General features: G+C 38.4%; 33 protein-coding genes, 3 long non-coding RNA genes, 2 other non-coding genes and 1 pseudogene across 60 annotated transcripts; 18 read left to right on the top strand and 21 right to left on the bottom strand.

Annotated features, from left to right (window-relative positions):
• The first annotated feature begins 7,164 nt into the window (after window positions 1-7,164).
• LOC116213659 (phosphatidylinositol transfer protein PDR16) lies at window positions 7,165-10,522 on the top strand. The gene is made up of 6 exons (XM_031548683.1): window positions 7,165-7,373; window positions 8,555-8,625; window positions 8,751-8,927; window positions 9,165-9,263; window positions 9,348-9,593; window positions 9,906-10,522. The coding sequence occupies exons 2-6, from the start codon at window positions 8,560-8,562 to the stop codon at window positions 10,212-10,214; spliced, it is 897 nt and encodes a 298-aa protein (XP_031404543.1). The 5' UTR covers window positions 7,165-7,373; window positions 8,555-8,559; the 3' UTR covers window positions 10,215-10,522.
• Window positions 10,523-10,754: 232 nt separating this feature from the next.
• LOC116213658 (uncharacterized protein At1g01500-like) lies at window positions 10,755-13,858 on the bottom strand. Of its 3 annotated transcripts, none has more exons than XM_031548681.1 (4): window positions 13,678-13,858; window positions 13,382-13,504; window positions 12,384-13,163; window positions 10,755-11,390 (listed from the first exon to the last, which is right to left on the bottom strand). In XM_031548681.1, the coding sequence occupies exons 3-4, from the start codon at window positions 13,053-13,055 to the stop codon at window positions 11,148-11,150; spliced, it is 915 nt and encodes a 304-aa protein (XP_031404541.1). In that variant the 5' UTR covers window positions 13,056-13,163; window positions 13,382-13,504; window positions 13,678-13,858; the 3' UTR covers window positions 10,755-11,147. The 3 variants fall into 3 exon arrangements, with proteins under 3 accessions (XP_031404541.1, XP_031404542.1, XP_031404540.1); XM_031548682.1 differs by having other exon boundaries at window positions 13,382-13,469; XM_031548680.1 differs by lacking the exon at window positions 13,382-13,504 and having other exon boundaries at window positions 13,678-13,854.
• A 2,513-nt stretch (window positions 13,859-16,371) lies between these two features.
• LOC116214969 lies at window positions 16,372-17,157 on the top strand. The gene is made up of 2 exons (XR_004158387.1): window positions 16,372-16,639; window positions 16,738-17,157. It is a non-coding gene; the product is annotated as an uncharacterized LOC116214969 (long non-coding RNA).
• Window positions 17,158-18,163: 1,006 nt separating this feature from the next.
• Window positions 18,164-22,932, bottom strand: LOC116213965 (probable methyltransferase PMT28). Of its 2 annotated transcripts, XM_031549134.1 has the most exons (9): window positions 22,207-22,929; window positions 21,147-22,120; window positions 20,899-21,048; window positions 20,138-20,408; window positions 19,947-20,039; window positions 19,688-19,862; window positions 19,280-19,522; window positions 18,988-19,182; window positions 18,164-18,887 (listed from the first exon to the last, which is right to left on the bottom strand). In XM_031549134.1, exons 2-9 carry the CDS (start codon window positions 22,017-22,019, stop codon window positions 18,689-18,691), a joined length of 2,199 nt encoding a protein of 732 aa, XP_031404994.1. In that variant the 5' UTR covers window positions 22,020-22,120; window positions 22,207-22,929; the 3' UTR covers window positions 18,164-18,688. The 2 variants fall into 2 exon arrangements, with proteins under 2 accessions (XP_031404994.1, XP_031404995.1); XM_031549135.1 differs by having other exon boundaries at window positions 21,147-22,932.
• An 878-nt stretch (window positions 22,933-23,810) lies between these two features.
• LOC116215532 (5'-nucleotidase domain-containing protein 4-like) lies at window positions 23,811-32,384 on the top strand. Of its 2 annotated transcripts, XM_031551273.1 has the most exons (18): window positions 23,811-24,775; window positions 25,371-25,505; window positions 25,578-25,690; window positions 25,899-25,976; window positions 26,084-26,304; window positions 28,010-28,102; window positions 28,398-28,481; window positions 28,593-28,709; window positions 29,278-29,383; window positions 29,462-29,521; window positions 29,666-29,719; window positions 30,151-30,208; window positions 30,546-30,622; window positions 31,164-31,234; window positions 31,509-31,569; window positions 31,680-31,739; window positions 31,858-31,920; window positions 32,059-32,384. In XM_031551273.1, exons 2-18 carry the CDS (start codon window positions 25,424-25,426, stop codon window positions 32,179-32,181), a joined length of 1,521 nt encoding a protein of 506 aa, XP_031407133.1. In that variant the 5' UTR covers window positions 23,811-24,775; window positions 25,371-25,423; the 3' UTR covers window positions 32,182-32,384. The 2 variants fall into 2 exon arrangements, with proteins under 2 accessions (XP_031407133.1, XP_031407132.1); XM_031551272.1 differs by having other exon boundaries at window positions 25,371-25,690.
• A 4,112-nt stretch (window positions 32,385-36,496) lies between these two features.
• On the top strand, window positions 36,497-37,218 carry LOC116214875 (protein RADIALIS-like 2). The gene is made up of 2 exons (XM_031550359.1): window positions 36,497-36,873; window positions 37,002-37,218. The coding sequence occupies exons 1-2, from the start codon at window positions 36,572-36,574 to the stop codon at window positions 37,021-37,023; spliced, it is 324 nt and encodes a 107-aa protein (XP_031406219.1). The 5' UTR covers window positions 36,497-36,571; the 3' UTR covers window positions 37,024-37,218.
• A 461-nt stretch (window positions 37,219-37,679) lies between these two features.
• On the bottom strand, window positions 37,680-41,746 carry LOC116214891 (sugar transporter ERD6-like 4). The gene is made up of 18 exons (XM_031550381.1): window positions 41,543-41,746; window positions 41,318-41,380; window positions 41,144-41,233; window positions 40,973-41,032; window positions 40,809-40,874; window positions 40,670-40,735; window positions 40,493-40,568; window positions 40,122-40,186; window positions 39,948-40,040; window positions 39,729-39,809; window positions 39,547-39,631; window positions 39,378-39,424; window positions 39,228-39,290; window positions 39,075-39,134; window positions 38,878-38,943; window positions 38,710-38,769; window positions 38,225-38,339; window positions 37,680-38,069 (listed from the first exon to the last, which is right to left on the bottom strand). Exons 1-18 carry the CDS (start codon window positions 41,744-41,746, stop codon window positions 37,957-37,959), a joined length of 1,473 nt encoding a protein of 490 aa, XP_031406241.1. The 3' UTR covers window positions 37,680-37,956.
• A 1,899-nt stretch (window positions 41,747-43,645) lies between these two features.
• LOC116214892 (probable DNA-3-methyladenine glycosylase 2) lies at window positions 43,646-45,069 on the top strand. Its single transcript, XM_031550382.1, has one exon. The coding sequence runs from the start codon at window positions 43,862-43,864 to the stop codon at window positions 44,975-44,977; it is 1,116 nt and encodes a 371-aa protein (XP_031406242.1). The 5' UTR covers window positions 43,646-43,861; the 3' UTR covers window positions 44,978-45,069.
• Window positions 45,070-48,305: 3,236 nt separating this feature from the next.
• On the top strand, window positions 48,306-50,843 carry LOC116213364 (long-chain-fatty-acid--AMP ligase FadD28-like). Its single transcript, XM_031548254.1, has 3 exons — window positions 48,306-49,488; window positions 49,562-49,859; window positions 50,109-50,843. Exons 1-3 carry the CDS (start codon window positions 48,336-48,338, stop codon window positions 50,692-50,694), a joined length of 2,037 nt encoding a protein of 678 aa, XP_031404114.1. The 5' UTR covers window positions 48,306-48,335; the 3' UTR covers window positions 50,695-50,843.
• Window positions 50,844-56,692: 5,849 nt separating this feature from the next.
• LOC116215427 (zinc-finger homeodomain protein 5-like) lies at window positions 56,693-58,787 on the top strand. 2 transcript variants are annotated; one of them, XM_031551136.1, is made up of 2 exons: window positions 56,693-57,024; window positions 57,463-58,787. In XM_031551136.1, exon 2 carries the CDS (start codon window positions 57,463-57,465, stop codon window positions 58,522-58,524), a length of 1,062 nt encoding a protein of 353 aa, XP_031406996.1. In that variant the 5' UTR covers window positions 56,693-57,024; the 3' UTR covers window positions 58,525-58,787. The 2 variants fall into 2 exon arrangements, with proteins under 2 accessions (XP_031406996.1, XP_031406995.1); XM_031551135.1 differs by having other exon boundaries at window positions 57,133-58,787.
• A 394-nt stretch (window positions 58,788-59,181) lies between these two features.
• Window positions 59,182-60,097, bottom strand: LOC116215428. Its single transcript, XM_031551137.1, has 2 exons — window positions 59,666-60,097; window positions 59,182-59,543 (listed from the first exon to the last, which is right to left on the bottom strand). Exons 1-2 carry the CDS (start codon window positions 59,989-59,991, stop codon window positions 59,477-59,479), a joined length of 393 nt encoding a protein of 130 aa, XP_031406997.1. The 5' UTR covers window positions 59,992-60,097; the 3' UTR covers window positions 59,182-59,476.
• Window positions 60,098-61,700: 1,603 nt separating this feature from the next.
• On the top strand, window positions 61,701-61,773 carry TRNAA-AGC. Its single transcript has one exon. It is a non-coding gene; the product is annotated as a tRNA-Ala (tRNA).
• A 408-nt stretch (window positions 61,774-62,181) lies between these two features.
• Window positions 62,182-63,648, bottom strand: LOC116215429 (annotated as a pseudogene).
• An 11,246-nt stretch (window positions 63,649-74,894) lies between these two features.
• Window positions 74,895-78,072, top strand: LOC116214025 (pentatricopeptide repeat-containing protein At2g35130). The gene is made up of 3 exons (XM_031549238.1): window positions 74,895-75,017; window positions 75,158-76,424; window positions 76,626-78,072. The coding sequence occupies exons 2-3, from the start codon at window positions 75,306-75,308 to the stop codon at window positions 77,691-77,693; spliced, it is 2,187 nt and encodes a 728-aa protein (XP_031405098.1). The 5' UTR covers window positions 74,895-75,017; window positions 75,158-75,305; the 3' UTR covers window positions 77,694-78,072.
• A 681-nt stretch (window positions 78,073-78,753) lies between these two features.
• Window positions 78,754-79,062, bottom strand: LOC116214497. Its single transcript, XM_031549897.1, has one exon. The coding sequence runs from the start codon at window positions 79,060-79,062 to the stop codon at window positions 78,754-78,756; it is 309 nt and encodes a 102-aa protein (XP_031405757.1).
• A 5,427-nt stretch (window positions 79,063-84,489) lies between these two features.
• LOC116215104 (B3 domain-containing protein Os03g0212300-like) lies at window positions 84,490-86,519 on the bottom strand. The gene is made up of 5 exons (XM_031550681.1): window positions 86,454-86,519; window positions 86,128-86,202; window positions 85,339-85,699; window positions 85,145-85,251; window positions 84,490-84,924 (listed from the first exon to the last, which is right to left on the bottom strand). Exons 2-5 carry the CDS (start codon window positions 86,191-86,193, stop codon window positions 84,670-84,672), a joined length of 789 nt encoding a protein of 262 aa, XP_031406541.1. The 5' UTR covers window positions 86,194-86,202; window positions 86,454-86,519; the 3' UTR covers window positions 84,490-84,669.
• Window positions 86,520-91,614: 5,095 nt separating this feature from the next.
• Window positions 91,615-94,788, bottom strand: LOC116215723 (B3 domain-containing protein REM5-like). 4 transcript variants are annotated; one of them, XM_031551557.1, is made up of 5 exons: window positions 94,659-94,788; window positions 93,563-93,654; window positions 92,677-93,037; window positions 92,489-92,589; window positions 91,615-92,271 (listed from the first exon to the last, which is right to left on the bottom strand). In XM_031551557.1, exons 2-5 carry the CDS (start codon window positions 93,626-93,628, stop codon window positions 92,020-92,022), a joined length of 780 nt encoding a protein of 259 aa, XP_031407417.1. In that variant the 5' UTR covers window positions 93,629-93,654; window positions 94,659-94,788; the 3' UTR covers window positions 91,615-92,019. The 4 variants fall into 4 exon arrangements, with proteins under 4 accessions (XP_031407417.1, XP_031407420.1, XP_031407416.1 ...); XM_031551560.1 differs by having other exon boundaries at window positions 94,584-94,761; XM_031551556.1 differs by lacking the exon at window positions 94,659-94,788 and adding an exon at window positions 94,289-94,577.
• A 1,145-nt stretch (window positions 94,789-95,933) lies between these two features.
• Window positions 95,934-97,377, bottom strand: LOC116215537. The gene is made up of 3 exons (XR_004158494.1): window positions 97,222-97,377; window positions 96,530-96,810; window positions 95,934-96,399 (listed from the first exon to the last, which is right to left on the bottom strand). It is a non-coding gene; the product is annotated as an uncharacterized LOC116215537 (long non-coding RNA).
• A 4,224-nt stretch (window positions 97,378-101,601) lies between these two features.
• Window positions 101,602-103,837, top strand: LOC116213337 (putative pectinesterase 11). Of its 2 annotated transcripts, none has more exons than XM_031548223.1 (4): window positions 101,602-102,233; window positions 102,783-102,971; window positions 103,092-103,277; window positions 103,427-103,569. In XM_031548223.1, exons 1-4 carry the CDS (start codon window positions 101,844-101,846, stop codon window positions 103,448-103,450), a joined length of 789 nt encoding a protein of 262 aa, XP_031404083.1. In that variant the 5' UTR covers window positions 101,602-101,843; the 3' UTR covers window positions 103,451-103,569. The 2 variants fall into 2 exon arrangements, with proteins under 2 accessions (XP_031404083.1, XP_031404082.1); XM_031548222.1 differs by having other exon boundaries at window positions 101,604-102,233; window positions 103,092-103,327; window positions 103,427-103,837.
• Window positions 103,733-103,846, bottom strand: LOC116215778. Its single transcript, XR_004158576.1, has one exon. It is a non-coding gene; the product is annotated as a U5 spliceosomal RNA (small nuclear RNA).
• Window positions 103,847-109,639: 5,793 nt separating this feature from the next.
• LOC116212923 lies at window positions 109,640-110,974 on the top strand. Its single transcript, XM_031547678.1, has 4 exons — window positions 109,640-109,800; window positions 109,943-110,064; window positions 110,188-110,306; window positions 110,599-110,974. The coding sequence occupies exons 1-4, from the start codon at window positions 109,749-109,751 to the stop codon at window positions 110,732-110,734; spliced, it is 429 nt and encodes a 142-aa protein (XP_031403538.1). The 5' UTR covers window positions 109,640-109,748; the 3' UTR covers window positions 110,735-110,974.
• A 4,380-nt stretch (window positions 110,975-115,354) lies between these two features.
• LOC116215542 (phenylcoumaran benzylic ether reductase Betv6-like) lies at window positions 115,355-117,323 on the top strand. The gene is made up of 5 exons (XM_031551283.1): window positions 115,355-115,760; window positions 115,997-116,131; window positions 116,341-116,578; window positions 116,663-116,866; window positions 116,945-117,323. Exons 1-5 carry the CDS (start codon window positions 115,578-115,580, stop codon window positions 117,109-117,111), a joined length of 927 nt encoding a protein of 308 aa, XP_031407143.1. The 5' UTR covers window positions 115,355-115,577; the 3' UTR covers window positions 117,112-117,323.
• A 19-nt stretch (window positions 117,324-117,342) lies between these two features.
• On the bottom strand, window positions 117,343-118,405 carry LOC116215543. Its single transcript, XM_031551285.1, has 2 exons — window positions 118,229-118,405; window positions 117,343-118,137 (listed from the first exon to the last, which is right to left on the bottom strand). The coding sequence occupies exons 1-2, from the start codon at window positions 118,323-118,325 to the stop codon at window positions 117,929-117,931; spliced, it is 306 nt and encodes a 101-aa protein (XP_031407145.1). The 5' UTR covers window positions 118,326-118,405; the 3' UTR covers window positions 117,343-117,928.
• Window positions 118,406-123,330: 4,925 nt separating this feature from the next.
• Window positions 123,331-127,133, bottom strand: LOC116213180. Of its 2 annotated transcripts, none has more exons than XR_004158013.1 (4): window positions 126,155-127,133; window positions 125,371-125,547; window positions 124,290-125,275; window positions 123,331-124,211 (listed from the first exon to the last, which is right to left on the bottom strand). It is a non-coding gene; the product is annotated as an uncharacterized LOC116213180 (long non-coding RNA). The 2 variants fall into 2 exon arrangements; XR_004158012.1 differs by having other exon boundaries at window positions 124,306-125,275; window positions 126,155-127,127.
• A 123-nt stretch (window positions 127,134-127,256) lies between these two features.
• LOC116213179 (gamma carbonic anhydrase 1, mitochondrial-like) lies at window positions 127,257-130,141 on the top strand. 2 transcript variants are annotated; one of them, XM_031548029.1, is made up of 5 exons: window positions 127,257-127,517; window positions 128,410-128,553; window positions 128,778-128,903; window positions 129,002-129,153; window positions 129,579-130,141. In XM_031548029.1, the coding sequence occupies exons 1-5, from the start codon at window positions 127,403-127,405 to the stop codon at window positions 129,861-129,863; spliced, it is 822 nt and encodes a 273-aa protein (XP_031403889.1). In that variant the 5' UTR covers window positions 127,257-127,402; the 3' UTR covers window positions 129,864-130,141. The 2 variants fall into 2 exon arrangements, with proteins under 2 accessions (XP_031403889.1, XP_031403888.1); XM_031548028.1 differs by having other exon boundaries at window positions 128,978-129,153.
• A 252-nt stretch (window positions 130,142-130,393) lies between these two features.
• On the bottom strand, window positions 130,394-132,468 carry LOC116213178 (proteasome subunit alpha type-1-A-like). The gene is made up of 2 exons (XM_031548027.1): window positions 131,996-132,468; window positions 130,394-131,066 (listed from the first exon to the last, which is right to left on the bottom strand). Exons 1-2 carry the CDS (start codon window positions 132,344-132,346, stop codon window positions 130,563-130,565), a joined length of 855 nt encoding a protein of 284 aa, XP_031403887.1. The 5' UTR covers window positions 132,347-132,468; the 3' UTR covers window positions 130,394-130,562.
• A 6,313-nt stretch (window positions 132,469-138,781) lies between these two features.
• On the top strand, window positions 138,782-144,612 carry LOC116215494 (auxilin-like protein 1). Its single transcript, XM_031551220.1, has 8 exons — window positions 138,782-139,366; window positions 139,813-143,101; window positions 143,180-143,246; window positions 143,398-143,495; window positions 143,608-143,673; window positions 143,762-143,851; window positions 144,036-144,212; window positions 144,417-144,612. Exons 1-8 carry the CDS (start codon window positions 138,999-139,001, stop codon window positions 144,450-144,452), a joined length of 4,191 nt encoding a protein of 1,396 aa, XP_031407080.1. The 5' UTR covers window positions 138,782-138,998; the 3' UTR covers window positions 144,453-144,612.
• Window positions 144,613-145,198: 586 nt separating this feature from the next.
• Window positions 145,199-147,295, bottom strand: LOC116215495 (bifunctional dihydroflavonol 4-reductase/flavanone 4-reductase-like). The gene is made up of 6 exons (XM_031551222.1): window positions 147,075-147,295; window positions 146,783-146,952; window positions 146,220-146,411; window positions 145,947-146,106; window positions 145,657-145,849; window positions 145,199-145,544 (listed from the first exon to the last, which is right to left on the bottom strand). Exons 1-6 carry the CDS (start codon window positions 147,190-147,192, stop codon window positions 145,352-145,354), a joined length of 1,026 nt encoding a protein of 341 aa, XP_031407082.1. The 5' UTR covers window positions 147,193-147,295; the 3' UTR covers window positions 145,199-145,351.
• An 8,090-nt stretch (window positions 147,296-155,385) lies between these two features.
• On the bottom strand, window positions 155,386-157,653 carry LOC116214145 (bifunctional dihydroflavonol 4-reductase/flavanone 4-reductase-like). Of its 2 annotated transcripts, none has more exons than XM_031549467.1 (6): window positions 157,418-157,652; window positions 157,093-157,262; window positions 156,480-156,671; window positions 156,205-156,364; window positions 155,881-156,073; window positions 155,386-155,769 (listed from the first exon to the last, which is right to left on the bottom strand). In XM_031549467.1, the coding sequence occupies exons 1-6, from the start codon at window positions 157,533-157,535 to the stop codon at window positions 155,580-155,582; spliced, it is 1,023 nt and encodes a 340-aa protein (XP_031405327.1). In that variant the 5' UTR covers window positions 157,536-157,652; the 3' UTR covers window positions 155,386-155,579. The 2 variants fall into 2 exon arrangements, with proteins under 2 accessions (XP_031405327.1, XP_031405328.1); XM_031549468.1 differs by having other exon boundaries at window positions 155,586-155,807; window positions 157,418-157,653.
• Window positions 157,654-163,126: 5,473 nt separating this feature from the next.
• On the bottom strand, window positions 163,127-167,114 carry LOC116214144 (glucose-1-phosphate adenylyltransferase large subunit 1-like). Of its 2 annotated transcripts, none has more exons than XM_031549465.1 (15): window positions 166,753-167,114; window positions 166,423-166,646; window positions 166,075-166,197; window positions 165,808-165,981; window positions 165,630-165,722; window positions 165,456-165,539; window positions 165,283-165,338; window positions 165,000-165,093; window positions 164,562-164,747; window positions 164,373-164,453; window positions 164,197-164,283; window positions 164,016-164,120; window positions 163,806-163,912; window positions 163,627-163,687; window positions 163,127-163,537 (listed from the first exon to the last, which is right to left on the bottom strand). In XM_031549465.1, exons 2-15 carry the CDS (start codon window positions 166,642-166,644, stop codon window positions 163,436-163,438), a joined length of 1,575 nt encoding a protein of 524 aa, XP_031405325.1. In that variant the 5' UTR covers window positions 166,645-166,646; window positions 166,753-167,114; the 3' UTR covers window positions 163,127-163,435. The 2 variants fall into 2 exon arrangements, with proteins under 2 accessions (XP_031405325.1, XP_031405324.1); XM_031549464.1 differs by having other exon boundaries at window positions 166,855-167,113.
• An 8,801-nt stretch (window positions 167,115-175,915) lies between these two features.
• Window positions 175,916-177,492, bottom strand: LOC116212888 (60S ribosomal protein L36-2-like). Of its 2 annotated transcripts, none has more exons than XM_031547620.1 (4): window positions 177,344-177,492; window positions 176,873-176,980; window positions 176,275-176,474; window positions 175,916-176,134 (listed from the first exon to the last, which is right to left on the bottom strand). In XM_031547620.1, exons 2-4 carry the CDS (start codon window positions 176,972-176,974, stop codon window positions 176,104-176,106), a joined length of 333 nt encoding a protein of 110 aa, XP_031403480.1. In that variant the 5' UTR covers window positions 176,975-176,980; window positions 177,344-177,492; the 3' UTR covers window positions 175,916-176,103. The 2 variants fall into 2 exon arrangements, with proteins under 2 accessions (XP_031403480.1, XP_031403481.1); XM_031547621.1 differs by having other exon boundaries at window positions 176,873-176,977; window positions 177,344-177,491.
• Window positions 177,493-189,114: 11,622 nt separating this feature from the next.
• Window positions 189,115-189,969, top strand: LOC116214495. The gene has a single exon (XM_031549896.1). The coding sequence runs from the start codon at window positions 189,115-189,117 to the stop codon at window positions 189,967-189,969; it is 855 nt and encodes a 284-aa protein (XP_031405756.1).
• A 5,056-nt stretch (window positions 189,970-195,025) lies between these two features.
• Window positions 195,026-197,844, bottom strand: LOC116213022 (abscisic acid 8'-hydroxylase 4). The gene is made up of 9 exons (XM_031547822.1): window positions 197,490-197,844; window positions 196,963-197,284; window positions 196,308-196,641; window positions 196,137-196,216; window positions 195,961-196,047; window positions 195,799-195,877; window positions 195,594-195,700; window positions 195,371-195,489; window positions 195,026-195,273 (listed from the first exon to the last, which is right to left on the bottom strand). The coding sequence occupies exons 1-9, from the start codon at window positions 197,723-197,725 to the stop codon at window positions 195,159-195,161; spliced, it is 1,479 nt and encodes a 492-aa protein (XP_031403682.1). The 5' UTR covers window positions 197,726-197,844; the 3' UTR covers window positions 195,026-195,158.
• Window positions 197,845-218,974: 21,130 nt separating this feature from the next.
• On the top strand, window positions 218,975-221,439 carry LOC116213154 (probable prolyl 4-hydroxylase 3). The gene is made up of 7 exons (XM_031547997.1): window positions 218,975-219,400; window positions 219,555-219,639; window positions 220,080-220,174; window positions 220,276-220,388; window positions 220,556-220,685; window positions 220,794-220,975; window positions 221,116-221,439. The coding sequence occupies exons 1-7, from the start codon at window positions 219,027-219,029 to the stop codon at window positions 221,187-221,189; spliced, it is 1,053 nt and encodes a 350-aa protein (XP_031403857.1). The 5' UTR covers window positions 218,975-219,026; the 3' UTR covers window positions 221,190-221,439.
• Window positions 221,440-224,792: 3,353 nt separating this feature from the next.
• LOC116213153 (protein HYPER-SENSITIVITY-RELATED 4-like) lies at window positions 224,793-226,850 on the top strand. 2 transcript variants are annotated; one of them, XM_031547996.1, is made up of 4 exons: window positions 224,793-225,176; window positions 225,262-225,924; window positions 226,041-226,441; window positions 226,647-226,850. In XM_031547996.1, the coding sequence occupies exons 1-3, from the start codon at window positions 224,880-224,882 to the stop codon at window positions 226,416-226,418; spliced, it is 1,338 nt and encodes a 445-aa protein (XP_031403856.1). In that variant the 5' UTR covers window positions 224,793-224,879; the 3' UTR covers window positions 226,419-226,441; window positions 226,647-226,850. The 2 variants fall into 2 exon arrangements, with proteins under 2 accessions (XP_031403856.1, XP_031403855.1); XM_031547995.1 differs by lacking the exon at window positions 226,647-226,850 and having other exon boundaries at window positions 224,794-225,176; window positions 226,041-226,626.
• A 16-nt stretch (window positions 226,851-226,866) lies between these two features.
• On the bottom strand, window positions 226,867-229,498 carry LOC116213152 (bifunctional dihydrofolate reductase-thymidylate synthase-like). Of its 4 annotated transcripts, none has more exons than XR_004158008.1 (8): window positions 228,852-229,498; window positions 228,399-228,774; window positions 228,253-228,297; window positions 228,008-228,073; window positions 227,755-227,883; window positions 227,529-227,666; window positions 227,334-227,366; window positions 226,867-227,208 (listed from the first exon to the last, which is right to left on the bottom strand). XR_004158008.1 is itself a non-coding variant. In XM_031547994.1 (8 exons), the coding sequence occupies exons 1-7, from the start codon at window positions 229,409-229,411 to the stop codon at window positions 227,356-227,358; spliced, it is 1,311 nt and encodes a 436-aa protein (XP_031403854.1). In that variant the 5' UTR covers window positions 229,412-229,495; the 3' UTR covers window positions 226,867-227,208; window positions 227,334-227,355. The 4 variants fall into 4 exon arrangements, 2 of the variants coding, with proteins under 2 accessions (XP_031403854.1, XP_031403853.1); XR_004158007.1 differs by having other exon boundaries at window positions 227,334-227,440; window positions 228,852-229,496; XM_031547994.1 differs by having other exon boundaries at window positions 227,529-227,652; window positions 228,852-229,495.
• Window positions 229,499-229,853: 355 nt separating this feature from the next.
• Window positions 229,854-234,828, bottom strand: LOC116213151 (phosphatidylinositol/phosphatidylcholine transfer protein SFH8-like). Of its 2 annotated transcripts, XM_031547990.1 has the most exons (14): window positions 234,474-234,828; window positions 233,477-233,777; window positions 233,045-233,144; window positions 232,673-232,939; window positions 232,502-232,579; window positions 232,314-232,415; window positions 232,149-232,198; window positions 231,939-232,038; window positions 231,727-231,825; window positions 231,510-231,623; window positions 231,195-231,327; window positions 230,508-230,917; window positions 230,316-230,390; window positions 229,854-230,201 (listed from the first exon to the last, which is right to left on the bottom strand). In XM_031547990.1, exons 1-14 carry the CDS (start codon window positions 234,505-234,507, stop codon window positions 230,184-230,186), a joined length of 1,881 nt encoding a protein of 626 aa, XP_031403850.1. In that variant the 5' UTR covers window positions 234,508-234,828; the 3' UTR covers window positions 229,854-230,183. The 2 variants fall into 2 exon arrangements, with proteins under 2 accessions (XP_031403850.1, XP_031403851.1); XM_031547991.1 differs by lacking the exon at window positions 232,149-232,198 and having other exon boundaries at window positions 232,351-232,415.
• Window positions 234,829-235,877: 1,049 nt separating this feature from the next.
• LOC116213155 (bifunctional nuclease 2-like) lies at window positions 235,878-239,527 on the bottom strand. The gene is made up of 11 exons (XM_031547998.1): window positions 239,219-239,527; window positions 238,480-238,794; window positions 238,107-238,277; window positions 237,955-238,004; window positions 237,785-237,841; window positions 237,636-237,701; window positions 237,421-237,495; window positions 237,015-237,133; window positions 236,749-236,840; window positions 236,233-236,296; window positions 235,878-236,129 (listed from the first exon to the last, which is right to left on the bottom strand). The coding sequence occupies exons 2-10, from the start codon at window positions 238,772-238,774 to the stop codon at window positions 236,244-236,246; spliced, it is 978 nt and encodes a 325-aa protein (XP_031403858.1). The 5' UTR covers window positions 238,775-238,794; window positions 239,219-239,527; the 3' UTR covers window positions 235,878-236,129; window positions 236,233-236,243.
• A 5,887-nt stretch (window positions 239,528-245,414) lies between these two features.
• LOC116213307 lies at window positions 245,415-246,753 on the top strand. Of its 4 annotated transcripts, none has more exons than XM_031548190.1 (3): window positions 245,415-245,540; window positions 245,684-245,996; window positions 246,464-246,753. In XM_031548190.1, the coding sequence occupies exons 1-3, from the start codon at window positions 245,430-245,432 to the stop codon at window positions 246,466-246,468; spliced, it is 429 nt and encodes a 142-aa protein (XP_031404050.1). In that variant the 5' UTR covers window positions 245,415-245,429; the 3' UTR covers window positions 246,469-246,753. The 4 variants fall into 4 exon arrangements, with proteins under 4 accessions (XP_031404050.1, XP_031404047.1, XP_031404052.1 ...); XM_031548187.1 differs by having other exon boundaries at window positions 246,439-246,753; XM_031548192.1 differs by having other exon boundaries at window positions 245,467-245,540; window positions 245,668-245,996; window positions 246,439-246,753.
• The last annotated feature ends 601 nt before the right edge of the window (window positions 246,754-247,354 follow it).

Genomic DNA, 247,354 nt, shown 5'->3' with positions numbered 1-247,354 from the left:
AGAATATAATGAGCACAGGGACTATCGGAACGCTCTTCTATCTCTTCTATAAGGAAAAAAGAATTGGGGGGGTGGGGTTTTTAATCTAATAAAAAATATTTTGTTACTAGGCAATGGAGAGGAGAATGGGTGGACTGGGTTTTTATTCTTTTGGTAGAGAAGATTATGGTTTGGTCACTTCACTTTATTTTTCTTAAATTTTAGTAGTACGATTCAACTTTTTTTTTTTTTTGACTTGATTAATAATAATGAATTTTCCACGTATTTTTTACTTAATTATTTTTAATATTAATATTTCTTGATTTTTACTGCTTTTTTATTTTATTTAAAAATTTTATTATAATAATTTCATAGTATAATTCTACTTCAAAATCAAACTCCAGTTAATACTCACTTATTCAACAAAAAAAATTAATGCTTTCTTAACTTTCACCAAATTTGTGTTTAGCCTGGCTCTTGCTCAAGGGGGATTTTCTTGCATGATAGATTCATAAGCTCAAATCGGTAGAGCGCCTAGACCCCCTCGTGTTGGGTTGGGAGGTTGGTGGTTCGAGTCCACCTGAATCTGCTCCGTAGTTTTCAATTGTCGTCCATTGTGGTTGGGATCGGGCTGGGTCATTTAATTTCATCACATTACTCTCCTCCGGCCTTTAATTTCAAATTAATAAACAAATATATATATATATATATATTATTTTCAATCTCTTTTTAGGCCTTTTTTTCAAATTTGAATCAAGATTTTAGCCCTTTGTTTGATTTTATTTCATTTAATTTCACTTATTTTTAATTTAATGATATAATTATTAATTTTTAATATTAATTTTTTTAATTATTCATTATATTTTTATAATATAAAAACACAAACAATTCATTATTTTTTATATTTTTATTTTCATAATTTAACAATGTAATTATTATAATTTAATTAATTAATTTATATTTAAAGTTAAAATAGCTTAAATGCCAAATGAAGCAAAGAGATCGTGTGTTTTTCATTTCTTGGACATTCTCTGGCATATTCCCCCTAAGGCATCGGGAGTTATCTTCTTTGATTCTCCACTTGCTAAAAAGTCCAAAATTCGGACTCTCCTTTCCCCCCTATTTCAGGCCTTTTATTTAAAGGTGTATTTATTGAAAGGTGTGTTGAATGCTAGATGTTGGATGGATGGTGTCTGACCTGGAGAGCACGATGTGTCTTTTTTTTTTTTTTTTCAAACTAAATATAAACAAGGACAAATGGAATGTGACAAAGCTACTAATAAATTGTGTATATTTCGTTCTCTTTTTCAATCTTATGATGGTCGGCTGCACATAAAGAGGGGAGGGTAGCTTTGTCAAAGACAGCGGAGAATACAATCTAAACAGTAACATATCTCATTAGCTTGAAATGCTGAGTTCTTTCGCAAATTATGCGGTTAATTAGTCTTTTGACACTGACATTTGGTGCAACTCCCTTGTTTTTTTTTTTTTTTGGATAAATGAGGGGTCGAAGTTCAAATATATTGAAATAAAATAAGTCTTAAGTAATACAAAGACGGGACATGTTAACCCCTCTAATGTCCCTAAACAAAACAAGATCAAGACCTAGGGGGCAGCTAGGAAGTCTAGAATTCCAAGAGGAAGTTTAATTGCATAATTCGCTAATCAGTCTTCACACATATTCTCCTCCCGGAATACGTGTTCAGTTCTAACCATCTAGTCTCTGAGGGACATGGGCTTAATGTCATTAATCAGCGCTTCATTGCCACCTACCTGATCACGATTGGATCCCAAGAGGTGACAGACGACCTCCGAGTCCACCTCAAGAACCAACTCCGAGTCCATGGTTACCTCCATCGACGAACTTGAGAAGCTCAGCCCCTAGCTCAGCCTCGCCCCCCAAGAGGAGCTCAACCTTGCCGTCCAGCGCTACCGGGTCTCTCCTCCATTGGAGGAATCTGCCCCTACCCCTTCAGAGGACTCGGACCTCAAGGATCTCTTCAATCTGCTCTACTTCGGGGTCTTGTTCGACGTGAAGTCACAAAGCGATTTCACGGCGATGATGTTGACGAGGACGCACAAGAGGGGATTCTACTTGACCTACGACTACATGACCAACGACACCACCAATCTTTTGTGAGAGAAAGACTTGGACGTGATTTCAAGCTTAGGAAATCTCATGATCTCAAGGCCAGTGGTATGGGTGATTGGGAAGATGGAGATGGAGCAGAGAGAGAGAGAGAGAGAGAGAGAGAGAGAGAGAGAGAGAGAGAGAGAGAGAGACTGAGAGAGAAGATGGAGATTGCGGGGTTTCGGTTTGGTTTCAGGTTTTCAGTATCTTTTTTTTTAAACAGTTACTAGTATTCGGGTCCGGATACCAATTCCGGTTGTAGTTCCAGTTATGAGTACCCTATATGCAGAAATCGAAATCCAAATCGAAATCGGTTTTTACTGGTTTCTTATTTTAATACCCGAGTCGGTTTTCACCGATTTTTTATTTTAATACCCGAATCATATTTTATTTCTAGTATGGGCTATTCCAACCTTACTATAACGGGTAGGTTCTGACCGGTTCCGGATATACCCGGTATCTGTGCGCACCCCTAAACATCACTCAATTCCAAATCAATATCAAAAGAAAATGAGCTCTTAATAGCTATTATTTCTGTTTCACAGTACCAGATCCATATGCTTTCCTTGTAATCGAAAATGGGCTCATGAAGGTAAAAGGATGTAGAAATCGTTTTGCATTTCCCTCGCCCTCCAATGTTTTATATCAAAACAAGAGAAAACTGTCTATTCTTTTCTTCCCTTCCCTTTTATTCCCTCCTTTGACCTACTTAGCTTTTGTTTACCGGCCGGTATACCTAATCAACCAATGAAATTTCAACCGGCCATGTACGTAGTAAACTTATAGTTATCACATCTTCTCTGTTTCCCTTCTACTAAATTATATGTGCAAGATATTTTTCGATTCATAAGTGTTTACATCAAACTGCCTCTATTTCTTTCTCGTTCGATCCACATAAGAAGAGCACCCATGACACTTGCTTGACACATTTTGGAAATGGCATCTAAGCGAAGATAATAGCAAATTCTCGGATCTTTGATTTTAAGTTTTTACCTCGTATATGCTCTCTCGATTCATGAACTCTGCTGTGAACTCCGTCGCAGGCTTGCAACTTTTTCTATCGACCATTTTATATTACGGTTCTATTATTATATTGGTCATCACGATTCTCCGGTGCTAAACATGCCACTAACATCCTACATCTCCTTCCCCATTATATTAATTTGTAAGTTGAGGGAATAAAGAGCCATAGGTTAGCTCCTATGAGATGAATGGGTTTTCTAGAAAGGCTCATCGAGAAAGAGGACAGGGTCATTAGGTAGAAATTTGACACATCAAATTTGGACTTTGCTTTCAGTAGGTCGGTTTTGGAGAAAATGGGTGCTTCCGTGTTTTCCCCCTTCTTCATGGACTTCTAGGTTTTCGTATTCTAGAGGACCCCAATGTTGAATAATGAAAATTGGGACCCGACATAAAGAGTTGTTAGTACGGCGACATTACTTCTTGATGCGAAACTAAGAAGTTGGGGATTCTTTTATTAACAAGGTTTCCCATATCTTATAATGAATCATTCGATATGTCTTTTTTGACTATGCTTGTTGGAGATATAATAATCAAATGAAACTCCATGGGAGGTGGGGGAAAAAAAGGACAAAGTTTCAACCAAAAACTTTTATCCCCAAACGAGAAATTATTCGTTCATCCTACTGTATTTAATTTTTCAGATTAACGAAGGAATTCGATTTTTTTTCTCATCATATTCACGTAAGAACTGACCATTTAAAGAGATTCTCGTCGTACATATTCGAGAAAATTCTACCAACTTTGAGGATAATTGTTTCTATCGGTCCATTTTGAGAATATGAAGGAAATGGCATGATGTGCTAAGAATGGAATATATGCTAACCTTAGGGGATGCCAGTAATTTGGCCACATATGATTTGTGAAATCTTATTCTTATAGTTATCCTATGCCTTCTAGTAAAAGGAAGGTAATTGAAGTGCTAATATTTGGCATGAGCTATAGATGCTATATTCTAGCAGAGTTGTACGCACATTAAACGCGTGATATCTTGAAAAATATAATAAAGACAAATTTTAAGAATATAATAATTGCGACACGAGAGATTCTCTAATGCAGCAGTACAAATACATTTTAGTTACATGTACATTCATGAATATTTTAGAAAATAATAGTCACATTCATTGACGTAGAGAAACACATTGAATGATTCTTACTTATTATAATATATATTGTGAGAAAATAAAAATAAAACCTTTTCATTATATAAATTCCCATCTTCTATCACTATAATAGTATTAGCATTTTCCCATGTTATGTTGTGAGATACGATACGATTATTAAAGAATTTCTTCTTTTTTTTTTTCCCTCAGAGCACAGTAATAGTATGGTGGAGTCGAGGGCATAATTTAATTATAAGTAGGAAAAAGAAAAAAAGAAAAAAATGGAAAAGAGAAAAGAAGAAAAGGAACCACGGCCACAGGCTGTAAGTGGATGTGGGCCCCGCTGCCACTTCCGGAACAGGCCGGATGTCTTGTCTGGTAATCTTTCAGACTCGTCGGTCGAGAAAAGTGTAAAAGGCCAAACCCCTCTCTCTAGAAGTACACGTGCGTCTGCATGTGGCTTCAATTTTGTTTTTATTTATTTATTTATTCATTTGTTGAACTAATAATAATAATAATAATAATAATAAGAGATTTCCAGTTTCCACCCAAAAACAAATAGATAAATAATAATTAAAGAGCTCATAAAGTGGAAGTGATGATCTTCTTCTCCATTTTTAGATTTTTTGCCCCCCTTTTCACTTCCTTTTATCGTTCACATTGAAAAATCAGGAAGTATGGATTCTTGATTTCACATTCTGATCTGCTTGCGTTAGATATACGAAACAAAAAAAAAAAAGAGATACAAATATGTTGATTCTATAATATGATATCCTCCGTTTTGTTTGCTTCATTCGTATTGAAACATAATAAAGAGAAAAAACTCATAGCAACAGGTCAAAAATGATTTCATTTTCTCTTCAACATGCCCAACATTGGTCATCCTACAATGTGCATCTGCATTTAATTTAACCCGTCAAACTTGACTGAGTTTTTTTTCTTTTTTCAAGAGAATAAAAACTTTTTAATCTAATAAATATGGTAAAATCTTTTCATTGGCCACGACTTTTTCATCAATTTTACAATTCCTAGTGCATATGGTCCTTTTTTATTTTTATTTTATCTTTGATGTATTAAATAATTAGTAATTAATGATTAAGTTAATAATTAGTAATAATTGTATAGTGCAGTGACACACGTTCTCGTTGATAACTATGAAGTTTCAGGTTCGATATTAAAATGAGATTATAAGGCTCCGTTTGGATTCAAAGTTAAAATTTCAAAATTTTAACTTTAACTTTAACTCAACACACTACACAATAAAAACACATATTTCTCAAGTCAAATTTATAATCTCATTTCATTTGTCCTTTTTCACAATTAAAATTACAGTTATTTTAATTTTGAAATCAAACACACTATGCATGTCTCCTTATTAGATATAAAATTTTTTATTTTATTTTACTAAATTTATTCCTCGTAAAAAGAGTAAAAATATCAAGGGTGGGGCTGTAAATTAAGTGCAATAATTGAGCAATAACAAGTGGCGGGACACAGCATCGCAGCCCAGCCTCCGTACGGACACTTCCGGGACAACGCAAGATCGTATCGCATGGGGAAGAGGAAACCAAACAGAACGTAATACATCTGCACGTAACCCCCTCCTTCCCATGTTCTCAAGTCCCAACTCATTTATTACGACTCGCACGTGTCACAGTTGTAGCATTATATTTAATGTTTATATATATATATATATATTCTTAGAAAAAAATTATAATTTTATAAGTAATTATAATTTTTTTTGGTGGCTATACTGTTATGTTTATATTAGGAAAACGTAAAAATGAATCATAATGCAACTTTCACTCATGTCGAAAATCTGAAAAAACGTAGACCTAGTTAATAAATTATTGTCGTTTCCAAGTTTATCCCATGTCTCTAGAAAGATTGATTCTCGTAAGACACTTCATTTCAATTTGATGCAATTCAATTGATTTCAGTTGTTAACGAGATTCTTACTTTATTTTAATTATCAGACGAGTTAAAAACCATAACGAGCATAATAATTCTACCTGGACGTGAATTCGGATGCGGAACCCTAAAAATTGCACGTATTGTCTTCTATGTTGAATTCGGCTCGCGTAAAACCTGATTAATTCGATTTTAGTTTAAAAGCAAACCATTCATTTAGCAGTCGATTTTCTTATCTTCTAGATTGCTAGTCACATAATCACGGTAGGAAAGTCTCGGAATCCCTCGATTATAGTTGAGGACTAGTGTCACTGTGCTATTAATACAAAAACATTAGAGTGCATTGCAAATAAGTCACGTAAGGGGGGGAAGGAGATCATTAATTGTGTATATTAACCATTTCAATCCTCAATATAAGCCCGACTCTCTCTGTAAAAAAAAAGTACAAAAATTTTAAACGGACACCATACTGCATTCATAGATTTTTTTTTCACCAATAATAAGAATTTATTCATTTTTTTTTGCTGAATAATAAGACTATTATTCATAAATGCATAACGTTTGGACCACAAACTTTATGGCGGACCAAACATCGGAATTCATTAAGGAAGATACGCAAGACCAGTCCAATCCAGTGGACGCATCTTACGATTATTTATTACCGGGGATGGATCTAAGAATTTATTTCAGCGGTGAATTTTAAGGGAAAGTAAATGAATTGTAAGATCGTAAAATCAATGAGTGAATGGGGTAAATTTTTTTTTAAAAAAGAAAGGAAGATAAATTCGACAAAATATATTAGTATTTTGCATATTTTTCCGAATCCAAGGGGGGACACTGGCGTCCATCGGCCACTGTTACATATGTCACGTAGCACAACTGACCAATGGAAAAAAAATTGCCCGATATTCCACGATCACGACTTAGGCGCCGATCGGGCGTCTCACCGTAGTAATACGACGACGTGGTGCTAATCAGTGCATGGATTAATAAATATCTCCTATGTAAGGGGACTCCACCACTCCCTTTCTCTCTCTCTGCATCGTCTCCCCGATCAGAGTGCTTATATAGCTTCGTCTGGTTGGGTCTTTTCTCTCTGCTCAGGTGTCCACATTCATGGCTTCTACGTGACCCAGAGAAGCACGGATTCACCATTACATTCACACACCCATCTCCCACCGTCTTCCTCCCCTCCCTCTCCACCTTCTCTCTCCGTTGAGCTCCTCGAGGTATGGCCTCTCTCTCTCTCTCTCTCTCGACAGGTGTTGAATTGTTCGGACTGTGAGATCGATCCAATGTGCTGGAAGCTGTCAGACGCGAATCCTCCATGTTCTCTGAGCTTTGTTTTGCGTGTGTGTGTGTGTGCGACGCGATGCTCGAGATTCAGCTGTCACTCCCCCGGCGTTGATTCACCCGAAATTTTCGGAGAGCGTTATAAGCTTCTGGTTTACCTTTCCCATCCCAAATTCTTGATCTGCGACTGATTCTCTCACTCTGTCAGTTTCATAGTCTCAAAGCACCTCTTTGATCTCACCCGGAGCTCTCGTCGAGATCTGGTGACTCTACCGGGATTTGTTGTGTTCCGGATATTTTCCGATTTACATCTCAGTGAGGTCCGAGTAGCTTAATTTTGCCAGTTAGTTGTACTCATTTCATTGAAAATTTCATTTTTGAGAATGAGGTGAAGGGGAGCTCGATTTCGCAGTTTCGATTCATACAGCATGGAGTATGCATGGAATATTTGCTTCTTGTTCTTCCCAATTGTTTAATTCTTGGGAAGGATTTTCGGCCCAGTAACTTTGATTTCCGCAGTTAGAAACGGGATCTGATAGAAAGTTGGTTCTGGGTTTATTTTTATGTAATGGAATCTGTACTATTCCATAGATTGTGTTTGCTTTGTAGTTTTTATATTTTGATATGAAGATCTATTTGACTGGTTCTTCTGTCGTGCATCTTTCACTTTGCTTTCTCATTGTAAAACATGATTCTATTCTCTTTGTACTAGTGCTTACTGTTTGCTTTCTGAGATGTAATTCAAATTTGGCTGTTGAGGGTCTATCCCGGGGTCTGCGTTATTTGCTGAATGTATCATGATTAGCTGCTTCGGCATCGTTTCATGTTACTTGGACTTGTGATCATGAGAGTAGTGTTAAGAGGAGGTCCTGTTTTAATTTCAAGGTGCAAGTTTGATATCACGATTTACTGTTTTGAACCTTCATGTTCAGCTGCTATCAGTCACTTTTATGTTTCCAGAACCTGTTCTGGCCTGCCTCTCTTTTTAATGTTGTTTCCCGTCTTTGATTTGATGTCTGTCTCACTAACAACAGCTTCTGTGAAAGGTGGGGTATAGTTTGTTCAATATTATCTCGACATTATATATAGCACTGAGTAGCCACTTTTATGCTTTCAGTCACAATGTTTCGCCGATGGAACAACTCTCATAGTCACCAGGAGAACGATTCACTGCCGTCTGAGTCAAAGGTGAGGATAGTTTAAAGCTGAAGCCTTTCTTGGCGAAAACTCTTCAATACGCATATTGCACGATGTATCCTGTGCCAGCTTCACGAGACTTTAGATCTGTTAACATGTTTTCCTTGCACACATAGGTGAATGAGCTTAAAGCTGCGCTGGGGCCATTGTCTGAGCGCAATTTACAGTACTGCAGTGATGCTTGCCTGAGGAGATATTTAGAAGCTCGGAGCTGGAACACAGAGAAAGCGAATAAGATGCTGGAAGAGACTCTGAAATGGAGATCGGCCTACAAGCCCGAGGAAATCTGCTGGGTGAGTTTGCTCGACAAATCCTCCTGTAAATTTCCGTTTTCAGGAAGAGGAAAATTAGCTTGACTAAATTCGTTTCCAAACTTCCAGCAGTCCCGTCATCTCTAAACAGCAGGCCTTGTACAGAACTTCATTTTTGCCCAGCTCGCAAATGATAATTGATGGAAGAGATGCTTCTCGAAGCACATATATGTCATTTCTTATCCTGTTTAAATATGTTTTCATGTTTTGACTTTGCAGGACGAAGTTGCAGTGGAAGGCGAGACTGGAAAAGTTTACAGAGCAAGTTTTCACGACCGTGAGGGAAGGTCTGTTCTCATATTGAGACCAGCAATGCAGGTACCTTATTCAATTTATGTGTGACAGCAATACCTTCCACTTTTATAGGACGCTAATTAAGAGTCTCAAAACTGAATTCTGCAGAACACGGCATCACTAGACAACAACATCCGTCATCTAGTTTATCTCATTGAGAATGCGATCCTTAACCTTCCAGAAGGTCAGGAACAGATGTCGTGGTTGATAGATTTCACTGGTTGGTCCTTGGGCACGAGCGTTCCTGTTAAATCAGCGAAGGACACCATCAATATCCTTCAGAATCATTACCCCGAGAGGCTAGCAATTGCATTCTTGTACAACCCTCCTCGGATTTTTGAAGCATTCTGGAAGGTTTGAATTCCTTGCACATTCTGCCTTATATGTGAAGCAATAAGTAATATTTTAACAGGAAGATACTGTGGATAAGTACAATAAGCATAGCATAAAATCCGATTCACTTGCAATTCGAGCATGACATATGCAGACAGTAGTTGAATAACTCGGGACATAGGAATGCATTATTATCGAAGAATGTTCTTTATTGCCTTGTTAATTTGTCGATATTTCTTTATGCTTGACCTATAAGTAAGGTGCACCGACACTACATAACAAGTTGTAGATAACATCTGAAAGCTAACTTTCGGGGCTGTCCCTTCAATGCAGATTGTAAAATACTTCTTGGATGCGAAAACCTTCCAGAAGGTGAAGTTTGTGTACCCGAAGAACAAGGACAGCGTAGAGCTCATGCGATCTTTCTTCGACGAGGAGAATCTCCCCACAGAGTTTGGGGGAAAGGCCAATCTAAAGTACGACCATGAGGAATTCTCGAGGCTAATGGCTCAGGACGATGTTAAGGCGGCCAACCTATGGGGATTCAATCAGAAGGCCGAGAAGATCTCTCACCCAAGCGCTAAGCACACAGGTGCTGAGGTGGCTCCCGAACCTACAGTTGTTGCACCACCCGCTAGCTGAATCGATACTCCCATAAATCCTACCAATTACTAGATGCAGTATGAGCGAAAAACGAGCAGGAGATTGAGGCCGGCCTAACTAGAGGAACCGAGATGACTTCGCTTTCTTTATATACGTGCTAACAACTTGGTAGTTTCTCCACTGAGACGGCTTAATGTGACACTTCACTTTTTAGGTGAAAATGGTGTCTGAACTGATTCTGAAACATCTATTACGGAATGTGCCCTCTCATAATCAATTGAGGGTTGAAATCGATTATGTTCTGTTGGGATTCCGTTCTGCATTCAGTCATTGGAGACCTTTGCTAAGGTTGCTGGTCGGCTGCCAGAAAGCTGGAAAATTAATCGGAGCAAGTAGGGAGTCTGACTTTTGGGTCGATGTTGAAGCTGAGTTGGAATAACAAACAAGAAATCAAACTGGACTACGATAACGAACTCAAATTGTGGCCAAAGGGTCACAAAGATTCCAGTTTTGATCAGTGTGTTTCTCAGCCACGGGATTGGCCAAAAAGCATGTGAAGTCAGGAACATGTTTTTCATCTGATGTAACGGTTTACCAGCGCTGCCAAATCATTATCATCAAGAAGGCCAATTAGAGGCTCTGATCCTTTTAACAGATAATTAACCAGACATCCAAAGCAAGAAACTTATCTACATGTTGGCCACAAAAAAGAGAGAGGAAGAAATGCGTACAAGATCGTATTTGTATAACCCCTACATCGACAAGCAACCTTCATCTGTTCCATTAGAGTGCATTCATAACTAACTGTTTGAACTTTCCAAGATGTTAGCACACACATATATACTATTGCACCAAAATCTTGGGAGTCAGAGATCTGCACCTGTTCTGGAACTTCACTGGCATTCTTCGTTCTCGAGAGATCCTGCTAAGTGTTTGCTCATTTATGATGATGACGTAGAACAGGTGAGGGGGTCAGACAAGCCGTCTACTGAAGTTCCGGGTAGTCACCCGGTAAGTCCGGACCAGTAATCCGACTCCTACTCCTATCCCCACGCATATCCCGAGGCCGATCCCCACTCCCACCCTGACACCGGCATTGAACCATGACAGCTCACCGTCTTCACCATCCATGTACTCCATCCTCCTCCAGTACATGTCATTGTAGTTGTAGTTATAGTCTTCTTCATCCTCGGTCTTGCTCTGGTATTCAGTGACCTGCAAGTAAGACTTGCACAGGTTATTTTTTGAACACAATAAACAAAATGTTGCAAAAGCTTAACAGGGCAAGGCCAACATGTTGATGATGAATGTCTAGTCGAATTCATAATATGTGATAAGAGATGATGTGCACCAACTGATTGATCCGCCTCAGAAAGACGAATGATCAAGCTAAAACAAATTAAGGTCATACTTTGGTTTCCAAGTAATCAAGGCATAACACAGTGAGATAACTTCAAAACCCAAAAGAGATGAACAGGAAACTAATCACACATTATTGGCTCTAGTAGCGTAGATAAGGCATTGGAATTCTACGGATCGCATAATTGTATTGGACAAAATTGTTGGTAAACAATTTTCCCTATCTGATGGCATGGGCCAGCAAGAGGATAAAATCCGATGGCTGCTCGGGAGAGGGGCCCACCGATGTCACATCCTAACAGGACATGGATATAAAATAAGGGGCAAATGGGAGGCAAAGTGCAATCAGGCTAGAGATATCATCCTACTGTATAAAAACTTGTGCCCTGCCCATACCTTCCATATCCAAATCCATGGATAAGGTTCTTTTAGCAGTAGCAAGCATCATTTTCTTAACATTTACGGGCCTTTTGCAATGAGAAACATGTTTAAGGACCGGAAGCATGTTTTCAAACCGGCACCAGAGAAACCTAGAATTGACGTTTTTCTGGATACTGAAGAAGATTCTTGATGCAGACAGAAACTTCTTCCTCATAAACAACTGTAAAACTAATAATACGACTTTTGCAGTTTAATGTCACGCTGATCAGCTGTGGCTTTCGGGATTTGAAAGAAGAATGTATTGATTCTTCTAGTAATTAATTCAGCAGCCCGTTACTTAGTTCAGATTGAATTTGGCATACAACATGCAATGCTCAGTGCTTTGCTAGAGATTCAAGAGCAGAGTAATCGGTAGAATTGATAGGAAAAAGAATCAGGACAAATATCAACGATACGATGTGACCGCACCTGTAACCCAAGGCCAGAGGACTCATCTTTGTCAAGGCACTCAGTCTCAGTTTCTGGTATTGCATCCAACAATCTTCTCTGAGTGTGCTTCCTCCGTGAACTGATCTGCAGGGTCTTTGTTAAGATTACTGGCGATCCTGAAAAACAACCCGCAATGTAGACCTCGATATTTATTGGAAGTGACTCAGTTTTCTTCGAAAAGCCAGAATCTGAACTCTTTCCCGGCTCACAAATCATGCTCCACTTCCTTTTCACGTTATCCTTTGAGTCCCCGACGAACCCATTAGTGTTACACACCTCCAGGACCCCCGAGAGGATAAGGTCTTCCCTTTCTAGGACCTCGAACTTGACACTCCCTGTGAGCCTTATATTATCAGTGCTGACGAATGTAGCCTCCTCAGATTTCTTGTCCGCCCTGTCCCGCCTGAGGTGGAACCCGACTCCATCGGAGTAAATGCCGCTCCTGGAACCATTAACTTCCAAAAGGGTGTCGGGATCCAGCGGAATGTGATTAACCGTGAGCCACTCTGGGGTTGAATCATCGACCTGGAGATTGCTGATCCTCACGTAGAACACCCTCACATCAAACCACGAAAGGGAGGATCTCGCAAGGGGCTGGTAATGGGAGGAGTATCGGATTATGTCGAGGCTGCGGTTGGCTACTTCCTCCATCTGATATGAAAGATCTCAACCCTCACAGAACCAAAAAAAAACCCTTCAATTCAACCGAGATCAAGACATCCAAATGGGACAAATTAACGACACGGGATCCAATCAAACCTGCGAAACACAAAAAGAGTACCAATCTTTCAGACAATCATCATCAAGAAGAGATTGCAAGAAATATAGATGGTCAAAAGTCCTTCACAGACAAAATCAAAAGGACAGCGAAACAGTAAAACCAGATATATATGTATATATATATATACACCCATCTATATTTAGCATTTAGCAATCAGAAAGCCTTAAAATTAGGAAAATAGGAGAGACGAGATCACCATGTTATCGACAAACAAGGCCTTAAGAATAGGAGTTGAACGCGGGAGTAGAGATATAAACCCGACAGCAACAACAGTCTAATCGAATCTGCAAGAAAATGTTCTCGTCTGTCTTTTATCGCTCTTCCACCATGATCACAACATGCAAGAACACAACCGAAGTCGAGATTGAAGCAAGACCCAGTTGCAGAAACTGAAACTGGACTACCGTGCATGAACTGAATGGCGAAAATGTGCAAGAAAGTTCTCGGATTTGGAATCGGAAGCAGAGGAGAGAGGAAGGGAGAGAGACTCACCAAGAGACAGCAGCCCCAGCAATTAGCATGCCCAGAGTGAAGACCCGGACAAAGACAAGCGATTTGCTGAATCCACATTCAAGAGCATAGAGGAGAGGAAGAAACAGTGTGAAGAGAGCGAGAAGCCGAGAAAGCTATGCGGTGCCACTCCAAAACCATCTTTTTCTCTCGCGTTACCAATTTGAGGTGGAAACAAAAAATAGAAAAAAGAAAATTAATAAAACAATAATAAATGGTGAAGTAAACTAGGAAAGGCATAATAATTTTGTTTGCTAAGGCGAAAATAAATTATATATCCGTTCATTATGATTGTTTATGTTTATTGTTATATCCTAACAAGGCTTGCCGCCCTAAATCCATAGAATATTGGATAAATTATGGAAAGGGGTCGTAATTTAAAGTTTTTCTCATACATATATATATATATATGTGTGTATGAAAAAAAATATAATTTTAATCCTCTAACTTTGATCATTTTTCTGTTTCCATTCTAATTCTATTTTATTTTCTGTTTTAATCCATTACCTTTCATCACTTTTCTATTTTAATCTTTCCGTTACTATAATCGTTATTGTTGCTGACATGTAACTCATACATCAAATTTAAGTGACATATGAACGCCAAATCCTCATCTTAAAAACCAAAAAAAAAAAAAAAAGAGCGAAGAAAATAGGTTCATAAAAGCTAATACCCCGTTGGTCACTATTTAACGGTGGCCACTCATCGTCCAAAAACCCGCCATCGTGGCCTCTCATCTTCCGCATCTTCTTTCTCCCCAGAACAATCATGGAGATCTACTCTCAGACTTCCTCTTTCTCCCACCTTTCTTCCTTTCTCCACACAAAATGGTGATTTGCAGTAGGAATGTGCGCGGGTATCGGGTATACTCGGAACCGGTCGGAACCTATCCGTTAGGGTAAGGTTCTGGTAACTCATATTGAAAATAAGGTAGGTTTCGGGTATTAAAATTAGGAACCGGTGAAAATCGATTTCGATTCCGATTCCTGCCTGCAGGGTATCCGGAATCGGTTATTTATTAAAAAAAAAAGAGGAAAGAGTAAAGTCACTATCTTTTTAATGAATCAGAACAAAGACACTTTGTTGTGTGGGATCGTATTATGAACGTTTAATTTTATCGATGGATTGATGAAACATATTATTTTTTTTGGATTAATCTAAATCTTTGTTAATATTCTATTTGGCATGATTACTGATTATGTATGTGAAATTTTCGATTTTATTTAGCCAGAGAAAAAAATTTACAAGTTCCAATAGGGTATCCGGAACCTGTGGTATAATACAGGTTCCGGGTAGGTTTCGATTCTAGGATTCAACAGGGTAGGGTCTGATTCCAAAATCTTGAAACATGTCCCTTACAGGGTAGGGTCCGGGTATCATGAAAAATACAAGTCCTAATTTGCAGAGCCCAGTGGCAGCGGCCATGAATATCTCAACGTTGTATGTTTCATCAGATTCCAGCTCACCAATTTTAACAGATAAAAGTAACAGAAGGATTAAGTTAGAGAAACGATGAAAGGTTGGTAAAGGATGAAAACAGAAAATAGAAAAATAGAAAAGGGACAAAAAAAAAGTGACCAAAATTAGAGGGTTAAAACCACACACATATATATATATATTTATTTATTTATTTATAAAGAGAGTATCCGGGCTTCACTCGACTGATCCCGCGGTGAACACCCTGCAACCCCACGGGACAGGTAAATTCGGTCACGACTGTGTAGGTGACCCAGTATGGAGTATTTTCCTATATGGAATCCGGAATATAATTTGAATATAAGACTTCCCCTTAATTAACACACCCTTTAATCACCGGGCTATTTGTGACTAAGGAGCCGGAGGTCTGGTTTTGATGCCGACTCTATCGTACCGTTGCTGGTCCATTTATATTTTTTAATTAGCAACATGCTTAGTATTTTTTAAAATTTTAAGAAAATAAATATCAAGAAGAAAATTTTTAAAAAGAGAGGTGGGGGGAGCGGACGGAGTAAGTGCTGGCAATATTCCGCCGGTTGAGGTCTCCGGAGGTCTCAAAGGCCATTAGTGTCCTCAATCAAGGGGTTGGTGGCCGGATGTATGTGCCCCACCGCCCACGTCGTATTCGTGCTCTTACCCTACTAACTATAATTGGAAAATAATAAATTATCCTAATAAATATTATTTTCTTACAAGTATATTTAAACGTACGATCTTGAGCGTTGAGCAAACTATTTTGCTATCTCAATCACTTGATTCGAGTACAACTGGCCGGTTAGCATAAATTTCGTGTATTTCGCTTAAGTAGGCAGGTGAAATAATTGTGAGGCAACAATATTGTTGATTTTGAAAGATCGATTTCTTGAATGTAGACTCGACTTATTCGAAAATATTTTGCATCCACGAAAAATTAAACTTTATTGTCGATGATGGAGCCCTTTACGGCGAGAGACTGCTTCCCCAATCGCTGTCGAGCTTCTAATATTTACAGCTTTTGATTCCTCACCCCACAAATTCGTGGCCCATAACTTATTAACACTGCATCATTGATCATGAATCCGACCAAACTCTAGGCCACACACATTTGTTCTATATATATATATATATATTTATATTTATAAATTTTTCTTTTTCTTAAAAAAAATCATGTTTATTATCTTTGCATATATATTATTGACCAGTGACCACAGACAACGATTTTTCTGTTCGGATCGATAACTCTCTGGCGTGATAAAAAGGACCGTACGTTGATAGCTTCTCTTTACAAAAAGCAAAATTGTCCCATGCATGAATGACGGGCCGACTCTCTTCTTCTACATCTATTTTTTTTTTCATTTATTAGTACTCTTTAATCCCTTACTAAACATCATCGAATTCTTATCTTTCATCACCTGTTTTTGCGCATGTCTTTTCTCAATTAATAAGTAGGAATGAATCGAGAGTGACAGTCACTCCTTAAAATTTTAAGGTTATATAAAAAAATCATAAATTTTTCTTTTGTATTTAATGAAATTACATTTATTCGTTTCCCGATCGATAAAGTTACTTTTCCTTCTGCCCTCGTAGGAACTCGCCCCAGCACCACCGACGACGGTTTTTGTCCCTCGTGGGATATGAGAAGCTGACGGGGAAATTGGGGATTGGGAACAGGTCAGTGATGAAGCGTATAGGTGGCGAGTGGAAATGGTGTCTTCGTCTTCCCCAGTCCATCCGTCCGTCCATCCATCCATCCATCAGTGCTCACATGATCATCTGATGATTATGCTGCTGCCTGCTGCCGCTGCTGCTCTGATCTTATCCAAACAAAGAGACAAAGGAGCTTCCCATAACGAGGTGGGGGGTCGGTGGTCTCATTCCGACTTAGTCAATTATTTCAACTTTTATTCCGATAAGTAATGACGATTTTATCATTGCTTAATCAAGACGATTACGAAAAATATATATACAAAGTCAAAAACATCAATCGGCTGATGACAATATATATAATTGAAGTGCACTTACAAATATTAAAAATACAATACAATCGTATGTTAGTCGAACTGATCGGGGAGCTGATCAGATACGCAACTCTCCTTGTGTCGTCACTCGGGTTTGCTTCGGGTTGATGAAGTAATCAGGATTGACTATCCGAAAACTGGAACTTATAGTTGAAGAAAATATCCCTCATACTACTCGTACATCACGTGCTGGGAAAGAAGCACATGTACAATGTGTATGGCCGAAATCAAAGAACGAAAATTTTGGAGATGAGAAGTCAAGGGGGTTGTGAGGCCATTGCTGGTGGCCAACACCGTCCAGGCGAGTTCGTCAGTGATCCTAGAACCCACCGGCAAAATCAGACTAGGAGAGGTGGCTGGCTGGCTGCCGACCGAACCCTCTCCATCCCTGAACAGAGAGATCTCGGTCGGATCTAGCGAGTGACCTCGCTGAGGCGGTGATAGTTGCCTTCGATAGCCCCCCGGCCCCCCTCTTTCCCATAATCTAAGTTTATATTTTAATTTTTTTTACAATTATTTTAAACTTAAAATTAAATGCCACGTCAGCAGGATTGATGAAAAAATGATGATAGGACCAAAAGCCAACTAATGGGCAGAGGTTGAAGACAATGTTCAATCCAAGAAAAAATAAGATAAATAGATTGAGAACCAAAATTTAAATTAATCCCATTTTTTTTTTCAATTTAGTTTCATTCCTCTCTATATATCCCTAAAAAAAAAATATCGAACTATCTCAAATTTGGTATTGGAAAGAGGCTGATTGTCCTCCCTAATCATTTCCCTCCAAATCCTCTATGAAAAACAAGATTGGCTAAGGTCCTGCGAAGACCATCCCCCTGCTCCGATCATCAGATCTCGCCGCAAAGATCCACAACCGTAGGGCCAGTGAACAATGCCCGAGATCGTAGAATTTCCCGATGAAAACTTTTCTTTTTGGGACAAGAAAAGAAATTGAGGATATATTATGGCAATAATTTGAAAGGAGTGCCTAGCAATGTCAAGTCACAGATGATATCATTTACGTGAGCAATAGAAGCACGCCTCAGAAGACTGAACCGAAAGGCAAACGCCAGTCAAGAATTACAAAATGTCATCCAAGTTAGTAATGTCCATCGACTGACCGACCGACCACACCTACAGCATAAAAATTCGGACTAGGATTCTCTGCAGTTGCGCATCAGTGCCACTAACAATCAATATCAAGTGATTTTCGCGGAACAGTTCATAAAAACTGAGCTGTTGTCGACGACAGTGACATAAACTAATGACAATGTTGGAGAACAAAATTCTGCCCTTGTCCATGAAGAGTCCGATCTAATAAGCTAGAATGGCACTGAACTCGGCCGGAGCTTAACTGCAGAAAATCCCTGAAAATGTGATAGCACGGCTCTTTGTTTTTCTATACAACAATGGGAGCAAAAATTTCTTGTGTGTCATCAAGACTTTCAAAACTAGGACTAGTCTGGCAGCTATTCTCGTCTCTCGTCCTAAAAGGATGAAGGACCGATGGTCTAAAGATTCTATGGACGCCACAAAGTTTTCTGTGCACAGAGTATACCTTCCTTGTTCTGAGCATAAGTTAGTCGAATTTCCCAGTGCAAGCTTCTCAATATTCCCTCCAATGGATCCAATATCTCAACCTTATCCCGTACAATCACCCAACCTCCAGGACGTAAAATTCGGTCCATTTCTACTACGATAGCCACAGGCTGCTTACACCTGCAAGGTGGAGCAAATAAGTACAGTTAGGTGACAAGATGTTGTACAGCAGTAAAATGTGATATATAGAGCTATATCTCTGAAGGATTCCGCTTTAGACCTGTTCTTAAGCCTCGAGAAGAGATGATCAGCGTGCAAGAGATCGTATGATCTCGGATAAGTACCAAATGACTCACACCAGTCGTGGTAGATTCCGATGAGACCGCGTTCAAAAATGATGGGAAGTGTATCAGGCGCATGAACTGGTACCACGTTCATCACCCACACATTCTGTTGCGAGAGAGCAGCAGCAAATCTGTAAATCAAAGATCTCACATTCATGCACACAACTTCAAAGACAAATTTATGAGAGAAAAGACAATCACCACTTTGACTTGAAATTTTTTCCATACCCTCCATAGATGGCTTTCATGTCCATTACATTTCGGATACTGGACCAGTCGATGCCAATACCGCTGAGATATGAGTTCTTAAATATAGCATTCCAGTGGTTGGTGTCAGCAGATAACTTGTCCTTGTTTTCCAGCCAATCAGGTAAAGTTTCAAGTCTATCGGGCCACTCTACAGGCCACTCTGTTCCCCTTTCTTCAATTGAAGCAGGAATTGTATTCAAGCAAGTCTTCATAGGAACATACCTGACAAATAATTTGACATCATTGTTAATGATTACATAAGAACTTAAAACAAAACTATTTAAGTAATACGGGAACAATCTAGAGGAAAGCTCCTGAAGCCGGAAAATCCAATTGAACCAATTTTCTGAATAATGCTAAATTTGCACTCAGGTTGTGTAAACTTACCAAGCTGCATTTGGGTTTTCGCTCTCCTTGCACAGAGGAGGATTTTTCTTCCTTCTCAGCTCATATATATCGTTTGATTCAGGCTTCTGGTACACTTTGACTCCCACTTCACTGACTTCATCAGTTTTGTGAGCGAGGATATTCCAACAGATGGATGCTGTCAATGTCGACATGGCTGAAAAAGAGGAGCATAATCAATAACTGAAGTATGATCAAGAAATTTCCATGGTAGGTGATGGAGCAGCAACAATTATCGGACCTTCTTCTTCTTCAATGCTCTCGTGCTTACTCGACAAGATAAAGTATCCGCTAGGCCTGAGAATCCTGTTCATCTCCAGAAGCAGCCTCCCCCCTGATATTCAGTAACAAAAGCAAAAATTTCTTGATGTGAGACCTAATATACTAGTATAATTGGAACCTCAGGGAGAAAACATAATACATGGAACTAACCCCTGTGATGCCAGAGAATGTTGCATCCTCCACAGTGAATAGCATCAAATACCATGCTCGGGAAAGGAAGCCTTCTAGTCGCGAATGGGCTAATTATGGTGGGAAAACCTCGTTCAAGTGCAACCTGAGCTAGATCTACGAGGTCGTCCTTCAACCCCAGAGATAATATGATAACATCCTTATCAAGGAGAGAGGCTGCAAAGCTCGAATCTGTACATCCAATGTCCAGCACTACACGAATGTTCTTCCCCCATTCAATATCTGGTACCATCTATATGACATTTCACATGCTAAGAAGGACGAGTGAAGCTTGATCTTTTACACGAAGAATTAACACCAAAAGCATGCAGAGGGGAACAATCACAATATATATTTTGATAAAAGTCCAAGAAAACCCAGAAAAACACGTGCCTACTGCAGAAAGATACGATATCTTACACTTCCTCTGGTTGCTTTGTTCATTTCATTGCACTCTTGCAATGGCTCTAATTTAGTACACTTGTGAATTAGTTAAGTTGTAGTTTTGATGCTTATATTGCAAGGTGTAAAAATCGATGCTCATATAAAATGACTTTAGGCCGCCCCAAACTGATAAGAAACAGGCCAACATGAAACACAGATTCACTTTCATGAAGCAGTATTAGCTATGACTATCTTAAGAGTTGCGAGCTTCTCACAATCTAATTTGCTGCGAAACTGATATGCGGTAGAAATTAAGCAATAATAATTAAACACGACTAAAAGATCTTGCAAATATATACCTCTTCGATGAATTCAAGGTAATGAAGAACACCGCCCTTGAACTCAGACTGGTTCCCAGGAAACAAAAGATGCGCCCCAGATTCCATCACCCAACTATGTTTCTTGATGAAAGAGTCGAGTATTGGATGTGCCACATTCTTGTAATATATCTGCAGAAATATCAAATATCGCAACCATCCTTCTTAATGTAAGTCCTAAAAACAATAGAAAGTTCAAATAGAATTCCATCAAAATTACCCATATATACCTTCATTTTGCTCTCGGGCCATTTCACAGGAGTCCCATATCCTCCACGAGGAAGAGGAACTAAACACATTGGTGGTGTTCTAGGGCAGCTCCTCTCGGAATGCCGATAGCTCTGGAACCGCCCTGATTCATTGTCGATACAAGGAATGTAATTGTGTTTGCTCCTTGTCCTGCAAATTTTCCAGCTCCAACGCGCCTTGGGATCAAATACAGGACCCTTTGCTTTCCTCTTCTTCCCTGGGACTTTTGATCCTTCACTCTCTCCTTCTGCCTTCTCCACCCCTTCTGAATCCACTGATTCGACCAAATCCCCGTTTCCCTCCGTCCCCCCATTCGTTTCACTTTCAGTGTTCGAATTATCATCTCCATTATCAATCACTACTTCTTCATCCCCACCGTCCTCCCCCTCTTTCACTTCAGACTCCTCAGATCCTTCTTTATCATTTTCCCCTTCATTAGGCAACTTGATTTCACTTCTTTCTTTCTTTGGTTTAGCAGCATGTTTTCCCCTTTTGGTGGGCCCAGACTGATGAACATCAGGGGGCGAAGAAACCGACCTATTCACCGGTTTCTGCTCAATCCTCTCCAGATCAGATTCAGATCTCCCTCTCATATCATCCTCTCCAGTTTTCTCATGTTTTACGGGCTCCTCTTTACTCGGTCGAGTCCGAGAAGAATCGATTACCTTCTTGTCTTCAGACACGGGCTCATTGATATCATCGAAACTCTCCCTTTGAGTAGTCACTGAAGTGGAAGGCGAAGAAAATATAGACCAAACGACAATGAAGCACAGACCCAGAACAGCAACAGCAGTCACCTTCACGCAGAACCCCTGCGGGCGTTTAGCATGACGGGCAAGCGGGGCTAAAGACATCTCCTTACCCACTCAAACCACCAAAAAAGGTATGCTTTTTGAGATGACAGCACCAATCAGGGGAAGAATTTCCCGAAATGGAAACTAGCAAGAACCCAAATCTATCACAAAATTCGTGAGCTTTAGCATAAAGGAAGGTGAGATCCGCAGGCAAATTATTCGAACAACAAGGGAAGCGGGCACCCACCAAGATAAAGCTCGAAAACAGGAGGAAGAAGCCGAGCACGCAGATTCGTTAATGCCCGGATGATGGAAGATGAGCTTGATCCAACTTCTGCTACAGGGCATTGCTTTGTTCCATCGGTTGGGACTTAAAGATACCAAGAGGTAGGTGGCTGATGAAGTTCACTTTCTGGCATGGTTATGCAGAAACGGAAAGCAGAGAAGGAGTGGAGATTACGTTTGTCCGAAGGACAAGTTTTGCTCCTCTGCGTGTGCTTTCAGACACAGACGGATACAGAGACAGAGCGTGAGTGGTCTTCGGGCATGTGCCTACGAGTATCAGATACACTGCAATGGCGAGATTTCAGGGAAAAGGAAGGACGAAGGAGACGGACCTCCTTCAACGGAAAGGACCTCCGCATCTGCTGCTCCTGCTCAGACACCTCACCTTCTATGCTCCCGTTGCATGGTGGTCTCAACGTAAGTCTTGGGTTGAAAATCCTATCTTTCCTCGTAGGAGTACGTGCACCGGGAGCATGGTTCTTCAACCATTGCTGCTCAGCTCCCGCAAGTGTCTGCTGCCATTAGTTAGGGCCTGTTCGGGGGAAGCCCGATTGTCTGACGGCTGATTGGGCTTCGGCCGCTGCTGCTTCTGGGCTGAGCCGCCCCATTTAGCAATGGTGTCCTGCTTGCTTCCCCCTCCCTCTCCTCTCGTTAGTTAATAGGATGGTGAATCCAATCATCTTTTATAAATCGAAATATTTTTTTTCCGTCTTCTCGGCTTTCCCTCCCCTCCCCTCCCCCTTTGTTCCGACCCTCGAGCGCAGACATCAACCTCCATACTCGCCGAAGACCATTCCCTTTTGTTGCTTTTATAAGTTTATTATTCTCGTTCTTTACAGTCCCATCCAAAGATTTAATAGTAGAATCGGACCCAATAAAACCAATTTGTTTTGGTCAACTGCTTTTACAATCGGTTTCAAACGTGATCAATTTTTTCCTTAAAAATTGACTATGGCTTGGGTTTACTAAAATAATGACTCGAAATCTTATGGTGTGTTTGGTTTTAGAGTTAAAATAATATTGAGTTTTGATTTTAATTGAGTTGTAATGATTGTGTTGTTGAATTATGAGAAAAAGTATGAAAAAGTAATGAATAGTTGAGAAAAAGTAATGATTGAATTGTGAAAAAATAATGGATAGTTGATATAATTTAATATTAAAAACTGAGTTGAATAGTTAAAAAATTGAAGAAAAAAGAAAAAGTAATAACTGAATTGTTGACTTTTATTGTATAGTGAATATAGTTAACGTTATAATTAAAATTTTAAAATCATGATTGTAAAACCAAACTGAGTGTTATAATCCGTTTGGTTTTACAATTCTTTTTTAACTCTACTCCACTTATCTTCAATTCAACAACACAATTATTATTTTTCCCTTTTTCTTCAATATTTTAATCATTCAATTCAATTTTTAATACTAAATTCTCTCAATTATGCATTATTTTTTCCATAATTCAACGACACAATTATTATTTTCTCTCAACTATTCATTATTTTTTTTTATAATTCAACAACACAATCATCACTTTCTTTCGACTACTCATTATTTTTTCACACTTTTCTCATAATTCAACAACACGATCATCACAAACAAATTGAAAATAAAATTCAACCCTACTCAACTCTAAAACCAAACGCAATATTAACTTTCAGCTCAATTCAATTGGTTTGGATTTTGGCTCCAACCGAAATATCTCCGACCCTATCGAGCTCGAACTCTATTGGGAAGTCGTGAGAAGTAATTTCCACGAGTACTCTACATCCGGTGAGTCGAGCCGGAGAACCAGGCCGGGTTTAAATCATGTCTCCTGGACTCTTGGAGGGAAAAGGGGTTATTTCTCCGCCAACAGAAGCCGACAAAAGAACGCACCAGAGAGGAGAATTGACCGCGGCGGAGGCCACGGGAGTTCCGTGCACTCCACCACCTCCCGCCATCCACGCCACGGCCGCTCACCGGCGCCAGCGACGCAATTCCCACCCGCACGCCACCCCACTCGTCACGGCGGCAACTTCCACCACCACCGCCATCCCAACAGAAGCCGACAAAAGAGCGCACCAAGAGAGGAGATTTGACCGCGGCGGAGGCCACGGGAGTTCCGTGCACTCCACCACCTCCCGCCATTCACGCCACGGCCGCTCACCGGCTCCAGCGACGCAATTCCCACCCGCACGCCACTCCACGCGTCACGGCGGCAGCTCGCTGTCGCAACTTCCACCACCACCGCCTATGCCAACCTCCGGCCCCGGCTTTCCCGCCACTATCCCGGAAATTCAAGCTGGATTGCTCCCGTTCTGGCCGGAACCGACTTGCCATAAGTAAACCTTCCCCTCCGGAGTTCGCTCGATGGTGCGCTGGGAGTTTCCGTTACGCTATCAGCAACCAGCTGGCACTTGTCGCGCCTCTCATCAGCACCGAGGCGCGAATATAAAGAGCCCGCCATGCGAGGCCTCGAGAACTCCACCTCTGCTTCAGTCGTCCTCTTCCTCTCCTCGTACGGTTGCTTCGCTTCTTGCTTCCTCAAATACCAGGTTCGTTCTTCCTGCTTCTGCTGTTCAGCTCTCATGCATTGCCGCTGCTGTTGCTGCTGATGACTGCTATCGTCGTCGCTCGGTATCATGTTCGGTCGTGTGTTCTTGTGGTCTCGTATTCGGTCGGGCAAATGGAAGTAGTGGTGATTGATGATTATCCGCTTTGAGTTCATTTTCAGCAATTTCGATGCCAGTTCGCTGTCTGACGCACATGCATTGCTGCTTCTATTACTGTTGGTAGTCGTGGCTGGTTTGTGCATTGCTTGTCTCATTACTCTTAATGAAGTTGAGCTTCGGAGTCTGGTCAGAAAGAATCTGCGCTGATTCCTCGGTCTCGCGAAATTTTAACCTCTACTTCTCTTCCAGAGCTTAATTTAGTACATTTGGTCTCAGTTGTTCTACTGATTATGTAACTGTGGATAAGTTCTGCTAAATAAGAGCAAGTGATGTGTTGTGCATGAAAAAGGGGTCGTTTTTTTGGGCATAGTTTCTGCTTGCCGAGCCTGAATCATTTGGCCTGTGAAGATTTCACTTATTCTAGAGTTTTACTGTCAGAGCCCCTAACCATTTCTTCTTGTTTCTACCTAAATTTTAGGAGGGGTCAACTAAGTTGCCAGCTAACTGATGGAAGAGAATCACTGAACCAGCATGCACGCTGGAACATTAAATTATTTGCTCGAGAAAGACAACGCTAGGGATCAAACGCCATGTAGTCAGCCATCTCCTGGAGGTGGAGTTCCATATGATTTTGTAAACAAGATCTTTTGCAACAGATCGCTGAATATGAAGAATATCCTTGCAGTGGGGTTTGATATGGATTATACTCTGGCACAATACAAGCCTGAAACTTTTGAATCACTTGCATATGAAGGCACAGTCAGGAAGCTGGTGTATGATTTGGGCTACCCAGCCGAGGTTTGTTTAGTTTGTCCCAAATGTTGCCAGAACTTTGTTTCCCCTGAGAATCAAATGTTCGGAATGTCAGTATCTTCATATTGCAAATTGACATCATAAGTCACTTAATTTTCCTGGGCTGGGTGTTGTTTCTTCCGAGTGAAATTACATATGTCTGTCAGAGTTTATTTGCATGTCAGCAGACTTATGAAGGGATTGATTCATGCAGTTGCTGGAATTGTCATTTGATTGGGAATACATGGTCAGGGGTTTGGTTCTCGATAAGAAGAGGGGCAACATATTGAAGGTTATCCCATTCATAATAGTAGTCCAATAGACTTGTTAAGAAGTTGATTCATGCAGTTACTGGAATGGTAGATCACTGCTAATTAGTGTGCATCCTCTATTTGACAGATGGATAGGCACAAGTATGTGAAAGTAGGTTACCATGGATTCAGGGAATTGTCAAAGGAAGAGAAAGTTCAGAGTTATGGAAGTACTTACATACGAGATGCTTTCGATGAGCCTGACTATGCTCTGATTGATACGCTTTTCTCTCTAGGGGAAGCCTATCTGTTTGCGCAGCTTGTTGAGTTTATTGATGGCAATCCTGGAAAGGTTCCACAAGGTGTCGAGTAAGATATTTTCACATCATTATTCCCTTGCTTGGCATATATTCTAGGGTAAATTGCACTGGTGGTTCAAAAAGTTTTATAAATGTTTCAATATGATACAAAAAGTTTTTTTTGCTACTTGATAGTACAAAATGTTTCAAAGTTGTTTCAATAAAGTACAAATCGTCATCTCACCATTGATGCTGAGAGTGCAAAATCAGTTTTTGTGGGACGTTACATGATGGTGCAAAATGTTTTGAAATTGTAACTTAATAGTACAAAATGTTTTACATAAGTTACATGACGGTGCAAAATTTACAGATCTTGTAAAGGACGGCTCGACGGTGTCAATAGCATTATGACAGTTTGTACTATACTGAAACAATTTCGAAACATTTTGTACCATCAAGTAGCAAAAAAAACTTTTTGTACCACATTGAAACATTTGTAAAACTTTTTGGACCATTAGTGCAATTTACCCTATATTCTATTATAAGTATCATCACTACTCTTTCATATGATTCACTTGCTGTGAAAGCTGCGTGATTAATTTTATCCACTCTTAACATGGGTTATTGTACATTACCAAAGTTTCATTCTTTCCTCATCTATTATCTCTGCAAAGGCAACCTTTCCTTGACTTGATTACTTTATTGTTTTGAATGTTTCTTTATATGTTTGTATGGCAAGCAGAATGCATTTTCATGGCATTCTGTCAGCCCTGAAATTTTCAGTCAGTTTTAACTTATCAGGGGCCAGCATGTAGTGCTTTGACACTCTCAGGCATGCTCCAATGCTTTATTTATAATACATCAACAATCAACAGAAAATAAGAAAATGTTAATTACTTTAATATGGAAATTTGGAACATAATATTTTCATCGTGGAGTCTGTTTCAGTGACTGAAAATTACATCCAACTTTGATGAAGATCAGTCGGGACATAGTAGTTCGTCTTCCTCTGTCAAATGTGGTTGTTAACTTCAAGTGGAAAGTAAAGGCTATTGAACTTGTTGTCACATGATTTAACCAGTGATATACTTCTCTACTAATATAATTCACTTTAGCTAGGATTCAGTGAGATGATATACTAAAATTGGATATAGTTTTACAAGAAGTCATGACAGTGGTATTTAATTTCTGTTCTCGATTCTTTTTAACAGCCATGTTTAATTGATTCTCTTTTTTATTTATTATCATGGACTTGATGCATTTTGGTTTTACTCTAGCATTTAATCTCTACGAAGCTATTTATTCCTCGGAAGAATATGAATAATGAGGTAGTATATAATCTATTTTATATGTAGATTACTTTCCAAATTTGTATTATAGATAGTAGCGAGTGCTGACAAGAATGCGATTGCACCTAATAATTGATAGTCTGAATTTGCTAACGACTTTCTTTATTCCACTCTAGATGATTTTTCTAAAATGTATATTTTCCTGTCCGTGAGATCTTTTAGAATTTCTTCTGTTAGAGAGCAAGCCCCTTCACAGCTTTCAAGACTGCCTGGTGCATGAGAAAGGACTTATTGAGCTTATTAATTTCTATCTTTTACAAAAAATTGTAAATTCCTTAAATTGCAATTCATAAGTTACTGGGTAACTTTATGCCATAGACACTTTGTTCCTAGATTCTGTTTTGCTGGCAAATGTGTGTTTGGTGGCATGTAGTTCCTTTCTTGAAGAATTCCTTGGAAGTGACATTTTTACTTATTCTTCTGCAGTTATGCTCGTATATATAAAGATGTTAAAGCAGCTATTGATTTATGTCATCACGATGGTACTATAAAGCAAGTTGTTACAAAGGACCCCGGAAGGTATCTTTGTCTTGTCCATTAAGTAAAATTGTAATCCAATAATTGAGATGTAATGCGTGCGATCTATTACTGGCAGATAAAACTGACATATTTGGTTCAGTTCTAAACTTGTAATATGAAATTCAAATCATATGAAATGTAAATGAAATGAATTTTGGGTCCACATTTAGAAAGTTAAAACAGTTGGAGTGCACATTTTGATGAAAATATTGCTCATAGGTTGGGATTTATTTCTGATCCAGCCTTGGGGATAAATTATTTCTGATCCGTCCTTGCTGTGCTTTTATTTAACAAGGTATATCCATTGGGACAAGACCTTGGTGCCTATGCTGAACATGCTCAGGGATTCTGGTCGTTCAGTCTTTTTGGTAACAAATAGGTCTGATTTACTTTAGTGATTGCAAATTTTGAGGCCTTAATTAGCATATTTCTGTTCTTTCATTGTATTTGTTTCAGTAATTGCAGTATACTTCTTCTCCTTGTTTTGCAGCTTTTGGGATTATACAAATATGGTCATGAGTTTTCTTTGTGGTCAGCATGCCCCAGATAGTAATGCAACTTGCAGTTCTGATTGGCTCCAGTACTTTGATGTTGTCATCACTGGCAGGTATATTTGTCTCTTATAATCTAAGATGGCTACATAACCCATGTTTCCGATTATATGGTATAGACATGAATCTGCAATGATTCGACATTTTTGGGGTTTTCTATCATTAATTTTCTCAACTAACAAATTCTCAGTGTAACAGAGGTTGACTATGTTTCAAATCTTCTTGTTTCCTTCTCTCTTGAACTATCGATGCAGAAAAAGAATTTATTGGTTCAAGAAAGTTTTGCAAAGAATTGTTGATAGACCCAAGATTACAGTTATTTGTTTGGTCAGAACTGTTACAATGAGGTTACTGCAAAGATACATCCTCTCTCTGGAGACACTATTTTAACTTTACATTAGTGAAGTTTCACTCTGTTGTCTTTGGGAGTATCAAGTGGAAGTTTGTTCCTAAGGCCTTCTCTTCACCTTTAAATATTACTAGAGAAGTTTAAACAATTTCTTTTGAAAAACAAAATTTAGTTATTGTAGTATGTGGCGTAGCTCAGTTTTTTGTTATAAATAGAGACCATTTCTCCAATCACTTAACTGACATTAGTCTTCAAAATCTTAACAACTTCTACAGTGCAAAGCCAAGCTTCTTTCATGACGACAATAATGCCAGTCTACTTGAGATTGACCCCGACTCTGGAATGCTTTTGAATACTGATAATTATGCTCCTGTGGCTCAGGTTTGTGAAGAAGCATTCCGGATTGCCTATCTTTATTTTGTCATGCTCTAATGTCTGTCTATTCCTCATTATTTGTAGGTAAGCGATACTTCGCCAAGGTTGACGGGAACTGGTCGAACTAATCGTAAGACTTTCCAGGTACTTACCGAATTGGAGTTACTTGTATATTGACCATCACAGAGTCATCCTTTCTATTATCTTCTCTCTCTTTATCCTCATGCATAAGGATCCTTAGAATAAGTGTAACAAGACCGTATTAACGAAGTCCAAAACTTCTTTCAGGGTGGAAACGTTAGTCATCTGCATAAACTTCTTGCAATTGAATCAAGTCCACAGGTGAACTTTTCTCATTGAAGGTTCAAGGTTGTCATTTATTTGATGTATCTGGTTAACAATAGAGAAATGTGTGTTCCTGGAATTGTGTTTGGGCTCACTATGGAATACTTTTGAATGGGAAAACTGTGCTCTGTTACTTTCCTGAGACATTAAGATCCCCAAGGAAATCTAGAAGGGAAAACTAAAGAGAGTCATTTGTTGATTTCAAGGGTTAATTTGCATGTGAACAGTTTCTGTCATCTCCTCTTAAATTCAGTCTCTTGTTGGCTTTTATTCACATGGAAGGCTCTTCAAAGAATTTTTTTTTTGTTTTATTTTTATTTATTTATTTATTGATTACTATAAAAATACTTGTCTTCAAATACTAACTTATTCTCAATGAATGGCTTTTATGCTTTTGAAGAAATAATAGATTTGATCTGATTCACCAGGTTCTTTACGTCGGGGATCACATCTATGGAGATATATTATGCAGCAAGAAGGTTCTCGGTACGATTTGCTTATCTTTAAGCTCTTCTGCTTTTTATACTTTCCTGTAATTCTCCTAAAGATTAGCAGCTCCAAGCTGGAGATATTGTTTACAATGAGTCAATTTGTCATATAGAGAACTTTCGCAAGCATATATGAGAGGTGCGACTGACTATTATTAGTATTGTACTGGAGGCTACTGACATGAACAGCATATTTTGATTATATTTATTCTATTTCAAAATCTTTAGGACATCTAAAGTGATAGCTGTTATCAGGAAGAGTATACTGCCGGAACTTATGAACAGTTATGCCATCAAGTGTGCTCTGATGGTCATTTTTTGCACGCTTTGCTAAGGTTGGCGTACTATGCTGATTGTTCCGGAGCTTGAAACGGAGGTTAGACTTGCATGGGAAACAAGAAATATACGCAAGGTGTGTACATGATAATTCGTTTTAAAACTTTTTTTTTTCTTTCGGATCCAGAAAATTTTGATATTGTTGGAATCCTAATTGAGAAAGGGTTGCAGGATGGTGAGGTTTAACCATTGTTCTGTTTACTATGTCAACTTCTACTTTGATCTTTAATATGACATCAGAAGAGGTTTTTAAAGTAAAGAACCTATGGTTAATGACCTGTTGTCTTACTTAACATGCTCTTAAGGCAGAAGATAGAATAGCCTTAGAAATTGCTTGTACAGGATGATTGAAGATGAGGAAAGTCATTTTTGAGATATATTTAATCGTCCAAGTCTGAAGAGGTCACCCAACCATCCCCGATAATTGTTCTCTCCAGTTCATATTAAACATGGTAGAAGGTCCAATGATATGGGAAGCCGTCGACATTATTTATTCTGCCACTAGGATCAGATATACATTGTGACAAGTTACTTCAAATCGCACCTTCTACAAAACTAGCGTTGACAATGTGATAAAAATATCATCTTTCATGATGAACTGAGTTTAATGGCTGCAGGAACTTGGAATGATGAGGCTTGAGCATGATAATATTGAAGACAGCATACATCGTTTGAAGTGGTCTCTCAAGTAAGTCTCTGCATGGAATTTCATTTTTCTCGAGAATGGAAGTTCACCAGCAATTAGGCTAGAATTTACACGTGATCCAGATGCACTAGTTCTTGGACAGAAAGTCGGTTTACATAATCCAGCTCTTGAAAAAGTATGACATATCTGCACATGCTGATTGTTAATCACTTTTCATCTATTCGGAACTATATATCCAAGAATTGTTGACTCTACTGCTCTCTTGAATTTGGCTGATGATTTGATGCCACGTAACTCATATAACTTGCGTCCACAGGTTTGAAAATTTGACTGATGAAAGGAAGCAAGTGTTATCCTTTAAACTAGATGACCTGGAGGTTAGGCATCATCTACTCACGCCCCATTATATTTGCTGTAAATGCACATTCTGGATAGATTTTTAACAAGGTCCTAATTTCATCTACTCTGTATGTGTTTCGATTTATAGACTCGAAATAATGAAGTGCGTCTTGCTCATCAAGATGCTCTGAGGGAATGGCATCAGAAGGTCAGGGACTTTACATGACTTGAGTCTTGATTTGAACAACTTTTACGATTATCTAATTAACGGTAGAAGAGCTGTTGATGGTTCACAATTTTGTGCTTTCACCGTACACGATTCTCAGTTTCACAAAGTATGGGGACAATTAATGAAGACCGGTTATCAGAACTCCCGTTTTGCACATCAGGTAGCAGTTTCACTTATTTATTTGAATATCGGCTTGACAGATGAACTTGAGTTACGTGTCTGCTGCATTGACAGTTAAACCATTTCGTCAAGAGTGACAGGCATTGAATTGTAAATAAGACTGCTAAACTGGTTACAGGTCGATAGATTTGCCTGCCTATACACGAGTCGAGTTTCAAGCTTGTGCTTGTACTTGACAGAGAAGTATTACAGGCCAACCGAAGAATTCATGCCACATGAATTCGATGTTCTTCCATTGTGAAGCCTTTTGAATCGCAACCTATCAATGGAGCTGAAGCTTCTCTGCGAGGGGATCAGACTTGCGCTCAGGCTGAAGACGACATAAGCATAGTATATAACATTTATATCGACTGCGTTTTTACTGTTCCTGAGATATGTAATGATTGCATATTACTACATCATGTTTCCTGAAAATCGAGCTTAGTTGATCTTGTCTTGCTTAAAGTTTTTGCAACCTTTTAGATATTCAGAAGGCGATTGGAACATTTGCTATTTCGAAAGAAATCTGGTGGGCGTCCTTTTCCTCGTCCCATTACTTAACTGGCAAGATTCGAAAAGATACTGATACATACCATCATGAAGTTCAATGATTCGAATTCGCTCTTTTCACTAAGAATATTTAATGAAAATGACATCGAAAGAGTGGCACCAACAGATTCAGGATCGCGCGCCTCTCTCCACTCGCCTTCGGTGTTTTGGAGGTGGCCTGGCTTGCTGAATCTTCCATTGAGGACCAATCACGATCAGAGCTCCAATGCGTTGCAGACCTGAAGTTTCCTGACCCTCATTGTTGCCCCGGATGGGTGTTATGATGGCACGTACAGCTCATGAATCATCGGATGATACGATATCGGGTCCTCGGGCTGGATTTTTTTAAAAACCATCTGCACCGATGGCTGCCCCTCCGGGAGTATCTTTGAGCAGCAACTATTGACTGCTATCTTGATCGAGAATCCCTTTCTGGAGGGCGGAGGCCGCTCCAACTCGTCAGGGGGGAAAAGGTGGGAAGGGCCACACAGTAAGTGAAAATTAACAATGTACAAATATAAATTCGTAAAAGCCCGGGAAAGCGACGCAAAGTTATTCGTCTACAGATCACTTTATATCGGGAGGGCTTTTTCACGAGGAATGATAAGGTTCGAAATATCTGTAGCTTGATGTATCTTCCCTGATCCCGATCGTTCCATGCGCAGGTTCTTATCGACAGCAGCAATGTCGTCCCCAGAAAAATATGCACTGGAATTATTGGCAATGACATTCCCACAGTTTCACTTTCACCTACAAGAATCTGAATCCTGATCCACCGCGGAATCTCCCTATCTCATCATCGGGAATGTCCAATGACTATTACTGATCGTAAAGCCGTAGATTCGGTTATTATCACGTTCATTGGCTGTCTACTGTTTCAATGATGATCCGTCCAATTGACCACTCTGTTCCGAATCTTACCTGGAAGAGAATACCCAAAGTTATCTTATGGAGGAGTCTTGGATGATCGACGAACATCAAGAAACCTTCGTGGACGATGTAAAACCGGGGCCCATGCAGTTCTCGGATCTTATCAGATGTTCTTCAGTAGAATGCAGCACGAATCCCGTCCTAATCGTGGGAAAAGACCACATACAACTTGAAGTTGCAATGACTTTCAAATGCAACAGGCAAGTGATCGGTCGCATTCCAGCTTGCAGTCGATGGGAATGGCAATAAAACTACCAAAATACCAAAATAGAAAGGGACGGGTGACCGGGAAACAACAGAAAGTCGATTGGTCGATTGGAAAGGAATGGGAATCATCGGCAGATGATGATCGGGCCTCGTTATCGGCACGGACGTGGACGATAAGAATTGCTATCTCGTCAATATTTATCCGAAAAGCTGCTGCAAGATGTGTACATTTACAGGGGTCAAACTCAAAGCCAAAGGAAGCTTCAGCTGCTGATCCTCTGAAGTTTTTATTGGCTGAAGAATCCAATGATTGGAAATAAAACTTCTTTTCTTCTTTGCATTTGTTGTTGACTGCTTGACAAAGGTAAATGCGAAGTCTACTAAGAAATCAGTAAGGGATATGTATATTTCTTATGAAATCAGAGTTTGTTTTGAGAAAACGATTATCTTTTCAGTGAGATCATTGGGTGTTCTTATTCTATTGGTTGAGACAAGTCTTCGCTTTGCCTAGATTTTGAATCTTGCATTGGAAAAATCCGTCCACTGATATTGATAGTGTAATTTATCAACTGTATCACACTCTTGATTATTGTAAAAACAATTTCAAACAAGTTGTTTTCACGACGCTTTTGTTTTTTCTATTTTAAACGAAATAGGCAACCGTGGATGGGGTGATAGGATCTCTAGCGACGTGCGTAAGTATTGGAAACGTCGATGGGCTCGGCTGCAGCAGCGGTTGTTCGGACGTAGGTGTCGTTACTGGATGGGCAGCCATACCTAAGGGTGGGTTGCAACATCACGTCCAACTCAAGTGTTCACGTATATGATCGAAATATTCATATGTACAAAAACCCCTGTAAACATAATATCAACAAGTGACCATTACAAAATGCTTTTCATCCTTCTTTAGTCGTCACGAATGCATGATGATTCGCGTGATAGAGGACTCGATCCAACACGGTTTTTTTCATTAACTTCGACATCGCTTCTACCCCCATGGAGTGCAATTACTTGTGAATGCTGTTGGGGAAAAGCCAAAGAGGCTCACGGCAAGTTTAACGTCAATTTCTCCAGTTTTTCATGCCTATATAAACAATACAGTAATTTCCCTTGGTAAATTGTTCCTTATTAAAACCGTCCATTGTTGACTAACCGAAAAAGTGTCTACTAGAAAAGGAGAGGATTGTGCCAAACACGAACAATTGACCCAAATTGGGATTTGCGCATTGAAAATTCAAACATTCTCTCTCTGTTTTTTTTTTTCTTTTTTTCCACAGTGCAAAAGGTTGAATAATATTGTCATCCTATTTTTAGATCTTTTTATGAGATGGGTAAATATATTTTTTATTGATAGAGTGAATCACTTCAAGAATTTGGCTTCAAGGAGGAGTACTTGTATTCACTCCATTTCAAATTCGAAACCTTGTCTGACCCTTTGAAGTTATCGAGCTCTGTGCGCTTAGTGATATAAATTTTCTTTTTCAGGGCAGTGAGAATTAGTCGAGCCAAACCTGAATAGCAAGTATTCGAACGGAGGATCTAACTTGATAGTGATACAACTTTTCTTTTTCGAACAAAGAGAAGTCGGTTTTAAGAATTTTCATTGTCTCTCTCAATGGGGTTTGTTTAGGCCTCAATTGCAGACGCAGTGGAAAGTCTACATACAAAGTAAAGGGAAATACCACTTGGAATTTCTCAAAATATTTCCTCCTGTTTTGCAAATTGAAGTGGCACAGCTCCAGCCAGTGGCCAAAAAAAAAATAAAAATAATAATAAAGGGTCCATATAGATAAAATTGTACTATAATTTGGCCCTAATGTTATTATATTAATTACGGGTTAATCATACTGAGTTCAACTAGAAAAACTAATACCTCTGGTGGATTACCATAGACAAAAGTGTGCTTTTCCCTATTCTAAATTGTTAAAAAGCAGTAACATACCGTGGCGGTTGATGACAGATCATAAGAGTTCAACCTATATGTTTGAAATTGACATGAGAAAAAGGTCTTTGGGTGCTTTTTCCAAAATAACAAAAAAAAAAATGTCACACTTTTTGGCGTGGGAAAAAAAAAAACTTGGCCAAAAAAGAGAGAAGAATATCAATTCTATACAATGGGCAGAAAAACATGGTTTCTTACACCAAAAGGAAAAAAAAAATGTACGTCAAGGGGAAAAAATGATTTTCCAAAATGTATGTCAAGGAACCGTACCAAACCATGTTTTTCCAAGAGTTCACCCTTCATTTTCACAAAAATTGGAGAATGATCCTGCATAGTTTGGCTACGGTCAACCATCTGATTCAGTTTCCTAGGTGCTGAAATCTTAACCATGTGAAGAATTCGAAGTTGTGGGCTTCTCCATTTTGCGGCTCGTGCACGCAGAAACTATTTAGAAATTCCTACAAGGAAAGAAAATAAATTCTTCTTGCACCTATACAAAAAAATCTGTAAGTATTTTCACCGGGGAAAAAATAAAAATATAAGTATACTTAAAAGATCTTCTTCTGCTCGACTAGAAATACTTGAAAACCATATAATGTAAGAATTAGAAAAAGAAAAACACTCGATTTGTTTTGGTGGAAAAAAATTTTCATTTTAAACAGTATTACATCGCTGATGGATTGTGTGCCGTAAGAGCGAATTTTATCTGTAGTGTAGGGGTTCGAGACACGGTAGAAGTATCCAACAGTCAATATCAAGCTGACGTTAATGAAGGATTAATCTCAATCATAGACTAAATTTATTTAGAAAATTGAAAGAGAATCGAAAAACTGTCCAAGTGGTACGTTTTCGATGTATTCATTGTCTCACATTTTTCTTCATTCCACTCACTCTCCCTCTCTCTCTCCAACTAGTATAAATACAACAGCTTGTGACCATAATCCCACCAACTTCCAACACTCTTTCTGCTTTTCCCTCTCTTGTATACAACATCCTACTCCGCATCCATCAATAATATCAACCGATGGCTTCGGCTTCGGGATCGAGCGGCAACACCGGCACCTGGACCGAAAAGCAAAACAAGCTGTTTGAGAACGCATTGGCCCTTTACAGTAGGGACTCACCCGACAGGTGGCACAACCTTGCCAGGGCTGTCGGGGGCAACAAGACCCCAGAGGAGGTCAAGCGCCACTATGATATGCTCGTCGAGGATCTCAGGGAGATCGAGGCAGGCCACGTCCCTCTCCCCCCTTATCGGAAGGTCCCTGGCGCAGGAGCCGGGGGCGCCAAGGGCGGGTACAATAACTTCATGGATGAGGAACAAAGGTATATATGTACTACATGTGCATTATGATAAAAAAAAAAATCCAATATTGCAGTTTTGGTAATATTCATTTGAGACTTATGCCACAACCTGAAGTTCATACAATTAACTGAAATCCATGTCTTTGCAGGCTGAGGAGTCTCAGGATCTAGTGACGCAATTCCATGGGCAAGAAACTATTAATCCGTTTGTAAAAGCCAGACATGGCTTCTTGTTAAAAGTTTGTGTTTAGATAACTCATTATATATGATGTATAGCTAAAAGGAGATAGCAAACCGACTAATATATTTTACATCAATGAAGTTTCAATTAATTGCCGAATGAAAGACATTATTGTGTTCTAAGGACATCAAGAAAGTGTAACTTGTACTGTTGAATTAATGCAGTTCATTATGCACTGTTTAATGATATTGGACAAAACATGAGAACCCGCATCAGACAAACTGCACCCTAACAATTAGTAGTAGAGATTTCATTCGAAAGCTCGATGCATAATTCCGCTCAACCGACGACACTGAGTTAGGAAAATGCGGATTTCTTTGCTCATCTTAGTGGTGATCACACAGAATGTATTTGCCTAATTGCTCATATCAATGATGATCACACGGAATGTATTTCAAACAACTGCAGATATTGGATCACTGAACAAGCCTGGAAGGGCTTGGACCAGGTCCCCTGATGGTTGTTTCAATTATTCCATCTCGTCTATGTCGTTTTAGATCGTAAACCGTAAATTATCAAATGCTCTATACCATATGACCTGTCGTAATTATCTGAATAAGTTTTGAGGAGTGTTTGGTACGAGTTATAATCAAGAGTGCAGCTGGGATCTTACTAACTATTTAGTCATCGTCTTCCCTTCTTTGGGCTTCTCACAACCCAAATGATAATCAAAAAACAAGTGAAAAAGCTGTGTCCTTAGAATACAGTTTCGGCACTTAAACTGCCGACAGTTGTAACAGTATCAGAAAATACAATTTTTTCGTGATTATCAAGCAGAAGCTCGGAACTGATAGCACTTGCTGTGGAGTATTTTCAAAACCGGGAGGAAACATGAAAACCGGAGGAGGAGGAAGACAATGACTTCATCTGAAGGATGATTGGATATTTTCAAGGGTTCTTCCTTTGGTCTCGGGAACCCAGAGGGCAACGAATGCGACGACACCGGCACTCACCAGCATGTAGATGGTGAAGGTTCCTGTGAAAAACTCCGAGTCAGGCAATGGGACAAACTAAATTGAGAGTCTAACCAGGTTGAGGACTTAAGCCATTAAAATAGCCTTATCGACTAATGTGAAAGTTGGAAAAAGTTAATAAACTGAAGATGAGAAATGGGGAGAAGAAAAAGAGAACCTCCACTGCTCCAACTTAACAGCAAGTTTGCAGTCATCGTCACGATCCAAGCAACAAACCAGTTGCCGAGAGTAGCTATACTGCCTGCTAGGCCCTTAATATTGACCGGAAGAATCTGAAATCATCAGAAGGTTATGTCTTAGAATATCAAGCATGTGCAGCTATTAGATGAAACTAGCTTGGTTACTGGGAAACTTTATCAAGGATTACAACCCTTATTTTGTTTTGCAGATTAATTGCAGACGAGCTTTTTAAACTCATATTTTCAGTGATGGATGGAGGAGACAATGCAGAAGGTTCTTTAGTGAAAAATCAGGCTAAATACTAATAAATGACCTTCTGATTTCATGCTGAAGAGTGCAGTGCTGAAGAGGACGCTACATTGCGTTTCAATAATAATTCATTCAATACGAGCAATAAATTCCGTTAGGAAATGATTAGAAAAAGGTAAATATTTTATAGTTTTTCCAGTTAATTGATGGTACCTCGGACATGATGACCCATGGAATCGGTCCCAAACCGAGAGAGAATGTCACAACCATTGCCTGAAGTTAAAAAGGAAGTTTACAATGGGAAACGGTTAGCAAAGAGATCAGTGATTCTACTCTATTCTGCAAGACGTGTACACGGCACATACTACTATCTAAGCATACCACAACTCCAATGACTGCTGTGTCAGCCAACATAGTGTGAAGCACAGAACCTTCTTCGACTAAATTCTGCAATTTTAGTGAAAAAGATGAAAGAATGAATAAGGACTAATGAGAACATACAACCACTATATAACTTACCGAATCTTCGAGTTTGTCAATCTAAACCTTTAAGCTAGCAACAGAGTCTGCGGATTTACCTTTAGGAAGAACGATGAAGAGACGACTAGGAGGCTGAGAGTCATTCCAACAGAGGAAACCTAAAGAGACAATTGATTCCTTTGTTCCAGTTCATCAAACTTTTCCTTTGAACCAAACATGACCCAACATATGGAGGACGGACTTGGACTTACAATGAGTAGCATGCGGCGACCTGTTTTATCCACCAACCAAGTGGCGAGCCCGGTAGCAATGACCTGAAAAGAAAATATTCTCCTAGTTTTGACATGTATTTGTAAAATGTTCAAATTGAAGAGCTTGAAACCCTCTCTGTTCAGCTATACCTGAATAGCACCAAGTCCAAATGTTGCCACATTGCTTGATGTAACACCTGTGGATGAATCAGAATTGCAGTTAGAGCCATTTGACATCTATACTACTATGATAGACTGTAAGTTCGATAGACAAAAAGCGAGGCTCTTGAAGCTAATACATGATTGATGCACACATTACCGGCACTTCTAAAAATGCTACTTGAATAGAATAGAACACCATTAATTCCACTAAGCTGTTGCAGGAAAAGCAAGCCAATTCCAATCTGCATACATCATTTTGAAAGGGAGAAAAAGCAAAATTAATATCGAATCCTGGGACAAGATAGAAGCAATCAAGGATTTCAGAACTCAAAGAAGTACCATCAGAGGGAACCAGTATCTTTTATGTTTCAACTCTACGAATCGGATAGCAGTTCTTTTGCTGCTTGATGCTACAGATCTCTGCACATCAAGTGAAACTTTAGAAAAATAGCTATAAGATGGTGACTAAGACAACAAGTTTTGCAAGAATATTAGCCAACAGAAGTTGATAAAATATGCATACTTAAGTTAAGTGGCAACTAAAAACATAACTGTTACCTTGATCTCATTCACTTCGATAGTTATGTCAGCATCGAACCCACGTAAAACTTGCAAAGCAGCCTCAAAATCTTCAGTCATACCCATTTTGGCCTACATAATGGAGAGAGCCCTGCTGTTAATATATGTTTTTATATTGAAGTAAAGAATACCATCACACAAGGAGATATTCACCAGCCATCGGGGAGATTCAGGAATGAAAAAGAGGCCAGGTATCAAGATTAAACATGGCAATGCTCCTGCAGAAGAGGAGATATCAAAATTAGTTAATTTCAAGGTCATGCTTATGAAGTCTAGAATTGACAAGTTCTTTGTTTTGCGTAATTTCATCTGACGCAAATCTAACCATATCATTCTATCCAGATAATTTGACTCTAGCAATTTGCTTGTCTAAATTATCTTTAACATTGCAGCAATCATCTTTCTATACAAAAGCATACGAAACATCATCATTTCCCATAGAGTGATTTCATCCATGCTAACTATAGGCGTGATCATCTACAAAGGTAAAAGACCACAGGTTAAAGTTCCGGAGAGAAAATTACCCAGAACTGCGAGTACCCTCCAGTGAATAAAAAGTCCCAACAGATAGGCCATCATAATTCCAATAGTTACCGAGAGCTTTACAACAAAAAGTCACAATATGATGAGTTAGAGATTACTGGAGTATCTACACATTGGAAGCACTACATTTATTCAAGAAATCCATTCCATGCACCAACCTGATTCACCGAACCTAAGCTCCCCCTCATGTTTTGAGGCGATATCTCAGCTATGTACATGGGTACCTACAGCTATTCCAAAAGTAAGTCCAACTTTCGGGATATAAAGCAAAACAATTACCACATGCTCTCTTGTTACCGTATAAGAAATGATCCCAACACCAAGACCTTCCAATAGCCGTCCCATATAGAGGAAGGAGGAATCCTGCATTATCAAGCATGCTAAGTAACATGCTCTTCTCGGGATCAAGTGCCTATAGATATCTGAAAGATGCTTCATTCATAGCAGGAAGAGGAACTCACTTTCGCAAAGGATATGGCCAGCCATCCGATGATGTTTGGGATTGCGGCAATCATCAGAGACTGCATTGATGACAAGGTGAAATTTTTTGCAAACCCAACTCCAGAAAAATCAAAGTGCTAGGGAAAGGAAAAGGAGTGTTGATCAAAGGAAGGAGCTTTAACCCAGCATACCCCTTTTCTCCCAATGTACTCAGCAATTTGGCCGCTGGCTATGGCTCCGATCATGGCCCCGACATTCGACAAAGAACCGAACAAAGAAAACTGACCAAGAACATCATCAGGCACCATGACACTGATAGACCCGACAAAGATAGTAAAAAAGGCCAGTAGGATTTAAGGATTGACCTCGGAGACAGAAAGCTTGAGATCCCCACTGATCGCAGCTTGGGTCGGGGAAGAGTAGCCTGCCTGTACCAGAAACAGAGCAATCATCAAGAACATCAAGAAACAGCGGCACCATTGCCATGAGCAGAGAATCAGCAGGACTTGAGTAGCCAATCAAAGTCTTAAGGCCGACAATTCCTAATGATTGATCGACACAAAGAGATAGCGCGGAGTGTGGAGATTTACGGTGAATCCGAATTGGATGGGGCCGAGTGCGACGATGAGGACGCAAGCCACGACGGAGATGGAGCTCTCGCGGATCATCATCTGGGAGGCGGTCATGAGGCTGGACTGCCTGGAGGCCATGCCCATACGGTACCAGCTCCCGGTGTGGAGCAGAGGCTTCTTGAGGTCTCTTCCTTCTTCATTGCCATCCTCTCTGAAACTCATCTCTTCTTCCTCGCCTTCCTCCGATCAGGCTCAGTCCGGCCGTTCCCGAGATTCACCCAACAACGCGTGCTCGGCGGAAAACGCCCCGGAGAGATACAAAGACAATGAAGATGATGATACGAGGAGAAAGAAACAGAGAGAACGAAATTGGTTGGGATGCGAATGCCACGAGAGAGAGAGAGAGGAGTAACGGTTGAAGGCACCAGCTGGACGACGACGATGATAATATGGGAACCGATTTCTATGGGGAAGCCATTTTCGAATTTCAGTCTCTCTCTCTCCCCCCATTGTTGTCGAGAGAGAGATAGAGAGGGAGAGGGGGAGAGAGAGAGAGAGAGAGCAGGGGAAGAGCTTCAGCGACGTTAGAGAAGTGGAAGGAGGAGAGAGCAGAAAGGCGGGAAGTTTTATTACGTGCTTGGCCATTAAGCGCTTTCTATTGGTCGAGAGTCGGGACTAATTTCTACTCGAACGTAAGCTTGGTTGTGATCACGAGACACTTTCAAAAAAAAAAAACAGAGAATTTGTATGCTTAACCACAAGAAAATTACACAAATTTTTTTTTTTGTGAAATATATTCAGCAGAGTTTTCCGTATTCTTGAAGTTAATAAACCATTTTTCTGTCTTATGCTCGGATGTCGGTTTGGTTTTGATCGATCACGAGATACTACAAGAAAAAAGAACTTGTATGCTTCACCACAAGAAAACTCTGCAATTTTTCGTGAAATATATTTAGCAGAAAGTTTTTGGCCTTCTTGAAGTTAATAAAGCTATGGAATGGTTTATGGTGCAATCATTTTTTGAACCGTTGAATTGTAATCATTAATGAATCACATATAATTTATAGGTTATCCAATCGTCAAATAACCGATTGAATCATAGAATCCACCTAGAGCTCGTTGGAATAAAGAATGGCATTGGGTTGCCGAATTGAATGGTGAAGCTATTCATATTATAATCAACGAGCTTGCAAGAATCGCCTCTATCTACTTTGTTTTGAAAAGTTTGGAATGAGAGGTTACATGAGATTTTTGTACCTTGTGCTTCTTGAATTTTGTCTTGGATTTATTCAAGATACCAAGTTTAGATTTGATCATCCCGCATGTTGAAATGCGTTTCGGGGCTCCTTTTTCAGCCAAAAAAAAAACTACTATATAATTTTAGTTTTTGGGAAGGTTTATGCGAAGGACTTTAGGTCTCTTTTTGAAGGGATTCTTGCCACCGGATGGACTTGTAATTTGATTTGTATCTTTGCTTTAGAAATAAGAGCATTTTTGGAATTATTTAAAAAAAGAAAAGAAAATTACGCAATTTTCTATCGTGTGTATTAAGAAATTAATGTGAAAACGGGATGTTAAATTTTACTGCAGCGATATACTTTCATAGATTGCACTAAAAAGCTGACACAACAAGGCATTACTTTCAACAATTTCATGCAAATTTGCAATCATGGAACTAGGGCAAAAGCAGTAACATTTAATTGCCACTAGTTGTCGACCCGCGAGTCATGCACGTCAATGTAAAATTATTATTCAACGTGTATTTTCACGAATTCATTAATGTGTTAAATTTTAATGTTAAATATCCAAAGATGACACCGTGATACTAGTATTAGCATTATTATTATTAATATTTCCAAGATAATAGGAATGGACATCCTCTCAGCTATCTTGCAGTCACTGCATCAATTAATGTTGAAACGTGATTAGTTTTTAGCCAATAAGCTGTGATAACTTAAAAAAAAAAAAGTAGGAGGAAAAACAGGCCCATTGGTAAAGTGGGCCTTATTAACCATTTGGGCCTCGGCTCGTAGGCCCATAAAGAGAAGGTGGGAAGAAACAAACCACGCGCTACAGGGTGCGCGTAAACACCACTCCACGGGCAAACCACTCTTTCATTGAAGAAGATAATCGACTGATGAGTGAGGCGAGAGAGAGAGAGAGTGTAGGCAGCAGACAGTCAAAATCACACGCTCTTACTGTACTCGCCGGCCACGTCAGCCTGCGCGCCCCTCCGGCGAAATCCGCCGCCACTACGGCCGCGACCACCAACCTCCACCGCCCGCCAGTTCCGCCTGCTGCATTACCGCTTGAAATTACCGATCTGCTGCCGAACATATGAGCGAGCAGGCCAATCCCCAAGCTAAACCCCAGCCTGAACTCAGCACCTCCGATGCCGTCGACGCAGCCGCCGCCGCCCTCACCGAGGCACCGCCGCCGATTACTCCTGCTCCCCTGACCTCCTCATCCAACTCAGCTCCCGCGTCCAAGATCCCCCTCCGCCCCCGCAAAATCCAGAAGCTCTCCCCGGACGATCCCAAACCCTCTACCTTGAATCCATCGACGTCGGCGCAGAAGCCCTCTTCCGCCAGCAAGAACCGCGCCGCTGCACGCCGATCATCGTCCGAAGCCCTAGCCCGTATCATCCCCCGAGTGACCGCCCGCTCCCTTTCCTGCGAGGGCGAGGTGGAGAGCGCCCTCAGCCACCTCCGCGCCGCCGACCCCTTGCTCTCCCCCCTCATCGACCTCCACCCGCCGCCGACTTTCGATACCTTCCACACCCCTTTTCTCGCCCTGACCAAGAGCATCCTCTATCAGCAGCTTGCATACAAGGCTGGGACATCGATTTACACCCGGTTCGTCTCCCTCTGCGGTGGCGAGCATGGTGTGGTCCCTGAGGCCGTCCTTGCTCTGAACCCTCACCAGCTCCGCCAGATCGGCATATCCGGCCGGAAGGCCAGCTACCTCCATGACCTCGCAAGGAAGTACCGGAATGGGATTCTGTCGGATTCCTCGATAGTGAACATGGACGACAAGTCTCTGTTTACGATGTTGACCATGGTCAACGGGATTGGCTCCTGGTCTGTACACATGTTCATGATTTTCTCTCTTCATCGGCCTGATGTCCTCCCGATAAACGATCTCGGGGTGAGGAAAGGAGTGCAGATGCTCTATGGGCTGGAGGAGCTACCGAGGCCCTCTCAGATGGAGCAGCTCTGTGATAAGTGGAGGCCCTACAGGTCGGTGGCCTCTTGGTACATGTGGCGGTTCGTGGAGGCAAAGGGAGCACCTTCGGGTGCCGCCTCCAGTGTGGCCTCCTCTGGTGCTAGTTTGCATCACCAGCATCAGCACCAGCAGCCTCCACCTCCGCCAGTAGAGGACCAGCAGCCTCTCGTGGACCCGATTAATAGCATTCTTAATCTTGGGTACAATGAGTTTCATTTCAGTTCCTAGTACGTTATCGAAACCCTGTAATATTCGTGTTAAGGATTCTCTGTCATGAATATGAATCTGTTCCCAGTGTGGTAATTTAACTTTAAATCTCATTGCTGGTGCAAGTTTTTAAATTTTGGGTTCCCTGAAATTGAGAGGGGACTACGTTGTCTAAAATCATTGCTTGATGCGTATGCAATATTCATGTGGTATCTGGAAGGATGAGGAACGAGATTTGCATCGCTATTGTATCAATGCTGCATGAAGGGTCGAGCTTTGTGTAGTGTGGTAGAATTTATTTTTGCAAGGAATGAGAGTAGTGTTGGCTCATGGTTAGCGAATGTGTTGGATTTTGATGCTTTTATTGTAGTTCCCTTGGTTGATGGTTGCACATGCACTCAACGTTGTGACGACGTGCTCTGACCTTACCTTACCAGATCATTTTAGCTGGGTTATTTATTATTGATCTGGTTAAGAGCAGGTGTATATGCAAGTTCTTGCCATTTAGGTGCTATGCTGTTGTTCCCTTAAGCTACACTCGCTATTAGGTTTTATGCCGTTATAATCTGAGAGTCGATTTCTTTGCGCCTTAATGCATCTTGGAAATAGATAAAATGGGCTAATTTCGTAATTACAAAGCATGTAACATGAAATTTTGATTGTTCATCCATCTAAGATAAGCTTGTGCAAAGAATTGGAATTGTTTTAATGATATTCTTTGAATGACCAATTAGAACCATGGATTTGAAAGAGATTACATGAATTACCGAAGGCTGTGTTTGGTAACATAGGAGAGGATAGGATTTAGCAAGAGGATGGAATGGGATTTAATGTCCCATGGATTAGTAATATCCCAGTTAGTTGTTTGGAACATTATCAAGGATTAGGATTTGGATATGAATGTAAAACAACCAATTCTCTGCGACAAGCTCATGTAGTCTCTTTCAAGTTGAACTTAGTACTCCTTATCAGTATGCCATAGTATTGGACTGTGCGGTAGGGGGTTGTGGAGTGCGGTTAAACTTTGTGGCTAGAAAATTGTCTGCAGTCTTTTATCATTGTGTAGACCTGTAACATGCTCCCTCCTTTATCATTGCATCCATCTAGATATCATCTCCAGAACACATTAGTACAAAGCCTCTGTTAGAGATTCCCCTGTGTTATTAGGTTTGTTCATAAATTGCTTCCAAAATGTTCAATTTTATTTTCCTCGCCTTGAAGAACCACCACGGTTTCAGTCTTTCAGATATTAAATTTGGAAGTGAGTCCATATCTCGCAGGTGCTATGATTTGGTCCTAAAATTATTTTTTGAAGCTGGAGAGTTTCTAGGCAGCAAATGTATGGGTTCACTTAGAATTATCATGAAAAAGGGGAAGAGGAAGATTAGTGATTTCATGGCTTCATGTCTATGTGGATTGTTACCTGCAATAATTGGCACACATGAAATGGAGAAGGGGTTGATGATTATATCGGGGATGGTGGAAACTTATTTAGTGTTACTGAAAATTTTATGTTGGTCGATCAACTTTTGTAGATATTTCGGATAATGAATAAAGAGCCATTGGAGTGATGGTCCTCATATCTGATTTTGCACTTCCATGTTAGTTCTGCTCGGTTGGTCAACAAGCTCATCTTAGCAATGGCTATCACTTTGATAGGATTGAATGATATAGTTGGGCATCATGTCTTTTATCCCCTTTTTTGTATTGAATCGGCTTCTTGGATTCTAAGTTTCAGTCGACAAATTGGAATGTTTATAGTACAGATGTAGCTGCTTGGGATCTATCATATTTTTGAAGGGAAAGAGGAGCCCGTGAAAGCCCATCAAATGCTTTGTCTTAGGTGCTAGTTGCAGTCCTCGAACTTCATTAGTGAACTGGCCTCGGATAACAATACACTTTGTTGGATTCTGTAGGCATGCTAGTTATTTTAGACCATTCCAAAGCAAGCGAATATTCTTAGTTTGATAAATTCCGGCAGCTTAGTATATTTTTTACCTCGAATCTCATTAGTTGGCCCAAATTCTCATGTAACATACGTTTAGCTTAATCTGCCTGTTCGGATATTGATGAAGTAAAAAAGGAAAAATTAGGCTGAGACCGATCCATTGTATCTCCTATTAAGTTGGTACATGTCAGAGCTTTGTATGGTTCATATCATAACAGAAATTCACCGTGTCTAAGCCCCAGTTTTGCCATTTTATCGTCATGATACATTGTTTTTATTTTCCCCTTTTCATTGGCCTGTTCTAGAATTCGTTGATGTTCTGATTTGTGGCATTCGCAGTTCGTATAGGGAATGCTGTTATCTTTCCTAGAATAATAGATTCTAATGTGTAATCTTAGGCCCCTGTTCTTGGAAGCAAATACCAAGGAGAAGTCTGTACCATGTTGGTTCGGTTTGTGTTTTGATTTGGAATGGGTAAGAGGGGTCCAAGCAAAGCCCTTGATTGCACTCAAAAGCGGGACACTTGGAGATTGGACTGTTTATGTTATCACGTAAGCATCTTTCATATTCCTTCTGAAGCCCTGCACAATCGTTCGATAGGCTTGTTAGCTCATCTTCTTGTTATGTTGATCATGTGGTGAACGTTTTTTAGTTGTGGAAACACGATCGTGTTTACACACAGACATCGGAGACTGCAAATTGCCCTTTGTACTTGCAGCTTTCTCTCATTCACATATAGTTCAAGATCCTCAAACTTTTTGCTAGGTTCTGATCTTGATGTTTGTATCTCCCCGAATAGAATCGCAGTCCTTTTTCGTTCATGTCGTGGCTAGATTATCTCTTGGGTTTGTGTCACGGGCATTGGCTAAGACCAAGCATCAAATACTCCATGGAACAGCTATGGATTGCCATGGGAGTGAATATTCCAGCTTTAATCCTGCTTGTGATGATAAGGGCCAAGTCTACCATCGTAATAATCACCTTCTCCCTTCATTAGAGGACACAAGCATGGGATTATTCTATTCCAATGTTATAAACCTTGTCTGATCCTTATGGGATTTGTGAGCCTCAGGCGGCACATGATTTGCTGGGAGGAACAAGTCATTCCTCTTCCATGTCATTTTAAAGAGGAAAAAACCGATGGGGCGAGTACGAAATGACGAATGCGGACACCAGTAACACGACAAAATTCCGATTATTATAGCGCTTCTCATCCGACCAGAGTGGGATATTCTCTTTTAGTACCCTTCGATTCTCTTCACCATTTTTGGCAATTTTCGCTCGGGATGATATTCGGGTTTTCCTCTGCATTTTATAGGAGTAAAAACTGTTAATTAATAGCGTTAACCCTTACCGCGCTTTTTTGAGTGCCGTCATGCTGCTATAAAGATGCGCCTGGAGGGAGTTTATCCATTGCAGGTGACATTAAGAATGGCACACGGTACAGATCATGAAAACTACGACCCTTCGTTTCCCGAACAGCCTGTGGTCGACCTCTACCTCCCAGTCTGGGCCAGGCTCCCGGCGTTTGCATCCAAGCCTGCTTTCATCTGGGTCGAGGACGGCCCCGTTTGCACGGGCCTAGGACCAGCCCGTACCCTGACGTATGCCGAACTCAATGAGTCAGTGGGCTGCATCTCTTCCCAGCTGCTCATCCCACTGCAGAGAGGGGACAGGGTGGTCGTTCTGTCCCCTCCTGGGCTCGAGCTCATCAAGATCATCTTCGCCTGCCAAAGAGCTGGGCTGTTGGCGGTTCCAATCATGCCCTCAGACCCGTTCTCGGCCCGACAGGACGACTTCCATCACCTTGTGAGAGTCCTCTCACAGACCAAACCCAAAGCAGCAATTGCACCTAACCATTACATCACAAGCTTCAGGGACTCGGTCTCCATTAAAAACAACACCAAGCTCGCAAGCTTGCTGCAGAACCTGAGATGGGTTTCCGCAGAAGACCTTAAACCTGTCAAAGAAGACAAACGCTCCTCTTCTAGTCCTAGTCCTGATTCATTGCGATATGACGGTTGCAAACCCGAAGAAATCTATCTGATTCAATACAGTTCAGGGGCAACCGGTATCCCGAAACCTGTCCTGATCACGGCCGGAGCAGCTGCCCACAATGTCCGTGCAGCGAGGAGATCCTACGACCTCCACCCGAGCAGTGTGATAGTCTCTTGGCTTCCTCAGTACCATGACTGCGGGCTAATGTTCCTCTTGCTCACAATCGTCACCGGGGCCACTTCCATCCTGACTTCCCCTGTCGAGTTCCTGCGACGCCCGAGGATATGGCTCGAAATGATCTCGGAGTTCAAAGCTACTTGCAGCCCGGTCCCGTCTTTTGCCCTGCCCCTTGTAGTGAAGAGGGGTGGAGTTGATAAAGGGCACCTGCCCATTAAGCTTTGGAGCATGAGGAACCTGATCCTCATCAATGAGCCGATTTATAGGGACACGGTTGAGGAGTTTGTTCGGGTTTTCGAGCCCCTCGGGCTAGACCCAGGGGCGGTTTCTCCTTCCTACGGGTTGGCTGAGAACTGCACCTTTGTGTCAACTGCATGGAAACCTTCATCATTAGCCAATGGCAATTCAGGTAACAGTTCTAACAAAATTATACTAATTGAAGTCCAGGTATTTGAGTCCCTCTGAACACACAATTGGTTCAGGTAATTTTCCCGACATCCCGACCTACAACAGGCTCTTACCAAGTGCGAGACTCGGTCTCGGCTATCATGACGATGACAATGATGTGGACATGCACATCTTAGTGGTTGATGAGGAGACCTCGTCACCAGTCAATGATGGAGTCGAAGGGGAGATATGGGTGTCGTCCCCTAGTAATGCATCCGGGTATCTAGGCCACCCTTCTCTGACGAGGGAAGTGTTCCAGAGCCGACTGAGAGATCGGGTCAGTGGGTGCTTTGTTCGTACTGGCGATCGGGGAGTCATCATACCCCATGACAGGTAATCCGTCGTAGAAGTCATTGCTTTTTCTTGCAAGTTTATAAAGTTCAATGTACTTGTCCACTCTCACATATCATAAGCTCCCTCTCCAAGCCACATGAGCGCCTCGGATCTCATAACGGACCGAACAATGTACTGTGTCCATCTTGGTACTAGCCCAACCAAAACTTGGTTCAGTCGATGTCAGCTAGTGCAAAATCTATCTCGATTATTTAGTGATGAGCTCTAATCCTAGTTCCATCCCAGCAGGTACAGGTATCTATTCGTAACTGGTCGGTGTGCTGACACCATAAGGCTTATTACGGGCAAGAAAGATGACGAAGTGGTCATGATTCACCCGCACTATATTGAGACGGCGGTCCACAAATCCTTCCATCGCTTTCTGCGAGGTGGCTGCATTGTCGCATTCCAGAAGTCGAGGAGCACAGTGGCAGTAGTGTCGGAGCTGCAGCAGAGGAGTGGTGGTGGAGATAAGGAGGCATTGAAGCGGCTGTGCGAGGGGGTCAGGAAGGCGGTTCAGCATGCAGAGGGAGTGGAGGTCGGGCTCGTGGCCCTGGTGGAGAGCGGGAGCGTGCCCAAGACAACCTCCGGGAAGGTGCAAAGGTGGGCAGCGAGGGAGCAGCTGAGTAGCGGGAGGATGAGGGTCGTGGTGCTGGTGGAGTTTGATCGTGGCTTAGACGACGGGCGGCTGTTAGGAGACCGGAAAGAGGTGGTTAATGGTGGTGTGGCAGCGACAAGGAGAGGGGGAGGAGTTGCTTCCCATGAGAGGGAAGATATTGCTTATACATTTTCAAGCATCAACCAACCTCGTCTTAGGCTACTCTCCTTCCTTTAGGTTCTTCGTTAAGCCGAAAAAATATGAGGTATTTTCAAAACACGTTGCGCTGCGTGTACTGGAAAAATAGATACTTATAATAAAATAAAAGTTCACCTCGGACTTTTCACAAGCCTCGACCGATGCGGACCTCACGGAAGATTGTGAAATCCGACGAACAACTTGGATTGATTCCCAGATTGCCAAATACAGATTAAGATAAAGATGATTATTGACTCGTTGTTTATAAAGAAATAAGAACCAATAATATAAAAGAAGAATTATTAACTCGTTGTTTATGAAGAAGCAAGAACCAATAATATCAAATTGTGTCAAGCCTCACAAGCTATCACACTTGATCGCTCGAAGGAGTTCAATGAAAAACAAATGAGAAAACCTCACCAAAATACCATAATAGTCTAACTTATGATCAGCTACTTAGCTTCATTTATATAAGCCTAGGAGAAACTAGAAAGTAATAGACTTGGCAACTAGAATAACTTTAATTTACTTGAGCCAGAAATAATAAAGGAAATTAAATAAAGGCCACATAGAATATCTGGCATTCTTCTTATTCCATTTTCAGCACCTTTCGACTTTCCTTATGCGTCTATTTCAATTTTGGGTGGGCTATCGACTATTTCATGACAAGTCAGTTGAATAAAATCCTTTGGAGGCTCAATTGAATTATACTCCTTTTGACCCAAAAAACTCATCATCAAGCTCTCCATAGCTTGTTGGATTTGTCTGGTCTTCGCTTCAAAGTATAAGTGAAAATTTATTATTAAATGACAGAAAATGCAAAATAATAATAATTTGACAATAAGTTCTAATAAGAACATTATGAGCATCGAAAATTTGCATATTCTGATCAAATAGAGTTCATTCCCTCCACATCAGACTACATCTTCAGCTTGCATTCATGACCCGAAGCACCTTATCATCTTATTTTTGAAATTGCCCGCAGAAATCCCTGAGAAAATCGTAGGTCAGATCAGTCATTTCCATGTCATACCACATCTCAACGAGAGTTGATCGTAGGGATTGAGTGCATACCAAAATTTTCGATACTTATCCAGCCCGACTTCCAGTATGACGAGTCAATTTCCAGCCTTTCTTCCAGTATGCACGTCTGCGTATTTACTTTACTTACTTTAAGGGGCTACCACTTACCAGTTCAATCGTTTAAGGGGTTACCACTTACCAGTTCAATCGACATTTTTACTCACATTAAAAAATGAAAAAGTTCTTAAATTTTTATCATTCATTCAAACGAGTGCAAAAAGAATGAGACATTGCCGTTGTTTTAAGATGTGGAAGCATCTGAATGCGTAAGGACCAGCCTTATGTTTTGAGAAAATTATAATGCTTTTATTTAATTTTCTTTGTTATTTCTTGCTTTAGTAAATTAAAGTTATTCTGGTTGCCAAGTTTATTACTTTTCAGTTTCTCTTAAGCTTATATAAAGGATGCTAAGTAGCTGATCGGAAGTTAGACTATTCTAGTATTTTAGTGAGATTTTCTCTTTTGTTCTTCATTAAACTCCTTCGAGCGATCAAGTGTGATAGCTCGTGAGGTTTGACACAATTTGATATTATTCGTTTCTTCATAAACAACGGGTCAATAATCTTTCTTTTATATTATTGGTTCTCGTTTCTTCATAAACAACGGGTCAATAATCATCTTTATCTGAATATGTATTTGGCAATCTAGGAATCAATCCAAGTTGTTCGTAGGGTTTCACAATCCTCCGCGAGGTCCGCATCACCGACCTGGATGCACTTGTTTTGGGGTTGGATTAAGTCTGATCTGTTGGATTTGATCAACATATGAATCAGTTCCAAATAAATTAAGACTCATCAGAAATATATCAGTAAATCGAATAGCCTATGAATGAAAAGAGGGTATCGGTTTCGTTACTTCTAGAGGGACGAACAGTAACGAACATGAAGTCGTTATGGCGTATACTGTGGCAAGTCATATCAGATGCAAGGCCAGCAGGCACAAAACTTTGGACTCGAATTATCGATAGTTTGTATGATTGTGTGACAAGATAGAGCAAGACATCTAGGCCCCAGTTGTTCATAGGATAGGAGCAAGAAGATGGGACAACTCCAGGAAGGCCACATCCCTTTGTAAGGGCAGGGTGAGACATGCCAAGGCCCACATCGTGTTCGCCTTCGCCTATAGGATCGCATGAAACGGATCAATCTGAAGTCCGACATGCTCAACCGACAATCACAATGATCGGCAGAGGGTGGTCATCATTTGTTTGATTGCATGAACAAGATGATAAGTGGAGAGATGATTGGGTTGCATCAGCAATCAATTGTAGAAGGTCTCGGGCCCAGTATGCAGTCCAATTCCTAGCCCAGGCCCAACTTTGATATATATATATAACGGCTGTCGGAGGTGGGCCTGCGAGCCCATAAATTCCAGGCCCAATAAGAGGCCCAGCAGCAAAGAACCATCCAATAGAAGCTGGACACGTTTCCGTTCAGGACAAAGAATGGGATGTCGGGTTGCGTTTGGTTCAAGTGAATCCCTTTTCGCAGAGATTGAGGATCGTATATCATGCTGTCCTTCATATCATATAATAATAAAGGGCAAAAAAAAGAAAAGAAAGGAATATGGTAAAGTAAATATCTTGTCCGGCAAATCACGGCGTTTCGTGGATATGGCAAACTACACTGTGAGCTGACAAATTTGAACTACAATGCAATGTTCGGTTGGGGTAAGTTAAGACTCGATCAAGTATATAGCAAGACAAGCCTCATAGACCATTTCAAAATACGGATGATGATTTATGTACGTGAATCAAATTCGAGGGGCCGGGAGGCCTGACCTCGAGCGAAGTCTTACCTAAACTCGGTCCACAGTTCGGATTCGAAACGAATCAAAGCAATAATGTGGCACGAAACCGTGGTTTGAATTGTAGATCGAGTCTGGACAAGATCTTGAGTTGGGCCAAATTTTTTTTTTTTTTAACCTAAGCAGAACAGGAAAACTTGTCCAAAGTACTGCACCTGATTACACATATGGGAACTGAGGAATTCTATTGGTGGAAGCAGTGCTGCCCGCTGTCAAAGGGCCTGCAAAGGCCCAAAGAAAGCATAAATAAAATTAAATGCATAAATAAATAAACAAATAACAAAACCCAGTACCACAGCAAATCCGGGCTACGCGGGTTGGTCCGATTTGCACGTACGATAATACGATACGATTTTCATCTGAATTCTTGGTCTGCAGGGATCGGATGGACCTGTGCGTCACGTCGCTCGTGCTGGGAGGGAATTTGGCAGCGATGATCTTTTTGGTTTGATAATTTTTATTTTTATTTTTAACGGAGGGAGGGAGAGACAAAGGAAGCAATCGATTGCTCCACTGAAAGCCAAAAGGAGATGGCTTTGCTTTGGGAGGGGAATCGTGGTTTTGGTCAGAAGCTGCAGAAGGAACCACCCCCCACATTATGCTTCTGTCCCTCTGTGTGGGGGTATTCAGAACGTCCACTTTTTCGCTCTTTCCCTTTTTAAGGAGGGTTTATTTAAGTGGGGGAGGGTTGCATTTAGTAATATCATACCCCCCCTACCCCCCCCCCCCCCCCCCCCCCCCCCAAATAAATTCCAATTTGAATTTTCACATCACATTTTTATATCTCATCAAGATAAGGGAAAAATCTTGAATGGAATATATGATTGAATCCACTCAATTATCCCACCACCCCCCCAAAAAAAGAAGAACAACAAAATCCCAAAGTCTAGCTTGGTGGGTCAATTTTATGGGCAAGAGGGTTTTCTATGGTGCATTTCCTAGTAACTTCCTTTTTTTTTTTTTTGGTAGTGGGTATATTACCACATGGATTCGGCTCGGATGGCAAGTGAGTCTGCTCATCCGCTCGAGGTTCTCGTGTGTTAGATCTTTTTTACATGCCGTGGGAAGTAATTCCTGTGAATGCATTAGGTTCTCATAGATCGTAAGTCCTGATCTGCTCTGATTGGAACCACGGACCTCATACATTAAGTTTACAAGAATACCCTCATTATGTACGCGATAATTCTCATGCTCTTGATTGAACTCGTATGGATCCATATTGTCGTTCTTCTTTTTTACTCTGCAGTATCGCGTCAATTATGGCATATCTCGGCTTTATTCCTATCGCTGCGAACCATTCTTTTTTTTTTTTTTTTTTTTTTGGGGTGCTTTCACCGGTTGTACGACATTGGATCACTAGGTATGTTTCTACCGTAGTCATTATCGCCTGGGCAAGGGAACTGTTCGGATTCCATCTCTTTTGTTTTCTTATGGGTTGTCGAGGGGATCTCAGAAGATGATTGGGTCTTTCCTCCGAACACTCATTCTGAGGACATGTTTTATTAAGGAAAGTAAGATTTTGGTCCGATGATTACCATTAATTAATTACACTCCAAACCCAAAAAGTGATCAACCAATCATCATATCAAGTCTACCTATCAACTTCCATCCCATGTAGACCCACCATTCCCTTATCCAAATCCACGGGGAGAGTTGATATACATATTATATATATATATATATATATAAGAATTCAAATAGAATTCCATGACGTGTGATTGATCTGATCCATCCGATCGTGGGAGGGGGTTGAGGGTATAGGAATTTACGTCGACTGGGGTTTGGGGATATATGTGTCGATTTCGGAGGGGTGAGGGAGGGACGAGGGATGGATGTGATCTAATCTAAAGGAAGATTATTTGGGGGCGATTGGGATTGGGATTGGGATTATCGATGGGACAGAGAGAAGACGGGAAACAGAAAGAAAGGGACAATTATTAGAGGGGGGGACGGGGAAGGGAGTGGGGCCCAAATAGTTGCAGGGCGTGGGAGAGGATGAACATGACCTTGTCGGTTGTTCTTGTGCAGCTGAAACCCTTCTTCCCTCCTTAATCCCTCCTCACCACTTATCTTCACCCCCCCCCCCCCCCCCCCCCCCCCCCCAAATTGCAAAGAGGAGAATGAAAATTTTCACAAAGTTATAGGTTACATCTTATTCCATTATAGCACCAAATTAAGAAAACTAATGACCCTAATACAAGATTGTACTTTTTCCTTATATATGGTAATAATTCTCCTAAATGTGCAGTCTAAGCAATTAAATGTGAATATATACTACAAATGTGAGTTAGTTCAAGTAATTCGATGCTTATTTCGCTTAATCAAGGTCTAGAGTTCGAGTCCACGCTGGAAGAGTTTTACCCTCTAGTGGGTTGACCCCGGCTCGACTAGATTAGTCGGGATCCAATTAGGCTTTCGAATATCATGGTTCATACCGAAAAAAATAAAAAAACGTGCATATATAGTGCTGCACGACGAGATTGTGAGATCTGATAATTATTGCTGACTTGGTACATGTATACCTCGCTGACTTGGTACATGTATACTGGAACCGTGAGATATGATACAACTGTGTCATTGACTTGATACAACTATACTTGGATTGTGAGATCTAGTCATTATTACTGCTCTTGATGCAATTACGTAATATCTTGTATGAGTTTTGCAGGATAAGTAATCATGAGATCATTGCTAATTAATGTCAGTGCTTGCCTAGGTCGGTGAAAGGGATACCCTAGAGGCGTAGGGAGCTCGGAAATAATCTACAAAGATGAATCCAATGACTGGGGTGGACACCGAATCGAGTGAAGAGAGGGCCACGGCCACGATATCTTAATAAAGCTAGGAACTCGTGACTAACTTCGGCAAATTAACGATTAGATTGAGAACAAGTACGTTAACTCGATCTTATTTAGCTAAGAGGAAAATTTCATTTTGGGTAAAATAAGGGGTTGCAGCACCATCTGAAAAAAGGTTATTCCAGAATAAATAGTTCACTAGTAATGTTAATGTTAATTAGGAGAATAATAATTAGATAATAAAACTTCCATTAAGAGAAAGAACCAAACCCTTCATCACCATCTCTCTCTCTCTCTCTCTCTCTCTCTCTCTCTCTCTCTTACATACACTCAATATCATTCCCCTTTTTCTCCTATTCATTGCCTTCCCTTCCCTACCTCCTCCTGGCCTCTCCATAAGCAACCAAGCTGTCTCTTGTTGGATATGTAGTTGGCTTGTTGGAAGCACTGCAACACTACTCCCCTCTCTCTCTCTCTCCCTCCTCCTCCATTCTCTCACTAAAACCTCCTCACTCACACACTCTCACTAACCCTAAAACCCCCCTTCCCCACCATATCTGATCTCCAAAACCTAATCCTCCCACCCTCCATTACAGCACAGTTAAAGCTTTCTTAACCCCAAAAGCAAAAAACCACCACCTCAGCTTCTCCTCCCTGCTGCTGCAGCTGCTTAACTCCACCTGTAAGTTAATGTCTTGCTCAGTTGTTGTTCTTCTTCCTCTCCCCTACCCCATTAAAGCTCACTCTCTCTCTCTCTCTCTCTCTCTCTCTCTCTCTCTGTCTGAAGCAGAAGCCCTTTGCTTTGCTGCTCTGATTATTGCCATGAAACTCAGCAGCTGAGGCTGAGCTGAATTAGGGTTGTTGTTGAGCTTTTCGAGGAAGGAGATCAGACCAGACCCAAGTAGTCCACCATGTGTCTTATCTCTGTGCCCTTTTACTGTACATGAAGAAGTAAAAAAAACATTATTACTATTATTGAAAAGAACATAGAGAGAGAAAGAGAGAGCGTAGAGAGAGAGAGAGAGAGTGTAGAGACATCCGTTGAATTTGAGGGTGCAGAGAAGAGAGAAGGCTCGATTGATATTATTTGTTATTAATATTAATATTAATCCCATGAAAGATGGAAGCTTCCGGGGGAGGAGGCCGAGGGGGAGATCATAGATCGAGGACGGAAGCCCTAGGGTTACACAACGGTGCCGGTGCAGCCCTATTCGGCCACCCCCACCACCACCAAACCCTAGCTGACCCCACCACCGACGCCGTCGACCGCCCCAACCCCAACAACAATAACACTGCCACCAACTCCTCCTCCTCCAACCCCGATCCCGTCTCCTTCGCCTTCGCAGCAGCCTCCTCCCCGGGCCCCCCCTCCATGACGTCTCCCCCCTCCTCCGCGGCCCCCAAGTCGGGCAAGCACCAGCCCACTTCCTCATCCGTCAGGTATCGCGAGTGCCGCCGCAACCATGCTGCCAGCGTCGGCGGAAGCATCCTCGACGGCTGCGGCGAGTTCATGCCCGCTGGCGAGGAGGGCACCATCGAGGCCCTCCGCTGCGCCGCCTGCGACTGCCACCGGAACTTCCACCGCAGGGAGACCGACGCTGACCCCTCCCCCCTCGCTTCCGCCGGCCCTGGCGCCTACCGGAGGGGTGCCGGCATGTCACTCGCCACGCTCCAGCTCTCCGCCCCACCACCTCCACCCGTGATCCACCACCACCATGGCCATGGCGGGACCACGCGGCCCCCGCCCCCGTACGCCTCCCTCAGCATTGTGCCGCCCATGAGCGTGGCCTTTGGGGGTGGTGGCGGGACCGAGTCGTCGAGTGAGGACCTCAACCTGTTCGGAGCAACCACCCCGACCGGCCATGGCCACGGCCACCACCACAATCTCTCCAGTGGGGGGGGTTACTTCGGGTCGTCGTCCAGCAAGTCGTCGAAGAGGTTCAGGACGAAGTTCAGCCAGGAGCAGAAGGAGCGGATGCAGGAGTTTGCGGAGAAAATCGGGTGGAGGATACAGAGGCCGTGCGAGGACGAGGTCGAGCGGTTCTGCGCCGAGGTCGGGGTGAAGCGGCAGGTCTTCAAGGTGTGGATGCACAATAACAAGAACGCCACCAAGTCCGCAAACAAGCAGCAGCAGACTCCAACCGCCGACCACGAAGTCGACCACGACCGTCAAGAAGACTGAACTGAACAACCCCCAGTGTAAACTCGAGTGACGTTTCGATTAATGTAATTGTTTTTGTTTCATTTGGTTCGTTTTAGCCTTCGGTTTGATTAGTCTTAGCTGTAGTCTTTAGCTGTAGTTTCCTTCTCCATCTGATTTACGGCAATCGACGATGGTGGTGACCGATGTTTGAGCATTGTTGTTGTTGAGGATCGATTTAATGGGGTATTGTGGTTGATTATATGTTTCGCAGAAGATCAATTAATCATTGTCGGCTCGATTTATAATCTCTCTACAAGAATAATCAGATTTGAGCTAACTCACCTGCAGTTGCTGTACTCCAAATTATTGTCGACAACAATATATCGTGACAGACAACACGACGGACGGACGATCCTTATTTTCCGAAACGATCTGTCAGTGATGTGATTAATGATGATTGTGTGTGGATGTCATGTTTCCTGAAATATGCAGTTCAAAGTACAGCCTAATCAGTCTCGAAGGAGGCAAACATGTTTGTTCATGCAATAACGAAGATTAATAAAACAATAATCAAATTTTAATTTTCTCTTTCTAGTACTTCTTTTGTGGAAATTATTTCATCGGTTTGGGCTATTTGAATCGATATAATGATCGAATATGCTCATGATCGTTATTCTTATATATAATATATACAAATACTTTACATAGTACAAAAGTTTATTGAAGTACATTAATGGATCAGAACGATACAAAATTATCCGGCCTGATGACCGGGTTTAGCTGCTAATTATAAGTGGCAGCTTATTACTAAAAGCCACAAGGGATGCTAGCGTATTATCAAAAATTACATCTCTCATGCGGTGATTATATAACGAACTTAATCGGAGATCGAAACTAGCTAGATTACTACTGGTGATCATAGTTATTAGAGCTAATATATCTATATATAATTTGACGTGTAAACTTTCTACGACATCAGATTGGCTCGATCTTAGGCGGCTGGGGACATTGCTGGTGCCTCATCCTTGTTGCTGTCGCCGCCGAAGATGTTCATGGCTCTGAAAATAAACAATCGTCTCAGAGATAAGCGACTTAATGATCAAAGACGTAGAAGATTAATCATTGGATATACTGAGCTTAACTAGAATGTCTGTGTGGGTCGAGAATGTAATATACTCACCCGAGCTTGTGCTTGAGCCAGTCGCCCCAGGTGGCGGTGTCCTGCTTGGCAGTGTCCACAGCCTGGGAGGCCTGGCTCGCAAAAGCCTGCGCGGCTCCTCTCATCCCGTGAACGGTGGGGGCTGCCGCCTGGCGGACTTGGTCCATTGCAGCACCAGTGGGGCTGCGTCCCTTGTTGTCGTCATCATTGGGGCTGAACACACCGCCAATCTTGTCGGCCATGGCACTCCATCCGCCCGACTCGGAGGGGGCGTCGGCACCAATGACCGTGCGGATCGACATGACCAGCACGAGCGAGAAGACAAACATGAATGCTACCTTTGCCATGATCTTTTTAGAATGTTTTTGTTTTTGGAAAAAAGAAAGGAATTAAGAAATTAAGGAAATTTCTTTTTTTTTGTGCTTTTTTTTTTGGAGATTTATAATTAATTTTTTTTCCTTTTGGTTTATTAATTAGAAGAAGCATGGGGGAAGCCAATTTATAGTGTTGAGGGAAGCTATATTTGTGGGGGATTTCATTACATGAAGTTGAGTGGTGACCGGTGAGATCGGAGGAGCTAACGGTGGTCAACCGCCCCGGTCGGAATGGAGTGGTGACCGTTAAAAGTTTTGAATGGTTCATTTGACTTGGAACATCTATTTCTATTTTACTTCAAAAGGGATTTTTCATCGAACATTCGGTTTTCCAAAATATCCTCCTTCCAATTCGATTAGAAATATGAGCCATTGGATGTAATTTCAGTTTTGTAAATTTGCACTCTCACCTCTCACTTCTCTCTCAATCCACATTTCTCTCTCACTTCTCTGCATGTATAACTTCCTCACATTTCAGGTTTTTATAATTGTTTAATTAGTTAACTCTCAAAATCAAATTTGTATAGTGTGTTTGATTTTAGAGTTGAGTTGAGTTGAATTTTGATTTTAATTGATTTGTAATGATTTTGATGTTGAATTATGAGAAAAAGTGTGAAAAAGTAATGAATAGTTGAGAGAATTTATTATTAAAAATTAAATTGAATGATTAAAAAATTGAAAAAAAATAAAAAAGTAATAATTGTGTTGTTGACTTTTGTTGTGTAGTGAGTAGAGTTAAAGTTAGAGTTAAAATCTTACAACCGAATTTAGAAATCAAACAAGACATATTTTCGATCAGGCAAAGTATATATATTGTTCTGACTAATTAAGGTTGATGAGAAAATTATAACGCGTTATAAAAATTGAACTTGAGAAAAAAAAATCATTTAATAAATTTCAAGCGTAATGTAGGTCTACGTCTTATTTATAGCAAAAGTACAAATAAAAAGTAATATTTAGACACGTGATAAGTTTTTAATTTTTAATGGAGTCTTTCACTTGCAATTTAAAAATTGAAACCATCAAAATCACTTCATAGTTGGGACAGACTGATGCAAGATTGAAAATTATAATTACTTTTTTCCCAGTTATTAGCTGATGGCATTTTATAAGCTCACCAAAATTCTCCATGACGAAGTTACAATAAGACATGCCAAAAAAGGAATAAAATTATGGAATGATTTTATCATAACTCAAAGGGGAAAGACCCCCCCACCTCTGCTTCTCTGTTCATAAATTAACACCTCTGTATGGATTGCATCTGGTTTCGTTTCCTAGCATTGATTGGATCCATATATAGTTTAGTTGTAAGAGGTTGGAAATAGATATATGACATGTGAAAAGATTCTGTAACTGTATATATATTATCGCATTGTATTTTTCTTTACAGTGATTCCGACGGATTTACCGTATTTTTCTGTGTTTGTAATATTTCTCTTGATATATTCTCATGTATTCATTTTTGTTATCAATGAACATTCATTGATTTGCTAAGCTAAGCCAGAAAAAGGGAAAAAGGGTACAACTAACCGATCTATGCTCGACCTTCTTTGAAGAAAGGAATTTTCATTCATCGATATAGCATCTTAATCATCAAATACAGTTGTAGGGAGAATGTACGCTTAACTGTTGATGCAAATTTTGTTTAAAGTACCTTTTGAAGTCACTCGTGGGGTCAATAAGGGGATGTAGCTCAGATGGTAGAGCGCTCGCTTAGCATGCGAGAGGCACGGGGATCGATACCCCGCATCTCCAATTTTTTGTTTTTTCATTTTTCTTTTTATTGGGTTGATTTTTCTTCTCATTTTTAACATGCTTGGGCTCATTTGCCTATCCTCGTATGGCCCAATACCAGAGATTAGAAAGGTACGAACCGACACTATGAATTCCAGCCCCGTTATCGACATTGCATCCTGTGACCATCCGATCTTTCATCTCGTGTCATTTTGGTGCATAAAGAGTCCTCTTGCCAGAACTGGGGGATCTACAGTACATATATATTCATGTTCTAGTTTTCATCTGTATGTTGGCTCAAATTGATCTATACACAGGCCAAGGCGCCAAGCCGTACGTATATTGGTCTCACTATCATTTAAATTATTTATATATATGGTCCGTTAATGGAGCGAAAAAACCTACTTATCTGGGGCGCACACAGTAAAATTGCACAAGATAGTTCACTGATGATTAAGACTGCCCTTTTGAACAGAATAAAACCATTACATTAGATACAAAATAAAGATGAAAGCTGAGGACTAGCTAGCTAGCTAGGCATACACATACACACTTCATTCTTTGCCTAGAAAACTGTATTCCTTCTTTTTCGGGAGAATTATGTTGACCCCTACAGCTTGAGATTCTTGAGCATCCTGCCCATGAAAAATAGAATAATTTTAGACAATATTAGACAAGAATGATTTGACAATATAATGAAGGTAATGCAGCCGTAATTAGAATGTGGTTGATGGTTGATATCAAGTTAATGTTGTTATTAAAAAACGAAATATAAATCTTAATATAACCCAAATACATCGATCGTATCCAATATCGTATAATTGCTCTCAATATCATCGGTATATTTGCTAAGTAATATGAAACAAATAAGTCATACGTATGAAATAATGCAGAGCCTGTGAACATCTAATGAAAAATAACCAAAGAAAAAGAACAAGATTATTAGCAGTACGTATGGTGGTTTTCATGGGACAGCGTTGCAATATGAACAGTAGCTTTCATGGCCAAGCGTTACGCGGATGAGTCCTTCATTGATAAAAAAAGAATGGAATAAAACACAAAACTTTGTGTGGGCGGGCCAATAAGATCATCATCGCCCGAACCTCATCGTGATCTCGACAGTCAAGTCAGAGATAAGGCTTTGAGGGGACCAAGAATACTTACTTTTGATCTGATGATCAACGTCTGATGTCCAACTAAAAAAATTCTGGTACTTGTAATTCAATTATCATCATGCATATATGACGACCCAATATAGAACTGCATATATATACGTAAATATATATATATATATATACAAACGCCTATATATGTGTTGCTTCTTAGTATATTTCAAATGCAATGAAAGTGAGAGAGATATATCTTATCCGACATTCCGATGCGGTTAACTTTTTTCTTTTAATTGAAGAAAACTTAGCTCTAAATTCGCTTAGGGCCACAATGGGCTGAATGATTATGTCAACGTACGTACAGTTGAAAAGCTGCATGTGCAAGATTTACCTTTGTTCTTCACTGAGGATCCCTCCTCGGTTGCCTGCAAGGCCTCCGGTAGTTTGGGACTGGGATCTGGCCTGTCTCGATGTGCTCGAGATCCTGCACGAGGGCTTCGTAGTACCTCTTCACTTCCTCGGGGGACTTCCCGCCAACGGCCCTAGCCACATTGTGCCACCGATCAGGGGTGTCCTTGTCGTAAAGCGCGATCGCCCTCTCAAACAGCTTGTTCTGCTTTGGCGTCCATGCAGAGTTATGCGAAGCCGTGAACGACGTGGATGCCATTACTTTTTTCTGAGGATTAAGTCGACCGAACCCCTTTTCTTTTTCTTTTTGGAAAACGGAAGTTATGTAGTGAGATATGATATAGGAAGGAGAGAAGAGAGGAATTCTTGCTTTTCTCTATGGTTAGAGAATGGCATGCTTTGCTACTTATATATAGGGGTGGGGATAGTCCAAGCTGTGGAATACTTTATTCAATTTGGGTGCTCTAAGAGTGATTCTTTTGGGTGTTCACGATATTGTCAAATCGGAATTAAGAGGTATGAATTTAATTCTTCCCAAATAAGTCTCAATCTTCTTTTATTTTTTGTTTTTGTTTTTTATCTTTTATTAATAGACTCGTAAATCTCTTTTGTAATCTGAAAGAAAAATGAATAAATATATTGGATATCACTTTCTTTTTAAAAGAAAATACAATCTTTTAAATTCTCTTCCTTCCTTGTGACTTGTTTTCACCTTTGTCATAGAGAGGGTCGTAAAATTTTCTTAAACTATCAATGGGTAGCAATTGATTATTTATTAATTGAATTTCTTGCAACAAGGAAGTGAACAATTTTAATTGTGAAGCATATGAAAAATATAAGTATTGCGGAAATAGTTTATGGAAATATGGATTTGCCATACACCTGGTAATCGTGCCTTTGATTGGCGGTACAAATTTTTGATATGGAGAAATTACTATTACCATAGAATGTAGTTCAGCCCTCAAACTTAAAACGATTAACCAAGAAAAGGATCCCCCTTTTTCCTCATTGGTTTTGGAGCTCAAGCAAGTTGCCATTCATTCTTACTTATGTCCTCAACCTATCAATTTAACTAAGAATAATCTCGCTTCGGATTTCAGCACGCGGTTATCATGACTTGGCCACGAAATACTTTTTATGGGTTTCAAACTTCTGTATTACAAATAAATTTGTCCATTAATAATGCAATTTGTCAATTACGTTACACCTAATAGTATCCTTTTATATTTTTTGTAACCCAAGCGCAACGAGAAGAGTAGATTCAGATTCTCCGTTAACATAGATTAGGAAAAGGCAACACCAACATCATTTTAGATTTGCAATAAAGGTGAGGTTTGCGACTTACTATACAGGTATAAATGTAGAAGCTCGATATACTAATAGGTCGTCAAATATTATCCAGCACTGCAAGTCCCTAAACCTACAACTTCCCTCGCATTAAAAGAAATTTTCCGGTTGCATCCTAATATGAAAATTCAAAAGGCCCAGACTAATCAATTCAAGCTAGGTACACTAAAGAGTAAAACTCTATTAGTGTGGATTTTCTTTGTTCACAAGACTTGAGTTCAAGACTTTATTTAAAATAAACATGTACTGAATCACTTGAATCGACTCACGTTGGTTATTAAAAGAAAAAACAACTTTTGTACGTGGTGTATTCTTCTGCCAAAAAATCTTAAATGGTAATTTCTTACGAAATGAAATGGCAAGAGATAGCTTATTCAATTATTCCATTATAGAAATCATGATCCATAACCCATGTCCTAGTAAGTCCACCTATATATTTATGCGATTCTATTGACACTATCAAAAAAATTCTATTGATGCTTGTGAAAGTAAGATCGTCAAAGGATTTCTTGCATCATTTTGAATGGATTTGTCGAAAATGCATGGGCCCTGGAATCGAACAACAATTTTGGGCACAATACAAGTGCAATTTGCGAAAGTTGATCAAAATTATTCCCCCCGATAATATTAACGTCATATAATAGGTTTTGGTGCTTAAGAGGTCATCATAGAAAGGGAATTTAGATAAGATTTTTGAAAATTTGCTTTCATCACAGAAAGGGAATCTATGTATAATATAAAGGGGAATCTACATGTAATATATAAAAGCGGAAGCGTAGAATCGTGGGAGCTCCATTTGAGAACCTTCAACTTCTGGAAAGATATTTTCGATTGCTCGAATCACTCAATTTGATAACTTTCAGCTTCACATTAATTGACATTTCATTTTAAATTAAATGAACTTACACTATATTTTATTAGTGTTATACTCAAAGAATGTTAAAAATTTCTCTAAATTATTTGCATGTAATTATATATAATAAATTATTTTTAAAAAAATAAAAATTTCATTAACAATCAGAAATAATTCATCGAAATACGTGATATCCTTGAAGTTCATTATGCTAAATTCTCTATAAATACCAAATAAAATTCATTTTATTTATCGTCTTTCTACTTTCCATGCTTTTTTCCTAAGCACTTATATATATTACAAGGTTACAATCTCTCTGTAAGCATATTGTTCGCTTTAAATATCTAGAGTGCCTGTTTATTTATTGTGATCATAATTTTACTTATGTGATTGCTTGTTTTATATATTAATATTTATCTGTAAGTGATATGTATTGATTATCTATATATTTTGTAAATAAAGATGAAAAATTATCGAGCAATGCTTGGGATCAACTAGTTTAGATATTCTTGAAATTTGCTTCTCTTTTGAGTGACCAAACAGCTACCTTTTGTTAGCACATACACCCAATCCATCCACCCACATCAATTAAGATTCCCCAATCACTGAACACCAGAGATTTCAGATTCCTACGCTATTGTCTTTATGTCATAGATTCTCCTGAAACAGTTGTCACCCATGGCCAGGGACTCTGTGGCTTCCCATGCATTAAACTCTCTTCATTATTCAATCTCTTATTTCTGTTCCTTGGCGTTTCATTTTTTTTTTCCACTTTTAACCGATCATTAATGACCTGTCATCATGGGCTCTGTAAAATTTAACTCTCTTCACTCTCATTACTGTTATTGATAGGGGTGTGCACTGATACCGGATATACCCGGAATCGATCGGAACTTAGGGTAGGGTCCGGGTAGCTCGTATTGAAAATATGATAGGGTCCGGGTATTAAAATTAGGAACCGGTGAAAACAAATCTGATTTTGATTTCTACATATGGGGTACCCAGAATCGGAATCAGTACCTGCCAGATAATAATTTTCATAATTATATTCAGATATATTTCTCCCTTTTATTTTACCATATTCCCCTCTCTGTCTCTCTCTACGGAAGCTTCGCATTCTTTATCATCAACAACTTTGGTTTGACGATGATAGGTGTATCCTCGATGAGGCCTAATCGTATTACAGATGTTTAGTTTTGTGGATGGATTGATGATACATATTACCATTTATTGTAAATGCATTGTGAATTTAATATAAATTTATGTCGACATTCTGTTATGCGTAATTACTGATCATGGATGAGACATTTTCGGTTTTATTTAGCAAGACGAAAAAATTTAAAGGTTTCAACATGGTATTCGAATCCTGAGGGATAATACAGGTTCCAAGTAGGTTCCAGTTCCATGACTCAACATGATAGGATCCGATTCCAAAATCTTAAAACATGTTCCTTATAGGATAGGGTTCGAGTATCGTGAAAAAAATAAGGTATCCGGAACCGAACACCCTTAGTTCTTCATGTTTCTAATAATTAATAATGAGAAAACGGTGTATAGAACTCCTAAGTTTTAAACCCGATTTTTGTTAGTCAAACTTCCCGTAATCTTTTATTTATCTTTTCCTATCCCTCGAGTAAGATCATAGGTCTGTCTTGTAAAAATTGATCATTAGGGTCATTCTATAATTTGTCAACAAGAAAATATATATGCGATTCACATAAAACATTTTATGTGAGTATTGAGAGCACTGGTGATTTCACTGTGTTCTCGATTGCTCTCTCTCTCTCTCTCTCTCTCTCTCTCTCTCTCTCTCGATAAAGGGGGGTGTTTGAAGTATGGACGGATCAAAAGAGATTATTGCATATTTTAAAAGCGCTTAAATTACCGTGCATGAGATAGAGGGAGCTAGCCAGGTAGCGAGTTAGCCTATGCATGTCATAATCACACACATCCTTGCGTTTTTTTCCCCCAGTGACTGTTAAGTTCAAAATGTAAAATAAATCACGTCGTGTGCTTTTTATCGTGACAAATAGTTCATTTCTCGTTTTTAAGAATCAAATTAAAGTTTTGAAAAGGAGTATGATGAAAAGTCTTTTGTTGTTTGTTGCAGTTTGCAGCCAACGGAAGTTGGAATACTGTGAATTTGGGCTTAGCTTAGCTGTTGCCATCACGAAGAAATTGAATTCTTCAGGGTTTGGAACTCGTACAATTTTTGTTTTGTTTGCTACTATTTTTTTTATTTTTTTATTTTGGACTATTAAGCAAATACAGCCAAAAGGAGGGGGTTTCTTGCAAAACTAAAACGTTAATTTCGTCGACAGAGTCGGACAGTCTGACTGAACTATGCAGAGTCAAACATGTGTTTCAATGTCCCATGTCACTGTGTTTCACTTTCACTTTCACTTTTTACTTTCATCTTACCGGCCAAAAGTAATAAGAGAAATTTAAGCATACATACAATACGGTTGGATACCAAGATCCATAAGATTAAATTAAACTTGTTATGTTGGACATGACCAGTCCGCTTATAGACCAAGTGCAAAATTTACAAAAATTGCAGTGTCATTTCTTCCAAGTACAATCTCTGAAATCATGACAGCAGATCCTTTTAATAAGTACTTGACCCATGACTGTGTTATTGATTTTTTTTTTTATGAAATACTAGGGCGAGTTCCATTTTGTAATTGATTTTGGCAGTGGGATTTTTCAGTCCCTTTAGAGTACTTGAATCGGCTAATAGGAATATATAAATTTTGATTCACGAAAGTGAGTATAAGTAATTTTATCTAAATTCAAAGAACAATACGTTAATTTATTTTTAGTTTTGGAGCGAGTCCTCTCTTGGTCCATCCTAATTCATATATCTTTAAATGGTGAAATAGAGCTTTTCACTACACGAATTCTACCTTATAGGGACAATAACTGAGATGAAAAACTCCAGCACTACATGACATAGAAACAGAAAAGTCCATCTCAACGGGTCCGTATCAAAAAGCATTGTCTTAAAATAATAAGACAGAAATTTGAGACAGAAAAATTCGTTTTAACTTTATAAATGGAAAAAGCTATCTCAATTTCTGTCTCACTAATTGAGACAGAAAGGGAGACGCAATTTGCTGTCTCTACCTTAGAGACAGAAAGAGAGACGGAGGAAGCAAAATTCCGCCTTTCTCTCTGTCTCAATCCTCGAGACCTAAATCCCCAAAATTGTAAAAAGAAAAACAAATTATTAGTTCGGCCAAGCCTGGAGGAAGCACGAGCTTTTGTACGCCAATCTCCTATACAAAGGGTGCAATGCACCTCTGTCTCTTTAATTGTTTGAGTTTTACACTCGTAGAGACTCGAACCAAGGTTTTCACCTTGGCGTGCATGCATATTACCACATAGGTTACTCTCATTTATTGTTACCTTTTAATATTTCATTATATTTATTATTATTATTATTATATATATATACAAATTTTCATTTTAAAACTAATATTTACTTTTCTATTACTTATTTGTTAAATACCTACACTCTTATTGTAATTTGTACATTTTTTACTAACACTATTAATCTTTGTATGTAATTTATTTATTATTTTATCTACAAAAATTTTATGTACAATCAATATTCATCTCTATTATTTTAATAATTTTTGAAACTTTTATATTGACTTTCTTTATAATTATATTATTATACCGAGCTATTTGTGATCTCATTTACACTCAACATCAGAACTAATATGAGCAATTAATAACTTATTTGATGCATTTAATTTATGAGTGATCAAATTATTTAATTTTCGAAGTGTGAAAACCTAGAGGACTTTTGGGTTTTACGGAAGGTGAAAAAGAATATTCAAAATGAAAAAAAGAGAAAAAAGAAGAAATAAATATTCGAATTTATAAAAAGTATCTGGATCCATAGAGATGGAGATTTGAGATAGAAATTTTCGTCTCATGTGGATATAAACGGGAATTTGAGACAAATATTTCCGTGTCATTATTAAGAGACGAAATATTCTGACTCCTAATCCGTCTAAAAAAAAACGAAGTTCTATATCTTATTTTATGTCTCTTCGATGATAGATAGAATTTTCCATCTCAATTTAAAATTTTCATCTCAAAATTGAGACAGACTCGTTTTGTCTTAAAATTCTGTCTCTATAGTAGAGACGAATTTTGAGGCAAAAAGCATCATCTCCATATTAAGAGACAATATCTTTCGTCTCCAAATCCGCCTCATATAATGAGATGAAGATTTATGTCTTTTTTACTGTCTATTGGGTGATAGACGAAATTTTGCGTCTCATTTTCAAAATTTCCGTCTCAAAATAGAGACAACTCCATTCCGTTTTAAAATTTCATCTCTATAAGACAATATTCGTGTAGTGTTTAAGAATGGGTAACCAATTACTACTAGTCCATACTATTTAAATAATTGATTATATTTTATTAAAGTTTTTCGGTTTCCTTTAAGGAAGGAAAAAGAAGAAGAAAGAGGTAAATTCTAATAATTAATAAATGGAGACAGATAGTTTTACTATGTATCGAATTGTGAACCTTTTAATTACTATACGAGCATGCGCTATTGCGGTACACCATCTTTTCATGTTTAAAAGTCAATTTTGATCGAATGTTTTTTAAGCTGGGACGACAAGGAGCATTTTGCTTGTGGGCCCTCTTGATGACTTGTTTCGAATATACCTCCCAACATGCAGTGAGACTGGAGAAGAGGAGGATCAAGAGGAGATAAGAGATGATAATATTCATATATTAGGTCAGGCATATATGAAGTGCAAAATGGTCTAGGAATCTGCATATTTGATAGATCTGATCTTTGGACACCACCATTGCTAAATCTTTGAAATTGATTAGAATCCTTATCACCTCATCAAGTCGTCTCCATCTCCATTCGGTTTACCGAGTTGGGCCCTTTCCCTTTTGGGGAGTTATTCGCTCGTCCAAATAGAAATAGACGATGATCCGGACAAGAAGCTCATTTTCATGAATGATAAACGAACCAGGGAATTCAAATGCCTACGCGAAACGGCCTTTTTGGTTTGAAAGACAGAAATGGGTGAGAGGGGGGAGACAAAGAATCTATGATTGTGCGTCTAATGTGACTCGTCAGAGGTTGGAGGAGTGCAACCAAAATATCCTTACATAGTCCACCAATTAGTGTCCAAAGCAATTGATTTTAAGATCCACCGCACCACATTTTAGAAAATGGAACCTTGGAATAAAGAGAACACACTCGAAAATCTTTCATACACCTGATTGCATCTGTAGTTTTTCTACGATATATGATTAATGAAATAAATAGTAATATGCAAAGATAAATCTATCTTTCATGACTGCTCATCTTAGTAGAATAATTTTACGAGATATACATGATAAGACTGACCTTCAATGAGTATGTAGCAAGAAAGATCTTCGGTGTATATATCTACATCAAAATAAAGCAAAAGGCATATACTAGCAAACAATGTCATGATGGAATGTTCCAAAAGATAAGGAGTCGATGGATGTGGCACGATGACCAGCCAATAGGGAATTTCACAATCTTGTCAAATGCTTTATGCTCCCTCAGCATATTGGATACTTATCTTGGAGACAAAAGGATATAGTCCATCAATAGCTTATCTATATATATATATATATATATATATATATGTATATACATATATATGTAAAATATGATATGAGAGGATATACTTTCTTTTTTTTCCATCAAGTTGATTATATAAAGAAAAAGCAGAATTATACTATGTATTATGACAAGTTAAATCATGTCATCAAACAATTTAACCAATTTGGTCCTTCGTGAATCATAATGTGCAACACCAACGCAATCTTCTTTAACATTCTTTAGCGTTGCACTAGTAGAGTGTTGCGATAGTGCTGGTCCATCAAACTTAACCAAATAAGCTAAACCGTCGTGAACCTTTCTTCTTCTATTTTGTTGCAATCAGTCGTGCATCCTGCCCATAATGCATATGACCCCATGCCACGGTGTCTTGTACTTCCTGTTTCGGTCGAACAACATTAATCATCTCGTTCGTGCAACCAATTCAAGAGGCGAAGCTTCAAAATATCGATAGTTAAGGGAGATTTTTGCAAATAGCAGTTCATAACATTTCAAAATGGGCCCACCAGAAAGAAGTCCAACCAATTCCTTTTAGTATTGTTGCATTGGGCTTTTGACTTTTTTTCTTGTAAGTGGGGCTTGGTATGGGCCTACTTCTATATATTATTTAGCCCTTTTCCTTTCCTTTTCTTTTACTAGGATATTAACCTCTGTTGTAATCGAAAAAAAAAAAAAAGAGAGAGACATGAACCATTCAATTTGTTAGAAGACTTGGTGTGATAATACCTTACTATAATATATTTATAAAAATTAATATAAATCGAGAAAGATGATGTACTGCTGTGTCGCATGTTCTTATTTGTCAATCAAGAAATTGTAAATTCTAGGGGTGCAAGTCAAAGCCAACCAACCCGACATAATCCGACCTCGAGAACCCAAACACTGAAAATCCATTTTCAATTTCGGGCAGTTTGAACCCCCTTAATGGCTCTCGGGTCAGCCACTGAACCGACCCGACAAACTCGATGTGTGTGGGGGAAACCGAATTGACCCGAATTTTAATTAAAAAAAATAATAAAATAGGGCGAAGAAGGTTCCTTATTTTCTTCTTTTTCCCTTTGTTTCTTGTCTCTAGAGTTTGACTTTTGAGAAACTGAAGCAAATGTAATACACTGTGAGCATAATATGCTGTAGTTGTTTAAATTGAAGTTTGGCTGCATGGTTGACGTTTTGAATTTGGTGAGCAGTGTGTGCTACTATGTGTGGATATTGGAACATGCAAAGCACACAATGTTTTGAATGAGGCATGTCGACGCCTACCTCAGATTGGTGCTTACCTCCCAGGACTGAGTCTGCCTTTTCTTCTATTTTGCTTTGTTTTTGTTTTTGTTTTTGTTTTTTTTCTAATTAAATTCGGGTTAATCGGGACCCGACCTAAACAATCCGACCTGCAAGGAGGATATGATGCATGAAGGAGAAATGCAAAGCCCTAATCCTTGTCAATTCTTTTGTCTTTTCTTCTAGTAAGAAGATGCTCACAAGGTCACATGATTTGAGCCTAACTTGCACGATGTGGCACTATAACGGGCTCTAGCAAGGATAAACACAAAACCAAGGTTATCATGCCCCCATCTCAATACGATACCTACTCGGGTTTCAGATGAATAAAAATCAAGATTTAGAGGTGAATACATTGTGACGTGGAGACTCCATGATGATGAGTTTCGCTGGCGAAGAATTTCTTCAGAAGCCCGTTGTGGGCCATAAGCCCTAATCCTTGTCAATTCTTTTGTCTTTTCTTCTAACTAGAGGAAGAGTCCAAAAGTGTCATAAATCGAAATGTGTTGGTTGCCTTTGCTTTTGGAATAAAATCATACTCTACTTCCCTTCAATTTCTTCCTTAATTCAAAAATATAATTACTATTTTATTATTTTATCTTTTATCTCAAATCATTATTAAAATTAATTATTTAATAATATACTTTTACATTTATATATATAAACACAAATAAAATTTTGTCATTTTCTCACATTTAATAATAAACTCTCACATCTATTTTTTCTAATTATTATTACAACTATTATTTTAATAATAAATTCTCTCATTTACTATTACCGATTTTGTCCTACATAGGTGGAGAGGGATTGAGTAAAGTCCTACTTCAAAATCAAACGAACCCGTAGACATTTTTAATGTACTTGATAAGAGGAATCCTATGGTACAATCACCAAAAAAGAAGAAGATAATATTGTACAATCGAGTGTTTTACTAAAAATTTCAATAAAATTCCCTTGCAATTCTCTAATAAGGTAAGTAATGACGCTTCGCATTTTGTATAATCTCTTTCAATTTCAAGTAATTTAGTAGGAGTCTGAGTATTTTATTCCAATTAATTTTATAAATTATGTATAACTTACTCGAAATACGTATAATCTATATCTATATACATTATTAAAAGCTGGGACAAACCTTAGGAAGATGCTACGTAGGACGAGCCTAAGCTCTAATTGAGTGGCTCTTCAAGTCTCAACCTATGAAATTTCGATAAATAATATAATATTATGGTGCCACATCATTCATGAAATTTCAAAAGTCTCTTAACTTACAAAAGTCAAAATGTGACTAATTGACAAAATCATAAAATCTCCTAACTCATATGAAAGTCTAGAAGTTTATAATCTTTAAAATCCAAAAGTCTTCAACGGAAAGACGTATGAAAATCTCATATATAGTGGACGTTTATCTCTCTTACTTTGATGAAGAAAGATTTTCTCTTTAAATTTTCATAATTGGGGACCTATTACTGTTAGATTGCCTCGACTTTTCTACCAAAAGACAAAGAGGACGTGTTGGTAGTGGATTCTGCATAATTGTAAGATGATGAGGTCAAGATTTGTTCTCATGATTTTGTTAGTTTAAGACTATAACGCTCCGTTTGTTTTCAAAGTCGTGATTTAAGATTTTAACTTTAACTTTAACTCAAAACACTACACAACAAAATACACATTTCAAAATTCAAATTGGCGGGCCCCATATATTATTAAAATACAATCCCATTATAATTAATTATCTATACCTTCCATTTATTTCATATTTCAAAAGTCAAACTGGTGGACCCATATATTTTTGTCTTCTTCTACAATCACAATCACAATCACAAATTCGTGACTTTAACTCCGAAAACAAACGCATTGTAAACTTCTTCATTTTCTATTGATAAATCTTTGTTTTTTGAGTTTGTTATATTTTGATGAATGTAAAGTGATTATTGGCGTTGTTATTGATTCCAAGTAATTTTCTAATGTGAATATACAGTAGTTGTATGATCGAGGAAACATTTTGGAATACGAATAAGTTTGTTGATACTATTGTGTTATTATGTACAGGTGATGATACGGTTTAAAATTTATATATGATTTTCAATTAATTAGTTACTAAATAAACAATAAATTTTATATGTTAGACTATGTATTAGGCGGATTCCTCATATAAATTATTATAATCATGTTGTATATCTCATGTTCCTAATAATAGTGATCGATTTTACTAATTTAATAGCTCATACATAGGCACGGGCCTTTCATCTAGTTTACGTAATAGTGAAATACTTTACAACCGTTTTAAGTAATTCATTTGCATGTGCCATGTATAATGCCTCCACATAAACTGATTGCATTTTAGAACTTTCCATTGCACAGTGCTTGAAATAAATGGAGAATTTTGACGGCAAAAGAAAAGAAAATATTAGGATCAAGAAGGAAAACGAATAGGAAACGGTCCGTTTCATTGATGATCCGGTTCGGTTCCGGTCAGAATACAAACCGGACGTCATGAGAGAGGCTTCTTTTTTTTTTTTTTTTTTTTTTTTGGGGAAAAACCCCAGGGAAAAGCCCTAGCTCCATAGCTGCAACATTTCTTCTCGAGCTTCCACTCCCTCTGTTCACGGCCCCGCTCGCCGGAAAACCGTTCTTTCAGGTAAAAGCCGCTGCTTTAAGCTCCTCCGTCATGCTCTGTCTCTCCGGAAGTTCGAATGGGATCACCATTGGATGGTTTTCCGTGTTTGCTCTGTTTTCCTTCTGCTTCTCACTGGGTTATGATTTCTTGATTTGCGACAGAGCTTTTGACTTGCTGCCTTGATTCATCCTGCTGCTCTGAGGCTTTTCAATTTTTCAAGGAGCAGAATTTGATCTCCTTGGTCTCAATTGTTGTCGGGTTTCGCTTCTGTTGCCGCGGCATTTCCGTTACTTCTGGGGGTGGATCAGTATGAATTTGCAGCGGTTAGTTTCAAGAAGAACAGTGACCTGCTTGTCTAGGCTCAATGGAAGATTGCTATCTCAATGTTCCTATTCTGAGAGGAATTTCTCATCACTTGCCCCGATTGCACCACCGTCCCGTGCGTTGAATGCTCCGTGTAATTATATGGTACGAAAATGGCGGTTCCAGAGATCCGATATTGCGTTCATTCGTTGCTTTCACTCGGCCCAGGAGGTTGGGGAAAGCGAGACGGAGGACGATGATGAGGACGGGACTATGAACGAGTTTTTGTCCCGTTTCGTGTGGATAATGCGTGACAAGCTCAAACAAGCCTACCCTGATAGCGACAAGTCGACCATCGACGCGATGCTCTTGGTCATTGCGGAGAAGGTGGTCGATGAGATAAAGAAGGATGGGATCGACAAGATGCTTCTGGGTGCTGCTCCTTCAGTTCCTTCGGCTGATTTCAGTGAGGATTTATGGAGGATGGTGTGGGAGGTGAGCAGTAAGGTATTGGGGGATATGGAGAAAGAGAGAAAGAAGGAGAAACTGAAGAGGTTTCTGCAGGAGGAGGAAGTGAAGGATATGTGTAGATTTGCTGGAGAGGTCGGGATTCGTGGGGACATGCTGAGGGAGCTTAGGTTTAAGTGGGCAAGTGAGAAGATGGAAGAGAGCGACTTTTATGAGAGGTTGGAGGTGATGAGGGAAAATGCAGAGGCAAGAGAAGAAGAAGAAGAAGAGGGAGGGGAAGAAGCAAAAGCATATGGGGCTCAAGAAGAGGCTGAAGGTGTTGAAGGTGGGCCAATGGAGGAGAAACGTAATGTTCTTTCTCTTCCGAAGAGACGAGGGAAGTTCAAGTACAAGATTTACGGGCTTGATCTCTCGGATTCAAGGTGGGCTGAATTGGCTGATAAGATCCATGAGGCCAATGAGATAACTTGGCCTCAAGAACCTAAGCCGATTACCGGTAAATGTAAGCTAGCTACTGACAGGATTTTGTCAATGAAAGAGGAGGATGACCCTTCGCCCTTGTTGGCCGAATGGAAAGAGCTCCTGAAACCTAGCAGAGTTGATTGGATGAATTTGCTCGATATTCTGAAAGAAAAAAGTATTCGCTTGCACTACAAGGTATACACATCTCATTCTGTTGCTACTGACCAAATTGCTCTTGTTATTGAATTTCACTTCTCCTAGATATGATGTAGCTAAAATAGTAAATATGCCTAAAACTGCAGATAAACCTCGTTGTGTTGTTTGTTTTATTGGTTGCTCATCTGATGGTTTCAAATTTCAATATTGATATAGTAAATTGCGATCTCTGTTCTTTAGGTTGCAGAATTGCTGTTGAGTGAAGAGTCTTTCCAAACAGACATCCGTGATTACTCAAAGCTTATTGATGCCTATGCCACAGAGAACTGTCTAGAAGACGCCGAGCGGCTGCTGAAGAAGATGCATGAGGACGGTGTCTCACCTGACATCTTAATTTCCACCATTGTGGTCCACATGTATTGCAAGGTGGGCAATCTTGACCGAGCCAAAGAGGCGTTTGACACCTTGCGAGCCCAGGGGTTCCGGCATAATATAAAGGCCTACAACGCAATGATCATGGCCTATGTGAAGGCAGGCCAGTCCAAGTCGGCTGAGATGCTGATGAGGGAGATGGAAGCAAGAGACCTCAAGCCCACTGAGGAGATCTACATGGCACTTCTTCAATCTTTTGCTCAACAAGGTGATGTTGGTGGGGCGGGAAGAATTGCGACTACAATGCAGTTTGCTGGGTTTCAACCAAGTTCCGAGTCATGTACATTGCTAGTGGAAGCTTATGGGAAGGCTGGGGATCCAGATCAGGCCAGAAGCAACTTTGACTACATGATCAAAATTGGGTACCAGCCTAATGATCGCAGCGTTGCCAGCATGATCGCAGCCTACCAGAAGAAGAATCTCTTGGACAAGGCCCTGAATCTCTTGCTCGTGCTTCAGAAGGAACACGGGTTCGAGCCTGGGGTGAGTACCTATACTGTCCTGGTGGACTGGTTAGGTAAGCTTCAGCTGATCGATGAGGCAGAGCAAGCGTTGGGTAAGATAGCTGAACTGGGCGAAGCTCCTCCTTCGAAGATCCATGTAAGTCTCTGCGACATGTACTCGAGGGCCGGTCTGGAGAGGAAGGCTCTTCAGGCTCTGGGAGTTTTGGAGGCAAAGAAGGAGGAGCTGGGCCATGAGGACTTTGAAAGAATTATAAACGGGCTTATTAAGGGAGGATTCTATAAGGACGCTCAAAGGGTCAATGGACTAATGGCAGCTCAGGGCTTCACTCCGTCAGAGCCGCTTAAGGTCGCCTTGGAGGGGTCTCAGAGTGCGGCCTTTAAGGGGAAGAGGCCGTCACCATCAGGAAGATAGACTTTGAATTTCACTTGACAGTTCAGCTTTGAGAGATCCAGAGGGAATGCCGAACAAAGAGGTTAGATGCATTTATTCTACTTCTGAGCGTCGTTATATATGGCAAGTTCTTGCAGAGATTTAGTTGCTGTATTTATACCTTGTTCTTTGTTGATCTGCCATGAACTGGCGAATAAGACAACAGATAGGTAGTCAGCTGAGCTAATAGGACAATCTTGTTTAGCCGTTGAAATCCTTTGCTTCTTTCTTCCTTTGCCTTTCTGAAATGGCATGTCATGTGCGCTTTGGTATCAGAGGTCGTTTTGTTTTACTATCGTGTTCACACAAACCAGGGAGACAGTTTTTGCTGCATATGCGTTATTTGCTCCATCTGCTGTCATGGATTGCTCTCAAATTGTATAAGATCGAGAAGACGTGAACTGTGAAGAGTTTTGGAAGTTAAATCGGGGCAGTTCCTTCTCTTTCTCCTTCATTCCACCGTAAAACTTCAGTCTACAAATCTGTTCGGGCGGAAAGTAAATGAAATCTTCTATCTGAGAAAAAGGGGAGATGGGCAGTGGTGAAAAATAATTTTTTTTTTTTTGGAAATGCTCTGAAAAAATATATCATCTCGGTCGCCCTCGTAAAATGCTCTGCTCGCTTAAACTGGATGAATTTTCTCGAATGTGGTATTGGTACCGTCTTTGTTTTGAACCGACTGTTTGAATGACGAGATCATATGAAATGAGATCGATCCTTGTGCAAAATCAAGGACATTTGAGTACACATACAACGTTATGATGACCAAATTGTCCGCATGGCAACACAAAAGAAACTAGTGAAAGTTCCTACTGAGGAAATAATTTTAAAGAATGAATTCATCAACAAAGAGTTATTCTTTGTATATTGTTGCGGAGGGCAATGGCAGGGTCATTTCGGTCATGTCTTCATATTGACGCACAGGATCATTGGATCGTCATTCTAAGAGATCATTGAGCAGATCAAATCCACTGAAAATAAATGAGAAACCCGTGGAGTCAACCAAAGAGCAATCGATGGAACTGTACATAGAAGAGAGGACTCATCGTCCACTGTCCTTGATAATCCGCCTCCTAGCCAGGAACCTCGCCACCCGAGGCGCCGACGCCATCATGATCGGGACCCTCACTGGAAACAGCCCCTTATTACACAGCACTGCCCGTGTCAGGGCTCTGCCCGTGGAGGCAGCCAGCTCCGTAGTACGATTCCACTTCGTGCCTGCCTCCTGCTCTGCCATGGCATAGTTCTTGATGGCGGTGTAGAGGCCAGTGATGGAGGTGCCGGAGACAGAGCAGTGGATTCCCAGGGTAGCCTCGCGGTACTTGTTGAGCAGCTCCGTGAATCTGCCCATCTTCATCCTTTCCCTATTGAAGAAGAAACGGATTGATTGAAGCCTATTCGCCTGAGCTTCTCGGCTCGGGATTAGTTCGAAGGCTCTGAGCAGTTAGTATTTGGGGAGAGAGAGAGAGGGGAAGATATTCCATATTTATAAGTTAGTTAGGTTTAGGGCTACTGAAAGTACATGAAATTCGAGGCACTCGTTTTCTTAAGCAAGATTTCGGGTTCGAGTATTGTGAATTGAGAAAATTCAAGCTAGTAGAGCTTTACTCTTAAGTAGGCCGACCTCGTTTGATTGAATTAATTGCATTTCATTGGGTTTTCGGATATCAGAGTTTACACAAAAAAAAGAAAAAAAAAGTACAAAAAGCCCCCTTGTGGTTTGAGTTTGGAACAAATTGTATCCTGTGATTTTTCTAGGGACAAATAACATCACGTGGTTCATTTCGTGAGACATAATGGACCTCGCCATTAATTTTTCATCACTTTTGGTTCTCAAACTTTTTATTTTCATTATTACCCTCAAACTTTCAACTTTTTTTACAATTTAATCCTAAAATTCGGGGGAAAAAAGGGGAAGGGGCTTGGGCCTCCAGTCGGCAATCTCGACCCAACTACCGAGGTTGCCAACACCCACAAAGGACGCCATAAACATCAAGGGTGGGGTCGGGATCGCCAATTGGTGGTCCTAGCCCCTGAGTCGACTGGGATCTAGAGGTCGACTCGGGGGCGGAGGCCGCAGATCAGTCATTACAACAATACCGTACCAAGTAAAGCTTAAAAGATCAGTGTCGGGTATTTTAGTGGGGTTGATAACATCTAAGGTCAGACTTCAAGACTTGAGGAAGATTAGGCTACTCCTTCTTTACATGCTTCGAGATATGCAGGTGCAGCATGAAAATATCCACCAGCTCGAACTTGCATGTGTCCCCTGCCTGGACTTTGCTCTCCTTCACAAAATCCTGCCATCCCCCGCGCCCGCCCCCCCCCCCCCCCCCCCCCCCCCCCCCCATATATATAAGAGCGGTCATAGAAGTGGGTCACAGTTGCAGGCAACTCCTTGTCCTCCCATTGAAGGCGTCTTCTGCTTCCCGAAATGGAACAGATGGATTCTGAAGAATGAACCCGGAATGTCCTACCCAAAAAAAGGTCATAACTCAAGGAAGAGAATCCTGGAATCCAACTTGATTCATCAATGAAGATGTGCTTCTCAGTTCTATTCTTTGGTCTGGCTAATCACAGATGGGCCGCCCTTCTTGCAGCAAACCTTTCTCCGAACACATCAAAGCAAGAAGCTTAACCTCAGCGAAGAAAGAGAATTATTTCATCGAAAGTTTTAAACGAAATTGCTAATAATCACCTGCTCTGTCCCAAGAAGCATCCTCCTCTTTCGCCTTTGTGACAAGCTCTTTACAGGGTTTGTGCGGGTTATCACCTTCACCTCAGGAAGGTTTGGCAATGAAAGCAGCCTTATCCTCACATGAGGTGGTGCCAAAGACCTTAACCTTAAACGTTGTGTCCCCCATCAAACTTGAATACGAGGACGTGCCCGAGTCCGATGCTGTGGTCCTTGATGAATTCGGGCCACCCACGTGCGAGGTATAAATTGCCGCTCTCCTCAATAAGCTTCACCCACCAATAGTTGCCGCTGGGGCCCCTAAGGTAAACAGCTCCCGACTTGTTCCCTTTCATATGCTTCCGAAATGCGGGAGGGAATTTCTGCAGTTATTGGAGTCATAAAGTATAAGATATTAAGAGCTGGGAAGGAACGAGCGAGTTTACAGTTGAAGAATATAGTTATCGACAAATGAATCTTCCACTACTTGGTGTGGTGAGCATATAAATCGGTATCAAACACCTACTGTGATTTCTGGGCTTGACCTTAAACATCGTTCCCTTATAATTTTCAGCAGAAATTTCCAAGCTTGCTCTAATCTTTACGAAATCACCGAGATAATATCAAACACTACCATAACAAGAACTCATAATGGTGTGATTTCTCTCTCTGTGTCCTAATTAAGCTCATGTTATTCTGTTTTACATGACAACACACTATATGCCCATGTTTGGGTTCAGTTCAAAAAACAGATGACATTATATAGGAAAGATCCAATCACCAACAACATCAAGCCATAGAACATATGACGAGAGAGGACTACTTTTAGATTTATCACCATTCGACAGGCGCTTTGTTTGGGAAGGAAAATCTTTGAAAAAGGTTTGCTTTTCCGAACAAATGAATCTTGGGAAGGAACAAGTGAGTCGAAAAATAAGTTATCAGCATATGAGTCTTCCACTACTCGGCGTGAAGAACATATAAATCAACGGCAAACGCCTAGGTTGATTTCTGACCTTAACCTTAATCCCCATTCAATTTTCAACAGAAATTTCTGAGCTTGCTCTAATCTTCACGAAGTCACCGAGATAATATTGAACACTACCATAACAAGAACTCATAGTAGTGTCGTTTCTTTCTCTGTGTCCTATGCTCATATTATTCTGTTTTTACAAGAAAGAATAAACAACACACTCAAGTCAACAACATCAAACCATGGAACATGAGACGAGGGAGGACTACTTTTATTTAGATTTACTACCATTCGATGGGCGCTTCGTTCGGGAAAGAAAATCTTGAAAAAGATATGCTTTTTTGAACTCGACATCGCCGCACTGCTTTCCCTGCAGAGAAGGAAAGACATTGGTCAGACAAAAAAAGAACAATACACATCTTAGTTTCGTACACATTTCTCTTATGTACATTAGAAGCTTATTAGCATTTAAGCATTACCAAGGAATGAAGACACCCAGAAGAAGAAGAAGAAGAGCAACAAAGGATATGGAGATAAATAGTGTAGAGGGTGTATAACTCCACTCAGGCTCAGGCTCAGGCTCAGGCTCAGAGGCAATTATTTGGCAGCATATCTTTCCATATCAGGAAAAAGAAGATTCGTTCTCTTCTCCCCTCTCTCTACTCTCACATGAAAAGGGCAGAGATGCATGCAAAGATGTTCTTAACCGTTTGGTCTAAAAAGCTGGAAGGAAGGAAGACTGAGACACAGAGAGAGAGAGAGAGAGAGAGAGAGAGAGAGAGAGAGAGAGAGAGAGAGAGAGAGAGAGAGAGGGAGGGCTGTCCTGTCTAGTGTACTCTGTACTTGTCCTGTCTGTCACCCTGCAAAGAGAGTGGGTAGTTCTTGGAATTTCTCATGTGGGTTTTGGGCCTTTAATACTTTCTTCAACTCAAGATCAAATATGGTTTAGGAATTAACAAAGACGAGCTGATGTCAGTCTCTGTGTACTTAAAGATGAATTTTATTATCTACATTGTCAAATTCTTTCGTTTGTAATACGGTCTAGGCATGTGTAGTTATGGATGAGATTATGAGTTGCAAAGTCGAGCAGCGTAGAAGGGCAACAAAATGCAAGACAACAATGAGGAAACTCTATTTTGAAACATGGGTAGAGAATATGTGAATGTTCATGAGTTCAACAACTGATCGAACTACATAAATTAAAACGGGATGCAGTTTTAACAATTAGTCACATTAAGAGCTTCCTCTGATCATAAATGACTGGTGAAGAGCGGCTGAAGCAAGATAATTGCTTGGCTCACTTGACGGAGAGCGTAAAAATGTCGAAAAGCAGATGAGGAATGGCAGTACATATGAATTTTGCTAAACACCAGGGGTAATTACGTGATGTAAATGGTAAGATACATGTATGTACGTGTACCTTTCCTGAAACGGTAGGTTTTAGTCATGAGCTGTGGTATCAGATGTCTTTTTGGCTATCATGTTCCACACAAACCAAGGGAGAAAGTTTTCGCTGCATTAATATGTTTTTAATCTTATGTTATGGATTGCTTTCCTGTATATGATCAAGATTTCATACTTTTGTGATTGTTGCTCAACATCAATCACCGAAGTGCCGGGTTGGCTTTTCACCAGAAAGCATGAAAGTTGATCACCCATTAATCTATGTTTTATGCTAAGATAAAATCACACCATCGGAATTTGGAATAACTTAGTTTGAATGCTGTAAGATCAGTGATTACGATAACATACTGGTACTGGTACGGCTTCAAAGATCAGTATAGACTTTCTTTTTGGGGTAATAAGACATCAAAGTTCAGACTCGGCGCTAATGAGGCTACTCTTCCTTGAGGCGCTTTGAGATATGCAGACGCAAGATGAATTGGTCCACTAGCTCGAACTTGCCCAGTAGGCCTATTTGATAACTCTATCAAAGCAGTTTGTCTCAAGGAGAAAGTTGAAAACCAGAATATGAATATGCTGTAAAACGTCGCTTCTTGGTCGATGCTCAACATCAATCACCGAAATACCAGGTTGGTTGTTCACGTGGCACTGGCAGCATGAAACTCGAGCATGGAAATTTATATATATCATATTCAAGATGGAGTGGTACCAGGTTGGTTCTTCAAGATGCGTGGGAAAGTGGATGGAGGGGCAGTACATCTAATTTTTGTAAAACATTGGGGGTAATTAAGTGATGTAAGATGATCGAATCGAGAGTACAAAAGATCTGTTTAATCTGGTGATGGGGTAATGAACCGGAAGTTAGGGAAAAAAGGGGAAAGTTGTAACAAAGCTAAGTTGAGCGGCCTTATCGATAGTTGAGGGGCCTTTCTGCTAGTTTAGCCGATCCATGCTTGGGATCAGCGCATTCCGTTAGAAAGACAGAGAGGGAGAGAGTGAGCTATATAACCAGAGGCAATCATCACTCTGAGATTGCACTCCCCTCTGCTCTGTGAATTGCTCGTTGGACCATTGCAGGCCGAGAGGTATATTGCTTGCTAGCCAGAGCTATTGCTTAAAGGGGTTTACTGGTCATTAGAACTTCATCTTCGATCTACCAATAAATGTGAACATTCAAACAATTTCTCGCATTGTTTTGATAAATTATATCATCAGCTCGTCCCCTTAATATGCTCTGCTCACTTAACCATGATGAACTTTCTCGATTGTGTTATCGGCGCTTTGTCTTGTTAAAACCGACTGCTTTCAACGACGAGCTCATCTGAAACTATACTGATGCAAAATCAAGCACATCTGAGAACACATACCATTTCGTTACCAACATTAGCAAATTGAAATTTCGATTGAAAAAATTATTTGGAAATTCATCAACAAATGAATCTTTACAAATTGTGGTGGCAGGGATCGGGATATCTCATTTGTGCAAAGACTTCTGTGAGATGAAAAATCAAGATATATACTTGTATACGTTCCCATTTATCTGCGTGCGGAAGGGTAATCGGCTTCAGAAGAGTTTTCCATATGCCTACATGCTAACTTTATATATAGAAGCAGTTCGTCTCAAAACAAAAGTTGAAAATCACGTTAAGAAATTGCTCTAAAACCTCACCGGCTTGTGGGTGCTCAACATCAATCACCGAAGTACCAGCTTGGTTCTTCATCAGGCATCATGAAAATCTATCATCCATTCATTGATACGTTACGCAAAGATAAGATCATACCATCGGAATTCGAGGGAACCTAGTTTGAATACTAAAAGATCAGGCATTACAACAATACTGGCGACAGTACGGCTAAAAGATTAGTATCAGGTCTTTTAAGGTTAACAACATCTAAGTTCAGACTAGTCACTGATCAGGATACTCTTCCTCTATAAGTTTCAAGATATGCACGCGCAAGACAGATGGTTCCAGCAGCTCGAACTTGCAAGTGTCCCCTTCCTGGACTTTGCTCTCCTTCAAGAAATTCCCCCATCCCCCACGTAGGTAAGAGCGCTCAAGCGACTTGTTCACAGTAGCAGGCCATTCCTTGTCCTCCCATTGAAGAACAATAGGCGTCTTCGGCTTCACGAAATGGATTTTGGCGAATGAACTCGGAATCACCTATGACAAAAAACAATTCATAACTGAAAGGAATAGAATCCAGGAAATCCAACTTAACTCATTAATGATGATGTGTTCTTCAGGTCTGTTCTTCGGTTTGGCTAAAGTACCATTACAGATAAGAAGCAGTGGCAGCAGCAGTAATAGAATTGCAAACCCGAGCAGGACCATTATATGTATATACGATCTTAGCAATTCGGGGCATTGAAAACAAACTTACGAGAGTCTTTCCTCTGCCCCGGTCTTGAACGCTGTAGGCTTTGAGTTGTAGTGCGAAATGTGGATTAGTAGCAGTAGATGGAGCCCCTGCTTGCACCATAGCTTTCACTGTACATATGAAAGAACTAACCTTAGCCTCGGCAAAGAAAGAATTTTGTTTGATCGAAAGTTTCAGACATGAATGATAGTAATCACCCAGTCTGTCCCAAGCATCCTCCTCCTTTTTCACTTTTGCGACGAGTGCTTTCACGGGGTTGGGCGGGTTGTTATTACCATCACCTCCAGAAGGTTTGGCACTGAAAGCAGCCTTATCCTCGCATGCAGTATGGCTGAAGACCTTAACCTTCAAAGTTGTCTCCCCATCGAACTTGAATAAGAGGAAGTGCCCGTGATGTATGTCGTGGTCTTTCACAAATGCAGGCCACCCTCTGGTGAGGAATAAGTTGCTGCTTTCCTCGATAAGCTTCACCGGCCAATAGTAGCCACTGGGTCCCTTCAGGTAAAAATATCCTGAGCTCTTCCCTTTCATATGCTTCCGGTATGCGGGAGGGATTCTCTGCAGTTATTGGATAAAGTATAAGATTTTACAAGCTGGGTAGGAAAAATCAATCTTCCACACAACTCGGCACGATCAACAACAAATAAATTGGGGACGAGCATCTGCAGTCAAGAGGCAAGACAAACTTATTCTGCATCGAATGTCTGTAAGCCATTTTGAAAAAGCACGCCATTTTAATTTTCTGAAGAAATGTCTGATCTTTGCGGAATCACCGAGAGAGCACCTACTACAACTGTAACGATAACTCATAATTTAATTTTTCTACGTCCTAAATATTCTGTTTTACGAGAAAGCACGGACAAAAAAGCTACACATGCCCATTTTTGTTTTTAGTTTCGATAAAAAGGATGACCATGACTTTTACTTAAACATACAATCACCAACATCAAGCCACAGAACATGAGACCGGAGAGGACCTTTCTTACCATTCGACGGGCACTTTGTTCGGGAAGGAAAATCTTGAAAAAGGTTGGCTTTTTTGAGGTGGACATTGTCGGTCCCTGCATTTTCCCAGCAAAGAAGGAAAGGCCTGGTCAGATGAAAAGAAACAAACCACTGTTACACACACATTCGCTATGTAAATCAAAAGTATATGAGCATTGAAACATCGCCAAGAAATGAAGATAACGGCCAACGCTCGGAGGAGGAAGAAGAAGAAGAAGAAGAAGCACAGAGGTTATGGAGATAGTAAGAGCTGTTCCACTCTCAGTTCATATCAAATAAAGGGCAGAGCTGCAGAGATATTTCCAACCGTTTGGTCAAAAAGCTTGAAGAGAGGGAGAGGGTTGTCCTCTGTCCTTGTCCTCTTTTCTGTTCTTGGTTTTTCATGTGAGTTTTGGCACTCAAAACTTTCAGGTTCTTGCTTAGCATTAGCACGAAATTCATAAACTGCAGCTGCAATGATTTAATTGGTTATGCTTCATCTTTGTGAGTTTTTAATTAAGATTACTTGATCAAGTTAATGTTCACTAGTTGGACAACTGCTCATAATAAGGAAATGAAAAAACAAAGACTAACGTGAAGCGGAACGTTGATTGATCATGACTAGTTCTAGTTACAATTAATCACATCAAGATTCATGAGTTTCCTCTGAACACGAATGACCCTTAAAGGGGGCTGAACCGAGGAAATTTGCAGGGTTCTAATTGCACGGGTAAGAACACATCCAAAACATATATCGGATGTACTGCAAATTCATAACAAAAAAATAGGCGATGTGTGAGCTTGAACAATCGACATGGTCCCATAAACAGTCATCTACTCTATATGCTACAAAAAACAATGAAAGCCATTATCACGTCAGTCAGTAGCATCATGATCACATGAAAGCGCGAGAAAGATAATCTGGGTTGGGAGGCTTTGCGATGCGTTTCTCTTCGAGTCCATGAACAATTTGAAGAACTCGAGAGAATCGAGACTGGAAGACTCGAGAGATCTAAACGCTCATTGCATGAAATATAATCGAGTCAGATCAATAACAATGTGAATCTCCACCAATCTGCACCAAAGAGAAGTAATAAACTAGCAAGTTATCAGAATAATTACGGATTACCGGGGTCTAGAACATGTTGAAAGGTCTAGAAAACGTAAAATACAAAGAGCTTCGAAAGTCAAATCAAGGCAGTTCCTTCTTTTTCTCTCGCATTGCTTCGAGAAAATAAATCATCAGCTCGACCCCAAAGAAAAAATGCTGCTCACTCAAACTTGATGAAGTTTCTCGGTTGTGTTATCGGTACTGTGTCATGTTAAAACTGACTGTTTCAATGATGAGGTTTTCTGTAACTAAATTGATGCCTGCTAGTGCTAGTAGCTGATCCTAATGTAAAATCAAAGCCCGTTTGAGAAGACACACTAAGTTGCGATGAGAAAATTGTCTCCGACAAAAAAAAAATACAAAGAAACTGAAAATTCGACCGAGAAAACTATTTGAAAATTCATCGACTTATAGTTATGTACATGTAATTCAGGACGCTCGTTTGATCTCTCTGTGTAAGGACTTCTAAGTGAGATGAAAATTCAATCACTTGGATATGTAGATGCATACTTAAGTCCGGTTAGGTACGCGAGAATTGAATGGAATAGAAAGAAATGGATTCTATATAGGAAAATGTAATAATATTGAGTCAAAAAATATGATTTTCTTTAATGATCATCACAAAATGAAGGAATATAATTATAATATTAGACTTATATACCAATATATCATATTGTATACATTCTTAGATATATAAATTAAAAGAACATATATGATGCCTCATAATATATAGTATGAAATGAGGGAATTATCATTCCCTTTCTTAATTGAGGGAATTCTCATTCCATAAAAAAAAAAAGAGATGATAATGAGGGAATACTATTTTCAACTTATGTTAGAGATACTAATAATAAAATGAGGTGCAGTGAAAAAATGAGTATTTCATTTCAGTTCATTCCATTCTCACGTACTAAATGGGGGCATTCAGCAATTGGAGGCATTAAAAACGAGCTCAGTTTTCTTTTTTGACCTAAAGTGCATTTTTAGGAGAAGGAATGTTACGTTAGACGAATTCATTTTCTTATAACATAACATGTAATAATCTATCTATACATTAGGCTAAAGTAAAGTTCAAATATGGAACTTTCGTGGAGAGCACTCGCAGAAAGTAATCTTTACTCACACAAGTGTTTTTTTTTTTTGTTCTTCAATTTTTTAGCTGGTGGGGTTTTATTAATTTAATATTTTAAAATGAAAAATAGGCAATAGGATATACTTTAGATTTTTTTTTTGTACTTATAAAATTACTTTTTGGTAAATTTTTTGAAATAAATCACTTTTTCAAGTCAATGATTCTCTTAACCCACAAAAAGAAGTTATACTTTCAACAATAAATTTATTTATACTTAATAATGAGGAATCCAAACACGTGGGGAAAAGCACTTATGAAAATATTAAAAATTAATTTAACAATCGACACTTTATAAATGACACTTTATAAAAAATTGTCATTGCCTATGATATTAGTTTCTCTATCAATTTTGTTAACTATTATTGCTCCATAAACACTGTTAACTGTTATTTTAGGCTTAAGTTTTGTTACCTATTGTTTTAGACTTAATTTTTGAGTAATATATAAACTGAAAGTTGTACATTATGACCTTATTATTTTTTTTTTATGATTATTGAAATTTAGATAGATATTTTATATGATGAATGAAATCACTTTCTGCTGCAAAGCGCGGGAATTTTTCACTAGTGCAGACTATAATATAGTCTTGTCGAGCTATCATAATAAGGTCAATTATCTTTTCTAAAAATGTTGCTAAAGTTCTGCTAATCGAGTTCGGGACGGATTTGGATATTGGTTTTATCAAAAGATATGGGTATGGAAGAGATCTAGCTGCCCAGATATTTCCTATTCCCATTCGTTTAAAAGATCTTTATAATCTTGAAGTGGCATTGGCTATGGTGATCGAGACCGTGAGTTATCCTTAGCTAGAGTTCTCGTTCAAATGTCGGCTTACTCCACTGTTATTCATTGGCTATGTTTACTACACGAGCAAGATCTTGCTATACTGTGGCATCCGAAGAGTTGTAAATAGGCCTATCAGGTAACTATAACAAAGCAGTTCCTCTCAAGACAAAAGTTGAAAACCAAAACACGAGATCGCTCAGGCCTTGTTACCCTGTCGATGTTCAATATCAATCACCAAAGTATCAGGCCGGTTCTTCATCAGGCAGCAAGATATACCCAATCACTCACTAGTTGACGTTTAACGGTGAATTGTAAACTCAAATAAGATCATATTCATCCAAGAGAGAATGCCATCAGACTTCAGAAAAACTCGGTCTGAATGCTAAACAACAAGCTGTCATTACGTCAATACAATAGCAAGTAAAGCTTAAAAGATCAGTGTCGGCTTTCTGGTGTTATGGACTGAGGATAAAAACATTTAAGTTCGGAGTACAGACTCAACAGAGATTAGGCTACTTCTCCTTTACGTGCTTCGAGATATGCACGCACAACACAAGCTGATCTACCAGCTCGAATGTGCAAGTGTCCCCTTTCTGGACTTTGCTTTCCTTCACAAAATACAGCCATCCCCCACATATGTCTCGGGAAGGTTTGGCACTTAAGGCAGCCTTATCCTCACAGGCTGTGGGATTAAAGACCTTAACCTTAAATGTTGTGTCCCCGTCAAACTTGAATACGAGGAAGTGCCCGAGTTGAATGCCATGGTCCTCGACAAATGAGGACCACCCTCGGGCGAAGTATAATTTGCCACTCTCCTCAATAAGCTTCACCTGCCAATAGTTGCCGCTAGGTCCCTTCAGGTAAACAGCTCCCGAGTTTTTCCCTTTCATATGCTTCCGATATGCGGGAGGGATTCTCTGCAGTTATTGGAGTCATAAAGTACGAGATAATAAGAGGTGAGAAGGAATATGCTGATTTTTCGCTCGAAGAATAAGAGATCAACAAACGAGTCTTCCACAACTCGGCGCGTAGAACACGTAAGCTGGTAACAAACACCTAGATTTAGAGCTTAGCCTTGGACGTTGTTCCCTTTTAATTTTGTGCAGAAATTTCTGATGAGATTGCTCTGGTCTTCGTGAATCACCGAGATAACATCTAACACAACCATAGCAAGGACTCACAATAGAGTGATTCCTCTGTGTTCTAACTCCTAAGCTCATATTATTCTGTTTTTACATAAAGAAAAAACAGAACAGCTCCACATATGCCCATGTTTTGTTTATAGTTTCGATAAACAGATGACTCATATACGAAAGATACAATCAATGACAACATTAAGCCATAGAACAGGAGAGAAGAGAGGACTAGTTTCAGTTATATTACCGTTTGACGGGCGCTTTGTTCAGGAAGGAAGATCTTGAAAAAGGTTGGCTTTTTCGAACTCGACATCGTCAATCCCGGAAATACACCCAGCAAAGAAGGAAAGACATGGTCAGATTAAAAGAATCAAACCCACTGTTTCCATACACAATGACTTATGTTCTTGGCCTATCACCTTGCAGAGAGAGAGAGAGAGAGAGGCACTTCTTCTTGAAATTTCTCATGGGGTCTTGGCGCTCAATGCAAGCAAATATTCATAATAGAAAATGGACAAAGCTACGAGCTTTAATGATCGACATGGTCCATAAAACATATATCTACTCCACATGCTCACCAAAGGCATTATCAGGAAGGCCAGCAGCTTTATGATCCCGATGAAAGCATTCGGGCTGAGTGGATTCTTGACGGAAGTCCTTGGATATTCTCTCGAAGTGGTTGACTAGAATGGTTATGGATTGCGGAGGTCAAGAACTGATGTGCCAAGTTGCCAGCTGAAATTGCGAATTGAGTAATAAGAAGAGATGCAACCAAAAATGGCCACGGTTCGGTGACGGTGAGTATGTAAAAGTGCCGAAAAGTAGATGAGGAGTGGCAGTATATGTAAATTTTGCTAAACACCAGGGGTCATCACGCGATGTAAATTGCAAGATACGATAATATATGTACGTAGAAAACGTAAAAAGAGTTTCAGGAGCTAAATGGAGGCAGTTCCTGAGTTACCAGTTTACTTGATGAACTGTCTCAGATTGTGTTATCGCTACTTTGTCTTGTTCAAACCGACTGTTTGAATGACGAGCTGTCTAAAACTAAATTGATGCCTGCTAGTAGCTGATGGATCCTAATGCAAAAACAAGCACATTTGAGAACTCATATGAAGTTGCTATGAGCAAATTTTTTCCAACACAGAAGACACTGAAAATTCGAACGAGAAAATTATTCTGAAATTCATCAACAAATAATTCTATACACATTGTCACCGCTGGGAATGATGGGGTCATCTGAGTCGGGGTCAGTTGTATAATCTCATCAGTGTAAAGACCACTAAGTGAGATGAAGATTAAATCACTTGCACATGTTAAGTAACATGCAGAAATGTAAATACTACTAAGTGAGATGAAGATTAAATCACTTCCACATGTTAAGTAACATGCAGAAATGTAAATGAAATCAGAGTCCAAACGCCTACTTGGTATCTATATCGAAGCGGTTCCACTAAAAACAAGTCGAAAACCGCAACCTGAAATCGGTCTGAAACCTTGTTCCCTTGTCGATGCTCAACATCAATCACCAAAGTACCCAGTTGCCTCTTCACCAGAAAGCATGAATACCCATCACCTATTCATAGATGTTTTAGGCTAAGATAAGATCTGAATGATGAAAGATCGGTCATTATGATAATACTGGTGCCGATATGGCATAAAAGATGAGTATCGAGTTTCTTGAGGGTAGTAATAATATATAAGTTCAGACTCGGTGCTAATTAGGCTACTCTTCCTTAATGTGCCTCGAGATATGCACGCGCAGGACGAATTGTTCCACCAGCTCGAACTTGCAAATGTCCCCTTCCTGTACTTTGCTGACCCTCACGAAATCTCGCCATCCCCCCCATATGTAAGTGCGCGTAGAACCGTGGGTCATAGCTGCAGGCCATTCCTTGTCCTCCCATTGAAGAACGATAGGCGTCTTCTGCTCCACGAAATGGAACAGGTGGACTTTGACAAATGAATTCGGAACCCCCTACCAAAAAAACAATTCATAAGTCAAAGGAAGAGAATCCGGGAAATCCAACTCGATTAATTACTACGATGTATTCTCAGTTCTACTCTTAGATCTTGCTAAAGTACTGTCACTGATTAGAAGCGGTGACATAAGCAAGACGAAATTGCAAACCTGATCAGGACCATATATGTATATACATAGCAACTCGGTTCGGGGCATTAAAAGAAAAACTTACGACAGTCATTCCTCCGCCCGAAATGTGGTAGGCCTTGATTTGTATTGTGAAATGTGGCAAAGTAACAGAAGGTGGCTCCCTAGCTAGCACGATAGCTTTCTCTGTGAACATCAAAGCAAGCATCTTAACCTTGGCAAAGAAAAGAGTTTTAGTTGACAGAAAGTTTTGAACTGGATAGATGATAATACCTGCTCTGTCCCAAGAAGCATCCTCCTCCACTTCTACATTTGCGACAAGTTCTTTCCCGGGGTTGTGCGGGTTACTAGCATTGTCTCGGGAAGGTTTGGCACCTAAGGCAGCCTTATCCTCACAGCCAGTGGGGTTAAAGACCTTAACCCTAAATGTTTTGTCCCCATCGAACTTGAATACGAGGAAGTACCCGAGTTGTATGCCATGGTCCTTGACGAATAAGGGCCACCCTCGGATGAAGTATAAGTTGCCGCTCTCCTCAATAAGCTTCACCCGCCAATAGTAGCCACTAGGTCCCTTCAGGTAAACAGCTCCCGAGTTTTTCCCTTTCATATGCTTCCGATACGCGGGAGGTATTTTCTGCAGTTATTGGAGTAATAGATATTAAGAGCTGGGAAGGAACGTGCGAGTTTTCAGATGAAGAATAAGATATTTAGAAATGAATCTTCCACAACTCAGCAAGGACAAAACGTATAGGTTGGTAACAAACTCGGGCTAAAGAATTCATTTGAATGTTGTCAATAACTATTTTCTGGAAGCATGAAGAACTGCAGCGAAGATGCATGACAACCTTATTCACGCTGTGTGTCTAAAATATAAACTATACTGAAAAAGCATGCCCTTTTAGTTTTCTGCAGAAAATCTGAACTTGCTCTGATCTTTGCAAAATCACGGAGATAACATCTACTACACCTATAACAACAACTCATAGTTTGATTTATCTATGTCTCGAGTTCATGATCTTCTGTTTTACATGAAAGAACAAACAAAACTAGCTACATATGCCCGTGGTTGCTTTTAGTTTCATCAACAGATTACTTAAATAAAAGATACGATTACCAATATCAAGCCATAGAACATGAGACCGGAGAGATTTTTTATTACCATTCGACAGGCGCTGCTTTTGGGAAGGAAAATCTTAAAAAAGGTTTGCTTTTTCGGACTCGGCATTGTGATGTTCTTTCCAAACAAGATCCCTGCATTCCCAGCAAAGAAGAAAAGGTACGGTCAGATGAAAAAGGACAACATCATACATAAAAGTATACCAGCATCCAAACGTTACCGAAAAATGGAGATAAAGACTAAGCATCGTCAGTTGATGCGACCAAGTACGAGCTTGAACAATCATCACGGTCCATGACTCCATAAGCAGAGACGTACTGATAGCCAGTATCAGGTCGGCCGGTAGCTTTAAGATTACAACAAAGAGCGAAGCAAAATAATTTGGTTCCAGAAAGCTTCTTGACAAGTTCCTCTTCCAGTCTATGAACAACTTGAAGAACTAGAGAGAATCTAGACTTGGTTCTTCTCAGGAGATCTGAATGCTACATTTCGTCTAGTGGAATCAAATCGAGAAAACTTTTGGCATAATTTCTTAGATCAGTACTACAGAAAGTGGAAGGCCGTATTACTTGCAAGAACTCAGCTTGCTTTTGTGAATGATTTTCTTCGATTTCGTCCATCTGACCACAGGACGAGGAAGACCATAAAACAGACAACATAGGATGGACACTCAAGAACATGCACTCATTTGCTGCGAACCAAACTGAAGAGGAACAAACATCACATGAATCAAACAGCATCAACTGGAAAAGGAGAGGAGAGAAAAACCCGGAAAAGATGAGGCCTTTCGGGGCTTGGTTTTGTCCTCTCCTCTGACTGGTCCTTCACAACAAAAACTGAGCTGGAAACCTCAAATTCCCAGAACAGATATTCAGGGGCAAGTGAATAATGCAAAAAGAAAGCAATGAATTAATGTCTCTGAATTGCCCATTTACAGAAGCAAAGGGCATTGGTCCAGAAATAGCATGAACTTCCCACAAAAGCAATAACAGAGCTTTTAGGCAGGGGAACCAAAAATGGCGGGCTATTGAAATTTGAGGGCAAGACAATCGTGACTCTCAACCTCATCTTCAAAACCCTAAAATGCAGAAGAAGATGGAGGCGAAGGAGGAGAAGGATGTCGTGATCTTGAGCTCACTCAAAGCTGGGATCTTGAGCTTGTTTCTCACTCAAAGTTGGGATCTTGGGCTTGTTTATCACTTCTGGCGGTTGCGCGGGGAAATGGGGATGATGGCCGTACCGCTAGCTAAAGGTGACGGTGAGATTGTCAAAATACCGTGAACTCGTGAAGTAGATGGAGTGGCATTCATGTAAATTTTGCAAAACATTAGGGGTAACATAGTGATGTGAGATGATTGAACTAGGAGGACTACGGTTCAAGAGCAATCTTAGGACTAGGAGTGGGGGTGAGCAGGTCCAGTTCCCTATTTTTCATATGAGATCCTAATCTTTTTTTTTTTTAAAGGCTCGTAGAAGTTGGACTCGAGCCATACGCTGTTATATTACGAAACTAGATTCTAATTTTATCCAAAACCCGTATTATACCCAGTTTAGAACCATTGTTTTTATTTTTTTCTCCTTCGAGAAGTTGAAATTTAAACATCGTAACGTTGTTTGTAAAGGAAGAAGAGAAAAAAAAATATAGGAGAGGCTAAATTTTCAAATAGTTTTTAACAATTGTCACTTAATAATTCTTTAAAATTAAGTAAATAAAATCGTAAGAGTGAAATGGAACCGAAATAAATAGAACAAAAATTAAAAGGATAGAGGTGAAAAAATTTCTTGCTCCGTTTGGTTTCACAGTTAAAATCACAAAAATTTTAACTTTAACTTTAACTCAACACACTATACAACAAAAATACACATTTTTTAAGTAAAAAATTTTAACTTTAACTTTAACTTTAACTCAACACACTACACAATCATTTTTTTTTCCACAATCAAAATCTACGGTGCGTTTGGATTTAGAGTTAAAGTAACTTTGATTTTGATTGTGGAAAAGGACAAATGAATTTGGATTATAAATTTGAATTGGGAAACATGTGTTTTTGTTGTGTAGTGTGTTAAGTTAAAGATAAAGTTAAAATTTTTAATTTGGAAAATGTGTATTTTTGTTGTGTAGTGTGTTGAGTTAAAGTTAAAATTAAAATCAAAGTGATTTTAACTCTTAATCCAAACATACATATGTTTGGTAACAAAATTTGATTTTACTTAACTTTACTTTTCTCTCAATTCAATAACATAATTATTACTTTTTTTATCTTTTTCTTCGAATTCTTTTTCATACTTTTTCTTATCAATTAATTAAATTAATTTTTTAATACTAAATTATCTTAACTATTCAATATTTTTTTGCATTTTAAATATTTTTTTCGTCAATTCAACAATACAATTATTACTTTTTTACCTTCTTCTTCGAATTTTCTCACATACTTTTTTTGACTACTTTTATCGTCATATCCTTTAATCAAACTAAATCAAATTTAACTTCGTTACCAAATACCGATTTAAGGTTTACATGGTTTTACTTAAGAATGAACTAGTTCTCTTACCCATCCATTGACGAATGAATTCGGAATGTCCTACCAACAGAAGAAGAAAAAAAAAACAAAGAAAAAGTCTTAATACAAGAGAATTCGGGAAATCCAACATAATGTCGGTCTGACTAGAATACCATGATAGATAACAAATGGTGGCAGCAGCCACAACGCAATTGCAAATACGAGGAGGACAATGTATATACGCACTTAGCAATTCGGGGCACTAAAAGAAAATCTTACAACGACCATTCCTTCGCCCAGGTATTGAACGCTGTAGATGTACTATGAAATGTGGATTTGTAGCAGTAGATGGAGCCCGTTCTTGCACCTCAGCTTTTCCTGTGCATATCAAAGCAATAATCTTAACTTTGGCGAAGAAAGGATTTCGTTTGATCGAAAGTCTTATACAGGATTGATGGTAATCGCAGTTTTGTGACGTGCACTTTCGCAGTTTTGTGCGGACTCTTACCATTGCCTCGGGAAAATTTGCTGCTGAAAGCAGCCTTATCCTCGCACGCAGTGGGGCTGAAGACCATAACCTTAAATGTCGTCTCCCCATCGAACTTGAATAAGAGGAAATGCCCGCGTTGTATGCCGTGGTCCTTCACGAATGCAGGCCACCCTCGAGCAAGATAATTTGCTGCCCTCCTCGATAATCTTCGCTGGCCAATAGTTGCCATTGGGTCCCGTTAGGTAAACATTTCTCATGTTTGTCCCTTTCATAAGCTTCCGATATGCAGGAGGGATTCTCTGAAATTAATGGAGTCATTAAATACGAGACATTAAAAGAACATGCAAGTTTTCGCTTTAAGGATAGGATTTAACATATGAATGCTCCACGACTCAGCAAAAAGAACACATTATTTGGTGACGTAAACCTGCGGCCAAGAGCCAGGACAACCTTATTCCGCATCAGATATCTTACTGTATACCATTTTGAAAAAGAATGTCCTTTTGATTTTCTGCAGAAATTTCTGAGTTTGCTCTAATTTTCACGAAGCCGCCGAGATAACTTCTAACTCAACCATCTATAGAACTCATTTTGATTTTTACATGAAGGAACAAACAGCACAGCTACATATCCCGATGTTTGTTTCTAGTTTCAGATACAATCTCCAACATCAAGCCATAGAACATGAGACCAGAGAGGATCTTTATTACCATTCGGCTGGCGCTTTGTTCGGGAAGGAATATCTTGCAAAAGGTGTGCTTTTTCGCACTTAACATCGTGATGTTCCTTGCAACAGACGTTAACAAGATCCCTGCATCCCAGTGAAGAGGGAAAGGCATGGTCAGATGAAAAAGAAAAACACAGAGGAGATAATGAGAGCTGTTCCCCTCAGGTGATAGAACTCGGAGTGAATCTAGACTTGGCACTGGGCCCCTCCAAACATTCTCTAGGGAGATCTGGACATGCTACATTACATCTAGTTCAATAAAATCAAGAACCATCCGGATCTGTGTAGGTAAGAATTAGTAAACTTGGAGGCATCAGAATGGTTACGGATCGCCGCGGTCAAAAACCACTGTGAATTCACAAATCGAACTTATAAGAAGAGATCACATTGTCATTACTTGCGAGAGTTCAGCCTGCATTTTTAGAATGACTTTTGAGCATGGGAAGATGGTACAACGGACAGCGTAAGATGAAAATGCAAGATCAAGGCCACAGGACAAAGATTACATGAATCAAACAGTGCCGTGAACTGGAAAAGGAGAGAAGAGGAAAGAGGTCTTTCACCAGAAACTGGTGGGGTGCTCCGGTAAGCTAAGAAAACCTCGAAAAGACGAGGCCTTTCTGCCTCTGGGCTTGGCCTTGTTCTCCGACTTCTCCTTCCTTCACATCACAACACAAAGCTAAAAACCTTTAAATCCCAGTATAGATTTTCAAGGGCAAGTGAGTAATCCAATGCTGCAGGGCTTGAAATCAGGCCTGAAATTGAAGAGCAAAGCAACTGTCGGGGCACTCCGGTGAGCATAGTAACTGTCGGGATGTTGAGCTTGGTTCAAATTTGTGATCTTGAGGTTTGCTTTTCACTATTGGGTGGGATCACTGTCTTCTCTTGTCTTGTCTCGGTGGCAGCGCGGGAAAGTGGGGATGGTCGCGCCGTCACTTAACGGTGACGGTGAGTTTGTGAAAATGCCGAAGAGCAGATGGGGTGGCAGTACATGTAAATTTTCCTAAAATCAAGGGTAATCACGAGGTACATGTACTATGCCTCCTAGCTGCACCTCCAATGTCATAATTATTATTTTTATTCAGCAAAAAAAGTCATGATTATTTTTAATTTATGAAACTATAAAAATAAAAATAAAATATATGAAAAAAATAAATAAAAATAAAAGTATACGGAAGAAATTGTTAAAATATTTTGAGAAACTATACAACTTTATTTAAATAACCATGAACATTACCTGTTACAAACTAATAACGTAGAGGATTTTTCCGAATTATTCTATATTTTTCCGGTATATATTTATCACTTATTCAATATGTTCAACAAACAAAAGGAGATTTATTATTAATATATAGGTATGCACGTGCATAGCACGCAGTAGAACTATATATTTATGATTTACCAATTCTAATATATTATTTTATCATACATATTATTAATTATTAAATCATTAAATCATTAAAAAATGTTTAATGAGGGAATTCTTTGGGGTAAGCCAAGTTATCAGGAAAAGGATTCTAGTAATAATAAACCGATCATTTATATATTGGGTTGTAGCATATATGTATTTTAGAAAAACTGATCGAAGCAGCGGGAAAATCCATTTTAGCAATTAAACCCAACTGATTATGTGTATGCGTTAAGAAAATAAAGTTACGTCTTCCTTCTTTTTTTTTTCGGTTACAAAGGAGGTCTATTGGATTAGTGTAATGAAATCAAAAATCAAATATTTAATAAAAAGATACGACTAGTCCCACAATATCGAATTTGAAATTTCTTGGTTATCAGGCGAGAGCATGCACTACTGCGTCACTATACCCCTGTAATATTGGATAAGTATTACTCATCTACTTGGATGTGTAACACCTAATTAACATGCCTGAAAATGGAAAAATGACCCCACAATGGCTTACTGATTCCCACTTATAAGTATTTTGATTAGTTTTTACTCATCCAAAGTAGATAAGTAATATTCATTGGATAATTTACAAGATAAGCTCCCCGTAAGAATGACGCAAGGCAGTTGCTTTGGAGAGTTTATATACTTCTCATGTCGAAACAATTTGATCGCTACAGCTAAATGGAAAGAGGAAAGAAATGCATCTTTTTGAACATAACATCTTGTTGAGGAAAAGCAATGATGGTTGGATCAAAATTTGTAAATAGAGGCAGGAGGAATCACTTATTGGCACCTCTACAAAAAATTTATTAAGAGACCTACTAATACAATATCACGTACGTCTATGATATACAACATGATTAGCGAGTTTTTTTAATCATTGAGAACAAGAATTTAGCCATTGAAATTCGACGAAGATAGTCGATCACAGATTTAGTTGGACAAAAAAAAGAACAGATAGGTCGATATAAATGTTCTTAAAAACTCATCTACAACTTTCGAGATCCTTCACAGGGAGCCTCACAACAGTAAGAATACTGCAGGTGCAATCCCTTTTATATGCTAAAATCGGGAGCACCACATATAAATTGATAAAAATGTGTTCTAATTAATGAAATATTAGGGAGGAATTCCATATAGGGAGAGGGATTAGAATGTTTGATATCTCTCTTAGAAAGCTGGAAGATATATATATATATATATAAGTACTCACAACTCTATCTTAACTAAAAAAAGTACACAACTCTTCCAGTATCTCAGTATTTTATTAACGAAATAATCACCTTTGGAAAAAAAAAAGTTTATCTATGATAAATAATTACATATACACGACGACAAATTTTTAATTATATTTCATTTTTCTTTAAAACCAATTTAACTATTGGATTTTGTTTTCTTAACACTTAGACAAATTTGGTCATTATTTACATTTTTATAGTGAAAAATAGACATATATGTGGTAGAAAGAATTATAATGGGGTCACTGGTACATAAGAACAAAAGGGAATCATAGGGGGTATTAAATGAGAGCGAATAGGTGCATTGACATAAATCAAAGGACACAAAAATATTATATTATAAGAGAATGGTTATGTACTTTTTTTCATACATAAAATATAATACTAAAAGTCGGAACAACGTATGGAAAAAATTCATGTATGACATAAATTACTTTTCCTTGCACAACTCTTCCTGTGATCACCAATAATGAGATATAAATTGAATTTCTAATTTAATTAAAAAAAGCCTTGGTGGTGTGATGGTAAAGGCACAAGACTAATAATATTGTGCTAGAGGTCGGAGATTCGAGTCGGATTCAAAATACAGTATAAAGATATGACAGTATTAGAGGCAAATATATAGACATAACTTTCTTTGAAAAACTACATAGAGGTAGTTATGATTGTCCTGAATGATAAATTTATAGCAAAATTTGTTGCTATATCTCCTTATTGGAGGTAAATTTGATTGACATTAATAGTAATAATTAGTGGCTTTTATTAATTGTTGTTAATTCGCCCCTGTAAACCTAAAACGAAACGAGTAAATAAGACAATTTACTCGTTTGCCTCTTATACTTTTAGAGGCAAATAAATAGGCTTGGAATTAAATATCACCGTTTGTAATAAGAGTTTTTCTTGTAGTGTAATTTGTCAAGTTGAGAGTAGAAACTATTTTACAAATCAAAATTGCACCATAGATTTAACTTCAGACTTTCGAGTGGGAGAAATTTTTCACGATTATCTTCAAATTAAAATTGAGTCTCATGTAAAAAGAGTTACTTCTTCGTAGATCACTAGCTCTTATAAACAAAATTATAATAAATTAAGAGAATAAAAATGTTTCTCCGTTATCCTTGATATTTCTTACATAAGTCGGTATATACACATATCATTTACAAGTATTTCTCCATTCACAATATTAATTGACTATGTTTCATATTTGCATATTTAAATAATATTAAAAGAAGAAAATAGTTGGGCCAAATAATACTTGCCGATGCATATACGCGGGTTCATCGTCTAGTTTTAACATAAAGGGAATTTTGGGAATTCAAATGTCAAGAAATCCTAAATGTGCTGCACGCTTTTATATATTGTGTAGATGAACAGATATCTTTTCTGTAACAGGTATACGTGAAATTATATTTAGGAGGTTTCCTACTATCTTTCGAAACGTCTTCTAGTTGAAAACAAGGTTGTTGAATTAACCTTGTGAACCAAAGAACAAATTACGTACTGTTTCGGAGCTAACCCCGATACACTTGCAAATGGTAGAGGACCGAAAGCGACCAATGCTTTGCCAAATTACTACGAACACATAGCAACAATTCCAATCGGCTCACCTGTTACCTTCGTTGAACGACCGACGGGTTAACTGTCCAAATTCATTTTAAAACAACACGTATATATTAAGTACTCCAATACGATTTCATAAAAAGAGCAAAATTTGTGCTTAGCCCAACCCATAATTGTTGCCCTCGTCTATAGGTAGGTATTAACATTAAATCCAAGAGAGGAATTTATGGCTCTCTCTTTGCACCCGGAAGAGGAAATTTCAGCCCAAAAGAGAAAGGAAAACGGTACGATCGCTCGTCTGCATTAAAATGTACAAAAATAAAAACGGCTCCAACTCAATATATTCCTCCCACGACACACACTACTTTACAATGTATCAAAAACCATTCCTTCCCTTCAATCGATCAAATGGCCGACGTTCGGGTCCCCGCAATCACGTTCTTCCTCGTGACTGTACACTTGTTCTTGTCGAATGCGGCAACTCCCAGCCCGTCACCTGCACCTGGTCCTCGTTACATAATAGTGGACAAGTTCGGTGGCGGGGACTACACGAGGATACAGGATGCGATTGCTGCCGTGCCCTCCAACAACTCGGGTCCGGTTGACATATGGGTGAAGCCGGGGATTTACAATGAGAGGGTCATCGTTCCGGCCAACAAGCCCTTCATCACGTTAATCGGTTCCATCGAGGAGAAACAGCGGGTGGTCATCACGGGGAAACGGGGCGGGTCCATTAAGGAATCCGCTACCGTCTCCGTCTTAGCCTCGGATTTTGTGGGGCAAGACCTCATCATCGAGGTAAATGATAATTGACTTTTCTTCATTTTTTGGGGTAAGCAATTGACTTTTATTTTATATCCTTAAAATTAACTTTTTCTTCCCGGTGATTTTGTTGCCCCCTATAAGGCTATGGGTGTCCTCAGTCACTATTGGCTGAGATTGATCCGATTTGAGCGTCTGCTACAATTATATAAACAATTTTTTTGGGGGCAAAATCTTGATATATGTTTGTCCTTTTTCTTTTTCTTTTTTTGTGGGCAAAATGAAGGTGAGATTGATAGGTGAAATGAATTAGGGCAAGAATAATAATGGAACTCAATGGTTCAGCTCACATATGCACGGTTAAGCAAATCTTTAAACCTAACTCTCTAATGCAACAATGACTAAAAGTTAATGTTAGAATTATTATTTGATGTCGTTAACGTTGCTAATTAAACTAGCTTTGTCTTCTCAACTGATGAAGATTATTGGCTATGCCAAGACCGAGTATTTGGAATAAATAATTAATCTTAAAAGGCGAATCAATCTAGTCTGAACTTATAATGTTCTTTTCTCTTTTCATTTTAGAACACGTATGGGCGGGGAACTCAAGCAGTCGCACTGAGGGTAACGGGAGATAGAGTGTCGTTTTATGGATGTAGGATATTGTCGTTCCAAGATACCCTATTCGACGAGGCTGGCAGACACTTCTATAGCGACTGTTTAATCCTAGGAGCTACTGATTTCATATGTGGCAATGCTGCTTCAGTCTTTGAGGTAAACCAAAAAATCACAAACATATATATATATATGTCCATGGTATGATTAGTAATGTATCCGGATTCCGGAATACAGAAATATTAAGTGATGTTGGCTATATGCAATGTTTTGTTATAGAGGTGTCATGTGCACTCAATTTCACCTTATGGTGGAGCGATCACAGCACAGCAGCGGACATCACTGGACGAGAAGACGGGCTTTACCTTCATGGACTGCAACATCACGGGCGTAAAGAGCGCCATCCTTGGCAGGCCCTGGGGCAACTATTCGAGGGTGATCTTTGCACATACCTTCATGTCCGAGGTGATTCTTCCCAAGGGGTGGGACGACTGGGGCGATGCATCCAGACAGAAGTACATACAAAACATCTAAAATACGAAATAACTAGGATTCATTTAGCTAATCAGACACATCTCTCCGGTATTGAATATGCACCTTATTGTCATGTGCAGGACGGCCTACTTCGGAGAATATGACTGCCACGGTCCGGGGTCCAACACGAGGGGGCGGGTTGCTTGGTCGCGCAAGCTTACGAGAGAGGAGGTCGAACCATTCTTAAATAAGGGGATAATAGATGGCAGTACATGGATCAGAAGACCTAACCCGACTCGCCCATTTAGTATAGGTTCAATCCGCAACGGTTCTTTAGGTCAGAGTAAGGAGATAGAACAATAGATAGAATTATCATGCATAAGCTTTCTTTGGTCGTCCTTTTTATTTATTTATTTATTTATTTTTCGTTTCTCCTATTTTTGTGTCTTTCTGGACAAATAAAAGAAAAAAATTGGCGTATGCCACTCAGTGCAGTGAGCACACGGTATTCTTTAATAAAAGACGAAAGAATAGTTCGATTTGGATAAATCACCTTACTTGAGGGATTTTATAAAATGATACTCAACCTTATTTGTTGAAAAAAATATGCACTTAATCTCGTTTAACTTATTTAATCAAATTATTGTTTTTAAGGAAAGTACCAATTGGGATAGTAAAGTTTGGGTTTATTTCCTAATAGAAAAAAAAAGTTTGGGTTTCTTTCTTTTTAGGACCATTTATTATTATTTTTACTGAATAAGTCCTACCATTACACAAAATTCTTATTTTTAAAATATTTCATGTCCAATTTGAGAAATAAACAATTAAAAATAAACAAAAAATAAATAAGCTAAAAACTTCAAATAGAGGGAGAAATATAGAGAGGAAGTAGCGGTTGAGGCATCTCCAGCTACCGCCGCCCTAGGCAATGTCATTGAAGGATGCTAAAGACCTCATCTAGGTGGCGGTGGTTGGAGGCATGTCATCACGGATTGAAATGGTACAATAAAAGCAAATCATATCCACAAATAATTAACAAACTACTTTTTGAACCTCGTAATTGTATCGTATGATTATGGGGTGAGGTTGCCGCCAATGACGGAGCCACATGGGCTCCAGGGGGGCAATTGCCCCCTTGAAGTTTGGATTTTTAAAAATTTTGCCCCAAATGTTACATTCATTCAAGATTTTGTAGAAGAATTATTTTTGCATTACTTATATCGAGTCATATTTTTGCTCCTTGAATGAAAATTCTGACTTCGTCCCTAGTTGTTGCCATTAGTGAACTCTCTCAAATGAACATTGCTAGAGGTCTTTCTCCTCCCTCTTCATCTGACTTTTTTTTATATTGATTTTTCATTTTTTAATTTCTAAAATTAAAGATATTTTAAAAATAAGAAAAGACTTACAATGTAATATTAGAAGAAAATCTTGCAAAGTTATGGCCCAAATTTGTATTTTTCCAAAAAATAGTGGTTGGTCAAACGTCAAAAAGGTCAAATGAGATAAAGCGTCTATATTTTATACAAATGGGGTTATGTGATTGTGAGTGATTCTACCCTAACCGCTTGTTTGGATGCGGTTTATAGAGGGTTATGTAGGGGCACATTAGTAATCCTCCACAACTCACCCTTTTTATTTATTTATTTATTTATTTGTGCAAATGGGACTCGTAGCTCAAGGAAGGCTAAGACAAAATAAAAGAAACTAAACTAAGCAAAAAATGCGTTATGGAAATTCCAACAGTATCGCCAAAGAGCAGCGAGATAATATCATTCAGATGATTAGAGAAGAAATGAGATTTCAAATATAGATGAAGAGCCGAACGAACCATCCAATCTACGCACGCATTCCCTTCCCTATATGTGTGCTGAATCTCCACTAACCAACTCCTTTGCAGGATGCATTTAATAGCCATAACAAAGTGGGCAATATGATGGGCAATATGAGGAGCGCACATCCCAGCCGATCTAATGAACCCGAGAACCGCCTCCGAGTCCACCTCCAAAATAATTCTTCTATAACCAAGCTCCCATACATGCTGTGGGCTGATATAGACACCCCATAATTCAGCCAGCACAGCTGAAGCGATTCCTACATTATGCGTGCTCACCTATCTCGCATCGGCATAACGAATTACCCACTTGCACCAGCCAAGCCTGTGTTTCCTCTAGAGGCTCCGTCAGTTCTCAATTTAAGCCAACTAACAGGAGGCCCGATCCGTGAAATCCATTTCCAAACCCGAGCAGGCTTAGGGCCCTTGCTAGCAAATACGGACTGTTGGACAGTGCGGGGCATACTGTAGCACTGGGGCTTCCATACTAGCGGGGCGTATAAAATCATGCTCAAACAACTCCTTATTTTTCCAACCCCTTACGTTTGATTTCAGAGTTAAAGTAATTTTGATTTTGATTTTGATTTTGATTTTGATTTTGATCTTGAAAAAGGACAAATGAGATAATATTATAAATTTGACTTGGAAAACGTGTGTTTTTGTTGTGTAGTGGGTAGAGTTAAAATCAAAATCATGATTCTAAAATCAAACTCTCAATCCAAACGCAGCCTAATCCAACAACCTATACCGAAAATACTCGTCCGTCGCCCATCAAGATAAGCTCTATACCGCCTTAACTCACCCTTTCATAGCTGCAATCCAAACAAGTTAAAATAAATTATATCGGTAGGAACTGATTTATTTTTATGGAAAATGGATCGCGTTTTCTGCTGAGAAAAAGGCTAGCCAGAATCATTATGTGCAATAAAAATACGAATCAACAAGGATCGACAAGAGAATTATTGTTGTTCATGACGATGTTTTTCACCTCTGGTATCTTTTGGCATAAGTTTTCTTGGAATCTCCCTCTAATATCCTTTTCTGTAAATATTTTTCTTTTTGAATATCCTATACCCGATTCTCACAAATGATGAATGCTCATTACATGCTGAGAAAAACAGAATTATTGTGCTTGTTGGTATATTGTGTTCATGATAGGCAGAGAGAAGCCAAAAACTCGAGCTGGGGCTTTGAATGGTTGAATGGGAGAAATTCTTAAACGATTCCGTATGTAGTGAGAAAGAATCATTAGGATTCTTACAATTAGTAATAATTATGTCAATTATTCATGTGATTATAACCTATATATATATATATGTATGTATGTATATATCGTAGAATTCACCACATAGATGATTAAAACAGAAAATATATGCATAGATCATGATCATATTAGTGAATAGCCTCACTAATAACAATTCAAATATTCTTAAATGAGCGCCTGTCTCAACTACGCTCCTCCCCTTTGACATTCCTCCTCTTAGTTTAGAATGGTGTTCAATAATAAGGATGGACCCTTCACACCCCACCCTCAACTTTCAAACATAAATTGAGAACAAGAATAAATTAAAATTAGGTGATAAGGACATCAATACATTTAAGAGGGTGCGTTTGGTTTCAGAGTTAAAGTAACTTTGATTTTAATTGTGGAAAAGGACAAATGATTGTATAATGTGTTGAGTTAAAATTAAAGTTAAAATTTTTGACTTGGAAAATGTGTATTTTTGTTGTATAGTGTGCTGAGTTAAAGTTAAAGTTAAATTTTTTGTGATTTTAACTGCGAAACCAAATGGAGCATTCCTTGAGTGAGTAATTTAAAAGTTCTCAAAACAGTTCAAAAGATCTTCCAAAATTTCCCAAACAAGAGTTTCGGAGGGATTTGTAAACCCTCCCTCTCGGAAACCCTACATTGCAGTTTTTGCTTTCGAGCTGTTTTTAATTTCTACTTTCCTTTTTTATATGAATAAATCTCTTTTTCTTTCTTTTCTTTCCTATTCACTGGTTCACCTACAAAGTTAATCACCTTCTTTTTCAACTACAAGTGATTCTCATAAATTAATAAAAAATAAAAAGTTACATAAAGGATACAAACTAATTCTTCTAACAAGTGTCAAATTTGAACCTTTTTATTAACTCCAAAACAAGGACGTCTAATACTACCCCATACTTCCACCAATCACTTTTATCAAAAAACTGCGTGCTCACTACAAGAAAAACTCCTTTTACAAGCATGATATTTGCTTCCAAAAGTCATTTATTTGCCTCTAAAGGTATTAGAAACAAAATAGTGAATCGTCTCATTTACACGTGTCATTTTAGATCTATAGGGACAAATTAGCAGCAATTAATAAAAGTTACTAACTAGTATTATTTGTATTAATTAAATATGCTTCCGATAAGGATATATAACAACAAATTTTGTTACTAAATTTATTATTTAGGACTATTGTAATTGCCTCTCTAGAGTTTTTTTTTTTAAATAAATGATGGTAATTACATTTGACTACTATCTCTCTCACATCTTTATATTGTGCTTTGAACCCGACTCGAGCCCTTGACCTCTAGCATAGTACTTTTAGTCTCGCTTCTTTACCATTTCACCATAAATATGTCAAACATAATTATTTAAAATTTAAAAAATAATTAATGTGCATATAATATTAAATCAAATATTATGCATATATGTATTGTTAATTTATTGGGGTGGTAAGTTGAAGATTGTTATATTATCCAAAAATTTATGTAATAAATCATATATAAACACAATAGATGAAGTAAGATATACAAAAGAGTACTAGTTTACTATTTTATTTTATACAAAATCTGCATAACGTGATAAGTAAATAAATAAAATATATTTTCTACTTATGTTGAGAGTAATTTGAATATCCTTTAATTTATGTTGAATAAATTATCTATGTGTGGGTAAAAATAATCCATCAAACTTCCAACATTTTATTTACTTACTATTAGGTAAAATTTCATAATTGGAGGCAAATGATAATTAGATTTAGAGGCAATTATATTTTATCTCTAAAAGAATCTATTAGGGACAAATAAGATTGGATTTAGAAGCAATTAAGTCTTTTACTTTCTAAAAAAAATATTTAGTGACAAATTTTCTCTATGTCCCTACTAATATATTTCTAAAAGTTATTCTTTTATGGCAAAAGACTTATTTGTTGCTAATAATTGTGATATAGATTTGTAATTTAGTTAAGTTTTAACTTTAGGTACTTTTAGAGACAATAAAATTCACATAAGAGATATATATTGTATTTGTCTTAAAATGAGAATTTTAGAGGCTAATATTATAATTGCTTCTCATTATTTTTCTCTAATAAGAGTATTTCTTTTAGTGGATGTAGTATACAACTTTAGGTTCCTATCACTATTACATTGATATGATATGGTAAGTCCGAGAATACCAGAATTTAATCTTCACTCTTAGTTAAGATCATCTTAAGATTACGAGAGAAATATCTACTGACAAACGTTGCAAGCGGAAATTAAAGAGAACAGAAGGGTTCGGGCACGTAAGTATTAGAAGCGTACGTTACTTAGCGATGGCACGGGCTAATGAAATTTTAATTCCAAAAGCCGGGTCTAGGAAGATCCTAAAGGCGAGTAGCTTCCAGATTATATATCATGGAGACTGGGACCTGGAAAGATCTAATATCTATTCAGTGGGCAGCCCCAGTGAAATTGGGACGGCTTTGAGTAGCATTGATTTTATAATATATCTACCTTCATTGAAATTATTAAAGAGATTTTTTTCGGTGGATAGAATGATAAGGATTGCTTTGTCTGCCATTATGTCTTTTTCTCATTTTCTTTTTATTCCATTTTTTTCTATAATTAATTCATCTGCATGCGTATATGCTATTCATGTTTCCAGTAACTTGGACATTACAAACATGAACCACGTCATACAATTTTTTCTGAGACAAATTTATGTACTTAAATGATCCTACGCGCAGAAAATTATACCACAATGCTTTTCATAATACGGATTCATATATACGTTTGTTGTCACAATTTATATTTCGTACTTTCTCACATCAAGGGAAACAATTTTAGCGTTGTCATGGACCTAAGAGGGACAACTATAAGAATTTTTCATCAAAAATTGAATAATTAAAGAAATTTTATTAGAGTGTCAAAATTTTAAGTAGGATTACTTCTCCCTTGGATCCATCCCTGCATGGAGGGAAGAGGACACGTAGTCCCGGACCTGATAGAGGAAACCTTAAAACCTGTGGGCTAAGGGCATTGACACTTAGCATGGAACATTAGCAAACGGACAACGAACATATAGCACATAAATACGATATAATATTATATTGCATGTCACTTTTTTTTTTTTGCAATATAATAATATATCCCATGTCACTTAGAGTTGAGGATAAGAACAAAGTCATATATCTATCAACCTAGGTGAGCTTACTGAGATAAAGGTAAGATTTTTGCTTTTCTTTTTGTCAGATAAATCTAATATAAGTCGGCTTAAATTTCTCATCAATATATATATAAACATTGATGTAGAGAAAAACCTTTTATTAGCTAAGTAATAACACAACTCAAACAAGTAATCGCTTTTGCTTTGGTTCTTCTTCTTGTTAAAGGAAATGGGTTCTCTAATGGCAGGCTGGGACTCTCCATTCCGAGACCCTAAATACGGTAAGAATCGCTCTCTCGAGATGGCTTTATACGTATCAATTAATAGGTAGGGTTACATCGTACCCTCTATATATTTTTCCGGTAGAATACGCGAATGAATCGATGACAAATTATCGCCGCAAATCTTTGAATGATTGAGCAGCGGCATATCAGAGGAATCGGTCGTTCACGAAAGAAGAGATAGAAGCTTACTGGAAATCGAAGAAGAAAGTGGAGGAGGAGCTTCGCAAGGCCACTTCTAGCTCGTCCGATGATGTTTCTCAGGTACGTGCTACATATACATATGCGACTCGTTCTCACATCTACGACAGTTTTATTTTAATTTTTTACCCTTATCGAGTTAGTTAGTGAAGCAATATTCGTACTCGGAAATGATTAATATCGCAGGAAGCTGGAACTAAGTATCAGAGATCGAAGTCACCGCCTATGACAAATGATGCCAAGGGAGCCAACTTCACGGAGATGGAAGCAGCGGCTTGGGAGAAGCTTATCAAGACCAATGGCTGGTAATAACAATATTAACAATGTACCGATTAAAATATATGTATATGATAATAATATAACAATAGTATATTTCATCGTAATTTAAAAGAGGTCATATTTTCATTGAAATATAAAAAGGCGTCGCAGTCTTCATGTCGATAATTTTTATCCGTCAATACTTTTATGTGTGTGTAATTTATTAGGTTCTTTAGAGATGTGTAAATAATTATTTATGCGAGAAATTAGACTCTATAAATAAGATTTTTTTTTTCGATAATTTTGAACATTTTTATATATGGATGTTCTTCGTTGTAGGTGGACTAGGAGCAATTGGGCGTTTCTAAATGAACCGCCGGTGGGCGAAGGAACTACCAACAGCTACGCCTCCCAGTTCCACGTGGCCGATCCCAGCCGCTCGAAGCTAAATGACGGCGCTGGGTCGAGCCCATGAGTCTATGCTGGGTCGGATCGTACCTCAGCTCATATATGTACTGATTGTATATGCGTACGTAGAAATATACTCGTACACAGTTCAAAGAGTGTGCAAATCCCATGTGTAAGTTCGGGGTTATCTTCTTCTTCTTAACGCTTTTTGCTTTTTGTATGTAAGAATGGGAAATTGTGGCTGATGAGTTCAATGGGAGTGTCTTAGTTATGTAATTAATTAAAAAATCCTCCCTTTTTTCCTTTATTTATGTGTTCTTTGGGCTTTTCTGCTTTTATGTAAAAAATTAGTCTCGGCCGATACCGAGAAAAGGATATATTATAGGCGTCAAGTCGCATTGCAGATATAGAAGAATATTCATAGACGTTAACAGGTGCAATACAGAAGGGAGGGACGACGTCCCTTGGCAGTGTACATTCGAGGAGAATTTTCATTCAGAGACCGAATGACGAGCTTCGTTGCATTCTTCGAATGGCCCGCGATTTTCACAAAGCAAGCTGTTTTGATCAACTTGCTTCCCCGATTTCAGTTAAACAATGGCGCTATATACACTGGACAAAGGCATATGAAGGTTGGTTTGAACTGAATATTGATGGAGCCTCTAAGGGGATCCAGGACTCGCCGGTGCGGGCGGTCTAATTATTAAATGGCAACTGGATGGGAGGCTTTATGCATAATATTGGCATAGCGTCTTATATGGCAGCGGAACTTTGGGGAGTTCGTGATGGGCTAGAGCTTGCTAGGAATATGGGTTATCAAAGGCTTATCCTCAAGACTGATTCTGCGAGTGTTCGAGATTTAATGGTGGGAGGAAGCGGGTGCCCCTCCCCTTCGTTCATTGCTCTCTGATATTAGAGGATTGCTTGCTAGAGATTGGGAAATGATGCTCCGTCATACCTATCGTGAGGGAAACTACTGTGCTGATTGGCTTGCTCGAAGGGTAATTGCTATGCTTTTGGGTACCTATTACCTCTATTCGATCCCTAATGGATTAGGTTCCATTTAACTAGGGGATATTTCAAGGGCTTTTTCACCCCGCTATTGTACTCTTTAATTTAATTCCTTCGAACTTCCGTCCATTACCCACCAAAAAAAAAAAACAAGAAGAAGGGAGGGACGTCTCTTTGCAGATCCTTACTACATTTCATGAGGCTAGGTAGACAGGTCGTCCATCTCGACAGGTTCGATTGATCCTCTTTTGCTCCGATGACCGAGCTACCATTATCCAATATCACAAAGAAAGTCGTAAAAGTGGAATGACGGTCCTTATTTGGTCCTTCTATGCCCCTTTCGAAGAGAATTTAGAGGATAGAGTATACGGACGAATGTAAAGAGCCTTTCTGAGCAGCAATGTGAGCTTTAATGCTGCGTTTGAATTGTTAGTGAGATTTTAGAATTATGATTTTAATTTTGATTTTAATTTTGATTGTGGAAAAAGATAAATGAGATAGTATTATAAATTTGACTTGGGAAACGTGTATTTTTGTTGTGTAGTGTGTTGAGTTAAAATAAAAATCATGATTCTAAAATCAGTTTAACAATTCAAACTAGGCTTATTCTCTTACCTAATAATTAAAAGTTTCTAAATTTGATTCCCGTAATAAGGCTATTTGTGCCTCTTTATTCGTGTTACACTGTGAATCTTTAAGTACGATATTGAACTTGGGTAGCTTTTGGAGAGAAAGGGATATAGTCGAATGGTTTATACTCTTACCTAATAATCAAGAGGTTCTGGATATGAGAAATACTCGTATTCCTTTATTAGGATATCTATTTTTATGTAGGCTATCAACTTCTTTTATAAACAAAAGAAAAATTGATAATTTTCCAAATCAATAGTTCACTGGATCAGGTGAGAAAATTAACTTCGGGGTAATTTTTATCAAAATTAACTAAGGGTAGGAAATATCTAAAGATGAATTGTGCTGAAATATATTCTTCGCATTCAAGTTTTCTTAATTCTAGTGTTCCAGTGCAGAATGTCACCCTATAATTTTCAAAATTTCATTATCTTTGGGGCCAAGCTACTGGGCCTACTCTTCCATTTCCTCTGTCAGGACAAGATTATGAAATGAATCAACGAGGATATAGTATAATAGTGCATGTCTTTATCTAAAAATTAATAGATTTTAAATTCTATATTAATAATGAGATTATTTATATTATTTTATTAATTATTAAGAATTTTATTTTGGCAAGAGCATCCTTATAATCTAAAAAATAATGAAATGACATTATTGCGCTTTACCAATCAGAACTTTCCACGCAAAAGGGGTAATTATGGCACTTCTGGCATGGTCTTGTTGAAAAAGGCAACCCATCAATTATTATCGCTTCTAATCCAAGATTTTATCAATGCAGATGCACTGAAGCTTCACATATATATTTTATCTGGAACAGTATCCATACTATTTCTATACAATTATATAGAATCAAACACTCTCTCATGATCATCTCACTTTTATTTTTTAAATTATTAATTGCCCATTAATTCTAATTATTTATGACTATGAAAAAAATAGTAATTTTATTAAAGAGAAAACAATACATTTGATACTTTAAATGTTTTTCTATTTTCGTCATTTTTTTATTTTTTCATCATTTAGATCATATATCTTCGAATACTTTTTTATTTCAGTCTTTTTCTTTTTTTCTTGATTCATTTTCATCAAATACCTTCTTTTATGTTTTCGTCCTTTTATCATAGATTTTATTAGAAAAAATTTTAACTTTGATCCTTAACTTTTTAAAATTATTTTTTACCCTAATTCTTTTATTTTGTTCAATGTTTCTTAATATTAAACGTTTTGTTTCTTATACTGCTATGGTTCTACTTCTATAATTCTCTTAAAATGCCCACACGACATTTTTAAATTTGAAAATATTATTATTTTAATTTTAAAAATAAAACAAAATATATCAAAATAATAAAAGAAAGATCGTGAACCTATTCGAGAGAATGAGTAGAGGCTAGCGTTTAAGTCATAGACAATCTTGACAAGGGAGTGGCAATTTACGTTGGGAAAATCAATACTCAAATTTGCAAGTAACAAAATGGAAAAATACAGAAAAAGTAAAGGCGATTGTGGTTAGATAGCCATGAACCACATCTATGAGGTTGATAGTGACACACTGAGCAAGAACATGATAAACCTTGATGCACAGAATGACGTTGCAAACCTTGATGCATAGAATGACGTTGCAAAGTGTAATTGTGGATGGAGGTATATGCCTAAGGTGACCTCTCCTAAGGTGGTGGTACCCGATCCCTCTCAAAATATATTTTGATAGATTTTGTTTTAATTTTGGAATTTTAATAATAATTTTTTTATAAATTTCAAAAATATTGTGTGGAAATTTTTATGGGAATTTGAATGGTAGAAGTATAAGAAACAAAACGTTTAATATGAAGAAAAAAATTGAACAAAAAAGAATTAAAATCAAATAATAACTTTAAAAAGTTGATGGTCAAAGTTAAAATTATCTAATAAAAAATCTGATAAAATGATGAAAATAAAAAAGTAATCAAAAGTATAGGATAAAAACGAATAAAAAAAAGAATTAAAATATAAAAATATTCAAAAGTATAAGATCTAAACGATAAAAAAAAGAACTAAAATAAAAAAGCATTCAAATCTAGAGAATTAAATTTGTAGTTTTTCCTTTAGTAAATAACTTCAACTCCATTATCCCCTCTTATTTCATTCTTTCTCGTCATCCAAGTCTTTTTTTTTTAAGTTGTTGTCATAAATATTCATCATAGTTTACAATTTTTATTAATTTTTATTATGAAAGAGACTCATGAGTTTTATTGAGAATTAAGTACATAAATAAAGGTATACGGTAAATTATAATTACAAGACTTTTAAAAATTCTTTTAAATAAAACTTGCACGTAGCAGTGACGTGCATTTAGCATACATATTATATGTGTATATATATATATATATATTTGGGTTAAAGAAAGAAAATCGGTCTTCATTTTTAATTGGTTTAATAACGTCCACCCCCGCATGACATACAACAACGAAGCCTCCTAATCTAAGCAACCTTCCCTTAGTTGTCAAAGGCATGATCCACCAACCCATAGAAATTAACTATCATAGTGGCACTATGAGTCACAATTCTGGTCCCACGCAAGACAATGATCATCCAACTTAATGAATTCGGTAGCGAATCCGAGCTATGTTCATCACTTACTAACCGAATCTAGAAGATGGCAAAGAAATTTAAGAAAGAACTGCTTCATAACAATTTTGAAATTGCTAGAGAAAATGATGTTTTCCCATATTACGTGATTTAATTATATTTTTCCTTGAAGAGAAAGAATAAGATTTTTTTAGGTTATAAAGGAGGCTAAATAACTAATACAGTGACACGGATAGTCCTACTACTTATTGAACCTGTGACATTTAGATCAACAAGCAAAGATATGTGCTACTGCATTATACCATCATTTAAAGAATTAGCATTGATACACGTAAAATCAATAGAATTCTGAATTTAACTTTTATTCGATGTCTTTTTTACTTTTTTCTTTATCCATTTTTTATTAGATAAGAGTTCATGAATCAGCCAAGGAAGCTGTCAAGATTTTCTTTAAAGGGTTCCAATCGATTAATTTCTACTCTTGCAAAAGTAGTGACCGGCCCCACGCTTGAATCGGTAGGGAGTTAACATCCTTCTGTTCCTCTTCTACGAGGTCATTTTTGTAATTACGCATCCCTACCTTCGTCAATAAATGGGGTCTACCGCGACCAGAATCTTATCACAGGCAGGACGGTATTCCACCACCTTAGACATTGCCCAAGCCATCAATTTGCTTCCGATTCTCTTCATCATCTCCATCAATGGCGGAGAAGAGCAGAATTCTTGTCATCGGCGGGACCGGCTACATCGGGAAGTTCATCGTCGAGGCCAGCGCCAAGGCCAGCCACCCCACCTTTGCCCTGGTTCGTGAGAGCACCCTGTCCGACCCAGCTAAAGCACCGGTTATTGAGAAGTTCAAGAACCTCGGCGTCACTCTGGTCCATGTACGTACATCATCAGCATTTTCATTTGCTACAGGGTATTTGCTGAGGATTCATAGCTAGGTTATCAGTCGGACTACATTAACGGAATTTGCTGAGTTCAAAATGCAATGTGAGTATCCACACGAGAGTAAAAATACAGATAAACTGCAGCGATTATAGAGGTTTCACTGGGGCAAGTGATAATACAGAGTGTTGGCAATATAAAAAGTTGAACGATGTTGTGCTTTTTTTTGCAGGGAGATATGTATGATCATGAGAGTCTAGTGAAGGCGATCAAGCAAGTCGATGTCGTGATATCCACTGTGGGCTCGATGCAGCTCGCAGATCAGACCAAGATCATAGCTGCCATTAAAGAGGCGGGGAATGTCAAGGTAATTAGTTTGTTCATCAACTGCAGAGCCCTTCCTTTTGGAATCAATTACGAGTTAGTCTTGGTCAAAACATTATGTCGGAATTGATTTAGCAGGTCGATTTTGCTTTTCCATCATCGTAGGATCTAAAACAATATATTATGCATCAGATTGTGAGACAAATGAAAAATACGTTTAACGATGAAAACTGATCATCAACATGTAAACAGAGATTTTTCCCGTCGGAGTTCGGGAATGACGTGGACCATGTCAATGCAGTGGAGCCTGCAAAGTCGGCGTTCGCACTCAAGGCCCAGATTCGCCGGGCTGTAGAGGCGGAAGGGATCCCGCACACGTATGTTGCAAGCAACTGTTTTGCCGGTTACTTCATCCCGACATTGGTTCAGCCCGGAGTCACCGCCCCACCTAGAGATAAAGTCATCATCTCAGGAGATGGCAACCCGAAGGGTAAACTTGCCATGCCGGTCCCGTTTTCTTTATGTTCCATTCGAACTTCTCGTATGATAGCGCTGACTTTTTGTAATCTCGCAGCAATCTTCAACAAGGAAGAAGACATCGCGACGTACACCATCAGAGCCGTGGACGACCCTAGAACATTGAACAAGACGCTCCTGCTCCGGCCTCCAAAGAACATTTACTCATTCAATGAGCTCGTCGCCCTCTGGGAGAAGAAAATTGGGAAGACACTCGAGAAGATTTATGTCCCCGAGGAGCAGATCCTGAAGGACATTCAAGGTAAAGAAGCGTTAAAACCGCATACAATTTCCATTTGTTATCATCATTGGTTTTCACTTATGTGAAATATTTTCGCAGAGGCCCCGCTTCCGATCAATATATTCTTGGCTATCAACCACTCGGTCTTTGTGAAGGGGGACCACACCAATTTTGAGATTGATCCTTCTTTTGGGGTCGAGGCATCCGAGCTGTACCCAGACGTGAAGTACACTACAGTTGAAGAATATCTCGACCTATTCGTGTGAGCAGTTGCATACATTTGGTCTGCTTAATTATGAGAGAATCATCTTCCCGTTGTCGTATGGTCTGATAAACACTTTAATGTAATTTGAGAGGCAGAGTGTTTCTTCTTCACCTCCTTATGTTTCTCGGTTGAAGACTTGCAGTTCAATGAGAGTACAAAAATTATATGTAATTATTATGCGTTATAGATCTTTATATATCAGCATTTTCGATCTCCTCCCGACAGAATTATAGAACAAGTGATCATCCAATCCATAGTATGAGGAAGATATTCCGGCCAAAGAAAACACGACTATGATAATAACGTATCATCATAACTGAACAAGCTTATTATGAAATCAAACTTCCATATGCTATACATATATGACCTCGTACTTTCAATTCGACAACAGATCATTTGAGGCACATTTGGCGGTAAAAAATGAGCCAGTGAGGGAGTCAAAAGAGACGATTGCTTCAGCTTATAATCAGTAATCACTGATAAAGGTTTTCACACTGATAAGTTGGTAATAGGCTATTTAAGGCCTATTCAAGGGGCAATCGTATTCTGCTCGTTACGAATCCCGGGAATGTTACAAGGACAGCATTTCCTTTTTGAATGATTCCGGCTGCAGCTGTACCATGGGTTGTATTCCGATAAGAAGCTCTTTCTTCAGTTTGAAAGGAACTAAAGGTCGGAGTTTTTTCATTTCTTGTGGCTTTTAAATTGTCGTGCTGGAGGACTGATCCTTCAAGTCAATCTTCGTGATGTGAGTTTAGGCATCAGGATTTGCAATCCAATGAGATTTGGTCGCGTTTCATTTCACATATGAAGAAATATCAGACTCTTCGTCTTTGATGTATCAAGATTCGTGGCCCTACATCCCAAGTCCATTGCTTACTTTCGCTCGTCTCTGGACCCGAAGCCAGTCCTGCTGTCGGTGCTGGTGAACTCTCAGGTGGAGATGAAGTTGTCGGGCTTTTGGAAATGTATTTCTTCAGATGATCTACCATTTTCCTGGTTGTGATCTCCTCACTCCTCCAATCACCTGCAAAAAGGAAATGATGAGAACTTCGCATCGCTGCACAAATTAAAGCGAGATCCCTATAAGAGGAAAAACATGAGTGATCTTCTCTTACCATGCTTCGCGGACTCGGACAGGTGAATGAGCGTCGGGGTGATGAGCATGAGGAGAGCCCAGAAGACAAAAATCACCACGAACGTCCTTCCGCTCATCGTTTACTGAGAAAAGAAAGGAAAGGAATGGAAACTGGACTGTGCAGCTTCAGGATGTTCCTTTTCCTGAAGGGCATTTAAATTATTGGAAGAATGAGAAGAGGAGGGATATCATCATTGCATCCATTAGCTGGCTATGCGTAGCTAGGCAGATACAGGTCGAGCGGAAGATTACTTCTGTGACGAATTAAGTCGAAAATCAGAATAATGTGATCGATTATACTCCGAGGCTGTACAGTTGTTTGCGAGTTGTTGTAACCACTTGATCATCATTGGTGTATGACTGATCCTTTTCTTAAAAAACAAAAGAATCAAAAGTGAGAATGTTGAGGAGTAAAATGGGATAAATCTCACGTCGGAAAAGAAAAAGAAAATTTATGGTTAATATATGACTTAGGTACCACCACTTATATAGTTTGAGCTTTTAAGTGGAAATGGGCCTGAGCCTGTATAAGCCTAATGGAAATTTAAGATAGTATCAAAGCCTATGGGAAAGATCCTGAGGCGCGTAAGCACAGGTGCCCACACCATGTCAGTGAAGTCCGAATTCGAAAGTAGAAGCCCGGCTCGTAGTCATTGACCCCCCTCGCTCGAGTGTGGAAGAAGAAGTCCACCTTGAGGTAGTTAAGGCCCGAGTCCGGAAGAGATGAGAGACCAGCTCGAGGTAAGTTGTTGAGGGCGGGCAGTTAAGGTTCACGTGACCCGTGTAGGCAAATCATGAGAAAGACCACACGGTGCCATGTGAGGGCAGGTATTGGGAATATAAAAATCGATTGGGAAAAATTAATTCCACATCGGAAACATAAAAAGAAAATAGAATGGTTTATATAAGATTGAATCTCTCAACTTATCAGCTCGAGCTTTTAAGTTGAAAATTGAGTCCAAACTCATGTAAGCCCAGTAGAATTTAAGATGGTATTAAAGCCAGAGTTACGCGTATGCGCGCCTACGTGCGTATGCGTACCCACATCATGCCATGCTCAATATGTCCGAGTGCAGCCAAGAGTGCGCCTCATATTAGTGTCCCCCTCCCCCGAGCACGGAAGATGAATCCGACTCGAGGTCAATTGTTGAGGGCGGGTGTTTAAAGGCACGTGACAACTTGTAGGCAGAAATAGACCACACGTTGCACGTGAGGGCGATTGTTGAGGAGTAAAATGGGATAAATCACACATCAGAAAAGAAAAGGAAAATCTATAGGTTAATATATGACTTGGGTACCATCACTTATAAACTTGGGCTTTTAAGTGAATATGGGTCCAAACTTGTATAAACCCAAATGGAAATTTAAGACAGAACATTTTGTTACAGTTCGGAGGTACTCATGAGCCTGTTCGAATCATTGTCCGATCAAAAATCATTATCTCCAGTTAGAACATTCTGTTCAAAGGGAGGAAGGCCGTTGTTATCGAGATACACCAAGAAAAACAGGCATGGCATTGCTGCCTTTTAACACGTCGATAGAGTTCTCAGTCAGACCGATAACCACAATGATCACAAATCCAAAATAGCAGAACATATATGGAAGTATTGCATACACAAAAGAGCAAGAACAACACCGCTAGTACTTTTCAGGATCCCAAATCGAAATTTTGACACTCGTTTGAGTTCGTAATCTGATTTTAAAATTTTAACTTTAACTTTAACTCCACTCACTACACAACAAAAGTCAATAAGACAATTATTACTTTTTATTTTTCTTCAATTTTTTTAACTATTCAATTTAATTTTTAATAATAAATTATCTCAACTATTCATTACTTTTTCTACAATTAAATAATATAATCATTACTTTTTTTCAACTATTCATTAATTTTTCACATTTTTCTCATAATTCAATATCACAATCATTACAAACCAATTAAAATCAAAACTTAACTCAACTCAACTCTAAAACCAAATACACTGATATGTATACATACATCATCATCCCAAATGTAAATATGGTCCTGTTAATGAAGATGTTGCTTCCTGGAGATCCGTGCATCCAATTCAGGCAATGCCTCATTCGGAGAACGAATCATCAAGTAGATGGCGGTTAATGATAGAGATGCCATGGTCAGATTCGGATCGAAGCTCTTCTTCTGCAAGACATCCCAAACCAACCTGTTGAGAATTGTGTCTTGAATTTTAACGCGATTTCAAAAATAATTTTCAATAGAGTTGTATGAATGCTTTTGAATAGTTCAATTATAATTTTATAATCAACGTTCTTATTATGTCTTGTAAATTTATTTAATTTCTTTCAGTATTTTAGTTTGTATTATATATAATTATGTTATTTTATATATTTTATTCTTTATATTATTTTCAAATTTATGGAATATTTCTTCTGGATAAAGATTGCTATTATTCTATATAATATCATTTTTTCAATTTATATAATCTTCCTTCATGGATAAGGATTGTTATTGTTCCATATAATGAGACATTATATATATATATATTATATATGTATATTAACTTGATTTTTTATATATCCTTTTTATATATTTCTTATTAGTTTAGAATTTATTAAAAGGTAATCATTTCTTAGAATCTTATTTTTAACACGTTAAATATTACTTTTCAATATGCTCGTACATATATATGTTTAGTTTTTATGATAAATTATACATGTGCTTAAATAATTTTCGTAAGAATATTGAAATTTTTATATCAATTTGTATAAGCTAGACTCAATTTTTATAATGTCACATTAAGTTAGTTGTTTATATACATTTATCACTTATATATAATTAAGAAATTACAACAAAAATTTTCTCTTAACTGTATTTAGTAAGAGATTTAGGTACATTTAATTGCATTTATTGAATATTTTTAATTATTATTCTTTTTAAAATTTTTATATATTCTTTAAGTTTTATTTTGATTATTATATATAGTGAGAAGGAGATTTAGATACATTAATTAAATTTATTAAAAAATTATTAATTGTTATATTTTTTTTAATTATTAATTTTCTTTTCCATAGTTTTTAATTTTTTTTAAATCATTTATTATGCACCCAAGTAAATTTTAGTTATATATAGATGTCAATCATTTAAATAATTTAATAAGAGAAGAATAGATGGTTGTGATTATTTTAAAATTCTCACTTGTATAATAGTACTAGCCTCTGACACCATACATACTTATGCCCCTTATTTCATTAACCGTATGCAACAGACTTCTACTAGATAATAAATTGCAATCCCTCATTCTACGCATAATTCTCTCATTACTCGCTCAACCTTCGGGAATTACTGTACAGCATTGCGCTCCAACTCGTTCTAAAGGCCTTCTTTCGAAGTATCAGAAAAGAATATCGGAACGATATCTTAAATGAGCTTCCATCCTAAAAGCCCAAAATTTGGTCGTTCTCGACTGTGAGCGTACCTAATTCTGTGGTCCATGTTAATGTTAATGTAGGTTGAGCCCCATTTCAATTTAGGCTTCTATATAGCATAATCTATTAAAAATAAATGCTTCTGTATAGCATAAATTTTAATATTGAATTTGCGAACGTATTTAAACTACTATATAATTGAGAATAATTTACCCTCTTAAATCAGTATCATCCTGCCTCTCATTCTGATAAAAAGAAGAAAACATAGCCGTTCGTTTGAAGGATATATAATTTCGTATATTGACCTTCCCACAACTATTAATACCAATTTTTATTTCAGTAAAAAATTTCTTGCAAGCACTTTTTCACTCTTTCACCCTCTATAAAACGGCCTTCATTCCTTTAGAAAATGGTCCTCCACTATCAAATTAATTCAAATGATTCGATAAATCTTTTTTTTAAAAAAAATAAGATTCCTAGTTCAATTTCTGTGAATGTAAAAAATTTATGATTGGAAGAACCTGACTTTAACTTTAATTTGTCAGATCTCATTGTGCTTCCATGTATCAGATGGTGCAGACAAAAAGAAAAGGTGGCCCACTTTCCTTCTTTTAGTTTATTAGTTTTAATTATTTTAAATTATTGGTACAAATTCTTCAATTATGTGCGCATAACAAAAATAGAAGGAGTTTTTATTTGAGATTATTAAATTTTACCTACCGAAAAAGATCTGCTCTTTGACATGCAATTTCTTTTTATAAATATTTCGGGTGAATATAACAAGTCATGTTTATGACCGGAAAAATTTTACATTATTTTACCTCATAATGACATGGTGAGAAAAAAATCATTGAGATTGATGTAATTAAGATAATTATAGGAATTACTCTAGTTATTAACATCGATTCTCTCGTTTACTGAGATATATGGTGCTTTCTTACATCACATAATGAGGTAAGACTACCGAAAAATTTCTCACAGCACGGGCATGAAATATATATGATACCGCATGAAGTAAAGGCACCGACTCTAGAAATAGAGCATTCCTGTGCAACATAATCGTATAATTATAACTTTTCAAAAAATCTATTATACCTCTTGCTACACTTAATGCAAGTTAAAACAAATGTTAGAAGAATATATGATCGGTTTATCTTATATGCTAGGGAGGAAACAAACGATTTGTTCTTTACGGTAATGATTCTTATATAAAGCACCTGGGTTCGAATCCTTCTATCGCCAAGCAGCTTGGATTCATCTCTATGCTTCGCATAAATGAATCACACTCACTGAATATTTAGTCCGCGTGAATGGCCCGTCCGCGACTCATCGTGCAATGTGTGTGCGAGGTGACCTATAGATTTCAAATCTCTTGTTTGACCAGAGCCAAACGAAGGATCTGTGTATGAATTTCCTATTCCAACCGTGTCTCTGACGCATTCGGGAAGGTGGATTGCTGATGCGTAAGTATGTAAGTTGATTAAATACCATCTGATTGCTCCATTAGCTCTCCCATGGAGAAAATTAAAGATGCCAATTTTCGACGGAAGTACGGATATTCCTAGTCTACAACGTTGATATTATGCCGCATCATGTTACTGCTCAGGCCGAATCGGGCATTGATCAAATAAAGTGTGCATGTTTTGCGAGTGCCTGAAGAGGGATTTTACACGAGTATTACTTTTCAATTGAGGAATGCATTCGAATTTTACACAACACTTCGAATTTCGATGGTGTTAGCAGGCCGGGCTAAGTCGGTGTTTTCGGGCTGGATTAGGCCCGGCATACGAGAAGAGCAAGAGAACCATTTGCTCTCCGTCTCCGTGATTGACTGCTGCCATTCCAAGTAGCTTTGGATCAGCAATCTCGTTTTGATCCAGCTCTTGTCGGCAATTGAGACGCCAATGAGTGCGTGTTCTTGGACTATACAGGAGCAAATCAGTGAAGCAAGGCATTTGAGTTGTGCGCGGAGGGTGTTTTCTGATGGTAAAAGATTTGGCGATTCGGCACTTCACGAATTCGTTATTCTGTGCATTGGTCCGACACCTTTTACAGCAATCTAGTGCCCCTCCTAAATCTGTGTCTTACAAAATTTACATTTGAAGCAGCTCACCTCGTACGCAAGAGTTAGTTTCACAATAAGCGCACCCACCTCAGTCTTGACATCCTCCGCCAGCTCAATCCTTGTGGCCAGAACTTCATCATGCTAGAGAATCGATCCGTTGATATCGGATCATTATGATGAAGTTTCAGGGATAAGGACTTGCAACCTGAATGAGGCTCAGCTTGATGAAGTTTCGGATCTATGGACTTGTAACCCAAGTGAAGCTCAGCTTCATTTAGTCCATGCAGAAATGTTCATACGTTTTGGTTCCGAAACAGCATCGATCTTGGGTCTTTTGATTATTTTTCCCGCCTCCGACCCAGAGCTGGTCCTGGTGCCGGGGCCGGTGCTGGAGGAATTTCCTGCGGAGATGGAGCTATCGGGCTTCTGAAGTATTGTTTCTTAAGATGACCCACCATTTTCCTGGTCCTCGTCTCGTCACTCCACAAATCACCTGCCCAAGAAAACCAAAAACTTTCAAAACACCACACAAACAAAGCTTAAACCAGTCGGCAACGGAGGAGACACCAACCGATTATCTCCATTACCATGAGAACCCGACTTATGCTTTGCTGAGTCGGACAGGTGAATGAGCGTCGGGGTAATGATTGTGAGTAGAGCCCAGAAGACGAATATCACCACGAACGTCCTCCCACTCATTGATCAGCCGGTAACGAAAGCGAGGAAAATTGAATCCTGCAGATTCATGAGGGTAGCTGTTTCCTGCAGGGCCTTCTAATTTATTGGAATGAGGAGGGGAGGTTGTTCATTGATCCATTAGCTGGCCATGTTTGGGTACTTCTCTGCACGGACTAAGTCGAGGATTAGAATAATGGCATGAGATTAATATATTCATCCTCGCTGTTTAGTAGTTGGGAAGTTGTTGTATGAGTTTGGTCTATGATTGGGATCCCGTCCCACCTAAAGACATAAAAGAATCCCAAGACGAAACATTCACTTCCAGCCCAAACGTGCTAGTCAGTCCATTCGGCTCATCATCCACTCAGCGATTCGTTCATATGATCGAACACGCGTTGATTAAGCTGAAATATTAGGTCATGGATTATCTGAGGGTCGGTCTCAATCAAGAGGGTTGGTTTCAAACAAGTCCATCTTATAATCTTTTCTTTTTCATTAACTGTAGGAGGCAGATCAAACCGTGTTCGATTGCAGATCTTTTATCTCTCAACAACCTCATGCAAATAAGGACGGTTACTTGAACATCTGGTACAAAGACCAAGTGAATGGCTTACTAAGATCATGCTGTCAAGACAACAAATTTCTTCACAGATAGCTTGAAAGACTATAAAACAAAACCAGCAGTAGAATCCTATAAGCCTGAGTTCTATGGGAGTTGCTCAGTTAAAGATGTCGAAAGGAGAGAAATCTCTTAAGTTCTCAGCAAGGACCGTGTTCCTCCCCGTAAAGGATGTGGGCATACTTCAATAGGACTGATGATTCACTTGTTGGGTTTGTCCTGATCCGTTTCTACTGCATAGAGTTGTTCCCAGTGTACCTCTGATACAATGAGGAAAAACCCAAAAATTACTAGGCGCCAGTAAGTAACAGAATCCTAAAGAGATCCCCGATAATGAAGAATTAGAAATGCTCACCCGCAAGCCAATGCCGAATGGGACATATTTATACTTGATCATGTGCGTGATTTGGCACTTCGTCGTGAGGACAAAGAGCAGCAATCCAATGGAATAGTAGGATTGGCCGGAAAACATTAACATCGAACACTGAGAAGGTCATCCAGATGCCACGCAGAAGGCCGTTGTGATTGACGCCTGAAAGCATAACCACCCAAAATTCGCGATTTTCAGGGGCAACAGGAAAAAGAACTTCTAGTGGAGGGGCCGGTCAACTGATTATGATGATATGATCAACAAGTCAGGACATCACAAGTAAGGTTTGCAAAATCAAGATAACTACCGGAAGAATATTGCCAACAGATTAGGTTTCTGATTACTTGACAATTCTTCAGATTAGGAAAACTGGAAAGAGAAAATGGGCCATGCTTGTATTAGATAAACAAGACCTATATGCCAGAAAAAAAAAATCTCCAGTTATCGAATTAAACTACCATTTTCCAAGGGTTCAAACAACTTTTCCAAGTGTTCAAACAACCCAATTACGTTCCAGTCCAAGAAAGAATAACCGCAACCTGTAGCGTATGAAGATGCAGTAATCGCAACAAAAGATACTATTTTAAGATCCTTCCTAAGAAACTTTGGGCCATATTTGACACCGTGAAATAAAACAAGATGGAAAGGAAATACGAACCGCTCATTTTAAACATTCTGCCCCTAACTAAACATGATCTTAACCACCATGACAGCCCATAGACGTTAAGACTCGAGCAACACCACATCAGGACAACAATTCCAAACTCACCAGCACTAGATCTTAGGAAGGCAGTCAATGCAGGGCTTCAACTCATCTTGTTGTTTGTAATAGTGAGGCTCCCTCAAGAACTGCCAACTCGGCATCGACTTTTGCTGAAAGAAACCATATCAGCAAATTTACGATACATTCCATGCCCATACAAGACAATGTAATTCCTGTAGGATGTAAGCTCCCACGGCAACAAGGGGTCCGAGCTACGTCTCCACCGGGTGAGGAGAGATCAGTCCAACCAGTACCACCGTGACCTCGAAAAGTCATTCCTCCACTTTGCTAATGCTGCCACTAGGGTTGTTTTGGTTGAGAAGAGGGGGTGGGGGTTGCCACGATCATTTGGCAGTCTTTTGATCCTTGCGGATTTCACAATCACGTCCTGCATTCCAATGCTGGTATGAATGATTATACAAGTCTCGGGCATAGGAAGCAATTTCCTCGGCCGTTGCACATCGAATTTTATGAAGAACTAAGGAAATTTTCCACAACAAGATGGTTGATTTTTCTTTTCGAGCTCTTATTCAGATTGTCTTTCCTCCATTGCTTCATGCGCAAGGAAGCTACTGCGATAGCCATTTATTGAGCCACATCATATCATGAAGAAACCGAAAGAACAAACGACTCAGCTACAAGAACACAAAAACACAGAGATTTGCTGCTGAATCCACCGGGAAATGCTGAGCCCAAGCATTCGACAAACTCCAATAATAACTACGACAGCGCCCGTAAAGAAAATTTTGAAAGTAAGGAGAAAATCAGCATCGCTTGAACGAGAAATAAGCAGAGAAAAATGGAAGCTTTGCCCGCCAAAATTGAAGCAGCTTCCAGTCAACCGCTGCTTGAAGAATCCCACTGCGAGCATATACATTGGGTTGGATCGATCATCGAATTCCATGGTTGTCTGCTCTTCAGTATACAGTTTGGCGTTGCATTGGAATTTGGCAGGGGCAGTTGCTGGGCAGGAGCGTCTCAGTGAGGAAGAAGAAGAACAGAGGACGCGCCAAAACGCGCCTCGCTCGTGCCGTTTTTGGGCGAAGGATGACATTCCGATGTTGCCCTCCCATTTCCCCCGAATACTCTACCCTACCACTCCCAGGCCGAGCGAACAGCTCGCTCGTAGCTCGTCTTCCTCCTTTTTCCCCCCTCTCTCTCTCTCTCCGTCCACGCGCACGGGCAGCTACTAGTGGGAGGCCGTACTGAGTCGAGCGTCCGAGTTGAGCGAGCGGCTGACGAGTTGATCTGAAGATGGCGACCTTGGGCCGGGCGATATACACCGTCGGGTTCTGGATTCGGGAGACGGGGCAGGCCATTGACCGCCTCGGCTGCCGGCTCCAGGGCAATTACTACTTCCAGGAGCAACGTGAGTCCGCCTACCGCCGTATCTTGTCCCTTTAGATAGCTTGAATTCTCCGTGTTTGTTCAGTTTCATTTCTCAATGGCAATACTTGGAATTGAATTGAATCAGTCTGATGGTAGTCATGTTCTTGCGCGGAGTGAAGCTGTCTTCTTGGTTTGAGGTCAATGACTAGTGTGGTAGTGTTATGTGGATCTTCGCATTTCCCGTCTGCAATCATCAGGGGTGAAATTCCAGTCGTCGTGTCGAGGGCTATGAACGCGTATGGCAGTCTAGTTAAGTATTTAAACCAGTGGAAATGGCATGTCGAGATTCTTTGAGAGAGGGATAGTGATGGAGATTGTTCAAATTTCTGAAAGGAGGATTTTGCAATGTGGACAGGATCCACGGGGCAGACACTTTAGTCAGTAGTGCTACGTTAGAAATGAAATGGTTATACTGCCACATTGGTTCTGCTGAATCGTGTAGTGTTCGAGTTCCAGGGGCGTTCTTTTCTTTCAAGTTTCAACAGTTGTATTCGATGAAGATTCTGGGCGTGGGAGTTGGTAGAATCTCTCATAGAGTATTTTGCAAACGGCTGTCAAAGTCGAACTCTCGACATGGAAGGTCGACATCTGACAAATAGCATTACCCTCAGGGCAAAAGATGCTTGAAAATAATTAGATATGGATTTGCTTTCATTGATCGGTGGTGTTTGGTGAAAGATGTTCATATAGAGGTTTCTTGAAGTTCCTTCTGCTTGCACTGGTCATTTGCTATCTCAATGTCCTTTGTCGAGACAGATGCTTCCGTCCATATATTTCACTATTTTGTTTCTCTTTTAAAGCAATAAGTAGTGAAAGGAATGATGTCATGACCTTTGATGATACTAATGGATTGAATCTTTATCCTCTTCCAGTGTCTCGGCATCGAACCCTTATGAACATATATGATAAAGCTCCTGTTGTCCATAAGGATGCATTTGTGGCCCCAAGTGCCTCTATCATTGGAGATGTTCAAGTGGGACGAGGTTCATCAGTTTGGTATGGTTGTGTTTTAAGAGGTAAGAATCTTTGTCCCAGCTGAATGATATCTTAAGCAGGCAAACAGATCTTAGTTGTGTGTTATATTTCTTGAACAGCATCCCTCTCTTATTTCATCAGCTTATCTACTCAATTGTTCATGGAATATTTCTCTTGTATTTTGGTGCTGTAGTTTCTATATTAATCTATGTTACAGCGACCTATGACGAACTTTTCTAATTTAGCAAACTCTGCAATTGTGTAGGTGATGTGAACAGCATCAGTGTTGGATCTGGAACTAACATTCAAGATAACTCCCTCGTGCATGTTGCCAAATCAAATTTGAGTGGGAAGGTGCTGCCAACTATCATTGGCGATAATGTAACTGTAGGTGAGATTTTATGTCCTATATAGTTAAATGATTCAACTCGGGTTATTAAAATTTAATCTCTGTGTCAATCTCAGAAAAAAAAAAATTGAAATGGGCAGGTCATAGCGCTGTTTTACATGGCTGTACTGTTGAGGATGAGGCCTTTGTGGGAATGGGAGCAACCCTTCTTGATGGTGTTGTGGTCGAGAAACATGCAATGGTTGCTGCTGGAGCTCTAGTAAGGCAGAACACGAAGATTCCTTCTGGAGAGGTATGTCTTTAAACAACACAAATATTCCCCCTTAGAACCAATGACATGCACGAAGTAGGTCCAGGCCTTGATGCTATGGCAAAGCAGTATACAGAAAATTTCCCACTTTTAACACAGCTATGTAACAAAAACATTATCGCTTCTGAAAAGTGAAACAAGGTCTTCCATGAAATTGAGGGTTTGGAGCTCCGATGTCTATTCTAGAGAAGGGAAAGATAGCAGTTTCCCAATAGAACTGCTTAGGTGCTTACTGAATTTAAGTAGATGGGACTACCATTGTCTACTTATTATGTTGACTCGTTCATATATTTGGAATGCTTTAAATTTGACGAAGAGCTTCCATAAATGAAGGTCCTAACATGCAATGCACCCATTGTTGTTTCGTTCTAAATTCTAAGAGACAAACCTTTTGATAATTTTGGCAGATATGGGGCGGCAATCCTGCTAAATTTCTTAGAAAGCTCACGGAAGAAGAGATAGCATTTATTCCTCAATCTGCGACCAACTACTCCAACCTCGCACAGGTCCATGCAGCTGAGAATGCGAAGCCCTTCGATGAGATTGAGTTCGAGAAAGTTCTCAGAAAGAAGTTTGCCAAGCGGGATGAAGAGTACGACTCCATGCTGGGCGTTGTTCGTGAAACTCCACCAGAGCTCATTCTTCCAGATAATGTGCTGCCTGACAAAGCACCTAAGGCCCCCCAGAAATGAGATCTTTAAGAAGCATTTGGGATTATCAATTTACATCTTTGGAATTGTCGGCAAGCAGTGTTTGCTATGACGACGGACAATTTTTGTTGCCCAATAATGCCTGCTGACTTGTTTTTAGGGTAGTGTCTGGCAGTTCATTCAGCTCCCATCTTAGTTTCTTTTCAGCTGTGGATGTTTCAGACAATGATTCCTTCTAAGAGAAAGTAACGGCGGAAAGTAGTGGGTGCTAATGTGCTCTATGATGCTGATTTCCTAAAGAAAGTTGAGTTTCTCCTGGCCGTACTCATTGCAAGCTGCTTAAGCTATTATTCATTTTTGCATTCCGACAACTCGGTTAATCAATCTTTAGGTAGTACGGTGTAAAGCTATAAGTGAATTGCTTGATCACATGCCTTGCTTGATCACATACCTCGCAATCAGTTTATGCAAATTGTTAAGTGATAAAGGACTAGAAGAAACTGCATTAAAAAAGTGCTATCGCCCTATCTCCAAACTGTATCCTTCATGGTTCATGCAACACGTGACACAAATTTCAACTGAAGGGAGCATAACACATTCAATAAATTGGCGGCAGCAGAACAAGATCCGACAATAAAATGACATAACTCATAGTGCCATCCACATTCTGTTCTCATTTTGTCAAACACAAGATGAGTAAACCTCATGCAGGACAAGAACAGTTCCATAATGCTCACATTTCTAAATATCCATTGGGGCAGCACCCTCGTCAGCAGCAGGAGCAGGAGAAGGAGCAGGAGCAGGAGCAGGAGCAGGAGCATCTTCTCCCTGATCAGGTGCCGCTGCCTCACCCTGTTCAGGAGCAGGAGGCTCGTCTTCCCCGACAATCTCGAAAGCATCGATCAGTTGCTGTACCGTCTCCTGATCCAGTATGTGGAATGGCTCCCCAACTCCGACCACGGCAACCGTGCATATTGAGCTCTTGAGCTTCTCACCTTGCAAGGTCTCCCTCACAGAAATCAAGGCATCTTTGATCAGATCATCCCTCGAGGAGTCCATGAAGTTCTCAAACCTGCGTTCCAAGTATGTCTTTGCAGCTTGTGAGCGGGACCCAATAGCAAAAGCTTGGTACTCAAAGTAGTTTCCGCTAGGGCAGTTGTAGTAGAGATGGGCACCCAATTCATCTAAACCAGCGACAAGTAGACCAACTCCATAAGGCCGTTTCCAGGAGCGTTGAGTGCAAACCTGCAACCAAGAGTGATTGTGGATACAATAATCACGTGTGCTCTTCATTTAACAAACATAGAGCGAAACTCGCCTATTCCCTAATATCCCTAAGGCACCGCGAGACATTTCTGTTCCATAGATGCACCAACAGGTACATTCTTCTGAGAAATTGCTGGGAATCATACCTTAAGAGAAGAAAGAACCACCAAACTCTATACTTACTGTGTGCCTTGAGATGGTGGTATCATGTTTGGCACAAAGAAACAGAAATGTCTTGATACATACAATAATCACATGTAGTATCCCTTCCACACTGTGACATTTCTGTTCCTCTATGACAAACACGAGACCAGCCTCTCGACTCTCGAGCAATAAGTATCAAGTCCAAAGGGTCTTCTTTCTTATCTTAAATGCTATTTCTTAAAAATTTCGACAAGGATGCCTCTGCATGACTAGAAACAAACCCACCAGCAATATCACTATGAGCCCTCGTCACTGAAACCATCCACTGATCTTTACGAGCGCCTCCAAAATCCACTTACTTCATTATACAATCAGAACTTATGCACCGGATAAATCACTCTAAAACTCCTAAGTAAACAGACCAATTAGCAAGTAAACAGTTCAATATCTATCGCCTAAATTAACTTGTTTTTCCTCCTCCTGGATCAATCAAACTTGGGCATTGCAACTATTGAGGAATTCTCCGTTCAGTAAGCTGAACCGTTAGCTACCATATCCATGAATTCAATTAGATTAAGAAATGTGACCCAATTCGAGTGGAAGCTGCCAAATTTCTCGAGTTTCCAGAGCTTCCCAATTTCCCATTTTCAGCATTAATGCGAATAAACAGAATATCCTCTGTTCACGTTGCTTGGTGATCTCTGTCCTATCAACCAGAGACTAGCAGTAAAATGAGAAAAATTAGGGCAAGCAGTGGGAGGTACCTGGGCCTTATCAGCAAGCTGAACCACGAGACGACCGACGGGGAGCGGCGACTCGTAGGTGAAGCTGTAGTTGATGCACTCATTACGCATGTAGCGGGAGAGGACGCGGCCGTCGGCGGTTAGCCCGGCGATGGCTACGCCGATGTGGTCGTCGACCTTGAATATCTTCTTCTGGTGGGAGGAGAGCTCCGAGCTGGCCTTGTTGACGCAGGCGAGGACGACGTGGGTCTTGGATCGGAGGCCGATCGCGGCTGAGCCCTGCTTCACCGCCTCCATCGCGTACTCCACCTGGAAGAGCCGCCCGGCGGGGCTCCATGTGGTCACGTCGGTGTCGTACTGGTTCCTGAACATGGTGGACGCGACGCCGTTTCAGAGGGATCGGAATTGAGGAATTGCAGAGAGGAGGTGTGGAGTGTCAATGGAGGAAATTAGGGTTTTTGTTCTGTGTTTTTTCTTCTTCTTCAAGGCAGAGTGGAGGAGGGGAGCAGTGAGCTTAGCTGCTGAAAGTCAAACAACAGTCAACGCAGAAACCGATGATCACTGGGCTGGGCCTGATATTGGGCCTGGGCCTCTATATAAGACGACACGTGGTAAAGGCCAGAAGTGTTTGACATCATTTGGTAGAATGATTTTGAATTTTTTTGTGAAAATATTTTAAACACAAGAATTTTCGCGTAGAAAAGGTAATGTTTCTCGAACACAAGATGGAGGAAACATGTTCTTTGTACTTCCATAACAAATCTCCTCTTCCATTCAACAAAGGATTTCCGAATAACAGCAACTGGATCATTTGGATCTATTGGAAGTTCGATTCAATGTGAACTACTTGTGCTCTAAACAAGAGATGGATGATCATAATTTTAGCGGTCAAAGCAATCGTTTTATTCTGATTCATTTAATTTGAAATAAATAATCTCTTCTTTTTGCCCAAGCACTCGTTTAAAATGCCAGCTACTGAATCATTATTGGTTGTGGTAATTGTCAATTTCAAATTCTGCTATATTAGTTTCGAAAAGAGAAACGCCTAGAGTATGCCATGTGACACTTCCAATTATGGGCTTCATTGTGGGCTTCATTATCTAAATTTCTTGTTTGTTGAGGATTTTTTGGTTTCAGGAAGGACAAACTTATGGTACCAAAATTCTACATTCTGCACATAATAATATAGACATGGCAATGAAACTGTTGGATGTATATCTATATATATACATCAACTCTATTTCTTCTAAGATTAGTGTGTTTGGAAAAACTGCCCAATGGACTAGTTGAACTTGAAACATCAAATGATAAAGCACTCATCGTAATAGTGGCCCCATTGACTTTTTATTATTATCATTATTCTTACTTTTTAACACGAAACATAAAATAATAATAATAATAATAATAATAATAAAGAAATATAAGAAATTTCAGTCTCAGAAATTAAATTGAGACCCTTAATTTAAGATTGAGAATGGAATGGAATTTCTTTTCCTGACTTGGTTTAAATTTTCGCTCACAAAAATGCTAAATCCTCTTAATTGGTGCGACTAAAAGTCCTCCCAATTTAAAATCCCGCTCATATTTATTGAATATTATGTAATTACAACTCATATCATTATGAGTAAAATTTTGAATTGAAAAGAATTTTAGATTGATCATTAGGAAGATATTCCAATACTCTTTCGCTTGGGATGCGTCCTTCCATTTGTGTGGTTTAGTATTTTTTTTCGGTGTGTATCCTGGTATTCAGAAGCTTAATGAATCATGACTAATCCAGTCGAGTCGAGTCGACCTACTAAGGATAAAGCTCTCACAATGTGAATTTTCTCCATTCATAATACTTGAAGTCGAAACATTGATTAAATAAATTTTCTTTCATTTGTATGACTTAGTATTGAATTGAATTGAATGTTTTCTTTCATCGGTTTCAATGAATAGAATAATCACGAGTATAGTTATTATCACTCGCTCAATTGCTTTGATCCTTTACAAGTCAGCTGCATGATGGAGATCTTTATTGCTTTCCCAATAATTATATTTTTTTCCCCTCATCTCTCACCCAAAATTCAGATCAAAAGGCAAATCCATCATAAAAGAATAGCTCCACTATTAATTATTGTTATTATTATTTTGAAAAATCAATAATTTTGACAAAAGAGGGAAAAAAAAGGGATTTCTTTTTCTTTAATTGAGAACCCAAAAGCAAAGTTTTTCTAATTTTTAAAGAAAGGGAAAAAAATCACTAACACCAGCCTTCTGCTTTATCTTTTTTTCAGATAGATCATAGATCTTGATGAAAGCTCTTCATGTTATCATCATTAAAATGAGATGTTGGAAAGATATTCCACAAAAAGATGTCATAACTATATAGAATTGCTACTTGTCCAATTACTTCAATGGTACCTTTTAGGATTATATCTTGAACATGAACTAATAATTGTATTTTGAATTGAATCAAAATGAATATTGTTTAGATTAACAGAATAAAAGAAAAGGAGTACATCCTGATCCTAGCATCGTGTACTACAGAAAATAACATGGCATTTCTAATTTCAAAATTTTAGGGTCTTGTGTCTGATATTTCTTCCTACCACAATCACCAAGCATAACCTAATATATTCAACCATGTCGAAGCATCGCTTTAGGTTGGAACTCTTGAGTCAAAATTAAGGATATGTGATTCATGATAACCCGCTTAAAATTTGTAATTAGATTCAACAACATAATAATTATTTTTTTTTTATCTTTTTCTCATACTTAATAATAAATTTTCACACATACTTTTTTTCTAACCATCATTACAATTTCATTAAATATATGTATTAATATTTTGAGTGGAGTGAAATTAAATTATATTTTATTATCAAACGTTATCTAAATTTCTTTTGAACGTCGAAATTTGAGGGAGGTGACTGTCACTTTAACTCAGTCGATCACTTATTCCCTCTATGGACTATGGTAGGTTGTTGATTACTATCAGTGAGACGTTATGATTTTGGTCAGAAAGCAACTCATAATTAAAGCAATAATTATAACGAAGAACAAAGATGTCCAATTTGCTTTCGTGGGGTCCTGTCCCCTCCCAACCATTTTCAAATTGGGCGTGGGGCCTCTAATTTTCGAAGACCAAAAATATCTTTCCCGAACAGCACAAACACCCAATTGGCCATGATGATAAGTTTTATGGTAGAGCAAACTTCGAATCACCTGATTCTAATTGTAACGGACTTTATGGTCTATAAAATTGCAGAAAACGAACAAATGAAAATTAATCACTTGAATTTATACTATATTGGGGCGAAAGCACTTTATTATCATACAATGTAGATCTATATATATATATATATATAAATACTCATAGATACTTTTTTATTTGCATTATCATAGGAATTGGCTATTTACATGATAATATTAATTAAAGTTGGGATTTTTACATCATATATTTCATGATTTTACCGTTTTTCTAAATATATATCATGCTTTAAAAATTACCCAAAATGCCTATGATTTACATTTGTTCCAAATCTATCATGCTGTCAATTTATCTGTCAAGGAAACGTAAGTGGGTTCTAAACTTATCTTATGATTTTAATTTTTTCTCAAATCATACTATAGTTTTAATTTTTTTTTCAAATCTATCTCGGACAAAGGACCGCGGTAGCAAAAATGGGCACACTTACGTTCCACGTCAGCAATACCATTAAATATTGACGGAGAAATTAATGCGATGATAGCTTTGGAACCATATGTAGGTCATGAGCCTTTATGGGTAATTTTTAAAGTATGTGATAACTTTGAGAAATATGTGATATCATGGAATATCTGGCGTAATAACCCCATTAAAGTTAACCTTCAAGGGTCTAAACTCTAAAGGGCATCATGCATCGAAATGCTACTTTTTTCGAATGGTTCTAATTAGAGTTTATCCCGTACTAATTAATCAAACCTAGTAATCTAACATGACAAGTAATGGTATGTCATATACACAGCGTTTGGTGACGAAATTAAGTTTGATTTAATTCTATTTAGTTTAATTTAAGGAGACGAAGACAAAAGTAATTGAGAAAAATATGTGAAAGAATTTAAAAAAGAAGATAAAAAAGTAATGATTGTGATATTAAATTGGGGAAAATATGTTAAAATTGAGGAAAAAATATAGAATAGTTAAAAAAAATTTAGTATTAAAAATTAATTTAAATAATAGATAAAAAAAGCATGAGAGAGAATTTTTAAAATATAAAAAAGTGATGATTATGTTGTTTAACGGAGAGAAAAATAAAGTTTAATTTTGTTAAAAAAATGCATAATCTCCTAGCTAATTTACCAATCATAGCTCAAATTATATTCAAACTGTATGTCATGAATTTCTTTTTCTTCTCCTCCCCCCCCCCCCCCCCCCCCTAACTCTACTTAGAAATTAATAGGTGATGAATGATGATTAAATTACTATAGTATGGTCCCTGAATATTCTGGTGAGGATTTCTATATATCGGGGAGGCATCCCATGAGGATTTTAATAATGGATTTTCAATAAACAAAAATGATTGGTCGAGAATCTTGACTCACTGTGCTTTTGAATGCATGAGAAGAACATTTAATTTGGCCCACAAAGGAATATGCTCCCAACATGGACATGCAATCCCACCAACATCCATCCTTCATGTTTTGCAAACTTTGAATCTTCCTCTAATTGCATGTGACGGCGTTGCAGAATAACTAACATCCACCAGGTATTCTTTCCAAGAGTATGGATTACAATTCGAGTAAACCAAAAAATTTCAAAATAAAATGATGTCTGACGTAATTATTAAAAAATCATATTTAATCGAGTAGTTCCGATGAGATATGAATGTGGTGTCATTCTTAGCTAAAAATCGAATAATTATACCATATCAGTTATCCGTTCCAAACATCTCAATTAAAACACGAATATTATTGTGCGGCTCGAGCTCTCGAATGTGATAATTGTTAAAAAGGAATCTTTACTTCGAATTGACCCTTTTCTTTTAGGAGATATATCTCACTCCCGTGAAAAAAAGAAAAAAGAAAAAAAAAGAATCTACCTATACTATGATGTTTGAGGAAGTCAATGCATTACATTAGTCGAGCATACCGCTTTCTACTCAGCATCCTCAGAGGATCTTGTTCTTCGAACAAGAATGCCCTTGCTGATTGACGTGCTCGAGACGTCTTTTTGAGCTCTTACTGATGCGTCCAATTCGTCTTTACGAGCTCTTACTGATGCGTCCAATTTAGGAAAACGAAATCGGATTCTTTCCTTTTCTTTTATACAAGCAATGCGATAATTGGACCATTCACTGTCATTCCCACGCGTTTTATACGTTCAACATCAAAATCAATTAATTAAGATGCCAAATTTTTCGGATGTGTTTTTATATGGAGCTGTAATCAGAACCATACTAATTATTATTTGCTGCTAATAATTCCAATTTTTGGAATCACCGCCGTTGCTTCGGTCCGACAAAAACAAACCTTCCAACAAATAAAATCCAAAATAAATAAATTAAATAAACGTAAAGCCAAAACAAAAAGGAAAAGGAAAAAAAATACGACAACGCAATCACATTAGCAATACTTATTTATTTTGGAGAAATTACTTTGCCACCCCTTAACTCTAGGAGATGACACTTTTGCCGCCCTAATTACATTTTAGATACATTAACCCAATCAACTATGATAAAAAAAAAATTCTCCAACCATCATAAAATTCGTCAAATAGATGGAAAAGTTTAAGTGACTGAATTAAAAAAATTAAAAAATTTTAAAAAGTAATTCAAAATTTAAGGAGAAGAAAGAGGACAATTATACTCCGAATAACCATGAACATCATCACGCCGTTGGCCACTAAAGACACTTGTGAGGTCGCTTGCGATCTAGTTATATGGGTGGTGATTATGGCCAGTGATTTCTGTGAGAGAATTAGAGAGAGCACAATAGAAAGAGAAGGAGTCTAAAGGAGAAAGAAAGATCGGGCTTTTGGGAGTGTGCTGGGCATCGACCACCTTGAAAGGTCATAGCAATCCAATTATTCTCCAAGGTTTTAGGGGAAGTATCATAGGTGGGGTGGTTAAGAGCAGCGTTTGTCTCTCTTTCATAGTTGCGAGTATTTCCAAACACTTTCTATATATCCCTCTTCATTTCTTTTTCATGACTGTTTTGTAACCAACCCGACAATGGTGGCCCCCCATATTGACGTAGGTCGAATGGCCAAGGACGTAGCAGGCGGCTGGTGGTCGACGACAATCCCTAACACTTCTTGGACGCCTTCTATTTCTCTTATAATTACTAGTTGCCACCGCCACCAAGGTACTAACCGCCCCAACAATGTCACCAACATTTCTAGCAGTCATCGACGGTCTTACGGAGTGGCTAATGGTTGGCGACAAGGCTAGCGTTTGAAAATAGTGAGTCTTCTGAACTTTGTCTTTTTAATTTCAAAAAATTGATTTTCACTTTTCATTCCAATTCTCAGTCAAAGTCACGTGCAATGCCTATTAAATTATTTATCGTTGACAGATTTGTAACGCTAAGGAGTACATTTTCACTACAAACGAGGTTAATGTGTCAAAGAAATAATTTAAGGGATAAAATTTCTGGTATGCATAATTGAGGGATGGGAAGGCAATATTCTCATTTATTTTTCTATTTATATAAATATTTTTTAACAAGAAAATCACCAATTAGCCGAGTGAAGAAACAAAGCCCCGTTCTACCCAAAAAAAAAAACGAAGCCCGTTGTCTGACAGTTAAGTTTCAGATTGGACCGCACTAACTCGTCATTTTCTCGTCTCCTCACTCTCTCTCTCTCTCTCTCTCTCTCTCTCTCCCTGTGTCCGACTCTTGACTCAAAATTTCTCCGCAGGGGCGGACAAGGGAACGCCGGAGAAGAAACAAGCCGAGTGCGTACAAACCTATACATAAGCCGTATCTATCTCCGTATATCTCCCTCCTCCTCCTGCTCCTCCTCTCCCGAGCCCTGAGCCGACCAGCTGATTCACCGATGGAGTACCGCTCCTCCACTCTGTCGAAGAAGCTCGGGGGGAGCAGCCTCAACGGGACCAGTATCTACGACGGCGTCTTCTCCGGCTCCGCCCCGTTCCGGCCCTCGAGCTTCTCCTCCTCCTCCTCCTCAGCGTCCCGACCGGAGGACTACGCGGAGATATTCGGCGGACCAAGGGACTCCCGCCGGTCGTCGATCCCGGTGCTCGACGTCCCCGCCCTCCATGACCGGAAGGTCTCGGTGGACGTCCGGAGCTCGAAGCTCGAGTACTCGAACATCTTCGGAGGCGGCTCCAACGATGGCTCTGTATCGTTCGAGGACGTAGTTGTCGACCCGAGGAAGATGAGGAACCTGTCCCGACGAGAACAGTAAGTTCACTCGAAGTCAACTCCTCTTCTATTTGGGCATTTTCATTTCCTTCGGAGAAATCTACTGTGTTTTCTCGGGTTGTTCTGTTCGATGTACCGACTTCCGAGCAGCATTATTCTCGGAGACCGTTAAAAAGAATGTCTTTTGATTCATCGGAATCTCAGAAACAACGTTAATCTCCCCTGTCTCGTCGCTGTGAATGGTTTCGAATCGGTACTTTCGAGCTGCGGACTACGCGTTCGATTGTTCGTGCAATGCTGTTCTATGTGTATGATATCATCGAGTTTTCGATTTTCTTGGAGCTTTACCTTTTCCGGTTGATGTGGGTTCCTTTTCTGGAAATGATATATGGAGTCTTCTGCGAGTTGAAGGGATTATCTTAAAAATCAAGCTTGTTGAGTTAAAAGTAACGGTCACTCGATGTTTTTCCCCCTTCATTGTGTAGGACTCGAGCTCATACACGGTCATCTTCAGAGGTCTCATTTAGTGGTTCGGAGGATAATCATGTGTTACGGAAAGCGTCCCATGCTTCTCCGGATAAGGTGAAGAAACAGGTCAATGTGTCGTACAATAAAAGTGTAGGAGGAGGCAAAGATGGGCTAAATGGGATGACGCATATTGCTGAGCTCCATGATGTTCCTGGATATGCTCGTTTAGTCGATGAGAATAATCCCTCTAAGCAGCTGAAAAATGATAAGCCCATAACTAATGGTGCCCACCATGAATTTGGCACTGGTGATCGGGTAGTGAAAGCCAAAGATGCAAAAAGGTCCAAGTCTTCGCTGTCATCGAGTAGCTCTGACAAAAAGTATAGTAAAGATGTCTCTCAAGATAGATCTCCTTCGCATAGCAGTTTATTTGAAGGTTATGAGTTTGGGCTAAGAACAGAACCTTCTGAAGTGCACGCTCCATCAGACCTTCCACAGAATGGTAACTCCAGGTTGATAGTTTCTCCAAGTAAAGTTTCCAAAGGCGGGGTAGGTACTGGCTCACCCACTTATTTTGACGAGGAAGTCGATGCAAATTCAGTTGCTGCAGCGTCTGCAGATGCTGTGCGAAAAGCGATTGAGAAAGCCCAGGCGAGGATAAAAGTGGCAAAAGATTTGATGGAAAGACGGAAGGAAGCTTTTCAAGGTAATGTGGAGTCTAAGAGCTCGAGGGAGCCGAGAAGGGAGCGCAAAAAGGCAAGCAAGCCCCAAGAGCAAAGGCTTGAGGAGTATGCAAAGGTGGGTTCTGTGAAAACTGAGTGTGAAAGTACTGATATCAGTGATCATGCCAGACATTCTAATAATATTGCAAGACGCACATTTGAGCAGTTAAGCAGAGATACTCGGGAATATAATTTGCAAGGAGAGGCAGTTGAAAGGGATGAATCCAATGAAACTAAAACCAAGACACTTGAGGAAAAGCAGGAATTAACTGATGATTGCGAAATGCTAATGATGGGAAGAACTACTGAAAGTGCGGCGGGAATTAGTACGTTATCAACTGCAGTTGAAGGAGTCCCTCTTCAGAAGGTTCATGAGAAAACTGAGGGCAGACCATCTAGTGCTGAAGTGGCACATGAATGTGACAATCACTCGGATAAATCTGAATCTAGTAGACAGTTGCAGTATGTGGAAGAACAAAGTGAGAGCGCTGAGGAGCCCATGGCCTCCAGTGACCAAAGAGAATGTCATGGGTATCTAGAAGAATTTCATGAGTCTTCGTCACAGATGAAACTTGATGCCTACCAGTTGGAGGAGAAAACTGCGAGAGCAGAGGACTGTGTTAGGGAAGAAAATGAGGAGAAACAAAGTGAGGGTCATGAAGTAGAAGGCAGTATTAGATCAAAAGCCAACCCTGATAATGAAGAGAACACCACACATGAGAAGTTTGATGAAAGAGAAGAAAAAGAGGAGAGGGAAGGAGAATCTTATGAGGGAGAATGTGGGTGGGAACAAAACGAGGAGAAACGAAGCAAGAATCATGAAGGCAGTCTTCAACCAAATAACATCTCTGATGGCGAGGAGAAAAATACCTCATGTGAGAAGATTGAAGGGAAAGAAGAAAACAGGGAAATACAAGGGGAATCTTGTGAAAAGGAAGGTGGGGAGAAATCTGAAGAGGCTAGTAACCAGCAAGAAAGCAAGAATGAATATAATGGCTTCAGTTTGGGAACAGATGCTAAGCAGTGGTTTGATCACATGAAGGAAATACTACACGTGAGAATTAACAGCTTTCTTGATGGAAAAGAGAATAGTAGACTCCAAGAGGGTGGTGAAGTTGAAGGTAATCATCAGCTTGAGGCTGAAGTAAGTGAAGAGTTGGTAGAGGAAACTTGTGGGGTGGAAGCAATTGAGGAATTGCATAGTGCTGAAGAATCGGTTATAGATGAGAAACCAACAATTGAGGTAAATATGAGAGGAGATGATGAAGCACAAGATGCAGCCACTGAAGATAAAGAGGATGAGTGTGAGGAGCTAATGGGGACTATGGAAGTCTCGTATGAGGAGAACAGAGAAAGCGTGGATATAACTAGGGATTATGATGAATATGAAGGAAATGAAGTAATGGCACAAGAAACTAATTTATCGGTTGAAGAGAAAGAGATTTTGGTCGTCAATAGCATTATCTTAAACAAAGATGAACCGACTAATTTATCAGTTGGACAGGAAGACAATTCACCAATAAAATTAGAGGAAGAGGAAATATGTGGATCTGAAAAATCTGATTTGACTGGGGGCTCTCTTCAAGCTGATGGAGAAAAACAGGTGGAAGATGCAATGGAGGTTCTTGGCTTCTATGAGAGTGATGTAAAATTAGCCTTCACGGGCATCAAGTTTGGATTTTGTCTAAGCAACCAATATACGGAAAAACCTGAAGAAGTACATGATACAGGAAAACGTGTAGAAGGATTGGATCCTCAGATAGATGAGTGCGATGTTTATCAGAAAGCAGCTGAAGTTTCGAGCAATGAGGGAGAAGAGACTGAAGAGATGACTGATGAGATGGAAGTCGAGACCAAAGTTTCTGATGATGATGATAGATGGGCTGATAATGAGAAAGCAGCTGAAGTTTCAAGCAATGAGGAGGAAGAGGCTGAAATGACTAATGAGATGGAAGTCAAGACTGAAGCTTCTGATGATGATAGATGGGCTGATAATGAGGTGAATGTGGAAAAAAATCAGCTCCATGTTGTACCTGAAAGAGAAGAAAGAACTGTGAATGATAATAAGGAGATGACCACAAGCCAAGCTACTGAGGAGGAGGAAAGTCGGCTGACAACCCAGATGACCAAAGAAAAGGAAACTGAAGATCATTCAAAAACCGGATTGGAGATGGAAAGAGATACATCTAGGAAAAGAGATGACAGGAAAGAGAGGGAAAGAGAAAAGGAAATTGAAAGGGAACGAGAAAAGGAAAGGTTAGCCGTAGAAAGAGCTATCCGCGAGGCTCGTGAGAGAGCTTTTGCTGAAGCCCGAGAGAGGGCAGAAAGGGCAGCGGTGGAGAAAGCAGCAGCTGAAGCTCGTCAAAGAGTAATGGCTCGAGCCCGAGAGAAGTTGGGGAAAACTTCATCAGATCCTTTGAATAAACCGGCAGAGAAGACATCAGTTGAAGTGAGACTAAGGGCCGAACGTGCTGCAGTGGAAAGAGCAACTGCAGAGGCTAGGGAGCGTGCCCTTGAAAAGGCAATGTCGGAAAAGTTGTCTGGTGCTGGGAAAGATAACAAAGCGAGACAAAAATCATCTTATGTGAGTATTAATAATTAATGCTGCTTTTCATTTGTGAGACATGTTGATCAAAGCTCATCGTCACTGTATTATATGCAGGATTCGCAGCATAAAAGCTCTGGTCCTTCCAGCAATCATAGAAATTCAAGTTCTTCAGACAATGGTGGTATGGACCCTTACAAGTTGCCACTGTTTAGTTTGTCTTTTCTTTTTTGTTGTCTTATTACTGGAACTGGAAGAAACTGGTACCGTACTAGGCTTACTTTGATAGTCCAGTCATCATTCTAACTACTGTCAATATCTACCATTTCATGAAGTTCCCCGGTCAACCGAGAGATCCAATGGATCCAATACTGAATCAGCTCAATGGTCTAAAGCTAGGTTGGAGAGGCACAAGAGAACAGCAGAACGAGCGGTATGGTTCCACTTCTTGTTTTCTTTTTCCCCAATTCTCTAGCTTGAAGGGGTTTCATATTTTGTTGGACATTTCATGAACTTGCTTAACGCTCTTTTATCATCCGTTCCAGGCAAAAGCTCTTGCAGAAAAGAACATGCGTGATCTTCTTGCTCAGAGAGAGCAGGCGGAGAAAAATGTAAAATCTATATAGACTTCACAATTTGAATGTCCTATTGTTTCGTCTAAACAACATAATGGTCTAACTGTTATTGATCTGGCTGCAGAGACTAGCAGAAGCCCTTGATGCTGATATCAAAAGGTGGTCGAGTGGGAAGCAAGGAAACTTGCGAGCATTGCTGTCAACACTACAATATGTATGCCCTTGCCTCGCAGCTTATATGCATAGAATATCATGAAACCCTGTCTTGTCTTCGCTTTCTGTTCTCTGCAGAATATATATTGTTGGTTGATCACTAAATTTTAGAGCATACTCGGGCACTACCAGGAGTTATCCTCAAGAAGACTATTGGCTAATTCAAATCCGTGTCATGCTTGCAGATACTGGGACCAGATAGCGGTTGGCAGCCTGTTACACTGACGGAGATCGTAACAGCTGCTGCTGTGAAGAAAGCTTACAGGAAAGCCACCCTCTGTGTTCATCCCGACAAACTGCAGCAAAGGGGTGCAAGCTTGCAACAAAAGTACATATGCGAAAAGGTTTTTGATCTTCTAAAGGTATGATTCTGTAACCTCTTCTAACGATTAGGAATTGGCAACCTTATTTATATGCTCGATATAGACCCATTCAATTAATTCGAAAGATTTATTAGTTGCCCATTTCTATCGAAAACAAAGGGTGATATTTTCTTTTAGTTTACTGAAGATGGAGGATATTATCACGCTTATTGCTTATAGTTTCCTTCGACTGTGTTTTTTCAGGAGGCTTGGAACAGATTTAGTGCAGAAGAAAAATGAGTTCGGGTTTAAAGCCTGTCGATGGCCGTTGCTTTATGGGCCAAATTCATCCGGTTGATGTAGACTTCCTCTCCCATTATTTATGTACTGAAAACTCAAATAATTCTTGATATTGCTCCATAAAGTGAGTATATATATATATATATATATATATATATATTTATTGCCTTAGAGAATCATCGACATTCGGCATCAAGCTGCAGCCTGATGAATCAGAGCAAAGCTCGAGATAGGCAGAATTTTTGACCAGGTTGAATAACTAAAATCTGCAAGATCATTCATAGACTGAAAAGCTTTTAAGTCGATTTAAGTTAAACCCGGAAGACTGCAACGGCGATTATTAACATGTGAAGCACGATTCCTACTCTTTGGTGTTGCAGCTTCGATTTCGATCGATGGAATATGAAACTTTGTAAAGAGAAAAAAATGTCGATGTTCTGCTATTCACCTAAATTTCTTCAGGAAACTTATGTTGCGTTTGGTTTCATAATAAACTTTTAAAATCAGATTTTAATTTTGAAAAAAAGTGATATAAATGGGGTGTACCTTTTGACTTTGTATGAATTATATTGTTTTGTTGTGGAAAAAAGTAATATAAATGAGGTTCACTCTTTGACTTTGTATGAGTTATTTTATTTTGTAGTGGGTAAAGTCAAATTTGAATTGTGATTCTAAAATAGTATTATGAAACCAAACAGGCCCTAATATTCATTTGTTAAATTTAAATGGAAATTTCTGACTGGCAATCGAGAAAAAGAAATTGTGATCACATGTCCAACAATTTCATTATCTGTCCTCTTGTAGGAGAGAGAACATCAATTCCCAATCAACCATAAAAAAAAGTGAAAAATACATAATTATCTTTTTAGAGAAAATGTTTATTTATTTAATTAATATTATTAATTGCTGCCATTCATGACTTGTTCTTTCTGCTTCTTCTCATGGGAAAGAGGGAGAAGCCCCTTCTCCCTGCAACACTCCACAGCCCCGACGAACATGTCCTCCAAGTTGTGCTTGAACTCGAACCCCAAGTCCCTTAGCTTCTTCGAAGAGAACGACACCTTCTCTGTGTTCTCATCGACCCCTTCGAACCTTCAAAACAAACAATAACCGAGCCTCGTCATTCTCACCGTAACAATTGAATACGTCAAGCCATTCGGGTCGTGCGTTGTCATATGATTCACTATATGAATAAGTTACGTACTTTGTTGGGATGTCATACTCGGGGTACTTCTCCCTTAGGAGCTTTGCGATGCCGGTGATGTTCTCATCGTGCGATGAGCAGATGTACCGGCCCTTGGCCTCTGGGTGCTCGTACAGGAATATGTGGGACATGCATAGGTCGTCCAGGTGAACGAACTGGCCCTGCCTTATGATCCCGTAGTGAGCTTCGTTCCCTGCAGTCACAGCACGGCCGCGCGTGATTACTTCATTTTTATGTTCATTAGACTGATTCTCGATACATGATCGAATAACAGTAGTTATAATACACACTCGTGATCGGGGAAAGCGCGGTGATGAGGCTCGGAGGGAAAGAAGGCATGAGGAACGGGCCGACCACGAGGGTCGGTATGATACTGATGAAATCAAGGTTGTTCTCTTCGGCGAATTTCCAGGCAGCTCGCTCTGCCATTGTCTTGGACACAAAGTACATCTGCCCAAACACAAACCATTAATGTTACCATAAATCACGTCACTAACATGCCGTTTTGAATTAAGAAAATTTGTTTGACTGGAATTTAGGTGGCTGAACAGTTAGTTACTTACCCAACCGGTCATCTTGGTCGCCCAGACGAAGTCGAGGTCACTCCATGAGGTCTCGTCGTGGACAGGTCTCTGGACGGGTTGAACATTGACAGTCCCGGCGGAAGACGTGAAGACCAGTCTCCTCACCTTCGCCTTCACACACGACTTCATTATACTGAGCATCCCTTCGATCGTTGGCTTGATCACTTCATTCTGCCCGGACAAGAAAACGCATATTGTAAGGAATTTCCCTATAACTACAAAATTTGATTAATTTTCTTTGGTCTATTTTATTGGACTGGTAATTAATTGATCTTCCGCCTGCTGAATAGACATTTCATTGAGCCCATCACATTTCACATTCATGACAACAAAACGTTGCCCTCGAATAGTTCTTCAACACAAATGACAAGTTTAAACCGGAAAAATATTGTCGACTTTTCAGGAAGTAAGAAAAATTTCACCCTTTTATTGAGTTTTTCTTCAATTCGAGAATGTAGTTTCATGTTGAATCATCAAGCAAAGTAGACTCAAAGTGCATCGACCGATACGATACATTGGAGTAGTCTGTGTATATATATAACCTCAGGGTCCTTGGATTCAAAGTCCATGGGGGTCGCGACGTGGAACACGCCAGTGCACCCTTGGATTGGCTCATCGAAGCTTCCCGCTTCGTTGAGATCGGCCCTCCACAGGCTAAGGTGCGTCTTTGCATTAGGCAAGTCCTGCAAATGCTTCACTTTCTTCATATTATCTGCACAAAAACATAAACATCGACATCACATCGCATCGCATCGCAATTTCTAACCATGAGCGCATAAGCTTTTACTTAATCTAAAGCTTGTAAATGAAGAATTATGACAAACGAAACCGAACTGGGGTCCCTCACGGTGGCCCGGACAGTGTAGCCACGCTCGAGGAGCCTCATCACGAGCCACGATCCGATGAAGCCGGCTGCTCCGGTGACACACACGATCTCGGCTTGCGACCCCATGATGTTAAAACACTCCGGTTTCTTCCTTCTTACTTCGAGTCGGGGCTTCGGTGGGGCCTCCGAAGTTCTTGGCGGGTGTGGATGGAGCAAGAAGGCGGGTAGAGAAAAAGAGGATAACAAATACAAAGTGACTGGTAAGTCAATGGGGAGTCACACACACACACATATATATACACATGCATGCACGATACGTCCAGTTTGGGACTTGTAGTTTGGCCCTCGTGCTTATCAAGAACTGCCCAAACGGCACGTGACCAGCGCACCGTGACCGCACGTGGTTGGCAGTTGGCACCCGCTCGCCCTCCTGTCCGCCCAGTGAAACGTTTCGATCGGTTCCTAACGAATTATTAGGGGAGAAGGGAGACATCCCAGAATAAAAGAAAAAAAGAAAAGAAATGGAAATGATTTTCCCTTTGAGAATATTTCGGGAAAAAGGCTATCGAATGTGTCTGACAAGAGCGAATATAAACCCTTGACGAGATTAGTATAAGAAAATGAATAGTTAAATAAAAATTTCTCGACAAGATCAAACATAATTATCTTATTTTATAAGTGAAAGAACGTGCCCTTCGCACTATATATTCTTTCTTTTAAAGTCTCTAATATTCAAACAGACGAAAATGTTACGATTCCTCCAAAAAGAAAAAGAAAATGTGTTAGGTAAGTGCTCATTGTTTGATTTCCTAACTAACTATTTTTTTTTTTTACAAATTTATTAATTTTGGCTGTTACCTTTTTTATAGATATTTTTGAAGTGTTATGATTACTCTTTTGACTAAATCTTAAAATGGTTATATTCCTAACCATAAACGAAGAAAAAAAGTTTACATTGTATGAGTTATAATGTTAGTTATACGTATACGCATTTCTATATATATGTTGACGTACGTGTCACGGTGTCAGCAATTCTCATTTCATTCAAAAGTTATTGAAATATATACACCCAAAAAGAAAAAAAGTTTTTGAAAGTCTGCTGAAAAAAGTTTTCATTGAAATCACAGGATGTGATATAGGGAAAAATTATGTCCCCCTTTGCTTTTACAATTTAATTGTAAGATTTTAATTATAACTTTAACTTTACTCACTATATAATAAAAATTAACTCTTTCAATTCAAATGATAGACCCCATATATAAACCTACATATAATTCCATTATACTCAATTCAATTTTTAATATTAAATTCTCTCAATTATTTATTACTTTTTCATTTTTTTTTCATAATTCAACAACACAATCATTATAACATAATTAAAATCAAAATTTTACTCTACTTAACTCTAAAATCAAATACATCATTTATTGGGAGCGCATTTTAACAATGGCGTTGAATTTTGAGACTCATTAACTATGGTGTTGAATTTTGAGACCCACCAAAAGTACCACGTGATCGCCAAATTAATCATAACTTATTAGTCGTGCACATCTTGTCATCATCCCATAATGAAGTTAGAAAAAAGAAACATTTTTTTTAATTTTTTGCAAACAATTGGCAATTTTGTCTCAAGCACGAGTTAAGATGACGGTAATTCTTGGCTCCTTACTGTTTTACGTCCTCCTTTAAATTGACTGATCGATACATATCGATAGAACACATGAGTCTAATTGAAGATAAACAATCATAATAATTGTGATAGATAGCGATTTGGAAGACAGGCACTCGAACCTAATCTTTTAATTAGGTGGAACTCTCCATGCATTTTTATTGTAAGTGCTGGAGTGACATATTGGCCCTACACATGGCGATGAACAAAAAATGGAAAATATAGTATCCATGGTATCACAAACGATTACATCTAAGTTATTATTATTATTATTATTATATTTACAAATTAAAATTATAGGAACGTGGAAACATCCAATCAGGTGCTATTATGCCACGCAAATACGTGCTCATAAAAGTTACAACTCGAGGATATTTTTACTAAGGCTTTTGGCAAGGAACAATTTCAATTTCTTTTAAGCAAGCTGGAATTTCATAATATTCATGCCTCAATTTGAGGGAAGTGTGAAGAATGTTCAATTAGTGTTTGTATACATTTATTACTCCCCGTCGGCGAGAGTTTGATAACCCACCTCTTCATATCATAACCATTAATAAATCACAATAAAAGAAAAACCGCAATGAAGAATTTCAATTCCTAGGTATTTCTTAGCTAGGTAGTAATTTTTTTTTTTTTAGAAAATACTCGATTTTGTTATTGAAAAATCAAAAATTCGTCAGCCACCACGTTTGTCCTCCAATAATTTTAACCTACATTTGGGCCCTCCAAAGACAATTCCGCCTGATAAATATGTCCCACCGTTTCCTTCCTTGTCAGATCCGTCACGAAAGTGTGACAATGGCAGCTCACTTGACGAACTACTACTGCAAAACGACGTCGTTTTGTATGTTATTGAAATAATACTAAATAAAAATAAAAATAAAATTAAAATTAAAAGAAGGGGGAAAAGGATAAGCCCTTGAATGAGTCGTGAAGGAAGTGGAGGAACAGGGATAGGGAGAGACTAGCAGTGGCGACCGGATCCTCAGGCCCCCTCTGGACGTCGAAGGGCCAGTGCCGGGCGATGGCCTTCTTCGCCGCGCTGCTCTGGGAGAAGACGAAGGAGGCGATGGTGACAATGGAGAGGACGGGCTGAAACATGTGGCTGGGGAGGAGGAAGTTCTTCCGGCCGAGCTGGCGCTGGTCACCTTCCGACAGCGCCGGGATCTCCTGGTCGATGTAGAAGGAGTCAAAGTGGCAGACGAGCTGGAGCAGGCCACGCTCCGACTGCCACCAGGCTTGTCTGCTTCTGATTCTAGAGCAGCCTCAGGCTCGCACTCCTCTGTGGGCTCTGCCGCTCCACCTCCACGAGCCTCGAAGCATAATCGCCACTTCCCCAGATCTAATTTTTCCGTCGATCTTTGTCTGCCTCAGCTCTGCCCCTCCAGCGCCGGCTTCACGATTCAAGGGTTTTTCTTCTTTTATTTATTTATTTATTTTCTATTCTATTTAGTTTATTTTTTCTAATATATATAGTTTTTTTTTCGATATCATTCAAAACTACGTCGTTTTCATTATTTTATATTATTTGTTGTATCTGCTAGTCCACGTATGTCCACGTCAGACTTCCGTGACGACTCTACAGGAAAGTTGACGCCATGATATATTTGTCAGAGGAAATTGTCTTTAGAGTGCAAAAATGTTGGCTAAAAGAATTGGAGGACGAATGTGGTGGCTGATGAATCTTTCGAGGACAAAATTTAACTTTTTCTTTTCTATTATCGATTATAAGGAAGCCCATGGGCTTGTTACAAAGATAAAAAAAAAATTAAACGAAATAAAGAGACATATATGTTTCGCTGATGATGATTGAACCTAAGATCCCTCGGTCTCGACTCCGTATTTAACCATTCCTCAACATAGTACAAATGTATACATATCTATATATCGTTGTATGAGTTATTTAGGTTAGAGATATTGAAGTTTCCTTCCTCAAAACTTGTTATACATATCCATCAATTTGCATGTTTTGTCCTCTTGTAGGAGAGAGAATTGCCAATCAACCATCAAATGAATATGATTTATTGCACCATATAACCTAATATCGACATATAACCTAACGTCGTTTTTTTACTTAAGGTATCCCAATATTACTATTTTGGTTTTACCAACTATTCCCTAGGGATAGATGATGATATCAAACTAGTAACGTTGAGATACCTCAGGTAAAAAATCGATGTTAGGATAAATCTAAGAATATCTATCAACATTAGGGTATATGGTACAATATACCCGATGGAATATAAGAGATCACCACAACCCAAAAAAAAAAAAGAAAATTTATAAAACAATAAAAATGGGTCCGTCTACGGGCTTTATTTACAGTTTTCATTTCAGCCCGTGTTTAAGCTGGGCCCAGAGGACGAAGAAGTGGCTCTTGCTGGGAGGTAAGAGTCCCCCTTTTGCCTTCAGTTCCTCGATCAAGTCCCATTGCTGTCCCTCTTTTCTTTTTCTTTTTTTTCTTCCTCTCGTTCTTTTTTCTTAAAATGCCTCTATTATTTCAAACAAAATTAAATCATTTCTTATCTTCTTCTTTATAGATTTATTTATTTCAAGCAATAAAAAAACCTTTCTTTATTATTATTCATAACCAACAAACAAATTTAAGTAATTTCTTATCTTCTACTTAATACCCTCCATCTATTTCAAGCAAAAAAAGGAAACAACTTTATTTATTATTATTACTACTACCACTATTATTATTATTATTATTATTATTATTCATAACCAATAACAAATACCTAAATGGATTTTCCAACCGAAGTTTGTGTAATAACCGATGTTTAGTGTACTGAAACTAATAATAAAATTATTTATATAAATTTTCAAAATAAGGTGATAATTAGTTGATATTTCATATTGCAAAAAAGGTAACATTTCTCTCCGTTAATTTTAATATAAAATTTTAATAGTTCTAATTAATAAAACTTGATCGCAATATAAGATGCCTTAAGTGATCCATTAATTTATGTAGAAGAACTTTAGAGTCTAATATATTTATAAAAATAATTTAAAATTGACATTTCTTACTATTCTCGAAAAACGCATTATTGTCACAGTCATTTTCTTAACCTTATTATTTACCCAATGGCCTTTTGTCGACCCGCGGCGATGGCGCGGTCATTTTTCCTGGTCTTATATTAAAGCACCTGGTTGTGGATATAAATTAAGAATAAGCACGCCACATATAAAGTTGTTGGATGATATCCTCAATTCAATGGGGGAAGACAAAGTTGATCTTGCTTCTTGCATTTTTGTAATTTTGCAAGCAATTTTTTACTCATGCAACTAATCCAATCAAGCGTGAAGTCGGAACAACACGAATGATTTAGATTCCTACCAAACCAATAGTTTTGAGCATATCGACCATCGTATATCTCATCATAGTTTTACAACCTGCCGCTCGGAAAATGCAGACTTGATATCGAACTGATCAGAAGAGCCTGGGCTTGTTCATTCACCATTGAACAAAGCCACATCATCATCGGTATTGGCTTATTATTATGTCTAAAACAAGCGGGGAATGCAAAACTAGAGCTTCGACCATTAATATTTTACTCCATTTATGCAGCTATTTCCGGTGTGTACCCATGTATTTGTGGAAATCGAGTCCTGATTAATCCAGCTTTAGCATGACCGGTTCACCAAGGGGAAAAATTTTTCCGATCAAGGATTTTCTCCATTTATAATACTTGAACCTGATAATTTTTTTAAGGGAAATAAGCGCCGAAACACTTAAACCAATCATTGTTGATTTTATGCGACTATTTGCGATGATGTAAAACCCTAGTATATAGTGAATGCAATTATTACTTATTCATTACATATATACTCATAGCTTAGATGAAGCTACTATTTATTTGGACCTAATCATACATAGATCGAGGAGCATTTGTGGGGTACCGTAATGGAGTGGGGAAAGGGGTAGGCAAGAGTGAAAGGAATTGAAAAGGGGACTCTTTGCTCAGGCAAAGGAATAGGAAATGGGAATAAGATCGTTCATGGCTTATTTCAACCCTTTGGACTATAAAGTTATCTTATTATTAAGGGTAAAATGCAAAGAATTCTCCTTATATTTGGTGAAATGGCACTTAATCCCATTTGTTTGAAAAATATGAGCTTCACCCCGTTGATCTGTTTGACCAAATCTTTAATTTTTGCAAAAAATAACAATTAGGTCAAATATATTGGTTTCTTCTTCTTAAGACCATGGTATTATTTATTACTTAATAATGGCGCCACCACATAAATTTTCATATAAGGGCCTTCTAATTTTATCAAAAAAATATTTTTTAAACTTGACATATGAAAAATTGAAAAATAAACAAAAATAAAATAGTTGAAGAGAGAGAGAGAGGAAAAGCCTTGATAGCATTGCATGGGCCACAACTACGCTTGACGATGTTTTCGGCGCTAGGGCTGGCAAAATGGGCCGACTCAGCGGGTCAATAAACTCAGGATCAAGCCTGGCCTTTCAAAATTAATGGGTGGGTCGGCCCGGCTCATTGACCCGAAATAACAGTCAATACATTCAAGTGTAGATGAAAAATTCAAGTGTAGATGAAAATTCAATCATACGAAGGCTTAATCATAGTCCAATCACTACGAAAGAAGATATTCCACCTCAAGAAGTTCAAGTCCAAAACATGTCCAGGGTTGTGTTGTCAATTGTGCTTTCTTTGTTGTAATATCTTTCCACTGTATATTCCCTTTCCTTTTGACTTCATGAGAGGAATTGGCGAGGCTTTGCAATCATGTGGGAGTCAAAAAAGGCTATTCCGCGGCGCCCCTTTCTCATTCGGGAGAGCTCTGCCTCCCTCCTGCTTGATTTCACCAAGCAGTCGAAGATAACACGTGCAGTTTCAGAAAAGAACATTGATTAGACAGCCTAGCAATCGATATCATTTGCTAAACGCAACAACGAATTTGATCTGGTTGCCAAGTCAAAATGATTGACTTCTGACAAAAAAAAATTGTAAGAAAGACGAAATATTTGAAAATTATGAGAGCTCGTGCCTAGTGTTACGTGAAGGGAAAAAAGTGATACTAATTATTGTATCCGTTAAACACATGGAAAACCATCATTACTCGAATACGAGGAAGACTTTGATTGCAGTGCATGGCCAGTCCAATGATTTCTTTTTTTGAAAGAAAATGGGAAGGTTACTTGGATTTAGACTTTTATCTGTAAGGGCAAGGCCCAGCCCAGTCTACTATACGTAATGGTTTAAGTATATTTTAAAATAGCGGTTCGTTTGGTTTCACAAATCGATTTTAACTTTAATTTTAACTCTACTCCACTTAACTCCACTTATTTTCAATTCGACAATACAATCATTACTTTTTATTAATTATTTATTACTTTTTTCACAGTTCAACAACGCAATCATTATTTTCTCTCAACTATTAATTACTTTTTCACACATTTTTTCATAATTTAATAATACAATCATTACTACCTAATTAAAATCAAAACTCAACTCTATTTAACTCTAAAATCAAACATTATATTAACAATCACCAAGGCAAGCCCTGGTATAGCGGTTTATAGTCACACAAACTCTAAAACAATGGTATTATGGTAATAAAGGCAGATCGAATTATCTGTAACGAGGTATTCTCAAATACCTCTGTTTTTTTCAGCAATCATATATAGATATGTTTCTTTTTTTAGATTAGCTTCAAAATTTTATTTTTCAAATCTCAATAATAAAGGATATATTTCCCCCCTTTTCAAATACTGTCTCAAAAGTGTATTGTACAAAAGGTAAAAATAAAAAAGGAAAGAGGGCGAATTCTTTTTTTTTTTGGGTGGTGTAGGATCGAAGAGGGCAAATTCTTTAAACAGATAGGCTGAGGGAATTGTAACAAACACTGGGATAAGAGATAGTGTTATGATGTGATATCACTCCTTTAAAACCAAGTAAATTTACTAACAACAAAGTAAATAGGTCAAATAAAAAAAATTCAAACTTTACTCTCAGATGAGATAACTATTTAACTAGGACACAACCAGAGCAATTTACTGGGGTAAGTTATAGGATAAGGGGTTAAGAAAGTAACACTCCAACCCATAATAATGGTTCGCGATAAATTGGTACTAACATCAATTTGAGAATCAAGAGATAGATGGACTAAATAGATTTACTGCCAAGATTGCTTGCGATCTAAATGCTTGCTCCTGCTCATTCTCTCGAGTAAGTTCACGATTTTTTGTTTATTATTTTAATATGTTTTGTTTTATTTTTGAAATAAAATAAAAATCTTTTTAATTTTCAAAAATATCGTGTGGGCATTTTTATGAGAATTTGATAGGTGGAAGTATAAAAAAACAAAATGCTTACTATTAAGAAAAATTGAATAGAAAAAAGAATTAGGATTAAAATAACTTTAAACAGTTGAAGACCAAAGTTAAAATCATCTATAATAAAAAAAAACTAATAAAAAGAACGAAAATAAAAAAGTAATCAAAGATATCAAATGAAAACGAACTGAAAAAAAAAAAAAAGACTGAAACAGAAAAGTATAAAATCTAAACAATAAAAAAATAAAAAAATGTTTAAACTAAAAAATATTCATTTCTGTCTTTCAATGTACGTGTCTACGTATCTAAATTGTTTTACGAGTTCTTTAGGTTGGAGATCTCGAAATTTCCTTTCCTCAAAACCTATTGTATGTGTTTGTGTATATATATCCATCAGTTTGCATGTTCTGTCCTCTCGTACGAGAGAGAACTCCCAATCAACCATCGAATGGAATATGAGAGATCACCACAACAAAAAAAAGAAAAAAGAAAGGGAAAATACATAATTATTTTTTAAAGAAATGGAAGTGACTAAAATCATTAATTGCGGCCATTAACGAGTTCTTGTCGCTTCTTCTCGTGGGACAAAGGGAGAAGCCCCTTCTCCCTGCAACACTCCACAGCCCCGACGAACATGTCCTCCAAGCTGTACTTGAACTCAAACCCCAAGTCCCTCAGCTTCTTTGAGGAGAACGACACCTTCTCTGTGTTCTCATCGACCCCTTCGAACCTTGATTCAAAGTAAACAAATCCCCCGAGCCTCGTCATCTAACGATTGAATAGATTATTAAGCGGATTGCATCATATCATATCATATACTATATGACGGTGTCTCTCGTACCTTGCTGGGATATTATGCTCGGGGTACTTCTCCCTTAGGAGCTTTGCGATGCCGGTGATGTTCTCTTCGTGCGATGAGCAGATGTACCGGCCCTTGGCATTCGGGTGCTTGTACAGGAATATGTGGGCCATGCAGAGGTCGTCCAGGTGGACGAACTGGCCCTGCCTTATGATCCCGTAATGAGCTTCATTACCTGCAATCACAGCCAATGGCGCGCATGAGCTTCATTGCCTGCAATCAGTCTCTTCCTCTACATCCGATTGATCGACTTACTCTCGAAGAGATATGATCATCAACAGTAATATAATTATATATAACACGCACCTGTGATCGGGGAGAGAGCAGTGATGAGGCTCGGAGGGAAAGAGGACATGAGGAACGGGCCGACCACGAGAGTCGGGATGATACTGATGAAATCGAGGTTGTTCTCTGCGCTGAATTTCCAGGCAGCTTGCTCTGCCAGTGTCTTGGACACAAAGTACATCTGCCCGTGCAACCCATGCCAAAATTACTGGCCATAAATCTCTCTTCATTGAATTGCCGTTTTGAAATTAGGAAAACTGTTTAACTGGAATTTAGGTGACTGTACGGTTTCTTACCCAACCAGTCATCTTGGTGGCCCGGACGAACTCGAGGTCACTCCAAGAGGTCTCGTCGTATATGGGCCTCTGGACGGGTTGAACGTCGACAGTCCCAGCAGAGGACGTGAAGATCACTCTCCTCACCTTCGCCTTCGCACACGACTTCATGATGCTCAACATCCCTTCGATCGTTGGCTTGATAACTTCATTCTGCGACGAACCAGAAATGCACATCGTAAGGAAACAAATATATTACTAAAACTACGAAATTTGATTCAATTTCCTTTGTTCTATTTCCTCCACGGCAATTTTTATTTTGGACAGTTTGGTAATTGATCTTCCGCGTGCTGGGCAAGTAGACATTTAATTGAGCCCAGCACCTTTCATTTTCATGACAACAAAAATTTGCCCTCGATAGTTCGACAACCCAAATGACAAGAACAATCCTTAAAAATGTAATCGACTTTCCAGGAAATAAGAAAAGCATCGCACTTTTCCCGATTATTTCCTGATTCAGAATATTGTAGTTTCTTGTTAAATCATCAAGTAAATTAAGTGACAGAAAGTGCACATAATTGATAAATGTATACAATAGGAGTAGCGTGTATATATATATATATATATATACAACCTCGGGGTCCTTGGATTCAAAGTCCATCGGGGTAGCGACATGGAACACGCCGGTGCACCCTTGGATTGGCGCGTCGAAGCTTCCCTCTTCGTTGAGGTCGGCCCTCCACAGAGTGAGGTGTGTCTTTGAATTAGGCAAGTCCAGCAAATGCTTCACCTTCTTCATATTATCTACCCAAAAACGTAGAAATTAAGCATCTCACCACAATTTCTTACCATAAACGCATAAACATTTTACTTAATGTAAATATCGTAAATGAAGACTTAAATAGTGACATTAATTCATCCAAAAGAAAAATGACATCGATTGAGTTGAGAAACCGAACTGGGGTCCCGTACGGTGGCCCGGACAGTGTAGCCGTGCTCGAGGAGCCTCATCACGAGCCATGACCCGATGAAGCCAGCCGCTCCGGTGACGCACACAGTCTCAGCTTCCGACCCCATGACTGATGAATTAACCCGCTTCGGGCGCCAGCCGGGTCCTCAAAGTTCTCGGCGGAGAAGCTGGGCAAAGAAGGAGAGTGTATAATACAAAGTGACTGCACTTATCAGTAAATGGGGACCGAGTCATACGTGTGTATATACATCTCCAATGATTTGGGACATGTAGAACCTAACCCTCAAGGAAAGCTCCCCAACCGTCACGTGATCACCCGACCGTGACCGCACGTGGTCGATAGTTGGTACCGGCTCGGCATCCTGTCCGAATTGTCTTCCCAATCACCGATGAAACGTTTCGAGCTGTTTTCGATGGCTTTTGAGGAGATACAAGACAAAATACTTTTTAATTATTTTGTGATTCCTCCCGAAAAAAATAAAGGAAATAGAAAATGAAAAAGAATAATATACGTAAGGTGTTTGGTGACTGATCACGACTTAATTTCCTGTGTAATTAATTGCTTTTTTTCACTAATTTATTAGTTTCGGGCGGTTACTGTTCTTATTTCTATTTATTTATATGGTATTATTATTCTTTTCCTTGTAAGGTATTATTACTCTTTTTGACTATTTTCACGTGAATTGACCTTTCGATTTTAGTTAAACGAACCTTTACGCTATATTTTGTTTGAGTTATATTCACTGAACTTTTGATGCATGTCTATATTATTTGAATGTGGTAACATACAATTAAATAAAATTTTTGAAAAATTAAAAGTTTTCTTGACAATTGAGATCAATCAATTTCTTGATCTATATAATTCTTTTCAAGTTCAATCTACTAAATTTTCTATAAATTGAAGACTTGAAAAATTCATCTCCCACACATCTGTTGACTCACTATAGATTTTTCGATGCCCATACCACTAGATAATATGTACCACTCTTCGTATGCAAATATACATAATAAAAGATTACACCTCTCTTAATATATACCCGTGCTATGCACAAGATCTTGATAATGGTTAGGACTCGATTGGAAAATCTAATTGAGATAACTCGAAAGGACAATGGAAAGAGACAACATTTAGAAAAAGGAAAATTCTCGAAATCCGGAGGGGAAAGCTTTACATGCTATAAGTTTGCTAGTCTGTCATTTTTTAATTGGAAAAATTACGCTAACAGTCATATATAAGTTGGTTAGTCTATCATTTTTAGTTATATAAATATTAAAGTTGTCGATTCAGTTTTATAAGTATGGTCTGTTAAACACTTTTGGTCCATTTCATGACCGACCGAATCTTAAACGAACCAAATTTATAGGACTAAGTCGGCAACTTTGATACTTATAAGACCAAACTGACTTACGGACAAGTTTATAGGACCGCTAGTGCAATTAACTCATTTCGAATTAGCATTCTAGATGCAATTTTTTAGGAATAATATAGACACACTAAGTTATTTATCATACTTTTTTTTAAAAAAAAAATTCCAAAATGGGACATAAACATTTTTTTTGTTAATAATAAAAAAAAGCATAGACTTTTTACATTTTTAAAAAAGTACACCTGAGTTTTGATTCTCTTTTAAATGAAGTGGACATTCCCTTTGATCCAATCACTTTATGAAATGTTCATGTATTTTTGCCTTGATAACCCTAATGGTACTAATTGGATTATTAATAAAAGGCTACTTCTCCGGTGCTTATTTTTTTGTTTTCCACACTATACATAACTAATTTGAACCCTTAGATTATTCTTAATCTAATCTGGACCGTCCATTTTTATAAACTTTAAAATTTCAAAAACATTTCTAAAAAATCACGATATGGTCCATTTGTTATATAAAAAGTGATTTTTATTCACAATTCTTTCCGTCAGTTTTCAATCCCATCCCCCATTCACAATGTCCTGTTGGTCCTAATGAAGTTTGTGGAATTCACTGCGACATCCGAAAATCAAACATAAGAAATGGGGCGTCTTTCATGGGATATCGGATATGAGCTGCGAATTTTCCCTTGCCATCTAATCGGTCCAACCATGCGATATCAGGATATGGGTTAGGGTCTATCAATTACTCGCATAGGATCGAGTTGTCATGAGGAATCTTGGCTTGTGGATGATCGAGACATACTGCAAATGAGGATTTTGTTGTTTGCGAATGCTTCAAAAGGGGAAGGACTGGGAAGTGGGAAAGCATGACTTCTTTGACAATATATATTTTTTTGGGTGAATTTATTTGACAATATTTTGTTCTTGCTAATTCCCTGGTTATCGGTCTACGATTGGCAGCATGTTGACAGGGACTACGTACGGAGATATATACGAAATGTGATCATACACACAGATTGATCTAGCCGAGGAAAATGGCGACCATATCTGAGCTAGAGCATATATATGGCACTAAACAAAATTCTGCCAATTTCTTCCAACCTTAATAAAGTATGGGAACAAGAATTCTGATCGAAGTATTTGACACTGATCCAAGCATTTATAGTCCAACCTTAACAGGAAGGCTGCCGTTCAAGAAAAAAATCGTCCCCGGAATCCTCAAGGTAGTCATCGATAGTTGTTGATTTCTACACGGAATACGGTGAAGGGAGCCATTGCATAATTGAAGAGGTCATTGGCAAAGGGAGCTATGGAGTTGTATACTCAACATATGATATGAACTTGGGGGGAGAAAGTTGCAATAAAGAAAATCAACTTCACTTACATTGACTTTGAGATGGCATAAAGTTACCGGCTTCATTAAAATTTAGTTAAACCAAATTTGTGAACAAGTTCATCTAGAGGTATGATTCAATTAATGTAGCCAGTTCGACGAGTGGTTTATGGTTAATGACGTGGCACTTCCTCATTAGTCCATGCGTGTTGGCTAATTTGTAATACTATTGAAGATTTATGGGATGAAAATAGAAAAGCAAAAAATGAAAATACTTAAAAAAAATTATGTGATGGACGGTCCATATTAAATGAGGGAATCTAATGATTCATATTGGTTTTGGATGGTGTGAAAAAAATCAAAATTATGCACTATAAAATTTGGGTTAATAAAATAGGTGCTTCTTCAGTAGGGAATTTTAGATTTGCCTACCATACAAAACTAATATGAGCTCTTAGATTCCTCTTCATTTAATATGGATCATCCATTGTACATAATTTTTTAAAAGTATTTTCATTCTCTACGTTCGAATTTTTCTCACACAAACCTTCATGAATGTTACAAATTAGCCCTCATGCGTGGTCCAATAAGAGAGTGCTATGTCATTGGTCATAAACCACCCGTCAAACCGATTTTATTTTCTAAGCAGATTCGATAGTTCAATTGAAATCGTTTTATTGATTTGTATGGTTTAGATTCTCGTAAACCGATTTGATTCAATATTACACGTAGCACAATAATATAATCCACGTCACAGCCCGGATTTGTGATGGTATCGAACGCCGACAAAAAAAAATTGTGAGCCAAAATCACATTTTATATAATAAACGGACAAGATCGTGAGTTTTTAGTGTGTTTTTGAGATTTTAAACTTTATAAAAATGGACGGTCCAGATTAGATTGAGAGTGATATAAGAGTCTGAATTAGTTATGTATAGTATGAAAAAAATACAAAATTTGCACAGTAGAATTTGACTAATAAAATATATGAAATATACTATTGGCTTTTACTTTTGGCATATGGCTGAATTGGAAGCTCTTAATTACTCCAGTTGGGCAATTACTTTAATAGTGGGGCCAATTAAACAATCATGGGGGTAAATAGTCAAAAAATTATTTATTAATTCATAATTCATTCGATGATTATCAATTCATCCAGCCATACCACTTTGCACATGTAGAACACTATGTGAAAATGACAAATAGAACAATATTTGTTATTACTCATTTACTGTAGAATTTCTTGTTCTCTCTTCTATAGCAATTTCTATATGTTCTTTTTTAAATATCTAAACTAGACTAAATAAAATGTGATGCTTTAATATAATATAAGTTCAGTCGGAAGCTTCTAATAGGGGATTGGGTGCATTATTCAATTTCACAATTGATATTCATCATCTTATCAGCTTACGGGGGTAGTACAATTTAAAAATAGTTATATCTGAATATTTTCTGTATGTTGAGAGTACAAATTGGGGTTATTAGATTGGTCATGACCTGTATATTTTTAGGAAAAAATGAAATCTCACACACTTATTTATCAAAAAAGGAAATCCCACACGCTTGGATAAAATTTCATATGATTCTCTTTCACTGTGACGCGTAGTGTGTAAAAATCATAACTCAATGCGTGTACTCAATTCGTTTGTTGTAATTCTATAGGTTCTTCCTTATCTCAACGTAGCAAAACTAAGATAAAGTATATCCCGATTAGCAACCTTTACCCTTACTCATGGAAAAAAAAAAAGATTACAAAAATGTATGATGATTATATTATTGCTCGATCAGTGGATCTGATTTAAGAAATCATTAAAAAAGAAGGGAGAAATGGAAATCAAACCAAGTTAGCTCAACACATGAGAGAGAAATCAAGGTAGGTCGACAAATATAAGAAGGCACCAACCCTTCAATATGTGCAATGTGTTTATGTGTGTGCATGATTGTGTAATCATTAAAACTGCTTGGTAACAAATAATTAACTGTTGCAAGTGCTCTGTTTTCAATCCCGTCCCGTTCGAAATTCGCTCGCAGGTGGACGTAGGTAGGAAACTCTCGTCGACTTTGACAAAACGTGACGCCTAATTTCAAAGTGTTACTTCATATAATCTCATTCTGACTCGATTGATTTCTATTTGCGCAACCACTCACTTTCTTCTAACCTTGACCTATTTTAGGTATCCGATATGTTTATACCAATTTGGCTACGTTGTCTAAAAGAAAATTCATGTGGAAGTCAAGGAAGAGAATTCACCAAAAAAAAAAGGGGGCCAAAAAGGGCTTGGCCCATTGGGCCCACCAAGCCCCGACGCATGAAAATATTTGGGTTTGACATTTCTGAATATATCAATCAATTAAACTTCTTGTTGTGATTTTTTTTTTGCTGAAATTAAAGGTTAGGTCGGGTTATTAGCCCGCTGTGGGTACCTCAACTAAGAGAATCTTGCCGCCACGTAATATTTTTTGGCCATAGCTCGTTGAGACTTAACCCAACTTGGTCACCGCAACCCTATCAGCAAACGAATTAAATCTAAGGCCCACTGGATCAAGTATTATGTGTTAGCTACCACCAGCTCATAATACATCCACATAATGGCGAGCTCTACGTCCTCAGTGAGGTTCAAACTCATGATATTCAAGTGAAACGCTTGGAACTTAACCATCACACCACCGTGCCGGTGGTACTTCTTTTGGAGAATTGCAAATTCAAATTGTAGACGTCTCTTCATCTTCTACCTATGTTTTGCTACTTAAAGCCAAGACTCCTTTTCCGGTTATCTCGAATCCTTCGAGAAATTCACTTGCATAATTATCGTATAAGAAGAGCTGCCATTTGGGATTTTAAGTGTAGCAAAGACACCATCACATGTGAGTTTTTCTTGTATCTCCTATCGCCTGTGGAATGATCTAAGGCTGTCTCAAGCATTCATTCATATCGCCTGTGGAATGACCTAAGGCAGTCTCGAGCATTCATTCATTGATCGACAAAACCTTCAGTATGCGAATCCTTTCATATTATATGCTGCTGTAGCTTAAACCTTTATTACCGCACAGTCAGTATATTGTACATATTCTCTCTTTTATTCATGAACTACTAGCTATGTGATGTCACCAGCTACCGCCTATCAGGCTCTTCTTTCACTTAGTAGAAGGATCCGAACTACATTTACAGACCCTGTCTAGAGAAATCTACCTTCTCTGAGGAGTTAGCACGGAAATTGAGTACTGCGCTGTAAGACAGCAGCAGCTCAGGCTTTTGGGTCTGAACAAGACGACCTTCATCGCATGATGAGCTCTCTCGGGTTTCAAATAATGGTCCCATCCTTAATGGTGGCATTCTTGAGTATAACTGTGATTCCAGACCTGATGTAGAATCCTTCCTCGGGCCTGTCCGCTTCTTGAACACCCTGGAAACTCGAAACAATTTCATTTCATGATTGTATCGCGTACACCCTCAGTGGGAACCGCAGTAGCCTGAGAGAAGCCAAATACTTACATCACTGTTCTTGATAACCACGTCTTTCCCAATCCTTGCGTTCTTGTCGATTATGCAGTTCCTTTAAGAAACAGACCAGGACCATCAGCAGATAGAGCATAAAGTTGTGTCCATTGAGTCGGACATTGATATTTGAGAGCTTCCTGAAAGAGAAAAGTTGGGAAAAATCGAGATCTCACATTATTTTGGTATTCCGACCAACGCCAACGGGAACCTTGCCTTCCGCTAGGGCAGCAGCTATCTCTGATTCAGTCTGATAGTAATCTGCCCCCATCATCATAGTATCCTGAAAATGACATAATTAGCAATTAACTCGGAAACCAAATTAAGAAAGCTTCAGAACGTCTATTTATTTAGCTCAGCCGATAACAACAAACACTAGCTCATACCTTAAGCTCGACACCATAATCTAAACGGGAGCGCACGCCCACAATAGAATGTTCGACGCTACATTCTTGGAGGAAGCAACCGTGTGATATTATTGCATCCACGATCTACACAAGCAGGGTCTGCCATGAGATGTCAACTCAGATCTTAAAGAGAGACGCATTTTAAGTTTAAAATCAATACCCGGCATTTTTCAACTTTAGTGGGTGGTAAGAATCTCGGGGACGTGAAGAAGGGCGTTTTAGGATCATAAAACTCAAAGTTGGGAGGCTGCACAATATAAGCAAACACAAACAACAGACGTGAGTTCTAGGAATTTCTAGCTTTAACTGATCACTGAGCCTACATCAAATTTGCACCTGTTCTGTCAGTGCCAGGTTAGAGTCGAAAAACGACTTAATTGTTCCAATATCCTCCCAGTAGTCTCTGAAAAGATATGCCTGGGGGCCGAATGAAAAATTACGACTTAGGCATTATTCAAGAACCAAATTGAAGATCGATCTACAAACATGAAAAGCTTTCCATCTGACCATCACAGGGCCTCTGACCTGGACATTGTGCTCCATCACCGCAGATGGAATGATTTCAGAGCCAAAATCATTGCAAGAGGGATAGGTCCACCTCAGAAGCTTCAGCAGCACTTCCGTCTTGAACACGTAAACGCCCATCGAAGCGATGTATGGGAGTCTTGCCGCATCCTGCTTTGATAGCCCAAGGATAGTCGTATCAACTTGCTGCAATTTCAAGAAACAGAAAAAAATCAATCAGAAAAGCCATAATGCAAATAATAAAGATAGAACATTCTGCATCAGTAGATCAGACAACTACAACGCCATTATTCAACGGTTCTAACTATATATATCCAACATATCTAAAATCCTACCACTAAACACTTACATCACACAGCTTGAAATATGATTACCGAGGTAATTCTAGAGACTGAAAGTGTCGAAGCAGTTTAGCAATGCTGTTACTTTGTTACATACCATTGCTCTCAAATCTTTGCCCTTTGGTTTCTCAGCAAAGTGAACTATTCTGCCAGTGCTGTCGATCTTCACCAGTCCATAATCCGATGCACGGCTACATGATAAACAGAAACAGTTGTCATAATAAATGTTCTCAGAGAGATGAAAGATTTGCATTGCATTAAGCAAAATCAGCAGACAGAAATATTCAGCGATCTCGATATTAAAATCTCAGGAAAGTATAAAGAGAAACAAGCACGATGTTCCATCTTTGAAATAAGCCATGAACTAAAAAGACAAATACCTGTCATCCATCGGAACACATGAAACGGTAATATCAGCATTTGTATCAATATGCTTCTGCAAAAAAAGCCAATCATAGTGTTAACAAGGTCTTTTCTTTTCTTCCGTCAGAATATATAGATTGAAAAAAAAAAGATTAATTGAGATGAAAAAAAAGAAAAACTGCAATTTCACCTGCACAAAGTCCATATAGTCCATCCTGTAGAGATGATCACCCGACAAGATCACAATATTCTCCACATTCTTGGTCTTTGCATCCTACAAGATCAGTTTGCTCCCATCATTGAGCTTCAAGTAAAGACTTATAATTCTTCTACAAAATTCCCGAAACTGTTGATGCCAGTTTACCTCAAAAACCCATATAAATTGCCTAACAGCATCAGCAGTTCCTTGGAACCACCTATTTCCCGCTTCACCTGGTGTCTGAGTTGCTGCCAGAACCTGTTTTACCGAAAAGATCTCAATACAAATTCACTAGCGAACCTTAGTTCTTCGATAATCTGAAAAATCAAACCCAAAGGGGTACCTCTACGAAGCCGTCAGCAAAGTGGACGCCCTTATCGAAATTATAAGTACGGGACAGGTGGCGATTGAGGGAGAAGGAGTTAAATTGCGTTAGGATGAATATCTTTCTTATACCGCTGTTAATGCAATTACTCATTGGAATATCGATCAATCGGTAGCATCCACCAATAGGGACCTGTGAATCAAATGGAAATGGACAATCATCAAACCAAATTAGAATTAAACAGAATCCATTATGCACTGAAGGAATGGGAAAATGGGGTACTACCGCTGGCTTTGCCCTGCGACTAGTGAGTGGAAAGAGGCGAGTTCCTGCACCTCCGCCCAGTATGATCGAAGCCACCTTATTCGGGTCCGCTTTCGGGGTCTCCAGTTCAGGGGGTTGAAATTTCTGGTAGCATAACCCGATCATTTAAATCACTACCGGAACATACATCGTGATCTAAACTGATTTCTTTCAAAAGGATCAGAAAACAGAATCAAGAACAGATTTCATGACTTTTTCCGAACTTTTGCCGATGCCATTATAGTAGCCCAGGAGTTAATAACGACAGTGCATAACAGCTAAAGGAGAGCAAAATCAGCTAACAGCTCTGAGGAGAAAGTGCGAAAATACCGTGATCTCGGTGTCGAAGTCCGAAGTGAGAACAGAGCGAACAACAGAAGCCCCTGCCTTAAGATGCTTAAAGCCCTTCTCATTACTCGGAGCTGTCAATCCCTGAGTCCCGAATCGGTTACTGTTCTTCCAACTCCCTCTGACACTCTCACCCCAGAAGCACCCACGACGACTTCTTGGGAGAGCATTGGGCTTCAAGCTCGTCAAGCGAGAAGAGTCCATCTCTGCAACAGAACAAGAACAGGACAGAACCCCAACAAAAAGTCAATCAAACAAACAAACAAACAACCACAGCCCAAAATGATTCAGCAGAGATCATCAAGTGGGCACATAGACAATAAGCCTCGTAATCAAGAAAGCAAGCGCTTTTATGGAGATTCCGAGCTTTTGTAGCCGCGCGCAGCTTCAAATGATCCAAAAGTAAACACTTGCCCAGTCAAAGAGATTTCCTGATCAAGAACTTGGAATCTCCAATCCCAAGAACCCGGAGAAAGGGAAGCAAGAACAGCTCGAATCCGACTTCCGATCCCAAGACTCTGGCCAGCTGCAAAAGGGTTGGTTGCGGAATGAGACGGATCTTTGGGAACTGTGTGTCACGAGAAGTTTGCTTCTGCTCTGCACTGTTGTTAATGTCCGCAGTGCAGTGAGACGACGACGACTGGACGAGAGTGTTGTGACGTACAGTGGAGCAGAGGGTGGACTCAAATTTGTAGGATTTTGATTTTCCACTCTGTCACCATCGTCATTGATTTTTTTTTTTGGTAAAATTCGTTTCTCTCTCTTTCTTTTTTGTATAAATTTATAATTACGGTTTGTCCTCTTTCTTTTCTATAGTTTACATCTTTGAGCCTAAATTCGGAGTCCATAAATTTTCTCATTTATTTGACCGATTCGCGTTGTGTTAGTCATTCGTCTATATTTTGACATGTACGAAACCGAGAATAATAAATATAATAAGATAAATTACGTCCAGAATTTCTAAACAATTTAACTTTTTATAGATTGAGAAGAATGCAGTTATTAGCATGGAATATCGATAGTTGTTATTTAGTAGCACTCAAACACATTCCATTTTAGCCCATTATGTCTTGTGGACCTGATTAGCGGTTAAATGGAGTAATGGAAGAGGGATCATTCAATGCCATGATTACAACGTGTCTTGCGAATACATCTTGATGATTAAATCTCGTATGCAGAAAAGAGAGAATATGAAATAAATCATTTGACGGGATTTATATATATATATATATATATATATAAAATTATTGAAACTAGGATCAACCTGTGCAATGCCGCAGATCCGAAAAACTCTTTTGTCAACCACTTACTTATCATAGTGATTTACGTAATAAATAATATAGAGAATGGCTGAAATAATGATAATTATGTGAAAATTATGAACAAAATCATTTAAATTTTCTAAAAGATTATACCAAATAATATTTCATAGGGTTGAAAACTAATAATTTTTTCTGCTATTTTTAATAAAAATTTTATGATCGTAATATAATCTGTCTTAACGGCTAGCTAAATTTTAATTGGACGAAATTCAATTGCAATATAAGAGTTAGAAATAGATTAATAGTGTTTCATGGTCACAACCAAATTAATTTCAAGCATAATTACAGTACTCAACCAGCATTAGGGCTGTTCATGGTGCAATTCGGTTCCATTACTTGAGTATCAGTCCGAACCAAACCATTTGACAGCCGAAGAATCGAACCATTTCGAATCGATTATTTTGGTTCGGTTAACCAATTAACCACTTGTCACACGGTTCAGTTTAGTTTAGTTCTCCAACTGCCAAACTGATCCAAAAAAGTGCCTAAATTGAAATAAATTTATGGTTTTTAATTACTTTTCTTCTAAATTTTTAAGGACAATTTTTATGTATTTGGAAATTTTACCGATACTTATCATTAGGCAAAAAAAAAAAGAAAGCAAAATATATGCAAATGCAATTATGCTTAGCCAATTATTTTATTTGTGAGTTTTTTAACATTTTACTAAACGGTTCAGTTAACCATAGTTAACTGGCTAGAGATAATTACCGAACCAAAACGTTCATGCCTGGTTTAGTTTTTTGTGCTTATGAATAGCCGTAGCTGGCATAACTTTACATTTGACTAGAATAATTGGGACATATCTAACATCACTGATATAATAAGACAATTTAAATTGGTGATGTATTGAAAGTGTGTTGGTTCATATCATTCGGTGTTATTCTCCTTAAGTAGTCTTGAGTCCAACTCTTGTGAATGATGAAAATCTGCATTTGAGAGAGTTGTACCCAATAGAAAGCCGACCTTACTCGAACTTAGATTAGTTGGATTAAACTTCAAATACTACGTTGTGCATACTGAGATAAATATTTATTAAATAAAAATGTATAAATTAAAAGTATGAAATTAAAGAAAAAGTAGGGTGTGCACGCTGGTGGAAAAACCACCCTACTCACTCTACCCATATTTCAATATAGGACGAGAAATCATATCTTGGTTAATAATAATAATATGATGTATATATATTAGAGATGGCAATAATAACTATGATGATATGGAGCAGTCAAATTCAATGTGACGTATACAAAAAGAAGGTATGATCAAAACGAATTATTTTGACAGGGTTTATATAAAAGTAAAAAATTTTGAAACGTGAATTATACTATAGATGGCAATACTAACTATGACATATATATATACCTATATATATATCAAGAATTATTATTTATGAATTTATAAGAATTCAGATATCATAATTTTTTAATTTCGATACTGATTGTCATCAAATTAGTAAAGTTTTCATAATATATGGAATATTTAAGTTTGATGCAACTTTTAAACTGTCATTTATTACTAGTATTGAATATTACAATGCAACTTAGGATTTTCAGTTTTACGTGGATCATATGTTTTATATAGAAAAGAATGACTGGTACATATTATGGGATAGTTGTGCATGTAAATCATATGTAAAATTTAAATACATTATGTAAGTGTTGGTCCACAGAGTCATCCTAATACGAAGGTTTCCTCCTAAGCATAAGCATGTGAGATGGTGCATATTATAATTTTCACGTGATGATCATAATAATGATCATTTCAAGAAAAGTTTTTACAAGAATTATTATTTTGTGTTGTACATATATACGTACGCATTAATAAAACATGGGAAGATCTTTTGAAACAATCTGAGGCGCCACGTGGCAGGAAAGTGGGTCCCAGGAAACGGCATCTGACTTCTGACATGAGCGACGAGCAGCCTCGAAGATGTGGACCGCTGATTTTTCTACAGAGGGGGGCAGAGTACACGTGGCTGTCAAATCAGAACACGTCTTCCCCCACTCAATCAAACTGGCCCCACACGCGTAAATCATTCTTCTAAAAAGGTGTTTTCAATTTCATCGATTTAGTTGTGAGTTGACACATATTCTTTTAAGTAAAATTTTGAATTTTATAACTTATTATTATAAGAAAAAATTTTAAATTCAAATTTTATAAATAATAAAATTTACGTTATAAAAGTTTTATCTTTAATAAATTAAAATAAGTGTTTTTTTACCATTGAAAACTATGAAAATTCTAACGTGGAATGTCATTACCATGATCTCATGCCCTTCTGCCATTGGATCCTCGAAAATGGAGTTCCAATGGTTGTGATGCGATCGATTTGACTTTCGCAATTATACTTAACACGATCGGCATTCACGGCTCTCTTCAGCTATCGTGATGACATACTGTAGAAGGACTCCAAAAGGTACGAATTCTTACCATATATTTGTGCTTGAATTACTAAAAAGAATATCTGACATATCCAGATGCAGTAGACACGTTTGGTAGAGATATATGTCCATGACAAAATATAATATACTTCCTTATCGAAAAGGAATAGTTGTTTCACTGAGAAGAAACAAACAGAAAAATAACATTCATATATCATTCGTGATATATGAGTATTGAAAGGTTTCATTTTTTATTAGATCTTTGTTATATGTTTTTTTAAAAAAATTTCTATATCGAATATTGTATTCATAAACCTTCCCTGGAGGAAGATTTTTTCACCGTTATATAAAATATAGCACGGCTTGAGCCGATCGATATTTTTAACCTACCGATCTTATATTTACAAGTTGGCTAGCTGTGATAAGAATAATGAGATACCTAAACCTTAACAAACTGTTGAATCAGACAGTGACCACTCAAGCATTTCTCACCGAACATATGTAGAGGTTACCTCCAAGGGGCATAAGTATTATAGAGCAACCATATGCAACAATTATTGCTCATAGAAAAAACTGGAAAAAGGGAGCCACCGAAAAAACTGGAAAAAGGATTCACCCAAAAAAAAAGGAAAAAGGGGAAAGAAAATTATTAACAGGTTTCCATTAACAACTACCTAAAAATAAGCATTTTAACTCAACTCTACTTATCTTTAATTCAACAACATAATTATTACTTTTTTCTTTTTCTTCAATTTTTTTAATCATTCAATTTAATTTTTAATATTAAATTTTCTCAACTATTCATTACTTTTTTCACAATTCAACAACACAATAATTACTTTATCTCAACTATTCATTACTTTTTCCACAATTCAATAACACAATCATTACTTTCTCTCAATTATCCATTACTTTTTCACACTTTTTCTCATAATTCAACAACACAATCATTATAAACCAATTAAAACCAAAACTCAACTCAATTCAACTCTAAAACTAAATACATAAGATTTTCATTGCATTGTATTAAATTCATAAGCTTTTCTTTATAATAAAAAATTTTTGTTGAAGAACTAAGGCTTAGTTAATATGGATTTTGATTGAGGAAGCCGAGTAAATACCAAGGGATAAAAAAGTTTTTGCAATGTTCTTTTCTTTTCTTTTCTTTTTTAAATTTTAGTGAATTTTTCTTTGAGCTACGGTGAAGGTGAAAGATTCATGGGTAAATCAAGCTCATATATATATATATATTCAATATTAAGAGTCGAAATCAAGCTCATATATATATATATATTCAATATTAAGAGTCGAAACGACGCATCGAGAAGTGCCACGTAGAACAATGAGTCATTTTTCTTGCGTGACCCTTCGTGTGACCCCATAACAACATGACAAGTGGTGCAATATTATAATGACATTTCGCTTCCAAAATCGAAAACATGCAGTAGAAGATCAATAGACTAACTTATAAATGAATATATTTAACGGGACGTTGAGTTTTTCGTACATTATTTTCAGATAGGAAGGTGGAGTAATGCGGAGAAGTGTCATTATTTTTTCCTAAAGGTATTTACCAATTTGCATTAAGCTATTAGGGGACTTCACAGAAGAGCTTATGAGATCTTTGATCTATACTCTGATCAAGTAAAGACTTCATACATCTTAGCGAGTTATTTTCATTCAAAGTAATTTTACTGAATTCTTTTTGTGGTCCTATACTTTTTTTTATTTCGTCATATTCAAGGATTTATTATACCCATGTTATTAGAAAGCATACTTGATGAATGATATGAATAAACACTTGATGTTGCCAATAATCAGATGGATTAAGATGCAAAATATTTCCTCACATTTCGCTTGAGAAGTTTTTTACAAGCTAAAACTACTTGCGTTTCATACCATTTTGCTTGAGACGCTTTTCAGAAGCTAGAGCCACTTATTTTTCATTTGTTTCACAATTTTTTGATTTTGTCAAGTTAATAGTGGAAGCCATTTTCTAAATCGGAATCGCATTATACTTTTAACTTGAGAGTGGAGTAATTTTTTACAATCACATTGCATCGATATCGAAAAGTTCAAACTAAAATTAGGTATTACATAAAAAGATATGCTTCTAAGTATACTGCAGACTCGTTAAATAAAATTATATAAATAAAGGTAATAAAAAAAGATTCTCCTTCGCTCTTGATATTTCTTACATAAGTCAGCATATATACATATCATTTACAGTATTTCTTTATTCACGATATTAATCGGTTATTTTTCATATTTAAAAAATATTTAAAGAAAAAAATGAATGGGCCAACAAATAATAATTTTAGCCAGGGCATATGCACGAGCTATCTTCTAGTTGACATTAATCTAGTTTTTTTATGAACAATTTTTGTATCTAATTGTTGCTTACTATCTTTAATCTGTTTTAACGCATTGGAATAACTTCCTTTAACTTCACTACAAACATTTTAAAATTTCCAAACAACCAATTTTTTTTAAATTTTTCAACATTTTTCCTTCCCCTGTACAGTCTCCATTCTTCCTCTGCAAATCAACTGCCAAAACAAAAAAAGCCCTAACTTTTATTCCGATCAACTCCGACGGTGAAGAAGATGAAGAGGCCATCCTCGCTTCACGTGATTGAAGGGCCAATTGGTGTCAATCTTTAGATTTGAGGCTCGGTTGAAGGCTTCAGATGAAAAGAGAGAGAACTTGCAGAAGGGAGAAAAAGTGGAGAAGAAAGAGAGAGGATGGGGTACATTTTGAAAAATCTTAAAAATTTGGATCGTTTTGAAATTTTTAAAAAGTTTGCAATTAAACGAGATCATAATTTCACTCCGTTACCAAATGCCACATTAGATGTTACAAATAGTAATTTTAATATATAAAAGTCGAGGCACGATACAATAATGCTCCGTCGGTCACTTTTTTGGAATGATCATGCTATAGGTGCTCATCTTTTCCATTACTTGAAGAACTTAATTCTTCATTAAAAAATTAAGATTAAATATTAAAAGGTTTTTCGAAAAATTAAAAAAATCAACCATGAAGAAATATTAAATCTTTTCTTGAAAATTATGAAGTTTTTTAATAAATTAAATGATGTGTATAATATGCTTAACATGTGGGTCTACATCTAATTATGATAATTATCTATAATATAAAATTTTCAAATAAACGCAAATTTTGCTATAAAAAAAAGTTCAAAACTCATGAATAAATCATAATCTTTTTTTTTCTAAAAAAAGTAGTTTTCTCTATGAATTAGAAAATTTTTAATATAATAGTTTGCTTAGACACGCAAGCAAAGACATCGTTTTTGCCAGTAGTCTAAGAGTTGTTATCGTAACTTGTGTATTAGGTCTTTAAATACCGATGTAATCTCATTTTGTGAGTATGTATGGGAGTAACCCTCCACCATCATAGAGGAACAAGTCAGAATAAAGAAACTCTTTTTGTTTATGAAATTCTCTCCGATATTCTTTTAGTTTGTAGTATTAAAAATTGTAGTTTGAACTATCAAGCTGTCGCGCTTTCAACCAGCTATAGGTGGTATATATATATTCTATAAGTAATTTATTGGTTTCTTGCATATGTACAAAATATATTTGAAACTCTTCTTTTTTTTTTTTTGATTGAGAAGTCTTTCCCATTTTTCTATGAATTAAAGAAAAAGTTTTCCTCAAGAGTAGAACAGTCTCATTGAGAAAACAAATTATTTTCAATGTCTGAAATATTAAAAATTAAAAGTCAATGAGTAACATCATAATATTACATACAGTAACTTTTTCTTAGTTTTTTATGATACCCTAAATATATAAAAATAGCATAATTAGAGGCTAGAGAGACGGTTACTCCAAACATTCATTAACATAACATTAGCTTGGAGACTCTAATTGATCGTGAATAGTACCAAAGATTTCAATATGTAATCTTTCAGACATCGTATCGATCCGTTATGAAAAAGCAGTTCATAGGTGCACCTATGATACACGTGTATCAATGATCCTTGTAGACATTACGTATATCCACTCATAAATTAGGTCGATGGACCTATTAAACAAATCCCTCCCACACGCAGGTATTCATCGAAAGATCTTCTTCCTCCCCCTCGGATTCGGACTTCTCATCTATTTTTTCTCTCTTGCTGATTTTTTAATATGGTAGTATGTCTTATGCATGATATGTTATGGTATATGTACAATGTATGATATGCTGATTTCCAAAGGGAAGAGGAAAATGGAAATTCGGAATTTGTGGAAGAGAATCGTCGAAGAGGAAGAACAAATGATAGTGTCATGGTCGTCGTCCTCCCGAGAGACAAAAGTCTTTAGAAGATGTTTCTTTGCTATGCCAATTTTGGGCAAATGATTTGATTGGAACTTTGTCGGACATATTCCAAATGGATCAGCACAATATGTTAGATGACAAATTTCACGAGTGGATTCTTTGGGGTATGTTCTTGTGGGGTCTGAATTTTAAGTGACATATCATTTCTACCTGTTGATATGTACAGATATGACATCGCGATATGTCGACAGAAGTCTATGAAATCTTGATATAGACTCCCTGAATTGAATTAAGATCAGTCACATAAAAAATGGGATAAACTAAACTTCGTCTAGAAGATAAAAGGATCGAGTCACAGCATAGCCTGACGCGGTCCATGAGCTTGATCACGGGGCAGGGCATGAATGATCCGGCATATTTGCACGTATGCAGCCTCTGATCCGGTCTACGATATCTAAGAATAAGAAGTATACTTTGGGGGATGTGGAGGATTTCTAAATGCACCATTAGAGAAAAATCGAATGGGATTGATTTCATCTAAAGGCATTTATACGGAACGTTAGTGTTCGAAAGATGTACGACCTCTAGTCGCAGATGTTATACTAAGATCATATACAAAAGAAACACTAGGCCAGGCTCAACACTTGGGGTGTAACTAAACAAGTTGGAGAGGCTCGAATGGGGCAAAATAATCGGCTCGAACTTGATCAAGCTTCCTCTCTGCGGCTCGAACTCAACTCAAGGCACGGTGGCAGTGCTTGAACATGGTCTCGTTATAACCCCGGCAATACGCAATCTTTATGGGCTGAATTGATCAACAATAGCTGTTGGCTAATTAATGGGCCGTGTTGGGCTGGGCCTCAGCAATATAATGAATCAAACAAGTTTCCAGAAATTTGATCTCATAACTCATCTTAATATATGGTGCCACGGCCACAATCTCAACTATCAAATTGATGATATTGGTGGACTACTTTTACTTATTCGAACTTTAACATATTTCCCTCTAGTTACTTAGCGATGTATATGCGTTGGTAGCCGGGAGGAAGAAGAATATATGAGAGTAGAAACGCAATTTTGTTCGACGAGTAATACCCAATAAACAACGGGTTCATAAGAAATTCTAATATTATTGCATTTGGAATGTTCGATGTTCTGTCCTTTAGGTCAATTCGACGCCCCTAACAAATGAATCATGCAATGGAGATAGATAGCTAATATTGGTAGTATAATAAGGGCTTGAGTTAGGCACTCTTGACGCACGGGTGCATGAACTAGTTGTTAATAACCTGAATTTCTTATGCATCACAATATGGGAGGTCAAACCAGGAGTACTGCTTTGGATCATATGGGTGACAAAACTCAGGACCTTGGACGAGTTGGAAAAACGAAACTAAAAAGGGTTAAGCCAGTTTCAAAAATACTTCTATGAGCATGACTTTTGACTGAATGATTACATTTTTTTGGCTGAATGACTGAACGAGTTCATGCTTATTCAATCGTTGAGGGCGACTAGGATCTATTGACGTGCAGGGACATAATGTTGCTCCATCAGAAAATGAAACAGTACATATCAAAAGTTAAGAGAGTATTTCCGAGACGGAGTCAAAGACAACATAACATATTCCTCATCTCACTACCTAGCCTTCTCAATTGAACACCACACTCTGATCTGCTCACTTCTTCTTCTCCGCACCTCCAGCAGACCTGAATGTAGAATAATTGCAGACATTAGGTTAAGGTTTCATCATAAACCTCAAGCCATCAAACATTGACAATGGAAATTCTCATATTCTGCTCAGAACACCATGCTCATCAAAAAAGAGTATCGAAACAAGATTGTTTACCTCATCTTGCGTAGAACAGAAGACATCTCCTCTCTCTTCTTCTTGGCTCTCTTGTGAGTGCCCAACTTTCTCTTAGCTACCTTCAGGGCACGCTTGTCCTTCCCGACCTTCAGAAGCTCAGTGATCCTCTTCTCATACGGGGCGAACCCAGCAACTTCCCTTATCAAACTCCTGATGAAATGAACCCTCTTGCTAGTCTTCTGCAAAATTTACGACAACACATTAAAAAAACGATCTATACAGTGTGCAACATGCAAATATCCAAACCAAGAAAGCTTAATGCCTATATCTAATCGAATCTAATCTATCCTCCGTGTAATTTTACCCCTTCTATCCAAATATGTGAATGAACAGTTTGCAATTCGTCAAAGTTTCAAAAAGATCGCTAAACCAATGACAACTACCAACAAAATAATCAACTGACTTCCGAAGTGCTATGCTATGGCTGCACAAAAGATGCAACTAAAGGGAGGGAGAGAAACTGAACTGAAGCTTAGGTTACTTCATTCATTCATTCATTCTTAACTTCATGCAAATCTAATCTAATCTAATGTAATGTAATCACAAGAAAGAAAGAAAGGAAATTGACTCGACTAACCCCTTTACGGTCCCTAGGGCGAGGTGCCGCTTCCTTCTTGGTCACAATATGGCCTTTGTTCAGCCCCACAAATAATCCAGTATTCGGCTGCTTCGGAGCCATTTCCTGCTTCATTTTTTCACCGATTGAAATCAATAAGACAGACAAATTGGCACAAAATAGCAATCAGATCACACACACTCCAACATGAATGCAAAAATTGGCAAGATCAGCTGCACTATTCCCTCCATTTTCATTAAGTCCGCATACATAACAGCGCAAAGCAAAATGCTATCTCTAATCTTTACAATGAAATGAAATCCGAAGAGAAGCAAGCAAAGCATGCCCAGAAAACACTTTCAAAGCTGATGCGATGCGAGCAAGCAAAAATCAGAGAAAACAACTCCTGCTATATCGTCCACTCGATCAGATCAGCACAAGAACAGAAGAAGAATTAGCTTACAGCTTGCAATGGATAAATTAGATAGATACCTTGTCGAGTCGACGACTTCGACTCCCGGCTGGCCGCTGTAGTCTAGTCCGCTGCTCTCTTTGGCCGCTTCAAGGAAAGAAAACCCTTACCCTCCTCCTCCTACTCTCCTCTCTTCTATCGCAATTGCAATGCAATGCATGCTATAAATTAATTGGTTTCGGCCCACCGGATGAAAGAAATGGGCCCAGGCCCATCAAAGGGAAAGCAAAGCAAGCACCTTCTCTTCTTTAGGAAGAATTGAATTTTACCAATATACACACACACACACTAATTTTTTGCATGTGCGATACACGGGAATTTTTCCTCCCCTTTTTAATGAAACTTATATATATATATATATATATATATATATATGCAACATACTCACCACAAAAAGAGCTTTTTTATAGAAAAATATAATTCATTTTAACTATAAATTTTTAAATTTAATATTATATATTAAAATGCATAATAATATCATCTATTAATTTGAAGTTTCAGAAATCAAGTCTTCAATCTCTTTATTCGTAAAATATATCTTTTCTCGAAAATTATTTTTAAAATGAATGTTATTTTAAAGAAAATAAACATTAAAATAAAATATTTGGATTCTTAATATTAAATAAAATAATAATGCAACAATTCAACATAAAATTTATTATTTGGGTCAATTATAAAAGAATAATTAATCACCTAAAGTGATTGATACCCTAATAAAACCCCAAAAGGAGATTCAAACTACCGACTTAAAACTCCCGATGAAATATAAGAAGAAAAATTGGATCCTCTATTTATATAAGGTGTTCTGGTGTAAAGAAATCATTTCATTATGAGGTAGCATGTACGGTCGGATCCTCTGCCACTTAAATCTCGAGAAGGCGTTCGGAACCTCCGAACATAGTGGAGAAGATCTGCACGTGACATCCATCTCGTAAAAAAGAAATAGGAGAGTGGCTTTCACTTGAGAATTTACGGATCGTTGCTTGTCAATAGAATTCGAGCAAACGTTAAAACACATATATATAGTCAAGCAAAAAGAGAGAATCCAAATTTGTTAAAAGGAAACATAATATTTGAAATTCTATATGATATATATGTAGTAGAGTGTTAACCGGCGGTCCAGCCGGGGAGCATGAATAAGAAATATTTTGAAATTTTGAAATTTACAATGTACATTTGATAAATAGTATATTCTTACTTTCTTGGTTCATCTACAAAGGATATAATCTATACCTACCGTTTGCACGATAATCATAATTATGTTTTATCTATTATTTAGAAATGGCCAATTTATAGAGGAAACAAAACTTTACGGGTGAGGAAACGAAAGGAAAGAATTGGAGGAAAAGAAGATCAAACATAAAGGCTCCATTTGGTATATCAAAATGGAATCAAATGGAATGAAATTAATATGTTGGAATGTAATGGATTCAAGGCAGAGTTGCCATTACATATCTTAAGTTTGGTACGTTTTCTACGTTCACAATGATGGAATTGTAGCAGAAAGTTGATGTATAAAATTTAACCTCTTGACTTTTCAGAATTGCGGTCCCAAAACCATTACACAAACATCAATCACACAACTGTAGATTGATGGTTCTGAGGAAGCAAGGACACAACTCCAGCTTAGAATACATTGATGAATACTAGAGACCGAGTAGTAGTGCCTAAGCCCCAGAGCTGCCGAGGCTGTCCCTTTCGTGCCATGCCTCCTTCCCGCTCGTCGCTTCTCTCTAGAGAAGCCCTCTCGTGCCTTTCTTAGACCTACGGAAACAGCAGCTACAGTGATAATGACAAGGATGGGGACAGCCGACGAGTCGGCTACGACTCTGGTGGTGGTTGAGGATGATTTCAGTGAAGAGCATAGGCAGATAAAGAGGCGATCGATCACTTTCTGCATATGTTAGGTTTAAGTAATTATGTAATTAGCATGAAAGGGGTGGGGGCAAAATTGGTAATCAATAATGTTGCCTTAAAATTTTCGCTCAGGGAATCATCACTCCCGCATTCAGTGGCTGCAATCAATTTTGAAAAAAGTGGGGGAAAGGTGATTCCATCAGAATGGCGATTCCGGCCTCTTCTTGCATTACCAAACGGCGGAAACGGAATCGAGCATGTAATAATGATTCCATTTCAGACTGATTTCTGCGTTCCAAACATGCAAAAAAGGCATAGAACGTGGCTAGAGAGCGCCTGTGCGCGGAGAATTAAGAGGAAAGGAGGGCGGGAAAGCACAAATGGAGGACACGTGTTCTAAGAAGAAAAGGGAAAGTAAGGAAAAAGATTAAAAGGACCATTTTGCCCTCAACGGTTTTTTATATATTTTTGTTTAACTAAAATTAAAAGGATATTTCGGAATTTTCACACATTTTGTAACCGCTGGAGGACACCAAAGATTTTCATTATATAGTAGTATAGATATATATGGTTACAAAATATAAAATAGTAGTATGGATATATATTGTTAAAAAATATAATGATTTAAAAAAAAATTAAAATATATCAAATATAAAAATTTACTATAATTAAGTCATATTGAAATAATATACATATTCCGTTGTGCTATATGTATATAATCTATATATTCTATTACATAATTAAATGAGAAACTATTATGAACATATTCATTACAATTAGGACATTTATCTGAGAATTTTTTTTCTTAGTAATTATGTAAACATTTCATTAGTATCAAGGAAAATGTGATAACGTAAAAGTGCTCCGTTTATGTTTCGAAACATGTGGCGGCGTGAGTGCCCAATTTGGGCTTATCAAAAGGCATATATACAGAATATTAGTGCTCGAAAGATGTACGACCTTTAATCGTTAATGATACTAGAGTTAAAAAGTGTGAATCGTTAAGGCACAATAAAAAGCGTGATCTAAATCTATGTCCATAGATAATAAATAAGAGCACATATAGTCTCATTAGGTCAGTAAGCGAGAGCGTAAGGAAATAGGAGAGAGGGAGATGGCCACGTGTAAGGAGAAGATAGCTGTGGTGAAGAAGAGATAGAGAAGTGGCTATCTCTTAATTTATAACTTTGATCCTGACATTATCACATAACTGAAAAAAGTAGGAGATAATTAGGGATATTAAGGTAATTTCACGGAGTAACTGCCAAAAGGGTTCACCAAGTTATTGCTTTATATAGTGGTATAGATTTTCAGACCATATAAAGAAACCCTTGGCCAGGCTAATTAGTCCTCGGGACGTAATCTAACTGGTAGGAGATTCTCGGTTAGTAATCGGCTAAATATTGATCAAGCTTTCCTCTCTCAGGCTCGATTTCAGCTCGAGTCAGTGCTTGAACATAGTATCGGTATATGTCGCCGGAGACAATCGATCTTTATGGGCTGGATCAATCAATAATAGCAGTGGGCTAATTATGGGCTGTGTTGGGCTGGGCCTTAACAATTGAAGGTCACCTCATAATGAGTCAACGCTCACTTGTTAATTCTTCACAATATAATCAATCTTGATAGATAGGTACCATCTCAACTATTACTGATGATATTGGTAGACTCTTGTTGCATTGCATGTACAAAAAGGTCGAGTCTACATAATTCGCTCGAGTTTTCCTTGTCATGTATTCCGGTCAAATAAGCTACTCTAATAAAAAAAATGTAGATACTAAAAGTAACTCTAATCGAGAACCGAACACGATATTAGGAAATAGTAGAATCCTTGAACTTCAGATCTACTGTTCAATTAAAGTTTGGAAGCAATAACCAAAGCTCGGATGCACCACACGGCGGATGAAAAATCACAATGTCGTGAGGAAACTGGCCCACTAATCTGTCCTATTCGTTTGGAACTTCACTCAAAGTTGTCCTACTAAAAGAAATAAAACTCTTACCATAAAGAGAGCCTTTATTAATCTTTAACGATGAAGACTTTTGCCCATGAAAATGAAATTTGAAGTTAAAAAAAAAAAAAGAAGAAGGAATTTCAAGCAGTTCTTTTTGACCTAAATTCAATCCAACCCCCACCACGTTTCGCTTCCTCCATACCAACACCTGTCATGGTGACCAAAGGAGAGTAATTAAAACTATATATTATTATATCTCCTTTTACTTTTAGGTGTGGATATATATTTATCTATACATTATACGAAAGAAAACATCCTTTTTATATGCAAACATCTAATATATGATATAAATAGTATTGTCACATTACCTACGGACATGCATCATATGATATCAGGATCCCGGATGACCCGATTGGATTTCGAGAAATCCTATCGTACAAAGACAGTTCCCAAAATCGTGATGGACTGACTAGTAAAGTCGGGCTAATCATAGGGGCTCTTCTATTAATGACTCCACGGGGATCGACATTTTATATATAGTGAAAATTTGGACAATGACTATAAGTACGACATGTATAGACGTCTGAGTTTGTCAGGGACCAAATCATGAGAGTCCAATCACAATTCAGAAGAAGGCACGAAGGGGGACACGTGGCAAGTTAAGAGGAAAAAGAGGTTGGCTTTTATGAGGGACGGCTGGTTATATTTCGGCAAAAGGCGTTATTATTGGTGGGTTTGCCTTTGCTTTTTTGTATTTTGTTTTGTATATGAAAAAGAAAATGGGAAACACTTTTTGAGGGAAAAATTGAAAATGTGGCCTCTCTCCTTTCTTAACGAGTAAGGATAGAGAAGGATGGAGGAGGGGAAGAAATATACATATGTAAGCTCAATAAAAATATTTTAGAAAAAGGCTTAATAAAAGCATATATATGGCCAATTATACACGGAAGGAAAGGAAATTTTGTGATGTTTGCCTTCCCAGCACGGCAGAGCTCTTGGTTAAGGAAAAAAAAAGGGTATATGGCAATTTTTGATTATTATTATTATTATGTGATTCCGTTTTACATCGAGATTATTATTTGCCGAAAATGTTTATGAGAAATATCCGTTATGCAAAGGTAATTAGATTATGTGCTTTGCATAATTACAAGTAAATTCTCTTGCATCTCGATTGAAATTATCATAACAATATATATAGTACTTCTATGATAAATAGCTATTATTCAGAATGTTCATGGAGTAGTTGAAATAACTTTTAGACCACCGGAATATTTTGGAAACCCGAATGAAATGCATAAAAAATCTTAAGCCGAAAAAATCAGTTCGATTTGGTTTAGATTAAGGTGTTATTCATATTTATTTTACTATAAGAAAGGAATATATATGAAAAGAAAATGGATTTAAAATTTGGGTACCACTTTCTTTTATATATATATATATTTTCACGCTCCTTTTCACTTTTTAATTTTGTATATTAAACTAACTTGATAAGTGATAAAATAAAATAGTGTGCAGAGGAAAAGAACACAGTATTACACGCCTTGCAATTACCCGTGCCATTTCAATAAGATTTATTAATATTTTTATCTTCTTATGTTATACTCATGAATTTCCTTTGTGACTGATTAAAATAATGTGTTGTGTAAATACATAACAATTTGTCATTATTTAATAGAAAAAGAAATTCATGATATAAAGAATATATATTTTCACTAATTTGTATATAACCTATATTTCAATTCTTATAACATATATTTAATTTGGTCTGGGGCTTCAGATTTCTGAGTTTTAAACCCAAACTAAATTACAAAAATTTTAGAAGGGAGTTTGGTGTGATGCCATCACTCTCGATCTCGGATCAAGACTTCTCTGTATAGGGTTGGTTCTCACCATTGATCCCTTAATTTTCTTCTCTTATCGACTTATTTTAAGTCATGATACTCTCAGCTTGTAACTTCAAGAGGATTAAGAAAATCCAAAAATAAAAATAAAAATCCCAGCTCGGTTCAGATTCTACAAAACACAGATTCTAGACACCCCTAGCTGTATATCCCGAACTTCATCTTGATCCGATTAAATTTGACCAGTGATGTTGAAACTGATACGTAACTAACTAATATTTAGATGTCAAGTTTACCCAAAAGCAAAGCTTAGTATCTTTATGTAATTCTGCATCTCATCAATAATAATTGGCTCAATGGTTGGGCACTTATCTCCTTTAAATAAGGTTTCAGGTTCGAGTTTTGTGAATAGAGAAAATTTATGATTGGAAGAATTTTACCGTTCAGTGGGTCGAGTCAAATCAAACTGAATTAACTAGGACCTATTTAATCTCTGAATACCAAGTACATATACCAAAAAAATTCTGCCTCCGTAAAAACCTGATGCCTCGAAGAGAGACTTTCTTATCAGTTAAACAAGCGACCTTACTCTGAAAAGGAAAGCAAATTACACAAGAACGGAGTATGGAAGCCTAACTATGAAGAGAATTTTCCTCCACGCACGCAAGGCCAGCCTCTCACAACAGCCTTTTTCATTCAAAAGTTGAGATTTTCTCCCCGTGGGAGACTTTTTGCATTACCGCATGCATTTGCTCCTAATCCTTCGTCAAAAACGGCTCACCTATTCCTCTTGCAAAAGAAAATTCAATAATTATGGGATATCTTTCTTGCTTATACTTATCGAAATTAGTTTCGTGTCTCTTAAACCCTTCATTCCGATTTGAGTCATGGAACAAATTAACTGATCTAATGGTGGTTTCTTTTAGAAATTCACAAATCAATAACTCATGATTAATCGACCGCCAATTTAAAATGACAAGACTACAAGACATGAGTGTAATAACACAAGTTTTTGCTTGAAACAAAACAAAGAAATTTCGACTTCGATTCTCGCTGTTGAAATTTCATATACTTGTTTATTTCTTTTTTTTTTCCTATTCTTTTACTAGGCTCATACACATCCTTATGATTGAAAAAAAAAAGAGTTATATATTTATGTGTATGTAATTTTTTCCAATTATATAAGGAATGTTCATAAGTTTCTTTCAATAAAATAAAATTTTAATAACTAATAAATGAGTACAGATAATTTTACCACGATAATCAAACTTGAAAATTGATTACCGAGCGAGAACATGTATCATTACACTATTTCTTTTTCATTGTATATATAATTTAATTTGTTATAAAAATGGACCACAAATTCCACCATGTTAGGACAAATGAAAAAGTTTATATACAAAGTGGGGAGCAAAATGATTTCATGAGGAAGCATGAGTGGTCCACTAAATAAATCTCTAGGTTTGTTGCCTTGCAGGAAAAAAAATCCCCATTAATGCTAAATTAAACCTTAAAGAGGCTCATTATTATACTTTTTTACTATGAATTATTATTTTATGGGACGTATCTTTCCCTCTAACTAAAAATTTGCAATAAAAAATATGCACCAGAATTCTAACAATCAAACGCATCACCTTTTACCTAACCTAATCACTCCCTTAATAATGGAGCAATAGAGCCCATAAAGGTTTCAACCTAGCTATAGGAGGTCCCAGGTTTCCGTGTTCCGAATCGAGAATAGATCAATTTCGAAGTTAACGATTGGATCCATACATAAAGATCCTCATACATTAGGTCTGCTTGATATTCAACCCTTCCATTCTATAATCAGTTCCGGACGAATTTGGACCTTACGGATTAAGTACTCGATTGACACCAAATTGACTGACTAATCAACTCGAGGTGGTGTATGTTCGGTGATTAGTCATTACTAACAGAAAAAAGAAGCAACGGGAATGGGATCCAAGTTCTTTAATTATCAGGAAATATGATTAGACTAATTAGATATTTTCATTTACATTACTATGTACTAATATTATCATATACAATAAAGTTAGGGAGTATAATAATTAATCCTCGCTGCTGCCTTTAATTGAGCTATTTGTCAATTGGACACATCCCGTGTCTGAGAACCCCTTTTTGGCTCTTTAACTTTTGTTGCTTTTCCGTTGTGAGGATCGGGTTTTGTTAGAGTCAGCTTACGCATTACTCGACTAATACATCCTTCGAAATGAATCAAAACTAGGTCATCTGCAAGCTCAATCTAAAGAATTCATATGAATAATACAATGGAATTATGCATTTGATCCTCGGTGACTTTTGCTTCCGATTACCCACTTAATTTTTCTTTTGTTTAAGCGTATTTTAATATTCGAAAGTTCAATGGGTCTAGACTTAATTCAATTCGAATCGGGTCGGTTCATGAACACGAAGGGATACAATTCCTTAAATTGTTAATTTTCTCTATTTACATAACTCAAATTCGAAATCTTATTAAAAAAAAATAAGTGTCAAATCATCTAAATCAATCCACTTAATAAAATGCGGAGCTTAAATACCCCTCAAGGTTTGCTTTTTTGCTTTTTCCTATTCCCTTCACATTCTATCTGATGAAATTGTACAAATTGCTTCCTAAGTTAAGTGGCAGGGAGAGGGAATTTATCTGATCCACACAGGTTCATCTTTTCCTTTCTCTCCTTTTGTATTGTCAGCTCAGGGTCACGTGCCCTCAACAAGTTCCCAGTACAGATAAATTGTCCTCCAAATAAAAGGAAAATTAATTTCTATATCCAATTAAACTGAAACAAGTAGTTTTTTTTTTGGGTGCGGAACTTCTAGTTCAAATTAATTAATTGCATTCACGGTTTTGAAAGTTCTTCTAGGTGTAAATGGAATGGATCATATTCCTATGGCATTTTCCATTTCCATCCATCTCTGCCTGTAATTTCACTTGATCATAGAATTATGAATCGGATAAGGGTAATGGGCACGAAAGTGAATATTGAATCTTTTCATTTTGATTGTCGAGGGTGACTAATATTGCCGCTGCAATAATCCTTTTTTCTTTTTTCGGATCACGATGCTGATTCGTGTTCTTATAATGCTCACAACTCCTGCTGAAATTTAAAAGTGATTCCCAATAAAACTTGAACAGACCTACTGAAATCAATCGCTTCTTCGAGCGATCATAAAGTTTTCCGTGATCAAGTGGCGTAATGTTTGGGATGTATTTTGCACTCCTTCGTATTCTATGGAGTGATGGTAGCATATAATAAGTTATTAAAAGATACGCAAAAGTTTCTACCGAAGAAAAAGAAAAAAAGGATTTAAAAAGTAAATAATCATGGGATAATTTTATGTGCGAATGAAAGATCTTCACAGTGAACCTACACAGTAATTCATATATAGAATTATATATATATATATATATAGAGAGAGAGAGAGAGAGAGATGAAATTCTTTCTTGAATATTAATTGATCGGAATCTGCTGAGTATTGGATGAATATATGTTGGAATTTGCGTGATCATTCTCTCCTTCTTCTATCACGAGCCTTGTCCCTACGGCCACGTATTACCCACTTGCTAATAAATGCAACGCAAACCTCAAAGATTTAATTCCCCATAATCAGTTGGGTACCAACAATCATATGTTCACAATAATTTCAGAGAGAGAAGAAAAAAGGGACATGTTTTTGGCTTTTGCTTGACATTGTCAAGAGGGAACTCCGAAAAAGGTGGAGGGAAACTTCAATTGTAAAGATTAGACATATATATATATATATATATATATATATCATGTCGAGCTATATGAATGAAGCTTAGAAGTACAAACTTAAGTTAATTATTATATGGACGAGTTATCTAGCTCGCAAAACATGCTCGTACTAGACCCACCGGAGCTTGATTTCATCCTATTCAAGAGGGTATTACCTCTGGAGATTTATTTGTTCGTTGTGTGGCTAATGCACACTGCTGATCAGCTTGTAGAAGTTTTCACCAAAGGGATTATTGTGACCGGTTTACTTCATGCTTTATTACGATCCAACCTCTCAGTTCTTACACCTATGCCAAATTGAGGGAATACTACACATAGTATGTAATATTTATGCACAGGATTATAATATGTGGTCACTTTATACGTAACTATGTGTCTAATTGTAATCTAGTTGTAGGGTTAAGCCGCTATAAGCACATTCTCATTCTATTGTCTACTTTCTAATTGTATGAATCAGTATTTACCCATGTCGAATTACGTTTAGCTAGTCTTGGACCAGGGCGTGGCCAGGTACGGACATAAGATTCAGACCAAGAGGGGTGGGGTTCTTGTGGAGGCAAAGAGGAGTGTAAGGTTTCTAAATTAGGGAGACGAATAGTACGTAGTAATTTCACAAAAAAAAAAAGAGCATAGAAATTTTAGGAGGATGAAGGCAACTGCCCCTCATCCCCTCGATCGATCCCTGGATGTTGCATGCGCTATAACTTACATGCATAGTAGTAAGATGCCTGCAACCTTAACTACAATATATCAACCATCAAAAAAGAAAACCTTAACTACAATATTAAACCCACGCGTGCTCAGGTTTGGTGCTCTGTGGTTCGGTCGGTCCAAGTGTGCTGCCGTTGTGTTCCCTTTAAAATATTTACCCATCGCAAGAAAGAGTAAGGTGCACGCGAGCAACTATTGTCGAGCATCGGTTCAGTTGGATTCTTGCAATTTCTTTTTTAAGGATAAAAGTAAATTAATATTCTTGGAAAGCTTGCATTAAAAATGGAAAAACAAATTATATAGTAGAGTACCAAAATACAGATTCCCTGGAGAAAAAAAAAGGAGTACCAAAATAGAGAGTCTATTATTAGAAATTTAGATATACCCATTTATAGAATCGATTCAAGAAATTACAATTGCCAAGTTAGCTGTTTATTCGTTAAGTACACAAAAATCCGAATAGATAATCATACTCGCGACATGATGATTCTGAAATCAAATACTTATATCTCTGTAGCGCAGTGGTGTACGCTATCGTCTGTTGACCTAAGGGTCACAGGTTCGGTATCTAGTGGAATTACTCGTGCCCCTTTATTAGTTATTTAAGATTTATCTTTCATTATATTAGGTATTGAGTCTCATTTGTAACCGAAAAAAATCAAATACTTATAAAAAAAAAGATGATCAAATATAAATCTGTATAGTGTGTTTGGTTTTAGAGTTGAGTTGAGTTGAATTTTGATTTTAATTGATTTGTAATGATTGTGATGTTGAATTATGAGAAAAAGTGTGAAAAAGTAATGAATAGTTGAGAGAATTTATTATTAAAAATTGAATTGGATGGTTAAAAAAATTGAAAAAAATGAAAAAAAGTAATAATTGTGTTGTTGACTTTTGTTGTGTAGTGAGTAGAGTTAAAGTTAGAGTTAAAATTTTAAAACCGGATTTGGAAATCAAACAGGACACTAATGATGCGTTTGGTTTCAGAGTTAAAGTAACTTTGATTTTGATTGTGAAAAATGACAAATGATTGTGTAGTGTATTGAGTTAAAGTTAAAGTTAAAATTTTTGACTTGGAAAATGTGTATTTTTGTTGTGTAGTGTGTTGAGTTAAAGTTAAAGTTAAAATTTTTGTGATTTTAACTGCGAAACCAAACGAAACAACATTTATTTGCTATATTATTTATAACCAAACACATCATTTCCAGATAATAAGAGATAATATCTTCAGCATCATCAGGAGATACATGTGCTCCATGGTGGTCCGTTGCCGATTACGGCATATTATCTCTGTTCGTGATCTAAAATTATCTAATTTATCGCAGAAAATGATTACCTAAATGATCTTTCACCTTGGCAAAAACAAGAAAAAATAAAAAAAAATCTTTACAGGAAAAAATGAAAAACACCTAGTATCTTCTTTATCCACTCCTTCCCCGGTCCCCATCCTTTATATTTTATATTAAGGAAAAAAAAAGGAAAATGAGACCGGTTTTTCTTTCTATATAAAGACCCAACAACCGATCATAGCATTGTCCATTCCATTATTCCTCTCTTCATCCATCATTCCCTCTATCTCTTGAACAGAACCTCTCTTACCTTACCGATTACCATTTGATCACCAAAAGCTCCAAAACGTGGCCGTTCCATCATGGCTTCCTCCTCCTCTGCTGAGTTCATCAACACGGTCAAGGCCGAGAAGGCTAAGGCCACACTCCGGTACCAGAGAATGAGTCAGCTCAAGATTCTCATGCATGTGGTCGAGGCCTGCGTGGCGTTGTTCATCCTGATCTCGTGGTGCTCTGGCGGTGGCTTCTCCCTTGTGGTCGACTCCTCCATCGACCGCTCCCGCCGCCTCCTCGACCTCCTCAGGAAGCCTTTCACTGTCTTCATCCTCAGCAACATCATCATCGTAGTCATCGCCCTTCTTTCTGGCTCTGGCGCGGGCAGCGATAGGAAACAGAAGACTGGGCCAGAGGCTAACCTGTCTGATAGAATCTACGACGAGTACCTCTCTCGCCGGGGAGCCACCCACGTCAACAGCGTCCACACTCTGGTCCCAGAAAAGTCGCTGGACGAGGTAGGCCCGGCCAACAATCTACAGATCGTCCCTTATGTTGCGGAGCAGCAAGAGCCTGCCAAGCCAGTCGCGTACAAGGTCTCTCGGGTTCCGGTTAGTTCGAGTTCTGCTGTTACGGTCGCTGAGGAGGGATCACCAAGGCATTACAGGAGGACAAGGTCGGCAGTGGTGGCGAAGCCATGCAGGCAGGAAAATGATTGGGTGCTGAGGCGGTCCATGACCGAGAATGGCCGGACCACAGCACGCGGTGAGCTGGCGAGAGCGCCATCAGTGGACGATCTGAGCAATGAAGAGTTTAATCAGAAGGTGGAGAGCTACATCGCGAGGACGAGGTGGTTCTTGCAGAGGGAGCTCATGGCCGATCCGACCGTCGTCCCGAAGGAGAGCCATAATAATAGTAGCATGGCCGTAATTGTTAGAAATTAAATATTATTTAATTACTGATGATTAATAACTAAGATCACTCGATGGAGTTAAATTTGAGGGCTAGGGAATTATTATAAGAAGTTCATAAAGTACGTAGTTGAACCACGTAATAGAGTGATCCTGATCGATGAGGTGCTGTACAGTGTAAATTTCGCACTTCTAGTGATGAACCAATCCGGATTTTTATTAAGGTCGTGTGTTCGTGTTAATTATTAGCATATCAATGCCACCAATTAATTTGATCGATTGACCTAATTATGAATTTATTATGGATTCATTTGACGTGGCCTACATATTGGTCAATGGAATCTTAGATTTGAGAAAACAATGATGACATTTCTCGGAATCTTTTTCTCTATTGGAATAATTGTATTAAAACAATATCAAGTAATCTCTTCGTTTTTGGGGATTAATTAGAAATTCTTCCTCGTGGAGAAATTGAGAAAAATCGATGAAATTAATCTTTTACCTTTTCTTTTTTGAGTGGATATGCTATAAAAATTGAACAAATTATGGGGATTTATTTTTTTTTATTATAAAATACATAAGAAAATAAAATTTTAATTTCTAACTATATGGACATATGGATTTTCATTAGCAAGAATCAAATTTAAAATTTCTTGAGAAAGGGGGTATAGTGCAGTTGCTAACACCCTCACCTGGTAACCTAGAGGTTTCAGATTCAATTCTCATCAGTGGGACTACTCGTGTTCCTTTATTTAGATTTCCTTTCTATTTTCTTGTACTAGGCCATGAGTCTCCTATTGTAATAGAAAAAAATTAATATTTCTTAATTATTAAGTAAAAACATGTGTCACTACATAACATAGACCCTCTCTCCTCTGGATTTTAGTTTTCTTAATTTCACTCAAATAAAAGTAAAATTTAAATCGATGCCTTCCCATGATATGAGACAGATATAGCCACAGCCACAGGGAGGAAAGACCGAAAGGGACCCTCCCCTGCAAGATCCCTTTATGAGTACTTCCATTTGGGGCCTTCTCAAATTGATGGCGAAGAATGCTTTTTCTGGGACCCAACTCTTTTTGCCCTTTGATTGCATATATCTTATTCATTTTGATTCAAAATTTCACATCCATATCAAATACTTATGAGATTTCTCGAGCCTATTTCTTGTGACCGTGTTGAGCTAATTCTCTAGCGATTGCATGCCATTACATACTTGACATGGATATACACTTCTCTATCGACGATTATAAAAAATAATCACATAATAACTACGCTCTCTGATATTAATATATAGAAATATCAATTGTATTATGATCATTTTTAACAGTTATTTAGAAAAAATTGTCAAAATCTTACTTGAAAGGAACCTAAGATTTATGACTTTAGCATTCTAATGCATTTCGAAACTTAGAAGAGTGAATTGTAATAATCATTTTATTAATTATTTATCCGCGGTGGTAAATAGTTCATGATTGATCCTTTTTAGACAATTGGATCAAGGTTACTCACAAAAGCCACTCTTACTTGCCCTCCTTAAGGCATGCTAATAAAGCACACAAGTCTATAATTGTGAATATAGAGAAAGCAACAATGTAAGCTTCATGGATGGATTATTGTCAATTTTTACTTTTTCTAGTTCCACTAGGTAATTACTTTATTCATATAAATTTGACAAAAGGGAGCCTACTCACTTGTGTGGGCAAAAGTACCCACAAATTTCCCTCTTTTTGCACATCCCTCCCTTTAAAGACACAAAGAATATATTTCCTTCTTCCTTTCTATACTCACCCCATATTCTTCTTATGCTTTATCCAACTTTTCACCTTCATAAAATTTCCTTTCCCTCTTTGATCTCTCCATGGACCCACATACGGCACTAGCTTGTGCACTTCTAAGCGGAGGTGGCAAAACATGCACCGCTTCGTACCTGAGGATCGAAAGAGACATGAAGTAAGAATATTTCGATTTATCGTGTTGAATCTGCTAATTAAACGAGAGGTGAATATGTGTGACTTTATAATGAAATATGCCGGCTTTGGGCATTTTAATCATGAACATCATCAACCTATTATCCGATTATACAACTTTTGTACGGGCTTGTTGATAATGCAGCAGCTGGCTCTTATCCACTCTACAAAGTTTTTTTTTCTTTTTTTGAGCGAGAGGGAAATAATTAAAGAGGTTCTGCAATTTAATCAATAGGGCCAAAAGAATTTTTGTTCCAATTTAATTTGTTTCTTTATTTCCGGGGCATAGAGTACAGCGTGCACCAAACCATTGAATTTTTTGTTGCTCACAGCTTATAGATGCTCTCTCTTTCATTACTTCTTAAATTCACTTTTTTCATTCGATTTCTTTAATTATTAAATTGAATAAACTTCTCATTAATTGTATTCTTCCCATGTAGAAGTGTTGTTGTTAGCCGTACAGCCTTGCCTACTTTGAAAAGCACAATCTAACCTTTAGATTTGGATTTTGGACTGGATCGGTCGAATAATTATGTGACATTATCCACTTCTTGTTTGAAATAATTCTTTAAACATTAGGACTATAGTAGTGACATATATTTCCGTCAATATAAATGTTATTTTTCTTCAAATTCGAAGAGGAAAATGGAAAAGAATAACAAAAATCATTCATTCTACTTTGATTCGGGTATTCACAAAAAAATTTCTACCTTACAATTTGATCACCTCGTTAACTTCAAATTCAATTAAAAGAAGAATCATCACATAAAACATAATTCAATCCAGTGATACTCGCCTTTGACAAAAAAATTAAAATATCATTAATTTTTGTGTCTCTTTATTTCTCATTTTTCTATTCTGTATTACGACTGCGAGAACGCAATCGAGGGAGAAAAAAAAAGCAAAGGGATGAAAATAATTAAGTATCCAAAAGCATTATAATTTACGGAATATATAATCACTATTATATTTATTTAACTATAATAAACTTGGTAGAGCTGTCTCCATGATCGAGCAATAATAGCCTCTGCCTTGTCCCCTGCTAACAGCTTTTTTCTAAGAGGGCCCACTTTCCATAGTTTAGAAAGACCGACCGAAGAACCCTCCGCCTCAGTTTATCGCCATACCGGTGGCATCCCGTGATGATTTGCAATTTTAATTTTGAATAATAGAAACTTCGCAATAATTTATTTTTTCTCTTTTAATTTTCCGCATATATATAATGTTTTCTTTTTTTTCCCCCTTTTTTCTTTTAATAAACTGGCTTTATACTCTTTTTGGTGCACGGATATTATTCAGCACTGCATAATCATTTATTTTTATTTTGGATTTGCTCTCTTACGTTTCGACTCCATACGTCCCATACGTAGCAAATGACCCCTTGAGGTATATTCGTATATACCGGACAATGGCCAACTGAGATCAATTGGATTTCTAATTGTATGAAATTTTATCCCTTGGTCAGTAACTTTATACATCGAACAATCTTAAATTAAGAGAAAAGAAATGGGAAGCATATAATTATATTAGAATAAGTCGAATAATAAATGATAACAGAAAACGGATGTGAAGCTTATAATTAGATTAGATGAATGAGTCAACGTCACAAGAAGTGAAAGAGATTTTTTGGTCCGAAAAAACGAATTTATTGAGGAACACATCTCAATAAGAAGAAAATATTACCGCATTCAAAAAAGAGTGTAATATAATAACGCACGTTTTAATTTAAGAGAAAAGATATTTTTGGCCTTATAAATTTGACCTTAAGGCAATTTTGATAGTATAAGTTTAAAAAGTATAAAATCAGCCAAGGTCTACCTCATGTATACGCGGGAGACAATTTAATATATATATATATATATATATATATATATATATATTATATACACAACTCAACCAAGAGCGCCTTTCGACTTTGACGATCGACATATTCGAGCAGACTTAACAGTGCAATTATACGCTAATATGTCAAAACAAGAATAATTTGTATCGACCATATTCAGTTTTCTAACAAATTTTGTTCTGAAAATTGTCATTCATAAGGGGTTGCATGTGACTACTAAATTGTGAAGTGGATTGGCCTTCGAAATGTTATTTGATTTGACTGGGTCAAAATCGTATGTGTACTTTTTGACATACGACCAAATTGACCTTTTTGACTGATTCATTCTACAGCTGGTTTCAAACTTAATTTGAATATACTTTGCATATATCAGCAACCAATTGCAGGTTCCTGTTGATCATCAGCAGCAATCAGTATTCACGGTGAAATGTCACACGTATTTACCCTTCTTGATTGGACCGGCAATCAGTGTTGTATCGTGTCTAAGCGATTCTGATTTAGATACATCCACCAAACACAAGCATAAAAAATTCTTTAATTAATTGGGATGAGTTTAAACACAGACTAATAGACCCGATTAATTATAGCAAGGTAAACGTGACAGCAATACATTGTCTATCGCGCATGTCTAGATAGGTACACGTTGACACACTATACATCATGTATGACATGATTATGAGAAATAAACAAAAATAATCACAAATATCATAATGACGAATTGAACTCATGTAGCACATAAATTTCGTGTCTATGTTGGAACTAGTGATGTATATATATATTTCAATTAAGCAATAATGAGCAAATGACTGGGGTAGGAGAAGTCAACGAAGAGGGTATACTACTTTTCTACTTAGGATTATAAATATTGAATCATATTATAATTAATTATTTTAAACGCGTTAACCTATCAAGTGACATAATAAAAGAAAACTAGAAATCATCTTTGATCGTGACTAAACAGGTTATACAGGAGGCGTTTGGTTTCAGAGTTAAAGTAATTTTGATTTTGATTTTGATCGTGGAAAAAGACAAATGAGATGGTATTATAAATTTGACTTGGGAAACGTGTGTTTTTATTGTGTAGTGGATAGAATTAAAATCAAAATCATGATTCTAAAATCAGACTATGAAAACAAACGGGCCCAATGTCCCGGTTGAACCTCATAAGAGGCGATTGGGCTTGACTCAATGCCATTTAACTTCAATATGTATTTATTCATGTTATATTGTCGTGTAAGAGATTATTAGTCTTAGTTCTTGCTTTCAGCAGGCAACATTTGCTAGGACCACAACAAGCATTTCTATCACTGAATCTGTTATATTATTATTACACTATCATCAGAACTTACAATCCACACACAATTGGAGGAAAGATCAAAAGTTCAATAATGCAATATGAGAAAATTTTCTTATACAGGAGTTGTATGATCCGCAAGACGTTTCACCATCACCGGGCAGCCGTTTTTCAATCTCGAGAACATTGCCCACTTCTCCAGAGTCGAGTCGGAGTCCATCACCTCCCACCTGGGACATGTTATAATTAAACACGAATCATTCTAATTGCTAAATCTTGTGACAACCTCATATTTTGGAGACTTCACAAGTGAAAAAGCTAGCTCACTCGTAAGAGGTGACCAGTCGATGCAGAAACACGAGCATCATGGCCCTCGCCATGTTTGTGCCCAGGCATGTTCTCGCTCCCATCCCAAAAGCTAGGAAGCTGTATGGTTTCGACTCATCCTATCGTCGTTACAACAAAAGCAGTCTCATTATAAGCTGATGCCAGCGAGAGATTTAATTAATGAATCAATTAAAAGGCGACGAACATAGAAGAGCAAACTTACGTCGAACCGAGAAGGGTTGAACTCATGGGGATTGGTGTGTACTGAGGGATCCAAATGTATTGATCTGGCGTCAACATTAACTGTCCATCCTCGCTTAAGCTGGTATCCTGTATATATCCCCGAAGAAGAATCAACACACGGCTATCAATGTTGTCACAAGGTGGTTAAGTCATATTGAGGTCGACAGTAAATGGAAGAATCACACCTTCGATTTTGGAATCCTGGAGCACAAGTCTCGGAAACCACGGCACTATGGATGCCATCCGAAGAGATTCCTTAACTACCTGTGCAGGACTTTGTTACTAAGAATTGTTCAACGGGAATGTAATGAGCGATAAATCTAATGCGAGGATTGTTGAAATTCGACCTTAGAAGCATATGGCATCTGGCTGAGGTCTTCTAGGCTGAGGCGTGACCCGGGTGAGATTCTTTTTGCGAAATGGAGTTGTTCAGCCTGTATATTAGAAGCTCTAAATTGAGAGAATCGCCGATAATATTCCAGTTATACGCGAATCAGACAATCCATTTAATACAAGTACTCACACGGAGAATATCTAGAGCTTTCTGATTCTCGCCCAAGTATTTCACCATCCAAGTTATCGCGCTTGCTGTCGTGTCTTGTCCTGCAAGGAAGCTCCACAACCTTGCGAAAGATATACTTTGGTATAAAAAAGATAAGCTAATTCTTTGTACTTGGAAACACTTTAAAAGAACCTGCAATTATCATGGTCAATATGTTGTCCTTGATCTCCCCATCGGTTAGCCGAGGCAAATCGACATCGCAGTATGCCTTTTCGATCAATGCTAGAAGGTGCTGGAGAAAATCATCTTGAGATATCCCTCGATGTCTCCTTTCACTAGTGATCGTTTCCAACGTCCTCATGATTCTTTCTCTGGCCTGAAGACCTCTACGGAATCTCGTCCACGGTAACCTCAGAGGTAATGCGAGCATTGCCTTGCATATGCAATCAATATCCTTCTGCAGCGTCTTCAACTCGTCTCCATCCTCTAGCCCGATCAAAATCCCGCATATGGCTTTAAAAGTTATCTACATCCAAAACGAGGAAAAACACAAGACGATGATGCTTCGTTGACCCCCTATGAGGAGGCCTGACCGCATCCAACAGTCGAGAACAGATTTTTTTCAAAGGTCTCCCAAGTCCCAAATCCACAAATTATCAGTTTCTAAAACAGAAAAATAATAAAATTAAACATTAAATGAATTTCAAGAAAATGGTTGAAAAAAATTAAATATCATGTGTACGGACATATCGGACCGTCGAGGCCAACCTTGGATTTCTTATTGGGCCATAGTCGGGTAGATGGGCCAATTGGCCAATGATCATGTCCAAGTCTAAACTTAATTTACCTCTAGTGCTTCATTGAGAATGATCACGATGTCTCCATCTCCCCACCCTTCGAGCGATTGAACGACTGATTCGTCAAATTGTCGGGTAAACTTGGATAAGGAAGCAGTGGAGAATAGATTGCCGAGACATGTTCGGAGCAACTTGTGATGCTGTTGGGATGCACAGAGTATACTATGGTCCCCTACCAGCTCAGCGATCGATCTGATGTATCTCTTAGTGAACTTCCCTGATTCATTGTTTAGGATCATCTTTGCCGAAGCTGTGCTTGATAAGAAAACCTGAGTTATCCCGAATATGTTCGTCTTGAAACAGTTGCCGTACCTGCCAGAGTAGGATTACAACACATCAAGATCCGCCTCACTCGTAAAGTTAGCCCTGCTCCAAATACGAGCAAGATTGTACTGGGCCGGCACGTGAAAATTGGAGATTCATATTTAGGAATACGAACAGGATATACTCTTCATGAAAAAGTAGAGGATTAAGATTGTCACGAAAGTAGCGATCTAATATCAAGAAGCAATAATACCGCAAGCGGCGAGACTGGACAAAGTCATAGAAACCTCTGCCCCTGTGAATAGCGGCCATGAACTGAACGGTCTCCCCGAGCAGTGGCAAACCACAACTACCTGGAGGAGCATCACTCATCGGTTCGCCCCGAATCTTCGGTAGTTTCTTGACAGTTACGAACAAGAGGGCAGCCACCAGTAGCAGAGCATAGAAACAGAGCACAAGGCTGGTAATGTTCTCCCGAGGAAGAAGCATTTTCCCTTCCCGTTTAAGATTAAAAACGGTTGGACATCCCTGATTTATAAGTGATACACAAATATAAACCTTTTCTTCTCTTTTCGGATTTTTCTTTTCCAGTCAGGTCACAAGATATTTTTTCAAATAATGAGCTGAAACTATTCACCACTCTGTTTTGCACTCGTCACGGACTTTCGCTAGCTAGAAGAGCAATTGGAACAATTGTATCATAACTCGTGGTTCAACTTCCTACTTAAATGGAATGGATTTTTTATTTTTATTTTAATATGAGTGGACATATGTACGGCTGAGAAAGGCTGTTGGGTTTTTGGCCTACAAAGTTTGCTAATGGAGGGCCAATGCATATCATGAATTGCGCTCTTGGTGAAATTTTCCTTCGTCCAAAGTGCTGTAAGTATGATGTGATCATTGAATTTTCCTTTCTCTAATTTATTTTTAGCGAATTAACGGGCCAGAGCTCAAATCCAGACGGGATATGGTAGCCGCAACATTAAATAAACGCTGAGAGAAGTAGCGCTAATCGAGTAAGCGAACACTGATAATTTTGAGATCCAGCTGAAGTTCGAGCAAAATCCGAGCCTAATCCTAAAGGATAGGACTAGGTAAACACTCTTAAAGGTGCCGAATCGATTGATGGGGGTTTCCAAGACTGGAAATGCTTAACCGCGATGTTGATAATTGGTAGACTTACTCTTGGACCAGAATCAAGCTCTGCAAGAATATCTAGATACCGCTGCAAAGGAATCATTGGGATTCATCCAAAGTGATTTTAACAGTAGAAACAACCCAGCACAGTCTAGCTGGACGAATGTTGTCCTGTGAAATTGAAAAAGAACAAGGCCGATGTGTTCATGCCGCTAAAAAGAGTTGCCTGAATGACATATTTGATGTGTAAGCACTGTAGTCGGGATCATCATCGACTTCAGCTGGAACATCCTCCGTAGCTGGCTAGCTTCCTCCTATGCTGCAGATGTAAAGTCATTCCTTTTCCTTCGCTCCTGCAGTTTGTGGCAGCTGCACTTTAGGGGATACTCGATCTCGCTTCCAGTCTCATCGAATATAACAGCATTGCAACATTGAGTTCCCTTGGAACCCAAAAATTATAGTGTATGCTTCTGAAATGGAGTAGCGCTCCGAGAAATTTTTCCAGCCCTTCCCCAGGAATATTTTCCCATTGTGCTTCTCCAGTTTTACGATCCAAGTTTCACCAGTTGGGACCTCGAGGAGTGCCCAGTTCATGAAATATTCATTCCCACACTAAGTGACAAGTTTTCTTGGAATTTCACGAGCATCAAAAGAAAGAGGTAGACAAGCACATTTCTTAGTTGATGTTTGTTCTCTATTCTAACAAACACTACCTAAGTACTCATATATATCTGAAAATTTTCACCAATCCGACCGAGCTACCACTGAAGATATATTGAACGGGACAACTCTCTATGCATGTAGTCAATCTGCGATAGAAGCTCTGAACGAACATGCCGAACTTCATATACTAACATGACTTGGTTTCTTTAGTCGCCAATGTAACATTTAATCTTCTAACGAGCAGTTGATTTTCTCCTTATTTCTATCCCTCTCTCCCTTTCTCTCTCTCCTCTCTTTTCTCTCACGTTAAAAAACGTCTCTTCCTTTTCCATCTCTCATTTTACAGTTTCTTCTTTTTTTTTTAATTGATTAATAGGCCATAACAATCTATGTATATATATACATATATATATATATATATATATATATATTATAAAATTAAGGATTGAACATGCGGCCTCTAGGTCAGTAGGTGAGACGTGCGCTACTACGTTACATCCTCTTTTTTAATAAAAATTCTTAATTATATATATATATATATAAACATATATACATATATAGAAGAGTAAGATATTTCGAGAAATAATACAATATTACTATCTATAATAAAGTACTAATAAGATAGCTTATATATACAAAAAAAGAAGACTTACTGAGCTTGTCTTTCTATTTTGAATTATATTTATGGAGCATTTATTCGGATACAATATAAAAATTGAACCCTGCATCAATGATAATTAAGACAAAAAATTTAGTTCAATTGGGTGCAGATCTTGTACTCATGCTATAAGTTCATGCTAAAATTGAAGTTCAATAGGGTTTCTCTTCAACGTGTTTTGGTTTATCAAAACCTGAATCTAAATTGTCAAGTCCATTGTGCATAGAGTGAGCTGTTTGGAACCCTCCGTGTTTTGGTTAATCCAAACCTGGATCTTAATTGTCAAGTGCATTGATAGTTCTCAGTTGTAAGAAAAAAGTACCACAATCAAATTACATAATATATATATATATATGTTATATTAAAAGATAGGTAGCTCGATATTTTGCAATATTTTTTCTTATGATGTCTATGCTATGCCTGCCATTACCACCAGATGATAGGTGTAAATTTTTTGTATCGCCTTTGGAACGTAAAATTAGAACGAACAATTTGAGGATTATTACAAATCAATTAGTTGTATCCATAAAACCTAAAATCATGCATGTGTCATCTCTCTTGAGAAGTAAAATGCACCATTTGACGTAATTTATTTGCCAAAAAAAAGACTAAAGTAATGTAAAAATCTTGATCTGGATATTAGTTTAGGATATCTACCTCTCCATTATACCACATGAGCTTATTTATCAAGTATTCTATTATCACTGTGCTGGAATCGAACATGGTTAAGTGTAATGCATTTGCTAGAATTACCACATTCAGACAAAGGGGAAGAGTTCAAATGCCCTCTCGATTCTTTTTGTCTTGTGAGGAGATATATGAAGGGGACACGATTTGAGAGATCCTAGGAGATCATTCATGATGAACTCGTAACTGCACACAAATTTCTAATTTCCAACTTAAATACATAGTTAAAAGTATTCCCTGCGAAATAATTATATGTTTGTTCACCATATAATGTTTCTTGAAACAGGGAAGTGAGAAGCCACTCGCCTGACTTGTTTGGTAATGGATATCTATCCAACTCCAATATGTACCATACCTACATAAACAAGGAGTTAAGGAATATAAGTAGGACCTCGTAATTCAGAAGATGTGTTTTCGATAAAAGCATGAATGCCAAAAGAGATTTTCTGAAATATAGAAAAAGAAAAGGGGCTTTAAACATCCAGGAAAACAAAGATTGTCTTAAGAACCTAACTATCCACAATTTCCTCCACAAATCCTAATCGCTCCTCAGGTCGGGATATTCCATTTTTCCAAGGCAGCCTTACTTACCTGTTTCTTTAAAGGAAGTTTGTGATCTTAGATTGATCGATCACGCCTATCCTTATCGATCCAGTTCTCCATAAGAACCTCAAAGGGCTTCTTTAAGAGCCCTCAGGGACCCCGGGCGTTACCTTCAAGATGATGCTGCTGCTCCGATTCCTAGGAAAAAAGAAGAATCTTCAGTCATTGTCTGCACTTTCAGCATCTGATATGTGAGTTTGGAATTGAAAAGAAAGAGTAAAGAAAACAGTAACTTTTGCACGTGTTTACCTTTTCTTGACAAGTCCATATATAATTTCAGCAGGTACTTTCTTATTGTATCTTCAAACTCTTCCGAAGGGTGAAGTCAGGAAAATGTCAGATCAAATATCAGAATTTTCGTCACCAAATTTTGGAAAGAGAGTAGATGTATTTCATAATAAGTCGAGTCTTATACATATAATAGAGATTCAACATGCGTGGAAACAAGTTTAGCCCTAGTGGTGCCTACTACCATAATTATTACCACTATTCCAAAGCAAAAACCCTCAGGATAACTTCCATTGACATTCATAACATGCAAGTTATTTCTTTCTCCTACTAAGAAGAATGATTAATAAAGAGGTAAGCATGAAATAACTGAGGGCCAAAGAGGATCGAAAACTGAAGGCATACGTTCCAACCAAAACAAAGTTCAATAATATAGAGTAAGGATAAGCATGTTGGAAAGATATCTCTAATACCAACAAAAATGTTGGTTGAGTGGTAAGCAGCTCACACCCGTAAGGAGAAGAACACGAGTTCGAACCCCGAGAAACGCACTTGTTGGGAGGAAAAATGACCTTTAATGCTCGATCCCGACTGGATTAGTCAGAACCCATTGGGTTTCTGGATACTAGGGTACACACGGAAAAAGAAAAGATATCTCTAATGTGAAACATGATGTACCCATGCTTGACTCTGGATATCAAATTAATGCAGATGTAGTTATGTCCTATGAATATCAATAAATTTAATCACATGGAAATCATTCACTAAAACGTTTTATCTTTACCTAAGCCCTCTAAACAAGTCCTCTCTAGTTAACACTATTCCTCGACACGCATCCAAGCTCCAAGCTTAAAATATTCTATCAGACTGAAAGAACAATAAAGAATAGGTAACAATGAAGCATGAATAAGCAACAAACTCGATACAAAACCAGTGAATAAATTCAACTATGAGAGCTTGCATCCTGTCAACAAGTAATTGAATTTTAGCAGACACATAGATTGGGGGAATTATCTAAGAGCGACAAATTCTTCCTAGCGAACTAATAATTGAACTCTGCAACAGTTTAACGCTATTGTTTCCAATTCAGATCAACACCGTGTTTAATTACAAATTACCTAAGAACCGTAATCAAATTAAAAAAAAACTTAAACCAAGCAATAGTTACACTAAATGCGAACATGATTTAATATGTGAGAATGTGGAATTCCATGTTCATCAAATACAGTGAGGAAAAAAATGCTAGAACGAAACGAAGAAAGAAAAATTTCAAGACATTATCCTCTAAAGCTTATTTTCGATTTTCTATCAATTTATCTTAGAAAATACCAGGCAAAAAGTCTAACAATCTACATCCTAGCCTTACTTGGAGTGACCAACAAACCAAAATTTAAACTTCATCAATTCAATAAATTTGAGGAAGGCTAAGAAAGAAAAGTATTAGAAAGCAAAACCGACTGGCCAATGACAGTACTCTTAAAATGTTCCCAGATTAGAAGCTGCGAATGAATGACATGGTTTAGATTCTAAAATTATGATTCTTCAGTGCAATATTATCTTTATTATTGCTTCATCATTTTGGTAAATGAGCAAATAATTCTCTCATTTCTTGGAAAGAACACAAATGGGAAAAGCAATATCGATGTTCCCTTGTTGATTTCAAGGCTATGCAAGCCAAAATGAGGCTTAAGCTCAAAGAATTAAGTGCAAGGGATGCCGATCGTACCCAAACAATGCTCATAAGAATAAGTGCTAAGAGAAGAACATAGTCGCATTGACCAATTGAGATATGAGAAGTAGGGAAGAGATTAGATGTGGACCTACGTTCCTGTAGTCATAAGAGCATAAAAAGAATATATATGTTATAATCCTCTTTGCCTCTTGCCATCCTCGTGAAGCTTAACCTGTTTAAGCAGATTGAAAAAACATAAGGTCAAGAAGCTACTAAATTAATAACTTACATGTCACTCAAAAACCTTGGCTCATAGGCATTTCTGTACAATATTGTGGCAAATGGGGCACATCAGTCATCCAACTAATAGTAGCTATTTCATAGAATTTTGTATTAAACATATTCATTATTTGGTTGGTAAAAGAGAACATTTTTTTAACGTAAAAAAGAACATTTTTTTGATCGGTAGTTAAAAAAAAAGAACATCAGGTTGTATATATACATCTATTTATTTTTTAAATTTTTGTTAATTAATCTATTTTCTTGTCAAACGCTCCAAATCAATCCCACGTCATCTCAGCTAGGTGGATAGCTTTTTCTCTATTGACTATACTCACCTTTTTCGGCGGTAGATTTTTTTTTTCTTTTTTTGCTTTCGATGGATGAGAAATAGGTGTAGACCCCAAAACTGCGGGATAAATACTAAAAAAAAAGAAGAAATTAACGTCGCTTCAACCATCGAAAAAAAATAAATGACGCTTCATGTGCTTCCATGCAAAATGTAATTATCTGCCCTACTTATATATGTAATAAGCAGCAAAAGAATTTGTCTAACATTTCTTTCCAACATTATTCTTGAAATATATGTTTGAATTAATAATAACTATTAAATTGAGAATCGAATAGTACTCACATTTGCACTCACCTCACACCCCGTATTTTATCTCTTCTCTTACCAGACTTAACTAGCTTTTCTTCCATTTTTTTCCTTTTCTTTTCAATTAGTTATAATCATTTTTTTCCCTTTCCGTTTTGATTATATTATGATAAAAGAAACTGCAAATTGATATTGATAATAGTCTAATTCGGACCTAAAAATTCTGTCATAATTAAATATATAAGAAATATATAAAAATGGAATAGCAAAATCATGGGAACTCAATTAAACTGCTAACGGACAATGGTATATATTATTCCCTGAAGATATATTAGTCTTCTTAAATTGTCTTTTTCAGGTGAAAAGGGTGCTATCCATTACAAGCTTTTCGATGCGAAATGCACATACATGCTTTATATATATATATATATATATAAATAAATAAACAAACGTCTTCATGAGCAGGATGGACCTCAACCCTGGCTCCCTGGGAGAAGATATCATTGGTTATTCGAATGGCCAAAACCCTGATGCCAACCTCATCATCCTTCTTGATTTGCTCTTTTTGCTACAGAAATGCATGCGAAAATATAAGTGGCGGTGTTTGTTCCTTACTATGTCATTATCCTCTCCTCTCCACAATTGTTATTCGCTAAAAACTATGACCCATATGATAAGAAGGTGCCTAATCATCTTAGTAAACCGAGTAATACAGTGTATACAGTTAGTGATGGAGTTTGATTAGGGCTATTAGCACTTACAATAATTTATCGAACCCATATTACCCTTTTTTCAAGATATTCGTAGTTCGGATTCCATCTAAATAGAAATAAGTCATTAGGAGTGGACTTGCTGTCATCATATATGTAGGAGGTACTCTCCGACTTGAGCTCAATATCATTGGCTGTTTTCATGTCTTTGCCATTTACTGTGCCTTACTCGGCGAGGCCAAGCTTGCTTCAACCGAGAACTGCCTTGACAAAGCTACTATAGAAAACGAGTCTATTATCGGCACAATATTTCTCGAGATTATTTGTTCAAGCTATCTCAAAAGCAGTCATATTACGTGTGCTGCTTGTTATTGCCATTATCAGCATGGTTCACCTTTGTTTTTAATTTTTTTTTCCATATTTTTTCCCCTTATATTAAGGGTAAATCTTGTAATTATTTTACTGATATTTTTTCTTTGCTATTGTATGTCTACAACAAGACTTCGAGAAATCTTAAAGGCTACGGACGCCATAAGGCTATGTGTATTAACATACATATTGGGAATTTGACATATGTATTCCGTAAATATGCTACTCATGCAGAGTCTCGAGTTGTGCAGTAATATGAGGCTGTGACATATCTTCGAGATCGTGCCCAAGATCTTCGATTAATTGCCAAGTTAATCATATGATTCAGAATCATCTTCAACAAGTGGAGAAATCCCTTGCTCTCGTAGCGATTAATATTCAAGCAAGGCATCTCGACATAAGCAATACATCGTGACGGTGCTTGCTCCTTCTAATGTTATTATCCTCTCCTCTCTGCCACTGTTATCGACGTCTTTCCCATAAGGATGTCTAAACCGTACCCCGACTCTCTCCCCTTTCACTCACAATCTGAAAGGCTGAAAGCCCCACCTGCCTTGCTTGCTCGCTCCTCCCCTTCTCCCACTTCTAAGTTCCCGCGGAGCTCTCTAGCTGGCATCATCATTCTTAGTTAGCTTTTTTTTCTACAAAAATGTGTGCAAAAACATGGGTAGCGGTGCTTGTTTCTTACTATGTTATTATCGTTAAGAACTATGACCCATATGATAAGAAAATGCCTAATCTTCTTAGTAAACCTAGTAATACAGTGTATACAGTTATTGATGGAGTCGGATTAGGTTTGTTAGCACTTACAAAAATTTGTCGAGCCCATAATGCCCTTTTCTTGAGATATCCGCAGTTCGGATTCCATCTAAGCGGAAATCAGTCATTAGGAGCAGGCTTGCTGTCATCTTATATGTAGGAGATACTCTCCTACTTGAGATTGGTATCATTGGCTATTTCTATGTCTTTGCCATTTACAGTGCCTTACTCGTCGAGGCCAAGCTTGCTTCAACCGAGAACTCCCTCGACATCGCTACTATGGAAATCGAGTCTATTATCGGCACAATATTTCTCGAGATTATTACTCAAGCTATCTCGAAAGCTGTCATATTGGGTGTGCTGCTTGTTATTGCCGTTATAAGCAAGGTACACATTTGTTTTTAATTTTTTCCCCTTATTTTAAGGGTAAATCTTGTTATTATTTTATTGAATTTTTTTCTTTGCTATTGCATGTCTACAACAAGACTTTGAGAAATCTCCAGCGCCACGAATGCCATAAGGCTATATGGAATAACATCTCACCTACTCGGGATTTGACATATGTATTCTGTGAAAACGCTGCTCATGTAGAGTCTCAGGCTGTACAATATTATGAGGTTGTGACATATCTTCGAGATCGTGCCTAAGATCTTCGAATTAATGGTCAAGTTAATCGTATGATTCATAATCATCTTCAACATGTGGAGAATTCCCACGCTCTCGTAGCGATGAATATTCATGCAAGGCATAGCAACATAAGCAATACATCGTGACGGTGCTTGTTCCTTGTGATGTTATTATCATCTTGTCTCTGCCATTGTTATTGACGTCTTTCCCGTAAGGATGTCTAAACCATACTTGATACTCTCCCCTCTCTCGCACTGTCTGAAAGGCTGAAAGCCCATCCTGCCTTGCTTGCTTGCTCCTCTTCTTCTCCCACTTCCAAGTCCCCACGGAGCTCTTCGACTGGCATCATATTTCTCGATTAGCTTTTTTTTTTTTGTACAGAAATGTGTGAAAACATGGGTAGTTGTGCTTGTTCTTTGTAATGTTAATATCGTTAAGAACTATGACCCATATGATAAAAAGATGCCTAATCTTCTTAGTAAACCTAGTAATATGGTGTATACAGTTATTGATGGAGTCAGATTAGGTTTGTTAGCACTTACAATAATTTATCGAGCCCATATTACCCGTTTTTTCGAGATATCCGCAATTCGGATTCCATTTAAGTGGAAATCAATCATTAGGAGCGGGCTTGTTGTCATCTTATATGTAGGAGGTACTCCCTACTTGAGATTGGTATCATTGGCTATTTCTATGTATTTGCCATTTACTGTGCCTTACTCGCTGAGGCTAAGCTTGCTTCAATCGAGAACTCCCTCGACATCACTTCTACGAAAATTGAGTCTATTATTGGCACAATATTACTCGAGATTATTATTCAAACTATCTCGAAAGCTGTCATATTATGTGTGTTGCTTGTTATTACTGTTATCAGCATGGTACACTTTTGTTTTTAATTTTTTTCCTTATTTTTCCCCTTATTTTATGAGTAAATCTTATTATTATTTTATTGATTTTTTTTCTTTGGTATTGCATGTCTACAACATGACTTCGAGAAATCTCCAATGCCACGAACACCATCAGGCTATGTGGATTAACATCTCACTAACTTGGGATTTTGCATATGCATTTTGTGAATATGCTACTCATGCAGAGTCTCGGGCTGTACAATATTATGAGGCTGCGACATATCCTCGAGATCGTGCCCAAGATCTTCGAATTAATGGTCAAGTTAATTCGGAATCATCTTCAACATGAGGAGAACTCCCACGCTCTCGTAGCAATGAATGCTCATGCAAGGCATCGCGACATAAGTGATACATCGTGACGGTGCGTGTTCCTTGTTATCTTATTATCCTCTTCTCTCTGCCATTGTCATTGACGTCTTTCCCATAATGATGTCTAAACCACACCTGACTCTCTGGCCTCTCTCTTGCTATGTGAAAGGCTGAAAGCCCCTCCTTCCTTGCTTGCTCTCTCCTCTTCTTCTCCGACTTCCAATTTCCCGTGGAGCTCTCCGGCCGGCATCATATTTCTCGGTTTGTTTTTTTTTTCTACATAAATGTGCGCGAAAACATGTGTAGTGCTGCTTGCTCCTTGCTATGTTAATATCGTTAAGAACTATGACCCATATGATAAGAAAATGCCTAATCTTCTTAGTAAACCTGGTAATACAGTGTATATAGTTATTGATGGAGTCGGATTAGGTTTGTTAGCACTTACAATACTTTATTAAGCCCATATTGCCCTTTTTTTTTAGATATCCGCAGTTTGGATTCCATCTATGTGGAAATTAGTCATTAGGAGCGGGCTTGCTATCATCTTATATGAGGTACTCTCCTACTTGAGCTTGGTATCATTGGCTATTACTATGTCTGTGCCATTTACCGTGACTTACTCGTCGAGGCTAAGCTTGCTTCAACTGAGAACTCCCTCGACATCGCTACTATGGAAATCGAGTCTATAATTGGCACAATATTTCTAGAGATTATTATTCTCACCTAGAGTCCATAAGGCCATATGGATTAACATCTCACCTACTAGGGATTTGGCATATGTATTCCGTGAATATGCTGCTCATGCAGAGTCTCGGGCTGTACAATATTATGAGGCTACGACATATCTTCGAGATCGTGCCCATGATCTTCAAATTAATGGTCAAGTTAATTGTATGATTCAGAATCATCTTCAACGGGTGGAGAATTCCTTCGCTCTCGTAGCGATGAATAATCATGCAAGGCATCTCGACATAAGCAATACATCGTGATGGTGCTTATTCCTTGTTATGTTATTATCATCTCCTCTCTGTCACTGTTATTGATGTCTTTCCCATAAGGATGTCTAAATCATACCCGACTCTCTCTCCTCTCACCCACTATTTGAAAGGCTGAAAGTCCCTCCTACCTTCCTTGCACGCTCCTCTCTTTCTCCCACTTCAAATTTCACGCGGAGCTCTCCGGCTAGTATCATCTTTCTCGGTTAGCTTTTTTTCTACAGAAATGTGTGCCGAAAACTTAGGTAGTGGGGCTTGTTCCTTGCTATGTTATTATCATTAAGAACTATGACCCATATGATAAGAAGATGCCTAATCTTCTTAGTAAACCTCGTAATATGAGGTATATAGTTAGTGATGGAGTCGGATTAGGTTTGTTAGCGCTTACAATAATTTATCGAGCATACATTACCCGTTTTTTCGAGATATCCGCAGTTCAGATTCCATTTAAGCGGAAATCAATCATTAGGAGCGGGTTTACTGTCATCTTATATGTAGGAGGTACTCTCATACTTGAGATTGGTATAATTGGCTATTTTTATGTCTTTGCCCTTTACTATGCCTTACTCGTCGAGGCTAAGCTTGCTTCAACCGAGAACTCCCTCGACATCACTACTATAGAAATCGATTCTATATCGGCACAATATTTCTCGAGATTATTATTCAAGCTATCTCAAAAGCTGTCATATTAGGTGTACTGCTTGTTATTGCCATTATCAGCATGGTACACCTTTGTTTTTAATTTTTTTTCCTTATTTTTCCCTCTTATTTTAAGAGTAAATCTTGCAATTATTTTATTGATTTTTTTTCTTTGCTATTGCATGTCTACAACAAGACTTCGAGAAATCTCCAACGCCACGAGTGTCATAAGGCTATATGGATTAACATCTCAACTACTCGGGATTTGGCATATGTATTCCGTGAATATGCTGCTCATGCAGAGTTTCGGGCTGTACAATATTATGAGGTTAAAACATATCTTCGAAATCGTGCCCAAAATCTTTGAATTAATGGTCAAGTTAATCGTATGATTCGGAATCATCTTCAACATGTGGAGAATTCCCTCGCTCTCGTAGTGATGAATATTCATGCAAGACATCGCGACATAAGCAATACGTCATGACGGTGCTTGTTCCTTGTTATGTTATTATCTTCTCCTCTCTGCTATTGTTATCGATGTTTTTCCCATAAGGATATCTAAACCGTCCTCGACTCTCTCCCCCCTCTCTCACTATCTAAAAGGTTGAAAGCCCCTCCTGTTTTGCTTGCTCGCTCCTCTCTTTATCCCACCACTAAGTTCCCGCGGAGCTCTTCGACTGGCATCATCCTTCTCGGTTTGCTTTTATTCTACATAAATGTGTGTGAAAACATGGGTAGCGGTGCTTTTTCCTTGCTATGTTACTATCGTTAAGAACTATGACCCATAGGGTAAGAAGATGCCTAATTTTCTTAGTAAACCCAGTAATACCGTGTATGCACTTAGTGATGGAGTCATATTAGGTTTGTTAGCACTTACAATAATTTATCAGGCCCATATTGCTCATATTTTCGAGATATCCGCAGTTTGGGTTCCATCTAAGTGGAAATCAATCATTAGAAGCGGGCTTGCTGTCATCTTATATGTAGGAGGTACTCTCCTACTTGAGTTTAGTATCATTGGCTATTTCTATGTCTTATCCATTTACTGTGCCTTACTCGCTGAGGCTAAGCTTGCTTCAACCGAGAACTCCCTCGACATCGCTACTATGGAAATCGAGTCTATTGTCGGTACAATACATCTCGAGATTATTATTCAAGCTATCTCGAAAGCTGTCATATTATGTGTGTTGCTTGTTATTGCCGTTATCAGCATGGTACACATTTCTTTTTAATTTTTCCTTATTTTCCCCCTTATTTTAAGGGTATTTCTTGTTATTATTCTAGTGATTTTTTTCTTTGCTATTGCATGTCTACAACAGGACTTCGAGAAATCTCCAACGCCATGAATGCCATAAGGCTATGTGGATTAACGTCTCACCTACTTGGGATTTGACATATGTATTCCGTAAATATGTTGATCATGTAGGGTCTCGAGCTGTGAAGTATTATGAGGCTGCGACATATCTTCGAGATCGTGCCCAAGATCTTCGAATTAATGGTCAAGTTAACCATATGATTCGGAATCATCTTCAACATGTGGAGAATTCCCTCGCTTTCATAGCGATGAATATTCATGCAAGGCATCGCGATATAAGTGATACATCATGACAGTGCTTGTTCATTGTTATGTTATTATCCTCTCATCTTTGCTATTGTTATTGATGTTTTTCCCGTAAGGATGTCTAAGTCATACCTGACTCTCTCCCCTCTCTCTCACTGTCTGAAAGGTTGAAAGCCCCTCACACCTTGCTTGCTCCCTTCTCTCCTTCTCTTACTTCTAAGTTCCCGCTGAGCTCTCCAGATGGCATTATCCTTCTCGGTTTGCTTTTTTTTTTTCTATAGAAATGTGTGTGAAAACATGGGTAGCGGTGCTTGTTCCTTCCTATGTTATTATCATTAAGAACTATGATCCATATGATAAGAAGATGCCTAATCTTCTCAGTAAACCTAGTAATACGGTGTATACAGTTAATGATGGAGTCGAAGTTGGTTTGTTAGCACTTACAATAATTTATCGAGCCCATATTGCCCGTATTTTCGAGATATCCGCAGTTCGGATTACATCTAAGTGGAAATCAGTCATTAGGAGTGGGCTTGCTGTCATCTTATATGTAGGAGGTACTCTCCTACTTGAGCTTGGTATCATTGGCTATTTCTATGTCTTATCCATTTACTGTGCCTTACTCGCTGAGGCTAAGCTTGCTTCAACCGAGAACTCCCTTGACATCGCTACTATGGAAATCGAGTCTATTATTGGCACACTATTTCTCGAGATTATTATTCAAGCTATCTCGAAAGCTGTCATATTATGTGTGTTGCTTGTTATTGTCGTTATCAGCATGGTACACATTTGTTTTTAATTTTTTTCCTTATTTTTCCCCTTATTTTAAGGGTATATCTTCTTATTATTTTATTGATTTTTTTCTTTGCTATTGCATGTCTATAGCAGGGCTTTGAGAAATCTCCAACGCCACAAACGCCATAAGGCTATGTGGATTAACATCTCACCTACTCGAGATTTGGCATATGTATTCTGTGAGCATGCTGATCATACAGAGTCTCGGGCTGTGCTATATTATGAGGCTTCGACATATCTTCGAGTTCGTGCTTAAGATGTTCGAATTAATGGTTAAGTTGTTCATATGATTCAAAATCATCTTCAACATGTGGAGAATTCCCTCGCTCTCGTAACGATGAATATTTATGCAATGCATCGCCACATAAGCGATACATCGTGATGATGCTTGTTCCTTTTTATGTTATTATCCTCTCCTATCTGCTATTGTTATTGATATCTTTCCTGTAAGGATGTCAAAACCGTGCCCGATGCCTCCCCTCTCTCTCATTGTCTGAAAGGTTGAAAGCCCCCTCTTGCCTTCCTTGCTCGCTTCTCTCCTTCTCCCACATCTAAGTTCCCGTGGAGCTCTCCGACTGGCATCATCCTTTGCGGTTTGCTTTTTTTTTTTTTCTACAGAAATGTGTGCAAAAACATGGGTAGCGGTGCTTGTTCCTTGTTATGTTATTATCATTAAGAACTATGACCCCTATGATAAGAAGATGCTTAATCTTTTTAGTAAACCTAGTAATACGGTGTATGCAGTTAGTTATGGAGTCGGATTAGGTTTGTTAGCACTTACAATAATTTATCGAGCCCATATTGCCCGTATTTTTGAGATATCCACGGTTCGGATTCCAACTAAGTGGAAATCAGTCATTAGGAGCGGGCTTGCTGTCATCTTATATTTACGAGGTACTCTCCCACTTGAGCTTGGTATCATTGGCTATTTCTATGTCTTCGCCATTTATTGCGCCATACTCGCCGAGGTTAAGAATTACTTCAATCAAGAACTCTCTCGACGTCGCTACTATGTAAATCGAGTCTATTATCGGCATAATATTGCTCGCTCCTCTCCTTTCCCTCTTCCAAGTTCCAGCGAAGCCCTCCGGCCGGCATCATCCTTCTCGGTTCATTTTCGTTGCCAAGGTTATCAGAATCGCGATTCTACCTAGAATCGGTCGAGGGTCGTGGAATCGTGAATCGTATAATCGAATCGTGAATCGTAAGATTCTACCTATAATTAAAAAAAAGCATATATATATATATATATATACACACCAAATCTCATGTCAGAAATAGTAGAAGTAAACATCAAATGATAAATCTTGTTGCTTTCTATTTCATTCGTCAAAATCAGATGGTGCTTAGTCTTCACAAGAGAGCACTCCCACTATAATAACCTCAAATGAAATTTTTTTTTTGGTGATAAACCTCAAATGAAAATTGATATAGTACCGTGGTCACGAATCTTATAGGCGAAGTTATTTTTTCTCCCTAACTTCTTTTTGGTCTATTCCTTCTTGGAATCATCTTTGCATCTAAAAAAGTCGAAAAAATTTCAGCCTAAATCATCTCAAACCATACGACAATCAGGAATTGGCCGGAACTCAATTCGAAGCAGTTCCAGAAACTTTCCAAGTCCCTATCACTTACAGTCAAGAGACATATTTTAAACTTTTCATAAAATAAGAGAACCGATGAGTAATACTGTTGCACAATGAGAGAAATAAGGGGGGAGAGGGAGGGGGCATATGACTTTGGGTTGAAACTAGAATCGTAGAATCGGTCTAATTCTATGATTCTGCGATTCGAATCGCGATTCAGTCATGATTCTACCTTTCCGATTCATGCCATAGAATCGGAATCGGTAACCACCCCTTGAATCGTAGAATCGTAAGATTCTACGATTCGAATCGCGATTCTAACAACCATGTTCGTTGCTATAGAAATGCGCGCGAATATATGGGTGGCGATGCTTCTTCTCTGCCATTGTTATTTGTTAAGAACTATGACCATATGATAAGAAGGTGCCTAATCTTCTTAGTAAACCTATTAATACAATGTATACAGTTAGTGGTTGGGTCAGATTAGGTTTGTTAGCACTTACAATAATTTATCGAGCCTATATTACCTATTTTTTCAAGATATCCGCAGTTCGAATTCCATGTAAGTGGAAATTAGTCATTAGGAGTAGGCTTGCTTTCATCTTATATGTAGAAGGTACTCTTATACTTGAGCTTGGTATCATTTGCTATTTATATGTCTTTGCCATTTGCTTTGCCTTACTCCTCGAGGCTAAGCTTGCTTCAATCAGGGGTACCCTAGACATCGCTGCTATGGAAATCGAGTCTATTAGCGGCACAATAATTGAAGAGATTATTGTTCAAGCCATCTTGAAAGTTGTCATATTATGTATGTTGTTTGCTATAGCTGTTATCAGCATGGTACACCTTTGTTTTTAATTTCTTTCCACATTTTTCCCCTTATTTTAAGAGTACATCTTGTTATTATTTTATTGCATATGTATACAACAAGACTTCGAGAAATCTCCAACAACACTGAGTGCCATAAGGCTATATGGATTAACATCTCACCTACTAGGGATTTGGCATATTTATTCCGCGAATATGCTGCTCATGCAGAGTCTCAAGCTATATAATATTATGAGGCTGCGACATATCTTCGAGATCGTGCCAATGATCTTCGAATTAATGGTCATGTTAATCGTATGATTTAGAATCATCTTCAACAGGTGGAGAATTCCCTCGCTCTCGTAGTGATGAATAATCATGCAAGGCATTGCGACATAAGCGATAAATCGTGACGGTGTTTGTTCCTTGTTATATTGTTATCCTCTCCTCTCTGTCATTATTATTGACATCTTTCCCATAAGGATGTCTAAACCGTACCTGACTCTCTCCCCTCTCTCCCACTATCTGAAAGGTTGAAAGCCCATCCTGCCTTGCTTGCACACTCCTCTCTTTCTCCCATTTCCAATTTCCCGCAGAGCCCTTCGGCTGGCATCATCCTTCTCGGTTTGCTTTTTTCTACAGAAAAGTGTCCGAAAACTTGGGTAGCGGGGCTTGTTCCTTGCTATGTTATTATCATTAAGAACTATGACCCATATGATAAGAAGATGCCTAATCTTCTTGGTAAACCTCGTAATACGAGGTATAAAGTTAGTGATGGAGTCGGATTAGGTTTGTTAGTACTTACAATAATTTATCGAGCCCATATTACCCCTTTTTTCGAGACATCCGCAGTTCGGATTCCATTTAAGTGGAAATCAATCATTAGGAGCGGGCTTGCTGTCATCGTATATGTAGGAGGTAATCTCATACTTGAGATTGGTATCATTGGCTATTTTTATGTCTTTGCCATTTACTGTGCCTTACTAGTCGAGGCTAAGCTTGCTTCAACCAAGAACTCCCTCAACATCGCTACTATGGAAATCGAGTCTATTATCGGCACAATATTTCTTGAGATTATTATTCAAGCTATCTCGAAAGCTGTCATATTTGGTGTACTGCTTGTTATTGCCGTTATCAGCATGGCACACCTTTGTTTTTAATTTTTTTCCTTTTTTTTTCCTCTGGTAAATCTTGCAATTATTTTATTGATTTTTTTCTTTGCTATTGCATGTCTACAACAAGACTTCGAGAAATCTCCAACGCCACGAGTGTCATAAGGCTATATGGATTAACATCTCAACTACTCGGGATTTGGCATATGTATTCCGTGAATATGCTGCTCATGCAGAGTTTCGGGCTGTACAATATTATGAGGTTGTAACATATCTTCGAAATCGTGCCCAAAATCTTCGAATTAATGGTCAAGTTAATTGTATGATTCGGAATCATCTTCAACATGTGGAGAATTCCCTCGCTCTCGTAGTGATGAATATTCATGCAAGACATCGCGACATAAGCAATACGTCATGACGGTGCTTGTTCCTTGTTATGTTATTATCTTCTCCTCTCTGCTATTGTTATTGATGTTTTCCCTGTGAAGATGTCTAAACCGTCCTTGACTCTCTCCCCTTTCTCTCACAATAATTACAAACTAATTAAAACAAAAACTCAACTCAACTCAACTTTAAAACCAAACACAACTCAATCATTGGAAAAAAAAATTGTAAGGTGAGAAATATATATATATATATATATATATATATTTAGCAAAGGAGAATCATATTAATTCAAAGTATCCAAATTCGCCACATAAGCCTGGCTCATACAAAATAAGCGGGTGCTCAAAACGCCAACAACATCATTAATAAATGTTCAAGAGCCCCATTAGGGGGAGTTTCAAAGTAACAATGTCATGGACAGTAACATAATCCGAGTGAGGTAGTCGGCCACAGAGTTGGCTTCACGATATACATGCTTCATCCGGATCTTCTCGAAGTGGCGCATCAGGTTCCTGCAATCCAAGATTAAAGGTATTAGAAACATGTTATCGTTACTCCGTTCTGTAAGGTGAGAATTGAAATCGTTGGTTTTTGCCATAGAATGTATAAATAATTTAGTAAATACTAATAAAAAAGAGATAATAAATGGACGAAGATAGAAACCGGTTAGAAGAGCTGTTTAGAAAGAAAAAGGACTCACAAGACCAGAGGCTGGTGCAATGAGTTTGAACTTTGAATTTTGACGTTTGAAATTGTACGAGGCCAATGGTGCAAGCGTTTTAACACGTGGGAGGTTTTGTCTTGTTCAATTGATTAATTACGGGTTGATTCAGACCCGAGCCTGGGGGATTGGCCGGGGGTGGGAGTTGCATAGTGGTATTGGTCAATCAACGACCCGCATCATTGGATCGAGCAAAAGGAGGATAAGAACGGTAGCCCAGTGGTCAATCCACGCACTGGAAAAAAAATAAAAAATAAAAAAGAGTACAAAGGCCATACCGGGAGAGATTTGAAGATGCAAATACGGGAAGAAGGAAGTTATCAAAAATAGGAGAGAGAATTTAAAAGTGGACTGGACATTTATAGGCAGATGCAAGAAAAACAGATATTGGAGCGACATTTTGGAGACTGAGAGACCAGAAGACAACCATCAATTTCAAGGGACTCAAAATTAGTGCGATTTACGTGGTAATAGATATAAGAAACAAACAGTGTAGAAAAGCGAGACCGGACTGTTAGGAAGTCGAAAGTAGATCACACGGCAAGTGGCGATTGCCAAAGGAGAGAGTGGGGCAATTTTTAAAAGCGAGACTGGACTGTTGGCTCAGAAGTCGTGCTTTTTTGTTCAAATGGGGTGGGTTGGACTTTATATAAAATATTTGTCAAGAATTTTGGAGAGACACGTCTGATATGCAAAGGTGAGAAAGGGTATTTGTAGCCTTTTTATTATTTCAACGGCTTTGTTTTTTAGCCAATGTCAAAAGGCAAGATTAAAATCTTGGGTATGCATACAATGAACAGGTGCAACAAAGTGTGTAACTAATTAATTGACTCTCGTGAAAGACTATGTTTAATAGATTTGGAAGGACATGTACGCTATTTAGATACCACCGGGTACGGAGAGAGAGTGTTTTTCTGCTCATCGAAAATGTACCATCAGACCATGAACTATGTCCAGGTACAATGAATGGTAAAAATAGATAAAATATTGCGCAAAATTAATGAAGGGTAAAATTGAAATTATAAAATGTGAAGAAATGCATATTCAACTTCGAACTTTTATATTAATAATAGATATTGTTCGTACCTTTTAGGAATCTCTCTATTCAAGTAGAGGATCAATCCATGCATGTGGAGGATCGACAAAGCGCCGTATGCCATTTTTATTCTAAACTGACCTTCTAGTGAAGTTCATGCTCGACCTTTTCTGTTAGGCCGATAAGCAGCAGTTCACCATTACAAAGAATATGCATCGATCAAGCAATCAGTCAGCAAAGAATAATTATTAAATGCCTCAAGCATAGCTCACCTCGTCATGATGGTTTGAGACGATTACACAATACGCGTCGTAAAAGCGGGTCAAGATCTCAACTTATAAACTTATTAACTTCTAGTTAATTTATAAAAGGTGCTTGCTAGTTTGCCCCTGCTGCTCTCGAGCAAGTAGATGAATATGTGAGTGGCAGAGATGCTCATGATGACTGAAAACAATTGATGAAACAAAACAAAAATATTTATAGAATGAAAACAATTGAAACAATATGAGAAATAATTTATAGAAAACATTAATTCCACTGTCTCTCCTCTGTAGCTTAATGGCTTAGGCCTCTCTTCTATAAATTTTTTTTTCGGTGGAATCCTCTCTTCTATAAATTAAAACAATTAAAGCTAAAAGAAATAATTTATAGAGAGAAAGCATTTAATTCCAGTTTCCTTCTTATGTAACCTAATGCGTCCTCAGTCTCTCTTTTATAAATTAACTAGAAGAATATATGCGCTACACACAGTTTTCACTAAACCCCGTTAATTAGTTACCTTGAATTTCTTTAATTTATTTTATCTTAGCCACCATTGAATTTGCGTCTATTTCGTAATACAAACACAAACACAAAGTTATCGTGATAAATTATGAGAAATAGTAACAAATTATTTATTTTGGAAAAAACAAAGTCACGTTGGATTTGAAAGTGGATGGAGAGAAAAGAAGGGAAGTAGGTATTTATTTGTTGACATTACAATCTTATTCTTAGTCTAGTGGCTCATAAAAATTGATATATGTATTATGGGCATTTTGGGAAGATGCGAGTGAGAGGAAAGACTCACTTATGACTTTACAATAGTACTAGACAATTCTATGCCCGGGCTATGCGTGGGGCCGCAATATGTTTCAATGGTTGGGCTATTCGCCCATTAAAGTGGTATGTGGGTTGGGTTCAAAACGTCGAGAGACAGTTCGATCCATATCCGGTGTGGACGACAACACCAATAAAGTATGATAAAAAAATATTCATGTGTTGAAAGGATAATTAGACTATACGAAATAATTTAAAAGTAAAGTTCACTTAGCGCCCATAGCACCGCACTTAATTTAGAGCAAAACGTAAATTACCAAAAAATTAATTAGTTAATGAAAAATTAAAAAATGAGAGCGACGTGAAATTATATCCCAGATAGTTTTTTCAAACATATGTGAGAAATTTCAGGAGTGCTTATAGGAAAGTTAGAGGAGAGAAGTGAAATGGTCAATTCTATCTTTGTATTCATTTGTTTCTTACTTGCTAGAATTAATATTATAGGACTAAAATCGAAAACCAAAAGTGGAACCAACTGCCCTCACCTCTGACTTTACATATTAGTACTGATGATTTGTAAATCAATTGTTGTAGTGGATATTTCTATCAACCGATTCTTAAGAAAAAAATTCAAAAATAGTCACTACAAGTACAACAATATATGTAGATAGATGCCCGAGCAACGCGCTGGTTACAAGGCTAGTTTCACTCATTTTTATTTATTTTTCGAAATGCCCCAAATCAAGAAAATGATAAGCAGAAAAAGAAATTCACCTAAATCAGTAAGGTAAGAATTGCCATACAATACAATACAACTGAAAACAGAACTCCCCATTCCATTTAGATCCGCAGCCGCAACTGCTTGAATGTTGCAGAAGCTCTGGTCCACGTCACAATCCTCATCCTCCCATGGCCTCAATATCGCAAACTGAGAAGGAGTTGGCACTAACCAGGCGAGATGACGCCTTCTCTGATCGTCCATTATACTCGAGTAGAATGGCATTTTCTCTGATGGGTCCTACTCTGGACAGGTGGTCCTGTCAGATGATGGCTAATTATGAAGCTGGAGTTCGGGCTCGAGCATATCAAGCTTGGTTTCGCAGAGGCGAAATTGGAGCTCTGATCTTTTATGTCACAATGGTGCTTGGCACATTCATTTTGATATTTCATTTGCTGAATTTCAACTACATTGCGGGAATCCCATTCGGTAGGGAGGAGGGCGTGGAGGGCACTGTTTCATTGCCAAATGATCTCAGTTTCATCAGACTCCGAGCATTGAATAGGTTTCTGCAAATATTTACTCTAAATTAGTTAACAAACTAAGAACCAAATTTGTTTGGGTTTGGCTGCTGCTGCTGCCGGTAGAATGAGTGAATGACTATTGGTACGTCTTGTCTTCTTCATGTTGATGTTGTTGCTCTTCTTCTTCTTCTGCAGAGTAGGTGGATTAGGGCAGAGACGGGAGACGTGGGTGGAGGCGCTTTCCTGGGAGCCAAGAGCTTTTCTCTATCACAATTTCTTGGTTTATTTCTTCTCCTTCTCTTTTTGTTTTTCCCATTTATTTGCTTAGTTATTTGAGCAAGTTCCTCATTAGAGACTGGTATTGGACATTTTAATGGCAATCGAGTTACACCTGAATTCAACCGGATGACATTGAGAATTCTATCCCGTCAACGAGTATAGGCCTTGAGACAATGAAATGCCTGCACTTAAGATCGTGTTAGTTTCCAGTTTCGGCTAGAGCCAGAGCTATAGACATATTTTATTATATGCACATATATAGCATCATTCCATTGAGAGAGATTGCTAGTTTTGCTGAAAGTACCGACTTTTTTTTTTTTTTTTTTTGTAAGGAAGAATGACTTACCCTCTACCACTTTGACAAATGAATTGGCCTTCGTCCTCAACTTTCTGTTTCTCGTGAATGTAAATGACTTCTCCTCCATAACTTACTTTCTATAGTCGAAAGAAGAATGCGAGTATCTGAGAAGACTCCCAGATTATGAAAAGAGTGATGTTAACTTACCTCCAAGTGGGGGATACGACAGCAACTTTGTGTAAGTGTGTGTACATGAATATTTTCCATCGTCTTCCGATTTTACACGATTCTCTTTGCTAGCATTTGTCAAATCTTCCCAACTTCTGGTCCAAACTGCAGAGGCGGACTCTTAGGCTGGCGCTGGATTTGGACAGGGTTTCTGGAAAGAGGAAAGTACAAAGTGATCAAGGACATCGAGAAAAGGATAGCAGATTTTACTTTTATCCCCCCAGGTACAACCACTGGACTTTAAGCTAAGAAACATGATGCCGATTTCAGTCTATCTCGGCTTGCACAATCAAACTCGTGATTCCGTATACTTCAGTTAATTTTATCAACTGCAACAATTGATGACGAATAATGTACCTGATAGATGCACATGTTTTTGGAACTTATGCAGAGCATGGAGAGGGACTACAACTTATTATGTATGAACTTATGGCTTCATATTATCCTCATTTTGATTACTTCACCGATGAGTCCAACACTACGAATGGTGGGCAAAGGATCGCTACTATGATCATGTATCTGTAAGAAGCCCTCTTGTTTCCTTGCTATCTTACTGAAAGTTTGCACCGAAGATGCTTCACTGCATGTTGATTTTGTAGTTTAACATTTTGTTTGCGATTAATGTTCAGATCAGATGCGGGCGGGGAGACAATTTTTCCAGCCGCTAAAGGGAATTTCAAGTCCATTCCCGAGGGAGGCCTATTTCCTTATTGTAGGCGACAGGGTTTGGCTGTGATACCGAAACAGGGAGATGCCCTGTTTTTTTGGAACGTCCGGCCTGATGGTACACCCGATCCTTCGAGTCTCCACGGTCAGTGGGTTCTGAAGTTTTAAGTTTGTTTTCCATCGAACAGCATGATAGGGTGATGCATTGCTGATAGAACATTCCAACCCCTCTAGTAACTTATTCGAAATTTGACTCTTTTTTTTTTTTTTTTTCCCCTTAACAAGGTGCTTGCCCTAACAACGGCCAAGACAAGTGGGTATCTGTGAAGCGGTTGCGGGCTCATGAGCACAAGGTCTAAGTATCATGATTTCGCACCAAAGTCTCTCTATCACTTTATGGAAAACCGGATAGAATAGAAGATTGTCTTGTTCGGAAAATAATCTCTCGGTCTAAGCAAATGTTGTATTGAAGTTTGGATCTCTTGGTCAAAGGAGGTCCTAAAATATTAGGTTCAATATTTAGTTGGACTATCCGCACTACTTTATTAATTATTTAAGATATCACTTTCATTGTATTAGGTCTTGACCTCCTTTTTAACAAAAAATAAAAAAGAGTTTGGATCTCTTGATTGTCAAGCAATAACTCTAATAGCATCTCGTGGTATGTCCTCGAGATTTTATTGCAAAATGCATTGGGGCTGCAAATTTGGTTCTTGACCTGTCATACCCCTTCTTCTCTCTAAGCTTGTCACGACCGAGCCATCACTGCTCATGGACAAGCCGGTCGGGTGAGCCACTCGGTGCCACAAGTTGTTTTTAGCCCTTTTACGAGGACATTGCTCATCCTTTGCCGGAATCTCTATTCAAGTAGAGGATCAATCCATGCATGTGGAGGATCGACAAGATGCAATGCGATGGTAGCGGCGGACAGTCCATCTGGATAGTCTTACTTGAATTGCATATCTTCTAATGTGGCTTCATTTCTCAAACGATAAGTCTATCGCCAGCTCTTCGCCAATTTTGACGGTGCACCCAAATGCATTAAGCAATTTATAAGGATTTTCTTCAGCATTATATCCGAACACTCTGCCTAAAAGTCGCAGAAAAAGAACGAAGTGCGACATACATAAGCACAGAGAGTTGAGAGAATTGCCAGCTGCAAAAAAAGCCCTGTATGCCATTTCTGATTCTAAACTGACCTTCCAGTGAAGTTCATGCTCGACCTTTTCTGTCAGGCCGATAAGCAGCAGTTCACCATTACAAAGAATATGCACCGATCAAGCAATCAGTCAGCAAAGAATAATTAGGAAAGGCCTCAAGCATAGATTTTAAGTAGCTCACCTCGTCAGGATGGTTTGAGATGATTGCACAATACGCGTCGTAAAAGCGGGTCAATATCTGAACTTATAAACTATTATTTTATTTCTATCTGAATTAATTTTATACTAATAAATTGTTTCCATTACTAAGAATTGTCTGCACATTCTTCGAGAACAAGGGGTGTGATGATAAAAAGCAGGCTTTACTTCAAATTATTTCTTATAGTCTAATTATCCTTTCAACATGTGAATATTTCTTATCATACTTTTTTTGGTATTGTCATTCACACCAGATATGGACCAAACTGTCTCACGACATTCTAAACCCAACTCACTTATAGAATAAAGGAAGAAATATATAGAATGCTTGTCAGTTGTCAATTTGTCACAGCATACAGGCTATTCAGTTATCCGAACCCGACACACAAAGTAGGTAATCGGGTAAGTGTAGCCAGGAGGTCTGAATCAGTCGCAAGAAATATAAATGGTCAAATTAATACGTAATAGGATGACTGATGTGATCCTAACAGTCCTATTTTGCCCCCTTCTCTTTATGCCTTCCTCGTCTTCGTTTGTTCTGATGCACTGATGTATATTCTTCTTATGGCTCCTGTTGCCATCTGTTACCAATGATGGGACTTCTTTTTCTTCTTTTTTCTTTTTTGGGTGAAAGCAGGCAAAAGCCTAGGAAAAATCAAACATAACAACGACCGGACATGATGACCCTCTCAAGATCTCTTAACATAAAATTACCAAGACCGTCAGTAATGGAATCGAGGAAGTGAATGCCTAAAGGACGTGAGATCGCTCGTCGAACATGATCTCCTAACATAAACATATGATTTACCAATATATATATATAAAGTTATATTCACCCTAATAAATAGGGATAGTATAGTAAATGTCTTAATAAATTATATGCAATAAATAAATTTAATAATATTATTATTGCAAATAAATAAGTATGTCCAATACTAAATGTCTTAATGAATTTATATACAATAAGAAATTAAATAATATCCATTATTGTCAATAAAGAAATAAATATTTCCAAACAAGTATATTTATCACTTATCCTTATTTTATAAGTAAATAAATAATCATAATTTTAGAGATTTTATTAGGGCTGGCAATATTTCACACGACACGATAACACGACACGGATACGACACGGAGTTAAACGGGTTTGGGTTGGACATTTTTGATAATCGGTCTAAACGGGTCTAACCCGTTTAAACACGGTTAATAAGCCTGTCTTATCGGGTTGAACCCGTGTAACCCGATTATGCACAATTAAACCTGTTTATTTAGACATGTTTAATCGTGTTACTATAATCATGTAACCCGTTAATCCGTTTATGTATTTGGATTTACCAAAATATTCTTATGTAATCCTAACTTCCTAAGTCCCTACCCTAATTTCTTTTCCTTTCTTTCACTCAATTCAACACATGTCGTGTTAACGTGTTCGGGTAAACGAGTTAATCAGATAAACATGTCGTGTTAATGTATCCGGGTAACTGAGTTGATAGGATAAACAAGTTGTGTTAACGTGTCCGGATAACATTTATAATCGTGTCGTGCATACGTGTACCTATTATGACACGTTTTGATAAACGAGTTTAAACGTGTCTAAACGGGTTGACACGGATATAAACGTGTCGTGTATGGGTTTGCAAAACCTGACCCGTTTAATAATCGTATTGTGTATGGGTTATGACTTCGATGACACGAACCCGTTTAGACACGACACGTACAAACACGACACAACATGAATTGCCACCCTCTAGATTTCATTAGTAAACAACTATTCATAATTTTAAGGAAATTGAGAATAATTAAAATTTTAAAATAAATTTTAAAAATCTAACGTTTGCTTTATAAAAGTTCAATTAAGAAATCTCACATTGAACCCATTTTATCGAAAATTATTCAAACTTACAAAACTTAATACATAAAATGTAATTGAGAATAAAAAACAACTTAATACTAATTTTAAAAATTTATAGATTTTGTGATTATTATTTTTTTATTAATTAAACTCAGAATTTTAAAATTATTTTTCTGTAAATTAGATAGATGATTGTGATTATGATATGAAATATTTTACGTGAATTATTTGCTTCAACTATTCAATTAATAATATGTTACCTCCTTTCTAGGCAAACAATCGTACGGCCGCATTGACCAAAGGGTACTTTGCCTTTTGCTTAATGTTCGATTTTGGTCCCTTTGCTTTTTTCGGCTGTATTTTGGTCCCATTTGTTGGATTTGCATTTCTAGGTAGCACTCTTTCTTCAAAAATGTAGAGCCGATAATAGCGGCTCTGTTGACTATGAATAGCTCACTCTTGAACCGTAACGATGCCATTTTTATCGGCAACCCAATTTTACCAACCCTCGGCAAGCTCGAGCTTCGTAAAGCCTTCGGGACCTCACCGGGCCACCCCGATATGACCCATCAGGAGCACTCACTCTTGTCTCTCCGCTCAACTGCATCGTAGAACTAGACCACGAGAAGGCCCAAACTGTACGGCCCATTAAGCGGCCCTTTTCAGCACATAGTCGGTTGCTCTGAGCTTTCTGCAACCCTCCAGAGTTTTTCTTATCCTCCAAGCAAACATGATTCCACCGAAAGAATATAAAACATATATATACATACATATATACGTATAAGGATCTCTTGAATCCCAATAGATCCAACTCCTGAAGAAGCAGGAACGAAGGTGAAATGTCTTCCATATCGGAGAACCTTCCGAATCCCTGTAAAGCCCTTGTATCGGTTGCAGCCTCTCTGGCATTATCCACCCTCGCGCTGCGGTTGGCCGATCGCCTGCCTGATGCGGTTGAGACCTACTTGATCTTGTGGTTCCGTTCTCTTTCCAGCCGGGTCTCGTCCCAGCTCACTCTGCTCATTAGGGACTCCAATGGGCTAGCCCCAAATCAGATATTTGAGGCTGCAACCGTTTACTTGGGCACCAAGCTGTCCCCATCAACAAGTCGTATCGACGTGTACAAGCCGGCACAGGTAACAACAGTGATGATGATAATAGTGTTAGTATTTTGGGGTCTTCAAAAATCTCCAATTTCGTTTGTCTATGTCCTGCTTGTAGGAAGATGAATTGGTGGTCAGTATGGATAGGGATCAAGAACTGGTCGATACGTTCAAGGGCATGAAGCTAAAATGGATCTTGATGTCGGCACGGAATCGAGATTCATCACATCCTATACAATCTCGCAAGAAGAGCTCGATTTCGAAGTTTGAATCTCAGCACTTTCTGCTTCGGTTTTCCAAGAAACACCGGGACCTCGTCCTGGAATCTTACCTCCCCTGGATCCTCAGCAGAGCCAAGGAGATAAGAGAACAGAGGAAGGCAGTGAAGCTCCATACAGTCGATTACAACGGGCCTGACTACTGGGGATTGATAAATCTCAGCCACCCTGCCACATTTGATACGATCGCCATGGAACCCAATATTAAAGCAGCTTTGATCGAGGATCTCAACAGTTTTGTAGGCGGGAGAGAGTATTACAAGCGCGTTGGACGAGCTTGGAAACGTGGGTACTTATTGTACGGGCCACCTGGGACCGGGAAGTCGAGCTTGGTGGCTGCGATGGCCAATTACCTCAAGTTTGACGTGTATGACTTGGACTTGAATGAGGTGCAGTGCAATTCGGACTTGAGGAGGCTGTTGATCGGGACAGGTAGTCAGTCGATTATAGTGATCGAGGACATCGATTGCTCAAAGGAGTCGAAACTATTGGATGAGGATAAGGTAAAATTTTGATCAACTTTCCCCCCTTTTTTTTGGATAAGCGGTAGATCAACTATCCCTCTTACAATGTATATATTCTGCAAATCCCTCTCTTCCACTTACGTGTTGCAATACAGATTACTCTCTCGGGCCTACTTAACTTCATTGATGGGCTGTGGTCAAGCTGCGGGGACCAGAGGATAATCGTGTTCACAACCAATCACAAGGACCGGCTCGACCCGGTACTGTTGAGACCCGGTCGTATGGACCTCCACATCCACATGTCCTACTGCACCTTCAGTGGGTTCAAGACTCTGGCACACAATTACCTCGGAATAACTCAGGACCATCCTTCATTCGCAGACATCGAGAACCTGTTGAAGAAGGATCAGGCGACCCCAGCAGCAATCGCAGGGGAGTTGATGATATCTCAGGATCCCGAGGTCACACTCAGAGGACTTGTTGAGTTCCTCCGGCACAAGTTGGATGACTCTGAGTCGGTTCATAATCTGTGAACTGGTTCTGCAATGGATAGGCGGTACATTCCCTAGAACTGAACTTTGGGCAAGTGATTAGAGAGCAGTCATTAGTCCAAATTTTGCTAATTAGGTGGATCACACCACCTTTCCTTTAATTTAACTGAATCTGATTACATTTATTACATCAAATTATCATCATTAATTTGGTTGAATCCGTTTTGTCCAATGTGACTAATTTGGTTTTCTTGCATCAACTGTTGCAAGTTGCTACATTCGACGCATGAAATGGATAGACTTGTTGCTGGAAATGGAGGGGGAGCTGTAACTGGGTCTCGCTCAGGTATACCCCAGCTTTTAGCTCGGGTTGCCGTCAAAGAGAGTACCCGTCACTTTGGGAACAACACCGGAGTATAGTATAACCCGGAACAAATAATCATCGAGTCCACAAGAAAAATGAATGTAATTGGCCAATGTACAACAAGCATAAACCGGAACAGATAATTCATTCATGCAATGTTTGGACAAGTAAAGAATACATCAATGCAAGCGTGTTGCCTGCTATGTACAATGCTATCTTTCATCTGATGTTATTTCATAATCACAGCAAAATAAAATTCGAAGCCATAAGTTCGAAATCAATTGCTGTGAGCGAAAATTCTTCTTCTTCAATAGGCCAGTATCTGTTAGATTTCCAAGCTTTATGCAGTCTTCAGATCTCCGTAAGCAACCTGTACCCTCTTCAGGAGCAAGGATGATAGTCCATAAGTTCGAAATCAATTGCTGTGAGCGAGCCGATATCCTTCCCCCGGCCATCAATCTTTAAAGACTGTATCAAATTCGAAACAACAAAATGCAAGTATTATGAGGCTCGTCCAGATAGGTGCCTATGATGATGTTGGCTGGAGAGGAATGAGGAGGTAATTTGGCAGTATAAATCTCAGCATGACTTACTGGGAAAGGGCGGGGCAGTCGCTCAAGTTGCTCCTGCAGAGGTAGGATGTGACAGTCAGAAACATAAGCATCTCCTACTGCTTGGATTAGATCACTGGAACGAAGGCCTGTTAACACGGATTATGGTCACCAAATGCCTCAAAAAATCCCATCAGATATCCTTAAAATAAGTAACAAACTCGTACTAAAACGTACCACAAAAATGAGCGATGGTACAAGTCAACAAAGCACACGATGCAATGCTATATGGAAGATCCAGGGCAACATCAACTGATTCCTGGTACGCTTGACAGGACACTTCTCCATTGGACACGTAAAACTGCACAATGGAAACTAAACATTGTATATTTGACTTTGTTGTCGATTCCTATTAAATCTGTTTAGAGATGAATAATAAGGGTGCCATTACTCGTGTAGGTACCTGAGCGACTAAGGGACAATATGGGAGGCCAGCAGAGTCTGACTGGGTATCTGACAATGGATTGTAGCTCAAGAGGATGATCCCTTGATCGTCTGTACAGGACATAATCTTGTCGATAGCATCATACAACTGATCAAGAAATTAGGTAAATGTAAGTTCTGATGAAACAGTGATGGGTGCAAGTTTATTAAAAACTAATTTCAGTGAACTCCCGAGAACCAACTACTATATATTTCGCAAACCTATCTGATACCTTCACGTTGGTTGAGCCGCTAATGAACTTCAGAAATTCGTCTACGGTCCATTGCCAACATAGCCTCTGTTTATTGACAGGAAGATGAATGACTTAAAGGTGATTAATTGCAATCACGAATTGTATGCAATTCACTTACTCTCCTTAAGCAGCATAAGTAAGCCTAATGAATTGAAAGTCCCATAAGGTTAACATAAAAATTAAAGATCGAAAATGCGCAAGAGACCACGAAGAGAAATGGTTACCTTTGTTGTAAGAAGAGGAAAAGATTTCCGAAGATTGAACCTCATCTATGAACAGTAAAAATCGAGCTCTTACATTTCCATAAGTAGAGGTTCTTTTGAAAACAAACAACACAAACAGCAGTTATGGAAAAAACATATAATGATACCTGAAGACCGAATTTCGACATAAGGCCAGTACCTGTCCTATCGACTTTTCGAGTCCCACTTGATAGGACTTCCTGAACCAGCTTAAGGTACGCAAACTCGTCATGTCTCTCAAGGATCATCTTTGGGAGAAACGAGAAGCACTCCACATTGAACTTCTCTATGCCACTGAGCGGTTGAGATTCTAATATAGGGGAATTTCTCACGCGAATATACGTTACAAACGAATATCGAATATTGTTCTCAACAACCGGCAAAGAGGAGTACCACGGCTTGAAAACGGACAAATCGATAGCAGGGATGTAGGTGTCGCAATCGATGTCAGTCTCGATTTCGGTAATGTGAATCGCATCACATAGCTGAGCATCAAGCGCCTCCCTGCACCAAAAGCATCTCTCAATAAGATCCCGAGTTCAAGATGCATTTTAGGATTCGAAGTACTTCCAACAGTTTACCTTAATATCTCGCCGCCACCGATAACAAAGACGCTCTCGATCGATGAACAATAAGGAGACGCCGAGAGTAACTCCAGAGCCGAGCTCACGCTCCCAGCCAGCAGGACATCCTCGGTGCTCTCGACTCCAGCGATTCCGGACCGAGTCAGCACGACGTTCAACCGCCCGGGAAGAGGCTGGAACTGCCGAGGGATGCTCTCCCAGGTTCTCCTACCCATCAGGACCGCATTCCTCTTGTTCCTCCCGGGATCGGCCACCGCGGAAGTGAGCTCCTTGAAGAACTTGAGCTCGCGGGGCAGCTTCCAGGGCAACTTCCCATCCTTTCCGATCCCCATATCCCGAGTCGCCGCCACCACGACCTGGTAGCTCCTCCGGGGCGCGTGGAGGTCACCGGCGCCACCTTCACTGACTGTGGCTGTCGTCCGAGGCATAGTCGAGAATGTTTTACGGTAGGACCACCGATGAGGAGTCAGTAGATCAATTGAGGGATGAAGTCGGCTACGGAGGCGCCGGACGTGGGTCCCGCCGGACGGAGCAGAGCTTCTGCACCATTGAAGCATCTGCGGCGGGTGAAGTTTAGCTCTGATGCTTGCTTTCAATGGAGATGGAGGAATTCAGTTCAATCGATCATCATTCAGTTGCTTGGGAGTTCCAACGAATTGTCGAAATTGCCCCTCATAATTTGATTAAAATTTCTTCTTTCGCTTATTTGGAGAGTATACGAAATATCAGTTAAGAGATTATTATCCATCGACCGGACCTAATGGCAGTCGTTGCATATGATCCGATTAAAATCGGAATTAATTCGTTAACTTAAGGAGGTGATGGAATATCGAAATCAATTTGATGTTACATTCTGTATATTATTCAGTAGAAAGTTTATACCCGATTTTATCGCTGCGAAAGCCGTGCAATGCTGTTTCTAGAGGAAATGAGAGTCGGTAAGGACTAATTTATTGAAATCGCAAGCATAAGTTCGCGAACTGAGGCTAATCGGTCGCATAACCCTAAAAGAATAACCTGCTTGCCCTGAGCAAATATGCTCCACTTTTCGACACTGCACAATAGACATAGTCCCACGTACAATCTTTTTTTCTCGTCCATTCGAATTCAAAGAACTTGACAACACGCTACAAGAAGCTCGGGAAGTTCCCGGAGGAGCTTATTTACTTTCAATGGAGAAGATATGATTATAAAGGATGGAGTGGAATGTGAATAGAAGAGAACAGTCTCACTATTTAGTCGAACCAGAAGCAGCCTCGGTGATGCCAACCGACATTGTGTTATCTCAAACGCAGGAGCCGTTCCTTCTGTACAGCAGTCGATCTCTCTTCACCAACAAGAGGTTTTCTGCTTTGCGAGTATTAATACAAAAACCGAGTTCAGATTCTTCGTCTTTTAAACGTTAAACGTGATTATATGAATATTAAACAAATAGTTTAAGAAGTTGCACAATCTCATCACCTGCAACTTGGCCTCTGATTGACTGTCAATGTAAGCAAGGAGGTCTTCTTGCTTCATCAGTGCTTCGTACAAAGCCTGCCCATGCATTCATGGCATAAGGAACCTTAATGAAAGTGTAATATTCGGGAACGTGAAATATAAGTCTGCTTTACTTCCCGAACCAGCATAATTATGGAGAATACGCATCAATACCTTTTTCGTGGAAATAAGCTCTGCTTCTAATGCATCTACTCGGCAAATCGCCGCATTGAGAAGCTCCTCCTTCTGATATGGCATTTCGTGAGGTTTCGCCTGTAGCATCTCTACCTTGTCCTCGACTTCGCCCAACCTTTTCCAAACAGATGAGAGGAGGTCCATCTTTGAGAAGCTCGGTGCAGGTGAAGGGGGACGATGGATTTCCTCTCTGGGTCCGACCATGTTGGGATCTGGAATATCACTGGCATTACTACCGGAAGTGTTGCTGGGAAGAAGCTTCCGCGTGACTCGGGACACAACCAAGTGCATGAGAGTAGTTATATGGATAAAGAATGCCAGAATCATAGCCCAAACACGAGCAGGGATGCCAGATGGAGATGCTGCTTCTGCAGGTGAGGCAGATGTCCCTGTATAGGATTTCGACAGCTATGATCAGTTGAAGAAAATGTATTCTGCAGGTAAAGTATGCCTATGGGCCCTGATGATTCAGAAAGACCTTATCGCCGGAGCACAATTATTCTAGACTGTCAAAGCGCATATTTTGTATAAATATCTTCATATCAGATTAACCTCTTAGAGATCATATTCTGAAATTAAAACTTACAAATAAAATGCAAAATTTACTTATTATGAGTTGAATTAAATTAAGATCTTATCCATTCGATAGCGCCAAATATTTCCTACCTGAAGAAGCATGTAGCTTTTGAAGGGGTACCCGTTTCTCGCATGCTGTGTCCACAACCTTGTCGATCATAGGAACATATTCATCGTACTCCGAGAAAGCATCACCATAGCTTGCCTTATTTATTGTCCTCACCTACGAAAACATCAAAGAAGAAAGGAGACGAATTAGGGATCCTGCTCTTGGAGTATATTCAGTCCTAGTAGCCGTAACTGGAGAATGCATTTGAAGATAGAGAAAAGGATCATGCTAGATCTCCACATTGAGAACGAGAGAGAGAATTCCAAAATTTTCGTTCGCTGCATACTAATGCATACTTCTTCGGAGACTGGAGTCAATTTTGGAAGTAAATAGCTCCTGGTTGCTTTTGGAGAAGCAATTTCTTCCACTTCAGATCCTGACTCTGCAGTCGATGTATCGCTATTTTTCATCTGTATCAACCGAAATATCATGCGTGAAATTAGTTAATAAGTGACTTCATTGTAATCCTAAATTTTAGATGATATGTTAAAATGCAGTTCTAACTGAACGTACCATGGGACGACATGGCTTCTCACAAGCAATAATTTTTCCTTCAGAATTTGTTACCGTCACTATCTGTCTGGAGCACTGCGCTTCACCACCAAGAACCATCTAATAGCAGACAAAACAGTATTTCATTCAAGCAATAGTTGCATAAGGCCTACGAAGGTCAAAGCAGGTTGTTCAGTGCTTTATCCGAAAATATCACCGATCAGAGTACGGACCTTTAAGATCTTGGGGTCTTTCCACGGGCCTTTATCAGACCTTAGACAGCCACCCTCCTCGATACAGGTACAGCTACCACCAAGAAATTCTGGTAATTCTCTATCCAAACCAAAACAAAGCTTTAAATCACATAATTGACTCGGAGTATAACCAACATAGTATGATGAGGAGATTTCTGTACGAAATGAAACATTGGGAAACTTGATAACCTCGCATCAATTGCTTCAAGCAATTTGTTTTGGTACTTATTACCAAGAACCTGAATGAAAATCTCATATATCAGTACATCAGTAGAATGTTTATACAAATCAGGTGCCTTTATCTTTTGTTGGGCAACAAAGGAATAACAGTTTCCGTGACTATCTTAGACATACATGAATTTTTGCAGTTGTCCTCGGATCAAGAAAAGACCTGATCGTGCTCCACAGCAGCTTGAAACCGGGACCAGCATTAATGATAAACATTCTGAAGAGAGTCTGGAGAACAGAAAGATTAAAAAGATGAAAAATGTTCTCTTGTCATGAGGAAGAAGAACATTACAAGATCATCTCCCTGCACATACTTCAGGGTAGTTGTCGCCATCAATCTTCTGCAGTCGCATGATTAGTTCTCGAGCAGATTTTGTTAGATTCTTAAGACCCTAAAAGCAAAAGGTTAATATGATCAAATAGGCATGGAAATGAAAGCAGATCATAACTACGTAGGAAAAAACAGTACATGATTAAGGACATACCACTCCCTGGACGTCTAAAATTGTCGTACTTGAATCTATGTGTCTCTTCGCAGCAATTGAACAGGCGGGAAACTTGATTGCAAAACTCTTTTCAAACTCTCGGACGTGGTACCTGATATATCTGTCCATGGTAGTAACTAACATGAGCTTGTTAGCATCAACTTTTCCCAGCCCTTCAATATAAACAGGCCTGCCCTCTTTGTCAACACCGTGATAACCTTGAGGGTAGTACTGTAGAACTTCATTTAACTCAGCAAACTCAAAATCCTGGAAATATGAAAATAAAAGCACAATCATAAGCATCCAAATATTGATGGAAATAGATATTTAGAAAGTTAAAATAGCATAGATTTCTGTATGAAACATAAGTACCTCCAAAATTGTGTCCGTGCCAAACTCTTTCCTCCATTGAATCATGTCAGCCCACATGCATTTTGCTCTCTCTATGTCAAACTTCCTTGCCTTCAGGAATCTAAAAGGAAAAGATGCTGACAGTAAGAGCGAAATACCAATAAACAAGAATATTATGATGCCTGCCAACTCTCTAGCATTTTACAAGACTTTTAAACTGCATTTGGAATTACCTCCAATGAAGAGCAGGGTCTCTGTAAAGATTTCTTTTTTTACACAATAAGAATTACAATATGACCCCAGGAAGATAGATGGTTTGCTCTCACTCTTTTCATTAACTTTTTAAACTTTTCGATTAATAAGAGACCAATTGCAGGGCATATGCATTACGCATAAACGCAGTGCTTCCTTTTATGCAACAAAACTAATAACAACTTGAGATAGTAGGTAAACCTCAGCAACATGTGATAGTCATCATGTCTAGATGGCAGCAACCCATCAGAGAGAAGCGTGTGTCGAAATGCATCCACTGCCTGCAGCTCCTTGATATCTCGAACATCCTCAATCGAAACGGAACTAAGCCGATTGTCACTCTTCCTTCGGCCCTTTTTCTTGAGGGAGCGTCTAAATTTAGTAGATGCACTTATAGCTTTCTTCTTCAGATTCCCGATCTTTGTCTTACGGTCATCCTCCGAAGTCTCAAAATCTGACCTGCGTTCTTTTCGTTCGTCATGACTGGAGAAGCCCTCGAAGCCTTCAGTCATTGGCGAAACATCCAGTTAACATCATCAAGATAAACCATAATTCCATAGCCTTCTAAATTCCAGATGCCAAATAGCAATCAACACCCGACGGTGTGGAACAATTTCATGTAATCATATAGAAAGTCGCTAGATATTACCTCTATATCTAAACCAGGATCAGAATATATGTCAGCATTGCTTAATAATTGTATAACCAGATATCCAACTTCCCCATGTGTATGAATTGTTCCGCAGACCGAGTTGTTGCAAAATTCTTAAGTAATGAGCCAGTAATAGACAAGCTTGCTCTAGGAAACACCTCGCTTTCATATCGGTGCAGTTCAAAAGACATGAGTAGAAAGAATTATCTAGAAGAAGATTGACCAATGCTGCTTCCTCTTTCCAACGAATCTCACCAGAACAACCAACCGGTGAATGATTCAATCTCATTCTCAATGATCCAAATAAACAAAACTCTAGGAACGGATTACCGCTTCGTCAAATGAAGAACAACACAGAGCACACCGGACAAATTTCGCGAGCCTAGTACCCGGTACCGGCCAAATCTAACTCTCTTAGCAGTTTACATGATGACATCTACAGAGCAAGCAGAGGAAGAGTAACGCCCGAGCACAGAGAGAGGAATTCAGCAAAGCAGGCGCATTTCAAAGCAACGAAAGCGGTGAAGAGACGAGCAATGGACTCACACGGACGAGCGAAACGATCCACTGGGCCGGACATGATCGACGACTGCCCGAACGCTCTTTCAGACCGATCAACGGATCAAAGCTTCGGGGGGAATGGGGAATGAGTCAGCGGCACTCAAAGGGAGAGGTGGCGTTGGCGTGTCTTCAGTCTCACGCTGCTCACGAGCTGGAGAAAGAGAGACGGTGAATTGCGCTGCGAGAGGGAAGTGAATGGGGGAGAGGGGTGGGAGGGGAGAGCTATGGCGAAGAAGACAGTGAGCAGTGAGCAGAGGAGAGGGAGCAACCGACGTAGAGAGAGAGAGAGAGGACGATGACGCCGCGACAGAATGCGTGATGGTCTCTCCTCTGCATATGCGTGAGTCTACCGGTTTTTATATACGGGCATTTACAGCGGTGGGCCCCGTTCGGGTGTCCGATATGTGTAGGCCCGGCGGATGCACCCTTTTGGCAATCCATAGCGGGTCCCACTCAGGGGCGTCATTACTTTGGTGCACGTTCCCGGGAGCAGCTACTGTTTCAATGTTTCCCTGGAGGTCGAACTCTCCTTGCCCCCAAGCGTACGCCGCCTTGGCGGGAGATGTTTGACATCGTTAGGCTTCTATTTTAGCTTTATTTGATTTAAATTCAATTTAATTAATAATGATTAATAAAATAAAACTGATAGTATCGGTTGCTATTAGTTTACTAAATTTAATAAATTAAGTTACATTTTTTTTTAATAACGAACATCGCATGATTAATCTCATGATTGATTCACGTGAATACCATGTAAGTCCAAGAGACATGCAATCAAGTCATAATACAGTGCATGTGGAACAATAAAGAGTATTTTAATCGGTATTTCATGGGATGCATAATTTCGAAAAAACCAATTACATTATCAACTCGACGGACTCGATCCCTCATTACATTTGTTTCCGATCGAATAACATCAAAATCATTGTTGCACCGGTTCAATTCATGCGTAACCTGGTCCATTCATGCGGATCTTACTGCATAACTAGCTCACCTAGAGACACACATGATGTCTTTTTTCGCAAATTCCGGGGTGTTCACAATCATGTTCTTGGTCCCCCTCGAGGTCGATGGTAATGATTAATGGACAAGCAGCGGTTCAAGATTTGTTTAAAGAACAAACAGAAGTGAGGATTAAGCAAAGTTCACTTAATTAATCGCTGTGAACAACCCATATCATGATTGCCCTGAACACGCTTAGTTGAGCACAATTATGTACATTGCCTACCAAATTATATTTTGATCCAATGGCCCTTTTAAACTTCATCAGCATTTTCTTCCTCGAAGCACCGCCTCACTTCACGGGCCACCTTCGACATGGTAGCCCTAGTCCCCTGAATTGATCATGATAAGTTCAAGGAAAGGAAACCGAGACCCACGATGGGCAAGTTCAGTAGAAACCCCCTGGAATCATATATTCAGAATTATACAGTTCCTGAGTTCGATATTATGATAATAACAGCTGGGAGATTTGTCTATACATGTACATACATATACATATTCACAATCTTGCTACATACATATTACATATTACACATATATATATATATATGCAAGGGGCGGTGGACATGATTGATCACTGACGAGGCATCCTCGGTGGCTCCAAATAATTGTCCTTATGTACAGTTTCAGCTCTAGTAACTGGGAACAAAAAACAAAGTAAACTTGTTAGTTCAGGAACAAGTGAGAGCTCTGGTAACAAGTACGTTTTGACAATGAGAGCACGGAAAAAAGACAGCGAGACCTAGCATCGTGTCATGTAAAGTTCCTCTTAGCTCGGAGTTGACTCAGTTTGTCCCTCCATTGAGCTGCAACGACAGAGAGTAAGTTTTGACCGAATAAATTGAAAGATCAGCATGCTAACATATGAATAAGCTGATATGCTCTGATCTAATTACATAATCAAAACTACCACCACTCTGTAGAGAAATACGAATAAGTCTCATATCAGCTATCAAGTTATGGTGCTTTTCACATGCATGATTCCCTTTCCTTATAATCTCGAGCAATCTTTTGTATGTCCACAATTTTGCAAATCGGTTGACAGAGCTCTAGTCCAAACAGACCCTACATTGCAAGAGTTTTCCAATACCGTATATACAAGGACCAATCTTGACAACATTGGGATAATATGACCCACCAACTTGTTCATTTGTGCAGACTTCATAAAATGGCCATTGAGAAAACAAGATTCCACCTTCTGGATAATAAGAACGGAGGTGGCAAAATTAGTAGTCGGAATTCTGTCAAGTTGACATACCAGCATCTCTATAACGTTCCTCAACAGCAGCTATTAGCATGTTGCGCACAAGATTGAACTCTTTTGTCTCAATGCATGGCTGGCCACTGGGCCTGCAACCAATTAATCGTCAATCAATCATTATATCATGCAAGAGCAGCCAACATATTGACAACCCATATTATTAATTATTCACTAGTCGTCTGTCACTCGTACAAAGCTTAAAATATACACATTGACCCAGTAACAAACTGATTCCATTTAAATACACAGCTAATGGTACATACCTATCAAGCTCTGTGAATAATAAGCCGTCTGACGCAGGAGATTGTGCTGACAGTTTTCCAGATTCAATAACCCTCATCCCGTCACTATAGGCTAAGTACTTGTTAACTTGTATTGGCACCTAAAATGACGTGGTAGGGAAAATTAAGTTGCAGAGTATGGACCAAAAAAAATTGACGACACCCACAAATGAGACCACGTTTAGAAAAACGAAATCACCACTATGTACTATGCAACAAATTAAAATTATGGCTGAATATCTAACATGAGAAGAAGAATGTAATTCTCTCTATGCAGTCCAAGTGATCTAATCGAGTTTAGCAGAAACTGAATTGAATCTGTCTTCACTCTGTTGTCAGTGTACTATATAGGCACTTCATAACCAAATAAATCCAACAAGGATTTTACCTTGCATCTAACTGCAATATTAATGGCATCTGAAGGACGAAGGTCAAAGCTGACACAATCTGTTTTATCACCCACCTGTCACCACATCCAATTAGTGTAGCAAAGACATTCAAATTAAGACTGACATTAACGATTCCCTTAAAAGCTTCTCCTCAAATTATGGAAATGGAGATGCATAATAATTGTGATGAAGTGCAATCTGTAGCAACTATTACCTTCGTAAGGTATAGTTGAGCAAAGTAAGCCTCGTGGACTCTTTTAGTAACTCTGACAAGTTTGACCTGTGGATATGAACGAGTGACACTTGAAAAATTATTACTGCTCACTGACAGAGTCGAGCAAAGAATTGGAGACATGAATATACCTCATAGCCCATCTTGTCAATCATCTCTTTCACGACTTGATACAGGGTTGGTCTAGCCTAAAACCACAAAATTCAAAAGACCATCAGCTCCCCAATCTACTATGCATGACCAAAGAACACAAGTACAGATGCAGTTGATCGAGAGAGAGGAAAGAAAGGGCCAAACATACGATCTGAACATTGCGCACTGCAGCCATGAGCAAAACACTCGGCATCTCCACTGCAATCCAGGGATATATATGACATATATTACTATGAAAGGGAAAAAGAGAAATTTGCAGGAGCTAAAGCGTTCTAATGAAATGCAAAACAATGCACTTACAAACAATTATTGGAAGAAGGAGACCAGTTCCATCCTCCATCTTCAGCACTATTGCAGGATGAGGAGCATAATCGGGTAAATGTCCTCCTTGGGGGTTATTATGGACACATCTCAAATGCCGACCATCCCGCATTTTTATCATGAAACCATCTGCTCCACTCTTCACCTCAACTATACATACCACAGTGGTACAAATACATTAGGCATGTACTCGGAACATAATACATTGCAACACAGACTACGATATTGCAAACATTGAACCATGCATTACAATTTTATTTATTTATTTATAGCAATTGCATAGCAATCTGCTATAATCTACGGACTCCATTTAATTAAAAAAGAAAACGACTGGCAAGGGATCAGAGCATACCAGCTTCAACGATACTGGAATTGACATAATCTTCATCGTGTTCATTGAAATTCTCGGCCATGCTTCCATTTCCATCTGATGATGAACTGAAACTACATTGCGGTGCCTTGCGCCTCCGAGCCACCAACCACCGGATAACACCACCGTCAGTCCTCTGCCTAAAGGACATTCTGCATCCCCACAATTCACTCCTGAGGAGCCTGGGCTTCAACAAAGGGCCATTCACCGGCACGGAGTAAACTCCAGCCTGTTTAGCACGGATCGGGCAAATAACTGGTCCTTGCAGAGACCCCATACCGCCTTCTTCTTCAAAAACTACAACAGACAAAATCAACAGTCGATCTTAAGAAGATTTATTAAAAATAAGCAAGAGAAATTTAGCTTATACGCCAAAAACACGAGCCCGTGATTCGGACACATCAGGGGAAGCTGGAATAAGACTGAAGCTGGTAAAGCAAACAAACAGACACCAAATTCAAATCCCAACTACCCCTAATCGGATAACTCCACAGCACAAGGAAACTGGCGGGAGTTGAAACATCAGCTCACCGACAGCCAAAACCCGTTACCTAACAGCTCACGCTCCAACTAATACCTCAAACCAATCAACAGACAAGGAAATTCACCCGATCATCCCGAACACAACCACTCCAGCATCCCGATTATTCCCACATCTTAACTGAACCCAACGATCGCGGCACAGCAAGTGCAAGAGTATGAGGAGAACTGTGAGACGCACCTCCGACTGAACCAGGCTACTGAACTGATCCCGAGTTCCCGCTCAGATTCCCCGAGAACCAAGCATTCAAATCAGACTGGACGGCGATCGGCGTGCTGACACTTCTCCAGGGGGTGGAATCGGATCGGAGGGCGGTGAGGCTGAGGGGTGGAAGGCGGGGAAGCTGAGACTGATGAAACTGATAGGAATCGGAAGTGAAGGACGGACGAAGTATTGGATAGGAGAGATGGCAGAAGAGGCGAGAGGATAAGAAAGATTCTTCACTTCCTTCTCCCTCTGATGATGATGATGATGATGTTAGTAATAGCAGAAGAAAGAAGAAATTAATTTTAATATTTATATTTAAGAAAGGAAATTGGGGCCTACTGAAGCAAATCCTTTTCAGTGGGGGAGCTGTCGTCAATTGCAGTATGTCGGAATGACGTTTATGCCCCCTCATCGACGTGTCAATGGCATTTCTATCCTTTTCCCATTAATGGATTTTTTCAAAGGTGAATATAGAAAAGAGAAAGTGTAGTAATGTTGGCCGCTGGGGATCTTCCCAGTGGGAGTGGTGGCCGAAGAGGAGGCCCCCACTCCACAAATCAAGGGGGCTCTTAATTCCGAGATCCCCCACAATACGTAGGGTAAGGGGCCTCCTTATCGGTCATCGACACCAATGTTGAGGTCGTCGGTGGCCTCAGAGGTCGTGGATGACCTTGCTAGTCAATGCAATAGCCAAAGGGTAAGTATCGTCCCCTAAAACGCTATGGTCCTCGCTGGTGATTGCCTTTTTTTCATTTTTTAATTTCCAAAATATCTTTTATTATTCTATGAAATAAAAAAATGACATATCATTATATATGCAAGTATGTCATCAGATAATATGTTACGTTAGTAAAATCATGAATGTTGAGTTTCATATTTCAAAAGGAGGAGTCACTTGTTTTTTACAAAATGTTAGTGGGCGCATGTAGAATTTTATGAAAAAAGATACGGTATTTTTGTAAGATTATTATTATTATTATTATTTGTAGTAGTAAAGTAGTAGAAGATTTACCTGCCCTTTTCTGGAGGGCAGTCATCCAGTGGAAAAAAAAAAAAGAAAAGGGCATTCCTGACCATTGAGGAAGAGCTGGCGAAAGGACTTGACCAGAATGCCCTTTCCCTCAGCGGACAAGAACAAAAAAGGCTGCCGGCGGCCGAGAATTACAAGACTCTTAGATGAGCGCCACGTGGGCACTTATTCACTGGGATGGTCTGGATAAGGCTCCTCTCTCCCCTCTCAAGAAAAAGAAAAAAAAAAAAAGTTTCTCTGTGTCCTTCTCCAGAATATCAATTTTCATGTCTCTTCCACTCTTTTCTTGCCAAAATCAAAATATTTAAAGTAATTCCATTCGATATATATCGGCCATTTTATTTTTCCACTCTTCTAAATAAATATAAATTTCTAGAGAAATTAGATGATAGATTTTCAAGTTTTATAATAGATAATAAATATTATCAAATGAAAATATTTGAAGCTACCTTTAAAATCAGTACATTTAAGACAGTTTAATTATTTGGTAGAGCATTTAGTGTTGCTTGACTTACAAGGAAACCTTGCGCCCAAAACATGTTGATAGAGTCATCGTGGATTATTTCAAGTGCTTCGCTACTTCTTCTTAAGTTCAAATATTGTAAATTGAGATTAAAAAAAATATATATATTTCTTAGTGGACAAGCTTGAATCGAATCTGAATTGGCCCGCATTATTTAGACTTCAAAGTACAATAGTTTATGAAAATAAAACGTGCAGATAAGCTAAAAAATGAAACTTAGCACTCAAACTCAACTTTGGTTGGCCTCCACATTTTTCAATTATTTTATTTAATTTCACAAATCATTAGGCCAAGAATTTGTCTAGATCTTCTGATACATGATTGAGCTCATATACTTGATTTTGACGGATTCTGGTTTACCCGCGTATAAACAGAGTTGTTGGCATGTGATTGCATATAAATTTGGTCGTAACGTGGTTAATTTATTGGTAAGTGGTCGATTTGTCTTAGTCTTGATCTAGAAAAAATGGTAAGTGACATATATAATATTTCAATTTTACTCTTCTAGGGAACTGCTGCGAATAAAATATCTAAACTTTAGAGAGCGACCCCTTAACAATTCAAAAGGTCGGCTCAGCCGATGGCAAAGAAAAGAACAAAAAATTATCAATCGTGGAAAATGGGGAATTTTTGACACATGTGGGACCAGAAATAGGAATGGGAAAATGCCCCACAGGAAGAATCTCCCCTCATATTTTCTATTACCCGCATAGATATTTAATTTCAGAAGAATCTAAAAAATTTGATCCCTCTCTGAAAATATCTTATATCTATCAAAAAGTGTCAATGGTTGAAATCACATAGCCATGGTTAACATGACAATCGGAGTTAGAAACAAAGGCTTCGTTATGAAATTGGGCGGTGGTAATATATAAATCAAATGCACAATTTTAGTAAATTAAACAAATGAAAGAAAGGAATTACTGTAAAATGCGACAATTTTAAGTAGATTTTATATGTAAGAAAACATATAGATACAGTAGTTATTATTTGTCTTATGTAATTAGCCTTTGAAAGAAAGGAATTATTGTAAGAGTTGATTCAAACGGTTCACGCTTGTTCCGCCTAAGTAAAATTCTAGATATCATGATTCACACCGAAAAAAAGTAGCTCCAATATGTTACTATTGATTGAATATCAAAATATAAATCCCATAGGTATTTGAAAAAGAAGTACCTATTTTATTGTCTAATTTACTATTTTAATGTTTTTGGGCCTTTACGCCTAAAATGAATTAGTATCATTGTCGAAACCCGCAAAATATATATCTATATATAGATACTATAGTTATTATTTATCTTATGTAAGTAACTCCAATAGATTACTATTGATTAAGTACTAAAATATATAGATCCTATAGGTATTTAAAAAAGAATTACATATTTTATTTTCTAATTTACTATTTTAATCTTTTTGGCTTTTTGCAGCTATATTAATTTTTTTTTCCAATTTTCATTTGTGTTTCTTTTTTGAAATATTAAGCTAAAAACATGAAATTTTGGAAAGTAATTGATGAAGCGAGTTTTAAGGAAAAATTATCTTTTTATTTGTAACTAGTGTGGAGCACCCGCACTATGCCTCAGGAGAAAAATTCAAATTCTTGTGATTAAATTATATGAATATATCTCATTATATATCAGGAATATATAGTTTATTCAATATTTATGATGTGATCTTTCTATTTGGAGTATATAAAATAAAATTATTTGTACTAATACGATAAATATAGACTAGTATCCTTAATAGAAAATATAATACTATAACATGCGTCATATACACATAATCAGAACACTTTATCAGAATATGTATAACATCTTCTTTTTTGATATTTTATTATCGTAATATGTATAGATCTTACTAAGTAATCGTATCTTGCTATTTTTCTAGCTATTTCAACGAATTAACTAATTTGTTAAATTGGATACACATAAAATACTTTCATATGTATTATTAGAGTTTGGTAAAACATAACATTTAAGGTCATAATCTTTATATAATGATTTTCTTATTAAAATGAATAAATCAAGATATTGAATTGTAATATTTTCTATTTCATATATTAAAATATATATTTATTATTATTCATCTTTAACTGTCAAATATGAATGTTCCCCACATAATTAGCTTTTAAGAACTAAAGTTTACTCTTTGATTATAAATTGCACATATTTACACACAATATTTTTCTTCTTTCTTCTTTTTATGAATTTCATCACCACCTAATATTTCTTAGTCTACTGTAAGTGAGATTGAACAAAAGAAAAAGAATATTGGGACCCATAAAATGATTTGAGGACCTTTTACTTTTTCTTTTACTTTTTTGGGTTAAAAGAATCAGCACCGAATTAACGAGGGGAAACCAACAGTGCCAATGCTATTCAATGCTCCTTATAATACATTTGATTGATTATAATCTCTTTAATATAAAAAAGAAGAGCCTAAAAAATCTCAGCTTGACAGCTGTCTCAGCAAAAAAAGAGTTTTAGTTTTATAAGATAAGAAGAGCACCTGTCTTGGGAGGGGAATCTATTGGTGAAATTATGGGTTGATGTTAATTGGTAATTAACACCACAACAACGAAGAGGAGTGATTGGTAATTCAAACCCCATTCTCTCCTTTGTTGGTAAGTTCCATTAGTCCCTCTTTAGTTTGGCCTCTGTCATCTATATTGATTAAATTGCAGATGGCTAGGACCGGTTGGTGTTAATATGCCATCTTTTCTAATTGTATCTCCATTTATTCAAGGATCTATTGTTCATTGCTTTTATGTTTCATTACACTTCCTGTACAATGGTTCTGTTGATTGAAATTTTTTCAATGAATTTGTTGATCGAAGTTTAGTTTTTATCAAATAATGGGAATGTTAGAGCCTCTCATTAGTGGAATGTCTACTTAGAGTACATTTTACTAGATATCTATCTTGAGGATCAAGGTAGTCTTATTCTGAGATTGCCAATGTATAGTCTACGTATTGTTTGCAAATTATAGTCAAACAAGGAGGTGACATACGCGTTGCGCGGGTACGTGAAAATAGTTAAATTTATTGAGAATCTTTTTTTTATGAAATGTAATGCTTTTAATATTTATTTCTTAAGAAATCAGGAAATCCAAAAGGCTTGATAGCAAAATGCCAAAGCCTAAGATGGTCAACTATGAGGATGTCTTTCAACCATAATATCTCCATAGAGAGGAAACCAAGGATCCAAGCTTTTCTCAACTTGCATTCTCCATTATATAAATTAATTACTTATATATATATATATATATATATATATATATATTAGCTTTTCGATGGATTTACTTGAACGACGACTATTCCGATGTTAGAGCTTGAGAAGATGGAAATGGAGAAGCTGATTAGGAGAAATGGAAAGCCTAAAATTTATATACCAGAGCAAGTTAATCGACCGGTGGGGCCCAGTTGCGAAAAATTATCTCGCGAAATAGGTGCGATTGTAAGGCAGTTTGCCCCGGTGAGAGTCAATGGTTGGACAGAAATTCCTGAAACCGAGAAGAATGTCCTTAACAAGCGAGTATTGGTAAGCCTATATTACAATGATATAGAACTGCTTGCAATATATTTCCATTTAAAGACACCGAACCTAAAATAAATCATTATATATATATATATATATATATATCGAGTAATATGATTGTGAAATTGAATGACAACGCCATTAATTCAGATAGTGCCTACCCATCTGCAATTTTTCTTATTTAGATAGTCTTTTTCTCCTTGAATTTAGTTACCTTTAATTTTGTTTATCTATTTACTTTTATCAGCCTCCACTTTTCTAGAGAATGTTCTTGCTAGCATTTTAAGATTGTTCCTTGGATGGGTCGGTGCTTATGTTCTTTTTCCAATTATATTGTAAGCAGTTCTTATGATATATTTGTTTAGGTTCACAGGGCGTGAAAAATGATCCTGAGGTTCCACATGGCTAAGCACCTGCCTTTTTAGTCCTTTTCATTCAAGTCAGTCCCTTTTTGGTCGTTTTCATTCAAGTAAGATCTAAGTAGATGATTGTTGTAGTGATGGAACAGTGATATAGAAGTTTTTATTTTAAACTGCAAGCTCCTTTCTCTTTGTGAACTTATATCCTGCCACTAAATTTTTTTTTTTTACATGTGGATTATTTTTAGATCTTACATGTGGATTATCTTTAGGCTAGGGTCGATATTGAGTGGGACTTGAAGCATGTTAAAGATTGTGTCAATGAGATGATGTCTGATCGCTATTAAGAGTTTCGAGCTCGTTGCCACAAGCACTACAATAAGTGTGGTAGAGGACAAGCAGGGAGAGCGAACCCAATCAAGCATTTTGTCGGTAGGCTTGAAGACTGGTTGTGGTTGTGTGATCATTTTGATTCTCAGCCTTTTAAGGTGAATATTATTTTGTTGATATGTCGTAAAAGTACCTACCTAGATGTGTATCTCGTGTTGCCACTAACCTCTCTTCGACAGGATCATTCAAGTAGAGCTTGTATGAATCGAGGGAAGTTGAAGTTTGTTCATAGAAGAGGCAGCCAAAGCTTTGTGGCTGCACGTTATGAGTTGGTATGTTGATGTAAATACTTTTACTCTAGTTTCTTTCTTCTTCTTCTTTTTTTTTTTTTGTATAGTATCATACCATGTATAAGAGGTATATATGTGAATGCAGGGTTGCGACCGAATTCAACTGTACAAGGAGGTTTATCAAGGTAAAAAATGGTTGGGCAGCTGAAGGTGCTCGAGAGAGATATGTGAGTTCCTTATTTTCTGCTGAAATGCTATAAAACGATTTATTTTCTGTCATAGGCAACATATTTAGTGCAAAACAAAATCATATAGGTCATTACCTGCTCTGGTTATAGATGGGAATATGTGCAGCTCTGTTCGTTTGTAGGAATCGATGGTGAGCTTACAGAGAAACGTGGCAGATGGTGAGGAAGGAATGACTGAGGCTGAGATTTCGCAATTATACTTGGCCGCAGATCAGGTTACGTGCCTGGACTTTGGTCGGGGAACCAAGCCCCATCCTCGATCTAAGAACTGCTGCAGTGATGCTCATTCGACTGCTCAGCTGCAAGCAAAACTTGAGGAGCAGCAAGAGAAGTTTGACGCGCAGCAAAAACAGATCGATTGGCTACAGAAAATTGTGGAGAAGTTGATGGGTGACCAAGCAGATTTTGGTGATTATTCGACTTCTTCAGCCCATAGTAAGTTCACCCTTCCTGACCTACTTATCCTTCACATTTTACTTGAAGCTGTATTAAGTTGAATTTGAACAATCTGGTAAATTATTAATATGTGATGGGCAATTTGATCTTCATACAAAGTTGGAGTTTAAAGTTAAAATTTGATCTTCATATTAAAGTTGGAGCAATTTGATCTATCTTCATATTTTTTTTGTTATGACGTAGTTCTGCAGACATGCTCCTTTCGTTTAAGTTTTTCTTCTTCATACATTCAGATTTTGATCTTCACAGGGCGAGCAAATAATTACCACTCACCTTGGCCTTAATGCTAGCATATTAGAGTAGTTGCATCCTGATTTTGGAATGCTTCTGTTTTCAACTTGTAGTTCACATGCTCCTTTCTTTCAACTCGGAAATTGGTTCAGTTACTTTACTCAATTTTTTTAAGCTGTATCAAATGCAGAAATAGAGTTATCTCATTGCTGCAGATTGACTAGTCTGCAAGGAGACGCTTGAGGAGCTTCGCGGGACCGACTTTTTCATCTTTTTGGAGGACACTGGGGTAGACAGGGAGGTCTTGCTTTGTGAGATGACCCTTACCTAAATGATTTAGCTTTGTCATATTTTGGGATTTGGTTGATATTTGGGTTACTTTATGACTTGTGAATGCTTGATAGTCCCTAATGAAACTACATTTTGTATTAAAAATCATATTCTAAATATTTTGCTAGCAAACTATTGGAAAGGTTGATGTGGTATTGGATTCATTTTTTTTTTATTAACGTTGCAAGGTTTTGCATGAAAAATATTATGGAGGTGCAATTGGTGCAGCGAGCTGTAAAATCTTTATCTTTAACAACTAATACCTTCATTAGTTGTTATATGTATTCTTAGAGATGACCTACAGCAACTAATATGCATTTTAACAACCCAAATTTACATCTTTGCAAACCAACGCATGGTTGTAGAAGGTTAGATCATCTGCAACTAATTGTAGTTTGGTTTTTTAGAAAATTAGCCACCAATATGGTAGTAGCTAATAGTTACCCTAAAATCATCTTAAAGCAACCGAATTGGACAAGTAGCAACTACAATTTCAAATTTATTACAACTATGATATAATTGTTAAAAGTCCTATCTTCAACAGCTCATCTTTGTCTTAGTTGCAAAAAAAATTGCATTTAGCAACTAAACATGTATTTAGTCGTCAGAGCTTTTAGCTACTTCACTGTTGCAACAGCTGTGCCACGAAAAATATATTAGTTGCTACAGGATTTGGCAACTAACTCTGGATCTTTGGCAACTAATAGTTTTATTTGCTAAATAACTTAATTACTGTAGTGAGCTTAGTTAAAATTTGAAATCTTATTTAGCCATAC

The sequence above is a fragment of the Punica granatum genome, chromosome 7, assembly GCF_007655135.1.
Source record: "Punica granatum isolate Tunisia-2019 chromosome 7, ASM765513v2, whole genome shotgun sequence".
Taxonomy (NCBI): domain Eukaryota; kingdom Viridiplantae; phylum Streptophyta; class Magnoliopsida; order Myrtales; family Lythraceae; genus Punica; species Punica granatum.
The sequence above is the reverse complement of the archived record's forward strand: the minus strand, read 5'-3'. Positions and strand labels throughout refer to the sequence as shown.

Excerpts from the sequence above, each read along its gene's own strand:
- LOC116215532 (XM_031551272.1), top strand. The coding sequence starts at position 25,424 with ATGCACGCTGGAACATTAAATTATTTGCTCGAGAAAGACAACGCTAGG. Across the intron at positions 28,482-28,592 it reads GTCTTTTTGGTAACAAATAG|CTTTTGGGATTATACAAATA; the intron begins GTCTGATTTACT and ends CTTGTTTTGCAG. Across the intron at positions 28,710-29,277 it reads GATGTTGTCATCACTGGCAG|TGCAAAGCCAAGCTTCTTTC; the intron begins GTATATTTGTCT and ends CAACTTCTACAG.
- LOC116214497 (XM_031549897.1), bottom strand. The coding sequence starts at position 79,062 with ATGGGCAGATTCACGGAGCTGCTCAACAAGTACCGCGAGGCTACCCTG.
- LOC116214144 (XM_031549465.1), bottom strand. The coding sequence starts at position 166,644 with ATGGACTCTTCTCGCTTGACGAGCTTGAAGCCCAATGCTCTCCCAAGA. Across the intron at positions 164,284-164,372 it reads ACCTGGCACTGACAGAACAG|CCTCCCAACTTTGAGTTTTA; the intron begins GTGCAAATTTGA and ends TATATTGTGCAG. Across the intron at positions 164,121-164,196 it reads CTAAAGTTGAAAAATGCCGG|ATCGTGGATGCAATAATATC; the intron begins GTATTGATTTTA and ends CTGCTTGTGTAG.
- LOC116212888 (XM_031547620.1), bottom strand. The coding sequence starts at position 176,974 with ATGGCTCCGAAGCAGCCGAATACTGGATTATTTGTGGGGCTGAACAAA. Across the intron at positions 176,475-176,872 it reads GCCCTAGGGACCGTAAAGGG|AAGACTAGCAAGAGGGTTCA; the intron begins GTTAGTCGAGTC and ends TAAATTTTGCAG. Across the intron at positions 176,135-176,274 it reads TCTGTTCTACGCAAGATGAG|GTCTGCTGGAGGTGCGGAGA; the intron begins GTAAACAATCTT and ends TTCTACATTCAG.
- LOC116213178 (XM_031548027.1), bottom strand. The coding sequence starts at position 132,346 with ATGTTCAGGAACCAGTACGACACCGACGTGACCACATGGAGCCCCGCC. Across the intron at positions 131,067-131,995 it reads AGCTTGCTGATAAGGCCCAG|GTTTGCACTCAACGCTCCTG; the intron begins GTACCTCCCACT and ends TCTTGGTTGCAG.
- LOC116214145 (XM_031549467.1), bottom strand. The coding sequence starts at position 157,535 with ATGGGGTCGGAAGCTGAGACTGTGTGCGTCACCGGAGCGGCTGGCTTC. Across the intron at positions 156,672-157,092 it reads TTGAATCCAAGGACCCCGAG|AATGAAGTTATCAAGCCAAC; the intron begins GTTGTATATATA and ends GGTTCGTCGCAG. Across the intron at positions 156,074-156,204 it reads TGCTCTCTCCCCGATCACAG|GTAATGAAGCTCATTACGGG; the intron begins GTGCGTGTTATA and ends CTGTGATTGCAG.
- LOC116215427 (XM_031551136.1), top strand. The coding sequence starts at position 57,463 with ATGGAAGCTTCCGGGGGAGGAGGCCGAGGGGGAGATCATAGATCGAGG.
- LOC116214892 (XM_031550382.1), top strand. The coding sequence starts at position 43,862 with ATGAGCGAGCAGGCCAATCCCCAAGCTAAACCCCAGCCTGAACTCAGC.
- LOC116213022 (XM_031547822.1), bottom strand. The coding sequence starts at position 197,725 with ATGCTTCTTCCTCGGGAGAACATTACCAGCCTTGTGCTCTGTTTCTAT. Across the intron at positions 196,217-196,307 it reads ATTGACCATGATAATTGCAG|GACAAGACACGACAGCAAGC; the intron begins GTTCTTTTAAAG and ends GCTTCCTTGCAG. Across the intron at positions 196,048-196,136 it reads AAGCTCTAGATATTCTCCGT|GCTGAACAACTCCATTTCGC; the intron begins GTGAGTACTTGT and ends TCTAATATACAG.
- LOC116215104 (XM_031550681.1), bottom strand. The coding sequence starts at position 86,193 with ATGTCCACCTCAAAAAAGCCAACCTTTTTCAAGATTTTCCTTCCCGAA. Across the intron at positions 85,700-86,127 it reads AACAAAGTGCCCGTCGAATG|AGAATCCCTCCCGCATACCG; the intron begins GTAAGAAAGGTC and ends CAATAACTGCAG. Across the intron at positions 85,252-85,338 it reads GGATGCTTGGGACAGACTGG|TGAAAGCTATGGTGCAAGCA; the intron begins GTGATTACTATC and ends TCATATGTACAG.
- LOC116213364 (XM_031548254.1), top strand. The coding sequence starts at position 48,336 with ATGGCACACGGTACAGATCATGAAAACTACGACCCTTCGTTTCCCGAA. Across the intron at positions 49,489-49,561 it reads ATTAGCCAATGGCAATTCAG|GTAATTTTCCCGACATCCCG; the intron begins GTAACAGTTCTA and ends CAATTGGTTCAG. Across the intron at positions 49,860-50,108 it reads GTCATCATACCCCATGACAG|GTACAGGTATCTATTCGTAA; the intron begins GTAATCCGTCGT and ends CCATCCCAGCAG.
- LOC116214495 (XM_031549896.1), top strand. The coding sequence starts at position 189,115 with ATGGCTTCCTCCTCCTCTGCTGAGTTCATCAACACGGTCAAGGCCGAG.
- LOC116215494 (XM_031551220.1), top strand. The coding sequence starts at position 138,999 with ATGGAGTACCGCTCCTCCACTCTGTCGAAGAAGCTCGGGGGGAGCAGC. Across the intron at positions 139,367-139,812 it reads AACCTGTCCCGACGAGAACA|GACTCGAGCTCATACACGGT; the intron begins GTAAGTTCACTC and ends TTCATTGTGTAG. Across the intron at positions 143,102-143,179 it reads CGAGACAAAAATCATCTTAT|GATTCGCAGCATAAAAGCTC; the intron begins GTGAGTATTAAT and ends TATTATATGCAG.
- LOC116213179 (XM_031548028.1), top strand. The coding sequence starts at position 127,403 with ATGGCGACCTTGGGCCGGGCGATATACACCGTCGGGTTCTGGATTCGG. Across the intron at positions 127,518-128,409 it reads TTACTACTTCCAGGAGCAAC|TGTCTCGGCATCGAACCCTT; the intron begins GTGAGTCCGCCT and ends ATCCTCTTCCAG. Across the intron at positions 128,904-128,977 it reads TGGCGATAATGTAACTGTAG|AAAAAAAAAAATTGAAATGG; the intron begins GTGAGATTTTAT and ends TGTCAATCTCAG.
- LOC116213154 (XM_031547997.1), top strand. The coding sequence starts at position 219,027 with ATGGCCTCAATATCGCAAACTGAGAAGGAGTTGGCACTAACCAGGCGA. Across the intron at positions 220,175-220,275 it reads GGATACGACAGCAACTTTGT|AGGCGGACTCTTAGGCTGGC; the intron begins GTAAGTGTGTGT and ends TCCAAACTGCAG. Across the intron at positions 220,686-220,793 it reads GCTACTATGATCATGTATCT|ATCAGATGCGGGCGGGGAGA; the intron begins GTAAGAAGCCCT and ends ATTAATGTTCAG.
- LOC116213151 (XM_031547990.1), bottom strand. The coding sequence starts at position 234,507 with ATGTCCGGCCCAGTGGATCGTTTCGCTCGTCCGT. Across the intron at positions 233,778-234,473 it reads GGATCGTTTCGCTCGTCCGT|GCTTCGAGGGCTTCTCCAGT; the intron begins GTGAGTCCATTG and ends CAATGACTGAAG. Across the intron at positions 232,039-232,148 it reads CTTGAAGCAATTGATGCGAG|AGAATTACCAGAATTTCTTG; the intron begins GTTATCAAGTTT and ends TGGTTTGGATAG.
- LOC116215495 (XM_031551222.1), bottom strand. The coding sequence starts at position 147,192 with ATGGGGTCGCAAGCCGAGATCGTGTGTGTCACCGGAGCAGCCGGCTTC. Across the intron at positions 146,953-147,074 it reads GGCCACCGTGAGGGACCCCA|ATAATATGAAGAAAGTGAAG; the intron begins GTTCGGTTTCGT and ends GTTTTTGTGCAG. Across the intron at positions 146,412-146,782 it reads TTGAATCCAAGGACCCTGAG|AATGAAGTGATCAAGCCAAC; the intron begins GTTATATATATA and ends TTGTCCGGGCAG.
- LOC116213337 (XM_031548222.1), top strand. The coding sequence starts at position 101,844 with ATGGCCGACGTTCGGGTCCCCGCAATCACGTTCTTCCTCGTGACTGTA. Across the intron at positions 102,972-103,091 it reads ATGCTGCTTCAGTCTTTGAG|AGGTGTCATGTGCACTCAAT; the intron begins GTAAACCAAAAA and ends GTTTTGTTATAG. Across the intron at positions 103,328-103,426 it reads GGCGATGCATCCAGACAGAA|GACGGCCTACTTCGGAGAAT; the intron begins GTACATACAAAA and ends TGTCATGTGCAG.
- LOC116213153 (XM_031547996.1), top strand. The coding sequence starts at position 224,880 with ATGTCTTCCATATCGGAGAACCTTCCGAATCCCTGTAAAGCCCTTGTA. Across the intron at positions 225,177-225,261 it reads ACGTGTACAAGCCGGCACAG|GAAGATGAATTGGTGGTCAG; the intron begins GTAACAACAGTG and ends TCCTGCTTGTAG. Across the intron at positions 225,925-226,040 it reads AACTATTGGATGAGGATAAG|ATTACTCTCTCGGGCCTACT; the intron begins GTAAAATTTTGA and ends GTTGCAATACAG.
- LOC116213307 (XM_031548187.1), top strand. The coding sequence starts at position 245,430 with ATGTATAAGAGGTATATATGTGAATGCAGGGTTGCGACCGAATTCAAC. Across the intron at positions 245,541-245,683 it reads AAGGTGCTCGAGAGAGATAT|GAATCGATGGTGAGCTTACA; the intron begins GTGAGTTCCTTA and ends GTTCGTTTGTAG. Across the intron at positions 245,997-246,438 it reads TTCGACTTCTTCAGCCCATA|AAATAGAGTTATCTCATTGC; the intron begins GTAAGTTCACCC and ends TATCAAATGCAG.
- LOC116213155 (XM_031547998.1), bottom strand. The coding sequence starts at position 238,774 with ATGGGGTCTCTGCAAGGACCAGTTATTTGCCCGATCCGTGCTAAACAG. Across the intron at positions 236,841-237,014 it reads TTATTCACAGAGCTTGATAG|GCCCAGTGGCCAGCCATGCA; the intron begins GTATGTACCATT and ends AATTGGTTGCAG. Across the intron at positions 236,297-236,748 it reads GGAACGTTATAGAGATGCTG|CTCAATGGAGGGACAAACTG; the intron begins GTATGTCAACTT and ends CTGTCGTTGCAG.
- LOC116213152 (XM_031547993.1), bottom strand. The coding sequence starts at position 229,411 with ATGCTTCAATGGTGCAGAAGCTCTGCTCCGTCCGGCGGGACCCACGTC. Across the intron at positions 228,298-228,398 it reads TGTCGAAATTCGGTCTTCAG|ATGAGGTTCAATCTTCGGAA; the intron begins GTATCATTATAT and ends TACTGTTCATAG. Across the intron at positions 227,653-227,754 it reads ATTGTCCCTTAGTCGCTCAG|TTTTACGTGTCCAATGGAGA; the intron begins GTACCTACACGA and ends TCCATTGTGCAG.
- LOC116215723 (XM_031551557.1), bottom strand. The coding sequence starts at position 93,628 with ATGCCGAGTCCGAAAAAGCAAACCTTTTTTAAGATTTTCCTTCCCAAA. Across the intron at positions 93,038-93,562 it reads AAAGCAGCGCCTGTCGAATG|AAAATACCTCCCGCGTATCG; the intron begins GTAATAAAAAAT and ends CAATAACTGCAG. Across the intron at positions 92,272-92,488 it reads CGGGCGGAGGAATGACTGTC|GGGGTTCCGAATTCATTTGT; the intron begins GTAAGTTTTTCT and ends TTTTTTTGGTAG.
- LOC116215542 (XM_031551283.1), top strand. The coding sequence starts at position 115,578 with ATGGCGGAGAAGAGCAGAATTCTTGTCATCGGCGGGACCGGCTACATC. Across the intron at positions 115,761-115,996 it reads TCGGCGTCACTCTGGTCCAT|GGAGATATGTATGATCATGA; the intron begins GTACGTACATCA and ends TTTTTTTTGCAG. Across the intron at positions 116,132-116,340 it reads AAGAGGCGGGGAATGTCAAG|AGATTTTTCCCGTCGGAGTT; the intron begins GTAATTAGTTTG and ends ACATGTAAACAG.
- LOC116214875 (XM_031550359.1), top strand. The coding sequence starts at position 36,572 with ATGGCTTCGGCTTCGGGATCGAGCGGCAACACCGGCACCTGGACCGAA. Across the intron at positions 36,874-37,001 it reads TTCATGGATGAGGAACAAAG|GCTGAGGAGTCTCAGGATCT; the intron begins GTATATATGTAC and ends ATGTCTTTGCAG.
- LOC116212923 (XM_031547678.1), top strand. The coding sequence starts at position 109,749 with ATGGGTTCTCTAATGGCAGGCTGGGACTCTCCATTCCGAGACCCTAAA. Across the intron at positions 110,065-110,187 it reads CGTCCGATGATGTTTCTCAG|GAAGCTGGAACTAAGTATCA; the intron begins GTACGTGCTACA and ends TTAATATCGCAG. Across the intron at positions 110,307-110,598 it reads CTTATCAAGACCAATGGCTG|GTGGACTAGGAGCAATTGGG; the intron begins GTAATAACAATA and ends TCTTCGTTGTAG.
- LOC116213965 (XM_031549135.1), bottom strand. The coding sequence starts at position 22,019 with ATGTCTTTAGCCCCGCTTGCCCGTCATGCTAAACGCCCGCAGGGGTTC. Across the intron at positions 21,049-21,146 it reads GGCCCGAGAGCAAAATGAAG|ATATATTACAAGAATGTGGC; the intron begins GTATATATGGGT and ends ATATTTCTGCAG. Across the intron at positions 18,888-18,987 it reads TTCTCGAGGCTTAAGAACAG|GTGTAAGCAGCCTGTGGCTA; the intron begins GTCTAAAGCGGA and ends TCCACCTTGCAG.
- LOC116213659 (XM_031548683.1), top strand. The coding sequence starts at position 8,560 with ATGTTTCGCCGATGGAACAACTCTCATAGTCACCAGGAGAACGATTCA. Across the intron at positions 8,626-8,750 it reads CACTGCCGTCTGAGTCAAAG|GTGAATGAGCTTAAAGCTGC; the intron begins GTGAGGATAGTT and ends TTGCACACATAG. Across the intron at positions 9,264-9,347 it reads TATTGAGACCAGCAATGCAG|AACACGGCATCACTAGACAA; the intron begins GTACCTTATTCA and ends TGAATTCTGCAG.
- LOC116215543 (XM_031551285.1), bottom strand. The coding sequence starts at position 118,325 with ATGAGCGGAAGGACGTTCGTGGTGATTTTTGTCTTCTGGGCTCTCCTC. Across the intron at positions 118,138-118,228 it reads GTCCGAGTCCGCGAAGCATG|GTGATTGGAGGAGTGAGGAG; the intron begins GTAAGAGAAGAT and ends TCCTTTTTGCAG.
- LOC116214025 (XM_031549238.1), top strand. The coding sequence starts at position 75,306 with ATGAATTTGCAGCGGTTAGTTTCAAGAAGAACAGTGACCTGCTTGTCT. Across the intron at positions 76,425-76,625 it reads GTATTCGCTTGCACTACAAG|GTTGCAGAATTGCTGTTGAG; the intron begins GTATACACATCT and ends TCTGTTCTTTAG.
- LOC116214891 (XM_031550381.1), bottom strand. The coding sequence starts at position 41,746 with ATGAGTTTCAGAGAGGATGGCAATGAAGAAGGAAGAGACCTCAAGAAG. Across the intron at positions 39,810-39,947 it reads TCGAAGTGAATGAGATCAAG|AGATCTGTAGCATCAAGCAG; the intron begins GTAACAGTTATG and ends CTTGATGTGCAG. Across the intron at positions 38,770-38,877 it reads CAGCAGTCATTGGAGTTGTG|GCAATGGTTGTGACATTCTC; the intron begins GTATGCTTAGAT and ends TTTTAACTTCAG.
- LOC116215428 (XM_031551137.1), bottom strand. The coding sequence starts at position 59,991 with ATGGCAAAGGTAGCATTCATGTTTGTCTTCTCGCTCGTGCTGGTCATG. Across the intron at positions 59,544-59,665 it reads TGGCTCAAGCACAAGCTCGG|AGCCATGAACATCTTCGGCG; the intron begins GTGAGTATATTA and ends GTTTATTTTCAG.
- LOC116213658 (XM_031548681.1), bottom strand. The coding sequence starts at position 13,055 with ATGGAGGAAGTAGCCAACCGCAGCCTCGACATAATCCGATACTCCTCC. Across the intron at positions 11,391-12,383 it reads CCTCTGGCCTTGGGTTACAG|GTCACTGAATACCAGAGCAA; the intron begins GTGCGGTCACAT and ends TCTTACTTGCAG.